This window comes from Antechinus flavipes, chromosome 2, assembly GCF_016432865.1.
Source record: "Antechinus flavipes isolate AdamAnt ecotype Samford, QLD, Australia chromosome 2, AdamAnt_v2, whole genome shotgun sequence".
NCBI lineage: Eukaryota > Metazoa > Chordata > Mammalia > Dasyuromorphia > Dasyuridae > Antechinus > Antechinus flavipes.
The window spans coordinates 580,585,804-580,857,280 of record NC_067399.1 but is presented as its reverse complement, the minus strand read 5'-3'; the positions used below and the strand labels follow the sequence as shown (position 1 = coordinate 580,857,280).

Sequence of the window (271,477 nt, the reverse complement as noted above, 5' to 3'; positions counted from 1 at the left end):
GTCTCTGTGTGTGATTGTGTTTGTGTGTGTGATTGTATCTGTGAGTGTGTGTGTGATTGTCTGTGAGTGTGTGATTGTGTATGTGTGTGTGATTGTGTCTGTGAGTGTGTGATTGTGTCTCTGTGTGTGTGATTGTGTCTGTGTGTGTGATTGTGTCTGTGAGTGTGTGTGTGTGATTGTCTGAGTGTGTGTGATTGTGTCTGTGTGTGTGTGATTGTGTCTGTGTGTGTGATTGTGTGTGTGTGTGATTGTGTCTGTGTGTGTGATTGTGTCTGTGTGTGTGGGTGTGTGTGCAGCTCAGGAGCTCCAGCTTCTCGGGGAGGAGGAGGGAGCCCGTTTCTGCCTTTGATTTCCTCTGAAACATCTTGATTGAAGACTTCTAATGGCAGCTCCTGCTGCAGAGCCTCCCTGGAACTCGTGGCCGCAGCTGACGCTGCCAGGATTTCTGCTGACTCTGGCCGCACAGCTGGGCGGGGCAGGAGAGACCAGCTCCCGCCTCCCTGCGAGCCGGCCGTGGGCTGGGGCTCAGCATCCCGGCTTCCCCAGGGGCTCTTGGGAGCTTGCCGGGGGCAGGGCCTGAGCCCAGCTATCCGGACTGCGCCCGGGGCCGGTAGCCTGAAGGCAGCAATGAAGCTGGAGAGAAAGGGAGAGAGGAAGGGCAGCCATCCAGGCCTGACTCTCCCTCCGGCCGGTCCCACCGAGATGCTTATGGGAAATATTCCTAACTTAGCTCGAGGGAAAGGGAGAGAAAGGGCATCCAGGCCTGACTCTCCCTCTGGCCTGGTCCCACTGAGACACTTAGGGAGCCTCCAAAAGTTCTGGTTCCTCCAAAGAAAGCCCCCTCCCGCACGCCAAAGCCTACCCCCTGACCCACTGCCCACACCTCCCGACCGATCCCGTAGGGATCAAAGCCCAGAGGTTTGGGGTAGGCCACACTTGCATGTAAATAGGCAGGAATTTAGAACAAAGGATCCGAGGTGGACAGTGAAGGCCTCTTTGTTCCTGCCCTTCCCCCACCCCAACACTTTCATTTGTTTGGATCAACCCCGAGGATTTGGGGAGTTTAGGAAAATCAACCCCAAGCCTGAGAGCCACAGAGCTCTGCTTTGACTTTCTTTGGCAGAGGCCCCTAAAAGGGGTTTGGAAGCATGAGGGGTTAGGGAAAAGACAGAAGCCCCTCAGAGAGACCCCGTGGCATGAGAGGAGTCAGCAGTCTCCATCATGTCCCTATCCCCAGGTTGTTACACTAGAGACTTATGAGAATTCCCCATTGTGTGAGATCTAGGACCTTCTGTTGGTTGATCTGAGTTTCCGACTCTCTGTGGGAAAACTCCTTCACTCTGTATTGTCTGATATATTCTCCTTTATCTATTTTTCCTGATTTCTATTTTGCTCCCAATTTGGATAAATGGTTTTTTACGTGTATTTGCTAAAGAGAGAGAGAAAGGGAATTTATTTACATTAGTAGCTATAGAATATCAGATTATTGAATATAATCGCAGCATTGGTCAGACTACATCTACTATATTGTGTCATTTCTAAAAACTATATTTTAAGAGGAATATTGACAAACTAAAACATTTACATCTAAAAGTTGAGAAATTAGAATGATGAAGCACCTGGAAATTAAGTGATATGCAACTGTTAAAAGAATTTTAAGAGATTTTGCCTAAGAAGACTGGAGGAACAAAGGACAATAGATATAAGATATAAAGATGAGAGAGAAACAGACAGGAGAAAGAGAAAGGGGGGGGAGGAAGAGAAAGAGAAAGGGGGGGGAAGGAGAGAGAGACCGATTTCCGTTCCCTCCCACTCAGTTCTTCCCCAGGCCATCACTCCCCCTCCTCACTTCCCTAACTCAAACCCTTGAGGAGCCAACTCAAATCTATACTATCCTCTCTATCCTGCAATCCTTTACTCCCCTCCTTGTCTCATAGGCACGTAACAGAGCTGGAGAAAACTATGAAAGTGTACAGATTGGGTCCGCGACAAATTTGTTATTTAATTTTAACGGGGCCCTCTCTGCAGCAAGCATCATTTTACTGTTCTCTAATCAATTTCTTGTCCCATTTTCCACAATTGCTTCTCTAAACCTTTATTTCTCTCTTTCAACCTCCCAAAGTACTCCCCACCTCCTCTTCTCCCCTTAAGAAATTCAATTCATATTTGATTAAAAACTGAGGATTTGGGGGAGGACTATCACTTCTCCTTTACTCTTTCACTCCAGCACCAGGAGTGGCCTTTCTCCCGGACAAAGCATACAACTTTGATCCCATCTTTTTTAGGTTTCTTGAGCTTATATCCTCCTTTCTTCAATTTCTCCTTTTCTACTGGCTCCTTCAGGAGTATCTGATTCTCTCCTGTAGTGAAAGTATGGTGCCATAAGTCTCCTCCCCTTTACCCTAGCAGTAGAAAGCCCTTTATGCTAAGTGCTTCCACTTTCTCCTCTCCTCTCAAATCTCTGAAATCTGGCTTTTGATCCCATTATTCACCTCAAACTGTCACCTCCAAGAAGTTATCCATGATCTCTTATTTGCCCACCTAATGGCCTTTTCTCTTTCACCTTCATTCCTCACCTCTGTCCTGCACTGGATGCATTGATCCCCTTCCTGAGTGCTTTTTTCCACTGTAGGTTTTCCTGCCACTATTCTCTTCAGTTCTCCTTCCTATTTGACTAACCCTGCTTAATCTTTGCTAGATCATATCAGGCCCACTGATCCTAGGTGAACCCCAATGCCCAGTCTTGGGCTCTCTTTTTTTCTCATACTATTTTGTGTGTGTGTGTGTGTGTGTGTGTGTGTGTGTGTGTGTGTGTAAGACAATTAAAGTTAAATGACTTGCTCAGGATCACTCAGCTAGGAAGTGTTAAGTGTCTGAGGCTGAATTTGAACTCAGGTTCTCTTGGCTCCGGGACCAGCGCTCTATCCAGCTAGATAGCTGCTCTCCATACTATTAATTTAGTAATCTCATCTACTTCCATAGTGTCAATTATCATCTCTATATGGATAGTTCCCAGATCTAGATAGCTAGTTCTAGTCCCACATCACCAACTGTCTTTTGAACATCTTGAATTAGAATATCCCATAAACACTTCGAACTCAACATTTCTTTTTTTAATTTTTTTTTAATTAAAGCTTTTAATTTTTCAAAACATATGCATGGACAATTCTTCAAAATTAGCTCTTGCAAAATCCTGTGTCAAACTCAACATTTCCAAAACAGATCTCATCATCTTCCTCCCCAAAACCAAGCCTCTTCAAAACCCCCTTATTGCTTTTGAGGGTATCATTATCCTTCCCCTCACTTAAGCTTTCAACCTTGATGCCATCATCAGATATATGAATATCTGATTAGTTTCCACGTCTAACAGTTTCTAGCTTCACAACACCTTTTATCTGCATCCCATTCTCTCTGCTACTAGAGCTACTACCCCTGGTTCAGGCACTGATCACCTTTTGACTAGACTATTAAAATAAACTTCTAACCTGTTTTCTCCACCCCGTGTCTCTCCTGATTCCAACTCGTTTTCCACTTAGTTGCCAAATGGATTTTCCTAAAGCTTAGGTCCGGTCATGTCACACATACACCCCCTACTCAATAAATTCCAGTGGCTCCCTCTTATTTCCAGGATCAGGTCCTCTGTTTGGCATTAAAGGCTATTCATAATCTGAGCCTTTTCTAGTCTTCCATCTCCTAAATGTCTGATGCCAGATTTGAACTCACCAAGCCAAGTTTTCCTGGCATCAGACCTAACCCTCTATCCATCTCACACCACCCAGCTGCCCTATAGATATTATTGTTGTTGTTGTTGTTGTTTTGGTTTTGGACAATTTATTTCTTTTTTCTTCAATAGTATTTCTTTTTCCAAATACATATAAAGATAGTTTTCAGCTTTCATCCTTGCAAGATTTTGTGTTCCAATGAAATGATTGAAGCCAATTTCAATGATCTTGTGATGAAGAGAGCCATCTACACCCAAAGACAGGACTGTGGGACCTGAATATGCATCACAATATTGAGGTCTAGCTTTGGGGTACCTAAATGAAATTAGGGTTAAGGTCTAATGGCAGGTTTGGGGTACAGATTCGGCGCAAGGGGGTCTAGTAGCGGCGCGAGTTCCCAATAAAAGCATTTATTGGCCCGGAGAGCTAGATTGATAAAAGAGGTTTATTATTGGATAAGCAAAGTTAAAGTATAGGCGAAGGGAGAGATAAGGAGGGCACTGGACAGAGGGTCCAGTGGACAGAGGGTCCTCACATGGTAGCCATGTTTGGAATCTCTGCAAAGAGGGGTTCCCAGCGTGGCCTTTTTATAATAGGAGACTTAGCTCGAGGGGCTTTCGGGTGTAGCCCCAAAGTTGGCTCATATCCGGGTGGGGCTGGGAACAGGTCAGATCTTCTATTGGAATTCAAAGGGACCAGGATTTGTGAGTTAAAGGGCAATTTACATTATTAACTAGGAGAGGGTGGGAATCTAGAAAGGAATCTTTCCCGCATCAACAACATAGTATTTTCACTATTTTTGTTGTTGTTCACTTACATTTTGTTTTCTTATTCATTTTCTTTCCTTTTTGATCTGATTTTTCTTGTGCAGCAAGATGATTGTATAAATATATTTACACATATTGGATTTAACATATATCTTAACATGTATAACATATATTGGATTGCTTGCTATCTAGGGGAAGAGGTGGGGGGAAGGAGGGAAAAATTTGGAGCATAAGGCCATGAAAGAGTCAATGTTGAAAAATTATCTGTTCATATGTTTTGAAAATAAAAAGCTTTAATTAAAAAAAAAAAAGATTTTGTGCTCCAATTTCTTCTTTCTCTCTTCCTTACTTTCCCCCTCCCTGAGACAACAAACAGTCTGATATAGGTTATACATGTGCAACTTTTAAACATATTTTCATATTTGCCCTATTGTCCAAAAAAAAAAAAAATAGACCAAAAGGGGAAAAACCATGAGAAAGTGAAAGTAAACAAGCATACACAAATAGTGAAAATACTATTCTTTCATCCACATTCAGTCTCCATAGTTCTCTCTCTGGATACAGATGACATTTTCCATCCCAAATATATTAGAATTGTCTTGGATCACCGAATTGCTGGGAAGAGCCAAGTCTATCATAGTTTAAGGATAAACTCAAATTCTATCTTTTGTAGGAGGCTTTTCCTGGTTATTGCAGCTGCCAGTTTCTCTAGAGTGACTTTCTTTATATTCTGAAAATCTCTTGTTTGAACCTAATCATTGTTATGTTCATCTCTTCCATTGGAAGATGAGCTCCTTGAGGGCAGATACTGATTTGTTGTTGTTGATTTTTAAACTTTCATTTGTTCCCTGGTATCTCCTGGCACACAATATATATATATACCTAACAAACACTGTATCTTCACTCCACCTCAAAATAGATCTCGGTATTCCCTTGTCTCTGCGTCTGTGACTTGTCTGGGTTCTTGTGATCCTTATATATGTGTGTATGTGTGTGTGTCCCCTCAAATGTGTTGTTTCCTAGATGATCCTCTTCCCATTAAGGGTGTGTGTATTTGTGGCCCAAGTTTATGGCAGTAATTTCCTATTACTACTTGCTTTGATTTGTGCCTCCTGATTGTTTAGTAAAAAAGTAAACACGTCACTGGGGGGCTTGTGATTTATAGTTTTGAGTGAATGCAAACCCATAGAGTATCTTTAACATAGGGTAACTTATTCTGGAGTCTGATAATGTGATGGGAAGGGGTGCTCCAGAAGCTACACATAGCAGAGTTTTAGACTTTAAATGCTATCTAGTTCAATCCATGAAGGGCATACTCATGTACAAACATGGAATATAAGAGGTTTAGAAATAAGGTTATAAAGTGAGGTATGCAGAATGATGAATCTTTTGGGATTTATTTTGTTTGACTGCTTATTAATTACAAGCATTTTTTCCTTTTTTTTTTTTTTTAAGAGGGAAGGAGATGGGAAGGAAGAAAAAAAGTTGCTTAATAATTGATTTAAAAAAACAATTTTTAAAGAAAGAAATACAATTAGATGGTGATGTGAATTAGGTCAGAGAGGACACTAGAATTTGGAGTCTGGAAGGAGGAGGTGGGGGAGAAGGAAAGAGATTTCTTCAGTTCCAAATAGGACTGGTAACAGATTGCAAATGGCTTAGTGCAGACCACCCAGATTGCTGGAGATAATGGAATTCGCCATCTTGATGGTGGATCAGGGATGTTTTCTGTAAACTAGACTAGTGGCGTAAAGGTGTGAGCACACTGTACTCAGCCTAAGCTTGTTCTGTGTTGAGTTTTTACCCCCATGTTTTCTGAGTTACACAAGCAGCAAATGGATTTCAATTGCTTACCTTAGTACAGGGGAAGGACTATCCATTAGATGATTACATGTAGAAATGAAGCTTTCTAGAGTATTCACTGAGCATTTCTGACTCTGCCTAGATTGAAACCTGCTATTCACTTAGATTTCTCTGTTTTTGTCACTGACATCTTTATTCTCCTAGATTCTCTCAGTCCCAGATTTGTCTCTTCTTCTCTCCCCATATGTCCCACGTGTCCAAGTCACTAAGTCCTTTTGATTCTATCTTTGCAGTCTCTCTCAAATCTGTACACTGCCCCCCCATTCTATCTGTATTTGCTGCTCCCACCCTAGTCCAAGCTCTCTTTAATGCTGATTTAGGCAGTTTCAATAGCTTCTAATTTTTTTTCCTACCTCCAGTTTCTACTTCACACACATACAAACACACACCCTTGCCATAAACACATATCTCTCTAATCCATCACATGCACCTCTTGTCAAAATGGGTTTTTTTCACCATTCAAAAATCTTCAGTGGCAATCCAGTCCCTGTGGAATAAAGTCCAAATTCTTTATCCTGGCCTTCAAAGTTCCTCACAATATGTCCCAAATCTGTCAGTGTTATAGTCAATTGCTTCTATATACAAACCCTACAGTTTAGCCAGACCAGTCCACTGATTGTTTCCTATATCCAACAGGATATAGGATTATATATTTCACCTTATTATATGTATATTCACCTTCATTATTATATAATTCATAATTATATAATTTGCCTTCATGCCTTTGCTTATCCTGTTCACCCTAGCTGGAATGTCCCCCTTTCTCTTTTATATATCTACCTAATTCATCAACCTTCTACCTCTTTTCTGCCTTAACTAAATATACAGAAGATCATACTCCTGATCCTATTATCATGCTTAAACTTTTACGATGGAAGTAGAATATTACTTCCATGATCCAGAATTCTTTGATTCCTTCTCTCTAACTACAACCTTCTATCTTTCCATCTCTTTCTCTGCATCACACTTAAATTTAATCTCCCTCCTCACTTTGATATCCATTTATCTCTCCCCTTCCTGTTTTTCTAATCCATTATCCAAACTCATTTTAGCTTCATTTTTTTTTCCCTTTCAGGATCTTGCCATTTGTAGTTATCTAGTTCAACTATATATTTTCCTCTGCTTTGGAATCCCATATTCTATTGCCACTTTGCCTTGCTAAACCCCAAACGTGGGTTACCTCCACCATCTGTGTTCTGAACTTTTAATCCCATTCCAGTGCAATAGGAAGTCACAACTGAAGTGTGAAACCTTTTATTCTCTCCTACAACAACCCCTTCCCCATCACAGTAATAGATTTAGACTCCCACTTAGAAAACAAAAGGCCAGTCCTCATAGGGAGCATCTTCTTTTCCTCTATTCTATAACCCCTAAACCCTCTGACAACAAACCTCATTCTTTCTTCCTTTGTTCTAGTTCCTGAAGGTGACCCTTAATGCGAAGGTCAAATCTTTCTCTTATGCCCTTGATTTCATCCCTTCTTTTCTCTTCCTGGAACTTACTCTTTCAATCATGCCCTCTCCTTCCAATGCTGCCTACAAAAATGTCAAGTCTCCACCCTCTTTAAAATAAAACCTTCCCTTGGTCTTATAGTCACTTCAAACTCTTATCCTATATCTTTTCTCCCTTCCACAATTGAACTCCCAGAAAAAGTCATCTAAATTCATGGCTTCAATTTCTTTCTTTCCACTCATTTCTCAGCTACTTGCAATCTGGCTTCCAATCTGATCACAACTGAAACTGCTCTCTCTGAGGTAACCAATAATCTCTTGCAAAATCCAATATCCTTTCCTTTGGTTCTCATCCTTCTCAACCCCTCTGCACCGTTTGACTATAATCTTCTCCCAAATACTCTCTCCTTCAGTTTTTATGACACTGCTTTCTCCTTGCTTTCCTCTTTATCTGTCTGATCAATTCTTAATCTCCTTGGCTGGATCTTTCTCCATGCCATGCCCCAGAGTTAAGGTACCCTATCCTTGGGCCCCTTTCTCCTCTTTTTTGACAGCTTTTCTTGATGATTTCAATTGCTCCCATGAATTCAACTGTCTATGCATCTAGATTTTTTTTACATCCATTTTATCTTTCCAGGTACATGTAAATATAGCTTTCTTTTATTTTACATAATATTTTATTTATTTAAATACATGCAAAGATAGCTTTCAATATTCACCTTTGCAAAATGTTGTGTTCCAAATTTTTTTTCCTCCTTCCTTCCCTCCTCTCTCCTAAGAGAGCAAGCAATCTGACATATGCAAAAATGTGCAAGTCTTCTAAACATATTTCGTTATTCATAATGCTGCACAAGAAAAATCAGACCAAAAGAAAAAAAAACATGAAAAAGAAAAACAAAACAAGCAAACAAAAAAACAACAATAACAAAAAGGGTGAAAATACTATGCTTTGATCTACATTCAGTCTCCATAGTTCTCTCTCTGGGTATGATTGGCATTTTCTATCACAAATCTATTGGAATTGCCTTAAATCACTTCACTGTTGAAAAGAACCAAGCCTATCACAGTAGATCTTCACGTAATCTTGTTGTTACTGTGTATAATGTTCTTTTGGTTCTGCTCATTTCATTAAGCAACAGTTCATGTAAGAAAGATTTCTTTTTTTAATTAAAGCTTTTTGTTTTCAAAATATATACATGGATGATTTTTCAGCCATTGATCCTTGCAAAATCTTGTGTGCCAAATTTCCCCCCTTCTCTCTACCTCATCTCCTAGATGACAAGTTATCCAATATATATGTTAAACATGTTAAAGATATATGTTAATTTATTGACTAGCTGCCGTCTAGGGAAGGGAATGGGGGGGGGGGGAAGGAGGGAAAAAGTTGGAACAGAAGGTTTTACAAGGGTCAGTGTTGAAAAATTACCCATGCATATGTTTTGTAAATAAAAAGGTATAATAAAAAAACTTTTAAAAATATGTTAAATCCAATATATATATATGCATATTTATACAATTATCTTGCTGCACAAGAAAAATCAGATCAAAAAGGAAAAAAAAATGAGAAATAAAATAAAATGCAAACAAACAACAGAAAGAGTAAAAATGCTATGTTGTGATCCACACTCAGTTTCCACAGTCCTCTCTCTGGGTGTAGATGGCTCTCAACATCATAAGATCATTGAAACTGGCCTCAGTCATTTCATTGTTGAAAAGAGCCACATCCATCAGAATTGATCATTGCATAATTTTATTGTTGCTGGGTACAATGATCACCTGATTCTGCTCATTTTGCTCAACATCAGTTCATGTAAGTCTTTCCAGGCCTCTCTGAAATCATCCTCCTGATAGTTCTTACAGAACAATAATATTCCATAATATTCATATACCATAACTTATTCAGCTGTTCTCCAACTAAAGGTATCAATCTGTTTCCAGTATCTGGCCACTACAAAGAGGGCTGCCACAAACATTTTTGCATATGTGGGTCCCTTTCCCTCAGAAAAATAGTTTTCAACACTCATTTCTGCAAGATATTACCTTCCAAATTTTTTTCCCTCCTTCCCATACCCTCTCCACAAGACAGCAAGAAATCTGATATAGGTTATACATGTACAGTATTTTTAAACATGTTTCCATATTTGTCATATTGTTCACTAAAAAATCAGACCAAAAGGGGAAAAAAAATCAGAAAAAAAAAAAAGCAAACATACAAGCAAAAAAAAAAAAAAAAAAAGTGAAAATACTATGCTTCAATCCACAGTCTCCATACTTCTCTTCCTGAATGTAGATGACATTTTCCATTCCAAGTGTATTAGAATTGTCTTGGATCACTGTACTGCTGGGAAGATCATCATAGTTGATCATCACATAATCTTGCTATTCTTGTGTATAATATTCTAAAACTTCATTTATCTCTCACTTCTTTTATCTCTCACTTGGTTCTGCTCACTTCATTTAGCATCAGTTCATGTAAGTAGTTTTAGGCTTTTCTGAAATCAACCAACTTGTCATTTCTTATACAACAATAATATTCCATTACATTCATATACCATAACTTATTGAGTCATTCCCCAACCAATGGGCAGCCACTCAATTTCCAAACAGCTGCCGCAAAGATTTTTGCACATGTGGGCCCTTTCCCCTCATTTATGATCTCTTTGGGATACAGACCCAGTAGTAACACTGCGGGATCAAACAGTATGCACAGTTCCAAATTGCTCTCCAGAATGGTTGGATCATTTCATAACTCCATTAATGATGCTATACATCTGGATTAAATCTGTCTTCTGATCTTCAATCCCACATCACAAACTATCTGTTAGACATCTCAAAATAGATGTCCCCTAAGCATATCCAACTCAAGAAGCTCAAAGCCAAACCCATTGCCTTCCTCTTTCAATCAATCATTTCTGCATATTCCTATACCATCCCTTTTTTCAGACTGGTTGACAATGTCACTTCGCTCTCTCTTACCTCAGAGGAAGAGAGTCATATAGCACTGACTCGGTTTAGAACACTGGGTCTAGAGTCAGAATGATCCCAATTCAAATACAACCTCAGACACCTACTAGCTGTATGAGTCACTTAACCTCTGTTCGGATGGTTTTCTCAAGTGTAAAATGAGGCTAATAATAGTATCTACTTCTGAGGCTCAAACGAGTTTATTTGACACTATACCTTCCCCTTCCCTCCCTCCATATCAAGTCAATTGCCAAACCTTGCCATTTTTATCATCCCCTTCTCTCTGCTCACATAACCACCAATACTAGTTCCTGCATTTATCACTTCTTGCCTGTGCTATTCCTAATGAAAGAATGTCACATAGAAATAAAGGAAGAAGAATCACTGAATATGCAGAGCTAAGAAACAGATAGAAGACTCTTCCTGAAAAAAGAGGGCACTCTATGTTTTGAAGGGGATGCCTTTGCTTATTCTTCAAAGAATAGCATCATGGATCCTTCCATGGATACTGTCAGGCAATTGTCCAGTTTAGGTCAAAAGGATAGACAATTTTCAGATGGATAAATTAAAGTCATTTTAGTCATATGAAAAAAATGCTTTAAATTACTATTGATTAGAGAAATGTATATTAAGACAATGCTGAAGTACCACTTCACAACTCTCAGATTGACTAAGATGACAGGAAAAGATAAAGATAAATGTTGGAGATGTGGAAAAACTGGGTTGGTGGAGATGTAATTCAGCTATTCTGGAGAGCAATTTGGAACTATGCCCAAAGGACTGTCAAACTGTACATATCCTTTGATCCAGCAGTGTTTCTACTATGCCTATATCACAAAGAAATCGTAAAAAAGGGAAAAGGATTCACATGTGCAACAATATTTGTGGCAGCCCTTTTTGTAGTGGCAAGAAACTAGAATTATTGTTCTATAAGAAATGATCAGCAGGAAAATTTGAGAAAGGCCTGGAGAGACTTATAAGTACATATAAGTACTGATAACATACAAGTATATATGAACATATTTGAACTGATAACATATAAGTAAAGTGAGTAGAACCAAGAGAACATTGTATACAGTATACAGTAACAACAAGATTATGTAATGATCAACAACGATGGGCGTGGCTCTTTTCAACAATGATGTGATTCAGGGCAATTCTAATAGACTTGTGATGGAGAGAACCATCTATATCCAAAGAAAGGACAATAAGGACTGAATGTGGAGCACAACATAGTATTTTCATGTTTTATTGTTGTTGTTTGCTTGCTTATTTTTTTCTTTCTTATTATTTATCCTTTTTATCTGATTGTTTTTGTGCTGTGATTGATGTGAAAATATATTTTAAAAATAACACATCAATAAATATAGTAAACAAGAAAATAATATAATTTTTAAAAAATATAATATAAAGAAGAAGAAGAAGAAGAAAAACAACAGCAACAGCAACAACAACTCATGGTGATTAGTGAACTACCAAATACTTTCTAATCTCCTATTTCTAGGGCAGCTACATGGCACAGTGGCCATAGCACTGGTCTTGGAATCTGGAAGATATCTTTTTGAGTTCAAATCTGGTCTCAGACATTTACTAGCTGTATGACGCTGGAAAAGTCTTTCAATTTTGTTTGCCTCAGTTCCTCATCTGTAAAATGATCTGGAGAAGGAAATGGCAAAAGCACTCTAGTATCTCTGCCAAGAAAATCCCAAATAGGGTCACGAAGATTCAGATTGGACTGAAATGACCAAACAACAATAAATCCTATTTCTAGGGATTCATGTGAACATGAATGATCCTTCAGGATGGAGCCTCAGATGTGTTGCTAAAGATTATGAAGCTCTAGTTAAGAAACTCAAGACCTTGGGAGTGGATGCACATGGTAAGTCCATCACTGATGTCCATCAAAGGCAAGGGATTCAAAAGAAAAAGGCGGATTTCAGAAGTCAACAAAAGCTGATTAAGATGGTATTGGAGAACAAGATTTGGATTTCTAGACTATGACCTAGAATACAAGAGTGACAGAACTCTGGTTAAGTAGAGAATGCTTCTAATATGAATGGTAAGAATTTTTCCTCTTGTAGTTTTTGAAAATCTAATACAAAGGAGTTAAAAACAAACAAAGAATAAAGGTAGGGGAAGAAAACTTTTTCTGTATGTCATCTTCCAAGCTAGGGTAGATGTCACTGAGAATAACTACAATGTAGTGGGAGAATGCAGCTGAAATACAAAACATTTACAAGAGACCAAAACTGAAAAAGCAATCAGTTAAAAAAAGATAAGATTAAAAAAAAAATTACTTCAAACATTTATATAAAAATACAAACTGTGGACAATAAACAAAATGAGCTTGAGATCCTCTTGGAAGAAAACAAACCTGACTTCATAGGTAATCATTGATGATGATAGCTTATATATATATATTTATATTGCTCTTATGTACCAGGCATTGTGCTAAGTGCTATAAGTAGCACTGAGACTGAACAGAATGAGAGCTGTCACTGGAACACAGCTCTAGGTTATACTTTATTCAAAAAAATCTGCAAAAAAGGTGGGGAATGGGAATAGAAATAAGCATTTACATAGTACCTGCTATGCTTCAGGCCCTGAGATAAGTGTTTTTCAAATATTATCTCATTTAATGTTTACAACAAATCTGTAAGGGAAGTGCTATTATTAACCCCAATTTAACAGTTGAAAAAACTTAGGTAGGGGCAGCTAGTTGGTGCAGTGGATAGAGCACCATCCTGAAGTCAGGGGGACCTGAGTTCAAATCCTGTTTCAGACACTTAACACTTCCTAGCTGTGTGACCCTGGGCAAGTCACTTAACCCCAATTGCCTCAGCAAAAAAAGAAAAAGAAAAACTTAGATAAATGGAGGTTAAGTGACTTGCATCCAGTCTAACACATCTAGTAGGCATTTGACACTAGATAGGAACTGAGGTCTTCTAGTCCTTAGGCGCAGACCCCTATCTACCACACCACCTAGCTGCCTTTAAGGAAAAACTGTGGTAGAATGCATTTGAGTGAAGGTCAACAGAGGCAGAAATGGATATATTATCATAGGAATCTATCACAGACCACCTTGACAGAAAAATGGAATAGAGAGGAGTTTGGCAAACAGATCATAACCAGAATGTAATTTCCCAGAGATGATTCTTGCTAATAAAAAATACCTGAATAATATCAGATTTCAAAAGTTGTCAGAAAAGAGAAGTAGGTTCCCATGGACTAAAGATTTATGAGGAAAATCAGCTCAGGAAAGATGGAAAGCTCCCCAAAACACAATTTTGATCACACAAAACTAAAGAGTTTTTATTAGGAGACAGACGTGGATACACAAGGAAATTTCCAAACAATTAGATATTTAAGAAAGAGAAAATACAAACACATAATGAAGGAGGAATATGAAAGCATGACCTAAGAATAGGATCAGGCTAACACAAAGGAGATGTATTTGTTTTAAAGAAAATTTAAGAAAGGAAAAGTTTTAAAGAAGTGATAGGACTTCTGTTCAATATATAAGTATACTGGCAAATAAAAGATGGACTTTCTTTATCAAGAAGAATGACCTCTGAACTGGAAAGGATAGAACAAAAAGGGCCAATAGGGAGTTGATACCCAAGATAAGTAAAGAGACAGTTATCCTAGAGAGTTGTAGTTATCAGACCTAGTAGAACTCCACCCTAGGATCCTCTTGAAAGAGCTGGCAGATGTGATTTTTGAGCCATTGTCAGTAATATTTGAAAGGTCATAGAGAATGGATGAGGTACTGCGAACTAGGCAAATACCCCAATATTCTACCAAAAGAAGAAAGAAAATGGAATCTGCAAACCCGCAGACTGATCTTGAATTCCTATCCTGGCAAAATTCTAAAAGATTAGTGAATATCTACAAGGAAGCAATAATCATAAAGAAATCACTTTTTCATCAAGAAGTCATGTCAAACTGAACCTTTTTTAAACAAGGTGCAGGTCCCTGGCAAGAGCTATTAAAACCCTGACTTAGTATCAAAGGAATGCAATCATTGTAATTTAGCAAGGAGTTTGAGACTTCCTTCCAACAAACATTTAGTAAAGGCTTTCTGTTCACAAGGCATTATGGTTAGTGTGAGAGAGAGATAAAAACAATAATGAAACTAGTACTCAAGGAACTTATATTCTCACCAGTTACTATTCTTGGGTAAAGGATGAAGAGATCTGGGATAAATAATAGCATAGTGATGAAGTCACTAGTAGATGAAATCAGAACTAGTGGACTAGACTGATGGTCTTTAATGGAGTGCCTATCTTCCCTGATGTTTAATTTTTTTTTTTTTTATTAAAGACTTGCATAAAGGCAGAGAGGTGAAATAAAGTTAATAAACTGGATGACAGAATCAAGATCCTTTTTTTTTTCAAGACAACTGGGGTTAAGTACAATTGTCTTTAAAGAAATAAAAGTGAGTATATAACAAAAACAGCCACAGGGCTCTCTATTGGTCCCATTAAAATGTTAGAGAAAGGAGAGAATGATTCTTAAGCTGTTTTAGTAGAACCCCGGTGAAGAGCTCAAGAGAGAATACGATTCATATGAGATAGATAGGCCTAGATAAGTTGCAACCTATGTTCATAGCTACTCCCAAATTGGTTAATTCATAGATTCAAATTGAATATTTGGGTATTTATCTCCAATTGCCTACTATAGTGTCTGACACATAGTTGATTGATTGAATCTAATAAGATTACATTTAATTGGATTACACTTTTTTTTAATCATCTTCATAAGTACAAGATGGATTAGATAAGCAATTTGAAAAAAGATCTGAAGACTGTGTTCTTGAAGGGCATTTTAAAAGAACGAACTAATGCAAGCTTATTTATTGTTCAATGATTTTCAACTCTTTATGCACCTATTTTGGTTTTTCTCAGCAAAGATAGATGCTGGAGGGGACCAGCTTATTTTACATATGATAAAACTGAATGATTTACCTACTTGGATTTGAACTGGATTCTTCCTTACTCTAGCTCTGGGGCTCTATTCCTTGCTCTACCTAGCTGTCCAAAATAAGCTTAAACTGCAACAAAAGTTTCATAGTGACTAGGGCTAGAGAAGAAATAATAGCATTGTATTCTCTCCTAGTGAGACCATTTTTGGAATATTGGATTCAGTTTTAGGCACTACATTTTATTTTATTTTATAATTTTTTTTATTTTTTAAAAATACATACAAGGATAGTTTTCCGACATTCACCTTTGCAAAACCTTGTGTTCCACATTTTTCTGCCTTCCTCTCCCCTCCTCTAGACAGTAAGCAATCCAATATAGATTAAACGTGTTCAGTTCTTTTAAACATATTTCCATATTCATCATGCTGCACAATAAAAATCAGATCAAAAATAAAAGAAAAAAAACAAGCAACAATTAAAAAAAGGTGAAAATATTTAGCTTTGATCCACATCCAGTCTCCATATTTCTCTTTCTGAATGTGGAAGGCTTTTTCCATAACAAGTCTATTGGAATTGCCTTGAATCACTTCAGGTTTGAAAAGACCAAGTCCATTACATAATCTTCTTGTCACTGTGTACAATGTTCTCTTGGTTCTACTCACTTCATTTAACATCAGTTCATGTAAGTCTTTCCAGACTTTTCTTTTTCTTTCTTTCTTTTTTTAATTTTAAATCTTTTTATTTTCAAAACACAGGCATAGATAGTTTTCAACATTCACCCTTGTAAAACTTTGTTACAATTTTTTTTCTACCTCTCCCTCACTCCTTCCCCTAGATGACAAGTAATTCAATATATGTTAAACGTGCAATTCTTCTACATATATTTCCACAATTATCATGCTGCAAAAGAAAAATCAAATCAAAAAGGAAAAAATGCAAGCAAACAACAAAAAGAGTGAAAACACTGTATTGTGTTCCACTCAGTTCCCCCAGGTCTCTCTAGATGCAGATGGCTCACTTCTTTATAAGACCATTGGAACTGGCCTGAATCACCTCACTGTTGTAAAGAACCACGTCTGTCACAACTGATCATCACATAATCTTGTTGTTGCTGTGTACAATGTTCTCTTGGTTCTACTTACTTCACTAGCAAGTGAATGCACTAGTTCATGGAAGTCTTTCCAGGCTTTTCCGAAATCATCCTGTTCTTCATTTCTTATAGAACAATGATATTCCATTTCTTATTCAGCTATCCATCCCAACCGATGGGTATCCACTCAGTTTCCAGTTCCTTGCCACTACAGAAAGGCTACTACAAATATTTTTGTACATGGGGGTCTTTTTCTCTTTTTAAAGATCTTTTTTTGGGAATTAAGCCCAGTAGAAACACTGACGGATCAAAGGGTATGTACAGTTTGATAGCCCTTTGGGCATAGTTCCAATGCCCTTGCTCCATAGTTACTCTTCAGAATAGTCAGATCAATTCACAACTCCACCAACAATGTATTAGTGTTCTAGTTTTCTGGGCACTGTTTTAAAAAGAGGCCATTTGCAGTACTCTTCCCAAGGTTACTTCCCTAACTCTCACTTTCACTGGGTGATTGGGTCCCCAAAGAGTGGTTTGTTAATGCTCCCCTTAAGGTTCTTGGGTATAAACATGAAGAATTGGGGTTTCTAGTAGCATAACTCCCAAACCCCTAATCTGTATGTTTCCCATGATTAGTCACAATCATGTCACAGTTGAATTCCACTGGCTTTTAGAAAAGGGATTTACTGATAATGTTCAGCAACAACACTAATTACAAAAGTATTTTCCCCACACTGGAAGTTTATTCTCTTCTTTTGCATCAAGGGTAGAAGAGGCTCAAAAAGTACAGTGGTCTTGAAGCACATATGTAGAAAACACACATGGCAAGGGAGTATCATTCTACCTTCTGGCCCTTCTTACCTTTATAGTAATTTATAGTTTCTCCTTAAGTCTATCTATCCTGTGGGGCACTAAGAATTGGTACCTAACTGGAGTGACTGTATTTTCTTTTTTTTTTTTTTAATTTTTATTTTATAATAACTTTTTATTGACAGAGCCCATGCCAGGATAATTTTTTTACAACATTATCCCTTGCACTAGCTTCTGTTCCGATTTTTCCCCTCCTTCCCTCCACCCCCTCCCCTAGATGGCAAGCAGTCCTATATATGTTAGATATGTTGCAGTATATCCTAGATACAATATATGTGTGCAGAACCGAACAGTTCTCTTGTTGCACAGGGAGAATTGGATTCAGAAGGTATAAATAACCAGGAAAGAAAAACAAAAATGCAAGCAGTTTATATTCATTTCCACTGGGAATTTCTTTGTTCTTTCTTTGGGTGTAGCTGCTTCTGTCCATCCTTGATCAATTGAAACTGAATTAGATCTCTTTGTCAAAGAGATCCACTTCCATCAGAATACATCCTCATACAGTATCGTTGTTGAAGTGTATAATGATCTCCTGGTTCTGCTCATTTCACTTAGCATCAGTTCATGGACTGCATTTTCTATATCCGTATACAGATACTTTCCTGCCTTGACCTCCACTGCTACTGCCTCAGGTAAGTACCATTACCTGGATCTTATATAGCTCTTTCAATCTTTAAATGCAATCTTTAAAGATCCACAATGTTGTAACTTGATCAGTTCTGTCTCTGGCTACTCAGTCACTTAAGATCAGGGAAAAGTAAACACAAAAGAAACACAGCAGCCATTTGCCCAAGGCAGCCAGGTGGGAGATAAGACCATTTTCCCCAGTTGGTACCTCAAAACAATTCTTGCTTTGGAAGAAAAAAATTAAAGAATCTTGATTTTTCTTGTGGAGCACATCAAATAAGGAATTATGTTTAGAAGAATTATACATGTTTAACCTGTATGGGACTGAGGGGAAGAGAGAGGGGAAAGAGTAAGAAAAATTGAGACACAAGGTTTCTGCAAAGGTGAATGTTGGAACCCATCTTTGCATGTATTTGGAAAAATAAAATACTATTAACAAATTAAAAAAAAAAAGATTAAAGGATCTGCAGTCATCCCTTTCATATGTGAACTCAACTCTGACTTAGAACTCCTTGTATAATCAGTGCTGGTTCTTCAGCCAGTTAGAAGATTATATATCATCCCAAGAAATCAGCTCTACAGCCATGCATGGTTAGAAACAGCCTCCCCTTCCCCCCAGCAAAGTTCCATGTGTTCTATTGAAACCAGTCAAGGAATAATCTGAACATGTTTGGTATAACCCACCAGGAAGGGCAAATCTGAGCATGTTCTAAGAACTGGGACTTTATTAGCTAGTCTCCCCCATTCCATATTGATAAGCCAGAGTGTCCAAATTGTGAATATCATTATCAATACCAATATCAAAATATGAATACATTCATGTTAGGATAGGTTGCTTAAACAGGAGATTTTTAGCCTGGAGAAGACTCAGAATATGGGGGCACAATAGTTGATTCAAGTGTCTTGTAAGCTTTCAGTGGAAGAACAATTAGACTCACAAGTTGTGTTTTCTTCCAAAGGACAGAAGTAGAAGCGATTGGGGAAAGTTGCAAAGAAACAAATTTTACAAGGAAGAACCTTTTAACTATTAGAGTTACCCAAAAGTGAAATAAGTTGTCTCAAAAAGTAAACTTGGGATTCCTCCTCTAATTCTTTTATTTCTAGTTCAATTTTATCCTTTTTGTCTAAATTCTCTCCTTCACAACCTTTCCTCCCCTCCTCCCCCCACTCTCTTGAGAAAACAAGAACAAAAGCTCTATTACAAATATATAGAGTGAAGCAAAATAGATTCCCACATTGGCTATGTCCAAATGTTTTTGTTTGTCCAAAGTTCCTAAGCTCCTAAGCCTTCCAGAGTTGTCTTTAGATTATTGTTGTTAGGTAAAAATTGTTCTCTTGGTTGTGTTCATTTAATTTGCACCAGTTTTTGTAGGTCTTTCGAGATGTCTCTGAAATCATCTCCTTTATCATTTCTTATTCCATCACAATCATTTATCTCAACTTGTTCTGCTGTTCTCCAATTGGTGGGCAACCTCTCCACTTTTGATTCTTTGCCACCATAAAAGCATTTGCTATAGACATTTTTGGTACATATTTTTCTTTGCTCTCTTTGGGGTATAGACTAGTAGCAGAATTGTGGAGCATAGTTCCAAATTACTTTACAGAATGTTGGACCGGTTCACCGTTCTACCAAAAATGCATTCATGTACCTGTTTTCCCACAGTTCCACCAACATTTTTCATTTTCCTCTTTAGGGATTCAATTTTGTCACAGTCTAATGGTGTGAGATAAAAGTTCAGAATTGTTTTAATTTGCATTTCTCTAACCATTGCTCTTAGAGCATTTTTCCTATGAGTATTAATAATTTGACTGGATTTTTTCTTCTATTTCTATCCTTTGATCCCACCTACCATTTTAAAATAATAATTTATGGGGCAGCTAGATGATACAATGGGTAGGACATTGGCCGTAGAGTCAGGAGTTCCCGAGTTCAAATTTGGCCTCAGACACTTAACACTTCCTATCTGTGTGACCCTGAGAAAGTCACTTAACCTTAATTGTCTTGAGGGGAAAAAATACTTCGTTATTTATGGAGCATTTTGTAGTTACAAAGAGCTTTTGCCTGTATCATTTAATTTGATCTTCATGTCAATTCTATGAGGTAGTTAGTGCAAAGGTTATGATCCCCATTTTTATAGAGCAGCTGTGGGGAAGGAGCCTAGAGCCCAGAGCAATACAGGGTGTTCCAAAAGTGTTAATGCCTTAAGCTTAAAAATGCTTTTAAAAAACAAGATTAAAACTGTACTAAAAGTTTTGGAACACTCTGTAGATTCCTTTACCTCCAGGAAAGTCAGATCTTGGGTGGGAGGGAGGCAAGAGGGTTGTCACTTGCAAAGATAGAACCACACTTTTTTCCTTTTCCCCAGCCCCACCCCCAAATCTGTGCAGTTGGTTGGGGGCCTCAGGGATCAAAGCCTCCTTCCCCCCAACTCCCTGCCTGGCCACTCCCTTTTCCCTGATGAAGTGGGGGGTGGGAAGGTGGCAGGGAGAAGGCTCAGAACAAAGTAATTTTCCCCAAATCACATGATTCCTGAATCTTATTGTTGGATTTTTAACTAACACGTCTTCTTATATATCCAACTCTTCATCTGTAAAATAGGGACAAGAATGTTTACATTTCCTTCAACTCAGGGTTTTTGAGCAGGACAATGCTTTGTAAACCTTTCGCTGGTAGAAACTATAGCACTCTAAAGTGTAGGAGCTATTATGGATGGGTTCATTCTCAGGAGAATTTCAATTATTAAAGATCTAGTAAAAGGAAAAACATAAATATCTGGGCTTCCCGCAGTTGAGAGGGATTAACCACATAGCAATTACAGAAAAACTGAAGGTGACACTGAGTTCTCCTTCAGAGGAAACATTAAAATCTTCTCAGCACAAGATGCAACTGGAGATACATTAGTTATGACATTTTCATCTGGGATCATAGAGCTGAAGGATCACAGGGACCTTCGGGGCTGGACAGGTGATTGCAGGGAGCTAATGGCCACATGCAGTGTGCCTTTGGTGCCTTAATGCCAGCAAGTCTTGAACCCAAAAGAAAGTCCTGAAGTACCAGGAAAAGAGAAGGAATCCACAAGGACAGTGAACATAGATAGTGGGCCTGGGAGGTACTAAAAGCAAGAGACATCCTCTACAAGTCCCATGGCTAAGTGACAACTAAGCTTTCCAGGGAGGAGCCCGAGTTTGACAGATTTAGGATCCAAAATGATCTGAACAGCTTAGAATACTGATTTGAAATGGAAAAGAAACCATTTAATAAGGATGTGACATCAGGTGATCCAGGTAAGGGTCAGTATCCGCTTTTGCCCCACTCAATTTAGGGAACTAGAAAGGGGGAGGAAGTTGAAGTAATAGCCTCTTGCCCAATCTACAGTGGGTGAATAGTGGTGACACAGTGGCGAATATCCACATGAAGACCAAGTCAGACATAGAAAATGACTATTTCACGGGGAGGTCATCAGAGGAAGGAAAAGGGTTGCAGATGCCCACCCAAAACAAGCACAACTTGGTACCTTGGGTTGAGAGAGGGGAGAGAAGCCTGAATGTAATATCATATCATGTTTTTTAGGGAAATTATGGTATAGAAACACTCTCAGCCACTGCCAATAATTTATCTTCCCTGTAACTTAGTTTTAGACAATTGGCCAAGGTTACTAGGATGGTAATCCAGGCCTTCTTATCTCCAAGGTCAGCCTTCTATCCAATATATAAGATTCCTTATTATACATACTGATGGCTTTAATGAGTTTAACTCTTTGAGGTGAATCTTTGGAACTTTTGAGGGTGCCTTCCTTTGATATGCTCTTACTGAAGGGAGTAAGGACATCAGAGGCAGCTCAGTGGTACAATGGATTTTTGAGTCAGGGAGATCCAGGTTCCAATCCTGCCTCAGACATTAGCTATGTGATCCTTGGCAAGTCACTGGAATTCTCTCAGCCTCCATTCCATCATCTTTAAAATAAAGATAATAATAGCACTGACCTCACAGAGTTGTTTGGGGGATCAGATGAGATAATAAATGTAAAGCCCTTTGTAAACCTATATAAATAGTAACTATTATTATTATATCTAAGTGACTGAGGCTGCTCCAAAGATAAACTGGCTGGCTCCCACTGTTGCTGGTCAGACTGTATGGGAGGAGTCTCTCCTTTGTGCTGGCCCATGAAAGGGGCAAGCAAGTGGTTCTGCTCTGTTTTTTTTTTTTAAAACTCTTTTTATCTTTTCTGCCCCCGACTCGAGAGTTCCTGAGAGAATACTGGAGCTAGAAACAGACAGGGGTGCTTCCTGAGGGAGAAGCACAGAGAAAAGGTCCCCATACATTCTCCCTCATGACTTTAGATTATAGCTTTTTTGGCCCCAAGTTCCTTCTGTAGCCTTGGAAAGGCGGGGGCCTATCTCAGCCTGAAAGCAGAAAGGGGGACCACATGACTCTTCAGGGAGGGCATATAAGAGAGAGGAGTGGGAACTTTGGGGACAGCTCAGTCCCCAGACCGAGCCTCATAGCTGAAGAATGGGGAGTGTCTCCGCAGTGCCAATCTACTAGCAATTACAAGTTTGAGAGCTCTGGAATCCAGCCTTCTAAAGAGAGAGGGGGAATTTTCCTCGGCAGTACTAGCCTTTTGGGAGAAAAGATAACGCCCATGGATCGTGAACCTAAACAGCAATCAGCTAAAATCACAGGATGGAGATAGCAAGAGACTTGGAATTTGCCTTCCATTACTACTATGAGTCATTTGGAGAATAAGGGGTCCCACGGAAAGGTGATTTCTGATTTAGCAGTCCCAAATACATTTCCTTTCTGGGTGGGGGCCTGCACCATCAGTGGGGTACTGAGAACATGATATCTACATGGGACTTTGGGAATAAAAGGGAGAGTCACTGAACTATTAGGAGACTGCTGATCAAGAAATCCTAATTTTGTGTCCTTTCCAATGGGAGTCCAAACCACATGGAAATATTATGAGTATAAATGATTTTAGGACCCTGGAGTGGTGGGAAGAAACGGGGCTCATAGGAGGAGGAATATTACATTGATTATTTGTGGGTTATGTGGTTTTGCATTTCTGTGGAGTGAAATAAATGGTTGTATCTGATAAATGTATTGTTACCCTGAGTACCTTGCATAGTATCATGGTGGAGAACTGGACAGGAATGAGCTTTCCCAATGGGAATAAGGGGTAGCTATAAGATAAACCAAAAAGAGAATGATCTTCATGGCCTTCATAAGTCTGAGGAGAATTAGGTTATGAATTATACTTGTATTGTTCCCTATTAAGGGAGCATTTTGCATTGTTTCCCTAACTAGTCTATGACCTAAAACACTAAACTTTTCTGGATTTCCTTAAATATAAAATAAGGCACCTTTCAATTCTAAATTGTATGGTCCTATGGACTCCCTAAAAGCAGTGACCGTGAGACAGAGAATAAAAGTTCTGTTCCAACACCTTGTAGTAACTGAATTTAAGCTGCCTCCCAAGGCAACCCGCATGAGGCCATGATTGAATTGCTCTAATTGTTAGAAAGTTCTTTATATTGAGTTGAAAACTACCCCTGCCCACTGGCCCTCATTCTGCATGCTGGAACTACGTAACATGAATTTAATCTCATTCCCCTATTGTATTGGGGGTCTAAGCATACTTGTTACAGTATAATAATCCTTTAGATAAAGGAAGACAGTCATTATGCTATTTCTTCTCCTTTCCACTCCATCTATCTTCTCCAGGCAAAACATCTCTAGATTCCTCTGACAACCATCAGAGATAGCAACAATTAGTCCCATCATCCTCTTGTTTGCACTCTCCTGGACATGTCTACCAATCAATGACTACACATTTCCATCTCAGGCTCCTTGCTAGACTAACTAGAGAAATACAAAATGGAAACAGTCCCTGTTTCCAAGAAGCTTCTACCTTACTGGGAGGGAGTCAACTTGTTCATAGATATATCAGTAAAAAACATAAAAAACAATATGAACAATGTTTTTGAGGTAGGGCTGAGCTTTCCCAAATAAAGGAACCAGGAAAGGTCAAAGGCACTTGAATTGAATCTCGAAGAGAGAATGGGTTCTAAGAAGTTGAACTGAAGAGAGAAAGCATTTCCTGCGTAGGGGACAAGCCTATCTATGCAAAGACTTGGAAGCCGGAATTGCAATGATGATTATGGGAAGCAGTAAGGAAGCAAGTTTGGATGGACTATAAAGCATGGGATGGGATTAATGTATAACCATTCTGAAAAGAGAGACTGGAGCAGGGTTATAAAAGGCTTTTTAATGCTAACAAAACAGTCTGTATTTTATTCTAAAGGTAATAGGGAGTCACTTGAATAAGGACATGGTAAGACCTATAGTTGAGGAATATCAATTTATGCAAGAGGATATGATAGTTGTCTTCATATATCTAAAAGGCTATCTTATGGAAGAATTAGACTTAGTATTGTAGATTTAGAGTTGGAGAAGACCTCAAAAGTCTCTCCCCATCCCAACATCTTTTATAGCTGAATAAAGGGAAGCTCAGGGAACTTTAAATAATTTTCCCATGATCAAATAGTAAACAGCAGACACAAGCTTTGAACCCAGGTCTCCTGACTCCCAGAACCCTCTTTCCAATGTACTTGCTTGGCTCTGCCCCAAACAACCAGGAGCAGGGGGCAGAAGTGATTATAAAGAGCTAACATAGCTTCATCAAGAACAGGTCATACTAGACTAACCTCATTTCCCTTTTTACAGGGTTTCCACACTGATAGTTCAGGGGAATGCTGTAGATACAGTTTGCCTAAATTTTAGTGAAGCATGTGATGAAGTTTCTCACGTGGTATTCCCGTGGAAAAAATGTAGAGTTGTGGACAAGATGATACAACAGTTCAGACCTTTTTGAATGGCCCAATCAAATCAAGGAGTCACCATTAGTGGACTGGTATCGGTCTGGAAGGAAGTTTTGGAAGGTATCTCCATTGGGGTGCCTCAGGAATCTATGCTTTGCCTTTTTGCTGTGCTTAACATTTTTGATTGATAGCTTAAGAAAGGGACATGGTAATCAAATTTGCTGATGGCAAAAAGCCAGGAGGGAGAATTCGACAAACTAGAGCACTGCCCTGAATCTAATAAGATAACATTTAATAGATATAAATGCAAAGTCTGATCCTAAGGTCCAAAAAGTCAGTTCACAAGTACTGGGTAGGAGGAACTATCACTACTCCACAGTTCATCTGGAAAAGAACTGGGTGGGTGTTTTAGAGGGTCTCAAGTTAAGTTGGCTTCAGCAGTGCAGCCCCCAAAGGTAATGCAATCTTAGGTTGCCTGGAGAAAGGCATAGTGTCTTGGACGAGGAATGCAACATAACAGTCTTATATCCCCTGAACTGTTCAAACATAAACAGTAGAATATTATGTTTAGTTCTAGATAGCATATTTTAGCAAAGTCGTTGAGTACCCTGCAGAGAGCATTTAGAGTGAGGCTCAAATTAAGTGACTTGCCCAGAGTCACACACTTAGTATATGTCGAGTCTGGATTTGAACTCCAAGCCTATGCACTGCAAAGTGAAGGTCGGGATGCAGGGATATGAGGGTAGGGGGTAGAGGTGGGGAAAGGGGAAGACTTAGAACGTGCTAGAAAAGCAAATCAGAGATTCTGACTCCAGCTCCTGTGCTTTCTCCTCCACACTCCGGGACAGAAATGACTGCATTTTTAACCCACTTTTCACCCCCTAAGGCATTCTTATTCTTCACTCACACTGTGGCCTGAAAGCCCCTGTAGGAGTGCAGTATTCAGTAAGCCCATTTTAAAATGATTTGAAATACGCCCTTTGGACTATCATGTAAGTGAAAGAAATAGTTTGGCAAACATACAAAAAGTGAGATATTTTGTGTCATCTGCACACTACCACTGAAAAGTAGACAGAGCTAGACCTGCTCTTGCTGTTCCATGGGGGGAAGCCAGAGATTTGCAATGACTGCACACTCGGCTCTCTATCTGACTGACACTGACTCTCCTTCCTCGGTCTCCTCTGAAGACCACAGTGGGTCTGGCTCGGGAGGCAGCGGCAGTCTGGAGGGACCCCAGCTGAGCCCCTGGGCTTGCTCTGCTCTGGAGGGAGATGATGGCGGAGAGGGGTCTGGACAGGAGGGGTGGCGTGGGTGTGTGCATGTGTGTGAGGGGCTGGGTGTGTCAGGGGATGTGACTGTGTGAGCCTGTGTCACTGAGCAGGGCTGGCTGGGTCTGTGTGTCAGGGTGAGTGCCTCACTGGGTGTGCCTATGAGTAAGTGAATGAGTGTGTCACAGGGTGTCTGCTTTCAGGCCCTGTCCCCTCCCCCTGCCTTCTCCCACTCATCCCTCTCTCTCCCAGTACAGGCCTGGGCTGACTGACTAGGCCGGCAATGGGTCGGGAGCGACTGAGCTTTGGTACTCGGCTCCCCTGCAGAGATAAGGGATGGGCTTTGGAGGGGAGCAAGGTGTGATTCTCTCTCTCCAGGTTAGGCTTCTCCCCCCCAAGCCTCAGTTTTCCTTCGGGTGGAGTCTGGCTCTGCTCTCTACAATCCCTCCCCACAGCTGCTCCCCAGCTGCCAACTCCACCCAAAGAAGCTGGCGACCTGGGGGAGACACGCCTGCAGTGAGCCCCCTTTACTCGTCCCCCGAAGTCGAAGCTGGGAGTGCACACACACACAGAGCTTGGAGACAGAAGATGGGGGAAGACATCAACTTCCCCTCCCCCCCAGCCACCTTGGGCCCCTCTGGGTAACAGGACTGTGTCCCCTTCATGAGCAAGCGGATGAGGAGGAAGAGGAGAGGAAAGGGAGCTCGTATGGCTGAGATGATCACTGATTGGAGCTGGAATTTGGAAGGTCTTGGTTCAGATACTGATACTGAGCAACCTTGGGTAAATCAAGTAAACTCAGTTTCCTCCTATGTAAAATTGGGCTTAATAGGAGAGAATCAGTAGAGCTCCTCCGAGCATCTGCATGTGATCCTGCAGGGGGTGTGCCAAGTTAGCATGCTGGTCCCTTACAATTTGCATGGGGTCTCTAGGTTTGTGGGTGGGAGGGAGCTAGTTTTCCCTTTCTTCTAGAGCTGGAGGACCTAGAATAGAGGCGGCTTAGTGGACCCCCCTCCCCTGCTTATAGTCCTCCACCCATGACAGCTGGTCTCAGAATGCACAGGATCCATTCTTTCCATGAAGAGAGCAGCTGGGGATAGAGGAGGAAGTAAGTGCAATCCCTCTGGATCTCAGCACCCTCATCCTTACAGCTGTCCCATACTTTCTAGGGAGTAGCACAAAGGCTGGGAAAGGAGCCCTCCCAGAGAAGCTCCTAGTGGCGTGGACTCAGATTAGCCCCCAAATGTGGGACAAAAGGCCCAGTCAGTATTTAAGAAGTTCCTACTAAGGGCCAGGCCCTGTGCACGTAGTTGGATGAATTTATTTGTTCACTATTCCCCATGGCCAGCTTTAGGGACCATTCCCTGGGGCCTCAAAGGACTCTCTGGAGTCCCACCAATACTCCCCAAGCGAGCTGTTTCTGATGTGGAAGGATGGGGCAGGCCACTAGTTCCCACACTTCCTTTCTGCTCCCCTCCCCACCCCCAAACCCTGAGTCATCCCTTCAGCCCCACAGGAAAGGGTGGAGCTTTTTGGCCAGGAGCCAGACTGCCTGGGTCCTGTCTTGGCCCAGCTGGTCTGGGTGTGTGTCCATCCCTCCCACCCCCCACCTCAGGGCCTCACAAATCTGGATCCAACCCTGAGTCAGGGCCCAAGGATGTCCTGAGAGGTTCCGAACTGCTTTAGCCAAAGACAAGCAGGGGGAAGGAGAGTATCAGTGGAGGGAGTAAGGGTTGGGTGACTCAGAGCAGGCCAGGAGGCGGCCCTGGACCAGAAGCCAGGGCGCAGCTACATGGACTAGGGAGCTCAGGGGCCGGCAATATACAGATTTTCAGCCTACTTTGCAGGTCCTGTTGGGTTGGTGGGGGGAGGAAGACTGACAAATGCTTAAATGGCAGGGAGAGGTCAAGCTGTTTCCAGACATATTTAGACTGCAGCACCAACACCTGCCAAACCTGAGAGTCTCTGGTCTCCATCCTGTAGCAACACACAGGTGGAAACAGCTTTTCCCTCTTCTTCCAAGCCCAAAGTAACTGAAACTAGGGACAAGAAGTGAGATTTCACAGAACTTTTGAATTGGCCCACAAGTGGTCGCTATCTTTACAACAGAAACCCACAACCTCCTGATGCCATCCATCCTTTGCCCAAACAACAAATCACACTTCCTTGTCTCTCAAACTGAAATGCTCAGAAACGAGAGTTCTTTTTTGGGGTGCTGAAAGAGTAGGGTGGGAAAGAATGCTCTTGTCTATTAAACTTCTGTGGTCCATGGGATTATCTGTCAGTCTAACCCCTTTATTTTAGTTGCCGGGGCAGAGAGAAGGGTTGAAGATTGGCCCACAGTCAAATGCTGAGTTACTTGCAGTCAGAAAACCTTCCCTGAACCAAGGTCTACACATTCCCATTCTTTCATTCCCATTCTTTTCACATGGTCAGTTTTGGTACTTTTTTGGTTAAACCCTCTTATGTAACAGACTTTTAAACCCCTTCCCCCTTGTATGACTGGTTAGCTCTAACACTGCTACAGCCGCAGCCTTCACATAGGTGTCCCCCCACTCCAAAGTGCCTCCCTGTCCCGCCCCAGCCCCCTGGGGAGCCCCAAGGAAAAGGAGGCGGCTGGCGGGGCTGGGGAGTTCGGAGGAGCAGTCGGAGAAGTCTGCCGTCACGTTTATTAGAAGGTTGGATTTGGGTGTGTGCTCTAAAACGGGTTACAGAATAAATACCTGTGCCTTTAGAACAGGAAGTCCACGTTTTATACAAAGTGCTCATTACAGGAAGTTGCAGCGTCAAAATCCAGGAAAGGAGCGAGAGCAGGATAGCCCTGCCCCCAACTCCATCCCTAAGATCTCAACTAGGCCTCTCTCATTATTATTGGTATTTGTCGTCACTGTCAGAGTCCAGGCCTGTGGTCAGAGTCCCTTCCTCTCCCCCCATCTAGGGCACGGGGGGCTCTTGTTATTTCATTATGTCCATAGATCCTGCTCTGTGCCCAGAAGATGCCAAAAGCTGTGTGAGAAGTGGCCTTTAAACTCAGGGAAAGGGAAAGGGAAAGGGAAAAAAAATCATTCTTGGCTTAAAAAAAAAAAATTCAACAAAAAACACACACAATCTACGGGATCATCTCTTACTGAATCCGTGATTGACCTTCCCCAAAGAAATCCAAGGTAGAATCAGCCCAGCAGGCACCAGCCCCTCCAGCCACAGCCGGGCTGGGGGTGCAGGGTGGGGGGGCACCACAGATCCTTCCAGCGGAGGGGGGGCCCAAGGAGGAGGGGTGAGGAGGAGAAGAGAGAAACAGAGACAGAGAGACACACCTCTCCTGGAATGAGGCACCTTCGAAGCTAGAGAGCCCCAGCCCAGACCCCCAAAGTCCGGTCATCTTCTTGGCTTCCAGCAAATTTGTATAAAACTCCCCCCGAGAAAATGAAAATAAAAATTGAAAGAAAATGGGAGGAGGGGGAGAGAAGCCATCAAAGGAAAGAGGAAGAATAGGGACTGCATAATAGAGGGGCTAACTGGAGGGGCCCGACAGCCCCTCCAGCCCCCCCACCTAGCCCCGGTGTTAACTTGTGACGTAGTGTTTGGTGGACGGCTGGCCGTACACCCTGTAGAAATCCTGGTGTCCCGGCTGTTGGGAGGCATCTATCCAGTCTCTGACAGCCAGGCCTGGGAGTGACTGTGGGACAGAGGGGGCAGGTGGGAGTGGGTGCGAGTACTCCTGCGAGGGCACTGTCCAGGGGAAATGGCCAGAACGGGGGTAGGGCTGGTGGCTTCCGTGGTTCGACACAGAGGAACAGTAACAGTTGTCCACGGAGCAGACGAGGATCTTGCGGCCCCCGTACTGGGGCAGCACAGGCTGCTGGGGGGCCGTGCCGTTGGGGTAGTGCGACGGTGTGAACACCGAGCTTGAATGGACAGGCTGCGCCCCTCCCGGCAGGGCCACGAGGTGCTGAGTGGAACTGCAAGGCCCCAGCTGGCTGGACTGGCCCTCCCCGGCTGAGGCCGGCTGGCCCACGAACTGGCTCCCCACGGGGCCTGCTGGGGACTCGAGGAAGCTAGCCTCGGGAAAGGCCGTCTGGTGCTTTCGCTTCTCCGCCCCAGAGCTGCTGTTCACACCACACGGGTACAGGGGGACCGTCTGCAGAAAGGGCACCGGGGTGCTAAAGGGGCCTGTGCAAGAGAAGGCAATGTCAGGTTAGCAGCCATTCGGGGATGGGTCGCAGAGAGAAAGATGCACAGTCATCTGGGAAGGGGCTAAAAACTCAACGGACAACAAGTCCCCCGGGACAAGGTTCCTCTTTCCTCCTTAGGAAGAAGTGCCCCGCCATTGCAGCTACTGGGCCACAGCTTCAGAGGGCTCGTGCTTACCTTCCAGGAGTTTCCTCAGCTGCTTTTCTTTCTTGGAGATCTCATTTAGGAAGAGCTTCGAGTTGAGGTGGCCGATCTTGGGAGGGGAGAGGCTGCCCCCTGTGCAACTCTGAGTCCTGGGAGGAGGAGAAGGACAAGGAAGAAAGGTGGGTAACTGCACCCAAGGTGCCTCGCCACACCTGGAACCTAGCTCTCCCCAGATTTCCAGCTCAGGGCCTTGAAGGATGCTCCCCGCCTCCATTCCCGGCCCCTGGAAGCAAGAACATGTGCTTACCTATCCATTAGAATCTTCACAGATTTGGTGTTCTAAAGAGAGAGGGAAAAAAGAAGTGAGCCAGGGTAAATCCCGGACCTCTCTGCCCTTGGGGGAGGGAGCCTCTTCACATAAACTCCAGGTTGAGCATGAGGAAAGAGCTAGGGAACGGGGGCCACCAATTCTGCCAAGTCCAGCCCAGCTTCAGTACTGACTGGGCCTTCCTATTTTGAACTTATTTCCCCAGAACCCACAGGGCGCTGGCCCTACAATCAGAAAGACCTGAGTTAAAATCCAGCCTCAGACACTCAGCAGCTGTGTGACCCAGAGCCAGTCACTTAACCCTGTTTGTCTCAGTTCCTCATCTGGAAATCAAACGAGGATCAGATGAGCTCACACTTGTGAGAAGGCTTAGTGCAGTGCCTGGCCATAGCAGGTGTATCAGTGACTGTCTAGTTCCTTTCCTTCAATCCAGGCCTCATGACTTTGCTCCCCGAGGCTCTAGATCATGGGGGACTGCAACCCCCGCCCCCGTCCCACCTTCATGAAGCTGATGTCCTCCGTCTTGTCGAAGACGAGCTGCACGGAGCTGAGCAGCTTCTTGGCCTCCTGCATGCGCTCCGTGAGATGCAGGGCCTGCGCTGCGTTCTCATTGCAGAACTTGGCCTGGGCCTTGTCCAGGATCTCCATGCTCTGCCGCAGGTCCTCATCCAGCAGCTGGTGCAGCTTCTCGTACTGCAGCCGCACCTCGTCCTTCAGCTGGCTCACCTTCTCCTGCGGCCCGACAAGAGGCCCGCGCTCAGCGCAGAGGCCACTCCCTCCCGCCCCCAGGTCCTGCCCGCTCTCCTCCCTCCCCTCCCCTCCCGGGAAAGTCCCCTTAATGCCAGTAACTCCTCCCTTCTCCCCAAGAGCACAGCTCGGGTGGGTTCTGTCCCCGGGGCCTGTCTGCAGACACCCCGCCCCCCAGGATGCTCTCGGAGTAACCATCACTCCCAACAAGGGAACATACCTCCACCAGCCGCTTATCAGACTCCAGTTTGTAGAGCTGGTCCTCAATGTCCTGCTCCCGCTCCTCTAGTCGGTCTTGTTGCTTCATGAGCATCTTCTGTAAGGCGGAATGGGCAAGGAGGGAGAACACAGTCACTTGGGGAGGAAGGAGGAGGGTCTGCTCTCCAGCAGAGATCTGGAAGCGACAGCTTCCTTTCACCAAGGACTTTGTGATCTCTTCTCCACCCTTCTTCCACACCCGGGCAGGAAGGGACCAGCTGACTCCAGAGCCTCTGCAGTCCCTTCTCCCAACTTCCCACCTTAACCTAGTCTTTCCTTTCTGGTGGCCCTGGATATGGTTCCTCACATCCAGATAATCTCCAAAAGGGGAGGTAGGATTGGGGTAGGGTGAGAAGAAGAGACAGACAGAGAGAAACAGAGGAAGAGAGAGAGAGAAGGGACACACACACACACACACACACACACACACACACACGGAGAGAGATTAAAATTGGAAGGAACACAATTTAGTCCAACTATGTCCTTTTATAATGAGGAAACAGACCCTAGAGAAAAGAGGCTTGTCCAAGATCCAGAGCAGAACAACAAGCAGGGGTGATCCAGCACTCTGCTACCAAACCTAGGGTGCTTTCCCTGACACCACCTGCCAGGCTTCTTTCATTCCCTGGGCAGAGCTGCCGACCCCCTCACCAAAGGCTTCAGCTCCAGCTTTAGTTCTAGCTTTGCTCCCCCCTCCACTCCCTTTGCTCTCTTCTCTCTTAAGCTGAGTAGTCTCAAACTTGTAGTTCTTTGCCCCATCCTATCCCTCTCAGCTCTGCCCCTGGCCATAAGATAGGCCAAGTTACCAGAGCAACCAAGCCAGCCTTCTGCTAAGGAAGAGGGCATGGGAATGAGAGCCCCAACCTTCCTCTTCAACTCAGGCAAGCCAAGAGAACTTGGTGCACACTCAGAACCCCTTGCCACACATCTGCCCCTCACTGCTTGCAGTGAGCTTGCAGCCAGAGCACTTGTCTTCAAGTTCTTATCATCCCATTTGCTTCTCAAGAATCTTCAGGGGTTCCTCATTATCTCCATGATAAAAATCCAAACTTTTCTGTCTAGAACAGACAAGATGCTATAAATCAAAACAACCTTCTTTCCATGAGACTCACCATTCTCCCCAAATTAACTCTGAGCATTTCAGCATCTGTCTTTGTTGTCAAACATGTACCCCTCCCCAAGCTATCCAAATCCAACCCCCACTGATCAGTGTTCCACATCCAGTCCTACCTTGTCCAAACTTTCTAGAATACAGTATGATAAAGAGAGCCTGGAGATGGGTTCTAGACCCAACTCCAGGTGATTTGTAGCAAGTCACTTCTCAGCCTGAAAAAAGAGGGCTGGACTAGCCATGTTCTTTCTCTTTTATCTCAGTCATCAACATTGTAGTCTGACCTTATTCTCAGAATGATGGGTAGTAGAGGTTGAGAACTAGACCTCTGATAGTGATTCCTCCTCCTGTATTCCTCCCCCCAAAATAGCTAACCACGAGGAACAGACAAACAGTAGAGGGTCAGCAAGTTCAAAGAATAAGATTGAGATGATTCTCACTAATTATTATTCCAGAAGAATATGCACGCAGCCATAGATGCATTCTGTATTCCTATTCACACACTAGTCCGATGGCATCAAATTTAAAATTACACAAAAGGGTCTACTGTCTTAGAAAACCACACATTAACATTATCCCCATTCTACTGCATTTTTACTTCTTCTGTTAAATATTTCCCAATTCCGTTTTCCTCTGGTAAGGTTTACACTTGGGAATGTTGCAGGTTCACAAGCTCTGGGGTTCAAGGTTGCTTGCTATTTTCTTCTGCCTCACATTTCCAGTTCTGGATTGGCCTGGTCCTAACTGGTACCTGGGGAGCTCTTTCTCCTTCCCAGACAGATTCTGGGGCCACAGGGCAGAGAAGGAATAGCCACCAACTCAAGATCTCAAGTCCTTTTTGGGACCTCCCCCACCAAGCTCTTTTTACAAACAAAAGTCTAGGGAAGTGAAGAGATCTGCCTAGCTGACTGTGATGGATGGTCCTCTTTATAGAGTCCTTGAGCCTCAGGATAGACAGCCCTTAGTGACCATCTAGATGCAAGATCAATGACTTTTTTTTAAAATTTAATTTAAATTAAAAAAAAATAATTATAACTTTTTATTGACAGAACCCATGCCAGGGTAATTTTTTACAACACTATCCCTTGCACTTACTTCTGTTCCGACTTTCCCTCTCCCCTTCTCCACCCTCTCCCCCAGATGGCAAGCAGTCCTATATATGTTAAATATGTCACAGTATATCCTAGATACAATATATGTTTGCAGAACCGAACAGTTCTCTTGTTGCACAGGAAGAATTGGATTCAGGGACTTTTTTTTAAATGTCATGAATTCCCTCACCTAGGGAGGTTTAATAACCCCTTCTTGGAATCAGGATTTGTTACTTATGTTTGTATTGGAAGGATAATGCTAAAATTCAATTAGAGAGCAGAAAATAAAGGTGTAATTTCCCCCCCCAAAATCCCAGATTCATGGGCTCCATGAATTCTACCCATAGACTTCTTTAACAACTCCAAGCTAAACCAAACCAGAAATGGGAAGCTGTGTTCTCAAAGTCTCACAGAACCTATAGAAGTGGCTGGATGCTAGGCAGGCCCCCAGAGCACATTCATATAATGGAAAGAGAACTCCACTGGAGGTGAAATCCTGGCTCCCTTACTTTCTCCCTGGGGGACTTTGAGCAAATAACCTGATCTCTCTGGGTCTCAGTTTCTTCAACTGTCCAGTGAAGGAGCTGGACTAGAGGACCACCAAAGGCCTGTTCCAGTTTTTAATTCTAATTTATGATTTTAAGGGTTCCTACCTCCAAGATCAATACTATTTCACTTCACTTACAACATACCAATAAGCTGTCCCCTATAATCAACCCCACCTTCCCCCCACCCCCATTAAAAAGGAACTGAATCTCAGGGTTCCTAAGTGCTGGTTTGGCCTCTTCCAGGTTAGTCCTGGTAAGAAACCAAAAGAAGTCTACTCTAGCAACAGGATGAAAACTAGGCTTGCTTTTCAACCCCCAGCTTCGAAGGGTCCTGACCTGGCCCAGAAGGAAGGAGCTGAACTCTCTTGGGGGTCAGCTGTCTGAGCTGATCCTCAAAGTGCCTTCTTTGAGAGCGCGGCCCTAGCCACTCCCTGCCCCCATACCATGCAAAGTGGACGCTGTTCCCGGTCTGTGGGTCAGGTCCCAAGAATACAACTTAAGGAAAGGGAGGGAAGTGGGGGATCAAGCTTTTCCCAAAGCCTTGTAAAAGCTGCCCAGAGAGAGGGAGAGAAACAGGATTATCAGGGCTCAGGCCTGGCTTGGCCTGTCCCACACACAGACCTCCGAAAAGACTTTCTATAGGCCCCCAGGGCTGCAGTGGGGGAGAGGGGGCCCCAAAGAGGAGGAGGCCCAGGACTTCCCCCTCCCGACCCCCCACGGGAACAATGGGCCTTTTCTTCTAGAGGGGACCTTTGGCCCACAAACTCCTACTCACCAGGGCCCCTAGTCGGCATCCTCCCCCAGCTTCAGGTCAGCTGTGGGGAGGGAGAAGCACAGGAAGGCCAGAGCTCTTACTGCTGTTACTACGAACCCACCCCCTCCCACCCCCCACCCCCATCCCCAAACAGCCAATTACTCTGACTAAAGCCCCTTAACCCTTGTACATGTATCTACACAGGTCCTGCCTTAGCACCTTCCCTCCTATGCAGCTACTACTTCTCAGTAGCTAGAAGGCTGGGGGCAGGAGAAATAAGACTAAATCCCCTAATTCTTGGCCCAAGTTTCTCCCTCTATTGAACTAGGCCTAACCCTCACAGTTGTTTTTCCATACAACCAAACCACTGACCTTGATGGCCACTAAAATCCTTTTTGATTGTTCAAGTTGGAGCTGCCTGCCTGTCCACACCTCCCCTGACCGACTGGGACTCTTTCCCCCACTAGGACCTTCCCAGTGTTTCAAGAATCCCTAGGAGAATAAGTGAACCCCAATGTTCTTGTCTCCTAGGAGCTTCTGGAGGTCACCCCTGCCTTGGTTTCCACCCCCCCCCATTTCTGAGTTCTTCTATGGGGCTCTGGTCGCAAGGCTGCTTCAGGGAATGAACTCAGGAGCTTCACAGAGATGGAGGTATGCTGTGACATAGCTGGTAGGAAGCTGGGGAGCTCTTTGTCCAATCTGCCCTCACCAGAGAAAACTGAAGACAGAACGAGGATGCTGGCCCAGTACAACAACAAATTAGAAACCAGAGGGCCCCTGGGAAGGCAATCAGGGTTTTCCTTCAAGCACGTCCCTCCTGGGTGAAGGAAAGCCTCCCTTCCACCCTAACTCCCAAGGAGAGCAGCTCTTTTTCCAGCCCGGATCCTCCCAACTTTGAGGTCGTGTCCAAAGGCTTGGCATCTCTCGGGCCTGGCAATCTCTGTTCTTTAAGCTGGGGTTCCCTCCCCCTTGTCCCACCCGGAATTTCTTGGGGTGGGACAGGCCACTTTGTTGATAGTATCACATGGTGGGTGTGATATACCACACTTATATCATGGTCACAAGCCAGTGGGTGTATATATAGAGGCCGCATGGAAACATCAAACGGGAGTCAGGAGACCAGATTTTAGCCCCAGCTCTTCAGCTAGCTTGCTGTATAACCCTGAACAAGTCACATTACTTCTCTTCAGCTCAGTTTCTTCATATATACAATGGAGCTGATCTCCAAATAATTCTGTGGTGATCAGATAAGAGATTGTCTATGAAGTAAAAAAACTTCATAAACACATACATGTAATACGTTATTAAATTATTCCCTTACCTAGCCTCCTGGCTCTAGAGATAGTTAGGAACGCCTTGCTTACATTTATTCAGCAAGTCCAGTGGGCCAGGCTCTATGCTAAATACTGGAAATACAAGGACAAAAGCAAAATGGTTCCAGCCTTCAATACTCAAAGGGACTCAGGTGGGGCCTGACAGGTACCTGGTCTACTGCCCCCCAGCTCATCTCACCTGGACCTCCAAACAGCTTTTTCTGTGGTATTTCTCCACTTGCCTGAAGCCTCTTATCATACCTAACACTCAGGATAAAGCAAGAGCAGCAGGAGAGCTCACTTTCAAGGAAGAGAATGTCTATGTTCCTAGCCCAAGGCTTTATACACCCATTTTCCAAAGTCTATCCAGGGCTAGGTGGCTAATTCCCAAAGGGCGGGCAGCGGGGGGGAGGGGTAAGGTCAGAAACAACCTCTGGCTTCACTTGCCATGGGAAGGGAGGGAGGAGCAGGCACTGCAGTGTGGGCCAGTCCTTGGAGTGTGGGACAGCTGAGGGTCCACATCATAGCTGGAAAACATAGGGCTCATGGAGAGGAAAGGATTTAGTAGTGTTAAGATAGAGCTTTCTCTTAAATCCAATAACTGGATAGGCAGCTCTCCTAGGGCAAGGCCAGGCACACAGGAGGGGGCTTAGCTGGCAGATTTTCAGAGATCAGCAGGCTGTTCCAAACTGTCTCTTTCATCCTTGGGCAGAACCTTCCTGCACCAGACTCTTCAGCCTGGGGCTTCCAGCTGCCTCTAAGATCCCTGCCCTTGACCCAGGGCCAAAAGACCCAAGCTCCTGGGGTCACTTTGCCAAGCACAGTTGGGCAAACTCAAACTCCTAGATCTTATTCCAAAAACACAGTTCTAATTATTTTATTCTCCTGCTCAAAAATTTCCAATAGTTCTCTATTGCTTATAAGTTGGGTTCAAACTTCTTATCCTGGCACTCAACACTCTTTCCCCATCACCTTTTCATTCTTAAATCGCACTATTTTCCTTCACAGACTAGTACAGTGACATCAAATTCAAATCGAAATGGGGGCCACTAACCTATATTCAGGTTCAAGGAATCTTGAAGGTTGGATGACTCAGATTTAAAAGGTAAAGTTACCTATGTTTTACTGGATTTTATTTATTTCATTAAATATTTCCCAATTTCATTTTAATTTGGTTTGGGGAGTATATTCTGCTCTAATATACAAGCTAACCAAAGTGAACTATTCTCATTGGTTCTTAAGAATGTCATCTCCGTGCCTTTGTTTCCTTATCTGAAATAATCTCCCCATCATTTTCCTCATATATTGCAAGCCTTTGACCCTTTGGAGGCCTAGCCCAGGGGGTCCTCAACCATAAAGGCAGCCCCATGGATTGATCGGACGTCCTGTCCTCTGAGTCTCTAGAACAATCACAACTTTTCTCCTTAAATCAACTACACACCTGTGCCATCAGTCCTTTTGTTCCAAGTCTTACTGTGTCTTATTCCTCTAGGTAGTCTCTCCCCCGACCTCCATAGAGACCAAAAGAAAAGGTCTAGACCACAGCAAGTCCACAATGGCTGCTGAAGGAAATGGTCCTTCCCTGGCACCAGCAGGGACCCTCAGGTCTTTCCAGGAAGCAAGACAAGCTGGACCTTTCTCTAACCTCAAATCCCACTCAGCTAAAATGGGCATGGCTCTGCAGGGCACTTCCTCCCACTGAAGCCTCTTCCTCCCCACCTTCTGGGGGTTCAGGGTAAATCTGCCACCCACACTCAAGTTCCCTTGAGACAGGGTGGGGGCGCGGCGGCAGAGAGCTTTTGAGTTGCTGCTGGAGTTTGTCTGCTGACAGTTGAGATGTCTGGTGAAGGTCTCTGCTATGGGACACTGGGGCTATATAAAAGTTAATAAATAATAATAATAAAAAGCCTCAAGTCAACCTTGAGGAGAAGCAAGGTCAGGAGGGAAATGGGGCCCCAGGGGCTGCCAAGCCAGCAACGAGTTTGCAAACAAGCCCCGGACTTCAGAACCGGAAGGGGTGGGAGGCAGCAGGGACCGAGGCCTGGCAAGGTAAACAAAATCACCAGTTCCTTCCAGAGCTCCCCTACCCCCCACCTCAGCTTCCTATCCTCCCCCCCCACCTCTTTCCAGTTCCCCAGGGAACAATCCCTTCCCTTTTGGGGAAGGGAGCTCTGGGAACCCTTAGGTTTCACAAACTCTGACAAAGCTTCCCCCCCCCCCCAGTCAGCCCCCAGGTAATGAGGGGCAAAGACACCCAGAGCCTGGACCTGCCTGAGAGCCGAGGAGCCGGTTTCCCAGCTGCAGAGCGGAATTAGCTTCTGCCATGCAGAGTGCAGGCTCTGGGGCAGGCAAACAAAGAGGCAGAGAGAAAGCCCCCCTTTGTCTGTGCCTGAATGCCAGCCCGGCCGGGAAGGCTTTCAAAGAGCCAGCCACGGAGCTGGCCGGGCTGGGCCCACAGCGGGGCCTCTAGGGCTGGCCTTAACCCCTTTTCCAGCTCCCCAATCTCCCCCACCCCGAATTTTAGTGACATCTAGTCTCCTTTAACATCCTCCATAATTTAGTCTTCAGAGAATCTTCTTCCCTTCCTTTTCTCCCTCACGGGAGAAGGTCTAGGCCCAGAGTCACAGAGAACACACCTCACACACATCACAGAGATACACAAAATATCAAAGTCAGACATATCGGATACATAGTCTCCAAGAGACAGTAACACACACACTCAGATACACTTTCATAGGAAGCATGTAAAATTGGGTAAGGAGCTGACAGCCTCACATGCTGGATCAGCATGATGCTACAGAGGGAAGCAGGAGGTTTGTGTCTTCTGGGCTCTTGCTTGTATTTGTTGTAGGGCTACCTGAAAAGGGGAAGGTGGGGCGGCAGACAAACCAGTTGGGAGAAAGGGGATGCCTGTCGTGATCCCCAGCTGTTGGAGGGAACCCTTGGGTGAAGGAGCCTGGGAAAAGCCTGCCTCTTCAGCCGCCCTCCTGTCCCCATTGTCTGGGGTAACCACGGGGCTGGAGGCTAACTACTTTGGCTTCCCTGCCCAGGGAAGAGTGGGAATGCTAGAGTGGAGGTAGGAGGTGTCCTCCCTCCATTAAATCAGGCTATGGAAGAACCTTTCCTCCCCCAACTTGATCATCAAGACCTCTGCACTGGCCCTTCCCCCTCCCACTTTCCCACCTGAATCCTCCTCACTCCCAAGTGCTGAGGAAAGCAATTCAGGCTGGAAAAACCTCCCCCTGCCCCCCAGGTCCTGTCCCCGCCCAGCTACCAGAAGGCTCAATGCCCATGACCACCCAGGGAGCCAGAGCCGAGCAGGAAGGGAAACCCAGGGCTTTCTCCCAAGCCCCCAGGGCACTTCATGGAGGGTGGGTGTTCTTTCTCCCCACCTAGGCAAAAACTCTATACCAAGGAAGAAGCTGAGGAGAGCACCTTACTTGCCCAAGCCTGGAAGAGCTTTGTTATGCCCCCAGCTTGCAGAGTAGGGGAAATGAGGGATAGGAAGCGGGCATGGGTTAAATATTCCAAAGTAGGTGAGGCCTCCCTCCATCTTCTGGAGACCTTCTAAACACAGGGATTCTCACCTAGATCTGAAGGCATCCCAGAAATATATATAGCAACAGAAATATGAAAAATTATAAGGACGCTCAGAAATGGCAGTAGACCCTGCTCTCCAGCTCTGCCCTTCCTCTAAGCAGATCCCTTCTTTTCAGCAAAGGCTTGAGCAGAGACTAGAACCCTCCAGAGATGCTTTTAAGCCAGCCCTTCCCCCTCCCTTCCTCTATCCCTTCTATAAATGTGACCCCCATCCTTTAAATCCGGCCTCAGGGAAAACAGCAACATTCCCGGATCCTGATGGAAATCCCCCCCCACTAACCCAAAATCCGGTAGGGGGAGGGGGAGATGGAATCAACTGGCCTGGGGCTCAGACCACACCGGATGCCCCACAGGCCATCTATTCCCCACACCCCTAGGAACATCTGGCTCTGGAGCCTTGAAAGAGCAGGGAGCCAGTGTATTCTCAGGATCCCCTCCCAGTCCAGCCCCAAACTCAAAGCTCAGATTTGTGCCTCTTTTGAGCCTCTTGGGACTCTGTGGCCCCAGGTCAGCTTTCAAAGGATACAGCAAATAACTGGCATCTGAGGAGGCTCGAAGTAATATCTCCCTCCCTTCCTGCTTACCCCCAGCTCACACATTCTGGCAAATACTAACTTCCTGTTACTCCATTTGACAATGGCCCTACTCCCAATCCCCTCGAACCTCAGGTCCAGGCTAGGTGGGAAAAGAAGGAAAAGAGGACCAGCTCATGCTTTTGGGAGAAGGACCAAGTTCCAGTAAATGAGGTCTTCTGTATAAAATGTGGTTGTGCCCTTCAATCAATCAATTAATTAACCTTTCTTTTTTCTCTCTCTCTCCTCCCTGCCTCCCACTCTCCAATAGTCCTCTGGGACCAAGCCTGTGCCTTCAGGGGGAACCTTAGGAATTAGTATTATTTCCCTACCACCCACTCCTACTTCACTGCTAAGACTACAGCCACGAATAGTTAGATTCTTTTAAGGAAGAATCCATTTGGTAAACTAGATTCCAGTTGGTGGGCAGAACCAAAGTGTGAGCCTTCCTGGTCTGGTCTAGCCAGACTCAGGACAACCTCCTGGGACTCCTGGACCAGTGTTGTTCTAGCCAATGTTTCTAGTAGGCAGCCTGTTCCGAGTCTCCATCTTTTCAGGTGTGTAGAGTGTGTGTGGTAGGGGACGGTGTAGTTAAAGGTTAGGATGGACCACCACAGATTTAATAAGTCAACCTGGCCAGGAATGTTGTTGGTATGCTTTTCTAACGCTAGGAATGTGAGGGCCAGAGAAACAGGAGACAGCAGGTCTAGCTAGAGGTAGGAGTGCGTGTGTATGGGGGGAGGAAGGGGAGAGTGTAAACAGGAATCCAGCTTAGAGTCCAAGTTATCACTGATGCTCACAAAAATCCACTGTCTATACCCTATGTCTTAGCTCTGGAATATGACACATACTACTTACAAAGTTTAGTTACCTCCTGACTGTCCTCCAGTTGTCGCCTCCCCCCCCCCCCCAGCCCCCTTCCTTCCAAGAGCCAGTGAGAAGAAGCAGGACAGCCTTTTAGGAGAACAGAGAGCCAGGCCAGCTGGGCCATCAGGAGAGGGGAGTCTGTGTGCACAGTACTAACACCATTCCAAGATCGGTCAGGAATCACATGCAGAGAGACAGTTATAACAAACGACCATTGCCCTCCCCCAAAGATACACAGACCTACAGACTCTGAAGCAAACAAGCCCAGATTCTCTTCTTCTGGGGCCAGTAATCACTCACCCCTATCACCTCCCCTTTAAGTTTTGGCAAAGTTGTCTTGTAAGGGTCTTTCCCCCTTTTCTTTCTCCCAGTCTTATCCTAAGGCATCTCCACTTCTCCCTCCCCCAACCAACATTCCCCAAGACAGGAGCTAGACATCTTGGCTTTCCTACAGGCTCTATACTTTTCATCACTAGCTCACTCTCCCTCCCTCCTATCCCCTTCCAATCTTTATTAATAGCAACTGCAGAAACCTCTCTGCCCAGGGCCAAGCTGGGGCAGTCAAAAAGGGAGGAAACAGGGCTCCTTTGGTAGGAGGAGAAGAAGGGTTGGGGAGCAACTGAAGGTCCTCTCCTTCCTCATTAGTTTTTAAAAGAAACTATCGGCCTATCTTACGAAAAGAAACCTGGAGTTGGATCTACATATTGGAAACTAATCACACATCAGTTTTTATTGATCACTGCCCCCTTCCCCCATCCCATTGGTTTCTTTATTGCTAAAGAGTGAGTCATTTGAACTGGATTCACACAGGAAACCACCCCCATTTTGCAGTCATCTGTAGGGCTTTCTCATCTACCCTCTTTGACCCTGGGTGCCCCTGCCCAACAGGGCTGGTGGGGGTAGGGGTCAGGAAGAATCAATCCCCTTCCCCCATAACTCAAGCCCCCTCTTTATTATTCACACCCTGGGTCTGGGATTGGGGGCTGGGCCTTCCCACAGAGATGGAATCTTTCCAATTCCCTCCCTCTGCCACGACTCACCCAGATTCCCCAGGCTGGGACTCCCCTTACCCCAGGGGAAGCTGTCCATCCGGGAAGAGAGGGCACCCCCCCCCCCTTGTATTAGGCTGGCCTCCCAGCCCTGGGCCACAGCCCAAGAAGGAAGGCATGTGTGGGGGTGACATTGACAGGCCATATACAATGGGAGGGGATGCGGCTGCAATCAAGGAGTAGGGCAGCCCAGGGGAGTGAGCTGTCTGAAACCAGATTTCAAGGCAGCTCAATCTTAAACCTATCAGATTCCCCCTCCCCCCACCCTTTAGTGCTTAGCATCTCCACCGGACTAGGAGGCTTGGGCTTGGAGAAAAGGTAATCAGGGCTCGGGGTGACAGAGACTTTAAAGGTTCGTTCATGCACACGGGTCTGCGCAGGCAGACACTGCCACCCACATAGAACCTCACTCTGTACCCTGATCTCTGGATTCTCAATCTTTCTTCAGGCACATAACTCAGTTCTATTCTTCTTCATCTCCCAGCAAAAAAAAAAAAAAAAAACCCAAACAATCTGGTTAAGGGGCTCGCAGCCTCCGAACATGGCTGCCTTTGTTTACTTCCTCGCTGCCCGGGCAGCAGCTTGTCCCCAGCTGGGGCAGCAATGGCTCCGGGACATTGGTCACACAAACTATAGCCCTACTGAAGCAGGCCAGGGACACCGACAAAGCAGTTTTCCTCCACGATCATTCAGGGAAAGGGTTTCTCTTAAAGCTCCTAACCCCCTCCCCCCAACCCCAGTCCTAAAGAAGGAACCACAGTAGACAACCTTGATAGCAAGGTCCCATTTTGTCTATTGCCTAAGGGAATCAGGGTCAACCAGGCCTCCTTCTTCGGGACAGACTGGAAGGTGAGAGGAGGATGCAGACCTGGCCCCCAATTCTGCCCACGCCCACGGACTTCTGCCCCGCTTCAGACCACCCCCACCCTAGTGGAGAATCCGGTCTCCCACTTCTCCCACCCGAGTTCAGGGGACTGGGCCGCGGGTAGAGTTACTTGCCCGAATCTCATTCCTCCGGATCTCCACGTCGCAGACAGCGTGTCCCTGGTGGGCACCGCTATAGTAGCAGCAGTACTGGCACACGGCCACCTGCTCGGCCTCGCAGTGGTACAGGCGGTAGGCGTTGTGCTGCGGGCAGCTCCAGGCCCGCACGTCGTCGGCCTCCACCAGGAGGTGCCCGCGGGCGGTGGAGGGCTGCTGCAGGTGCGTCTGCACGTGGGACTGGCAGCAGGGAGCCTCGCAGCGCAGGCAGACCTTCTGGGCCGGCAGCGGGGGGCCGCGGCGGCAGAACACGCAGTGCAGCGCGGCCGGCGGCTTGTCCACGTGCAGCGCGTTGAACTTCTCCACTATGTTGGTGAGTTTGAGGTTCTTCTCCAAGCCGGGCCGCTGGTTGTAGGCCTGGTTACACTCGGGGCATCGAACCAGGCCGCTGTCCTTGGCCCAGGCTTCGCCGATGCAGCCGCGGCAGAAGTTGTGTTTACAGGGCAGCTGCACGGGTTCCACGAAGACGTGCAGGCAGATGGGGCAGATGAGCTCCTCCTCGAAGCAGTTCTTCCAATTCTCCGCCATGGCGAGGGAGGCAGCGGTAGCGCCCTGGGTAGGGCCTTGGACGCTGGCCGGGCCCCGGCCTGAGTTCCTACCCGCGTCCAGGGACCAGTCCCGTTTAGAACCAAGACGGTAGCTACAGCGAGCCCCGCCGCGGTGCGTCTTGGGCGAGCTCAGCAGCACAGCCTCTCCGGGACTCCGCACTGGCAGAGGGCGCCCGGCTTCTCAAGGCAGGGGGTGCTCGCGACGCCGCCGTCGCCGCCTTCTCCTCGCTGAGTATGGGGAGCGTTAGCGGGCGGCGCTGGCCGGAGCCGGGGCACGAGCCAGGGATGGGCCTGCCCAAGTCCAAATTCCATCCACGAAGCCGCGGCCGCCGCCTGCGCCTCCCCCGCTCCGCTCGTCCGCTGACATTGGGGCGCGCCCCGCAGCTGCCTCCCCGCGAGCCGCACACTTCCCTTCCTCTCGCTGGCTGCCGGGATTCGGGGCTTCTCGCCGGCCGCCACCCCGCGCTCCCGGCTCCTCCTCCTCTTCCTCCTCCTCCTCCTCCTCCGCGCCGCCGAGTCCGAGGTTCGCGTCCCTTCAAAGAGGAGCCGGAAAAAGAGCCGCCGCGCCCGAGGGCTCAGCTAGGTCCGAACGGGGCGGGCGAGGCCCAGCCAAGCGCCCGGCGTCCCGGCTAGGGCGATCCCCGGCTCGCTGTCCTCCCGGCGGCGGCTGCAGGGCGCCGGGGCCGAGTCGGGGGCGCCGGGCGCGCGGGGGACAGTCATTCAGATGAAATTCCCGTCCCCGGCCCGAGATCCCAGCCCTCCTCCTTCCGCCTCCCTCCACCAACAGAAACGGAAGGGGGAGGGTGGGAGGGAGGAGGGACGGACTGGGGAAGGGAGGGCTGAGGGAGGGAAGAAGGAGGGGACGGAGGAGGGGGGAGGGCGCACCAGGGTAGGGAGGAGGGGACTGGAGAAGGGAGGGAGCGCTCGCTGGAGGGACGAACCCCCTCCTCCCCGAGCCCCCCAAACCGCTTCTCCTCGTGGGCTGGGGGTATCCGAGAGAGGAAGGAAGGGAAAGGTAGAGGAAAACCCTAGCAGAGTGTTGTGGCCCGAGCCGCCACCCCTCCCCCTTCGCGGCCACCCAGCCTCCGGACAAGGGCAAAATACAAAACAAAACAAAACCCAATCCCACCCCACGCGTCTCAGACGCTGGACAGCGGGCGAGAAAAACAAGGATTGATCCAACTAGAAAGGAATTTTTCTCCACTACTCGGGAATGGGAGGCTATGCATCTCTCCTCCCTAGCCTCTGCCCGCCCTCCTCGTCACTCTCTGTCCTTCCTTCTCTATTTCTCCGCCCCACCCCGGTCTCCTCTTCTTGGCCTCCGAGTGTCGGGGGTTCGGTTGGGGCTGAGCTCACAGTCCCCTGCTCTCTTTAGCGCAGTGGGGGCGGGTAAAGTAGGGATGCTAGGGGAGGGAGGGGACTGGAGAGGACATCGAGGACCCTTTGGTCTGGGTTCCCCGCCCCCGCGCCGCCCACCTTGGATCCTTTTTTTTTTTTTTTTTAAACCAAACAAAAATAATATGCATGGGTTTTCAAAAGAAGGCTCAAATGCCAGAACCCTGGGTGCTGGCCCAGCCTGCACTTATCAGACTCAACCCAGATCTGCTTGGTCGCGACTCCCAGGAACTGGACTCCAGCCGGGGTCCCCTCAGTCGCTGCCGCCTTTCCGCTTATCATCAGATCGGGAAAAAAAAAAAAAAAAAAAAGAGGCCCGCCCGCAGCCCCCGCAGCCATCTTGACGTGTTATTGTTATTTCAGGGTTGAAATGTTTAATAAAAATAAGTGCTCGTCTGCTTTTCCCTCGCGCCCCCAGCAACAGCCGAGACTGGGCTCCGCGGGACCATCTGGCCACGGCCCCCAGCTTCTCCTCCGCCTCAATTCAAGGCTCAAACCTCTTGCGGAGCATACGGAGCATCCAAGGCCTCGCGAGTCTCGCTATAACACTCTAGGGGGTCGTTTCTAGGATAGTGAGGAGGGGGCGTGTTTGCAGACCGAGTTCGGGTGCTTCTGAACCCTCCAGCCCACCATATCCAGCTCCCCCCACACCAGCCAGTGAACGGAGATCACTGGGCATTATAACGTCGAATTGACACCGAGAGGAGTCCGAGATCCCGACTGGAAGCAGAGGCCACAGGGCCCAGGGCCGGGAACAGGTCCTGAGTTTTACAGCGGAGGAAGGAGGAGGGGAGGGCTTTAAATCGCCGCCCTTTTACAAGGGCCCTAGCGCTATAAACGAATGGGGGGAGGGGCGAGGGCCTGGTCCGGAAGTGCCGCCGTCGCTGCCGGGGCACTCGGCCACGCCCCCTCCCGCCTCTGTCCCAGAGCCTGAAGCTCTCATTGGCCTCACGCCCGCTCCTCCTCCCCTCGGTGCAACGAGCTCGCCGCCCTTGTCACGTGACCCGCTTTCAGTTAGCTACATTAAGCATTCCCAATTCTAAGCGTCTAAAAGTGCTACGGTCTGTGCTGCCGCTTGATCTGGGCCTCTCGTTTGGTCCGTTCCTCCCTGGCTGCGGGGCCCGGAACCTTGATTCCCCAGTAGGGGAAGGTTACTCGATGAACCATTCTACCAGAGCACGACTGATAGAGAAGTCCGAAAGGGCCATTCTGAGGTCTCCGCCCACTTGAGCTTTCGTCTACCTTCTCGAACCCCGAGGAGCAAGTCACCCCCTCCCGGCCTCTCCTCAGCGGCCAGTCGGGGCCCTGAGCCTGATCTAGAGTGCCCCGCTAGAGCCTCCCCGGTGGAACGTCGCCCCTCCCTAGTGGGCGGTCGCTTGCCTCGCCTCCTTCTCCTACCCAAGTGGGGGGAGGGGTCTCTTGCCTTCTATCTTTCCTTCCTCCCTCCCCTCTCCCCACCCCGCCTTCCCCTATCCAGGGGCAAGTTTCTCTTTTGCTGCTGCCTCCCCTCCCCTTCTTCCCCTCCCTCGGAGAAATCTCTAAGTTCCCGGCCTCTTCTCCAGCCCGCTCCGATCTCCAGCTCTCTCCTCTCCTGAAAGCAATTTGACTTCTTTTTCACCCCTCTTCCTCTCATCCCACCTGGGAGTTTTTTCTCTCTCTTCCGTAAATGTGTGTATGTCTGGGGGGAGAGGGGACGCGTCTCTATCTTGATGCAGACACACTCCTATTTCTCTGGGATCATAGCCTAGGCTCCCTTCAGTCTGTACTATCTCGGATGGACCAGAAGCCTCTAGTGTGCTGGGTTGATGGGGAGATCAATCGTTAATAGTCAGTAAGCATTTATTGAGTCTACTATGTGCCAAGGACTTTGTGAAGTGTTGTGGATACAAAGAAAAAAGACAAGTCACTGCCCCCAAGGAGCTTACAATCTTAACGGTGGAGGAGAGGGGAGACCAGTTCGTACAAACAAATTGTAGACGGGATAAATAGGAAACGAACTAGAGGAGGAAGGCATTAGAATTAAGAGGCATTGGGAAAGGCTTTTCGTAGATGAGGACTTAAAGGAAGCCAGCAGGAGGAAGAGCAAGAAGAAGAAAAACTCAGGAGCAGAGGAATGGGATGTCTTGGTCATAGTACAAGTGGGCAGTAAGTCGGAAGGAGGGGGAAGTCTTAGGATGACATATGATTTTATATTTAATCATGGAGGTGATGGGAGACTGAAATTTGAATAAGGGAGTGATGTAACAGAAACTGCACTTTAGGAAAATGATTTTGGTGACTGAATGGAAGCTTAAGAGTGGGGAAGGATTTGAGATAGGCGGACTCACTAACAGGCTATCTCAATAGTCCAGATGTGAGGTGATAAGTGCCCATGCTTAAGAATAGTGCCAGCCTTGGAGGAGAGAAAAAAGGGAAGAAGTGATTTGTGAGACGTTGTAGAGATGAAACCAGAACAATTTGTATATGGGGGTAAGGGATAATGAGTCAGGATGACACCTATATTTGGAGCCAGAGACATGGACAGTCATCAACCATAATAGGAAAGGTAAGGAAGGATTTAAAGGAGAAAGGTAATGATTTCATTTTTGAACTCGGTGTCAGATGTCTATTGGAGAACTATTTTGAGATGTGTGAAAGGCAACTGGTTTAGAATGCCCTCAAATCTTCATGTCCAAATCATGCTCATCCTCCAATGCCCAATTCAAACCTCATCTTCCTTCCTTGATATTTATTTCCCTGGCTCTGAATTATACACCGAATATGTACCACTCATTTGGCCCTTATCATTTCACTGCCTTCTAACAGTTATCAGCTTTGAATCCTTAACATTATAGGATTTATAGTAAAAGAGCCCTGAGATCATCTAGTACAATCTTTCTATTTTACAGATAAAAAAACTGAGACCCAAGAAAATGAAGTAATTTACCTAGGTCTGTGCTTCAGATCTACATTTCCAACTGCCTCCGTACAGGATATATCCTGTCTCAGTGTTCAAATTCACCATCTCCAAAACTGAGCTTATCTCCTCCCCCCAACTTCTTACACCTAAACCACTTCTGATTTCACTGTTTCTGTGTGGCATCACCTTTCACCTAGTTTATAGCCTTAGGTTTATCTTTTGATTACTCCCACTTTTCTCATCTTTTGACTTCCATTCAGTAACCAGGACTTGATTCCATTTCTGCACCGTCTCTCCCAAATTCTCTCTCTTTGAAGATTCCTATTGCTCGTACCCATCTTCCTGACTCCATTGTTTTGCTTTCTCCCTTCAATCTCCTTCAAATTCCTGCCAGAATAAATTTTATATGTAGATCTGAGAGCTGAGAAGAAGAGTTTGAATGTGTTAACAGGTAATAAGGAACCACTGGTGTTTTGAGTTAAGGATTGACAGTTGCTTTTTTTTACTCTTTGTACTTCCATTGTTCTTCCAGTAGTGGATAGGTTCTTTGGTTATGGCAGTCCATTTACTGATCTTGCCATGTCATTCCTCTGTTTAGAAACCTTCAATGGCTTCCTGACTAGCAAAAAAAAAAAAGTTCACATCCTAGCATTCAAGGCTCCCTAACCTGTCTTTCCAAATTTATCTTATTTCCTCTCTTTATACATTACTGTTCAGTCCAACTTTCTCCCAAAAAATTACCCTCTGAACTCTCATTTTCCTCCTTTGCTCACTCTTCACTACCCTTCCTCCTCCTTTTTCATTGAAATTCCTATTCTTTTTATTTTGATAATAGCTTTTTATTTTTCAAAATACATGCAAAGATAGTATTCAACATTTGCCCTTGCAAAACCTTTTGTTCCAAATTTTTCTCCCTCTCTTCCCCTAACCCTCTCCTCTAGACAATAATCCAATGTAGGTTAAATATGTTCAATTCTTCTAAATATTTCTATATCATGCTACATAAAAAATCCAATCAAAAAGAAGAAAAAATGAGAAAAAAGTAAACAAAAAAAGGTGAAAATACTATGTTATAATTCACATTCAGTTCCCATAGTCTTCTCTCTGGATATAGATGACTCTATCATAAGTCTACTGGAATTGGCCTTAATCCCCTCATTGAAAAGAGCCCTGTCCATTATAGTTGATCATCACATAATCTTGTTACTGTGTATAATGTTCTCTTGGTTCTACTCACTTCACTTAGCATCAGTTCATGTAACAGTCTCTCCAGGCTTTTAAAGCTCCAAGTGCTATCTCCTTTAGGAAGCCTTCCCTGATTCTCTTCCTCATTAATAACCTTCTCCTGCAACCTTAGCACTCTGTAATTTGATAAGTCTAATGCACTTCCTAGTATACTTCCTAGTAGACATTACAGTTTGGTGGGGAGAATAACTACAAACTTCTTGAAGATGAAAGTTATCAGAATCTTTTAATTTTTCCCCATTGCCCAGCAATTGTTGAATACCACAAGCATGCAGTAAATGTGTTGTAAGAAGCAGAGCTAGGATTCATACTGAGATGATCTGACTCTCAATCTAGTACTTTCCTTCATTCTTCTTCTACAGGAAGCTTTCCACCAATCTCTCCCCATTCCTGTGCCCCAGGACTTCTCTCCAACTTCCCTGAAAACAAGACCATCTTTTCCTCTATCTTTAGAAAATCATAGCTGAGCACAAACAAGCCCAGGCACAGCAGCCACTAAGGAAAATGTTTGAAGCAGGTTTTTCTTCCCTAACCCCAATTCCATATCTTGAGGACCCTGCAGTTAAAAGAACAATGGTACCCAGATTTTGAGGCTGAATGGGATCTTGAAAGGTCAACTAATCCATTCTCCCATCTTTGGATAGGTCAGCACTAGTAATCAAATCCTGTTTTTGAGCCCAGCACTAAATTGCTTAAGCAAAGAATGTAGACTCTAGGGTAAAGATTAGGGGATTCTTATTGAAAGAGGCAACCCTTCCCCTCCCTTCTTGGTTACATGGCGTTCAGGATTTTCCTTATCCTACCAGTAAATAGTCTTTGGTTTGGGGTGGGGAAACAAGTCTCCAGGATCTGGTACCTTGAACCATTATTCCTCAAAGTTCTGTGTTTCAGGTGTAATCAAACAGATAAAAGGACTGAGTTTCTTTCCCTATTTTCTGGCCTCTTAAATCTGCTATGTAACAGAAATCCAAGGGGGAGTCCTCTGCCTAGTTAAAAATTACATACTAATACCTATTAAAAATATAGTTATAGTGTTATAAGTTGAGGTAGAATGAACCTTAGAGGTCATTTAGTCCAATTCCATTTATAGAGACAACAAACTTGACCCGAGGCTAAGTGCCTTGCCTACAGTCACAAAAATCATAAGGCCAGATTGGGAAATCAGTCCCAGGTTCCAAGTCCTAAAGTCCTAGGATTCCAAGTGGAACACTCTTCCCAATCCTGTTCTCACCTCCATCCCTAATTTAGGATTCTGCTTTGCCTTTTGAAGGAACAGGTACCTTTCTCATCAATGACTAATCAAGGACCCTGAACTCAGGCAGTCTACAAAAGAAGTCTCCTTGCCTCTTTTTCACCTCCTGTGGCTTCTTGGCAACTTCTCATAGGCCTAGATCAGGAAGGGGGCTGCTTTTCTTAGGGCAGAAGAGACGACTTTCCAATTTTCAGGGGCCATCTCTCTTGTGCTCTGTCTTTACCTGTCCTTGTAGTTTCCCGAGTTTGCCCCTCTTTTTCTCCAGGGACATTTGCCCCTGTAGTAAATCATTCAGTCTCGGCCCACCCGGCTGTTCCTCTTACAGTTCAGTCCCAGCTGCTGCAGCTGCCCCAGTCCCAGCTGGACCCAGCTGACTCATTTTCCGCTCACATTCTCCTTCTGGTCAGGCCAGTTTGGCAAATCTCTCCCCATTCCCCCGCCCTACAGCTCTGAGAGGCTCTAAAGCCCCCTTGGCACCTTAAGGAATGTATGAGGTTCAGGATCCTCAGAGGAAGACATCAAAGCCAGTGGGGGCCTCAAACCTGATGAGACTAGCCTTTCCCCCACCCTGGGGTGCCTTTCCCTGAAAGATTGAGGTTGGGAGGGGGGCTGTGCTCAGGGCCAGACACCCACCTGTCCTTCCTCCCTGCTTCTTGCCAGAGACGATCCAGCTTAGCTCTGAGTCAGAACAGAGCATACACCGCCCCCCCCCCCTCCCTCCCATCACCCTAGCCTAAACTGTCAGCCCCATACTTGTGCCAAGAATCTGATGTGGAAGGGCAACACCGCCCACAGAGACAGGCACCCTCTCCCTCTGAACCTACCCTGCTCTGTTGGGAGGCTGGAGATGATGCTGGGAAAGGACATGGTTTCAGGGGGTGATTCTGGAGCCCTGGGAGGCCCTAACAAGTATTAATTTTAGTTTCAATCCTGGGCCTAGTCCCTCCCCATTCCCTTCTTCCTGATGCCTTAGGGGCTGAGGGGCCCCAGCCAGGGACCTGCCCAGCAGCTCCTGGAGCTGGGCTGCCTGCTGAGTTCATCAGTAGGTCATGGGTAGAGGGGGAGGTACAGGTCTGATTGTGGAGAAGCAACTCCCCCTCCATCCTCCCATGACATGGTCAGATCCTCGAAAGGGTGACAATCAACAAAGAACTAGGGATTCTTTTGGAAGAAGTAGTTGGTTAAATCATCCAATCATCCATCATCACCTGTGCTCCAGTGACGGGGTCCTGGGGGGGTCTCTGCCCCCATTGTTCATCTCCCTCCCCAGGAGGATGGGTGAGGAACACTGAAATTTCTTCAGCCTTCCCCCACTCCCACCCCAGAATGAGGCACCACCAGAGCAAACAATCACCAACACAGGGTTCCTTAGGCTGAAAAGATCTCAGCTACAAAGGGGTTTAGGAATCACCTCCTTGTTTGTCCTTTCTCCTAAAGTGGCTTCTGCCTGAGGGGGTGGGGACACTAGGGTAGCCAATGAATGCCCATCAGAACCCAGGTAAGTAGCAAAGGAGGGAAAGAGCCCATGTGAGTCTAGTGGGGAATTAGTCATGATTAGGAGTCCCTTAAGCAGATCTACCCATTCTTTTTATGAGTCTTCTCCCCACCTCCCTTCTTTGGGCACTTAGGATGAGGAATATGACTTTCTGTGAAATGGCCCACTCTATTATTCCTCATGTTTTCCTCATCATTCCTTGCCCCTTGCTTTGGATGAGGCTTTCTTCTAGGATTAAGTTTGGGCAGAGAAGTTTCCCTCCCTATTACTCTCTAATCCTCCCCTCTCTGACCTTAGAGGAATTTATAAGCGCAGAGTTGGGATCTGGACAAATAATTATTTTGCATGACACAAAAATTATCAGCTGAGTAATCCTCCCCCTACTCCTTTCCATATTCCTACAAGGCCCTGAGGGGGTCTTTTCACTGCCTCTCAGGGTCATTCTCAGCTCTACTATTCCACAGCTCTGGGACACCGTGGAGCCACCTACCAGTCCCCTGGGATGTAAAAAACTCAGTTTTGGCTTGGCTTCTGTTCCACCCCTGCCCAGACAGAAAGCAGCACAGGACAAGGATAGTTCTGCAAACATGTTTAATGCACTTAGATTACACTGAGGGAGAGGGGGTGGGAAGGAAACCGTTTCAGTGAGTCACTGAAAAAATTCTTACAAAAGTCCTGGCCTGCCACAGTGCCCAGGAACCAAGTCACTCTGACAATAGAAATTACTACAAAAGATTAAAAAAAGCTCCGCTTAAAGCAGCTTTCAGATTTTTGTAACAAAATGAGAAGTTGAGTTACAGTATCCTGACTCAAGGCAGGACACTTAGCACTTCTCTTTGGGCAAAAGGTCCTCTAAGCCAGAGAGGAAAAGAGCCTTCTTAAAAAGCAGAAAAGGGGGACTCTTTCACAGTAGAATGTCAAGAGTTCAGCCCCACCAATCTTCAAAATCCAGGCCATACACAGTCTTAGGTCTGTCTCTCTTCAAAAAGTGCTCTCGCCTTTCAGATCCCTGAGACCTCTTTCCATCTCATTTCTTGGGCCATCTCTTTAGAAAGAGACAAGGCAAGACCAGAGTGTTCTTAAGATAGAATATGGCCATGTTTGAATTCCTAGAGACCCAGAGAGGTGGAGGTGAGCAATTCTTTAGCCTTTAAAGGGTAGTTGCTCAGAAGTGCTAAGTGATAATGACAAGCTTTGCCCAAAATTTTCAAAATCCTCCTGTCCTGTCAGACTTGATTTATCCAATCAGAGAGCCATCAGGATGAAAAGATATGGGAAGCTCCCTTTGTCAGAGGCTACCATAGAATTTGAGACAGGAGGAGACTGTGGGAGAAGAAAATAGTCCTAAGTGGGATCACCGACAAATCCCTTGGAGCTGGGAGAGTTCAAGGTAGGAAAAGGAAGAAAAGATACCAGTTCAGGGTACAAATTCTGGAGGGTTTCTGCCTGGAAGATGTCTACAAAGTCCAAGGGAAAGCTGGGTCAGCAAAGAACTTGGCGATAATCGCTGTTCCACTCTTCTTGAAAATCTTGAACAGAAAAACTATAGAGACCATCTAACTTGTAGTTCCTTTCCAACTTTCACCAACGGAATGACTAAAGCCAATACAAAGGCAGCATATACATACACAACCATGCATGGAAAGTACTTTGGAAAAAGGACATGAAGCCCTTCTGGGCCCAGAAGGAACAATTCTTAGGATAAGAAGGGTTAAGATGGGTCTGTGGCCACTGACCTGCCAGACTGTCGAGTGGGCTTTCTGGGCCATGTATATTCTTCCACCTTTCACCCTGAGCTAGGCTATCCTTTATATCGCTCTCTCCATTCACCCAGGATTACCAGGTCCCTGATAACTGATAATGAAAACTCAATCCCAAACCTCCTCATGCATCACCTGGTGCTTTGGGCACCAAGGAGGAGCTCTGCCTTAGACAAGTTAGATTAGATCTAAGATTAGAATTAAGGGCCGGAGAAGAGGACTGTGGGGTAGAGAGGCAATGAGCCCTGGTGGAAGGCCTGGAGTAGTTGGGGGTGGGGGGGTAGGAGGATGGGGGGGTCAAGCTGGTAGCACCTTTCTTCCCACTCCATGTGGCAGAGGAGTGGAAGAATTTAAAAGAGGTGGAGATGGTGGCAGCAGAGGGATTAGGGGATGAATTGGAAGCATTTCAAGGTTAAGGCTAAAATCATTCTTCCTGGAAAAATCCTGAGACCAAAGAACACTGCTGGAGTCAGAGATACTAAGAAGGCAGTCAACTAGCTGGGGTCCATGACATCTACAATCAGCTGTAAAGAGGAACATGGGATGAAGATGGAGCCCCCAGGCAACACCCACAATTTTCATGAAAGATGCTCATCTTAAAGCACTTTTAGATGATGCACTTGGAAAACGCAGGGAAAGATTGGGTTTGTCTTCACATCTAAGATTCATTAGTAGTCCACAAGAACATGTCTGGTTTACTATCAAAAAAGGGTTAGGTTCTAAGACTGATGTTGAGCTCTTGCCTCGAGAAGTGATCAGGGCAGTCCTTTGCTTCCCTGGGCCCCAGAGGGGTTGTCATCTCTTGTGCCAGCTTTCTGGGATCTGCGATCAATGTCTTGGCCGTGGTATACTTTTCATGTTATGGAGGTGTGTGTTGGATGGTGCCAGAAACGGTCCCTTAATTCCATGGCTAAAACAGCTTCAGGTTAGGGGTGGGCAGAACCTAAAGGCAGCCTGGGGAGACCGGAATGGGGTTGGTGTTCTTTCAGGTGGTGGGCTGTCCTGGTGGAGACGCAGGTCATGTAAAGTTGAGCGGTCAGGTACTTGGAGAGACAGAAAAGGATTTGTGATGGAAGAGATAAAGGGAAGGAGGGAATAGAGATAGGAGAAAGAAGCCAGAGATGCAGGAAGATAGAGGCCAGGAGAAGACAAAAATATGCTAGTGGGAAAATGGCCAGAAATGCAAAGGGAGAAGCCAGAGATTCAGGGGGAGAGGGACAGAAGTGCAAGGAAAAGAGATACTGAATAAAGCAGAGCATGTTAGTGGGAAAGAAGCCAGAAATATAGTTGAAGAGGCCAGACATGCAGGGACAAAGGAAAGAAGACAAAGTCTAGAGGGAGAGATGAGAGGAAAAGGAAAAAATAAAGGAAATAAATGAATTTAGGAAGAAAGAGGTGGAATGTGCTGTTTGTTGCAAAATGATAACAAGACAGATGTTGGAAGTTTATTTTTCAGCTTTTAATAAACTAGAAATTCCTAGAGCCTGGAGCTGTGGGGGCCTGAGGGAAGATGAGATCAGAAAGAATGGAGAAGAGAGAATGGGGACCTAAAAGGTCACACAAACCCTGAGCTGGCTGGAGGTGGGGGAGGTGCCTACAGGGGCCAAGACACTCCTTTTCCCCGGAGTGAGAAGCCCACTGAGAAGGCGAGGCTGATATCTTCTCCAAGTTTCCAAGAGTCTGGGCAGTGCTGGCTGCAGTCCTCACGCCTCACAGGCGCCGGTTTCAGGCCAAGGGGCTCCCCGAGGCTTCTAGAGCCCAACCCACCTGGCAAAGAACACAGCCTTTCCTAGTAAGGGTTGGGCCAGGACCTAATATCTTGTTAAGAGGGTCTCAGGTCTCCTGAGATGTAGCTTCAGCCCATCCTACCTAGATGCCTCCTGCTTCTGAACACCTTTCCAATGGAGCCAAAATGGCTTATGAGCTGCTGAAGAAAAGTCCCTCGGTCCAAAAGGCCCTACAAAAGCTATTCGTTGGCAGGCAAACCACTAAGCACCTTCTAGTGACTTGGCTGGGTGGGGGTGGGGGGATGTGGGAAGGAGAAAGGGTAGCTATCGCCCTTTTCCAAGAGAAGAAAATTCAACTTGAAAACCAGTTCCATTTAAAACAAAAACAGAACCAATATGCATGACAGCTTCTAGACACCTTTGTGGAGCAATTAAATACCATATGGTTTCTAAAAAATAAAATACAAAAAAACAAAACAAAAAACCCAAACATACTCGGAGGAATTGTTCTGTAGCCAGGAGGAATTTGACTAACAAAAGGTTTCCAGAGTCAGGAGGAGCCAGCACATTTAATCCATGGATCTAGGGCTCTTCCCCAGACCTGCAGGAAGTGGGCAAGCATAGAGGAGTGAGGTCAGAGCTTGTGGGAAAGTCAGGGGTCCTAGAGCCATATCCCCAAACCAGAGCCAGAGATGGAATGAAGGCATCATTAGCCACTCATTTAGTCTGAAGGGACCTGAGCTGAGCTGCAACAAGGTCTCATTCACTCCTAATGGGCCTGGAGTGGCCTGGCCCCCAGATAAGAGGTGAAGTGGAGGGGAACCGGGGCCAGGCCCTGTGTACACACCCCATTGTGGGCTGCAGTGGCTGTGCAGTAATCCTCTCTCTTTTCCTTTTATTTGCAGGAATCGTTTTTACTGCAATCATTACACTGTGGAGTCACTGGGGAGCTAGGCCGGGCTCTCATGGTCATCTGAAGGAAGGGGCCAAATTCAGGGCTAGTGCAGCGGGCTGTCAAACACTACGTCCGGCAAAATGGAGACTTTCAGTTTCTTTTCTGGCCAGCTGTATTCCTTGGGAAGTTTGAACTGTGAAAGACACAAAATACATACTTAGCAGAGCTTAAGAGGGAATCTTTCTGGGGGTCCAAGTGAGGACAAACTAGTAGAACCAACTCAGCCTTCATCTCATGCCACCCTACCCTAAGAAGAGCCACCTGGAAAAATGACTTCAACTTCAAATGCCAGAACCAAGGCAGGGGGAGGGGGGGCAAGGCGGGGGGGCTGTGGAGTGAAGGGACATTTCTCCTCTGCCCAGTGCAAACCCTGCAGGAAGAATGGTGACACCTGTGTTCTCATCAATTCTGGCTCCACTGTATTACTGCCTGTCTCTGAATGAGTTTTCTCATGTGCAAAATGGGGTATTTTGGGTATCCCAATGGGTAACCCAGCCTCCAACCTCAAGCACTAAGGAGAAGTCTCATTCTAATACATCAAAATTTTAGGATTTCCAAGACTATTCTATTCTTTTTCTGTGTTCTGACATCATTAACCAGAGCTGGTTACAAAGTATCCAAATATTAAGAGTCTTGGCCTTTCTGGCTCTACTAGTTTTTGTAAATGTAGAAAGAGGTTCTTGTTGCAGCTATCTGCATCTGCCTTTGTTGCAGATGATTGAAAAAAATTCTCCAAAGAAGAAAAGTCCTAGTTGGTCACCTGCCTTTCTTTCTCATGGAGGTCACGAAGACAGTGTTTAAAGTCCCAAGAGTTTAGCTGTGCTTCTGAAGGAAAAGGCCTCCCTGCCTCCACCCTTCCAAGTTATCAAGTGGAAATTGTTTTCTGGGCAATAACAATCTTTTGGAACTTAAGGATGGGTCATCTCCTCTAGATAGGGGTTTCCCCAAAATAGGGCATAATGGGGTTTTCAGGAAATTTCCAAGTAACACCACAGACTGGGCCCTATGTATGTCTTACTTTCCTCAAGGAACTTCAAGCTAAGTGACTGCTTGGAATATAGAAAACAGGCAAGGGCTAGTAGAGGGTCAGCTTGCCCATTTTGGGGTTGTAAGATATGAGTATGAAGCCTCTTATTCATTCCTGCCTCTTAATTAGATTAAGGAGGCCCATGTCACTGATGAGTGTGGGAGAGTATGGAAGGAAAGGTGAGAGAGGAGGCAGGGTATAGGGGAACACTGGGCAGGAAAGCAAAACCAAAAAGGGTGATTTTTGATGATCTACTTTCCTGAGCTCCTCCCAGAGTCCCCTTTCTTCTCTCCATACCATCACATTCTCCTTTTCCAAACACCCAGCACCTACCCTCAAAGATAAAGTTTGGCCTGGTGTCACTGTGTAAGTCCAGAAATGTTTCTGGCAGCTGTCTTTGGTCTCTCTGAATGGACAGCCCTGGAGCACAGACCCATGCTAAGTCCCTAGGATGCTGACCTAATGTATGGGTAAAGAAAGAATAGATTCACTTGAAGTGAGTGCACCTCTGGGGCAGAGGGAAGTCACTATTGTATTATCTGTAAAGCAATACCCTTGGGGATTTTCCAATGACCTAAAACAAGGATTAAAAGTCCTGAACTGGAGAACCATGGTACCTCCACTGCCTGGGTGAATCCCAACAACTTTTTACAGACAGAAGTATTGTAGTAAAGTGCCTGAGAGTGTGCTTGGACCCCAGACCTGGGAAAGGAAACTGGCAGATACCCTGCCTTGCCTGGCTCTGGAGCCCAGGCTGGGACCTGAGCCCCTCAAGGAAAGGTAACTGAAGGATTTTTGCTTCCCAAAGATCCCAGTTAGGAAGGGCTAAATTAGGAATTATTCTGCCTAGATGCTGGAGGAAGAGAGAGAGGCATGTTGTTCCTGCTCTCTGATGTGATGTTAACCTAGGCATCAAAGCAAACGAAGAAGCAGATCCCTCAGAGGTGTTTTTCAGTGGGAGGGGAGAGACTAGAGAGAGGGAGGGTGGGAAGGGACTTTCCAAGATGAGGTAAATCTCTCCAAATGAGAACACGAAAAAAGCAGAAGAAAAAAAAGATTATGGGCTCTTCTGTTTTAATAAGTGTACAAGCTCCAGCCCCCAACCTAGGCCTCTTCTCGAGGTTCTGGGGACAAGGATTGGTAGAGGCCAAAAATGTGGGGAGAGTTCAGGGAAGAAGGGAGGCAATAGTCAAAGTAACTAATAGGTGGTTATTCTGACAGAAAAAGTGAGAATCCCCTAGCAGCCCACTAGTGTGTTTCCAAATGGAATACTATCTGGCAACAAACACGTGCTTTCTGTTCACAATCAGCCAGTTAACAGCAGGGGCTGGAAGAGAGTGAGCAGTAGCATGAAAGGCTGGTCTGGCTTTTCAGTGGGGGCTGGTAACTCAGACAATTTGCAGGCATCCTTACCGTGCCCTGGGGCTGACTGATTGGGGGGTGGGGTGGCTGAGGGGTAGGAGTGGGGGATGGGAAAATCAGGGGGAAAATGAAGCCATTTAACTAAGAATTCTGCCCTATCTCTCCCTTTTCTCCCCTCCCCCCCACCCCCTTCCCCAATCCCAATGACTGGATAAAGCTTTCATAGACTGATACAAATAAGCTTACTTCCTCTGGAGAAGTCAAATCTTCTAAGTCTTCCAGCATTCTTTCTACAAATTCTTCAGTCAACAGAATCTAGAAACAGAGATACAGGAGAGTTTTATGTTTTTATACTCAGGACTTTAAGTATTGTCTGCAACAGACTTTTCTTTTACCCACAGAAAAGATTTGGGTCCAATTTTTGTTGGTTGGAGGCCTCTCATTTCTAGTTCCCCTTTCCCTTTGTAAGGCTGGCCTATGCTTCCCTCCTCCCCCCCTCCCCCTTCTTAAGAGTCAGTCATCTTTCCAAATGTGCTAATGGGGTGGAGAGGATTGGCATGTGGGAGAAGCAGTGAGACTGAAAGAAGAAAATCCAGGGGAATAATGGCAATGAAGAAGGGAGACCTAGCAGAACTAGGAATTGACATAAGTCTGGTTTTCCAGTCACTGGCCAATATTTGTTAGAGCTAGTTCTGGGATGTAGGTTGAAATATGGGGAAAGAAAAAGATTTTTGTTCTTTGATGCAGTGGTAGTGAAAAAAGATCCATAAGCTCCTTCCTCCTCTAGCAAGGAGGATCTCCCTACTCCCTTGACCCCAGTGCACCAGGATCCCGTTTCCTAGACAAAGGAAGAGAGTGATTTAGCAGAGGTAGAATGAGAGCTTGTTGGGAATCCTGGTCTCAGTTTTTTTTATCTGGGCTGGGTCAGGTACGATTTCAGCTATCTTCTATTCCTGTAATTCTGATTTATATATATGGTTCCTTCTAGTTGCAAATTTTGAATTCGTTGCCCAGCATTCTATACATGCCAAGGGCATTGACTTCAACTAGTTATATGGACCATCAATATCCAGGTTATCTGGTATTCCCTCATCTATCACATCTAATCAGTCACCAGGCTCTGTCTTTTCCCATTAAAACATCTCTCGTACAAGTACCACATCCCCAGTTCCCTTTTACCCTCTATTACCATTGCTACTGCCTTAGTGTCCAAGGCTGAATTACCTCTTTCCTGGACTACTGACTGCATCAGCCTCCTTGCTGTTTTTCTTGATTTCACTGTCTTTAGTTCATTCTCCAAAAGCTACTGGATAAATTTTTCTACAGTATTGCTCTGAATCTCTTTTTGTAGTGGGGAAAAAAAAGGAAATTGAGGGATACCTATCAACTGGGGAATGGCTAAACAAGTTGTGGTATAAAATTGGTTGTTTTTTTTTTTTTCCCCCTCTAAGGCAATTGGGATTAAGTGACTTGCCCAGGGTCACACAGCTATGAAGTGTGAAGTGTCTGAGATCAAATCTGAACTCAGGTCTTCCTGAATTCAAAGCTGATCCAATCCACTGCTCCATCTAGCTGCCCCATGTGATATATAGTTGTAATGGAATACTAATGTGCTTTAAAAAATAACAAGCAGGATTGATTTCAGAAAAACCTGAAAAGATTTATTATTCACTGATGAAAAGGGAAGGGAAGAGAACTAGAAGAAAACTACACATAACAGCAATTGTAAATGACTTAGCTATTCTCAGCAATATAATAATCCAAGATAATTCCAAAGGACTTATGATGAAAAAAAAATACTATCTACCCCCAGAGAAAGAAGTGATGGGAGTCTGAATGCAGATTGAAGCATACTATTTTTCTCCAGTTTTTTTTTTTTTTTGAGGGGAATATCTGTCTTCTTCACAATATGGGAATATTTTGCATGATTATATATGTATAACTTATATTAAACTGCTTACCATGTCAGGGAAGGGGGGAAAGAGAGAGTTTGGAATTCAAAATTTAAAAAAAGAATGTTAAAAATTATTTTTACATATAATTGGGAAAAATAAAATATTCAAAAATTAAGTGTCTAATCACATCAGTTAAGTTCTGATCACATCAAACCCTAAAATGATGCACTACTTTCTATACCATTATCAAGTCTACTTTTAACTCCTATCCCTTAATAAAGAGCACACTATTCTAATTAGGCAAAAGCTTCTTGTACATGGACATGCCATGCTTGTTTCCCATCACCATGCATGCATTTATGCTATTCCCTCAAACTTGCACTTAAGTTCTGCCTTAAATGCTGCCTTCTCCAGGAAGTCTTCTGATTACTTCAGCCTCATTAACCTCTCTTTCTTCTCTGACTTCCTACACTAATTATGACCCAGATCACAGATCTAGCAATGAAGCACATATATTACACACTATAGATAATGTTCACATGTATTAGTTCTTTTTAATTATGTTTAGTTATGTTCACTAAATGTGAAGCTCCTTAAGGGGAAGAGAAGCAACATGATAATGTTCTATACTGCTGGCTTAGTCCTGCTGGTTTCTTCATAGATTGGTTACATAGGAGCTTTTTGATAGGGCTGAAAGGGTTTTAGAGGGAGAAGAATTTTTAAAAATTATTTTTGAAATACAGACTTCCACATCTTCAGTATGAAAGTGTAAGAAAATGCAAAGAGTACTAGAGGGGATGACTGACAGTGTCCTTCATTATAGGAGAAACAGGGTAGGTGAGAAGATAATGAAACAAGCAGGTCACTTTTGCCAGTGATTAAGAGAATAGATTGAGCCAGAGTTGGATAGCAAATATGAATCTTTACAACAAAGGAACAGAGGGGGAAAAGAGAAAGTTGGAATGATAAGGTGGATGAGCCATTCCGACTTCAGGATGTGAGGACAATGTATCAAGATATGCTCATGATAACACAGCACAGGAGGTAAAGGGCACATCCTAAAAGGAAGTCCTGGCAGATGGGATGGAAGAACCTAAGATTCCAGAAGATTCTAAGATACCCAGATTTTACCTTTATAAAAATACAAATGGAGAGGAAGGAAAAAATGGGAAGGAAGGTGTGGAAAGGAGGAAGTCTATGGGTTCCAAAAGAAGAGGAATGTAGAAGAAATTGGCTGAGAAGGCACAAGATTATGGAAACTAAGTATTTTCATCATACTTTGGAGGGAAATGCTGATCACCTACAGGGACTGATATGTACCAGGAATGCCAAGGAGACAACTCTGACAAAAACTCCACGTAAGCCATCCTCTAGAGAGATTTCTTGGATAATCATTCCTTTTTTTCTCTAGGCCCTACCCCTACTTCATTTCAGCCTGAAACTGTTCTCCCAAGCGTTTAAATTTAGTAATATGTGGGGGTCCCAAACTAAACCTAACCTTTCCTACGCACACAAGGCTCTTGGTCAGTCTCACATGAGCTCTTGCTGTATTACAGCTTCCTCATGCTTTCTAAACATGCTATTTCTGTAAAAATCCCTCATTTTTTCAGTTCCACCCCAGCCCTCAACATCACCAGAACAAGTGGGTGGCACAAAGGTCACATTCACATTCTTATACTTCTAGTTCTGTCTTCTCAGACAAATGCTGGCGCATGCAATAATGTACCTAAGTCCCAATTAGGTGTAATTACTTCTGCTCAGTCAGACTAGAGTTACTCCCTATTCACATATGATTTCTGAAGAGAAGGACCTAGGTCAGAGTTTCCTGGTATATCACTGAACTGGAATATTAAGGACAGAGAAAGAGGGTAATATGACTTATCATATAGTCAGGGAAACCAGTAAGAAGTCAAATGAGAAAAACATTTCTAGTTTCCTTACTACCCTGCAGGTCATTCTTAGTTATGCTAAATAAAGGCTAGTAACTAAACTGCCATGTGAACTCATTGGTACAAAGCAGGTTTGGTATATGTATATTCATGTGCGGGGTTACTTGGTTGGAAGAAATAAAGCTATGATTTTGTTTTTAGAAAGGAAACCAATAATCTCAGGACAATTTTAGTTGTGATTTATATACTAAGGCTAGGGGAAATGAGGGGAAAACAACCTATTAAATTTTTCGAGTGTTTTTACCCTTTGCTCCCTCTTTTTGTTGTCACAGTGCTAATAACTCCAGGTACTTGCTGAAGACTACACATTACTTTAAAATTGCAATTAATTTTTTTTAAAAGTACATGAGACATTCATATTAAGGGTGACATTCCTAGCAAAGAAACATGACAGACTGTCATTGCTCTAGGCACCTTATTTAATTTCCTTTGGGAGTTAAACCTTAGAAGCTCAGATTGAACAAACAGGCCCTGTTCTTTGTATATTTCAGAACTCAGCCTGGAAAATGTTAACAGATCTTATCAACAGGACACTGAAGATAGATAGCAATGATGGAGTAGCTTAGGTGCTCTCCAAAGAGTAACAGACCAACTGTTGTGATGCAACTGTGGGAAAAGTTATGTGCAGTCCTGGAGCCAAATGAGACCATTATTAATGTGTTATATTTAGAACTGACAATGTCTTTACTGGAGATTGCTTTACTCTTTCATGAAGTTGGACTGTGTGCGAGAAAGGATGATGACTTCGCCTTGGACATCTTTTCATGTCTAGGAGAAGGTAGCAAGGCAATGTATCCAAAGTCAAATGGTCAGGATGCTCTTTATCTATTAGTCTAGGAAGTGCTCTAATTGTATTGAGCTATTCTTTTTTTTTTTTTTCCCCCATAGGGAAGACACATAAACGTATGATGATTGGGGAGCAGGAAGGAAACGTTTCTAAACTGGAATTTCCTATGTTCTCCTTCCCTCTTCTGTCCCCAGTGTTTCTGATATGTAGTTGGGCAGAAGGTTAAAAACCCAAACCATACAGTGGTTTCCTAGAAGGAAACAGCAGATGCTGAAGGCTGGATCTCCTGATCCAACAACTTGGTCTACAATTAAGGAATAATCCAATAGGGTATTCTGCCTTCATAGTGTTGATGACTTATCCATTCTGAATCTTGGGTGTTGAAGCTCATATGTTCAAAGGATAGATCAAAGAGCCAAAGTTATCCTGATAAAAATTCCTGGTCAGAAAAAGTAAGACTTATGGTCTTGCTCTAGAGCAAAGGTATTAAATACTGGCTGTAGGTGTGACATTAAACCAGGTGAAAATGTTAACTGGGAAATTTTAATAAAAACAAACACAAAAAAATAAAGGAAATGTTAATATGCAGTTTTTAAAGGTAAGATGAATATGTGCCATGCAGAGATCTTTATGTATGTAGAAAGTAGCTCCCCTTTCTATTTGAGTTTGATATTACTATTCTAGATTAGGGGCTTAAACTTTTCCCACTCTCGACTTTTTTTCATCCAAGAAATCAGGGTATGTAGGTACATAAAATAAGTATACAAAGCAAACATTTAATGATAATAAACTAAAATTTTCTCACCCCTACATTCAATTATGCAACCTCGTGTGGGGTTATGACCCACACTCTCAGAAACTGAGCTCTAGAAGGTAGTTTTAGGGCAGCTGAAGGGGGTGAATCAATTGTGGTTCCATCAACTTTTAAATAGTTCAGCTGTAGTAGAGGAAAGGTAGGAAAAGATTTTGTGGTTCTCAAACACATTCAGGCCATAGACAAGGCTTCAATTCCTGGCTCTGGCCTTGTTCTATTAGGCCAGAGGGTGACATCAGCACAAATCACATGATTGGTGGCAAACTGGTTGGCTGGGAGAATAAAAGGCACTCTGCACACTCCCCATCCCTGGGAAGTTCTAGAAATGAACCAGAAAAGAAGCCACATATCTTTCATCAGTGCCTACCCTGGGCAAGCCTCACTGTGCTGGGGATCCTGGCGAGGCTGCAGGAGGGAGCACAGCTGCTGCTGATTTGACACCAATTCAAACATTTGTGGTCAATAATATTTCTGAGTCTGCAAACAGTGCCTGACAATGCCCACTCCTTCCCTCCTGTTAGACAATCCATACTTTGTCCAGGGCCTTGTTTGCTCTAAATGTTGACATGTTCTTGTTTCCCAACAAGTTTGGCTCTTTCCCTTCTCTCCCCCTTATTTTAGGAAAGGAAATGTGCTTTTTTCACTCTTCCCAGAGTCTGCCAAGGGATTGCTTTGGTACATGCAGCCATAGATGTGGGGAATATTTTAATTTGCAACACTGCAAAAGCTCCCCCAAACTCAAACTGGAGCACTCCCTATTCTCTTTCACCAGGCTTAGCCCAGGATCTTGCAAGAAGGTAGCCTAGTGGGTCTCAAATTTCATTTCCTGTTCTCAGTAGGTGGTAGAAAGTTCACTGCAGTGGCCATCAAGCTTCAAGTAGTTTGGGCTGCCTTCGCTATAAAAAAAAAAAATAAGATAGCAACAACTGCCTAAAAAGGAGTCCAGTCTCCCCCACTCCTCTAGAAGTAGAAGCTAAAGCTCAAATGTCCTTGTTACCACAGATCTATAAGACAGTCTATAGCTAGAAGAAGAATTTCATGTACTTTTCTTCTCAATCAATAGTGGGGAATACTCAAAGGTTTCCAAAAGATCTGTATGTGTACTATAATCTAATTTTCCAAGAGCCAGACCACTGATTGCTGGCTTGTGACTTAGGATCAGGGACTTTTATAAGTTTACCTTTTGAACCTGTAAGAGGAATAGCTGGGAACCAATCCCAGACATCTGATTCTCCAATGTGGCCCAATACAGCAGAATACATTTCTGTAGACACAGCAGCATCCAATTTCTAACCTTTTTCATGTTTCAACTTTTGAATCAATGTCTGGAGGGAGATGTTTAAGGGGGGACACTCATGCAAGCTCCTGAGCATTTTATGACTGAAAAAGTTTCACAAAATCTTTAAATGCTAGGAAAAATATTATGTATGAGGCTATGAACCTGATTTGACCTTCTGAGTCAAGAGTTTCCCTACTTTACTGATTCCCTAATAGTTTCCTCTTTGGGCTAGGTTCTTATACAAAGACTAAGAGGGCAATAGACAGACTTGAGGAAGGTTTATCAATCACTGGGATAGGGGGTGGAGAGTGACACTCTTAAAAGTTTACAACTTACGTTCTATAATAGCTTTTTCTCCCCTTCCCCAAGGATCCTGAGCTGGCTGAAGAATTGACAATAGTAAAATTGTCCCCTACCCCACTCCTGCCCCTTTCCTGGTTCCAAAGTGGAACTGAAAAGTACAGCAAATGAAAAAAATGAGAATCAAGAAGGAAACCTGTCTCTTTTCAAGTTCAGCTTAAATGCTCTCTGTGGCTATGTAAAATTAGAAAAGTCTTTCACACTCCCTATCGTTGTAAACACTGCTTTACTTTATTGGAACAGGCAACAAGTGGACACCACCCTCTAGGTGTCTGGGAAAAGCAGCAGAGATAGTGTGGGGGAGCAAATAAAGAGCAGGGACTCAGTGTAGGCCAAGGAAGCAGCAGTCTATGGAATAGAGCACCAAACAAGGTGGAAGTGAAGAGACTGGTTTTGTGACACTTGTTTCCTATCATTTCTGGAGCCTCTGAGGAGCTCCTCAGAGGCACTAACAGTTCCTCACAGCCTCTTGCCTATTTATGTCTTCTCCAAATCTTTGCTCATTCTCCTATCTCCTTCTTCAAGGGCAATGATGGGAAGATTCTCTTATAGGAGACTTCATTGTGCCTTTTTCCCAGTAGATAACAGACCTGGGCCAGGAGCCAAAGCAAGGTGCCAAGACTAGGAGAAAAAACTTCCAAGTCTTAGAGGCTGATGCAAGAAGCTACTCTTTGGCTCCTCCCAATTCAGCCCTAAGCAGCAAAGGGAGATTCACAGCCAAATAAAAAGGTAGCTTTTACCTATTTACTTGATACATTGTAGGCTCTTACAGGTTCCTTAAAATGGCCTAGCCAATCTGAGAAATGTCCCCAGTTCTTCCCAGTATTGAGAAGATACCTAGTCTTTGGGGTGGGATGCATGTGGGGAAAGTAAGGGTCATTTTTGCTCAGAGCAAAAAGATTTCATAGTCCTAGGAGAGGTTAGTGTATGATTTTGCCCAGGGGGTGGAAGACCATTGATTGACTACACACTTATTTGTAATCGCAAGTCCAACACCCAGGACCTCAGCAGAGTATCTGATAGGATCAGCCTGCAACAGCCAAGGTTCATTTGCAGTGAGATCTACAAACCTGAAAGTGATTACAGCTCCAGATTGCCACAGTGTGAATTTGCAGTGACAGCAAACAATTAAGATGTGCACTTATAAATGGTCAGACAGGACAAATGATGATTGCTTGGGTCTTGGGAGGACTAGGTGACTGGCTAGGAAATGGGCTAGGGAAAGCTCTAAGGTTTTCCCAGGACTCCAGAGAAACGACTTATAAGCCAGAGAGTGCTTAAGAGAGAAAGAGCACATGCCAGTCTTCCTTGGGAGCTCCCATGTGAGCAGGCCCCTGTGGTGGACTAAACTAATGAATCCAATCTCACAAGCCTTTGATTAAACAGCTCTGAGCACAGCAACTTTAATGAAATACAGTGAGGCGGATGGGTTTGTTCCCACCACTTCCCTTGAGTTCCCAAGGCAACGGCCCACTATTGGGGAACATGTATAGCAGTGTCAGTGAGTCCTGTGTGCCCAAACCCTGCTGAGGGGACTGCCTATGAGGGAGTATATTGGGGACTGGGAGAGCAAAGTCTAGCACTAGTTCTCAGTGGCCAAACAAGGTCATCTCCCTTCCTCAACTGTGGCTTTCCCAAATATGTTGGGAGCCTGTCCTTAAGGACTGGCCATGTGTGAGTGGTCCATGGCTCCAGCCTAGCTTCACTACCACAGCTGGATCTCTAGGCTATCTTGGGGGTGTAGCTGCAACCCAAAGTCCAAACTTAGATTGCTGTCCTGCTCATATGGCTTTACAAAGTGATTGTGGGCCAGGGAAACTTAAGAAAATGGTAACAGAAGTACAAACCATGTTTCAATAGCTTCTCGATCAGAACCACCAGGGGAAGCCTGGGCAGTGCCTGGAAGACTTAAGTCTCATGACTCTTTATAGGACAGGGCAGCACCTGCCTCTTCCCCTTCTTAGCCACAGAAGTGCATTGGGGACTCTGGGCTTTAATGGCCTGGAAGCTTCCCTGCTGCTGAGAAAAGGAGTGTTGGCTGAATTCTGAATGCCAGTTTAGAGTCAAGGGCTCTTTCTGAAGTGTAACTGAATGAAACGTGTTCCCATGTTCAGAATACCCAAATCTATTCTCTCCTGAGAAAGTTTGTTTGAACCTTTAATACATATTAATGCTATCCTGAGGACATTTCTGCTGAGACCTGTCAGCACGCATCATCTGCTGGGAATTATGAATCATTAACTCTCAGAGGCTGGGGCTGTGCTGGTGTCACAGAGATTCTCTCCAGCATTGGGCCTCCTCCTCCCCCAGGACACATACTCTGCCTGGGGGGGGCTGGGAAAAGAAGCCCTCCTCTTCCCATTCTCCACTGAGCAGAGAAGCTCCACTACGCTAGTAAGAACACAAGTTGAGAGTGGGGAATATAGGGAAGAGGAGTGGGGTGGAAGCAGACGCTTCCACTTGTGTGTGGGATTCATTTTAAGTGTTACACTTCAGGACTTTTGCTACAGTAACTACTAACACCACATAGATAAAAATCTAATGTTACCAAGTGGGACTTTAAAAATGTATTTATAACTTTATGGTTCAAAGTAATTTTGTTATGAAACAATGTAATAATGACTGTAGAAAAAGTCAAGATAATTTATGGAGCATAATATCCCTAAAGGCCTAGATTCAATTTTTACCATGGCTTGGTCTGTACGTTGCAGTAGGATGTCTTCTCTTTTCTGCTTAATTAAGAAGTAGTGGTTTTTTAGTGGGCTGGGGCAGAGAGGAGAAGAAATTCTGTTGTCAGCTTGGGCAGAACCGTCCCTCCCTCCCCCAGGGGGGAAAAAAAAATATATATATATATATATATATATATATATCTATATATATCAAAGAAACATTAAGGACACAGCCCTGCCTCAATCTACCCCCAATCTTAGTTAATACTGTTTATCTCCAGAACTAGTATAGTTCCTTTTTCCTTACTGATTTACCATCAAACAAATGAGATATAATTCTCCCAGGGTCATTCCTATACTACATAACCACCACAGCTGCCATATGCTTCATAATTTACAAAGTTCAGATAGAATACATGATTTTCTTTTTCTACTTGGTAGAGAGGTATGACTCTCCTTGCCCACCTCCCTTGCCATTATCAACCATTCTCTAGAGGCTCTGGAAGTATGGGAGACCAAAATGACAAGCTAAAGATAGAAGAGAAGATTTAAAGGTGGGAGGGGAGAGGAAATCGAGGCATGTAATATGAAAGACCTAGCAGCCTTTTACTTCCTACCTAGCTCCTACCTGAAGCTGCTTAGAACTCACACCAAAAATAAATAAATAAATAAATAAATAAATGAATGAATAAATAAAGCAATGAGAGCTTCCAATACATCAAGCAGATTCCTTGATTGGCTAGACCCAAATCTAGCCATAATTGGTGCTGGAGAAAGATGGCTAATTCAGGTGTAACCCATGCAGAACTTGGCTGTGTCTGATCTATGTTTGTGGCTTCAGAAAAAATTTAGAGGGATTCCCGTATATGTAGGACACAAGTGATCTGTACATAAATTGAATAATGGTTCCCACATTCATTTATTTCCCTTAGCACTCTTAAAGTTCTGCTTCCCCAGATTCAAGGGGGAAGAGCTCATATCTGTGAGGCTTTTGTGGAAACAAAGTGAACAAAGCTGGAGGGAGTCAGACAGAGCAGTATAACTGTCCAGTCAAAAGCATAGGGGGTTCCTGTAATGAGGTATCTACAATACCTTTGTCTTCTAGAATAGTTTTTGTTTGGTGCTGGTGTAAGGACCATGCTCTGGTTGTCCACCAGGTAATGAAGGCTTTCTTGAAGTCACTTGCAGACAATATAGTGTGAGAAAGTGTGCCTTCCCAGTATCTGAGAAAAACAATTTGCCATCCTCTGAAACAGAGGCTACTAAGAACCAGAAAGGAAAAGGAAAGCTTTGGGTATTGGAAAGGAGGAGGGAAAAGAAGAAAAAGCCCTTCTCACTTGTAACCAGGGTCCATGGGCTGCATATGGATGCTCTTCAGTGGCAAATGCGCCTTCCACTCCCGTCGATACAAATGTGATGGCTGTATCCCCTGTAATACTCTTATACGTAAAGTGCCGTCCATGTAACAGTCTGCCCCTGTGAGGGACAAAAACAGAAAAAGTAAGGAGCAAGGCTCCTCAAGATGGTCAAATGGCATTGTCTGTGGGGACCTTTTAGCTATCGTGTTCTTGCCAAAACATCGTTGGAAAAGAAGTGGAGAGCCAAAATATTTCTTTTCCACTTTCAGAGGCAAGAACCAAAGTCAATCTTTTGCTGGAACTTTGAAAGATAAAACTCTTCTTTGATATTTCTTTCAGTACCATTTTTCTAGGTGGTTCTGAAACCTCAGAGTCACAGACTATCAGAGATGGGAGGGCCAGCAAATATTGTGGTTTAATTTATTTTAAAGGTAAAAACTAGGGGGCAGCAGGATAGTGCAGGTAGATAGCAATCTCCTTAGAGTTAGGACTTGAGTTCAATTCTGGCCTAGCTTGACCTTCCTAGCTGTGTAACCATGGGCAAGTCACTTAATTCCAATTGCCTCAAAAAAAAAATAAAAATAAAAAATAAAGATAAAAACTGAAGCACAAAGCATCAATAAGATTTTCTCAATGTCTCTCTATGAGTGGGTAAGGAGGAAAGAATTAGATCTATGAGCCCATGTTGGCAGTCTCATCTGTTAGGTCTTTGTTGTTCATTCATTTTAATTGTAACTGACTCTGTGTGATCCCATTTGGGGTTTTCTTCACAAAGATACTAGAGTGGTTTGCTATTTTTTTCTCCAGCTCATTTTACAGATAAGGAAACTGAGGCAAATAGGATTAAATGATTTTCTTGGGATTCTCAGAGCCAGTATCTGAGGCCATATTGGAACTGTTCCATCTGTTAGATCTTTCTCATTGTATCTGCACCTGCTTCCCATGTTGTCATTATACAATCTTTGCTACCATATCTGGCCTAGCATCTGAATAACCAACCCAAGGAGTTCAAATAAGGCACTAGAAAAAGAGGCTCTTAGTAAATATTTGTTGAATAAAAGCATGAATGAATTTATAGTGGTTAAATGTTAAGTTATTCCCAATCCATACCCTTGAAAAATAGAGTGAAAGTGAGAGTAAAATAGTAGAATACCATATTTGAAAAAGAGAATTCCTGCTCTTTTTTTCATCAGACTGCTTTGAATTAACTCATCCTCAAACCAAATGTTCTGAGCCAAGTCCAAAAACAAGCAGCCTTAAAGGAAGTAAGACTTTCCTGGGCTTGGGCCCTGAATTTGTACAGGGCTACCCCTCCACTGGTTCCCACCCAAGCTCCTGTTTATTGAGATACATAAGGCCTTTAACTTACAAAATATGATAGAAATTCCAAATTTAAAATGTTTCTGACGCAGACCTTTCCCACTGGCCAGTACCCAGCAACTAGAATGCCCTAGCAGGGAAGGGAGAAAAGAGGTAAAAAATGTATCCCTTTTCTTCTGGATCATAATTCCCTGAGTCAGGGGGTTATTCTTGTTAATCTTTATGACATTAAACTCAGGGCTGAACTCCTTTCAAAGGACTGTAGAGAAACCCAGCTGCATCTGATTCTGTCTTATACATTGTCCATGGGACTTTAAGTTGAGTTCCAACCATACAATTTGTATTTCTGGCACTGATATGAGTGACAGAAGGAACACAGCTGGATTTCTTGGTCCCAGATGGAGCCTCTAGGCTAGCACTGGGTTTGGAATTTAAACTGGTCATTTTGGATTAGAAGGTCAAAAAGAAGAATGGATACCAATCTTTCCAAATGCCTTGCCCCATGACAGATTAATGCTGAAAAGACTGTCATTCTCTCAAGGTGAGGATTTCACAAAACTGATCTCTGCAGAAATGCTAGGTTTCCTTGACCAGACTGACAATCGCCCCCACGAAGACTGGGGTGACCAACAATTTTCCTGGTCAAGGTGAAGCCACCATATGGAGGGATGAATCCTTCAGTATCTCTTAAGCTTTGAGAGTCTATGAGATGATTTGCACAGGTGATATACTGAAGATGTTAAGAGGTAAAAATGCAAAGGAAATGGACTAATGGTACTCCCTTCCCCTAGTATTCCCCAAAGCTGCAAGGGCAATCATAATTTACATGGGCTGAGATATAGAGGAGAAAATCATGAGGAGAAATCTATTCTCCTTTTGTAGTTACATTGGGTAACAATGTCCCAAACCAATTATTACAGCCTCCTGAAATTATAACTTCTTCCCATCTATACTAGCTAGAGATTTATGGAACAGTGGTGGTTTTTTTTTTTTTTTTTTTTTGGGGGGGGGGTGTTGGAAGAATTAAGTTCCCAATCTGGCACAGCACTGTGTGTGAGAATTCCTAAACCATGACCCAGTGCAACCAGTTCTAGGTTTTGAAGACCACACATTCTCTTCATATAGACATTAACTGAAGCTTCAAAAGAAGTCTTCCACTCCCAATCCCTGAGACTCGGGCTGTGCCCAGCCCTGTGGGCAAGAGGCAACCTCATTGAGAGAAATGTGTGTGCCAAAGGCTGATGGTTTCTTGAGTGTTTTGGATCATATTTCAGATTGCAGCAGTCTGTGGTGGTTTGGGAAAGGATGGAGAAAGGGGATGTCCTGTGAATGGAAGAGCACCACCTGGAGACCAAACTGGGACACTGCACACCTCACACTAGAGAGTGAACAGGTCTGGTTCGCTTTTTGCTCACCTCAGACAAAGTGGAATTAATGCTCCAGACTCCTGGTTGAATTTCAGATGTACACTCTCAAGCTGTCGTGTGCGAATTAGCTCATGGGGAATAATAGCTGCTGAGCTCTCACTTTCTAAACTGTCCTTGCGACTCCTATGAAACAAACACAAATTCAGCACAAATTAATACCAGCAATTTCAGTACTTTATGGAGAAAAGGACAGGCAAGGTTGCTTCATACTGGGTGTAATCATATATAACCTAATAGTAGGGTACACTGGGGCCTCCTTGGGGCAGAAAGAGGAAGAATCTGGTAGGCTGTTGTCACAATTTTGGACTTGGCTTCGGATTGTGACAAAGTGGCTAATATTCTGTAAATCCTAGCAAAAGCTTTCAAGAACTCCAGACCTCCATTCCACCAAGGTCAGGATGGGAGTGTATTATAAGACTAAATTCTAAGAACTTCCTTCCAGTTGACCCCTAAGTGGCAGGGACATGAGATCTGGCTCTGAATACAAACCCTCCCTGCCTATGCTCCCCCAACCCTCGATGGGTAGGGAGCTGCAGCAACATAAACATCCCTTAACTGGCCAGGAAATGATATAATCCTCACTGTGGGGGAGGAAATGGGGCTCTCCTCTGAGAGCAAGTAAGGATGAGAATCCTCTGGCTAGAGAGAACAACTTTTGGGCTCAACTGCAAAACAGCAAAATTGAGACTTCTCCATTAGCCTCCTATGTCAGATGTCCTCCAGAGACAGTCCAGCTTTCACCTGGCCTGAGGACTCTTCTTGATTCCTGCTGAAAGTTAGAGGTGAATGCTACTGCCCCAATTCCCAAATCTGTGCCCCCTACAGCTGGGTTATTGGATACATTTGCAAAGTAACATTTGCTTTTTTAAATTCAGCTGCTCTGACAACCTTTCAAAAGGACTTAATCAGAACTGTTGGTTACCCACTGACACCATTCAAAAGACCGGATTCTGGTTTTAGATTGTGAACCTCAAAACAATTCCCCAAGTGTCTATCAAATGCTGGGTGAAAAGCTCAATTTATTTATCATTCCAACTTTAAGAGCCACCCAGAATCTTGGGACTTGCCAGACAAGGAAAAACAGACCAAATATCCCCATGTAAGACTACAGAGGTTAAAATATTGAAGAGAAGGGATCACCAAAAATTTCTTAGCTTATTTTCAGGAATAATGGATGAAGTAAGCCAAATTGGTAAGGGAATAAGTCTGGGAAGAAGAAAAGGAAGTCAGAAAGTATAAGAATAGAAGATGACATCAAAAGTGGAAGGTGAAGTGATTTTTCTGCTACAAAAGTAATATGTTCAATCTCTCTGGTCACAAATAGAAACTATGATTTGGCTTGTATTTTACAGCCTTTTCCCTCCTCAGCTTCTTCTCTTCAAATATACTCTTTGACCAGATCTTTAAAATAGGTCAGTACCAGAGCACCAAGACACTCTCAGAATATCAAAGCTGAAAGGCCTCTCAGAGATGAGAGAAAAGGAAGCTTTGAAAAGGTCTCACCAAGAAGAGCCCAAGCCCAGAGTACTGTGCCACTGTCACTACCAACTCTAGATTTGATGGCGTCCCGATTCTGCCCAATCTGACTGGGAAGAGAGCTCCATGTGTAACTGGGGAAACAGCAAAACTGCCTTCAATTCAAGAAATATAAGAGTATATAACTTAGGAAAACTACAGATGTTTTGGGATGAAGGGCTTTAAGTGTGGCCTCCACTGAGATCAAGAGTATTTCAGGTTGGGCCCCATTAAGATCCTGTTTTTCTGTTTCTTATTATTTGATCTTAGGCTTGGAATCTGTGTCTCAGGACCTGCTGGAGTCCATCAATACAGAATACCTCACACCAAGAATCCACTATCTTCTAGCACAAATAAATACAAATGCAGATTAAGAATCACAGGTTGCAGGATACAAAATAAACCCATATAAGTCATCAGCATTCTTATATATCACTAACAAAACCCAACAGAGTTACAAAAAGAAATTCCATTTAAAGTAACTACTGATTGTATAAAATATTTAGGAATCTGTCTGCCAAGAGAAAATCAGAAACCTTATGAGCAAAACTACAAAACACTTTCCACACAAATTAAGTCTGATCTAACCAACTGGAAAAATATTAAATGCTCTTGGATTGGGTGAGCAAATATAATAAAGATGACAATACTACCTAAACTATTTATTTAGCGCTATACCAATCAGACTCCCAAAAAATTACTTTGATGACCTAGAAAAAATAACAAAGTTCATATGGAAAAACAAAAGGTCAAGAATTTTCAAGGGAATTAATGAAAAAAAAAATCAAATGAAGGTGGCCTAGCTGTAACAGATCTAAAAGTATATTATAAAGCAGCAGTTACTAAAACCATCTGGTATTGACTAAGAAACAGACTAGTTGATCAATGGAATAAAGTTAGGTTCAAAGGACAAAACAGCCAATAACTTTAATAATATAGTGTTTGACAAATCCAAAGACCCCAGTTTTTGGGATAAGAACGCATTATTTGACAAAAATTGCTGGGAAAATTGGAAATTAGTATGGCAGAAACTAGGCATTGACCCATACTTAACACCGTACACCAAGATAAGGTCAAAATGGGTTCATGACCTAGGCATAAAGAATGAGATTATAAATAAATTGGAAGAGCATAGGATAGTTTACCTCCCAGACCTGTGGAAGAGGGAGGAATTTATGACCAAAGAAGAACTAGAGATCACTACTGACCACAAAATAGAAAATTTTGATTATATCAAATTGAAAAGTTTTTGTACAAACAAAATAAATGCAGACAAGATTAGAAGGGAAACAATAAATTGGGAAAACATTTTTACAGTCAAAGGTTCTGATAAAGGCCTCATTTCCAAAATATATAGAGAATTGACTTAATTTATAAGAAATCAAGCCATTCTCCAACTGATAAATGGTCAAAGGATATTAACAGACAATTTTCAGATGATGAAATTGAAACTATTTCCACTCATATGAGTGTTCCAAATCACTATTGATCAGAGAAATGCAAATTAAGACAACTCTGAGATACCACTACATACCTGTCAGATTGGCTAGAGTGACAGGGAAAGATAATGCGGAATGTCAGAGGGGATGTGGGAAAACAGGGACACTGATACATTGTTGGTGGAATTGTGAACACATCCAGCCATTCTGGAGAGCAATTTGGAACTATGCTCAAAAAGTTATCAAACTGTGCATACCCTTTGATCCAGCAGTGCTACTACTGGGCTTATACCCCAAAGAGATACTAAAGAAGGGAAAGGGACCTGGATGTGCCAAAATGTTTGTGGCAGCCTTGTTTATAGTAGCTAGAAATGAAATGAATGCCCATCAATTGAAGAATGGTTGAGTAAATTGTGGTATATGAATGTTATGGAATATTATTGTTCTGTAAGGAATGACCAGCAGGATGAATACAGAGAGGACTGGCGAGACTTACATGAACTGATGCTAACTGAAATGAGCAGAACCAGGAGATCATTATATACCTCAACAACGATACTGTTTGAGGATGTATTCTGATGGAAATGCATCTCTTCGATAAAGAGAGCTAATTCAGTTTCAACTGATCAAGGATGGACAGAAGCAACTACACCCAAAGAAAGAACACTGGGAAATGAATATAAACTGCTTGCATTTTTGTTTTTCTTCCCAGGTTATTTATACCTTCTGAATACAATTCTCCTTGTGCAACAAGAAAACTGTTCAGTTCTGCACACATATATTATATCTAGAATATACTGTAACCTATTCAACATGTAAAGGACTGCTTGCCATCTAGAGGAGGGGGTGGAGAGAGCGAGGGGAAAAATCGGAACAGAAGTGAGTGCAAGGGATAATGCTGTAAAAAAAAAAAAAATACCCTGGCATGGGTTCCGTCAATAAAAAGTTATTAAAAAAAAAAAAAAGAATCACAGGGATGTGGGGAGTGAGAGAAGAATCAACATACAAGGCTGCATCTAGAAAATCTCAAAATGGAGAGGAGAAAATTGTTGAAAGTCAGCTAAAGTCACCTTGGTAACTGCTACAACATACTCCCCCAGAACAAGGACATCAAACTCAACTACAAACAGCTTTAAAGAAATGAAAAAGAACTTAATCATCTGAGGAATTAATGTGACAAGTGCCCACATTTACACCTCCCACCAACCTTCAATCATTTGAAAATGCACTTTTATCTTTCATATAAAAAAATTTTTTTTTAAAATTACAAAATGCTAGCTCTGCAGTCCTAGAGTCTGGGTATTTCCGGTGCACTGCATCAGTGGAAATGTAGCCAATCTGCATGCAAAAGCCCAGCCTTTTGATGATTTGTTTTTTCTGGACATCAATGCAGAAGCATGAATTATTTGTGTGGGTGGGACAATATATTACATCTGCAGCCAACATAGGTTTGCAATGTTTTACATGGTTGTTAGCTCTGAGTTATAAAAAACAAGTAGTAGGCTCCCCAGCATGGCCTAATTATTCAGGCAGGTTGTTTTCTCCCCTGGGCTGCTGGTGGTAAGGAAAGCAGAGGGCTGGGGAGGTGAGGAGGATATCTCTGGTGGATTATATCATTAAGACTTTTCTTCATATATCCCTTAAAAAACATGAAGGACAAGAAAGGCTCTTGTGGCCCCAAGGTCAATTATTGTTCAGGACCTTGCCCAGGGCTGCTAGGCCTGGGTGCTTTTTGGAAGCTTTGCTTCTCCTTGAGGAATGTTAATGGCTTCAGTCAAGGCTTGCTTCATTTTAACCTTCACATAGTTGTTAGGGAAAAGAATCCTATCTCCTCCTTCATAAACTTATTCTCACTGCTAAGTTAGTCATTACATTGGGCTTGCAGAGAGGGTGACCTTTGAAAAAAAGCTACACAACTCTTCATAAAATATAAGTCAAAAAAGTCACCATTGACAGGAAACGTAGCACACAATGGACTACTAGTGCTTCAGAATGCTGAAAAAGACCATTAATATCCTGTCCAAATATAATCTACAATCACTGTTTCTTGCTATACCTTGCTTTCTCCTAGACTTCTTTTTCATCCTTACTGTGAAGTCACCATTGTAAGAGAGGGACTGGTGATCATGGTGAAAATGAAAGAAGTATCTTCCTCATGGAAGAGCAGATAATTTGTTGCATTGAGCCCAAGATTCAATTAAATAAACTTTAAATAGCTTTTAAATGAAAGGCACTGTACTAGACAAAAGAGAAAAACAAAAACAAGAAATAGGATGAGTCTCCTGAAGTTTACATTTTGGTGAAAGACACTGCATGTTCACACATTAATAATTTAGATAATTATTTAGATGATAAACAACAATTTTAAGAGGGAGAGAAGAATCAGGAGAAACAGAGGATTCGGGAAAGCTTGTGTGTAAGATATGGCAGCTGAGTTAATTTTTTAAAAAAGATAAAGATTCTTTGAAGAGGTAGAGAAGATGGAGTACATTTTCAAATATGAGCAATAGCTCCTGCAAAGGATTGGAAGGAGGAGAGGAGTGAAGAGCTGGAGGAACAGCATTAGGGCAGAGAGTGAAAAAAAGGAGAATAGAAAAATAAGCCTGGAAATACAGGCTGATGTCAAATGATAGAGAGCTTTCAATGACAGGGTGAGGAGCATGTATTTTATCGTAGAAGCAAAATGAGGGTCACTGAAGAGTTTTGAACAAGGGAGCAAACGAATATCTAATGATTAGAAGATGCAATAGGGAGAAGGGAAACTGGAATTGGGGACAACAACAGAGTTTGCAATGTTTGAATGAGAAATGATAAAGATCTGAATGAAAGTAGTGGCCATGTGTGTAAAGAGAAGGAAAAAAATATAAGAAATGTGGACAGAGAATTGATAAAGTTTAGCAACCAACAGAATATAGAGGTTGTAGGAATCAGAAAAATGAAAGATAGTTCCAAGTTTGTGAAGCTAGGTCAACAGCAGCATCCTCAACAAGAATAAGTTTGAAAGAATGGTAAATTAAAGGAAGAATACAATATATCTTTTTTTTTTTTTTTTAACAAAATGGAATTTGAGATGTTGTGAGGACATCCAAATGGAGTTATCCATCAGGAGTCATCCACATATTGAATTATGTGGAACTGGAGTAAAGGACAGAAATTAAAGTTAAATATAGGGTTCAGCTACTCAACTAGTTTGAATCCATTTAAGTATACTATCATGTAGCCATATCATTTTATTTTATTTACAACAGCATTAAGAAAATCAAACACTTTTGTTAAAATCTAGGTAACTACAACATTTTTCTGACCTATCAGTCTAATAATAATCCTATCAAAAAAAATGAGGTTAGGATGATCATGATTTGTTTACTTTTAATGAAGTTATAATGGCTCTTATGATCACTTTCCTTTTCAGAATGACATATAATGATCATTCCTTTAATAACATATTCTAGAATTGTAGGAACTAAAACCCAAAACATTGGTCTATATATTGGTCTATCTACCAAGTCTACATACAATACACTCAATTCTCTTTCCTCTTTTGAAAACCAGACCATTTACTCTCAGATTGGTCATAACTTTGTTTTTCATGATTTTCAAAGATAACTGACAATGGTTTAGGAATCACATAACTGAATAGTTGTTTTCATATCAATTATCTCATGCTATTCTTATTCTTCAGATTCATTGTTTCTTATAGCATAGTGATACTTCTTAACATGTTTCAAAATTTATTTAACCATTCCTTCATTGAAGGACATCACATTTTTGCTACTGTAAAATATTTGTTACAGTAAAAATTTTGACTTTGTCTCCTATTCTATTCTCTTTCATCCATTATCTGCCAAAGAAGTATTTCTCTTCTTTGTCAAGACCTACTCCTTTTCCCATCTTCTCCAAAAGATTGCATTTTTTATTATAGTTTTTTATTTTAAAAAACATATGCATGGGTAATTTTTCTTTTTCTTTTTTTAATTAGCTCTTTTATCTCCGTATTTTTGCAGTTTATTATTTTTTCCCTTTTTTATTATTATAACTTTTTACTGACAGAACATATGCATGGATAATTTTTTGACATTGACCCTTGCAGTCACTTCTATTCCAACTTTTCCCTTCCCTCCTCCCCTTCACCCTCCTCTCCTCTAGATGGCAGGAAGTCTCTTACATGTTAAACATCTTAAAGTTTATCTTAAATACAATAGATGTGTACATATTTATACAGTTCTCTTGTTGCACAAGAAAAATCAGACTTAGAAAGGTAAAAATAATCAGGGAAGAAAAATCATTTCTCTACTCAATAGTGATTTGGAGCACCTTTTCATATGACTAGAAATAGTTTCCATTTCTTCATCTGAAAATTGTCTGTTCATATCCTTTGACCTTTTATCAACTGGAGAATGGCTTGATTTCTTATAAATTTGGGTCAATTAAGAGATTGCATTTTCAACCATCATCACATACCTCAAATCTTCAGCCTTTCATTATCAACTGGTTCCTTTCTATCTGCCTTCAAATAAACTCAGGTCTTCTTCATCTTTAAAAACCCTTAATTTCCTCAAGCTATCATCCTTTATCTCTCCTCTGAAAAAGTTTATGCTCACTTCTTCTCTTCTCCCTTATTTCTCAACATATTGCAATCTGACTTGTACATCCTTATCACTTCACTGAAACTGCTTTCTCCAAAGTTAATAATGATCTCTTTTAATATTATTTTATTCTGAACTTAAAAAACAAAAAAAGGAGAGCATTTTCACTTATTATAGCCAAACACAAAGATCTACGAAAACGAGAATTTTCATTTCATAATTACTTTAAAAATTACAATAAATTCTATGTATTATTTTCAGTATTGTCCTCCTTGTCCATTTCTTCCTCTTCAAATTCCTTCTATTTTGTTTCTTGCATTTTAAAAAACTTTCAAGGGCTTTTTTGGGGGAAGGGGAGTAGAGCAACCAGTATTGTTCAATGTCCCTCACCCTACGATTCTTACTTTTCAAGAGTAGTGAAGGAAAAAAATTTCTTGTTAACAAAGTCATCTGGATCAAATGGATCCATACAGTAGTGATAACGTCAAGGTACAGAGACATTTTTGGACATTACTTTTCTAATGGATAACAGGCTTCTTCATATGGTCTTTGGAAACATGAGTGGTCACTTCTTTCAAATCTACTTTTCTTTACAATGTAACTCTCTTTGGTATAAATTGTTCTATTGGTTTTGCTCACTTCACTCTATGAGTTCTACCAAGGATTCTCTGAAATCATCTCTTTCAGCACAATTAATATTCTACTATATTAATATATCACAATTTGTTCAGTTATTCCTCAATTACATGAGCTAATCCAAGGCATGCCCTTAAGATTCTAGTTCTTTTCTTTTTTCTTTTTAGTTGTAATCCTAGTATCTCCTGGAAGGATTAGGAAATTTTTTTTTCCTTTGCTGCTGCTGTTCTCTCCCTTATACTACTCTCCCTGTTAACCTTCTTCCCTTTCCAATTCCAATTGTTTTCTTTCTTGATTTTGATAAAGTTCTACACAAATTGTGTGTGGTATTTAACCTTCCTTTGTCTATTTCAGTTAAGAGTGAGGTTTGTCTAATGATGACTCCTCCCATCTTTGCATATTTTTTAAAATTTGCTCCAATAACAATATATAGAAAAACTTTACATACTTCTATTTTCTACACTAGTATATTTCTCTTACTCTCCCTTTTCTTTTCCTTCTTCAAAACCCTCAGAAGAGAACTAATCCAACCCCAGGTCTTCTGTTTTTTTAAAATTCCCTCAATATCCTTTTTGAAAATATTATGGTCCTGCAGGGATCCCTGCCCCTCATCACAAAGTAAATACTACATCATTCTATGGCTCCTTCCAATCGCTCAAATAAATTTATCTTTGAATGTTTTTCTTGAGCTTTGTATTTATATTTCAACGTTCCTAACAGTCTGGTCTTTTCATCAGAAATTCTTTAAAGTCCAGTTTTTCATTAAAGATCCATTGTTTACCCCTGTGATATACTTAGTGATTCAAGATAAATTATTCTTTGTTATAAAGCTTTTGAAAAGCATATTCCAAAATCTGCTTCTCCACTGTAATAAAAGTTGCCAGGATTTGTATGGTCTTGACCTCGTATCTTGGTCCTTGAACTACATCTTGGGTTTTGACTATTCCTGGAAGTTTTTCTTCTTGGATTTCTCTCAGTAGGTGATCAGTAAATTCTATTTCTACTTTCACTTAGCTTTCATTTATAATTTCTTGAAATATAGTGACTAGAGGATTGGTTTTTTTCCACAGCTTTCTGGGAGTCTTATTAAAGTATCTTCACCTTGACCTGTTTTCCTAGTCAGTTTTTTTTTTTTTTTAATATCAGCTGTCTTACACTTTTTCTTCAATTTTTAAAAAATCTTTTGATTTTGTTCTAATGGTTTTTTCTATTTAGTGAAATCTCTGATTTGTTTAGTCTATTTTAGTTTTTAGGAAGTTCATCATTTGGAGGAAGTTGATCATTTTCTAATTTTTCTCCATTTATTTCTTCAAGGGTCTTTTATCTTATCTAATTTATTTTATTATTGTCTAGGTAATCCTTGTAGAAATTCCACTTTCTCTTTGTCATAGAAAGTGTGTGTGTGTGTGTGTGTGTGTCTCTCTCTCTCTTTTTTTGCTGAGGCAATTGGGATTAAGTGACTTGCCCAGGGTCATACAGCTAGGAAGTGTGTTAAGTGTCTGAGGCCACATTGGAACTCAGGTCCTCCTAACTTCAGGGCTAGTGCTCTATCTACTGTGCCACCTAGCTGCCCTGTGTGTCTCTTTTGAGGATTTTATATTTGTAATTAATTCAATATTAGTCAACACTTTCTTTTATTTGGTCATCTCTCCCGCTTTAATTACTGAATGTGGGTTTTGTGCCAGGGCCAGGTTGTGTCCCTGGTGCACACCTGAGTGGAACGATCATCCCTACTTGGTTGCTACCTGGTCACTTGTGTACTTGTGTTAACTTTGACCTTCTAGGGTTAGGCCTCCAAATCTTTAAGGTTAGAGTGCTGGAACTGTGGGTGAGGCCAAGTCTGGGACATCCAAATCCAACTGCTGCCACATTGCTTTCTCTGTCTTTGCTCATTAGGGTTTTCTGACAATTCCAAAGTTCCCTTAGGTATTTCTGCCCAGCTCATGGCTTCCTGGAGAGAAGCTTCTTCTCTCCTGTCTTCTAGATAATGTCAGGTTCTCTCTGGTCCTTCCAAACTTGCCATTGGTTTTACTGACAGCCCCCATTCCAATTCCTCTCTTGGCTTCTTGATAACATTTTATGTAGTTCTGGTATAAAAGAAGTCAGTTACTGTACAGTTTCTCACTGGATTTTTTGATTGTTAGCAGGTCTAGCATGAACTTCAGGTTTGTTAAGGGAGGTGATCATTCTGCCTCCTGGTTAGGCAGTCCATCTTCACTAGAATCCAATCATCTCTTAACTGCCAAATTTGATGGTCTTATCCACTACTAATCCTTGTTGGTTTGTCTGCAACATTTGACACTGGTGATCATGCTCTTTTACTTTTACCAACATTAATCTCTACAAGTTCTCTCTTACTCTACTGATCATTTCTTCTCAGTCTCTTTTGCTGGCCCATCATCTATACCACATCCCCTTGCCTGATTTGACAGTTCCATTTTCATTTCACATCCACCCACCACTTCAGTTTATCTGTGCGTACTCTACAAAATCTGTCCTGGGCCCCTTCTATTCTCTCTCTGTGAACCCTCTTTTATTAGTCTATCAGATTCCTTGAACTTCACTATCATTCCTATGCAGATGACTTCCAGTTCTATGTAACCAGCACCAGTTATTCTTTTTTGCTTTAGTATCACATCACTGGTTGCCTATTGAACATTTCAAAGTGGAGACATTTAAAACTCAACATGTCTTAGTGTTCATTATCTTTTCTCCTGATTTTTTTTTTTTTTTAACAAACTTCCCTATTTTTTTCAAAGGCTCAGCATTAGATCATTCTTTTCACTATCCCTCAACCCATATAATTAGTTTCCAAATTTTGCTGTTTTTTACCTCTTTCAACAATCTCTCACATCTGAGTCCTTTTCTCTTCACTCATACAGCTATCAGCTTAGTTCAGGCCTTCAAGACCTCAAACCTGGGTAAGCATAACAGATTTCTCATTAAGTCTCTCTTCACTGAACTTTACCCTGTACAGGGCTATCAAAGTAATTCTCCATAGTATAGATCTGATTATGTGATTCTCTGATTCAAACAACTCCTTATTGTCTCTAGGATAAAATAGACACTTTCCTGTTTAGCTTTTAAATCCCTTCCTCACCTGGCCCCACTCTAACTTTCTGGACATGATTCCCCTTTTGACACTGCAATTCAAGCAAGTATACTGTCTCTCTCTTCTTCTTACATGAGACTCTACTTCCTGTGTCTTTGTATTGACGGGTCTCCATGCCAGGAATGCCCTTCCCTCCTTCCTAATTTGCACCTTATACAGTTTCTCTTTTTCTTTAAGATAAAGTTCAGGCATCATCTTCTATATGAAGACCTTCCCGATTCACCCAAATGCTAGTCCCTTCCTTCCCAAACTATATTCTATTTAACTACTTTGTATATACTTTTATTTATTTATTAACTTTACTTATGCTGTGTGTGTGTGTGTGTGTGTGTGTGTGTGTGTGTGTGTGTATATTTGCCCTCTTTCTCCATTAAAAGGTAAGGCTCACTGCAAGTAAGAATTATTTCATTTTTTATACTTGTACCCCTAGCATCTAGCATAATGCTTGGAACATAATAGGTATTTAATATTTGTTGATTAACTGGTTTACATAAGACCTTACTTTTTAATCACACTGACCTAGTGATATGGTGTTTTTGAAGATTTTTTTCCCTTATCTTTTTAACCTCCCTTAGGTTCATGGTCAGCAGTGGATAATGTCTGGGTCAAAAACTACAGGCACTTTAATCACTTTTTCATGATAATTCCAAAGTGCTTTTCTGAATGGTTTGGGCAATTCATAGTTCCATCAATAGTATATTAAGTGCACTTATCTTTCCACAATGTCTACCCCCTCCCCCCAAACAAACAAACAAAACACTGACTATTCCCATCTGTTGTCATCTTTGCCAATTTTTTAGGAAATATCTTCTTAATCAGCTGTCACTTCCAAATCTGCCTCTTTAAAAAAAAAAAAAAAGTAACTCTTGCAATCAATTGATAACACGGATGAAACCACCACCTGTGCCCTTAAAGTCTTTGGTTCCCTGCCCAAAATGTCATAAGCTTCAGCAATGCTTATAGGTTTCTTCACTTCTTTTACACTAAAATGCCTTTATATGCAACAGTATAGAATATTAAAGCTGGGAAATGTCCTTAGAAACCAACTATCTAATCAATCTAATTTGAAAGTTACAGAAACGATGAATAAAAAACTTGTCCAAGCTCACAGTCAGTGGCACAGTGGAGTCTTCGAGGGTAAGGCTCACATGAATCACCAGCAACAGGCAATGCAAGCACTCTGTCACACCTGGATACATATGCTAAGAAGGCAGCAGACCTCTCTTTTGGTCATCTAGCTTCAGTACTCTTCACTGAAGAGTAATTAAACACTACTATCTATTTTCTTTTTCATTAAAATTTTTTTTTAATCATAGCTTTTTATTTACAAGATAGAGCATTGATAATTGTGAAATCTTTTGTTCCAATTTTTCCCCTCCTTCCCTTCATCCCCTCCCCAAGATGGCAGGTTGACCAATATATGTTAAAGTATACGTCAAATACAATATATGTATACATGTCCATACAATAATTTTGTTGTACAAAAAAATTGGACTTTGAAATAGTATACAATTAGCCTGTGAAGGAAATAAAAAATGCAGGTGGACAAAAATAGAGGGATTGGAAATTCTATATAGTGGTTCATAATCATCTCCCAGAGTTCTTTCGCTGGGTGTAGCTGGTTCAATTCATTACTGCTCTACTGGAACTGATTTGGTTCATCTCATTATTGAAGAGGGCCACTTCCATCAGAATTGATCATCATATAGTATTGTTGTTGAAGTATATATAATGATCTCCTGGTCCTGCTCATTTCACTCAGCATCAGTTCATGTAAGTATCTTTAGGCCTTTCTGAAATCATCCTGCTGGACTACTTTCTATTTTCTTTAACTCTGACCAATGGTCTCTCCTGTGCTAGCACTTGTGGATCCACAACATTATTTAAGAAATGTTCTGATGAAATCAAAGACAAGCAGGATCTTCGTTCTCTTCCTCCTTTCCCTAGCTCTTTCCTTTGAAAAAAGCTGTTATCTGTTTAGTGACCCTTTTTCTTCCTTTTCTCCTCTGTGTCACTTTAGGTCAGTGTTCAGTATTTTTCTCTGTCTCTTCAGTTTAATATTATCTTTGTTTTCATATCATGGTCTTGCAGTTGTTTCTTTTTTTTTTATTATTATACCTTTTTATTTACAAGATATATGCATGGCTAATTTTTCAGCACTGACCCTTTGTAAGTTGTTTCTTTTAAGGAACACTTCATTCTCCCTAATAATTTGGGAAGCAGTTTTTTTTATCCATTTACCTTTTCGTCTAAGGGGGAGACCAATTTATATCTTGAGCTTTGATAAGTCACTTTGTTGCAGCAGAAATACAACCATAACATTTTTATGCAGAACACTACAAAATTTATCTTGTTCCTCTCCATACTTCCTGGAAATGAGATTCTGAGTCCTTTCTTGTTCTTGTTAGTAACTCCTCTAGAGAATAACCATAGTAAATGACTTGTAGTGGTCTTCAGTTCAGAGCACTTGGTCACATTGTTATCTTTTCACCAAAATTCTTTCTCACAATCTTATTTTCTGTCTTGCTAATTATATCTTCAACTTTCAATTTTAGTCATTCTTCTCCTGCTTCTCCTTTATTCCCAGAGTCTTTTCCCCTTCTCCTTTTTGCATCCTTCTACTTAAGCCTTCCTTCAATTAATCAATTAGCAAGCATTTACTAAGTTTATTTAATATAGTGCTACTATGTACCAGTTACTGTGCAAGATGCTGGAGATACAAAGATAAAAAAAATCCCTTATAATCGTAAAGGTGATTTTATCCCATTGTATCAAAACCTTTCTCTTTCAGAGTTTATCTTTTTTCTTGAGCTGTAGCTCTTTTTCCTTAATTCATTCCTGCTACTTTGCCACTAGCTCTTCTTCAGCTTCTAAAGTCCTGTGAAATTTTCCTTTTACAAATATAATCTCTGGACTTTTTCACAATTCCTTCTCCTCCATTTAATATTTCCTGTATGACTAACATCTGACCATTATCACTGATTAAAAAGATCATTCACAATGCAAGCAGCTGAAGGTAGGTCAAGCACCGCAATAGGAATTATACATACACACACAAACACACACACACACACACACACACACACACACACACACACACACACACAAGCATTAGTCTTTTGGGAATTATCAAAGAGCAATACATGCTGGCATTCAGATCATATTAACAGCAAAAGATCAAAGAGATGACACCAGTACCTCACAGACAAAAACAGTGCTGGGGTAGTGAGAGGGGAGAAAAGAAATTTATGGTTAAACAGAATGCTGCTAGAGCAAAAGAAGCATAAACAAAGTTCAGAGTCAAATTATCCTTAATTAAATATTGATGGCTTTATCCAACAGAGACCTAAATCTGATGGTTTTTCAGACATCTGTAGCTTACTCTTTTGACTCAGACCTGGAAATTAATATCCTTTCTTTCCTTGCTGAGTTCTACCTACAACTCTTCCTTTTGTCCTTCTGTGACTTTGGATCATCATCTCTTCTCCAACTCTCCAAATAAAGCCTTCCTTTTCTCCTCCTTAAAGGACAGCCTTGATGCTGAAGTGTTGGGTGATCCTAACAATGGATTATATTTTATAAAAATACTCTCATTATTCAATGCTAACAAGGGGAAAAAGAAGCTCAAAGTTGCTGAAAATATAAGTTTAGAGTTAGGGTGTTTGTAACTGCCCTTATTTAAATTCCTTTTGCATATGGAAGATTGAACTCTTGTGTGGAAATGGTGTTTAAAATGGAAACTTTAGCTTATGTGAGTCATGTTTGTTGTAAACTCCTTGCTTCTCTTATTTTCAAATGTACAATTACAAGGCAAAGTTGTTCAAAGGTACTTGGTAAATAGAACTGTTGTAACAAAAACACAAAACATAAGCAAGTGAGCATGGAAAACATCTTAGTCTTGAAAAGAGGGCACAGAGAATCCATTCCTGGCATCTTTCTCTCCTGTCTCAGTCCTATGTAATCTTCCTAGAACACCTCAAAGAAAGGCAGCTGCTGAGACATCCATCTCTAATGAAAACAATGATGCTTCTCTAGGGTGAAGTAAAGCTGCCACAGCCAGTCCCTAAACTCTGGCCTTAGAGCAGTCACATACAATCCTAAAGACCATGAATTTTGATCACAGTCTTTCATAGCAATGATATCAATCAACAAGAACTTATTAAGCACTTATACTATACTTTATAGTAAGTATTACACTGAGGATATAAAGGAAAAGCAAAAATAATTTTTATTTTCAAGAAGCTTACATTCTAATGAGTTAGGCAATCTATACATAAATTAGTATGTAACAAGATTAATATGGATTACACTTAATATAATCTTAGAGGGGAAGGCACTAGCAGCTTGGGAAGCCTAGAAAAAACTCTTGAAGGACAAGAAGTTTGATTGGCAATAAATGACTATAATTTTCCTGCAATACAAATACAACTCCTTCCACTCTGAAACACTTAAAAGTGGGGAGTAAACCAAACACTTTTCTCTCTCAGGTCTCAAGTTCCTTATAGGTTCATCTTAGTGGATAAGAAGAATGATATGCTCTTGGGCAAGGCCATCAATTTCTGAAAAGCTTGGGTTTAAAGAACAAAATACTTCGATTCACAACAACTTCAGAAAGATAGGAGGGAAGGAAAACACAAAAAGATAGATTATGGACAAGTGGGAAAGTTTTCTCCATAAATTTCAATTTCCTGAGTCATTTGAAACATGTACTTCGGAAATTTTTGAGCAATCTAAACAGAGGACAGAAAAATTCAGCTCAGAATGACAATTGTATCTTTCAGCATGATGATAATAGCTCTAGCACTTTTTGAGAATGACTGTAATTCCCATTTTATCAATGAATAAATTGAAGTTCATAGACAGTACCTTGTTTTTAAGGTCACAGAGCCAGTAAGTATGAAAGGCAGGATTTGAATTCTGATTTCTCCTAACTCTAAGGAAGAGGTTCTTTCATAGTGGAAAGAGCACTAAACTTGGAGCAAATAATTAATCTGAGTTCTAATTTCAGTTCTATATTCCCCTCCCAGAACAGGAACCAATTCTTAATTATGGTACAGTTAAAAACAAGGACAGTGTTTGTTACTTGAACTAAGGTAGATAAGGAGAATATTTTGTGCATGTTATATACATAGAAGGAGTGTTTTTAAAGGGCTCAAGAATGTTCTGAATTCCTCAAAGGAAGTTAATCAATAAATAAATAAATTGAAAGAGAAGAGGGGAGGACCCAGATTCTAGCTCTTGCTTTGCTAGTCTATGATTATTTCATTCCTCTGGACTTCCTTACTCATGTGTAAAAGGAGAGGGACTAGATTGCAACAAATTCAAAAGAAATGGCTCTGTTAGCCAAGCTATGGCACAGAAAATCACAAATTCACATTGTCTATGTTGTGTACAACATAGTGCAGGCTATGACTTCTATGTTTTGGGATAAATGATTACTAGGAGTTCTTTCCTTTCACATCTAAAAGTCTATGATTCTGCTTCCCAAGTCACATTAAATTCAAGTTCTTCACTAGCAGTTGGGAATCTTTTATTTTTAAAAAATAATAGATTTTTTTTTTTAACCAATAACTATAGTAACCTAGGGTTCGACAAACCCCAAAACCCCAGCTTTTGGGATAAGAACTCACTATTTGACAAAAACTGCTAGGAAAATTGAAATTAGTATGGCAGAAACTATGCAATGACCAACATCTAATACCCTGTACCAAGATAAGGTTGAAATGGTTCATGATCTAGACATAAACAGAGATATTATAAGCAGATGAGAAGAACAATGGATAGTTCACCTCTCAGATTTATGGAAAAGGAAGGAATTTGTGGCCAAAAAAGATCTGGAGTACAATACTGAATACAAAACAGATAACTCTGATTATATTAAGTTAAAAAGGTTTTGTACAAACAAAACCAATGCAGACAAGATTAGAAGGGAAGCAATAAACTGGGAAATTTTTTTTACATTCAAGGGTTTTGATAAAGGTCTCATTTCTAAAATATATAGAGAACTGACTCAAATTTATAAGAATTCAAGCCATTCTTCAATTGATAAATGATCAAAGGATATGAACATACAATTTTCAGAAGAAGAAAGTAAACCATTTCTAGTCATATGAAAAAGTGCAATAAATCACTATTGATCAGAGAAATGATAATTAAGACAACTCTGAGGTACCACTACATACCTCTGAGATTGGCTAACATGACAGGAAAAGATAATGATGAATGTTGGAGGGGATGTGGGAAAACTGGGACACTAATACACTGTTGGTGGAGTTGTGAACTTACTCAATCATTCTGGAGAGCAATTTAGAACTATGCCCAAAGGGCTATCAAACTGTGTATACCCTTTGATCTATCAGTGTTTCTACTGGGCTTGTACCCAAAAGAAATCATAAAGGAGGGAAAGGGACCCACATGTTCAAAAATGTTTGTGGCAGCCCTTTTTGTAGTGGCAAGAAACTGGAAATTGAATGGATGTCTATCAGTTGGAGAATGGCTGAATAAATTATAGTAGATGAATGTTATGGAATATTACTGTTTTATAGGAAATGATCAGCAGGATGATTTCAGAGACACCTGGAGAGACTTACATGAACTGATGCTAAGTGAAATGAGCAGAATCAGGAGATCATTATACATGGCAATAAGATTATGTGATGGTCTACTGTGAAGAATTTGGCTCTTTTCAACAGTGAGGTGATTCAGGCCAATTCTAATTGAATTGAACTGAGCCATCTGCATCCAGAAAGAGCACTATGGGGACTGAATATGGATCACAAGATAAAAAGCTTTAATTTAAAAAAAACCAATAGCCTTTTATTTTCAAAATACATGCAAAAAAATTTAACATGCACCATTGCAAAACCTTGTTTAAATTTTCCCCCTCCCTTTCCCCTCCTCATTTCCCTAGACAGCAAATAATCTATGTTAAACATGTCTAATTTCTCTTATACATATTTCCATGTTTATCATGTTGCACAAGAAAAATCAGATTAAAAAGAAAAAAAAATGAGAAAGAAAAAAAAAGCAAGCAAACAACAAAAAAGGTGAAAATACTATGTTGTGATCCACACTCAATCCCCACAGTCCTCTCTCTGGAGAGCAGATGGCTCTCTTCACCATAAATCCATTGGAATTGGCCCGAATCAACTCATATTGAAAAGAATTAATCATCACATCATCAACACATTATTGTTGCATGTTCATAATGTCTCTTAGTTCTACTCACTTCATGCATCAGTTCATTTAGATCTTTTCAGACCTTTCTGAAATCAACCTGCTGATCATTTCTTATAAAACAATAACATTCTATAACATTAATATACACATTAACTTATTCAACCATTTTCCAACTGATGGAAATCCACTCAGTTTCCCACTTCCTTGCCACTATAAAAAGGGCTGTTACAAACATTTTTGCACATGTGGGTCCTTTTTCCCTTTTTTATGACATCTTTGGGATACAGACCCAGGAGAAACAGTGCTGGATCATTTTGATAGTCCTTTGGACAAAGTTACAAATTGCTTTCCAGAATGGTTGGATCAAGCTGGCCTGAATCTTTTAAAAATTTTTTCTTATCCTCATCCAACTACATGTCCATATGTCTGTGTGCATGTACACACACACACACACACACACACACACACACACACTCACTCTCTTTCTCTCTCTCCAATCTCTCTCTCTCTCCAGTCAGCCCATCATGTGGGCTCACTTCAAAAGGAAGAATCATCAACAGATGGATTTAAATCTGGTTAATGAATCACCAATAGAGTCGGGACAAGATCTCCAAAGGCAGACAAGTTACTAGCTCTCATACCTATATAGTCTGATAGGAATTCAGATTTCTCACTTATCAGAAACAATGAATCTTCTGATTAACGTTTTCCCAGATTATCTTGAAGAAAACTAGAATGGAAAAGCTAACTATTAAAATCCATTAGGATCACCTATGACCAAAAATTTTTTAAAAATTTAATGATTTAAAATAGCAAGTATGCCTGGATCATTTATTCCCTGGGGCATATGAGAACATTTTAAGAGTCACAATTTTTAATGTGCTACTGTCCTCAGCTCAATGAGGAATTTGTTTTGCATGATTTCCTAGCTGCCTTACCCATAAGGCAGACTCACTAGAGGGAGATGCCAAAACATGGTTTTCTCAGCAGATCCTTTCAAGAAAAGCCAGATACATATTTCATAGTTGGAATGTAGGAGTTGTGAAACATTAGAATGGGCCATGGAAGGGGCTGCTAACTCTTTTTTCCTGAAGAGGGTGGGAGAAGAACAGCCATGAAACAAGCACAGGAGAGGTAGAGACGCAGGTTATTCAAAGGAAAGAAATTCATGGGAAGCAAGAAATAAGATATACACAAGAAAGGTCTCTGGGTCTCAAAGCAATAATACTAGAGATAACGGTTTTATTTTTTGACATAACTAAAAAGAGGTACAACTTTGAAAAAGCCATTTTAGTACAATAACTACAATCTCAACCCAACACTCCAAAAGTTAAAGCCTAAGATAACAAGGTAACCAAATAATACAGGTTTGAACTGTATCTCTAATTATATGATTACAAAAGAGTTCTACTGGTTTGTTATAAATTGGTATTCTTACATATACAGGGTATCCCCAAAACTGCAGTGTAGTCTTAAGCTTTAGTAGGTGAAGTCAAGTTTTAAGCTTTAGGAGCTCAAAATTGCACTGAGACTTTTGGGACATCCTGTATTATGCTTCTCAATCAAGGTCCCAACAAACTCAAAATCATGACTTTATGAATCCTTGTAGCAGCCCCATGAGTAAAGCAAATGATGTCATATCTTTTTTTACAAGCTGAGACTTAAGCATGAGTAAAGAGACAATTTATGTTTATTCACAACACTAAAAAAGATCTATTGATGATCCAATTTCCAATTTGATATTTGAACCACTAGATTTTGCTGCCTCCCAGACTCTAGCTTCTCCTTTAGTACCTTCAGTACACTTACAGGAAAGAAAAAGACTGGCACAGAACCCCAAAGGCATGTTACTACTACACAGCATTGAAAAGTCTGACCAAGTGAATCAAATACAAAGACCAAATAACTCACATACTGATTGCTACTACCATAGGGGAGATGCAACAAACTTATGCTAGCACATTTATGGACTATTTCTTTAAACGTAATCAACTTGGTTTATCAGAAACGAGGTCAAGTCCCAGAGTGGGCAGCATGGATATTAAGAACCTGCTTACTAATCTGAACTGAGTACACCTCCATTGTTCCTCAAGATAGTAGGAGTTTAACTCTGGGGATGGTAAGAAAAATATCTAAGAATATTCTTATGTAAAAGGAACCATTTTGCATCTACTTCTTACCATATTGGTTTCTACTGTATCTGTAAGAATGCAGCCTGTAGAACTGAACACTAGCTATAAGAAGGCAAGTGACCATGGATAAGCACTTCTGACCTACTCCTTACTCATTTCTCTTCTCTATAAATCTCGTTGCTGCCAGGAGTCTCTGGACAGCTAGTCTGCAAGCTGAGAGCCATAACCACTCCAGTGAGCCTGAGATTCAAAAGTCCAATAAATCCTAAAAGCTTTCAATCTTGAAAAGGGACAACTGAGCGCAGTGTATATTCAGTATCTGATTGGGGAACTGGTATCTCTCAAATGTTTCTATTAAAATACTTCATAGCTATAACTGGGCAAGATATCATAGGATAGGGAGATATGCTCACACAAATAGTGTGTGGGATTAAGTACTAGATGAGGAGTCAAGAGACCTGGTTCTATTTCTGGCAATGCTATGAACAAGCTAGCTGATCCTGGAGGGAAGTCACTTACCCATTCAGCTTCTTTTTCTCATCTATAAAATGAATAGGGCAGATAATTCCTAAGATCAGCTCTAAAATGCTATTATATTCTATGGTCTATACTCTCAAAAGTTCAAGTATTTCCAAAGAAGAAAAAGAAACTCTGTGCTGGTATATTCTTGCTAAATGTGAATTGCTGTAAACTTTAACTTGATCAACTATTATCTCCTTTTTTAAACATTTAAAATATTTGACTTCTAAATTCTTTCTATTAAAAGCTATTAAATTGTTATGTACCCTTTGACCTACTGATACCACAACCAGGTTTATATGTCAGAAATCAAAGAAAGAGAAAAAGGACCCATGCATACAAAAATACTTATAGCAGCTTTTTTAAAGTGGTGGCATAGAACTGGAAATTGAAGGGACGCCTGTCAGCTGGGAACTGATGTAACAAAGTTAAGTTATATGAATGCAACAGAATATCATTGTGCTGTAAGAAATGTTAGGGACAGTTTCAGAAAAACCTGCCAAGACTTATAAGAACAGATATGAAGAGAAGTGAACAGATCCAGAAGAATAATTTTTATGGAAAGAGCAATACTGTAAAGATTATCAATTCTGAAAGACACAGAAAAACTATCTTTGCATATATTTAGAAAAATATTAGAAAAGGAAAAAAAGACAAAGTAATAACTTGAACAACACAATGACCAATTATACTTCCTAAGGACTCATATTAAAGTATACATTTTTCAATTTCATTCTCCTTTCTGCCTACTTTTTTCTGGAACATGGCTAATGCAGAAATTTTTGTATGAGGAAGAGAGAGAAAAGAATTCAGAAATGAAAATAAAATTGAATTTAAAAAAAAAGAAATAAATTGATAAATCAGTCTGGATACTGGGCATCCCCATAAGAATTTTTTTTTTTTTTAAATCATCTTTAATTAGATAGCTATCAGGAATTTTCTACCACACTTTCTAACCAAGCTTCATTTTCTAGCAACATATATTTTCTCCTCAATATATGAATTGACTTCATATTGGATTGTATTTACAGCCTGGGACAAGGTTTCTTTTTTTGCTACATTAGCACCTAAGGCAAAGCCTCTGTAGTGCTGTGGCTGTTGGCGTTAGAATCAAAGAGTATGGAATAGGTATTCCCTTGACCACTGTGTCTTGAGAAAACTTACGGGCTCAAAGGGGAAGAAATCTGATGCACAGTACATTTGCCTGGGCAGGAGAAAAAAAAATCCAAGAATAAATCTTGAGCTCAGGGATGGCCTTGGAATAGAACTTCACCCTTGGAAAGCCATGTAAGGAATAAACTGCACCCAGGAAGTAGTAGCCTATAAATGAAGGTCAAGGGAGATCTTCGAAGGGTTTTCTCTTCTAGGGCAACAAGAAAATGGAGTTCAGGTTACAACAAAGACTTCTGTTGGTTGGCTGGTGGGAGGCTTATACAGCTGCAGATATGAGCTGAAGACCAAGCTGCAAGAAGAAAGGGCAACTACAGCAATAATTAAGATAAGGAAAGGAGCAGTGCTCATTACAATGGCCCCAATTCAAGGTTGGAAGGTCCCAAATCTCATTTCATCACAATCCTGCCTCACACAGAGTCCATGTAAATATTTGCAATGACTCTTTAAAGACTCTTACAAGTCGGCAAACTTGAATGTCAGTCATTCCCTCTCTCCCCTATTACTCTTTCTTTTCATTAAGTTGCAAAAATCATTGGTTCTTATAAGCCCAGTCTTTGTTCTTTTTCACATGGGCCTTAGAGAGATAGGGGGTAGGATAAGGTGGGAAGAGAAGACTCACTGCTACCTTAATGGAAATTAAAAATCTTGAAGAAAAAACCCTACTTCAAGAGCTGGGTTTAGTGGTGGCTCATTGGAGACATAAGGCTTAAACTCTTGAAGGGATCAGAGACTTACGGTGCTCGGTCATGATTCAGGCCATTCTGCCTCTGGGTATTGATTGGAGGGAGGACAGGTTTACTGTTGATCTCTAGCCCCCTCCTCAGGGTCTCTCTGATTTGCTCTGTATCTGCAAAGAAAGAACTTGTTCACTTGATGCTATGTGGAGCACCCCAAATCTGATAGAGCTGTTGAACTGGAAAATACCATCAAACCTGGGGAGAAAAATCATGCTGGTCCTGAGCTATTGTCTATGTACCCAGAAGTTTTCTATTGAAGAAAAGGATTTGGATCTGAACCTCAAGGTATGCACAAGACAGAGTCTTTCACTCTTTTTGGCTGGGAGGAATGGGTCATTTTCCTTTCTCTGCCTAAGATACATGCTTACCCCATTCCATCCTGCTCACTGTAACTTAGGTAAGCCCTTTATGAACCACTGAAATCTTTATGAACAACAATACCAAATGGTTAGAAATGCTAGCAGACACAGCAGCTTGGACTGACACATTCCCCACATTATCACTCATCAGCATGTATGTGGTGCCATTCACTTAGTTGCCAGGTTCTATCTAGACTTTCAGTTTAGGGACACACTGAATTGGGTCTCGCAGGGAAGACTTGCCCCCAGTCACTTCTCTTCTACTCTATACATAAGAGACCTTTACCACTCCTTAGGTCTTGTTGGGCAAGGGATGGAGTGAGAAGCTGAATTTCACAAAATTAGTCAAATTCTCTCCTGTGGTCCACTAACCTGCTTTACTAGAAGTTTAACTTCTTTGGTAGGCTTATTTTTAAAGAGACTTTGCTGGCCTTTGAGATAAAGCTTGTTGAGTTGGTCTGCTTCTCTCTAATGACATTTTGATCTAAGCAGGCTCCTCTGCACATTGTCCATCACGAAAGAAAGCCAGTCAGCTGAACCTTTGGACAAAACTTCTGGATCCTCAAAAAAGAAAAAAATCAGCCCTTGTTTCAAGTTCAACTGAATGATTCTGATAACTGCATACCCTCTCTGAATTTCCTATTAAATTGGTACATCTGTAGAATAAACAGGAAGGAAAGAAAAGGGTCAAATATTTGTAATGAAATTTTCTTAAAATGTTGCCCCATTAGGGGAAGGCTGGAAATAGAAAATATTCTACAAATGTCACCTTGTGTTTTGTTCAGAGACATGACTCAAGCTATAGGTCTATTAACCATTTAAAAAATGAAATGGCCAAGAAAATGGACAGAAAGTAAGAGAAAAAATCTCTAATCATTTGTACCTAACAAATTACCATTTCAGACTTTTCTGGAATTAGTTTACTGTACCCTTTGCTAAAATTCATCAAGTAATTTTGTACCCAACTAATTTGAGTGCACACTTAACATCATAATCTAGGCTAGCTTTGTTGATCAGGGTCACTCATGATTCTTCTTTGAGAGCTTGCAAGGACAAGGGTTCACTGTCAACAGTACTATACTACATCTGTAAGAAACCAAAAGCACTTAAATCTCTGTAGGAAAAATTTTATATCTACTTGGAAATTTATACACTGAACTCATTCTTCCATTACCTGTGGCTTTAGTGGCTCTGATGCAAGAGTTCTACTCTATATTGATTCTAATTCAACTCAATCTCCATCTTTGGTGGTCTCTACCCCGTTTCTATAATTGCTCTGTGACTCCAGCTCATTTCCATTAAGTTAGTTTTTCATGGGCACATGTAAAAAATTATCACTGTGAATGATTATACTTCAAAAAATACACTCAGGAAACAAATGCCACCCAGAAAGAGGTTAATGAAATACTCTTAATCACACTGCAATGGTAGAGAATGATTAACATTTAAACCATGGCTAGGCAAGAAACTATCAATACGTGTTTTTTCTATTAGAAAGTCATCCCAAGAGATAATGTAAACCAGAGCTCAGACAAAAGATACTGGAAAATGAGGCAAGGATTAGGTTAGAATGGAATGGGCATGAGAAAGGGATAAGGAGGATAAAAGTTTGGGGCAAGCAGAGGTCTCACCTTTGCCAGAAAGTCTCCGAGGCTGCATCCCAATACAAATACTCCTGCTGTCTTCGTCATCCTCAGGGGGCCGGCTCAGATCATCCCAGGCACACTTGGCACTCACTCCACTCAGATTGGAGCCATCTGTCTCAATCCCTTTATCAACTCTCTCCTGCTTGAAAAGACCCAAAAAGCCAAAGCACACTACTCAGATGTTTTCTTCAGCAAGCTGCCACCACTATTCTTGACTTCTTTGAACAGAATCCCCTCAACCACACTCTCTTAACAGCTACCAGAATCAGAACACCTTTGCCAACTAAGATCCTTCAAGGGCAACTGTGAGTCAGGGATATTAACAGAATGGCCAACTGTAAGCCACACATTTTATGCACATGGACAAATCAGCACTCAGATTTAGCATTATTCACTAAGCTTTGGGCTTTAGTCGTTTGCCAAACCACTCCCAATGTTTTCTGGAAAAGTCCCATAGCAAAATGCTTGGTTGGTGTGTAGGGGCCTAGATACATGAACTCCTCCCCTGAGGCTGAGCAGACGTCTGTCTTTGATTAGGAGTAATATACTTCTTTCCCTGTTGTCTAAGGAATTCATCTTTCAGGAGTTTAAACAGGAAAGTAACACTGCATGGAACAAGTTTAAAAGGAAAAGGGATGGCATTAACTTTTTTCTAAATCACTTGAATTTTTTTTTCTTCTTTTAAGAACTAGAGGGTACAGTTATATAGCAGAATGGCACAGCACCCAGGATATGACCAATGGACTAGTCTCTGACTGATAAACCAAGCTCTTCAACAAAACCTGAGTAAGATTTACTTCTCTTTTTGGTCTCAGATGGATGACACAAGGGCAGTCACTACCTACAGTTTCTATTTTCAACCTAAAGACTCAAAACAGACCCTAATATCCAAAACCTAAATTTGGATACCCAAACTCAACATTAAGAAAGTTTAAGAATACTTCCTAGATTCCTTCTGTTAAAATATTTTTATGTACTTTTGTTTTCATATACTAATCATATATTCTTTTCTGTGTGCTCCCGTTGTACAATAAATGTCAACTGAATAATAAATAGCTAAGGTCAAAGTAGCTTTCTTGTGAACAGGCACCTCAGTTGACACCAACCTTTCCCTATCTATGGAATTCTTGAATTCTATTTTCTGAAGGTGCCAAATATCATCACAGGACTTAGTGTGATACCAGTTTGATCTGGTGAAGAAGTCTGACTGGGAAAGAACACTATGTGTTGTCATTACTTAGTAAACTGACAAGTAAACTGGTTAATTTCACTGTAGACATAGGAATATGGAATCCAAAACAGTTACCTCTTTCCCATCATTGGCTATTTCTTTACTTTCAGTGTGACAGTTATTTTCAGCTTAGTTTGGGGCTGGTGGACAGGGAAAAGTTAGCAATGAGAAAATAGCCATTTATTTACAGTATGTATCAGTGGAATAGCTCCTTGTACTAGGAATGCCAATGTCTTCATTTTCTCAATGCCAAATATGAAATTCTGTCTTCCCCAGAACCCATGAAAAAATAAGACATTATTCTAAGGAGTAGAGCTCAGATAGATTAATAAATGGAAGAAGTCAGCTAAGGGAATTAAACTGACAATGACCATTGGAACAGATTTTTCCTCACTTCCTACTATCCCTGCTCAAGATACAGTCAAAGAATGTTAAGGCAAGAAAGGATCATCTAATCTAATCTTCTCATTTTAGCAAAAAGGAAACTAGAAGATGCTAACATACCCTGAAATAAGCTCAGTTTTTGGCTCCTGCTCTAGCAAGTGGATGTATGTGCAGAGAAATTTACCTTTGCACAAAGAGCTTTTTTTGTGGAAAACAGATCTTTCCTATTTGTCTTCCCCACTTTCCTTCTCAAAAATGTTTTAAGAGATCTGCTATCTAATCTCAGGATTACCTGTGAAGGGAGGACAGACGTAGTTGATTGGTCACACCCCACTTATTCAAAGAATCAGAGCCCTCCCTCAGCACCCAAGACTTAGAAAAGTGTCAAATCACGTACACAGTACCAAATGCAAAGCTCTATTATGGCTGCAGCAGAACAAGGAACTAGATGAGCTCCTATTTATCTCATTTATGACCCAGGACACACAGGAAACCCCAAATAAAGCATAGAGAGACAGACTGTTGGAAGAGGAAAGGCAATGGATTTGGAATAAGATGAAGTGGGCTAAAATCCCACCTGTGCTGTTTAGTGTTTATGTGATCATGGTCAAATTCACTTAACTGGTCTAAGCCTCAGTTTCCCTATCTGTAAAATCAGTGAAGTGGGGTGGGCCAGACTGTATGATTTCTCAGGTTCTTTCCATTTCTAAAATCTATAATCCCCCAAAAGGGTACATTATTTGCAATAAACTTGGGGACTTCTATGATCTGACCTTCCCCAAGCTTTCCTAAATCTTCCATAATGTGTTCTGGGGAAAAGAGCACATTTCCTTCCTGGGTGAAGGCTTCCCCTTCTCTAGGGAAGCACAGACCCTAAGCTACCTTCCTATAGAGTCCAGTAATATCTTGGAATTCTGAATGTTCCAGAGAAGGCAATGAGAGCCTGAAGATAGTAAACCTAAGAGACATATGAAGCCAGATTTTTGTGTATTTGTTATGAAAATCTGCATTTTAATTAAGCCAAATTCATACCTTTTCAACATAAAGATGACCCCAAAACTAGATTCCAGTAAACAACACAATATGTCAGTGAACGGAAAATGGGTGTGTATATGTGTCTTTATATATTACTGAAAAAACAACCAACCAAATAAGGAAGATAGCTATCTAGAAGCCTAAGGCAAAATGCATTTAAGAACTTTTTAGTCTCCAATGTCAGCTCTATTCCAAGCACCACTGGTTTGAGGGAAAGGAAAGGCATAGTAAGCTAGGAAGGATAAAAGATAGATGAGTGGAAGAAGTTTTCTAAACTCAAGACATACTTGCAGATGTGGATCGATCTCAAATATGGTCTCGCCTCTTCGCATATCAGTTATTAACCAGGGACCACCAGCTCTATGAGAGAAAAACAAGACATATAGTAATAACTCAACGTATTCTCGAAAGAGTCCATGAAACTGAGTAGGAGTGAAGTGGAGTAAAAACACTAAGGTGGACATGACTGGGAGGGAAGACTACCCTAGATTAGCCTATAGGTTTACTTAGCCCCTTGGACTTAGTGACTTTTTCAGATGAAATGATGGATCTTTTCTTTGCAGATGTGGGAGGCTATGGGTGTAGAACACTACATGTAGCAAAAGACTTTTTTTTTTAAATTTATTTTTATTTTTTTGAGGATTCAAAAATAGATCTTTTAAAAAATTAATTAACTTATTTTAATATTTTATTTTATTTTATAATAACTTCATATTGACAGAATCCATGCCAGGGCAATTTTTTTACAACATTATCCCTTGCACTTGCTTCTGTTCCAATTTTTCCCCTCCCTCCCTCCACCCCCCTCCCCTAGATGGCAAACAGTCCTATATATGTTAAATATGTTGCAGTATATCCTAGATACAATATATATTTGCAGAACTGAACAGTTCTCTTGTTGCACAGGGAGAATTGGATTCTGAAGGTAAAAATAACCCGGGAAGAAAAACAAAAATGCAATAGTTCACATTCATTTCCCAGTGTTCTTTCTTTGAATGTAGTTGCTTCTGTCCATCATTTATCAATTGAAACTGAGTTAGGTCTCTTTGTCAAAGAAATCCACTTCCATCAGAATACATTTTTTTTTTAAAAATAATAGCACACTACATATAATAAGACTTTTGGTTAATCTTGCTGAACTGAAAATGCAGATGGATATAAAAAGTTACCTATAGAAAACATTTTTAAAAAAGATTAATTGATTAGGGATATACCACCCAACAAATCACTGGAGGAATCCTCAATGAGAAAATTCATACTCATACATGACTAAGCTCCATCTATCTTTTGCAGGAGGCTTTTCCTGGCTCCCCCTACTCTTTAACTGCTGGTACCCGCTTCTTTTAGGTTACCAAGCATTTACTTCATACTTATCTGATCTACACATATACACAAATATATACTCATAAATGCACATATTGTTCTCACCTTATTTCCAATTAAAAGGTAAGCTCCTTGAGGCCAGAAACCAATTGTCTTGGTATTCCCAGTGTTTAGCAAAGTGTCTGGCACCTAAAAAGTATCTAATGCTAGGTGATGATCAATTGATAATGAGAATAAACTCCAAAGAGGGAGAGAGGGAATAGCTTCTTAGAAGAAGTTAGATGAGCCTTTACCTCTAGGAAGTCAGGGACCCTTCTTACTTGGCTTTTGCTTTACCCCATTCCAGTGTTTTAGGGAATCTATCCACTGATGGCAGGAAAAGAAAGGTGGATAGTAACAGTATCATAATACTTACACAGGGACTGTTCGAAGTAGTTCAAGGATACCCTGCCCATTCCATTGTTGAGCTGCATGTAGCTCTTCTGTGCAAACACCAACAATCTAAGATCCCAGAAACAAGATATGGTTGTGCATTAACAACAATCCTTCCTGTTTCAGGAGAGTAGTCAGCCACCTAGAGACTTATGGGACAAAAACAAGTAGGACAATCTAAGCTGACTACACCTGATATGTTAAAAGTTGGGGATATCCTTGGAACACCACATAGGAGACTGCTTCCTACTATCTCATCCTGGTTATGATAGAATAGACATCTTGCTGACCTCAAGACCTTACTCCAAGGATGCAGAGAAGCAAAGGAGAAGCCTTAGACACTAAGAAAGTCAGATGCTCCAAATAAGATTCCCCACTCACCACATACTCACTTTGAATCTTAAATTCTGGATAAGATCACTGTGTTAGATGATCACAATGATTATCTATCATCTGTTTATGTTATGGTCACATAGAATATAATCCAAGGAAAATGTAAAATATTTCCAATTCAGAACTAACATGTCGTGATTTCATCCTTCAGTTCTGAGCCAATTCTGAGAGGCTTATTTTCCTCAAGGAATAGGCCAAGTTTACATATGTATGTTATTTTTTTCTTTACTTAAATTTTTAAATAGACAAACTTATTAATCATTTAAGAAAAAATACAATAGTCCTAAAACAAAGAGATAAAATTTTACTCTAAACCCCTAGACTTTGACATGGGAGAAGCAAACAAGTTCAGGAGCATGTGTTTTCAGGTAGAAGGGATCTCAGGGGCTATCTGTTCCAATCTCTTCAAATAGCAGTTGAAAAAATTGAGGCAAAAGAAGAGTATGTGAATTGCCCAGAATTAGTTGTTGAGTTAGTAAGTATTGAAGGTAGGATTTGAATCCAGGTTCTCTTATTGTACTTTCCCTTTTATCATCCTGAATTAAGAGTTAGCAAAGAAAAAACAAGCAAAAACAAACAAACAAACAAACAACTTTTGTTATATGTCCTCTTCCAGGTATACCAGAAGTTTTGCTTGGTAGTGTATAATTCCTATTCTTTTGATTTCATTCAATATCACCTCATGTAGCAACTTCTATAGTTTCTTATATACTTCATACTCTGCTTTTAAGGGTATCACAAGACACCTTTTTCATTGATCTATTTCTAAAGTTCTTTTTTCAGTACCAGATAGTTTCTCTAATTACATTCTATTATTTTATTATCTGGTAGTGATGGTCTACAAATGAATCATTGCATTAACCATGATACATGGGACTGCTACATGTCCTATCTTGGGGATACTGAGAATTGCAGCACTTAACCCTGCTGACTTTCTGAGAGATATTTGGCAAAGTATATTGTTTTTATTCTTCCACTAGCCATGCTTCTAGAATTCTGATCCTTCTTTTTCATTTAAGTAGATCTTTTCCTCTCTTCCTGTCTTTTAGGAGATGGCTACTTGATTTAGCATTCCTGTTTTTACCTGGAGGAAGATAACCAACCCAAAGGGAGTCTGCACAGGTTGCATCTGGGGGTCCTCAGTCAGGAGCATGTGCTGGATTCTTGACTCACTATTATCCAAAGGGCTGTGCCAGGATACATGGTCACCACTGCAGAAGGTGTTTTCTAAAAGACACAAAATAATAACTCAAAATGATTTGGTACCTTAAATTTTACAGAGTACTTTCCTTACAACTAACCCTTGAGATAGGTGGTACAAGCATATTATTATTATTTTGCAGAAGAGGAAACAGACTCAGAAAGAAAAAGACCTCTTAAAAACACAAAGCTGCATGTTCCCTTGAGACATCAATATAGTATTTATACTCTGAACTGAATCTAACCAAGAGTCAAGTTACAATGAAACAGTCTGGACATATTTTTTTGCAGATGAGTAAATGGAGATTCTATTAATTTGTACAATATTTTAGAAGGATTCAGGTACCTTTTTCATTCACCTATGCTCCTTTTTCATTCACCTATGCTAAGTCACAGTTATGGATTCAAAAGGACAAAGTCACCTGTCTTATAGCGAAGGTCCAAGAAGGCCACTTCTCCCATAGTATTCTCACACATTTAATTTCTATAGGGGATGTTGGTAAAGAAAATAGAAAGCATAATCAGGCAAGGAGATTATCTGTTTGGTGAGCAGCAGTATTAGCCCTGGCATTTAATTCCACTTTGACAAAAAATAAAATACTCTAAGAAAACAAAACAAAACAAAATCAACCTCTCCATCTACAAATAAGTAGGACAATAGTCAAATCTCTTCTGCAACCTCTCCTCATAAAAATGGAAACTGATTTCTGACTACCGAGCACAGCAGGTTTCTTTCATTTGATCAGTCCAAATCAGTTACTAAATCTTGTTATTTCTACCTTCACAATAACTCTTAACATCTGACTGCTCTCACAGCTCTCCCACCTTAGTTCAGGACTTCATCATCTCTAGTTTAGATTATTACAATGGCCTCCTAATTGCTCCCCTCCTTAAGTCTCTCCCCACTCCAGTTCATTACATCCACTGCTGCCAAATCAATTTTCCTTTAGCATAAATTTGACTGTCACTATCCTAATTCAAACAACTCCAGTGGCTCCCTATTGTCTCTAAGAAAATAATATATACTCTTCCCTTTTTACTTTTAAAACCCTTTGTAACTTTGCCCCAAAACGCAGTTATTTTAACCTCACTATACTTTCCTACTTCCTGCATTGTGAAATGGAGCCAAACTAGCCTTCTCTGCTTCTTACACAAAGCATTATCTCCTATTTCTGGGTCTCTGGGCTGACCTGCATTGCCTAGAAAAGCATTTTCTCCTCACCTTTGTTTTCCTTTCTTTAAGAAGCAGCTCAAACACCACTTTTTCGTGAAGCTTTTCATGATTCCCTGCAACTGTTGGAGTGCTTTCTGTCAAAACATATTATAGTTAACTGTTCTATATTTATTCTCTATATCCTTATAGATTTAGGAATTTTTTAAAGGCCCTAGAAATCTGAAGAAAATAGCAATTCTAGTTAGTCAAAGCACTCATATCAGATGATACTCCCTGATACTTATAATATGGCAAAGCAGACAAGAACAATACATTTTTCATCTTCTAACAAATTATAAAAATCAACAGACACGAAGATTTCCATATGCAAATGCCAGAATATGGGGCTTCTATACAAAACAACAATGACTTTCATTACATACAGCTTTTAGAGCTTCATGCTACTTGCTGCCAACCTTCCAAGATGTCAGAAAAGAAAATAAATGTATCACCTGGATTTGTTTAGGGAAGGTAGGACAGTATAGGGTATTAGGAAATCAAACCTCCACTACCTAACTGCATTTACATTCTCTTATATCCCCATCCAAGGTACATAAGTGGCAGAGCAGTCCTTCTTCTGTTTTATTTTGTGTGCTTTCTGAGACTATATTTTGTATGCTTGTAAATATGTAGAACAATGTTAAGAACCAACAGATGGTTTGGTGAGGGCAACAGCAATAGCACAGGACAAGTTCAGTTTTCCTCATTAAATGAAAAAGGGCAGAGAAGAAACCTGACCTACAACATGTTCAAAGCATCACAGAAACAAAGTATTGCAAAGGATCTTAAAAGTTATTTAGTCCAACACTCTCACATAGACGAGGAAGCAGAGGCCTGAGGAGATGAAATGACTTACCCCAAATCATGTTAAATTAGACAGTAGCAGAGCTGGAGCTACAACCCAGGTCTCCTGACTCTAAAAATATTCTTTTTACTATAGCCTGCTGCAACTTCTGGATGGAAGGTACTTTGGATGAACATGGTGACTGGTCATCTACAAAGAGAACAGGAACGAGCTGATTTCTCTTTGAAGGCCAGGAACTAACAGCACTTGGTTTATCTCATTGAAGCATAACAAACTCTTCCCAGTAGATGGCCCTAGAGCACTTAATTTGGAAGATTACTCAATTCTTGTTGCATTGACTTATTTAAGAACTTCAGAAACACACTCAAAATACTGGTAGTTAAACTTACCCTGGAAACAGATGACTAGAAAATCTGGTGCCATAGCCTTTTATGAATCAGAATCAACAACAGTTTATTTTTTCAAATAAAATTAATAATTTGTTACAATGTTAACAATAAAACACAAATCTCAAAAATGCAATAAAAATATTTAAAATAATTATTATCACATACTCACTATAATCCTATGGGATTACAGATTTGAGACAGGAGTGACCTTAATGGTGATCCAGTTCAATCCTTTTGTTTATAATTTTAATATTTGTTTAAAAAATTCTGAATTTAATACCAAAATAGCCTGGGTATATATAAAACAGAATACAGAAAGAGGTGGCACAGTCTACATAGGGGACTTTGCACTTGGAATTAGAAGACATGAATTCAAACCCAGTTTTATTTCCTAATAAGTCACAATGTTCGCTGGTCCTAGTTTCCTAAACTATAAAAGAAGGGTAAATAATAGCAACTTATTACCAATATTTGTGAGCATAAAATGAGATCATATTTGTAAAGTCTCTGCCAATTTGAAAGTGAACTTAATTGCGATGTAAATAATAATTATTCTTCCTTTTCTTTTTCTCCTTTTTCTATTTTCCTTATGCTTGGATTTTTTTTTTTTGGAAGTCTAGGATAAATTCAACATATTTCTTTCAAAACTGTTCTGCTTGCCTATGCTTTCTGAACTACCTTCTATAATTCTCTGTTGACTTTTAAAAATGTTTCAACTTTAATCCTTTTTTCTTTTCTTTTCTTTTCTTTTTTTTTTTGTCATTACAATCAATATGGAAATTTCCTCCTCTCCAATCCTTGCCTAATTAAAAATAGAAAAGGAGGAAAAAACCACACAAAACTTGTAACAAATAAATATGGCCAAACAAAATAATCCACATAATGACCATGTCCAAATAAAGGTATGTCTCTTTCCTCTACTTAAATCCATTATCTCTCTGGAGTCAGAAAACATGCTTTTTTATAGGTTGCCTTGATCATAGGTCTGCTGGTCATTACTATGATCAGAGTTAAGTCTTTCAAAGTTTTTTCTTTACACTGTTTCTGTTCTTATATAAATTGTCCAATTGGTTTTGCTTACTGTACTCTTTATTAGGTCATACTATCCAGGGTTCCTTGAAGTGAATTTTTAATGGAACAATAATATTCTATTATATTAAAATACTATATTTTGTCCAGTTATTCCCCAATTGATAAGTTTTGGTGTTCTCTGAGTTTTGGTTTTCTTCCCTTTTAATTAGGCCTTAGCAATCATAATTAAGCATTGTCACTGTATACATTACTCTCTTGATTCTTCTTACTTCACTTTGCATTTAGTATCCCACAACACTTTGAAAATCTCTCTTTTGGTAATTCTTAGGGCAAAATATTTCATTTATTCATATACCACAATTAGTTTAATTTTCCTTATCCCTTAGCTGATATACCTTTAGTTTCTAGTCCCTTTCCTTTTAATTTGCCCTTTGGGATTAGAAAGTTTGTTTTGCTTTCATCTATTCTCTTCCCAGTATTATCCTCTTTCTTCCCTGTCCTTCCTCTTTTTTGTTTTCTTTTTCATTCTCTCTTTTTTAAATTATAGCTTTTCATTTACAAGATATATGCATGGGTAATTTTTCAGCATTGACAATTGCAAAACCTTTTGTTCCAACTTTTCCCCTCCTTACCCCCCCATCCCTTCTCCCAGATGTCAGGTTGACTAATACATGTTAAATATGTTAGAGTATAAGTTAAATACAACATATGTATACATGTCCATGCAGTTATTTTGCTGTACAAAAAGAATCGGACTTTGAAATAGTGTACAATTATCCTGTGAAGGAAATAAAAAATGCAGGCGTCTTCCTTGTTTTCTTGATGAATTTAATCTATTTCTACAGTAAACTGTGTGTGTTTTCAATCCTCTTCTAATTCATATATGATTGTTAACTCACATCGCCCCCCCCCCCCTTTCTCCAAATTTGGATATTATTCTATTTATGTGCCTAAATTATAAGAAATAACTCGTGTATTTTTTAAAAGACTTTTATATTTATTAAATATTACATTTATATTCTTTTTATACTTCCTTTTCTTTTCCTTCTTCAAAACCTCAGAACAAAATCAATCCAACCCCAGATCCTTTTTTTCCCCCCTTATTTATTTCCCTCTATGCCCCTTAGTAACAAGTGGAACACTTATTACTACTTCTTCCTCCATTAGAATATTAGCATTACATTATCATATGCTGTTCAGTTGTTCAGTCATTTCTCAACTATCCCAACTCTTCTTATTACATGGGTCATACAGTCCATGGGGTTTTTTAGGCAGGAATATTGTAGTGGTTGCCATTTCCTTTTCCAGTAGATTAAGGCAAACAAAGGTTAGCTAGTAAGTGATTGAAGTCACATCTGAACTCAGTTCTTCCTAACTTCAGGTCTAGCATTCCATCCATTGAGGTATCTAGTTGCCTACATTATCATACAGCACCTTCCAATTGCTCACATAAATTCACCTTTTTTGATTCTCTCGAATTTTGTGTGTGTGGGTCAAAGTTCCTACCTAGCCTTGATCTTCTTCATCAGGAATGACTGAAAGTCTACTTTTCAATTAAAGGTAGGTTTTTCACTCTGTAGAATTGTACTCAATTTTGCAAATTAAGTTATTCTTGGTTGTAATGGCTAAAGATCTTTTGCCTTTTAGAATAGTTTATTTTAATATTTCCTCTATTTTCAGGAGAAGCTATCAAAATGTGTAATCCTGTGAGTCTTTGGTACTTGAACTGATGCTTTTTAGATACTTGTATTATTATTATTATTATTATTTTAACATAAGGGCTCTGGATTTTGTTTTGTCTTTTTGGAGTTTCTTTTAGGATGTGATTGGTAAATTTTATTTTCACTTAGGCTTCTAGTTCTAAGAGATGTGTACTTTTTTTTTCATTTATAAGTTATTAGCTTTAAAAAAAAGTTTTTAAAATTATGATTTTCAGAGAGTTTGAGGAATCTTTGATTATTTCTCCCTGACCTGTTTTCAAGTTAGGAAATTTTGATAATCTTTCATTTTCTTCTTTTAATCTTTTCATTTTGTACCATTTCATGGAAGTCACTGATTTCTTAGCCGATTTAATTTTCCTTATATGATCCCTTAGCTGATTCTTTCAAATGTTCAGGCTATCTGTTAAATAGAAGTAAAAATTTACCACTTCTTCCTCTTGTAAAATATGAATTCTCTTTCTGCATCATTGCTTTAGAACTTTTATTTCATTTTTTATATCTTGCTTCACTTCTCACTATTTATGTAATTCTTGTGGAAAATTTATTTTTTTCTTTGACTCTCCCATTTGAACTTGGGAATGAAGTTATTTTTTTCCTTACAGAATTCTGAGGTACCTCTGGATCTTTATAATTCTGTATATAGTCTGCATATTCTTCAGCTTACTCATCTCTCTAGCTATAGACCCAGAATTAAGGCTTTATATCAGAGTCAGGCCTTATTTTCTGCCACACTTTTGGGTAGTTGGTCCTGGTTGGTTTCCACCAATGACAATGGTGTTTTTATACCTAGGGTTGGCATTCCCTGGGTCTTTGAATTTCAGAGCACTGAATCTTCAGAATTTTTTATGTCATCTTAAGAGACAGTGTTAGAGACTTGTCTGTTATTGACTGACTGACAGAGTGCCTTCTGAAATCCCCAACATAGGTTTTAAGGCAGCTAGGTGGTATAGTGAATAGTTCACTAGGCCTGAAGCCAGGAAAATCTGAGTTCAAATCCAGTCTCAATCAGCTGTGTGATCCTAGCAAGTCAATAAATCCTGTTTGCCTTAGTTTCCTCACCTGTAAAATGAGCTGGAGAAGGAAATGGCAATAAAGACAACCAGTGAAAATGTCTGCAGCAATTTGTCTAGCAGACATGCCAACCAAAAAGCTACTATTAACAGTCCATGTATGACAATGACAGGGCCTGCACCATAGCAGTTGCAGGGTCAGAGGGGAGGAAGGACTCAGCAGACAATTGAATATGGGGAAGTGAGAGTAAGGAGCAAAGGATGAACACTAGGTTTGCAGCAAAAGCATCTAGATGGTGATGCCCATGACAGTAAAAGGAAGTCAGTAAGAGGGAAAGGTTTTGGGGGAAATTAATGAATTTTGGACTTACTGGATTAATATGTCTATGGGACATAGCCAAGGTATTCAGGCAGATGGGGAGCTGTGAATAAGCAGATAGAAGATGTTGGACACAATGAAGATCAGGTGATCTATGAATTATCTGCACAGAGACGATAACTGAATCCATAGGAACTGACAAGATCCCTAAGAGAAAGATTAGAGGGAAGAGTGTTCAGGGCAGGGTCTTGGGGAGACAGTGGAGGTGACCCGGATGAAAGTCCAGCACAGGACACTGAAGAAGAGCAGTCAGATAGGTAGCACCAGGGGAGAAGAGAGTACACCAAGAAGAGGAGAGTCACTGACATGGTCAAATGGGTCCGAAATAAAAAGCCCCCAAATCTGGCAAGACATCACTGCTAAATTTGGAGACAGCTGTTTAAGCTGAATGGAGAGTTGAGAAGCTAGACTTTTAAAAAAGAATTAGAAGAGAGGAAAGGAAGTGGAAGGCATAAATTATAGACTGCCTTCTCCAGAAGTCTAACCACAAAAGGCAGAAGAGATACCAGATGATAGCTAGTGGAGATGGATGGATTGAGGAAGGATTTGGGGGGAGTGGGAAAAATCCATGGGCATGTCCTACGACTGAAGGAGGAGATACTGGCAGAAAGAAAGCAAGTAGGTAATATGGGCTGGAAAGGAAGAAAGAAGAAATACAAGGCAAGGTTCTCAGCTGAGAAGAAGACAGACAGAACAATGGAAGATTTTAAAAGTGATGAAAAATTTGGAAAAGCTATTGTGCTAAGTGGGACAGTATAAAAGAATTGCTTTGTTTTAGTGAGGACTGCTTTGGGCTTTATTTTTCTTCTCTGTAAAATGAAGAGTTCAGACTAGAAGATCCCTGAGGTACCTTTTTCTTATTTTGCTCATAGGAGGAAAAGTGTGTGTGTGTGTGTGTGTGTATATCTTCAAATTACTTTTCAAAATTTTCAAAATACATGCAAAAATAGTTTTCAACATTCACCCTGGTAAAACTTTGTATTCTAACTTTTCTCCCTCCCTTCCTTCCACCTTCTCCCCTTAATGGAGAGTAATTCAATCTATATTAAACATGTGCAATTCTTTTAAACATATTTCCACTTTTATCATACTGCACAAGAAAAATCATATCAAAAAGTAAAAAAATTGAGAAAGAAAAAAAAGCAAACAACAACAAAAGGTGAAATATACTATGCTGTGATCCACACTCAGTCTCCACAGTCTTTTCTGGATGCAAATGGCTCTTTCCATCACAAGTCTATTGAAATTGACCTGAATCACCTCATTATTGAAAAGAGCCTCATCCATCAGAACTGATCATCACATAATCTTGTAGTTGTGTACAATGATCTCCTGGTTCTGCTCATTTCACTTAGTATCAGTGCATATAAGGCCTCTTATGAAAATCATTCTGCTGATCATTTCGTATAAAACAATAATATTTCATACATTCATATGCCATAACTTATTCAGCCATTCCCCAACTGACAGGCATTCACTCACACTTTGTATATTTTAACATGATATAATAATATTAGTTATTATTATTTTATTATATATTAAAATTTATTGTTAAGCTAAAGGTTAGAACAGATGTAGGAGAGACTTCCTCAGAAACTTTTCAAGTATACCCTCCTCAGAAAGCTCATAGTGATAACAAAATTCTTATGTCTAAGTTCCTCCTCAAACAGTCCCAGGTCAGAGATGATCTAGAGTCCTTGGTTGAGACTTGACGAAGAGATAATTTTGTTTAATTATGAAAGCTCTTTGGTAAGTTTTCAAGCCTATATCAAAAACTATAGTTACTCTTTATTCCTGACACCTGACACCCTGTCAGCCAAACATTATCTTGATTTTAAGCTGATCCTTTTCTAGAGTTTTACCAGCCTCCATAGTCCCTTCAAGAATAGGTTTTCAAATGCAAATAACTGTTGGAGGCCCAATTGTTAATACCTAGTAGTGTGGTGAATCTTGCTCCCAGCTGCTCATCTCTGAAGTACAATTGCCACAAAATTCATGAAAACTGTAAAGTAAACCCATTGGGAAATATTTTGTCACAGATATTCACAAATTAAACATTATTCTAACTGGTACATTATCCTTATTGAACACTCTAAGAAAAAAAAAAAATTACAATCACGGTGAGTTCCATCTTCATCTACAGCTCCAGGTCTTCAAACTCCTATTTCCCTGGTTATCATGAAAACCTCCTCCATAGAGAGACACTTTCTAGGCTGAGTTCATCATTACTCTTCTTCTTTTTTTTTTTTTTTTAAATTTTATTTTATTTAATAATAACTTTGTATTGACAGAATTCATGCCAGGATAATTTTTATACAACATTATCCCTTGCAATCGCTTATGTTTCGTTTTTTCACCTCCCTCCCTCCACCCCCCCCCCCCCCAAGATGGCAAGCAGTCCTATATACATCATTACTCTTCAATGGTCCCAGAAATAACCCCAAAATACAAGGACTAAGCTCTAAGAAAAGTCTCATTTTGCCTCTATACCTTCAAAAAAGATTGAAATTCTCCAAGTGAATATGATACATATTTAAATAGTGAATTGCCATCAAACTGTTTGAAATTCAGTTTAGTGTCTATCTCCTGACAATTTCCCAACAAACATCATTCAAGCAGTGTGAAGTCCAAATATAACAAGTTAACAAAACCAAGAAAAATGGGCTGTGGAATAGACAAGCCATTGTTTCTAAAACAATCACTAGTACCTTTGAAGAGACTAATATATCGGGACAGCTTAGGAGGTGCAGTAGAAGTCAGGAGGACCTGAGTTCAAATCTGTTCTCAAACACTTAACACTTCCTGGCTGTGTGACCCTGGGCAAGTCACTTAATCCCAATTGACTCAGCAAAAAAAAAAAAAAAAAAAAAAAAAAGAAAAAGAAAAAGAAAAAGAGAAAATAGACTAATATATCATTGTAGTCTTTGATTTTTCATGCCTCTTTAATAAGAATAGTTGTCTTTAGCTGCATTAAAATTTGGAATCCTAGTATTTCATTTTTTAAAAAGTAGTGAAAATGTTTTTATTTCCCTTATTTTCTAAATCAGCATCCCATTCAAGTTTTTGCAGTTACTACCCTTTACAAATATTCTCTTGCCTATTTGAGCCTCGGCTCAGTGCTTCATGACAGGAATGGGGGAAAAAAGGATCATGGTTGTTAACTGCTTTTCTGAACTTTTAAAATAAACATCCTTTAATACCTTTCTGATGTTTCTGTCGTGTTTAGAACAAATCACCACTATTTTCAATGATAAAATGTTCTTCATGTACAGACTGATATAGTGGGTAATCTAGCCAAATCATGGCAAACAATTTTCTAGATGTACACCCCTCTCCCCCCCCCCCCCGAAGTTATGCTATAAGATCCCAGAAGTTTGCTTGCAGAATCATAGTTTTGTCCAGATTTCAGAACTTAAAAAGAAGGCAATGAAAAGTTTTACTCCTGAACTCATAGGGAGTATTCATTACAACTGGGAGTTATCAATGTCTTTTGCAATGGGACATGCTCAAGAATCATAATTTCTTTACAAACTTCCTGGCCAATACTTTTCTCACTTTGCAGAGGCCTCCACTCTAAAGCCCTACTTTCCTGACTGAAGACTCAATAGCCATTTCAAGAGGAACCTTAGCTATGCTCAGTTCATACTGGACTAAACTTCCTCTGCAGACTTCTGCTCATTAATTAACTGCCTCTGTTCCTGCTTTTTCACCAGCCATTAGGGACAACGTATGGAAATCTGAAAGATAAATCACTTCAGATCTTTCTCATCCTAAGGAGCCCATATCTAATGCAGTCATGGAAAGCCAGCTAGGAGAAGGGGCTAGGTGTTGGTATCTGAGGTAAGTACTGACGTTAAGTTGGAGATAAGTCCATGACTGGCTATGGACAGGGAGGACATGATGACTCATCTTTCCATCTTCTGACTGGGTATTACCCATCTTACTCTCCAGTCAAGCCCTACACAACTTTAAGACTGCAAGTTGCAAGATAGGTGCCAATCTGTAGTGTTAGGGGGAATTTCCTCACTTAGAGTTGCCTATTATAATGAATTCACAGTTATAATCCAAAAAAAAAAAAAATGCAATTGATAAGTGCTTGTTGATTTAAAGATTAAGGTTCAGGAGTTACTGTCTACTGATCAGAGATGTTCTTTCTGACACCTGCTTCAGATCCTGCTTTACCATCTTCTGCCCCTTACCATCTAAAAAACTCAAATGGATCAGTGACCTCAATAATTTGGGAATGCCCTTTAATGATGTAGACTGCAATCTATACTTGCTTAACTCTTAAATTCAAAAGGAAGTTTACTTCATATACTATAGACCTTTCTTGTTTTTTCCTTATATTACAATTGTGCCAGTGGAGTATTTTGGCTCTCCATCTATCATTACTTGCTACTTACATGTGACTTTATCTTTTTGTTGTACAGTTCTTTGATGGCATCTTTTACTCTTGTTCTTTTCTGAAGTTCACTGGTTACATGTTGTGCTCATACTCACCATGCTCCTTTTCCATTTTCCTTTGTTCGATGCTCATTTTTAATTCATTGGAGGCAATAGTGTTTCAGGGTTCACTACTTTATAAGATAGTAAAATGTTTGTATTAAAAAGATAGGACACTATTCTAAGAAGCTTAGAGTCAGTAAAAGTGCTTTGCCCTTTTCTAAAAGTAATTCAGCCAGTTTTCTTCTTCCTTTTTCACTCTGGCCTCAGTTCATTGTTGACCTAGATTTATATGTCTCAAACAGGCATATTTTGTTGGATAAGCTCTATAGAGTGCTCATTCAGATACTTATCTAAATATAGACAGGAAACAGCCTTTCCTTTGTAGATGAACAGATCATACATATTCTTTTGAGTAATTACAGATTTACCCTAAAAGACTCTATAATGTTTTGGGGTTTGATGTAATCAATATGGGAAAGTATGATTTCTGGCAAATGAAATGAGAAATGCCAGGGGTAGCTAGGTGGCGCAGTGGATAGAGCACTACCTCTGTCAGAAAGATATGAGTTCAAATCTGTGATCTAAGACACTTAACACTTCCTAGCTGTGTGACCCTGGGCAAGTCACTTAATCCCAATTGTCTCAGCCAGAAAAGAAAAAAATAAATGAGAAATGCCAAAGACCTGTATATTATATAAAAGCTTCACACATTAGCATCATAAATATTGTCTTCAAAAAGAGAACTGCTAACTGCTAGATATGGATAGTACATTATATATATAAAGAATAAAACTGAATACAATTGGATAGGAAAAGACTTATGAACACAGGAGTTATCTCTGATTCAGGTGATTCAACAGAGAAAAAACCAAAATTTAAAATAATACCATTAGCTCCACTCTTCTCAATAGAAATAGACATTTCTTGGGAAATTAGTGTGCTTTAAGAAATGATCAATATGATGAACACAAAGAAATACAGAAGACTTTCATGAACTAAGGATAAAAGGTATTATAAGTAGAGCCAAGACAACAACAGTGTAAAGGTAAATAACCACAAGCAACAAAAATGAATGCTGTAAAATTATAGAACTAGAACAAGCCTGGCCCTAAGGAAGAGAAATTGCCCTTATTTTTCTGACAAAATGGCATAGTCTACTGATGTCACACATTATATATAATATAATATTTTTCTTTCAACTAGCTGGTTTCGCTGAATTTCTTTCATCCCTTTGTTATAAAGAATAATTTCTATGAGAGAGAAGAGGAATACACAGGAAACATTAGGCAATCTAAATTAAAAAAAAAAAACCTACTTTTAAACATGTTAAGTGTTCAACAAATACTATTTTTTGACAAATGTAAAACAGAAAAGACCTCTCATACCTAGAATTAATTTATGAAAAAAATGCTTAAAAGAAACTGGAGGAGGATTATTTCTTAGCTACTTGAAACTAGGATCTGGTGCATTACATGCAAAACAGAAAAGTACCAGAAACTTCCCAATTAAAAACAGGCATAAAACAAAGCAACCTACTTTCAAAATTCTCATTTAACATGAATCAGCAGTAATTATAATAAAACAAGAAAGAAAACTTAATGAGTATTAAAATATTCAAAAATTATTTATATGTGACACGATTATTTAAAAAAATTATTAGTTACAACAACAACAAAAAAAAATCAGAATTGAATTCAGCAAGGTGGAAGATGGATGAAAAATAATCAGTTTTATATGTTGGCAATAAAACACAAGAAAATATGCTAAGAAAAAAGATACCCTATTTATAATTAAATAACATTTGAGAATTATCCTATCAACATACAGATAATTCTCATCAACAAGAATTATCCTATCACCATACAGTGATTTTAATAAAGATAACTAAAATTTCATGGACAAAAAATAAAGTTAGATCTAAATAGCTAAAGTAATATTTAATATTCAAGAAAAGAGTTGAATCAATACAAGTTAACAAAAATGTTGCCCCAAATGAATTCGTAATTTAATTTAAACTAATCAAAATGTCAAATTTTGTTTTATAAAATTACATAAAATTAAAATAAGTTTTCTATGTAAAAATTAATGGCAAGAATTTTATTTTATGATTTTTTATTATAGCTTTTTATTTACAAGATATATGCATGGGTAATTTTTCAGCATTGACAATTGCAAAACCCATTGTTCCAATTTTTCCCTTCCTTCCCCCCCCCTCCCCCGGTTGGCAGGTTGACCAATACATGTTAAACATGTTAAAGCATAAGTTAAATACAATATATGTATACATGTCCATATAGTTATTTTGCTGTACAAAAAGAATCAGACAAATGGACAAGAATTTTAAAGGGATACTTTTTTTTTTTTGGGGGGGGGGAGGGGAGGTGATGTGCCCATTCATGATTATAGAAAATACACTGCTGGTAGATAAACATACACTTCTGGTAGAGTCTGTAATTTCCTTGGAGAACAATCTGCTACTAGAAGAGTTAAAAAAATTCCAAACATTTTTTCATTAAAAAACTCCATCACAACCCCCAGGAATATTAGTAAAATGGAATCTGTTAAAAAGTATTCATAACAGCATTATTCTAAATTGCAAAAACAGCAAATAGTCCAAATTTTCAGCAACTAGGGAATGGTGACTAAAGTGGTATATCAACATACCAGAATGCTTTATGTAATTAAGAATGACAAATACAAGAAATATAAGCACATGTGGAAAGATATGAATTCATAACTAAAGAAGACAGAATCAAAAGATCAGTTTGTAGGCATATTATTTATACAAATAGGAAAGGAAAATATAAATACAAGATAGGGATGAATAAACAAACACCATGGAAGGAGAGAACCAGAGATATAAGGAACAACTTTTCAACTGAAGTAACTTTTTATATAGTTATTAATGTTTAAAAGTTTAATTATTACTGTTATTACTTAAATAAATACTCTCAATAAGGTTCAGGTTACTTCCAGCTCCTAATCTATAATTTAAGATCTCATATTAAGAGGTGTATGTGTGTGGGGGGGCAGATTTTAATTATGGCTGGTTTCCCCTCTTAATCTCTGCATTTGGGGGTGGGGGCATTTTGGCACAATAAGAAAGGAATACTGGGATTTGATTTCATGATTTTTTCCCCCTTCTACAATTGTCTTTCAAGAAGGTCACATATTTATGCTAAGGAGAATTGCAAGAACTCTTAAAATAAGTGGTTTGGAGGCATATCTAGGATCTTAGAAATAAAAGGATTCTCTCACTTGGGAGAATATGGAGTTGTGAATTAAAGCAATGTCTCAGGATAGCTTCCTAATTTTACTTTTGTGTACAATGTATATGGGATATTCACTAAACCCATAAACCTCTTCTAAAGAAGAGACCCCTATTATAAGTATTAAGTCTAATGGTGGATGGTGAACTCTATTCATTGAATCAGAGTCTTAGTCATTTCCCTCTCTTTCTGTCATTCTCCAGACTGCATCCTTGAGACCTGCTGCCTTCTTCCAATCCAGTTTATCTTCACCTAACATGACCAACCAACTCTAAATCTTTAAGGGTCAGTTCTGAAATGCAAGATTTTATGTTTAAATGCTTTGGAAACAAGCTACAATTCAGTGGAAACAAGTGAAATTGAAACCACAAAAGGAGAGCAAGTTTCCAGTCAAACAAATATGTCAACATACAAAGAACAGAAGAAGAGACTTCTACATGCCATTTAACACAGCTGGAATGAACAGAGGGGAAAGGCTATATAGTGAAGTAATGTATAAGCTGTTGGTCCCATCATTCTGTGAAGTTACATTCTTTTAGAATGCTCCAGTATAGTTTTAGAGAACTGTTCACACTAAGAATCTAAGAGCAAGATACATGCATATAATCATAGAAACAAAAAGAAATGTCCTTTTTCTTTGTAATTCCATTTTAATTTCTGTCTTCTGGATGGAAAAAGGAAGTCATAGGAGACAAAGAATCTAGAAGCTTTAAAATGGTACAAAACTGTAAATTCCAGCTCCTCTCCCTTTCTTCCTCCATTCTCCATACACATACACTAGAAACAAGATGCTTTGAAAGGAATTAAATCCCAGGGGCACTCCTGCACAAAGGCCCCACTGCAGAGTTTTAAATTGGACTCCTCTAGAGCCCGTGGCCTAAACACAAAGCTTTCCCTTCTTCTTCTCTCAACCTTCCCCCCACCCCATATTCCAAGTGTGGAAAAAAAAAGATTATGATTACTGGAAAGCAGCTGAGCTTTTTGTGGCTCTGATTACAAAGTCCTTCCCAGAAGAATAGTGGCCACTCTCAGATCTTCAACCTGATCAAGGATCTATTGAAGGGGTTTGGGGAAAAAGAGAAGACCATCACATTCTTAAAACTAGGTTTAATGATTTCAGTTCTCAATTCTCAATTCTTCAAGTTCTGATAGCATACAAGATAGTCTGAGATGGCTTTTAATGTAACTTCCTTCAACAAATTCTGTTTTTGCTATTAATTTAGCTATATTTGGTTCTAAGCTATTGTGAAAGGACAATAATGAATGTGTGTATGTAATTTATTAAAAATTTCTTTTTAAAAAATTATATTAATATACATTACCTTTATGAATCATGTGGAGAGAGAGAAATCAGAACAAAAGGGAAAAGCCATGGGAGAGAAAAAACAAAAAAATAAAAAAGAAGTGAACATAGCATGTGTTGATATATATCTCCATAGTTCTTTTTCTGGATAACAGACGGCATTTTCTGTCCAAAGTCTATTAGGACTGCTTTGGATCACAAATCCAAAAAATCCAAGTCTTTTATAGTTTGATCATCACACATTCTTGCTGTTATTGTGTACAATGTATTCTTGGTTCTGGTTTTTATGCTCAGAATCAGTTCATGTAAATCTTTCCAAGTCTTTCTAAAATCAGTTTGTTCATCATTGTAAACAATTTTGCAAAAACTGCAAATAGTCCAAATTTTCAGCAACTGGGGAATGGTGACAAAACTGGTATATCAACATAGCAGAACGCAAGAACAAGCATACTCTTTATAAAACCTTGAGAAAAATAATGTAAGGAAACTTCTAGATTTTACTTAAATCAAAGAACCTATGAAGCTTAGTAAATGGATCAAAGAGGATTAAAAACTGTTTCCTTTCAGAAATGTCAGGCTCCCCCACTTTTCTATTTCTACAATTCAATTAAGTGAGCATTTATGAAGTACCTACTATGTGCCAGTTCTATTCTCATCAAGTTTATATTTTACAGGGACATATGTCCCATTGAGTAAATATAAAGTGTACAAAAAATAACTGGAGAAGGAAAAATCACATATTAATAACTTGAATAAACTCTGGAGCAGGGAAAACCACATAATAACAACTTGAGAATACTAAGTTGTCAAAGGAAAAAATTCTTTTTATAAAGAAAGAAAGAAAGAAAGAAAGAAGCTCAGCTACCCAGCATGGATCACTGAGAAGGAAGCAAGGTTAATGGAAGCAACATATCAATGGGCTGATAGGTTATCTGCTTGCTTCTTACTTTTAAGGATTCATGCCCAAAATGAACTGAATATGAGGCCATAGTGAGGAATAGAAGGAGGGTAACAGCTGCCATCTTAAGAATTTTTCTTTAGATATACACAGTATTAAGAGAATGAGAGAATGACACCAGATATTACAGCTGTCTAGCAACATGTCTTTCCCTCTCCTCTGTCTATGCAAAGGTTATGATTATTAACTCAAAAATTGAATTCAACAAATGTTAAGCATCTGCTATGTGGAAAAACATTATTCTATATATGAAGTTTCTTTACCAAGAAGTCTTAAATACAGGTTTCAGATTTAGAAAACCATCTCAGCAAGAACAAACCACCTAAGAAATACTCCAGTGCAACAGACCAGACAATAAGATTGAGTGAATCTGTTGCAGATCTGTGGATCATAAGCAAAGTGACTTAGAGAAAGGCCACGCTGTGCACCATAAAGCCAAAGGAAAGTCCTAGAGCCTAAGAGGAAAGTCTAGTTGTTAAATTTCAAGTCACCTAATGTGAATTTATGGACAATGCTGGGTAGGCCCTTCCTTAGTTCAGTCAAACCCTTTGGGACCTACTTTTTATGTGATCTAAGCTTCATCAGGTGCTTTTTTTTCCTTTCCAAATGCCGTTATCAGTTTTGACACTTGTCACTATCTTTTATATAAGGGCCTGTGGCCAGGAAAATTCTGGGCAGGAGAGCAAAGCTTATTGCAATGGAACTCTATAGCTACTGCTTTAGTCACAATTACACTTTGTGTAAACAGCTTCTGCTCAAACTGTGCTTTTTTACTTCCAAGTCTTTACTTATGGTACTTCTTAGTCTCTATTTTTAAAATCTTAGCTATCCTTTCACAATTTCTATCCCAGAAAGCAGCTAAGTGGTGCAGTGATGAGTACATTAGGAAGACCTAGATTCAATCTAGCTACTCTACCACAGCTGGGCAAATTACTAATCCCCTGTTTGCTTCAATTTTCTCAACTATAAATAAGGATGACAATAAGAGCACTTACCTCGTAGGGCTCAGAGGCCTCAGTGAGATAACCCTCAGTACAGTGCCTGAACACAGAGGAGGTTGTCATATAAAATGATTTTTTTCCCCTTTTCTTCCCCTTCTCCCAGGAGAGATGGGAAATTCTTAATTAATTCTGAGGACACTTTGAAGAAATTTGAATAGTGGAGGAAAAAGGAGTTATTTAAAGAGACTACTGTAGATGCACAGGGAACTTATGATTTAAAAACAATCTGCCACCTCATTTGGTTCCTTTGTAAGAATGAGTGAGGAAGTGAGAGTGGTATCCAAAGGTACTGAACACTGAATATAACAATGGGCTTTTCCAGTATGTTGTTTAGTTTTACTGAACTTGGGAGGGATATAACAAGAATAACATGTTGAGAAATGAAGATGATAAAAGATTTAAGACTGCAGATGCTAGAAGCAAGGGGCAGATGCTGGAGAATGAATATAAAAGTGTTGCCATGGTTTTGTAAGAAGGGTGTTGGGAACGCTATGAACACCAAGAGTTGGTGAGGACATCTCAGGATAACAAAAGGGAGATATTAGGGAAAAGGGAGAGTGGTCCAAGAAGGATAAGGGTTGCTATTCAATAGGAGAGATGAGACAATGACATTAATGGTAAAGAGAAGCTGGAATTCCACTCAGCTTTTTTGGCTTCTACTTTTCTGGCCAAGGAAAATGACCTTTGTATTGGAAAGATGGGAATAAAAATAATCTGTCACTGACACCCAAGATAAATATGGAGTTTGTGAACAAGTAGTGAGCTGCCCTTTAACTGATAATAGATATCATTTAGCTTAAAAGTTTGCAATGTACTTCACATACATTGTCTTATATCTCACCAAGGCCCTGCAGTTATCATCATCATCTCCATTTTACATATGGGGAATCAGGCTCAAAGTCATTAAGTGATAAAAAAGAAGGATTTGAACTCAGATCCTTGCTTGATTCCAAGTTAAAAGTCTACCCACTCTTGTGCTGCTTCCTTGGGTTTCATGAGTTCAAGTTATCTAATTCAGATGAATTACATCCTAGGAGGTAACTGGAAGATGTTATTGCTTGGCCACCATCAATGATTTCTGTAAGAAGGCAAGAGTGATTTCAATAAGAAGGAAGAGAATGGGAAAGATATGGAAACTGAATTTTCCCAAAAAGAAAGAGAATAGAGTTTGAAAAGTATAGATTCAAATTGTAATAAGACTTGTGAAAGAGCCATTTGCATCCAGAGAGAAGAGTATGAGGACTGAATGTGGATCACAACTAAGTATTTTCACTTTTTTTGTTGTTGTTTGCTTGCTTCCCCCCCCCCCCCTTTGATTTTTCTTGTGCAGTACGATAAATATGGAAATATGTTTAGAAGTATGTTTAACCTATCTTGGATTTCTTGCTGTCTAGGAGAAGGATGCCACCATGGAAGGGAGGGAAAAAGTTTGGAACACAAGATTTTGCAAGAGTGAATATTGAAAACTATCTTTTCATGTATTTTGAAAATAAAAAGCTATTATTAAGAAAAAAAAAAGCATGGGACAATGAGCTTGATTTAAATTCCAGAAAATGTAATTAAAGGAATAGCAAGTGAATCTGGAAAAGGAAGTATTGCACACTTTATCAAAAGCAGATCATTCCAGATTAAGCTTATTTCCCTTTTAACTAAACTAACTTTTTGTAGAGATCATAGTCGAGATTACTAGGATTTTAGCCAGAACATATGACAGTCTCTCACATCATTATTGTAGAAAAGATAGCAAATAGATTAGACAAAGATATAATTAGTTAGGTTTTTTATTTTACATACATAAAATTGGCAAAGATGACACAAGGTGAGATTGGTGTATCTTGGAGAGTGTCCCAGAAACCACTATACTATTGATTAAAATAGTGAAATGATCCAATTCTTCTGGAAAGTACTTTGAAATTATGCTAAAGAATGTGCCAAAAATGACTGTATCTTTTGACCCAGAGAGCTCACTGCTCCATATATACTTTGAGATCAAAGATAGAAAGAAAAATCTCATATATGCCAAAATGTTCAATGTAGCATTTTAAAAAATAGTAGTAAAGAACTGGAAATTAAGTAGGTGCTCATTAATTGGAGAATGACTAACCAAACCATGATGGAGAATTAAATGGATTATTACCAGGCTGTAAGAAATGAAGCATTGAAAAAATTCAGAGATGCATGAGAAAATTTTTATGAAGTAGCACAGTAGAAGCAGAAAATCAGTATTTACAATTATCAACAATGCAAAGAAAAGAAAAAGGGAAACTGAATATTTTAACCCCTCCTTTGTATGAACTATGGAACCGACATTAGAAGGTATATTTGTTAGTTTTGATGAACTGATTTTCTTTTCTTTCCTCTTTATTTTGTATCCTTTGTTAAAAAAAATGGCTCAGAGAACATCGATGAAAGATATATTTGGAAATGAATGTGATTTTAAAAACAAAAAAACAATAAACTTTTTAAAATAATTAAGTGGATTAATAACTGGTTGTATAACCAAAATCTAAAGACCAGTCATTAATACTGAATATCACTTTGAAAGTTGTTCTCCAAAGGAGTGCCTCAATCATCTGTGCTGGGAATATAAATAAGCATTTTCTTATAAATAAGAAAAAAAAAGACAGTCCCTGTCCTCAAGGAGCTTACAATCTAATAAGGGAAGACAACACATAAAAGGAAGTTGAAAATGGAGAGTTGGAAAATCCAAATCAAGCCTCTGTAAAGGAAAGCTCTGGGAGTAACTTAGTGCTCTTCTCTCCCAGTCTCCAATCAGAAGGTAAAAGATTGAGGAAGTTGGGAAGGTGTTGAGTATCCAAGGATATGTTATCAGAAATTTGACCATCTTATTTTGTGAGGAGCTCTAGCTTCCGGGAGTTGAAACCAAGCACAGCTGCAAATGGATGACTTGAATAAAGGCAGAATGAGGGCATTATATGTAGAGGGAAAGCTAACATTTTTGATGACAGTCAGGAGCCAAAAAGATCTTGATAGGCTAGAATACTGGGATTAATCTAATAAAATGATAATCAATAGTCTTACATTTGAGTAAAAGCAAATTCACAAGACATAGGAAGTATGACTAGGAAATAGGTTGCCTGAAAAAGATCTGGGTTTTTTATGATCTATAAGCTTAAAACAAATGAACAGTATCAAATGGAGGCCAAGACAGCCAATATCTTGGGATGAATTTCAAAGTGGGATAGGAATCTATGAAGATTATAACTTTGGTATACTGTGCTTTGGTCAAACATATCTTGAGTACTGTCTTCAGTTCAGGGCAACACATTTTAGGAAGGAGATTGATTAGATAGTATTCTTAGGAAGACAATCAAAAAAAGACCTGACATCAGGAACTCAACCTTTTTTGTGACACATTCTCCCCCTGTCTTTTAGCAGTCTGACATCCATGGACACCCTTTTTTTTTTTTTTAGATTATTTATATACAAAATAATGTTTATTTAACATTTTTATTTTCCCCAGTTACATATGAAACAAATTTTTACATTTGTTTTTAAAACTCAAGTTCCAGATTCTCTCCCTTCCTTCTTACCCTCCCCACACTGAAAATGCCTATGTGAAGTTATGCAAAACATTTTCATAAGTCATGTTGCAAAAGAAAACATAGATCCCTCCCCAAAAACCCTATAATTATGTTAAACATATTTCCATATTAGTCATCTTGTTAAAGAAAAATCAAAACAAAAGGGAAAAACCACAAGAAAAAAAAGTGAAAATATGCTTTGATCTGCAGTTAGTTTCCACAGTTCTTACTCTGGATGTAAATAGCATTTTCCACCACAAGTCTATGGGAACTGTCTTGGATCATTACATTGCTGAGAAGAGCAAAGTCTATCATAGTTGATCATCATACTATGCTCCTGTCACTGTGCACAATGTTCTCCTGGTACTGTTACTTCACTGATCGTGAGTTCATGTCTTTCCAGGTTTTTTTGAAATCTGTGTGCTCTTCATTTCTTATATAACAAGAGTATTCCATTATACTCATATACCATAGCCATTCCCCAACTGATGAGCATCCCCAATTTCCAAATCATGGACTCCTTTTCATAATAATGTTTTAAAGTTAAAGACAAAGTATTATTTAAAAAAACAATTTTACTGAAATTCAATTGTCAATTTTTTTTTGAAAATAAATCTACAGAACTTAAATTAAGAACTTGTGCCTTATATATAACAGTAGCTAATAATTGTTAGCATTACATAGAACTTTAAGATTTGCAAACCATCTTTCATGTAATATCATTTGATAAGGAATTGATTAATGGAAGAGGATTCTGTTCTATAAAACAGAAGACTTATGCAAGATAATGATGTTTTCAAGTATCTGAAGAGGAATTATCAAGTATCACGGAAAAGGAATTAGATTTATTGTGCTGGATCCCCAAAAACTGCACTAGGAATAAATCTCTATAAACTACAAAGATGTTGATGTAGACTTTATACAAGGTAAGTTTTCATAATTAAAGCTGACCAAAGTAGAAAGGACATGTTGGAGAGATGGAGCAGAAACAGGATAACTGCATGTTAGGTATTATCTTCAGTAAAAACTGTGAAATTTTATGATTCTATAAAGCTTTATTTTTTCTATGAAGCTTTCTCTGATCCCCACACTTCCCATTCCCATCAGAAGTAAAATATAGTAAAATATACCTTCTTTAAACTTTGTTCAGGTCTTTGTTAAAGCACTAATCATATTTTGCACTATATTAGATTCATTTGGATCCATGTATTATTCCTCATTAGATTATAAAAACTTTAAGAGACTATGACCTTCTCATGTTTCAGTTCTTCAGATTCATAGTAAAGTACCTGGAATGCAGTAGGTTTTTGATATTCACTTAAAATAAATTCACTTATTGGATCAATTTAATCCTATATTTCTTTGTAAACTTGACTCCTGAGAACCCTAGAGGAATTTATCACAATACTTCCAAATCTTAGAAGGACAGGGCAGATAGATTTCCAGAGTAAAGATTGCTGAGTAAATAAGATGCTCAGAGAAAAGGATGGTAAGAAGACAGCTTGGCATTAATTCCATTAACCTAATTCCTTTATGCTAAAAGGATGTGTCTGTATTGGTCAGATTTATACAAAGTATTTAGAATTTCAAATGATAAAGGAAGAATTCTAAAGCTGGCTCTTCTGAGAAAGATGTTAAGTCATGCTAGCTCACAGTCAAATTATACTCCACACCAAATTAAGGAAGAAGGCAAATAATTGCCAAGTGAAATAAAATATGAAAGAGTTCCCTATATCAAACTCTGTCTACATTTACCAAAATGACCAGATTCAAGCTTCACCAACACTTCTACTTTGTAACTCTATTTGACCAAAAAACAAAACAAAACAAAACAATGTGGCAATTCATTAGGGTTAAGTCTTAAAGAGTAGGCCATTTCTAAAATGTCATTCATTAGAGTCATTTTGTAGCAATCTAGAAACTAGATACATTTAAAATAAACCTCAATAGTCCTACTAACCACATTTAGACAATTTCATGAGGACAGGGAAACACTGCTATGGGAGCCCCTATGAACTTTTTAACCAACTACCTTCAGTCAAGTAGAGTCTACTCAGTCCTATCACTTCATCATAATCCACTTTGAAACATGTGAAAGAATAATTCACATTTATATGGCTCAATTCCCTAGGTGAAGCCTAGCTGTGTTTCCCTGATAATAAGACCTATCCCGAAAATAAGCCCTCCCCTTACTGTGTAAGATTCCTCTAAAATAAACCCTCCCCCGAAAATAAACCCTATTGAGATTGCTACTGTAGTGAAGGTGATCCCCTGCGCTACACGCTACATTACGGTACCCTCTGTATGCACCGTCTCCCCTTCCTCCCCCAAGGTGAAACGCACGCCGCGCTTCAAGCTGCATCCAATCAGAACTGCTGCAGTGAGCGCATCATCCTGTTCTTCCCCAGTGATTTGCTTGCTGGCACCATTGAGAGCAGTTCTGGGGAGGAGAGCTGAGGCAGGACAACATAAAAACCCGGTATGTAAGCAGGAGTGAGGGGGCATGATGGAAGATAAAAGGGGCATGATGGAGGATAAAAGAAGAACTCAGCCAGCACTCACCGCACTAAAGAAATGAAGAACTTCCTTGCAGAGAGAAGAATAGATCAAGTAATGATTCCTGCAGGAATGCCTATCTCCAGACCCTTGATATTGCAATAAACAAGCCATTCAAGGACCATTTGAGCATGGAAGTCAATGACTACACTGAAAATAGAATGGAAAGAAATCAGCGTGGAAACTTTGTGAAGCCCTGTTTGCAAGAAGTCGTGACTTGGGTGAAGAAGTCAAGGGATAAAAATTACTGACAGCTGTGTCGCCAAGGCACTACGAGCAGGTTACCTGGACAAGACATGTTCATTTAAAGAGAGCTATATTGCTGGACATGACAGATTGGGTCCACTTCTTCTGAAGGAAATAGAGGCACAAGACATCCAGAATGGAATTCAGGGTATGGACACTTATGTTGTTGAAGAAGATGACATGATCATTATTGAATAAAGGTACTTTTTTTTTGTTCACATTTACCTGTTTATTAAAATTGCTGTCAATGTTCATTAAAATAAGCCTCCCCTGAAAATAAGCCTTCTGGTGTTTTTCTGTCCAAAAAAATAATAAGACAGTGTCTTATTATCGGGGAAACACGGTAGAATGTCAAACTCCAAAACATGATTTTGTTTCAAAAAGAGACTTTTTGAAAATTTGTGGTTCTAAATCGAAAAATAAAGTGGTTATGTCATTCCAGTTCTTTCAAGATGAAACTCTAGTATGAAAAAAGGGATCAAAATTGTCTGTTTTTCTCCTACCAGAACATTTGGGCAAATGACCTTTTAAAGATCCTGGAGTCCTAAGTCATCACTGTGGTAAAGATGTATTCTTGTGAAATTTTCTATTATGTGGCATTCACATATTTTTCGCCAAATACTGAGTTGCTCATTTTCATCAATACCATTTTACACTCAATTTAACTTCAAACATTTGTTAAGCTCCTACTACATGCAAGGCACTGTGCAGGACTCTAATGAAAGCCCTCGAACCAACTTACAGTTACTAAAAATATCAAATGAATATAATAACCATAACATCCAGTATGTTCTGGGAAAAAAAAAAATCAAAACTTCACTTTGATACTTTCCTTTAGAAGGTCTCACTCAAGAATGAGAACACAAATACAATGATAGGAATGGCAGCTTTCATGCATTCTTGAAGGGTGGGTTAAAGATTTCAAAACTAAAAGATTTGTGTGTGTTTAAGGCAGAATGGGATTTTCTAAAGATAAGAACTGACAGGAGCAGAGGCAAGAAAGTACAGCTCAATTTAGGTGAATAATACAGTTTGTGTCAGAGTGAAGGAAGTTGATTAATGGAACGGAGGAAAATTAGTGCCAGATTGCAGAGGGCCTTGAATGCCACTCAAAGTCACTTAGATTTTATTTGGTAGTCAACAAAAAAGCCTTTCAAGATTTTAAGAAATACAATGTGATGTTTACCCTAATTTTAAAAAAAATGAACTTGTGGCAAAGAAGAACCCCACCATAAAAACTTACTATGGAAACAGTGAAGACTGGGGTACATTTTCAGAGGGGACACTAAAGTGTCCAAAGCATGACATGAAATGGCCCCTGCTCAGAGAGAATTTATAGGAGAACGCAAAAAAGAATGTAAAAATCAAGTGAGACACATTGAGGAAAAACTTAAAAAAAAAATAACTAAACAAAAAATAAACAAGAAAAACAAGATTATGAAAAAAAATTAACCAACTAGAAAAGGAAATACAGAATCTCAAAGATGAAAATAATTCTTTGAAAATTAGAATTGGGCAAATAACATAACAAAGAATTAACAAAACAGATTCTGAAGATTACAAAAATAGAAGAGAATGGGAAACAACATAAGAAAAATTACAGATGCAAAGAACAGATCAAGAAAGGAAAATATAAGAATAATTAGACTTCCTGAAAGTTGTGACCAAAAAAAGAACCTTGACACAATGATGCAAGAAATAATCCAAGAAAAATATCCTGGAGTGATAGAACATGAGGGGAAAGGAGAAATGGGGAAAAATCCACCAATCACCACCTTTGTGGAAAACATATAGGAATTTTATTGGCAAATTTTGAAATCCCACAATAAAAGAGAAAATTTTGCAATAAACAAGAAAAAACAATTCAAATATCTGGAGTTACAATTAGAATTGTACAGGATTTATCAGCAGCCATAATAAAAGACCGTAGGTCCTGGGATCTACCAATAATCAAAAGAATGAAACCTGTGGCCAAAAAATATCATAAACAGCAAAATTATAATATTGAATGAGAAAAACATGGACATTCAACAACTTGCAGATCTTCAGAACTTTCTGTCAACCAAACTCAAAACTTAATAGAAAATTTAACATATGAGCCAATATAAAAAAATCAATTTTAAGGAACTCAATATGAATAAATTGCCTTTTTTTTTACATGGGAAATATATATCATATGTTTAAGATTGACAACAATATGGTAGTGCAAAAGAAATATTAGGGCTGTATTAAGGTAAAAATAGTAATCATGTTATTATACAAATGAGATGCAGAGGAAGAATAGACATAGAAGCATTAGAGGGGTAAGGGTATACATATACCCATGTGTACACATAAATATATCCTTTCTTACAGCCTGCTTGGGGGTGGTGAGGAGGATAAAGAAGGGGGAGAATAAAGTAAAAAAGGTATTCAGCAGAGAACAAAAGAATAATTTATAAGGAAGTAAAGAAAAGATGGACATTCACGAATATAATTTCTTCTACTAAAATACATATATTTAAAAAAAAAAAAAGCTTTTGATTTACAAAACATATACATGGGTAATTTTTCAACATTGCCCTTTGCAAAACCTTGTTCCAAACTTTCCCTTTCTTCTCCCCACCCCCCTTCGCCTAAATGGCAAGTAATCCAATATATTAAATTACATATACTTTTTTTTTTGAGCTGGTAATTTGTTATTATATATTTTTGAATCCTCCCTGATGTTCTGCTGGATACATGACAATGTTCTCTTTTGTTTTGTTTTATTTTATTTAGTATTCCTTTTCTATTTTTCTTTTTTCCTTATTTTGCTTTTTGTAAATAAATTAAATTAAAAAAAGATAAACAAGAGAAAAAAAAGATACAATAGAATGTTAAGATTTGTGCATTAGTGCACATAGTGGTGTGGCATGGTACACAAGATGTATTGGAGCAGGGAGAGACTAGAGATAGGAAAACTGACTAGTAGTCTAGGCAAAATAAGGCCTGAACTAGTAATTTACTAGCAAATAAATGATATAAAGATAAAAGGAAATAATTAAAAACTACTTTGGGTTTATAAATATGGATAACTTGGGAGAATGGTGCCCTTAAAGATAAACATTAGCTATTTTTAGAAAAATATTTCATATTTAGATATCATCTTCAGTTTAAAAACCAATTCTGGACTGAAGTAGAGAGATGAGGCAGTGTGACCAAAAAGCTATTTCAATAGTACAGGTGTGAGGTGATAAGATTTTGCAGCTGAGCTGGGATAGTGTCAGAGAAGAGGAAAGAGATGCATGTAAGAGATGTTACAAAAAGTAGAGATGATAGGACTTAGCAACCAATCGGATATGGGAGGAGTCAAGGATGACGCTTGGTTTCTAGCCTGGGTGATTGAGAGCATGGTGGTAACCTTGATAGTAAGAGGAAAAGGATAATGAATGGATGTAGTTTCAGATTTGTTTCGTTTTAATATATCTATGAGGCAGCCATTTTAAGATGTCTAATAAGCAATTGGAGATATCCAAGTCTAGAAATCAGGAAAGAGGTTAGGGCAGGATAAATTTATCTGTACAAAGAAAATAATTGGAGCTGATTGAGATCATCATGAAAAAGGCCCAAAGGAAGAAGAGAAGAGAGCTTAGGTCAGAATCCTGGATGAGCAGTGTAGGGGAAAAAAATAAGTATGACTTGAAGATCCAGCAAAAGAGATAGAGAAGAAGCAATAAAAAAAGGTAGTAAGAAAACCAGAAGAGAAGAGTTTCAAGAAGAGAGTCACTGACAGTGCCAAAAACTGACAGAGGGATCATCAAAAAGGATGAGAATTGAGAAAAGGCCATTTAATTAAGGTTAAAAAGGTTAAGAACACCTGGTCTGGGTAATCCTAAAGTCCCTTTCAACTATGGGATTTTCTGAGAGCTATGGATAGATAGAAAGATTTAAAATTTTTTTCACATAGAAGTGACATTTTAAACTGTGGAAATGTATGAGATTGACAAGGAAAAAAGATATATAAAGAAAAGAGAATCAAGGACAGAATCTTAGAGATACACTTATTAAGAGGAGTAGGAGTCAGTAAGAGACAAAAAAAGTGCCATTAGGAAAGCAAGAAAAGCCCCAAGAGAGGATAATACCACAGAAGCCAAGAGAAGAGAGATTATCCAAAAGCAGAGGTGATGCACAGTGTCAAATGCTATAGAACAATTAGAGAAGATGAGGACTAAAAAAGTCCACTGAATTTGGCAATTAGAAGAAGGTGACCTTGTGGAGGAAGAGGAAGAAATTAGATTGTAAAAGATTAAAGAACAAGTATGTGGTAGTTAGAAATTAGAAATAAAAAACAGTTCTTTTAAGAAGTTTGTCCGTGAAATGGAGAATTGAGATGGGTCAGTAACTGCTGAAGTGGATACAGTAAGAATACAGTTGTTTTCTCTAGGTATTAGTCTAGGATCTAAGGATCTAAAACTTTGATCTCTTACAAAACAGTCCAATATTTACTTTTCATTTTATCTTAAACAGATATGGCTATAATGTTTGTGTGTACTCATTAGAATAACACATTTTTTAGTACTTTGGGATTTATAAAGCATTTTCATCTTAAAAGAAAGCTACGCAGAACAAGGCAGAACAATCTTAGAGTAGCCAGAGACAAGAAGGTACAAGAACAAAAAGTAGTATTGGCAGGTTAAATTATAACTGAAATGGGCCAGGTAAACTATTACCATCATAATCCATGATTAGAAGACTGTGTCTTTATACTGATTATAGTAATACTAGATTGACTTAAGAAATGCTGTTTTTCTGATCTCCTTAAATCAGCAAAACCATCTTTTCCACTTCTTGTAAATGTCAAAAGAGCATGCCAGTATCATTCCTGTCCACATATTGAACAGGTGAAAGACTAGAGACCTCCAGAATAAACTTCATTATCTTTTATTAGAGATAAAATAGAGAAAGGATAACCTTTACCTTTCACATCCAAATTCCACCTTGTTAAAAACAACAAACCAACAACCCATTTTCCAGGTTTGCTGATACTTTTCCTTAATAATGCCTGAGTTAAATAAATTTAAAAAAAAATCTGTAGAAAAGAAGCGTAGCCATATTAGATTTCAAATTGTAATACAAGATAGTCACCATCAAAACAAACTGGAACTGGTTAACAAATAGAATGGTGAATCAGTGGAAGAGATTAGGTACATAATACACAGTAGTAAATAGCCATAATAATTTAGTATTTGATACATACAAAGAGCTAAACTTTGGGATAAGAATTCATTATCTAACAAAAACTGCTGGGAAAATGAAAAGCAGAAAACCAAATATAGAGCAATATCTCACACTATATACTAAGGTGAAAATGTATTTTGTCATAAAGGGTGATACCATAGGCAAATTAGGAAAGCATGGAATAGTTTACCTGTTAAATATGTACATAAAGGAAGAATTTATGACCAACTGAGATAGAGGGCATTATGGGAAAGTAAAATGGATAATTTTTATTATGTTAAATTAAACAGATTTATACAAACAAAATCAATGTGGCCAAGATCAGAAGGAAAGCAGAAAACTGGGGGGAAATGTTCTTTTTCCCCAGCAAGTTTCTTTGATAAAGGCCTTATTTCCCAAATAGAGAATTGAATCAAATTTATAAAAATATGAGTTCCCTAAAATTAAGTCAAAGAATATGAGCAAACAGTTTTATAAGAAATCAAAACTAACAAAGCCATATGAAAAATACAAATTAACATAATTCTCAGGCCTCACACCTCAAACCCACATTTATCAGATTGGCTAATATGACAGAAAAAGAAAATGATAAATGTTGGCAGTGATGTAGGAAACATTATAATGCATTGTGAATAGAGTTGTGAACTGACCCAACCATTTTGGAGAGCAATATGGAACTAGGCCCAAAAGGCTGTACACCTGGTGCATATCCTTTGATCCAGCAATACTACTACTAGGTTTGTAATCCAAAGAGATAGGTTTTTTTTTTTAAAGAAAAAGGTAAGAATTCAAGGTTTTGCCAGAATAAATGTTGAAAACTATTTTTGAAAAATAAAAAGCTATCATTTTTTAAAAAGGAATATTTAAAAATATTTATAGCAGCTCTTTTTGTGGTGGCAAAAAACTGGAAATTGTGGGGATGCCCATCAACTGGGAAATGGTTAAACAAGTTATAGTACATGATTGTGATGGAATAACATGCTAAAAGAAATGATGAACACAATTGCTTTCATAAAAAACCTGGAAAGACTTACATGAACTGATACAAAGGAAAGGGAGAATCAGAGAATGTTGTACATAGTTAACAGCAATACTGTATCATGAAGAACTGTGAATGACTTACCTATTCTCAGCAACACAATGATTTAAGACAAATCCAAAGGACTTATGATGAAAAATACTATTTACCTCCAGATGAAGTCTGAGTGTAGATCACAGAATACTTTAAAAATTTTTGAGGGGGAAGTTTTCTTTCAAACCATCTAATATAATAATATTTTACATATGACTACACATGTATAACAAATCAAATTGCTTGCTTTCTCAATGAAAGAGGAGAGGAAGAAGGTAGGGAGAGAATTTGAAACTCAAAATTAAAACAAAAACATGTTAAAAATGATTGTTAAATGTAATTGGGAAAGAAAAAAAAATTAACAGAGTTTGAGGCCCAGTTTCCATTATGCCATTCTTGGAAGCACTATCTGTTAATATCTATCACATTATTAGGAAGGGTGAAAGATAATCCCTGGTTTCACAAGGGGTTTAAAAAAAGACAGTTGTGATTGAGCAGTAAATGTTAAATGATGAAAATATAATATATATAACATATCTTATATTTAATAATATATATAATTATACCTATTTTTCCTTGATCTCAAAAATTCCTAGAGAAGAAGCTACCATTGCTCTTATTATATATGTTCTGCAATAGAATGTATTTTAGAGTTCACTTGAAAGAGACAGAATTAGTATTTATTCTTCCCACAAGAAGCCAGAGCAGAGCTACAAAGAATTAGAAAACTAACAGGAAACCAGAACTTCACTTCTATTCAATTAACTGAATTTTAATAAAGGTCTGTCCAGGGAGACATGTCTTTGGTGTACTAGAAGACTAGTGAAATATCGTTATCACTAATATCTAGCAACTTAATATTCATTCACCAACTACTCTGCACATGAACATCAGTTGTTATTAGTCAGGCTAACAGTACTTAAATGTTCAAAAAATACTCTCTAGGAGCTTCTAATTAAAAGGCTTTAATCGGTTGGTAAACAAATCAGAACATTACTACTTCTTTTCTGAAGCAGATCTAGCTAAGTTTTCTTTTATTACCTACCCATGTATAATCTTTGATTCTACTTCCTAGGAAGTATCTCTCTACACCAAGAAACAATAAAGGAGAGGACTAGAAATTACTGAAAAATAGGAATCCAAAGGTGTTAGAACCCTTACAAAGTGTTAAGTCACTTATCTAATTTAGCATGGTACTTATCAAGTTCTCTAGCTCACTAACGTATTTAACTATTCATTGGAGTTCATACTTTTAGGAGATTCACAAATCAGGATTCAGTATGAGATTCACAAGTTCAGGGGAGGAGATTCACAAGTCAGGAACCCACAATCCCACTCTCTCAGAGGAGGAGTCAACCTTTGAGTTCACACCTCTAAAAGAGCATATAAAAGGACAAGCACTAGAGACTTGGGAAGATGGAGAAAGGAGGAGACTGAGAGCCAGAATTCAGTCGGGAGATTCAGAGCCAGGATTCAGAGAAAGCTGGAGGCTGAAACTGGCAGAGGCAAAGGACTAGCAACAAGAGCTCTCAGAACCAAGGAAAGCTTACTGGGCTATTTTGGAAGAGACAATAAAGGACTGAACTTTTAATAGCTGGCTGCATTTGAGATGATTATTACTCAGAACTGAAAGTACTGAGCTACCTCCAGAAGCCCCCGAGAAACTTGCTCCCAGAAAATGATTATATATTCTAGAGAACACTCTACAAAGAATTTGAAGTGTGATAGCATAACTCTTTTTTTTTTTAATATAATAACTTTTTATTGACAGAATTCATGCCAGGGTAATTTTTTTATAACATTATCCCTTGCACTCACTTCTGTTCCGATTTTTCCCCTCCCTTTCTCCACCCCCTCCCCTAGATGGCAAGCAGTCCTATATATGTTAGATATGTTGCAGTATATATCCTAGATACAATATATGTATGCCGAACCGAACAGTTCTCTTGTTGCACAGGGAGAATTGGATTCAGAAGGTAAAAATAACCTGGGAAGAAAAACAAAAATGCAAATAGTTCACATTCATTTCCCAGTGTTCTTTCTTTGGATGTAGCTGCTTCTGTCCTTCATTTATCAACTGAAACTGAGTTAGGTCTCTTTGTCAAAGAAATCCACTTCCATCAGAATACATCCTCATACAATATCGTTGTTGCCGTGTATAATGATCTCCTGGTTCTGCTCATTTCACTTAGCATCAGTTCATGTAGGTCTCTCCAAGTCTCTCTGTATTCATCCTGCTGATCATTTCTTACAGAACAATAATATTCCTTAACATTCATATACTACAATTTACCCAGCCATTCTCCAATTGATGGGCATCCATTCAATTTCCAGTTTTTAGCCACTACAAACAGGGCTGTCACAAACATTTTGGCACATACAAGTCCCTTTCCCTTCTTCAGTATTTCTTTGGGATATAAGCCCAGAAGTAACACTGCTGGATCAAAGAGTATGCACAGTTAGATAACTTTTTGGGCATAATTCCAGATTACTCTCCAGAATGGTTGGATTTGTTCACAACTCCACCAACAAGATAGCATCACTTCTTAAGAGAAAAATATCCTAAGTAGAATTGTTTGCAAAACTCAAAAGTACCGAGGTTTGGTTCCTAAAAATATCTGTGAGTAGGTAAGAATAAGTTCTACCTTGACTGTTTTAAAGTAAAATTTTTTATATATTTTATTTTTTGTATTATCTATATTTCTCAACATAACCCTCGTTTCCCCTTCCAGAAAGCTATCCCTTATAAACAATGAAAAAAATTCCCCAAGTACATACAATATTCGATTATTTCTACAATCCTCTGCCTCTGAAAGTTAGGGAGATATTTTGTTTTCAACTTTTATCTAGAGATGCACTTTTTGTGTATACTGGTTTTCTGTTATACTCACTTCACTCTGTGTCAATTCATATAATTTTCCTATACTTTGATGAATTTTTTAACTTCATAATTTGTACTGATCCAAAAATCAAAGGACATATATTTTCTTGGGGTATATGGCTAATAGTAAAACCTCTTGTCTAAGAGTATATTTTATTTCCTTTAACACTATGTTTTCATACACGCAACTCATCTCTGCAAATAAGGGGAAGAACTTATTTCCACTTATATAACTAAGGTAAAATCCCAGAAACTAGTGACCTACCCAAAGCCAAGGAGCAACTCACCAGGAAAACTACAAGTAAAACCCAGGTATTGTTAATTCTCTGTGCAGAGTGGGTTACAACAGACGACAATGTACTAGACTTACAAATGAAAAGAAACCTGGGTTCAAATCTTAGCTAAAAATAATTACACAATCTGGCCATGTAATTTAAGCTCCTTATCCTCTGTTTCTATATCTGCAAAATGGGGATTTATAACTATTCATCTCACAGATCTGTAATAAGGAAAGTGCTTTTTAAAACTATGAGTTATTATCATTTTCTAGTCTGAGTCTTCAGGAAACTGTGCCCAGAGATTTCATCTCATTGAGGTTCTGGGAATTTACTAGATTCTCAAAGATTTGAGCCATTGCTTCTTTGTGGTTCACTAACCAGGAAAAGAAAGTGTCTGAAAGTATATATTTCTCTCGTGAGCAAACCTATTTATAATGGTCACTCTTTCAGGTTTGCCATTATCTTAATTCTGGAAAATTGATTTGTCATTTGGTGGATCAACAATATACTTCATTATTATTCTAAAATCTATAGAAAAACCAGGGAGTGGTCTGGATAATAGCTAGTTGAGTTGAGAAAATATTTTACAGATCCAGAAAAAGATAAATTAGTTTGAGGTATTGAAAAGTCAAGGAAATAAAAATTATGAAGAGTAAGAAAAATGACATTAATATAACAAGCCAACTCCATTTGGTTTCATTTAGTCAACTGGGATAACTGTAAGGAAAACCTGACAAAAGACTTCACTGGTGCTGAAATAGCAGCTTTGTTCAGAAAAAAATTTACTTGAGGGCAAAGATACTATTAAGATTACATACATGTAGAGGGATATTCATGGAAAAGATGGCTTGGGAACCTATTAATAATGAAAGATGATCTGGGAACCATGAAATATCTTACTCTGCGTACTATGCTGAAACACTCATATACTCTCCACTCTCTTTTCTATCTTAATTTTATCTATCATTAAAATAGGAATTAATAATTTAATATAGGACTAATTTACCTTTCCCCCCCTCTATTTCCTTAGTTCCAAGAGAAGCAGAATATATAATGTTGCAGGCCTATCCTTAGGGTAGGGTTGTGGGGGGGGGGGGGGAAGAGTTGGGGAGAGTTCTCAGGGGAAAAACCAGTTGCAGAGCTAGGAATTTCAGTCATTTCTTTCTCTGGTGCTGAATTTACTGGAAAATATGAAGCCACTCTATAAGGACGGTGTATAATAAATTTAAGTTCTCTAGTTTGAGAAATTCATCAGTGAGACAGATTGAGAATTAGTTGTGGAAGGGTTGCTGAATCTGCTAGAGTAGCAATAATGCTTTGTGTTAAAATAGCCAATGATGGTACCCACGGAGGGAGTCCAACAAACAGTCAATAAAGAAAGCATTTATATATCAGGTACTATGTTAAACACTGAAGATACAAAGAGTAAAAAACAACACGGAGGGAGTCCAACAAACAGTCAATAAAGAAAGCATTTATATATCAGGTACTATGTTAAACACTGAAGATACAAAGAGTAAAAAACAGTCTCAACTCTCAAGCAGCCCACAATCCTGATACTGAACCAGCTCTACATTTCTGGTATAAATCTCACTTGATTGTAGGGCATTATCCTGATGATTAATTGCTTTAATCTCTTTTCTAATATTCATTTAAGGTTCCTCTCATCAATATTCATTAGGAAATTGGTTAATAATTTTCTTTCTTTCTTTTGGTCCATCTTGTTTTAGCTAACAGCACTATATCTATGACATTAAAGGAATTTGGTAGAACTTCTACCTTTATTTTTCCAAATAGTTTATATAGTATTGGAATTAATTTTTTTTTTTTTGAAGAGGTAATTGGGCTTAAATGACTTGCCCATGGTCACACTAGCTGCATGTAAGGGTTTAGGTGTCTGAGGCTAGATTTGAACTAAGGTACTCCTGACTCCAAGGCTGGTGCTCTATCCACTTTAATTATTCTTTAAATGTTAGCATTTGCTTGTAAATCCATTTGGAAGCAGTTTACAACCTAATGGGGAAGACAACATGCAAATAAGGAATAAACCAGCTACATATAGGATAAATCGAAGATAATCAACACAAAGAAGGGTATTAGCATAAAAAAGGATCAGAGAAGACTTCCCATTAAAGCCTACAGAAAGGATTTAATCTGGGATTTGATGGAAGTTAGGAAAGAGAGCAGACAGAGATGGGGGGAAGGGGAGAGGAGGAGGACATTTCAGGCATGTAATGAGAACCAGAAAATGTTCAATTAAGAGACAGAATTTCTTGTTTGAGGAGTGGCAAGGCCAGTGTCTTATCATTAGATCAAAACGTATATATGGAGGAGAGTATTAAGAGAGAGAGAGAGAGAGAGAGAGAGAGAAAGAGAGAGAGAGAGAGAGTGTGTGTGAAAAAGAGAGAGACTGTGTGTGTGTGTAAGGTATAAGATGACTGGGAAGATGGGATAGAAGATGAATGACATTTTGAAGAACTCTGAAGGACAAACAGGATTTTATAATTGATCCTGGAAATGACATAGAACCACCAGAATTTCTATGAAGGGTATGGGTAAGGAGTTAATATGGTCAGATTTGTGCTTTATTTGAAATGAAAATAAATCCAAACTCCTTAGGGGGGAAAAAGTGTTTTTTCATATGAATGTTATACAAGGGCAACATTTATTTCCTAAATCATCTCCTTCTATTTTAAATGAACTCTACTTTAAATGAACTTTCATTAGATTACTAAAAATGTTAAGTATGCCTGTGTCAATCAGTGCTAGGTTCATATTTTTCCTGCTTTAGCTACAGAAAAACAAAAACAGTTCCTAATGGACCTACATAGATTTATGAGATTTTAACATTAGGAAATGCAGGGAAACTCAAGGAAAAATTTCCTTAGTCATATATTATAAAAATTCATTCTGGATTAATATTTGAAAATCTTTCTCTGATTTGAAGAGGAAAGCTGTCACTACTATTAACTTGAGAAACAGGAAATGACAGATGAGTTTTACTCTTAGTTTAAATTGTATACTGTGTAGTATACTGGCTGATTTTTCCCAAGTCCCAAACATATGCAAGTTTAATATGCATAACTAGTCTATCTCAAACCAAGAATTTTCCAGTATGTGTCCCTGCCACACCTAGAAGGAGCCTCTTCCCTACTCATAGTGCTTTACATTTTTCTTCCCACTTACCACATCCTTACTTCAATTTTTTTAAGGGCACTTGAGTTTATTGGTATGAATTACTCTTAAACTGACACAAATTATAATCCTTCCACAACATGGCAGATCATCTTTGAGAGTTGTTTTAATGACTCCTGGTGACAAGCTTCTCCAAATTGGAACTCATTCTTCCTGTACTGAAAAATTTTCAACCTTTGTGAACATATGAAAACTTGTGGTATGGCCTTCAACAATACAAAATTATATGTGCAAATCTTTAAGTACCATATAAATTTTGTTATATCCATGCCATGAGATATGGGAAGAGCACACCTCAATAGAAGCATTATATTCTAATCTGCATTATCTTATTTATATCTTATGTTTCTATGTGTTATCCTCTTATTATACTATACTTGCTTAGAAAGTAGCAACAAAGTCTTATTTATTTCTAATACAGTGCCATGTATTAGACACAGTATAAACTTAATTGATATAAACATTCTCTATGGGCAAACTTATTTAAAAGTGTCACACGGTCTGATTAACTACAGACTCTAAAAGTTAAGGGGAGTATACCAAGAAATGCTTTTTTGCCCAACTCCCTTTTGTCCTAAATTCAACTAAACATACATCCGAGGGTTGACAATTAACTGCACAAGTGAAGATACTAGAATTCTCAGTTTTTGTTTTTAGGTTGGGAGTCCAAACTTCTAAAAACTTAAAGTGAAATCAAAAGTACACTTTTAGTGAAATTTGCGGTTAAGGCTCAACAATGACAAGACAAAGAACACATTAATTCTAGGAGTATTCTCTTTTGATTTTCTCCAATTTATCCTTTCTGTACCTTGTTTTTCATGATGTTTCTCAAATTAGAACATGAGTTCCTTGAGAACAAAGAGAGAGAATCAGCTTTTCATTGTATACTTAGGACTTAGTACAATGTTTGGAACACAGTAGGCACTTAAAAAATACTGATTTTACTGAAACTTGCCAATCAAGACCTCCTAGGGTTAGGAAATGAACTCTTCCTAATGAAATTAATGTATGACTTCTCTACTCTAGGCCAAAATTTTCTAATTTCTTCAATTGCTCCTTATGTGACTTCATTTTCCAGTCCCTTCTTCATCTTTTGTCAATGTCTCACTTAATATGTGGTACCCAAAACAGTACACAATATTCTAGATGTTTGCACATTATGTCTCCCTTGTTCCTTTTCCAAGGACAGAAATTAAGTATGACTTGTTTTCTTTAGTATGACTTGTTACTAGTGACCCTAAGTGAGCTCCTAGTGTTCATCATTTCCCTCACAAACCATCTTTTTCACAATTACCAAATTTTGCAGAGGATCAAGGTCTCAAGCCTATACTTTTCAGTAGTTGCCTTTTCAAAGTCAAGATATATACCAATCTCTAATTTATAGGTATTTATTCCGGATCAGCATGATTTCTCAAAGATTTTCAATAGTGGTTCAGTGATGGCTTCCAATAAGTTTTATGCCTTTGGATAAAATTTATCTGGAACAGGAGTATGAAATCATTAAAGTAAATGTCTGCTTTCCTATTATCTCTTTACCAACATTCTGAGCAACAATTTGCTCTTTGTTTGCTCTATTTCTTCCAAAATGAAGACTGATCATTCACATCTTGACAGAGAAGGTAGAAGCAAAACAGAACTTGAGAAATTATTCTCTCATCTCTTAATATAACAATTAAACATAATATATATAGAATATAACATTAAAGCCCATTTTGTTATCCTTTACCTTTCTTTTTTTGAAGCCTTCCAGACATTATTTTGACAGGTTCGTGGCAATCTTTCAAATTTGTTCTTTCCAGCCTTTGTGTACATTTTTAAAGCTCAATTTTCTATGTAGCTTTATCAGTTCCTCTTAATGCCTCTCCAATTTATTTGTCATCAGAACCATTCGCAATTAAATTGCCAAAGTTTCATTTCTGAAATTCCCCTTTTCTGGCTCTTTACTCTCAGGCCATGGGACAATGACCATCATTTAAAAAATTCACCACCCTAAAACTGAAGACACGTCTCTGACTTCCCATTTTTCCTCCTTAGCTACCAACACCAATTCTAGGATGTCATGGACATCTTTTCTCTTGCTTTCCTTGGTAATCACCAAATTCCTTCTTGCTGAACAAAATTAGTCAAGAGTAATCTTTTTCCTTACTGATGCCTGTAACGTCTGAAAAATGAAACTGTTGATCAAGCAAGGTAAAAATTTGTCAAAAAGTCTGCTTTTAATAGAATGAGAGCTCTCATAGATGTTTATTTACTGGACATCTCTTAACTGATTACTCTTTACCTAATTGAGTAAACTATTTTATCTTTTCTTTGTCCTAAATCTTAGAATATTTCAAGAAAACATCTTCCATATCCTTTAAATCTACAGGGGGCCGAGGGGACAACATGGGTAACTAGCTCACCCAATCAGAACTTACAAAATAAACTAAAGATTGATTACTCATATGAGTATATTAAATTTTTATTTATTAAATTATTAAAATATTTATAACATTGGTTCCTTTAACTAGAAAGCTTCCCTAGTTCACCTAAAACAGTATCTGACTTGTACTTAACTTTTCAAGAACAGATATATTACATAAAACAAGATACACATATCTGTATTGTTTCTACTGAAATACTAAGTTTCTTGACTCTATTTCTGTGATTATGATTATCATTTCTGAAATTTAGATAAGGCAATTCACCCTAATAGGTAAGAATCAAAGAGGTTAAAAAATGGATACTGAATGTGGACTGAAACATACTATTTTCATGTTTTTAGTTTATTTCTTTTTTCTTTATCATGGTTTTCCCCTTTTGTTCTGTTATTTACTTTACAACATAATTAATATGGAAACATATTTAAAATGATTTCACATGCATAACATATATCAGACTGTTTATTGTCTTGAAGAGGGGAAAGGTAAGGAAGGGAGGAAAAATTTAAAGCTCAAAATCTTACAAAAGTGAAATGTTAAAAACTATCTTTACCTGTAATTGGAAACATAAAAAAAAGGCTAAGTAGAACTAACCCTTCTCTTTCCCCCTAGCCTACCGCTAGATATGTAAACAATGCAAAGAAAATAATTTAACGGGCTAATGAGTAAAAAGAAAGTAGAAATCTATAGAAGCTGAGAAAATACAGATAAGCTCCTTTGGCACAAATGCTACAGGGTCATCATTTAGTGATAGAAATAGGATCTCCCAAAGCCATATGGATATGCTAACAGACTAGAAAAAACCCAATTAAATTATCAAAGAAGTAAATTTGTAATTGCTTTTAAAAAATTACTTCCTTCACAATTATCATCCTCATTTTAGAGAAAAGTGGCTTGAAAGTGTGGAAACATAACAACCAAATTCATGTCATAAGATGCTGGGAGTAGATAGCAGGGTAGTCAGCTGATGAAAGCAGCACAATGGAGAACAGGAAAATAAAATTGGACAAATCAGCAGAATTCACATGAGGTCAGTCAGTCATGACAAGAGTTGGATAGTGGGATTTCTGGCAGGGAATTAGCCCATGGACTACCTAATAAAGACAATAAAGTCAGGACTGATTCAGAAGAGATAGATTTAGTAAAATAAGGTCCTAACACATATGGGACTGATGGTAAATGACATAACTTTTGCAAACTACTAAGATTATTATTTTACTATTTTAATGCCTATCCTTTTCCTCACATTTCCCTATAGTTAGTTAATATACCATTTTTATACATCAGAGTTCATGATTATGCACAATTATTTTTCATTTTGTTTACATGAAATAATAAAATCTGCTAAAAACAAAACAACCTTTTGTGACTTCTCTATCTCTGGGATATAATACAAGCTTTTTAATTTGTCAATTACAGCCCTCTATCATCTGATCAAACTTACTTTTCCAGACTTATTCCATATTACTTGCCTCTTCATATACTCTATGATTCAGCCAAACTATATTATTAGTTATTCCTAGAACTCAGCAGATTATCTTCCATCTCCCATCCATGAGTCCAGTTAATTCCCTCAGTCCTGTACGTATAATACATTCGCCCCTCCTCCAATAGTTCTGCCTTTCAGAATCTTTATATTTCATTCAAAACTCAGTTCAAATACTTTAAAAGGGGCTTAACCACTATTTCTTTCCCCACCAAGATATTAATGCTTTCTTCTTTCTCAAATTACTTTGTATTTACTTGTATACATGTTGTATACCCTAAGAAAAATGCAATCTCTTTGAAGGGAAAAATTAATTTGTTTCTGTCTTGATATTCCCCAGTGCCTCTCTCCAAAGGATTTGGAATACTGTAAGATCTTAATAAATATTTATTAACCACTAATGATTTACTCAAAAAATTTGTACAAAATCCTAAAGAGACTATAAAATTATGTTAAAAATTACTTAACAAAAAAAATGCAAGAATACTGCAACGTTAGCAAAGCAATTAACATTAAATAAGCATTTTAAGAACAGAAATATCTAAGACAATGCTAAGGTACCACTTCATATCTCTCAGATTGGCTAAGATGAAGGAAAAGATAATGCTGAATGTTGGAGAGTGTAGTGTTCTCTTCTCTAAAATATATATTGTTCTCTGTGAGCAGGTTTCTTGAGGGGCTTCTGGAGGCAGCCTTCCTATCAGTTCTGTGTAATAATCACCTCAACTGCAGCCAGCTATTAAAGTCCAAATCCTTTATTTTCCTCTTTCCTTCACTTGGTGCTTAGCTAACTTTCTGGAGGCCTTCTGGATCTTGGTTTCAGTGTTCTCCACAGGACAGCCTGCCACCATTTCTCTGTCTTCCTTCGTTCTGCCCAACTGAATCCTGGCTTCTCAATCTCCCAGAGTGCTTCCAGTGGGCTTGTCCTTTTATATGTTCTTTTAGAGGTGTGAACTCAAAGGTTGACTCCTCCTCTGAGAATGGGATTGTGGGCTTCTGATTTGTGAATTTTTTCCACTTCTGACTTGTGAATCTCCTGGACTTCTCTCTAACTTGTGAATAATGTAGAACTCCAATAAGTACTAAATACATTAGTGAGCTAGTTAACATTAGTTAAGTACCATGCTAAATTAGATAACTGACTTAGCACCTTGTAAGAATCCTAACAGGAGAGGATGTTGGAAACATGAGACACTATGGTATTGTTGATGGAACTCATAAAATGATCTAATTATTCTGACAGAATTTGGAACTATGCCCAAAGAGCTATAAATCTATACATACACCCTTTGATCCAGTAATATCTCTACCGGATCTGTATCTCAAAGAGATCAAAAAAAGAAGGAAAAGAACCAACATGTAGAAAAATCTTTGCAGCAGCTTTTTATGCAGTGGCAAGGAACTGGAAATTGAGTGGATGCCCATCAGTTGGGGAATGGCTGAACAAGTTATATGAATGTAATGGAATATTAATTCTTCTATAAGAAAGGAAAAACAGCTTGGTTTCAGAAAAGCCTGGAAAGACTTATATGAACTGATGCTGAGTGAAGTGAGGAGAATTAGGAAAACATTATACACAATAACAGCAAGATTATGTTATGATCAAATGTGATGGACTTGGTTTTTCTCAGCAATGTGGTGATTCAAGACAAAACTAATAGACTTGGGATGGAAAATGTTATCCACAACCAGAAAGAGAACTATAGAGACTGAACGTGGGTTGAAGCACAGTATCTTCACCTTTTTTTTTGTTTGCTTGCTTTTTCTTATGTTTTTTTCCCCTTTTCCTGAGATTTTTATTGCACAGTATGACAAATATGGAAATATGTTTAATTGTAAACCTATATCAGATGGCTTGCTATCTTGGGGGGGCGGTGTAACCGAGGGAGGGAGAAAAATCTGGAACACAAACTCTTAAAAAATGAATGTTGAAAATTATAGTTACATGTATTTGTAAAAAATAAAGTACTTTTGAGGAAAATAAATATTATGTACAGCAAAACAAACAAGCAAAAATAACCCAAACAACATAGTTATATCATTAAGTGCCAAAAAAAACCAATCCTTTAACAAAGGACAACATTCATTTATGCTAAAAACTTTACAAAGCAGAGGCACAAATGGCCAATTTAAATATGATATAAAGTATATATCTAAAACCAAAGTAAGCATTGGATCTGTATCCCAAAGAGATCATAAAATAAGGAAAAAAGGACCCACATGTGCAAAAATCTTTGTAGCAGCTTTTTTTTTTTTTTTAGTGGCAAAGAACTGGAATTTGAGAGGATGTCCATCAATTGAAGAATGACTGAATAAGTTATGGTATATGAATGTAATGGAATATTATTTCTATAAGAAATGATAAGCAGACTGATTCCAGAAGAATCTGCACTTACACACTTCTATTTTCTCATGGTTTTTCCCCTGATTTTTGTTCTGATTTTTCTTGCACAACATAATAAATATGGAAATAAGTTTTAAAGTACTGTACATGGATAATCTATATCAAATTGCTTGCAGTCTTGGGGAGGCAAAGGAGGGTAAGAGAGAAAATCTGAACACAAAATCTTATAAAAATAAATGCTGAGAACTAAGAAGCTATTCCAATAAATATAGGAGTAAAGCAAGCATACTCTATTTCCCCAGTATTATTTGCTATACTTCTAGGAATGCTTGCAATGTCAGTTATCAATAAGTGTTGGAATCCTTACAAAGTGTTAACTTATTTGAGTTGATAGAGACAATAATTATCTAATTTAGCATGGTTCAGTACAATTGATCTGATCTTACAAGGAGATGTTATGGACCAGAAGAAACAAGGTACTAAGTGGAACTGATAGAAACAATGCTTGTGTTCACACCTTTAGAGAGCTCATATAAGCAAGAAGCTCTTAGGGCCAGAGAGCACTCTGGGACAGACACAGGAGGACTCTGGGAGGAAGCCCACAAGCCCACTCTCAGAGGTGGAGTCAGATTCCTTCACTTCATCTCACACTGATATAAATATGTTTTTATTTTTGTGGTTTTAAAGAAACCACATTTTTAAAAGAAGAGAACACCACAAATAAAGTTAAGGAAAAAAATTAAGGATACATTAGGAGACAAAATTATCCTTAATTGCTGATGACATGATTGTTTATTTAGAAAAATAATAAAGAAACTAAGTGATACAATTAATAGCTTCAATAAATATCAGGATACAAAACAAATCCAAAAAAAAAAAAATAGAAACAACAAATCCAGGGGAAATAGAAAGGAAATGTCCAATTACAGTATCTATAAAATGAGTAATATCAAGACACAATGAAGATATAATTAGAGAAGAACAAAGAATGTATTTAATTAGAAGAATATTCATTACTCATAGTTGGTCTGTGTCCTAAATTAATTTACAGATTTACTGCCACACTAATCAAACTATCAAACAGGTACTACACAGAGTTAAACAAAATAGTCACAAAATTCCATTGAAGGAAAAAAAAGGTCCAGAATCTCAAGGAAAAAAAAAATTTTTTTTTTAAAATGAATTGAACTTGCAGACTTTAAATTATGGTAGTTGAAATGTTTTCAATCATATCCAACTCCTCCTAATACCATTTAGTATTTTATTGGCAAAGATAGTGAATTGGTTTATCATTTCCTTCTCCAGGTGAAGAAACTGAGGCAAAAGCCTGGACAAGTCAGGGTCACACAGCTTAGTGTCTGAGGCCATATCTGAATTCAGGAAGATGAGTTTTCCTCTAGGCCCAGAACTCCATCTACTGCACCGTCTAGATGCCCCTAAATTATAGCTCAGTGCAATAAACATCAAAACTATTTAGTATTAGTTTAGAATCATGTTCAAAAAGGCACCACACCCTGTGACTCCACTATAATTACTAGACTTACCCACCAAAGAGAGAAATGGCCCCTATGTACAAACATATTTATATCAGTTCTTTTTGTAATGGTTAAGGAAGTGAAAGCCAAAAAGAGGGGGAGTGGGGAAGGTGGTGGAGTCCATCAATTCAGGAATTGTTGAGCAAACTATGGTTTATGAATATAATGGAATATTTCTGAGGGACAAGAAATAATAAAAGAAAAGTTTTCAAAGAAACCTGAAATCTGAAGTGATACAGAATGAAGTAAGAAAAACAATTTCTATCAACAACATTTTTAAGAAAAATAATTTTGAAAGACTTAAGAACTCTGATCAAGTAACCAACAAATATTAAAGAGGACTAAAAACCATCTCATCACCTTTTGACAGAGAAGTGATAGACTCTTTCAGGAAGTCAAATATTTTTGGATAGAGCCAATGTAATAAACATTTGTTTTGCTTGATCTTGTATAATTGTTACAAAGGTATTGCTTTTTCTTATTTTTTTCAATAGTGGAAGAAAAGAGACAATAAATGCATGTGGATTGAAAAAAAAAAAGTTAAAAAGAAAAATAAAGTGCCCATACCATTTGACCAATGAACTCTTCTGTGAAGCATGCACCCCAAAGATTGTAAAAAGGAAGAATCCTATCTTTAGTAAAATATTCATGAAGTCCATTTTGATAGATGAAAGAGAATCAGAGATGCTTAGTGATTTGCCTAAAATAACATGTTAGTGAAAACTAGGATTCCCCAAATCTTCTGACTCCTAGTTCAATGTTTTCCCCCTTACACCACACATCAGAAATTTCTATTTTTCAACAAATGGTTTGGTGAAAGATATAAGCTGCTTAACCATGAAGATTTGACAGTGAGGCAGACGAGGTCAAGGGAAGAATACTCTCAGGACAGTTGAGGAGTCTAATGAAGACCAAAAGGAACAAAGCTAAAGGGATCACAGAGTATCCAGCAAATTTAGGACATCAGTTTCCCCTTTTACTTTGGATCACTTCACTAGTTAATCAAAAGCTGGGCTCCGAACATTTTAAGAACTCTATGTCTATAATTCTGTGTTCTACCACTTACCAGAAGTCTTCCAGATGTTACTTTACATAATGAATTTCATTTTCCTATGTATCTCATGGAATCCATTCCATTGCTTTGTAACTATACATTAAACACGACTAACTCTCAGAATGGAAATGGGCAACTGAATTATCATACAGGGGTTACTGTTGAAGTTTGTATAGTATAGTTTGAATTGAAGCATCACTTTGCCTCAGTGGCTAGGTGGCCTAGTGGAAAAAGCATAATAATCCAGCTGAAAACAACAAAATTTCAGAAAAGAAACCCAGTAATATTGTTATCATGTTAAATATAAGCTATGAAAGTATATATAATAGAAGTTCATTGTTTTATGCACAATGCTTTTTTTTGTTCTTCATAGAATAAAATATTTAATTTTGTTTATTAAAGTTAACTTGATAATTAAAGAGAAAATTTGTTTAAGTGGTTACTAGGAGAAAGCTGAATTCTAAGTAACTGAGAAAACAACAATGATCTTAAAGGACAGATAATGAAGCATATATCCAACAGGAAAGGCAGATGTCTACAAGGGCAGAACATTAAATGAACTGTCAAATTGGACACAGTACCAGAAGTTTTTACTTGACTATTTTTCTTGTTATAAGGAAGGGTTTGATATAGGGAGGGAAGGAGTATCTTTTCCAAAAAATGATAATAATGGTAAGACTTGAACCTCTGAAGGAAGTGCTAAGCACCTTCAGAAAAAGATGACTGGTGAAAATAAGCATAGCTTTACACATATGTATATTGGTAAATGTGTGTGTGTGTGTATATGCATATATATATGTTATGTTTATAGATATCAATGTATATGTATAAACATGCTTAATTATAGCCTTCTTTAAGGTGGGAAAAGAAAAAGGGAGGGGGAAAAATAACATTGAAAAGTGTTTAGCAGACAACAAAAGAAAACCAACAAGGAAGGAAAGAAAAGCTGAGCAACTTTGAAAACAATATGTAATATTTATATAGGTTTCTTTAAAATGGAAGTTTATTGTTTTTAATGAATCCATGTTCTGCTGTGTACAAGGCATTTTTTTTCTTTTCTCCTTTTATATTTAAGATTAAAATTTTTAAAAACATGACACTGATTAATAAAAAGCACACACAGATACACACATACACACACACACACACTCTCTCTCTCACACTCACACTCACATATATAAACACCAAAGAAAAGGGCTCCTGGTACAAAGTCTTTCTTTCCTAATCAGTAAACCTACAAGTTATGAATATGTAAATCAACAGCATAAAATAAAATGTTGAAGACTGTCTAAGGCCCAATCTATTTTTGCTTTACCACTTTCAAGAAATATGGAAATAAACTTTAGAAAAGATATCACTCTCCAGCTCAAAATCTTTCACGGTTTCCTACTGCTTACCAAACAACTCCTTCTTTCCTAGTCAAATTCTTCAAGCCTAGCCTAAGATGGAAACTAAGGCTAAAATCCTTGGCCAACCCCAACAAACAGGAATGGTTAAAAGAAAACTGCTTAACTTTTTATCAGTTTGGCTTTCAGCCTCTCACAAATAAAGCCTGGTTGGTAGGTAATAAACATGGATCCTGGGCAACTTGGAACAATGAAGTTGATTACTCTATAAATTCTGTTCTTCTAGGGTCAAAGTGAAGTCCTGTCCTAAGAATGTCAAGAAATAGGGCGGTATAATACTCTAAACTAAACTAATGAACAGAAATATGAAACTCAAAATTGACATCAAAATATGTGTGTATGTTTCCAAGATCAACTAGGCTCTTAGCCTAAAGAAAAACAAGATGTCAGCTTCCTATAGTCCCATACCTGACTGGAACACATATCTGGCCAAGCCCTGCATTAATTCTGCTGGCCATGTGGGTGGAGCTGACTCTCCTGTTTCTCTTTTTAGTCGAAATGTCAACTCGAAGCCAAAGCCACTGGGTCCATCTGTTCCTGTAAACCTAGAAGAAGAAGAAAAGCAAATTGTTTTTAAATTTGCCAGAATCAAGAATAGCCCTCATTAGAAATCTAATTAGTTATGCCAATATCTTAAGATTAAAATATTATTTACCTTTAATATATACCCATTCCATTCCTAGAAATAGTCCCAATTCATATTCTCATGTCTCTCTTTTTTTAAACATACTCCCCAGGCTACTTGGTTACTTAATTCGTATTTTATTAACTAATTTTCTATGTGTTCACAAGTCTGTTACTTCCTCTGATGAATTAAATTTTTCTAACCAGTGATTGTCTTTTCTTTTTACAGATAGACCTAGTACAGAACTCTACATATAATAAGCTTTCAAACAATAATGCTAAGTATTAATAATTGGCTTTGACCTTCAATACCTTGTATAATTCCTAAGGAGATCTAATGTACTAGTTATATCCATTTATAATGGAACATAAAACCATATTCCTGGTAAGCTCATGATCAGTATGATTTAAGAATAAGAGAATTTGTTTTAATGTTTCCCCTCTCCTAGACAATATGATAAAGCAAGTTAACAACAAGTTAACATTTTTATGCTTTCATGAGTTCCCAGAAGGAAAAAGTAAAACAGAAGAAAAATCTACTCGCAAACATCCTGAAGAGTCTGAAGTTTAAGGAACTCCTGCAATTGGACATTAGTTGACAACAGGAATGATGATGTATAATGCAGAAAAGAAACTGGTCTGAGCAGCTTTGTGCATCAGACTGTGCTTGGGGCAAAGGCAGCTTCCAAAGACAAATATTTGAGGGGTGTGTGTGTGTGTGTGTGTGTGTGTGTGTGTGTGTGTGTGTTTGTATTCAGTCTGCCAGCTATGAGATGGGTTAAAGTGTGTTCGTGATATAATTTAACAATTATATCTTGTATAAACATGATGCATGGTGATTATATACATGTAAACTCTTTTACATACAAATATAAACCACAAACTAAACTTACAGCCAACAATCTCTTGTTGGCTATGCTTCTGAAATCTGGGATAATAGGGGAGAATTCTGACAAAGAAATATGTCCACCAACTCCAGAAAATCCTTCATTTTCAGTTTGTTCTATCATCAATACCTTAAAAGAATGAAAGACTGAAGACAGGAAAAGTTTTTTGGACTCTTGACAGAGCTTCAGCTCTGTGTGTGACTTAAGTCCTCTCCATCTTTACATGCTGGAAAGGAGATTTCATGAACTGATAGATTAACTCTTCCAGCTCACTAACAGGCAGATACACCTAGGTGTAAATAGCCATATAACTCAGTTGCTCTGAAAAGGCATTTCTCTCTATCACATTAGAAAGAACTTTTCTTTACTGTTTTTTATCCAAAATATCTAATAATTTGGAAGGATAAGGAGAGAGTTAGGGATGTATGACTATATTGGGGGTGGGGCACAGTTAAGGGGAGAGGACAGTGCACTATATGCCTGCAGGCTGGAATGATTTCTTTGAATTCTACATCTAGGCCAGACCAGCCCTCATTTGATTGAATAGAAATAGAAGATCTGGGCAGATGGAATCCACCTGCATTTGATTACCACCCACAGGGCAGGGCCTAAAGAAATGGTTCCAGTGCAGTCATAAAACTTCACCTGGAATATAATCAAAAAGCTTTCTTTTCAAAACAGGCTAGCAAAAATGAAGTCATTTGATTTATATATTTTCCTGAATGGAGGCTAGTCTGGTCTAGACCTCCAAGAGTAACCTTCATTTATTCCTTCTCAACAGTTCTACTGCTTAAGCTTCATCTGGATAATACCAGGGGATAAAGCAAGACTTCCTGCTGTCTGGCCATTCTTCATCTCTCCAAGAAAAGACTAAAAAAGAAAAAGGTATTTAGGCCTCAAGTAGGTGGTCATGTTTTAAAGAAAAAGGAAAAATAAGCAAATGAAACCGGCAAGATAATGGAAGTAGTAGTATTCAACGAATGCTATGAAATTTCCCCATCTCAAGTTTTAAAAAATAAAGTGGAAATGAGTCTCATTTATATAGGATGGAATAAAGATGGTTCAGTCTGGAGGCAGATAACCTGTTAAATCCTTTCTGGCCCCCAAATTTCCTGTTTTTAATCACTGAGATAAATAGTAGAAAGATTGGTTTTCATTCCAGACCAAAAGCACAAGTAAAGTTGTAACAAGTGCTACATGGCCTAAGTCCTAGATAAAAGGCTCTCAAAGCTCTATGATACAATTGTCCAAGACTAAGCAGCCCTTTTGTTTTCCTCCTAAAGCAACTAACTATAATGCAGCAGCTGAGGACAGCTAATTCTAGGCAGAGAATATGAACTGCACATAACAAGAACTTTCCAGAGATGTTACAGGCACAAAACAAAGAATATTAGACCTAAAAATTCTCTCATGCCACAAATTGGAAAAAATTAAGTCCCAGAGAGATTCTGACCAAAGTCACAAAGACTTCATAACATTGGAGTGGGATTTGACCTCAGGTCATTAGATTCTAAAGCCAGTTGTAACCAGATGCACAACAAGCTGCACAAATTTGTGACAGTGAAGGAGTGTGAATACCTGTGCAAGGAGATAAAAATACTAGTTACATATACAAATACTATAGAAGCAGACCACCAATACCAGTGATATGGGCATCTCTCTATCAGAAACCTCCTTCTCCAGGCCTAGTTGTGGTTCAAAAGTCACCAACTTCAGTATGTTCTACTTTAGCACCCAAGGAGATGGAGCAGAAGGATCACTTACCTAGAATTATTTCTGAAAGTTTCCAATGTCACCAACATCTAGTAACTACGAATCAGAGAGAAATGAAAGACAACCTCATCCCATAAACCCTGAAGATAGGCTGAATTGTGTCCACACATCTCTCTCCCTATCCTTCCATCTCCCAGCCTCACTACTGGCTGCATTTGTTTCCTTAAGTCTTTGGTTTTGTTTTGTTTTGTTTTTTGTTTTGGTTTGGTTTTTTTGGCAAAGCAATTGGGGTTAAGTGACTTATAGAACTAATAAGTGTTAAGGTTAGATTTGAACTCAGGTCCTTCTGACTTCAGGGTCGGTGCCATCTAGTTTCCCCAGCTAATGCCATATTAAAAAGCACAAACTTCATAAGTAGACCCCGCCCTTTCTATATGAAGAAGCCTTCAGAAAAAAAGTAAAATTCTTACGATAGATAATAAGATATTATAGATAATATCCATGAAGGCCAAGGAGAATCTCCTAGGCATGCAGCTGAAGAAAATCACTATGAAGCAAGGTCTTCTCTATAGTTTGAAATTAATGAACCTATCAAGCTTGAGAGTACTAAACAAAACTCTTCTGAAGGGTTCATGGTAAAGATTCTTCTGTGAAATACACTAAAGAGAGAATACTGAAGGTAAAATGATTAAAAGAAAATCCATTTTTGTCTTTCTTTAATGGATCTACAATCCAAAGATAGGAACAGGTCTTTTTTTGGTTAAAAGGACTATATGATAGGTCATATAAGAGATCTTTTACTCTAATACTGATATAAAAAGAGCATCAGCCTACACAATGACTAAGAAATCCAAAGAGAAGCATCCTTCACCCAGCTTTGGACAGCATAAAAACACAGCCAAAAGCTATGGACACGAGGAGTCCTGCAAGAGAAGTCAGCTTAAGTAAACACATGGCAGTGTGATCATATCTTTAAACTACCCAGTCTCTTAATCCAGGAAACCTCAGGGAACAGAAGAACATCCAGCACTCCAACAGGAGAAAACAGGATGCAAGGTGAGAATGGAAGCAGCAGATTCCTGAATGGAAAAATGCAAAGGGAAACAGAAGACTATCCATCACTGATTAAGTTAACAACACCCTTATCAAGGAAGACCCAGGAAAGACAAAAGACCACCCACCATCCATTCAGTGCCTTATATAAGTAAGCACCATAGAAGACAAAAGCTACTTAAATTCCTGATCAGGGAGAATTCAGAGGGGATAGACCACCTAGTTTTCTGATGAAGGAAACTTCAATGGGAACTAAAGACCACCCAGTACCCTGATCAGTGCCAGCCAATAGCCAAACTCTGTTTTGCCAGGGACATAGAAACCTTCCCAGCCCTCTGAATTTAGATATACCATGGGAGATAGAAATCAGAAGCAAAAACTCAGGAAAGTAAGGTTCACAAACAAATAAGATCTGATTACTGTATCTAAAAGGATTGGAGATCCTGGTTCTGTTACTATGTCCCAAATTAAGACCTAAAGCTAGAAAGAAGAGCAAACAAAAAACAACACTGCATACTATTTTTAAAAATATTAAATAATATTAAAATATTATGGAGACAAATATGGAAATATGTTTTAAATGATTATACATGAATAACCTATAACAGATTGTTTGCTGTCTTGGGGAAGGGGAAGATAAGGAAAGGAGGGAGAAAAAATCTGGAATTCAAAATCTTACAAAATGAATGCTGCAAACAACTTTATGGAATTTGAAAAATAAAATATTAGAGAAAAAATATTATGGATCAAAAACCACCCAAGAAGAAAACCAGAGGAGAGTAACTATAAAATAATTGCAAGCTGAGGCTTAGAATAAAATGGCTAGATCACAAAATTACAAAAGTACTTGAAATAAAGGGGGGGGAAAAGCATAAAATCAAGAGATTTTAAAGATAGAAGAAAATTATAGGTATCTTCTATCATAAACAACTAAACTCAAAAAATGATAAAGGAAAAATAATGTAAGAATCATCAGACTACCTGAAAATGATGACTCTAAAAAGGCTTTATGACATTATTTGAGAAATCATAAGTGAAAACTGGATATATCAATTAAAACCAGAAATAAAAATGAAAGTAGAAAGTTCACTAATCACCTCTAAAAGAACTGTAAAAGGAGAAGTCTCAGAAATGATTTAGCCAAAATCCAAAGCTTTCATATCAAAGAAAAAAAATATTACAAGTAGCACAGAGAAAGAGTTCAAGTACAAAGGCACCTCAGAAAAGATTATACTTTGGCAACTACAATGATAAAGGTAGAGAGCTGTAGGAATACATTATTCCACAAATATGGGGGGAAGAGGGGAGAGAGGGAATGCTTACTACCAAGAATAACTTGCCCTGCAGAGATGAAGTTAGGGAAAAGTACACGATGACAGAACAGAGAGAAATACATTTTTTTAAATTACTTTTTTTCCCAATCAGCAAAAATTTCTTTCCTCCCTTTCCCCTGAATGAGAATAAAAGGAAAATAAAATCCCTGTCACAAACACCTATTAAGTTGAACAAATTCCACATGAGTTATATCCAAAAAAGGATACTGCATTCTACATTAAGTTTTTCATTTTCTTAGATGTAAGGTAAAAAATATTTAACGAATCTCTGGAAGTGGAACTGGTCATTAAACTTCAAAGCTGTTATACAATATTGTTGTCATATAAATTATTCTCCTGGTTTTACTCATTTAGATCTGCATCAGTTCACAGAAGTCTTCTCAGGTTTTTGTTGACACTATCTTCCATCAATTGTTACAACACAATAACATTTCAACACACTTATTCACCATAACATTCACCATAACAGCTATTCCCAAATGGAAACCACACTCCTTTCTTCCTTCTTCTTTTTCATAAAAAAAAAGGGAGTAGCTTTAAATATATTTTGTATATACTTAAGAGTTTGTTTTGCATATGACTAATCCCAACGTTCATTTACTCTCCACTCTGATTTCCCCCCCACTTCTTCCCTCCTATTTCCCTGTTGAGGCAATATATTTTTGTACCTAACTCTCCTCTGACAAGTTCAATTTAGAGTGAGAAGGGTCAGCTTTTTTCCACCATCCACTATGACCCTTGGTTATAATGATTTCAACTTCTGCATCCCAATTATGGGAGATCATTTTCCTCAACCATTTTCTTCTCCTACATTCCCCACATAATTTTTCTTTTATTCTCTTTCTATTCTTTTTTAAAGATAATCAAAAAAATTGGTTAATTTGTAAGAATTTGTGAATAAAAACCATTCAAGGAACTGGAAACAGTGAATGCCCATCAGTTGGGAATTGCTGAATAAGTTATAGTATAAGAATGTTATGGAATATTATTGTTCTATAAGAAACTATCAGCAGGATGATTTCAGAGAGGCCTGGAGACACTTACAGGAACTGATGCTAAGTGAAATGAGCAGAACTAGGAGATCATTGTGCACAGCATCAACAAGATTATATTATGATCAATTCTGGTGGATGTGGCTCATTTTCAACAATGAGATGATTCAGACCAGTTCCAATGATCTTCTGATGGAGAGAGTCATCTATACCTACAGAGAGGACTGTGGGAAATGAGTGTGGATCACAACATAACATTTTCACTCTTTTTGTTATTGTTTGCTTGCATTTTATTTTCTTTCTCATTTTTTTGCTGTTTGTTTTGATTTATCTTGTGCAGCAAGAAATTGGAAAACAAGGTTTTCCAAGGGTTGGTTAATGTTGAAAAATTATCCATTGCATATGTTTTGAAAATAGTTTTAATTAAAAAAAAGATAATCAACTGTGATGGACTTGTCTCTTTTGAACAATGATATGATTCAAAGCAATTCCAATAGACTTGTAATGGAAAGAATCATCCACATCCAGAGAGAGAGAAGTATGGAGACTGCAAGTGGATCAAAGCATAACATTTTCACCTTTCTTGTTAGTATGGGTAGGATTTTTTTTTTTAACTTTTGATCTGATTTTTCTTGTGCAGCATGATGAATATGGAAATATGTTTAGAAAAATTATACATGTTTAACCTATTATTAGATTGTTTGCTGTCTTAGGGAAGCAGGGGTGGTGGAGGAGAAAATTTGTATTACAAGGTTTTGCAAAGGTCAATCTTGAAAATTACTTTTGCATGCATTTGGAAAAAATAAAATACTATAATAAAATAAGATATACAAAATAGAAGAGAATCACTCATAGGACTTTTGTCTAATTTGATTTCTATGACCCTGCTGATGACAGAATTTACAGGGGACATATGTTTCAATTACCCATGAAGAATGTAAAGTCTATCCTTGAGTAGTACCTTTTATGATTATTCAATTTTTTTTTAATGTTTTTGTTTCTTCTCACTCTTGTGCTTCTATTTCAAAGGGTTTTTTGGGAGGGCTTTTTTTGGGAAGGGGGGCAGATCTGTATTTTTTATGGAATGCTCTGAAGTCTTTTATTTTATTAAAAGTCTATTAGGATTATATTCAGTTTTGCTGGCTAAGTTATTCTTGTATTTAATATTATTTGTAAATGATTTGAACTTTTTTTAAACTTCTGTTTTTATCTCTTCCTGCAATTCTAATCAGATTTGTGTCTAAGCTATATTTTTCTTTGAGTTTTTTGTTAGATGTTTTGGGGTTATCACTCTCTTCTGGATTTGTGTCTTGGACATCCTTATTACCATAAAAGCTTTAAATTATGAGATTATTTTTTATTTATTAATTTTTTTTATTTTCCTGACTTCAAACTTTATTTTAGAGACAAGCTCTATTCACATTTGGTGAGAATGTCTAAGCTGATGAATGCTGTTTCTATTCTCAGAATATTAAGTTTTGTGCAGAATTTCAGTGACAGCTTAGGCTGAGGATCTGCAAGCTTTCAATGTTCCCAAAGTTATTTGATATAAAGCAAAGTTTAATCAATGCCCTGGATAGAGCGCTGCCAGTTTCTGATTTGCGTTTGTATTTGAATCTTACTTGGAGTTCCAATAGATTGCTGCTGAATTCAGCCACTATCAGCCAGCTAGAAAGCTCTACAAGTTGGCTTTTCTTCAGTCTGAGATTCCTATCCTGGTGATTCTGCTGCTAGCTTTTGAACTTGTTCTTTGCTGGAGTTCTCTACCATTCCTCATTCTGGAATGCCACCCCTCAGTCTTCCTTGGATCCATGGATGATCGGGAACTGGGTAGTAAATGACTGTGTTGCCAGACAGCACCTATTCCTGAACTCAGTACAAGTTTATGTTTTTCTACTGGATTTAGGACCTCTTCTTTCCTGGTACATAGTCTTTCTTTGTACTAGAATGTGTTCCACATGATACTTTTCTTAATAGATCTTATTCCCAAACCTCTTTGTCTCCTTTTGTTTTCCATGGGGATGGAAAAATGACCTTCTGTGATTTATTATTAAATTTTCTGATCAGAACTCAGTCTGGTGCATTTTCTAAATTTGTTTGAAAGATAGGAGTGTTGGGGAGAAGGGGAAGACAGGGTGTAAACACTATTCTTTCCTACTACTCTATTCATCTTAGCTTTGCTCCAGAAATATACAATTAATAATCTTAATTAAGAATGTAAATAGGATAAAGTAACCTATAAAATAGAAAAAGTTAGCAAAAAAATTAAAAAGCAGAACTCAAGCAATATAATGTATACAAGAAACTCAAAACAAAGATTCAAAAAAATTAAGCTTATCAAGATGTCTGAAACTTATCAGGTGCTTAATAAATTCTAGTGATTAAATTGATGAAAGGGCTGAAGCAAAATTTTATCCTTTAAAAATAAATTTCACTATTGTTTTTTACATTGCCTAAATTTTTTTTCTATATTCTCCAGACCCTTCCAGAAAGTCACCACAGATAATAATATTTTTTAAAAGAAAAAAAAATCGACAAAACAAATCCATGTACACACACACACACACTCCTGAAAATATATGCAATAATCCAGACAAAGGAATAGGGTTAAAGAATCAAACAGTGAAACTCATGCATAAGGATATCACAGATAATGAAATAATATACTTAATTTATGCTCACTAAATGGCATAGCACCCAAGTACTAAAAGGAAAAGTTAATCAAATTTCAGGGAGAAATAGACAGCACAACCTAAGAATGAAAGATAAACAAAAAAAGTATATGCATTTTTCAACTGTGAACAGCACACAGCACCTTTAAATAGTATTGCCTATGTACTATAGCATAAAACTATCAGGCATAAAAATACAAATGTAGAAAAATAAAATATTAAACTCTTTAGCATTAATAAAATTATAATCAATAAGATGCTTTTGAAGAAAAAATTACATTTAATTGGAGACTAAATAATTTAATGCTTAAGAACCAATGGGTCAGAAAAATAAACCACAGAAACAACAGACAAATCAAAGAAAATGACAATGAAACAACAAAAAATTTTCTAATAGAGCAATTCTAAAGGTAAAATATATATATATATACATATACACACTCCAGTGTGTGTACTAAGCAAACAATATATATATATATAAATCTTATATTTTTTATGTTATATATATGTGTGTATATACACACACCCTTTCATCAACAAAAGAGAAGAGGAAATCTACCAGTAAACTAGACAAACAATAACTTTTTAAAAAACAATTCAACTGTTGGACCAAAAAAATCACAAATTTCATGGGAAATGGTGGCAATTAAATAAAAAAGGAAGGTGTTCTTTTTTTAAGAGAGAAACAAATAAAAATATTAGTGTGGAGTGTGATAAATCCAAAGACCCAAACTATTGGCACAAAGCTTTTCTATTTGACAAAAACTACTAGAAAAACAACAGGTACACAATCTGGCAGAAATTAGATATAGTTCAACATTTCACACACTATTCTACAATAAAATCCAAATGAATATGACCTAAAATTAAAATCTTATCATAAATCTTGCTCCTTTCCCAGAGGAGCAAAAGAAAAGAAGCTATATAACTACTGACAGAGAAGTTTGTGAATGATCAGGAAATAGAGGCTAGCACAGCAAATAAAATGGGCAACTTTGATTACTAAAATTTTTAAACCTTTTCCATGAAAATCAATACAGCTGACATTATTTTAATTTTTTTTTAATTCCAACTTAAATACTAAATAAAAATAATAGTCCATATATGTAAAGTAGAGCAGAAAAAATATTCATAAAATGTAGTTAAATCAGAAAGAAAACTTGGGAAAAAATTTTTGCAGCAAATTTTGCTAATAAAGATCTGATACACAAGATGTATTTTGAAGTATATATTTTCCATATACAGTATGTATATATGGTACTGACTCAAATATATAACAAAAGTCATTCCCCAATAAACAAATAAGGGATATAAAAACAAAGTTCTGAGAGAAACCTACATATTCAAGTCATATGATAAAATGCTTCAAATCACTAAGAGTCAAAGAAATACAAATTAAAACAATGCACAGGTTCCACCTTACATCCAAACAGATAAATATAACAACAACAAAAAAAATGACAAGTGGCAGAGGGGCTGTAAGAATACAAGCATATTGGTATGCCATTGACAGAAATATAAAATGACCCAATTATTCTGTTCAGCAATTTGGAATTATATTTATAAAATCACTAAATTATATATTAATGTAAATATATTCTTTGACAAAGTAATATTACTATCAAGTCCATTCACCAAAAGGATTAAAAAGAAAAGGATTTATGTAAATTATGTATACTTTTTGATATAGTAAAAATCTAGAAACTAAGGGCATATTCATCAACTGGAGAATAACTAAGCAAATTATGATTTATGAATGTAATAGAATATTATTGCACCTTAAAAAATGACAAAAGGGATGAAATTCAAAAACATCTGGAAAGAAATTTTAAAAATGCCAAATAAATTGAGCATTTCTAATAACAGAAAAAGAGGATCATAAATAATATTGTGAGTTTTATGTGCTTTTTTCTTTTCAATACAGAATGAATTTAATTTGTTATTTTCAAAATTGTCTATGTTACTTGTCTATATTTTATTCTGGCTCTCCTTCTCTTCTCTTTTGTGTATGTTTTTAATGTTTTAAAAAGGTCCTCTGTTTTCTCCTCTTTATTTTTCACAATGTGTAACTCCACTTCTCTCCAGTAAATTAGAAAAAAATCTCCACAGAAAAACTTGTAATAAATATGTATAGTTGAGCAAATTCCAAAAATGGATATCTCATTTTGCAATAAACTATGACCTCTCTGATGGAGAAGAGGTAGCAAGCTTCAACATTAGTCCTCTAGATTTGTGATCACAGATCACAGTTCTTAAGTCTTTCAAAGTTGTTTTCCTTTACAAGATTAGTGTTGGAAAGCTCCTCTTCTCAAGATATTCCATTGAGTGATGGATGTATGTAGCTCTTTTCAACAATGAGTTGATTCAGGACAATTCCATTAGACTTGTGATGGAGAGAGCCATCTGCATCAAAAGAGAGACTTACGGGGGGACTGAATGTGGAGTGGAGCACAACATAGCTTATTTTCACCTTTTTGTTGTTATTTGTTGCTTTTTTTTTTTTTCATTTCTTTTCCCTTCCCCGATTTTTCTTGTGCATGATAAATTTGAAAATATTTTTAAAAACAAATAATTTTCTCTTGTAAACTTAAATATATATATATTCCAATGAGAGGAAATAGCTTTCTCTCACAGCTCCTCCAGGTAAGAATTTTTAAAAATGGCATCAGACCAGAATTGATCAAGGTAATCAAGATAAAAGTACAGAAATTACATTCTGCCAACCAAAGTCCATGCATGGGAAGAAATAGGGAAAGTGGGGATTAAGAATTTATTAAATACCTATTCTATGTCAGGCACTGTTATGTTATTTACAAATATTATCTTATTTGATCTTCATAGATGCTGTTATATATCCCTATCTTACAGTTAAGGAAACTGAACAGAGAGAATTAAGCAACTTGCCCAGAGTCAACACAGTTATTAAATGTCTAAGGCTTTCCTTCCTTTCTCCTAACATTCAGGACACCTAAGTGGAGCATTCTGGCTTTCCATCTGTCATCCTTCACTACTACCAAATAATCGATCTTCTTCTCACCTGGCATACTTTATCCTTATCTTCTGGCATTATCATCCTTGATAATTTTTTTATTCCAAAGGCAACACTTGGTTACATTATAAATTTCTATCAACAGGCAAGAAAAATACAAGCATTTATTTAGTGCTTTTTGTATGTTGGGAACTGTGTACATGCTTGAGTGTAAAGAAAGAAGAGGGAAATATAGGACAAAGCTTGGGATACACTCAACGTTAGGGAACACTAAAATCTTGTGAAGGAAGGACATTTATAAGTAGTATCATTTCATAAAGCAGAAAGAAGCAATGGAGAAAAACACCAGTTATAAAAAGTTTGATAAGATATATACTAAGCAAAGCCATGTGAGGGCATTCAAGGATTAAACTAGAAAGAGAGCTGATAAAAGGACCCCTGGAAAACACCTACTCATATTATTTCAACAAATTCTTTTCTCTCTAGATCCATGGAAGCACTTCCCTGAAGTGCTTTTGAAAGAGGCGGCACTAAAGAGAACAAAAATGAGAAAAGGTGGCAAACTAGATCAAATTCATACATAGTAAGATCCATACTAGGTATGCTAAAGGGAATTCATAAATTTCCTTGTTATTCTTGACCTTTCATTCTTCCAGATGAATTTTGTTATTATTTTTTCTAGCCCTATAAAATATGCTTTCAATGAAGCATTAAGAATATAAAAACCAAAATGAAGCAACCTCTTTCCTTTCAAAGGTTTTAAATTCTAACCAAGGGAGATTATATACGTGTGTGTGTGTGTGTGTGTGTGTGTGTGTGTGTGTGTGTGTGTAGTTCTTTGATCATAAATTCTTCTCTCTAGATATAATATGTAAATTATCCCTTGCTCCCCTAAATTTGCTTATAGTAACATCATTTATGTCTAAATCATGAACTCATTTTGATGTTATCGTGGTACAGAGTAAGTGTGAGATGTTGGTCTATACATAGTTTCTTTTATTTTTTTTTATTATACCTTTTTATTTACAAGATATATGCATAAGTAATTTTTCAGCATTGACAGTTGCAAAACCTTCTATTCCAATTTTTCCCCTTCTTCCCCCAGCCTCTCCTCCCAGGGGGCAGGTAGACCAATACATGTTAAATATGTTAAAGTATATGTTAAATACAATATATGTATACATGTCCAAATAGTTATTTTATGCATAGTTTCTACCATAATGTTTTTCCAGTTTTCCCAGAAATTTTTGTCAAATACTGATTTCTTATCTCAGAAGCTGGAAGCCTTTGGGTTCATCAAACAGTAGATTACTATACATTGGCTATTGTGTCTTCTGTATCTACCACTCTACTTTTTAAAAAAAAGCAATAGTATTTTATTTTTCCAAATACGTGTAAAAACAGTTTTCAACATTCATTTTTTTAAGATTCTGTGTTCCAGATTTTTCTCTCCCTCTCACCTCCCACCTTCCCAAGACAGTAAGCAATCTGATATAGATTAAAAATGTGTAATTCTTTTAAACACACTTGTCATGTTGTGAAAGAAAAATCAGACCAAACAAAAGGTGAAAACACTATGCTTTAATTTACAATCAGCTTCCCTAGTTCTCCCTCTAGATGCAGATGGCTCTTTCCATAACAAATCTATTGGAATTGCCTTAAATTATCTCATTGAAGAGAGGCAAATCCATCGGAGCTGATCACCACATAGTCTTGTTGGGTCTGTTTAACTTCACTCAGCATCAGTTCATGTGACTCTCTCTAGGCTTTTCTGAAATCAGCCTGCTCATCATTCCTCAAAGAATAATAATATTCTGTGTTCTATAAGAAACAGTCAGGATGACTTCGAAAAGGTCTAGAGAAATTTATATGATTATATGATTGATGATCAACTTTGGTGGATGTGGCTCTTTTCAAAATGAAGCGATTCGGGTCAACACCAATAGACATATGATGGAGAGAGCCATCTGCATGCAGGAGGAGACTGTGGGGACTGAATATAGATCACACCGTAATATTTTCCCCTTTTTTGCTGTTGTTTGCTTGCTTTTTTTCCCCTTTCTCATTTTTTTCTTTTGATCTGATTTTTCTTGTGCAGCATGACAAATATGGAAATATGTATAAAATTAATCATATTCCATTATATTCACATACCATAACTTATTTAGCTATTCCCCAACAGATGGGCATCCATTCAATTTCCAATTCCTTGCCACTATAAATAAAGAGCTGCTACAAACATTGTTGCACATGTGCCACTCTGTTTTTTAGCCAGTTTTAGGTCTGGTATAGCTATGCCACCTTCCTTAGCATTTTTTTTCAAGAATTCTCTTGTTATTCTTGACCTTTTGTTCTTCCAGATGAATTTTGTTATTATTTTTTTCTAGCCCTACAAAATGTTTTTTGGTAGCTTGATTGATTGGTTAATTGTTATCCTTCATTCTTGAAGAGGACACCAAAATGATGTCACTATTGTTAAGAGTTACAATGTGTCAACTATGGCAGGTAGATTGCTATGGCACTGATTAAGTCGATTAATTTAGATACAGTGTTATTTTTCTAATTGTTTGAAACTGACTTTATTTGTATGAAAGTTGCTATATTTTCTAGAAACACTGGACCCAGGCAGGAAGCCCCAAATATGTCAAAGATGAAGCTTCCTGAGCTGACAGAATTTGTTATTATACCTCAAGCTGAACTCCTTGTCTATCCTTGGAGGTAAGACAGGTGCCTGCCAATCTGTGTCAGGCTGGGATAATGCTTATGCAGCTGGGGTCTTTTGCAGATAAAGCAGATCTTTTAATCTTTATAAATCTAACAATTTCCAAGTGAAACTTTTGTTTCTTGAAAGGCTTTTGTCATCACCTTACTCCTTGTGAGAACTGGTCTTGTTTTTTCCCCCCTACCTCTGTTGCACCATTTCCCCCTTCCTCCTCCTATTCTGTTATTATAAAAATGTAAACTTCTGTAATGGCCCCTTTGAGTTCCACGTGAACATTCCTTTCTCTTATAATAACTTAGTTTCACTAAAGTCTCATGACCCTGGGATTGCCTATTGACAAAGGGAAGGAGTAAACTTTAATAAAGCTGGAAAGAGATTGGAACTAAATTGTGAAAGACTTCACAAGCCAAACAAATGAATTTATATATGATTCCTAAAAACCATAGGGAAAGCTCCTGGCATTTACTAAATAGGGAAATGATACTTTTCAGCTCTGTGACCAGTGACTTGGATTACAGAAGCTAGGAAAGCCATTTAAGAGCTATTGCAAAAGACTAGGTGAGAGATGATGAGGATTTGAATGAAGGTGATGTGCTATGAGCAGAGATATGAAGACACACTGGAAAAATGTTGCAGAAATAGAAAGGACAAGTCTGTTTTTTTTTTTTTTAACTTTTTGGAATTATTTTAATAGCTTTTTATTTTTCTAAATAAATGCAAAGTCTGATGGATGTGACTCTTTTCAACAATGAGATGATTCAGACCAGTTCCAATGGTCTTGTGATGAAGAAAGCCATCTGCACCCAGAGAGAGGACTGTGGGAACTGAATGTGGACCACAACATAGTATTTTCACTCTTTTTGTTGTTTGTTTGCACTTTGTTTCCTTTCTCATTTTTTTCCTTTTTGATCTGATTTTTCTTGTGCAACATGATAATTGTGGAAATATATATAGAAGAATTGCACATGTTTAACATAAGTAGATTACTTGCTGAACAGACGAGGGGATGGGGGGAAGGAGGGAAAAAATTGGAAAACAAGATTTTACAAGGGTGAATGTTGAAAATTATCCATGAATATGTTTTGAAAATAAAAGGTTTTAATCATAAAAAATTAAAAATTAATAAAAAATAATTTTTGCATCAATATTAAAAAAAACAAAAAACTTGTGCTACAAAATTTTCTCCTTCCCTCTCCTCCCCTTTCCTAGACAGCAAGCAATCCAATATAGATTAAACATGTGCAATTCTTCTAAATATACTTCCATATTTGTCAAGCTGCTTTAGAAAAATCAGACCAGAGGGCTGGAACCAAGATGGCAGAGAGTTCTCTGGTCTTTGAGCACTTCCAGGCTCCCCTCAGATCCTACAAACACTTGTAAAGAACTTCAGGAAAGGTCTATCTCAATATCAGGAGAGGGGGAAAGAGGGACAGCTCAGGATAGGTGCTGGGCAGGACTCCAGGGTGCAGCATTGCAGGGGGGAATTTACTGGGAGACTCTTAGCTAAAATACAGCAGTATTGGCTATTTTGTCCTGGTTAAGAAGCCAGTGGATTAACAGACTAACTGTGAGACTTCCAATGCAACTACAGAAGGCAAATAGTGAGCCCCTGGACCCCAGCATAATTTGGCTATGCCCATCCAGCACGGGAAAGAAGTCAGCAGCACAGGCCCCGATGCAGAGTAAAGATGCTGTGGCCTGTAAAAGAAACTTGGGACAATCTCCCCTTTATCCTAAGAGCAGGCTTCAACCTTTACAAATTAACAAAAAAGCAAAAAGAGCTCTGATCATAGATAGCTTTTATGGATATAGGAAAGAACACACCTTAAACCCTGAGTTCACTTAAAGGCAAAACATCTCCAGATGAAGTCCCAAAGGGTGATATGAGCTGGCCTCCATCTCATAAGGCTCTCTTGGAAGAATTCAAAAGGGATCTTAAAAGAGAATTAGAAGAAAAATGGGGGAAAGGAAATGATAACCTTGCAGGAGAGTTGGAAAAGGAAACAAATTATCTGAAGAAAACTCCTTAAAAAAGAGATTTAGTTAAATGGAAAAAGTATGTAATTCCTTACAAAATAGAGTTGATGAAATGAAAAAAGAAAATAATGCCTTGAAAAATAGAATTCATGAAATAGAAAAAAAAAATCCAATGAACAAAACTACTCATTTTTTAAGTTCAGTTGTCCAAATGCAAAAGGAGATAAAAAGCTAACTGAAGAAAATAATTGACTAAAAATTAGAATTGAATAAATGGAAGTGAATGACTCAATGAGACATTAAGAATCAGTCAAATAAAAGCAAAAAAAGAAAGAAAGAAAGAAAGAAATAGAAAAAAATGTAAAAATACCTCATCAGAAAAACAACTGACCTGGAAAATAGGTCCAGGAGAGACAATCAAAGAATTATTGGACTACTTGAAAACCGTGATGAAAAAAGAGCCTACACATTATCTCTCAAGAAATAATCAAGGAAAACTGCCCTGATGTCTTACAACCAAAAAAACAGCCATTGAAAGGATTCACCAATAACCTTGTGAAAGAGGCCCTAAAACAAAAACTTCAAGAATATCATAGCAAAATTTCAGAATTATCAGATCAAGGAGAAAATACTGCAAGCAGCCAGAAAGAAACAATTCAGGAACCTCAAATCAGGATTATCTAGGACCTACTAGCTTCCAATTTTAAGGATAGAAGGGTCTGGAATATATATCCGAAAGGTAAAGGGACTCCAGCCAAGAATCAACTATCCAGAAAAATTAAGCACTATTTCTCAGGGAAAAAGATGGACATTCAATGAAATAAGTGAATTTCATTTATTTTTGATGAAAAGACCAAAGCTGAACAGAAAATTTGATCTTCAAATACAGAAGTATAAAAAGATTAAAAAAGAAAAGGAAAAAACCTGTTTTTTTTTTTTTTTTTTAAGGTTAAAAAGTTTACATCTCTATATGGGGAAGATGATATGTTTAACTCTTGCGCTTCGTTAGGGGTATACTTAGAAGATGTAGGTATAATTTAACTTTACTGTGATGATTAAAAAAAACTAGAAGTGGAAAAGAGATTGTACTGGAAGAGGAAAGGGGAGGTAAAATGGGATAAATTATCTCAAATGAAGATGCAAAAAAAGACCTATTAAAATTAAGGGAAAGAAAGAAGGGGGATGAGCACTGTGTGAACCTTAATTTCATCAGATTCGGCTCAAAGAGAGAATATCAAACATATTTAGATTAATAGAGAAACTTATCTCACCCTATAGGGAATTAGGAGAGGAAAGGGGAAAGGAAAAGGGGCAGCTAATAGAAGAACAGAAGTAGAAAGGGAAAGAGATAAGAAAAGGGGAGGGCTGCTTGGGGATTTGGTGGTCAGAAGCATAATACTGGAGAGGAGGGGAAAGGGGTAAAGAAAAGACAAAAGTATAACTTGGAGAGTTAGTAATTTTAACTGTGAATATGAATGGGATGAATTTTCCCATAAAACAAAAGTGGATAGCAGAGTGGATTAAAAGCCAAAATCCTACAATATGCTATTTGCAAGAAACACATCTAAAGCAGAGTGATATGTACAGAATAAAGGTAAAAGGTGGGAGAAGAATCTATTATGTTCAGCTGAAGTAAAAAACAAGCAGGGGTAGCAATCCTGATCTCAGATCAAGCAAAAGCAAAAATAGATCTAATTGAGAGACATAAGGAAGGAAATTACATCTTGCTAAAGGATACCATAGATAATGATATCAATACTAAACTTATATGCACCAAGTGATATAGCATCCAAATTCCTAGAGGAGATATTGAGAGAGCTAAAAGAAGAAATAGATAGCAAAACTATACTATAGTAAGAAATCTTAGCCTTGTTCTATCAGAACTAAATAAATAGAACCACAAAATAAATAAGAAAAAAAAATGAAGGAGCCAAATAGAATTTTAGAAAAGTTAGTTATGATAAACTTTTGGAGAAAATTGAATGGGGACAGGCTTTTTTCTTGGAACCTACACAAAAACTATCCATGCATTAGGGCATAAACACTTCAAAATCAAATGCAGACAAGGCAGAAATAGTAAATGCATCTTTTTCAGATCATGCTGCAATAAAAATTATATGTAATAAAGGATCAGGGAAAAATAGATAAAAAATTAACTGGAAACTAAATAATCTGATCCTAAAGAATGAATGGATGAAACAACAAATCATAGAAACAATCGATAATTTCATCCAAAAGAATGACAATAATGAGACAACTTACCAAAATTTATACAATGTAGTCAAAGCAGTTCTTAGGGAAATTTTTATATTTCTAGATACTTACTTGCATAAAGTAAAGAGAAGATTCAATGAATTGGGCATGCAACTAAAAAAGTCAGAAAAAGAACAAATCAAAAACGTCCAATCAAATATCAAATTTGAAATTCTGAGAAAAGGGGAGATTAACAAAATTAAAAGAAAACTATTGAACTAAATTTAAAAGAAAATTATTCATCCAATAAACAAAACCAAAAAGATGGTTTTATTAAAAACAACAACAACAACAACAACAACAAAACAGATAAACCTTTAGTTAATTTGATTAGTAAAAGGAAAAAAGAAAATCAAATTGCTAGTATCAAAAATGAAGTGTAAACTTTTAACCAACGAAGAAGAAATTAGAATAATTAGGAGCTATTTTTACCAACTATGCCAATAAATTTGATAATCTAGGTGAAATGGATGAATACTTTTAAAGAATATTGATGCAAAAATCTTAAATAAAATATTAGCAAAGAGATTACAGCAAGTTATTACTAGGATAATACACAATGACCAAGTAGGATTTATACCAAGAATGCAGGCCTGGTTCAATATTAGAAAAACTATTAGCATAATTGACTATATCAATATCGAAACTAACAGAAATCATATGATTATCTCAATAAATGCAGAAAAAGCATTTGGACAAAATCCAACACCCATTCTTATTCAAAACCCTAGAGAGCATTGGAATAAATGGAATTTTCCTCAAAATTACAAGCAGCTTCTATCTAAAACCATCAGCAAGCATTATTTGTAATAGGGAAAAGCTGGACACATTACCAGTAAGATCAGGGATGAAACTGGGATGTCTTATTTCCGCTACTATTCAATATTTTACTTTTAAATTATTTAAGAGAAGGAAAAAAATTAAAGGAATCAGAATAGGTAATGAAGTAACCAAATTATCATTCTTTGCATATGATATGATAATATACTTAGAGAATCCACTCAAAAACTTCTGGAAACAATTCACAACTTTAACAAAGTTGTAGGATGCAAAATATATTCACTTAAGTCATCAACATTTCTATATGTTAACAACAAAGTCCATCAATAAGAGATACAAAGTAAAATTCCATTTAAAATAATTGGATAATATAAAATATTTGGGAGTCAACTTAACAGGACAAAGTCAGAAACTATATGAATACAATTATAAAACACTTTCCACACAAATAAATTCAGATCTAATCATCTGGAAGAATATCAAGATGTGTAGGCTAAGCGCATATAATAAAAAAGATAATTCTACCTAAATTAATTTACTTATTCAATGCCATACCAATCAAACTCTAAAGCAGGAGTCCTTAAACTACAGCCCATGGGCTAGATGTGGCAGCTGAGGACGTTTATCCCCCTCACCCAGGGTTATGAAGTTTCTTTATGTAAAGGCCCACAAAACGGCCCTCCAATAGTCTGAGGAACAGTGAACTGGCCCCCTATTTAAAAATTTTGAGGACCCCTGCCTAAAAAAATTGTTTTATAGAGTTAGAAAAATAATAACAAAGTTCATCTAGAAGAACAAAAGGTCAGGAATTTCAAGGGAATTAATGAAAAATGCAAATGAAGGTGGCCTAGCTGTACCAGATCTAAAACTATATTATAAAGCAGTCATCAAAACCATTTGGTATTGACTAGGAAATAAGAGTAGTTGATCAGTGGAATAGACTAGATTCCAAGACATAATAATCAATGATTATAAGTAATCTAGTATTTGATAAACCCAAAGACTTCAGTTTCTGTGATAAGAACTCACTATTTGACAAAAATTGCTGACAAAATTGGAAATTAGTATAGCAGAAACTAAGCACTGATCCATACCTAACACTCTATACCCAAGATAAAGTTGAAATGGATTCATAATTTAGACATAAAGAAAGATACTATAAGCAAATTAGAAAAAATAAAGATCTACCTTCACAGATCTGAGGAGAAGGAAGGAATTTGTGGTCAAAGAGCTAGAGTACATTATGGAATGCAAAATGGATAATTTTGATTATATTAAATTTAAAAGTTTTTGTACAAACACAACCAATTCAGACAAGATTAGAAGGAAAGCAATAAACTGGGGGAAAAAATTACACCGAAGGGTTTCTGATAAAAGCCTCATCTCTAAAATATATAGAGAACTGACTCAACTTTATAAGAATACAAGCCATTCTCCAACTAATAAATGGTCAAAGAACAGACAATATTCAGAAGAAATTAATATCATTTCTGGTCATATGAAAAAATGCTCTAAATCACTATTGATCAAAGAAATGCAAATTAAGATAACTCTGAGGTACCAGTACACAACTCTCAGATTGGCTAAGATGACAAGAAAAGATAATGATAAATGTTGGAGAAATTGGGATATTAATACATTACTGGTGGAGTTATGAAGTGATTCAACCATTCTGGAAAGAAATATGGAACTATTATGCCCAAAGGGCTATCAAATCTATCAAACTGTACATACCCTTTGATCAGTGTCTCTACCAGACCTGAATCCCAAAGAGATCATAAAAAAGGGAAAAGGACCCACATGTAAATATGTTTGTGGCAGCTTCTTTGTAGTGGCAAAGAATTAGAAACTGAGTGGATGCCCATCAGTTGAAGAATGGCTGAGTAAATTATGGTATATGAATATAATGGAATATTATTGTTCTGTAATCAACTATCAAGAGGATGATTTCAGAGAGGCTTGGAAAGACTTAGGTGAACTAATGCTAAATGAATTGAGCAGAACCAAGAGAACATTAGACATAGCTATCAATAATAAGATTATGTGATAGCCAGCTTTGATGGACATGGCTCTTGTCAACAATAAGGTGATTCAGGCCAGATACAATGATCTTGTGATGAATAAAGTCATCTGTACCCAGAGAGAGCACTGTGGATCACAACACAGTATTTTCATTTTTTTTTTGTTGTGTGCTTGATTTTTGTTTTCTTTCTCATTTTTTCCCTTTTTATCTGATTTTTTTATACAGCATGATAATTGTGAAAATATGGATAGAAGAATTGCACACGTTTAACCTATATTGAATTACTTGCCATCTAAGGGAGGAGATAGGGAGAAAGGAAGGAGAAAAAAATTTGCAAGGGTGAATGTTGAAAACTATGCATATATTTTGAAAATAGAAAGCTTTTTAAAATTTTTTTTAAAAGAAAGAAAAATCAGATCAAGAAAGAAAGATCAAGAAAGAAAAAGCAAGCAAGCAAACCAACAACAAAAAGATGAAAATATTATGCTTTGATTCACATTCAGTCTCCACAATCCTCTCTCTGGATATGCATGGCTCTTTCTATTATAAGTCTATTGGAGCTGGCCTGAATTAGGTTCATTGTTGAAAAGAGCATGTCCAGCATAGCTAGTTATCACATAATCTTATTGTTGCTGTGTCCAATGTTCTCTTGGCTCTGCTCACTTCACTCAGCATTAGTTCATATAAGTCTTTCCAGGCTTTTCTTGAAATCAGCCTGCTCACAGAAAGGACAAGATTTGATTGACAACTAATTGGATATATATGGTAAAGGCAAATGAAGAGTTGAAGATAACATGATTACAAACTTGGGTGATAGGAAGGATGGTGGTATATCCTTGATAGAAATAGATAAATTCAAAAGAGGAATTGATTTTGGAGGAAAGACAATTAGATCAATTTGTGATACACTGAGTCTAAGATGCTTATAGGGATATTGTATAGTTTGAAACATTGAACTGGAGATGGAGGACTAGAAAAGCCAGGAGAAAGGATAGAGTTAGATAAAATGAGCTGGATGGAAGTCATCTACAAGATGATAATTAAACTCATGGGAGGTGATGGGGTCATCAAGAGAGAATGAAATAAAAAGTAAACAACACAGGAAAGAATGCTAGGATACACCTACAGTTAGGGGACATCACATAAATAATGACATAGTCAAAAAGAATGAAGGGAAGTCAGATAAATAGAACTACCAAGAGAGTGGTTTCAAGAAAATTCAAAACAAAGTGTACCCAGGAGAGGATAGCTAAGAGTAGGAAATGCTAAAGGCCAAGTAGAACAAGAATTCAAAAAATAACATTAGATTTGGCAAATAAAAGATCAATGGGCTAGTCAAGATGGCAGAGTACCAGGAAGCAGTATAGCAAGGCATTACCTTCTCCTTGCCAAAAAAAACCAAAAACAAACAAAAAAATACCCTTCTCCAAAAAGGTCTAGAAAAAGCATGAGATCTAATCCTAAAGGGAAAATCCAACCTAAGGTGACAGCAAATTATTTTTCCAGCTCAAGTTAGTCTAGAGACACAGGTTTGCAGATGGGAAGACAAGGCCTTAGCAGAGCGCACCAGTGCCCATAGAGAGGTAAACTGGGGCAAGAAAGGGTCCCACAGTTATGGGGGGTACCACAACAGGGACAATTAGAACTGGCTGCTTCACTGACCATGATGCATAGTTCCATGTCTCAAATACAGGGCACCCAACCTAACTCCACCCCAATAAACTCAAAACCTAGGCAATAAGAGAGAGTAGCAAGTTCAGGAGCAACAATTCTGTGGTTCCAATGCCACAAAACAGGGAAGAGTATAAGAACCCAACTGAGACCTGCAAAAGAATAACAACAGCAGAAATTCCAGGGCAAATGGGAGTCTACAGCTCTATAGAATGAGCAGAGATTCCCAGCTGGCTGGTAGTGGCTGAGTCCACAAGTATATACATATAAGATATGTGTGTTATATATATGTATGTACACACACACACACAAACACATATATATACCCACATTTACATATATATGCATATATATCTATATATCTATACAAATGAGGAATTAGGAGGAGTAGAACACATTTAAACCTCACTCATCTGAACATGCCAAACTAACAGTTGGATCCAAAAATACATTGTCTTCAATAGGAAATAGGAGAGAAACAACAGAAAGGAGAAAATTAGAGGGAGGTTAAATTAAGATAAGGATTGGTTTTATGCAAAACAAATCCTAAAGATGTATGAAAATATTTATAGTTCTTTTTAAGGTAGCAAAACAAAGGCATCTGAGGGATTGCCTTGATCTGAGGGATAAACTGAGGAATAGCTGATCATGTTATAGCATATAATTGATGGAATACTATTGTGTTATACAAAAAGGGTTGTTAAAGAGAATCCTGGGAAAGTCCTGTAGGAAGTGAACAGAGTGAAGTAAACAGTAAAGTGAAAAGAACCAATTGAACAATTTACACAAAGATTAGTATCATAAAGACGATTCTCTCAGAGGACTAAAGGTGAAACATGCTCTCCATGTAATGATAAAGACAGGATGGCATAGAATAGAGAATTAAGTATATATTGGATATGAAGAAATTTGTTTTATTATACATGTTTTTCTTTCCTTCTCAATGGGAAAGTAGGAATGTCTTATAGAGAAACAAGATTTTTATTGATTGAAGAAAGTATATATAAATTTTTTCAAGTTTTTAACAAAAATGAGATGCTTAATAGCTTTGAAGATAACAGTTTTAGTGAAGTTCAGAGATCAGAAGTAAAGAATGCAGGATCCTCTCAAGAATGAAAGGAAATAAAGGTGATGGGTATAGAATACTTTTACTTGAAATTTGGCTACTAGCGAGAAAAAAAAAGAAAAGAGAAATAGTGCTTGTTGATAACGAAGTCTTGTTGAATTATTATTATTATTTTTTGTGGAGTCATATGCAGTCAAATACATTGCCTCACTAAAATGGATTTATTTTTCAAGACTCCTCATCAAGCCTAAGTCCCCTTTCTCACATTATTCAAGTTTGTCAGGCAGTCACTCTTGGGATTTGTTCAACTAAACGAATAAGTGAACTGCCTTTTTGACCTTCAGGACAGCTTTAGCCAGGTGGTCCTGTTCTTTTAAAAAGAGTAAAGTTTCTTTAATTTTGATATTTCATAAAGCTGAAATCAAGGGTCTTTTCTCCATAAAGCAGGAAGCCCAAAGGCTTTTTAACCTCAAAGCAGGTCAACTTGCTAGTCAAACCATTCCCTGAAGCCACAATGATTCACAATAGCAACTTCAGGTTCAAAAACTAAAAACTAAATACGATATGTATAAGAAACTGAACTAGATCTTTAAGATTAAATCACACTAATCAATGGAAGTCAAAGAACATGAATGAGTTTTAAAGAAAAAAATTTAAATTATTAATTGATGAAAAAATTCTCAAATTCATTAAAGGTTAGAGAAATGTAACCAAAAATAACCTTTAGTATCTTCAGCAATATCTTATATCCTGCAGAATGTCAAAAGTAGTGAAAAATAATTTTAAAATCAAATTTAGTGTTATCAGGAGTGCAGGAAAAGAGACATTTTAATACACCGTTGGCAAAACTATAGATTGCTGTAACATTCTGGAACACAACACAATAAGAATCACAAAACTCATCATGATCCACTGATTCCATTGCTAGGATTTTCCTTAAATATATGATAAAAAGAAAAAAAAAGTATCTTTCATATGACAGTAATCAAAGCTCTACTTTATTTATAATGGCAAAATAACATGGAAATTACTTAACAGAGAAAAGATGACTCAATTAACAACATATTAGTTTAATACAGTAATCTTATGGTACTATATAAATGATAAATAGAAGGAAATATGGAAAACCCTGTACAACAAATCAATGTAAAGAACAAAAGGACCACAACTGTGTATGTCAACTATTAAAAGAGAAGCCAAAGATAGAATTTCAGGTGGCACTGAAAGGTATCATAGAATAAATAATATTTTATCATCTATATAAGAATAATACTCAGTATTTATATAGTTCTTACTATGTGTCAGGTACTATTCTAAGCATTTTACAATTATCTCATTTGGTCCTCATAACAAACACTGGAAGGTATATCATCTTCATTTTACACCTGAAGAAACTGAGGCAAAAAGCGATTGAGTGATTTGACCTAGGGTTTACACTGCTAGTAAGTACCAGATTTTAATTCAGGTCTTTCTGACTTTTAAGCCCAATAACTCAACCACTAATCAACCAGCAGCCTTTGAATGGTATGTTTATTGCCTACTAATTTGTTTAATTCTATTTTGCTTTGCATACACTATGAAAGGCAGTATTGGCCTCATAATGAACAAAGAAAGACGTGTTCTAAATCTTGATTCCCAAACACTTATTAGAGCAGATGTGACCATAAGCAATTACCCTTTATTGGTAATATAGTAATAATAATACCTGTAGTATCTAGAACTTACAGGGATGAGATAACAATGAGATATAGTTAGGCTTTTCTTAGCTCTTTGCCAGAGCTCACAATCTCAGCTTTGAATAAGTCCAAAAAAAAAAAAAAAAAAAAAAGCCCAAGGCAAAATTGCCTATCTAGGACAACGGCATTAAAAAACTCTGATTTAGGAAACAAGGGATGACCAGCACCCTCCCCAAACCCCCTTGCATTACCTTGTGCAGTTTCTCATCCCCAGCAACATACCCCAGTTTGGGGATGTTTATACATGATCACACCATTCTGGCTCAACTAGCTACCATCCCTGAACCAACCACCCTTCAGGACTCAAAAGGAGAGCCAATCAATAAAGAAAAAAGAAATCTGAAATAAAATGAAAGTCAGTTAATATTTTTAGCATCTCAGTTGCCTGAGGGCAAGGATTATGCCTTTCATGTGTACCGTACATCTAGCACATTGTAGAATCTGAGTAAAGGCTAAATGGTGGTAATATTTCCATTGCCATCAAGAGAGATAGTTAAATAGACTCATTTAAAGACAAACAAGATAAGGAGGCATTAAAGAGCAATGATCCTTCTCTCCTAAATTACCAACAATCTCAGAATATAACCTCAGAACAATTTTTCCTGTGGGAAATTCGGCTACTGCTTCACTTTCTAGGGGCAAGAAAACCATTCTCTTTTCTTTTAGCTTCTCTGACCCTCCCACAAGTGCTGATATTCCTTACTGATGGAGGTCTTAAAATCCCTTCCAAATCTTTTCTTTGGTTTCAATTTCGATAATGTGCTATATTCTCTTGAGATTAGATTTAATAAATATAACTAAAATGTAGGGGCAGCTAGATGGCACAGTAGATAGAACACCGACCCTGGAGTCAGGAGGACCCGAGTTCATATCCATCATCAGACACTTCAATACTTCCTAGATGTGTGATCATGGACGAGCCACTTAATCCCAATTGCCTTGTGCAAAAAAAAAAAAAAAAAAAAAAAGTATCCAAATCTCTTTTTATAAGTCTCTAAGTGAAGAAACCTCATAATCATATTTCATTTAAACAAAACTTAAAAAAAAAAAACCTAAAGGCATGAACACCTATCTACTATTGTAATATAATGTTTTCCCTTTCTAGCTACTCAAAAACATTAACAGTAAAATGGTGGCCAACAATATTGGACAGGGAATATTTGTTCCCTACTAGGGAAGGAAAGTGTCAGAAAGACAAGAAACTACTTCTTTTTTTTTAAATAGCATTTTGCTTTTCCAAATACATGCAAAGATAGTTTTCAAAACTCACCTTTGAAAAAACCAAGAAGAAACTTCTTATAGTTACCCATGATGAGGACAGAGTTTGGGAAGTTTTATTTAGGCTAAAGTCCTTCAGTAATGAGCACAAGGCATAGTATTAGCCTAGATTCCCACTGATTTGGTGACTCTAAGCCAATGTCCATTTCTTTTCTCATAATGTTTGAAATCCCAAAGTCACCATCTATCTTTCAGGATATTCTTGTGGACTTGCAGAAATATTTCTCTGCCACAAAGCCTGGCTAAAGGAAAGAAAGAAAAACTGCAACCTAATATGCTGGAAGAGTGAGGCATTCCTAAAAGAAGGGGACATAGTTTTGTCATCATTTGGTTTTCACTACACTTTTCCATGATCAAATGTTTGTCTGGGTTCTAGAGAAGAACTTCTTGGTTAAGAGAGAAGATAGTCTTGGGTAGATAGACTCACAGTCCTAGAGATTACCTGATATTGCTGCTAACAACTGGTTTCCTGTATAAGCTCCAGTTAACATTCACTTTATATTATATTTTTATGTTGATCAATTGCTTCTTCAGCAAATTCAATCTCTCTATTAAAAAAGCTCCCATTCCCAGAGCCTATGACCCATTTATTTTGGGCTCTTTTTTAATATAAAAATGTCATCTAAGTAAAACATCTGGACTATCCTGAGACAATTGGACTAATAATATTGGATCTATAGCAAATTTGTTCAAGGAGCTTAACAATTCCTTAACAGATTTCATCTCAACTTTCCAGAACCACTCAAAGAATAGAGAAGAATATAAACTATGATTTAAGACTATCAAATTCTGCAACTCAGATGGCCAGCTATACACGATGATGACTGAGAATAAAAGCAGGGATTTTAATAACTAAGATGTTATAATAACAATTGTGTGTGCAACCCAAACATGGATTACTATAGTCCATTTGGGGGGGAAAACAGATCTTTTCATATAGCCCAAATAATAATGAATAACTGTAGATGGTTAATGAACCATATTTTCTTCAAAGCACTTTCACAGCCAATATTTTATCTGATCCTCAGGACAGCTCTATTACATACATAGTCATATTATTGTTATCCTATTTTATAGACAAAGAAACTGAGTCAGCAAGAAATGGAATGACTTATCTGAAGTCGTACAGCATATTAAAGACCGAGCCAGAACTAGAACCCAGAATTTCTGACTATTTGTTTCTCCTTTCCTAACTCAACAGTAATAACAGCTGGCATTTAGAAAGCAATTGAGGTTTTTAAAGCTTTTTACATATATAATGTCATTTGATTCCTACCAACAATCCTGCAAGGTGGGTACTACCATTATTACCTACCTCAATATTTTGAAATTAGGAAACAAACTCCTAAACTCAAGTGACTTGCTTAGCATTATAAAGCTAAATTCAAGGATAGACTCCAAACCCAGATCTCTGCTTATTCCAAGCCTAAAATTCTTTCTTCCTATACTCCCATAACTGCCAAAACTGTTATTCATACTTCTCAAGTCCTAGAAGTTCTAGAAAATTCAGGAAAAACACTTCAGAAAATTCAGCATGAAATTAAGACAACTCTGAGATACCACTACACACCCGTCAGACTGGCTAGAATGACAGGGAAAGATAATGCGGAATGTTGGAGGGGATGTGGGAAAACAGGGACACTAATACACTGTTGGTGGAATTGTGAATACATACAACCATTCTGGAGAGCAATTTGGAACTAGACTCAAAAAGTTATCAAACTGCATACCCATACTCTTTGATCCAGCACTGTTACTACTGGGCTTATATCCCAAAGAGATCCTAAAGAAGGGAAAAGGATCTGTATGTGCACGAATGTTTGTGGCAGCCCTCTTTGTAGTGGCCAGAAACTGGAAACTGAGTAGATGCCCAACAATTGGAGAATGGCTGAATAAATTTTGGTATATGGATATTATGGAATATTATTGTTCGGTTAGAAATGACCAACAGGATGATTTCAGAAAGGCCTGGAGAGACTTATACAAATTGATGCTGAGTGAAACAAGCAGGGCCAGGAGATCATTATATACTTCAAAAACAATACTATATGATGATCAATTCTAATGGACCTGGCCATCTTCAGCAATGAGATAAACCAAATCAGTTCCAATGGAACAGTAATGAACTGAACCAGCTACGCCCATCGAAAGAACTCTGGGAGATGACTAAGAACCATTACATTGAATTCCCAATTCCCTATATTTTCGCCTGCCTGCATTTTGGATTTCCTTCACAGGTTAATTGTACAATATTTCAGAGTCCAATTTTTTTTGTACAGCAAAATAATGGTTTGATTATGTATACTTATTGTGTATCTAATTTATACTTTTAAAAATATTTAACATCTACTGGTCATCCTGCCATCTAGGGGAGGAGGTGGGGAAAGGGGAAAAATTGTAACAAAAGGTTTGGCAACTGTTAATGTAAACTCACCCATACATATAACTTGTAAATAAAAAGCTATTAAAAAAAAAAAAAAAGAAAGAAAATTCAGCATGTAAAGAAAAGCTTCAGGAGCTGTTACCCCTCCCCCAAAAATGTTTTTTGCAGATCTCTAATCTCTCATAAATAGGTTTAGAAACATTCAATTCCTGAACATCACTAATGGTTCCTACATTTACCAACTGCACTATTTACAGAAAACATAACTAATATTGGTAAAGAACTTGAGCACAAAGCAGCTCTGGAAGCAGAGGAAGGCCCAAGACAAAAAAGTCCTCATGCTAACTGTGTGATGATCACCATTAATACTCTGAGTATTTAGACTAGTCCCAGAGAAGGAGATTATACAACTATCTTCTCCCAGGAGAATCCAGAACAATATATTAATGCCTACAGCTTATGAGTTGGCTAAGTCTTTGCATTTGGAGGGCATAATTATGCCCTAAATTTTGGTTGACATGTCAGCACTAAAGATAGCCATCAGTATCATATTAAATCCAAAAATGTTATTGTATTGTTTAGACATTTTGTCATGTCTGATGCTTTGTGATCCTTTTGGGGTTTCTTGCCAAGGAAACTGGAGTGGCTTGCCTTTTCTTTTTCCAAAATTTTTTAAAGATTAGGAAACTGAAGCAAACAGAATTAAGTGATTTGCACAGGGTCACACAGCTAGTAAGTATCTGAGACTATATTTGAATTTAGAAAGCTAAGTCTTCCAAGTCTGGCACTTTATCCACTGAATCATCTAGCTGATCCAAAAATACTAGGGGCCATTAGTAACTGACGTAAAGGGCTTTAACTTGACTTCAAGGCTAGCTTACTTGGAAAGTGAGTATTTGAACTGAAGAAGGTGTAGATATTAGAGTACAGAGTTACTACTGCTAAGTCCAGTACCAAATCTGTACTCAACAAAAGTGCCTGTCTTTTGGAAAAAAGAAAGTTCTTAGAGAACTCTCTGCCAGCAACGAGTGAAACCAACTGCATGGCCTCTAAAACAAGACATCATAAAGGAGGAAGATAAAGTTTTAAAAGTCTCAAAAATGGGAGAGAAAAAAAAAAAGGTGCCCAGAAATCTGAGGACTACCAATATCCTGCCAAAACTGGGAACTAGGAAAGCCTGAGGCATTTTCTTTTTCTTTATAACATCAAGATCTGTGAAGTAAAACAATAACAACAAAAAATCCTTTACCAAGATTTTAGGGGGGGGGGCAAATGTACCAAAACAAAATTTTCTCTCCAACAGGACAGTAGAGTCCTCCTCAAACAAAGTAGAGTCCACACTGAAGCTTCAAATAACTTCAAGGAATATGTCTATTTATTGTTTAATTCCAAAGTCCACTCAGTTATACCATCAGTATTATTTTGGTGTTCCCTGGTTATTAAAATCTTTATTCTATTCATATAACCATATGAATTCATATAATATAATTCATATTATATTCATATAACTGACCTAGGGAATTTTAATTCCAGCATCAAAGGCAAAATTGGTATCCAATAGCAAACAAACTTTCCTCAAAGTGGAATAGGTTAGAAAAGGATAGATCCAATAAATCCATATTTACTACCTATCCTCAGTCTGGTTTCTCTGTTCTCTAATTAAGTTTTGCCACCCCAACCTAGTTTCAAAACCTGCTTAAATTTAGCTGCCTCAAAACCTGATTGACCTCAGCAATGAATTAAAACAAGGATTTCTACAACTTTTTTTTGAAGATGAGTCTCATTTTAGTTACTTTAAAGTTTTGAGATCACTGGTTATGGAGTGCACATAGGGAAGATAATGCCCTAAATATATGTGAGTAGAGGAGTTACTGTATCCAAAAGAAGAGTGCAAGAAGTCAATAAGGCTAGAAACTATTTCCATACCCTTATTTCCCATGGATAATTTTGATTATATTAAATTAAAAAGTTTTTGTACAAACAAAATCAATGCAGACAAGATTAGAAGGGAAGAAGTAAACTGGGGAAAAAATTGTACATCCAAAGGTTCTGATGAAGGCCTCATTTTTAAAATATAGAGAGAACTGACTCAAATTTATAAGAATACAAGCCATTCTATAACTGATAAATGGTCAAAGGATATAAACAAACAATTTTCAGATGAATAAATTAAAACCATTTCTAGTCTTATGAAAAAATGCTCTAAGTCACTATTGATCAAAGAAATGCAAATTAAGACAACTCTGAGGTACCATTACACTACTCTCAGATTGGCTAAGATGACAAGAAAAGATAATGATGCATGTTGGAGGGGATGTGGGAAAACTGGGACATTGCTGGTGGAGTTGTAAAGTGATCCAACCATTCTAGAGAGCAACATGGAACTAGGACCAAAGGGCTATCAAAATGTGCATACCCTTTGATCCAGTGTATCTACTAGAGCTGAATCCCAAAGAGGTCATAAAAAAGGGAAAAGGACCCACATGTACAAAAATATTTGAAGCAGCCTTTCTTGTGGTGGCAAGGAACTAGAAATTGAGTAGATGCCCATCAGTTGGAGAATGGCTGAATAAGTTATGATATATGAATGCAATGAAATGGAATGTATCATTTTATAAAAATGATTAACAAGATGATTTTAGAAATGCCTAAAGGGACTTATATGAACTGATGCTAAGTGAAATGAGCAGAACCAGACGATCATTATACATGACAACAAGAAGATTATGTGATGATCAATTCTGATGGATGTGACAGAATCAATGAGGTGATTCTGACCAGTTCCAATGGACTGGTGATGGAGAGAGCCATCTGCATCCAGAGAGGGGACACTGTAGGGGGACTGAGTGTGGATCACAATATAGTATTTTCATTTTCTTTGTTGTTATTTGCTTACTTTTTCTTTTTCTTTCTCATTTTTTCCCTTTTTGAATTGATTTTTCTTATACAGCATGATAAATGTGGAAATATGTAAAGAAGAATTGTGTATGTTTAACATATATTGGATTACTTGCCATCTAAGAGAGGGGGAGGGAGAGGGAAGAAAAAATTTTGGAAACAAGATTTTGCAAGGATGAATGTTGAAAATTATGAATATATTTTGGGAAAAAAGCTTTAAAATAGTATATGTATATATATAAAAACAGTAGTTTTCCTTAAGGACAGAATTGTTCACATCACTAAATCCTACTCAATAAATTCTAGGGACATCCTACACTTCTGGAATAAATAATATAAACTCATTCTTTTAGTTTTTAAAGCTCTTCACAAACTGGATCCATCTAGTTTTCCTCTGCTATTTATAAACCAGGCAAAATGGCTCATTGGCAATTCCTCACACACTTCATGTCTCATCTCCATACCTTTGCAAGTAGTCAGTCCCCATGCTTGAAATGTATTCCCTGTTAATGGCTGTCTCACAAAATCTCTCTCTTTCCTTAAGACGTATCCATCTTACTTTTCTGATTTCCTCAAATGCTACCTCTTATATTTTGCACTTAATTCTATCTATTCTTCTATTTATTTTCTATATACATTTATATTACTTGCCTTCCTATAAAATGTAAACTACTTGAAATAAGGATTATATCATTCATTGAATTTGTATCCCCAGAACCTAAAACAGAGCCTAGTACAAAACAAAATATTTGTAGATTGATATATCTGACTAAGATCAATCTAAAGGTCAGTTCATGTGGTCTTCTCATCAAGGCTAAAGTAGAAAGAAAAATATATTTTTCTAATTTAAATCAGGAAGAGAGCTAGAGTAGCAGTCAGTTGGATGAACACCTAAAAATCATTGGAAGGGAAGAAGAAATCTTAAGTATGAAATTCAAGATCAGATGCCAGAATCAGGACACCCACCCAACAGGGGTGAATATTAGCAATCACAATCATGCAAGATAAGGAGGGCAAGTGTAATATTTGAGGAGTTAACTGAACTAGAACTCAAAGCTACATCTAAAAGAAAATCAAGTGGAAAGGTAAGCTAGAGGTGAGTAATGAGACAAATGAATCAAAATGATGATTGCGTGAGAAGCATAGTTTTTCTGCCTTTTTGAGTAGAGAGAATATACAAATCCCCAAGCTTATGGTAATAGCCAGGCTCAAAAAAAAGGTGCCTCTGAGCTTATACGGTTATGGGTCCCACATAAGCCAGACAAGATTATCAGAATTTTACTTCAAGGATTTCAAGATTTTTTAAAAACTTGATTATAGTAAGTGTTCCTTAGAGTCAGCTAAAGAGGTATTGCCCAAGTTTTTTTCACTGCCTCTATTTAAGGGAAGTTCTAATTATAAATTTTAATACATCTACTGTCCATATAAATCAAGGTATTACTTATGTCACAATTATTTGAGGAGATGCTCCCTATTTGACAAGAATTGATGAAACAAAAAAAAAAACTAAAAATAGTTTTAGAGAAATTAAGTTTATAATAATAATATATACATAATAATACATAATAATTATGCATAATATATAGAGCAAGTTGAAAATGTATATATGTAAACTGAATTTTAAAGGACACTTTTTTTTAGTTAGAACATTATCAGATAGGAGGTGAATTCTTTTTTTTTTTTATTTTGACAATAGATTTTTATTTTCAAAATACATATACAGATAGCTTTCAATATTCATCCTGGCAAAACCTTATTCCAAATTTTTCTCTCTCCCTTCACTCCTCATCTAGACAGAAAATTATCCAATATAGATTAAACATGAGCAGTTCTTCTAAACATATTTCCACATTTATCATGCTGCACAAGAAAAATCGAATCAAAAAAGAAAAAAAATGAGGAAAAAAAAAGCAAGCAAATAACAACAACAACAAAAGTTGGGGAGGGAGGAAATCTTTGCATTTGGACTGACAGCCAAGTTATACAGGGAACTAACACACACACACACACACACACACACCCCAATCCCCACGGAGTATGAACAAACAGTTGTCAAAAGAATTTCAAGCTTAACTATAACAAAAATCACTAATAGAGAATACATATCAATACTGTGAAGTTTTAACTTATACCTAGCAAATTTACAAAGAAAACAAAGGTTGGAAATAGTGAATTCCAAAAAGAATGTAAAAAGACAAGTACACCCATATGTATTTGTGGAGCTAGGTTCCGACCATTCTCGAAAGCAAATATGGATTACGCCAAATGTCTAAAACAACCATATCTTTTGACCCAACAATCCCACCAGTGCCACCAGGCACATTCCCAAAGTAGTTAAAGATAGAAAGCAAAGTGTCATATGCACCAAAATAATTTGCTGTATGAAAAAAAAAAAAAACTGCAAAGAAAGTAGATGGCGAAATGACTAAACAAATTATGGTAACTTGAATATATATAGTAGACTATTACTGCATTGTAAGAAATCATAAAAGTGAGGAATTCAGAAAAGTATAAGACATATTAACTGATAAAAAGTGAACTAAGGAGAACCAGAAAAACAATATAAACAATGACTACAACAACATAATTGGAGAAACTTAAAAATGAAACTGAATGTTGTTTAATTCTAAAATCCCAAGCTCAGTTTCAAAGAAGAGATATGGCAATGTACCTCTCTCCCATCTTTGTAGAAGTGGGATACTGTTGATATAGAACACTATATATAATGGCAAATTTTTTTTTAAATATTTTATTTAATAATAACTTTATATTGACAGAATCCATGCCAGGGTAATTTTTTTACAACATTATCTCTTGCACTCGTTTCTGTTCCGATTTTTCCCCTCCCTCCCTCCACCCCCTCCCCTAGATGGCAAGCAGTCCTATATATGTTAGATATGTTGCAGTATATCCTAGATACAATGTATGTTTGCAGAACTGAACAGTTCTCTTGTTGCACAGGGAGAATTGGATTTAGAAGGTAAAAATAACCTGGGAAGAAAAACAAAAATGCAGATAGTTCACATTCGTTTCCCAGTGTTCTTTCTTTGGGTGTAGCTGCTTCTGTCCTTCATTTATCAATTGAAACTCAGTTAGGTCTCTTTGTCAAAGAAATCCACTTCCATCAGAATACATCCTCATACAATATCATCGTCGAAGTGTATAATGATCTCCTGGTTCTGCTCATTTCACTCAGCATCAGTTCATGTAAGTCTCGCCAGTCCTCTCTGTATTCATCCTGCTGGTCATTTCTTACAGAACAATAATATTCCATAACATTCATATACCACAATTTACCCAGCCATTCTCCAATTGATGGGCATCCATTCATTTTCCAGTTTCTAGCCACTACAAACAGGGCTGCCACAAACATTTTGGCACATACAGGTCCCTTTCCCTTCTTTAGTATTTCTTTAGGATATAAGAAACACTGCTGGATCAAAGGGTATGCACAATTTGATAACTTTTTGGGCATAATTCCAAATTGCTCTCCAGAATGGTTGGATTCATTCACAACTCCACCAACAATGCATCAGTGTCCCAGTCTTCCCGCATCCCCTCCAACATTCATCAGTATAATGGCAAATTTGGCTTAATTTTTCTTTTGTTTTCTTTGTTATAAGGGATGGTTTGCTAGATAGGGATCTATTAGGAAATTTTTTTAATGTAGGAACATAGAAAACACCCCTGCTATGCAACTGCCAAGGACAAAATTTATGGAAATTACATTGGCAGAAATACTAATTCAGCATACTAAAGATAGAATAAAAATAAAATAAAAAATAGAATCTAAAAAAAAAAATCTAAAAATAGAATAGTGGGAACTCTCAATTCTTTCCTTTAGTTTAAATAATGAAGATAACCTTCTGCGCCAGAGAAGGAATCCTCCCTTCCATGTGTCTAAATGAGGTCTATAGTCAGTGGCAGGTTCAGCTTCAGGAAAGGGTCTGAAGGACAGATCTTCCATGCCCTCCAACCCAAGGGAATCCCTTTTCTGTCTAGGTGGTCTAGATTTCTTGCATTTAGCAGGGGAAGTCTATTATTTTGTATAAACAACTGCCCTGAAATTAAATACTCTCTGGAAGAAAAAGCCCAGTGACCACTGCTTCAGGGAGGCCTACTTCCCAGCATGGCAGCAGAAATTTTCCTTTGCTCTGTAAAACTTTAGGCAGTTTCCCTAACTGGGCAAGTATATGTTCCCCAGGTAAGTGTGCCAGAGGAAAAGTACGATTTGTCTCAAGGATAAAGGTATGTTAAGAAGTTGTGAGCAAGACAAGCTTTTAGAGAAAACATTCAACATTTCTCACCTTCAGGTAGTCAAAGCCACAATAAACAACAAAAAAGAAAGTTAATATATCGCCAATGTTTAAATCCACTAGTGGATCAGACTCAGGTTGACAGCAAAACTAAAGGAGAAAAGAGATTTTTCACCCATTCAGATAAATAAGGTCTTTTCAGAATAAATCTAAAGTCAGTCTCTGGGCAAAGACAGGAAGCTCTGGATGAAGTTTTCAACCACAAAGAAACTGCTGTCTTTTTGTCTACATTATGGACCACATGAAGGCTAGTATGTAGAACAGACTTTCTCCTTACCTTTCTCAGTGAGAGGTTATATTAGGTTCCCCCTTCAGGGTCTCACTCCTAGCTTTCAAGCAACAAGCATTTATTAAATACCAACTATGACCCAGGAACTCTACAAATAGCTATATAATAACAAGATATTTATCAGATAAGCTAATCAAAAAAGGGAAGATACTAGCATTAAGAAGCATCAGATCAACTGTAATGGACTCTTCAACAATCAGGTAATTCAGGGCAATTTCAACAGACTTCTGGTGGAAAATGCCATAAACATCCAGAGAGAGAACTACAGAGATTGAAAGTAGATCAAAGCATAGTATTTTCACTTTTTTTGTTGTTTGCTTAGTTTTTTTCCTCATTTTTTTTCTCTTTTGCTCTGATTGTTCTTGAACAGCATGACAAATATGGAAATGTTTTTAAAAATTGCATATGGGAGAAGAGGTTCCAAACATGACATATTATGCCATGATGGACTATGCCATGCTATGCCAAGGAGCCTCTGTCTACTGGAATATTCTTTCCAGTGCCATCTTTTCTTTATCCTCATCTATTTCCTAACCAGACTTTATGCCTCTCTGTCAGGATTTCTAACCTTACTTCCAATCCCCATAATAAACTTCTTTTATCAATCTAAAAAAAAAAAATTGCATGTGGTTAACCCATATCAAATTGCTTGCTATCTCAGGGAGGCAGAAGGAAAGAAAAGAGGAAGACAAATTTGGAACACACCGTTTTGCAAAGGTGAGTGTTGAAAACTATCTTTGCATGTATTTGGAAAAAAATAAAATACTACTGCTGCTAGGGGAAAAAATAAAATTAATAATTGACAAAAAAAACTAAAGAGGGATCAATCAGGGAAAGGTCTCTTGTAGGTGAATTTTAGTTTAGAGCATGAATGCCAGTGAGGGTAAGAGACTGAGATGAAGAAAAAAAGAATTGATGACATGTAGACAGCCAGTTAAAAATGTGGTATCCTGAGATAGTGTCCTTTTTAATGAATGGCAAGAAGGCTATGTAAATTGGACAACAGAGTATCAGGGTGAAAAGCAGGGGGAAGTTAAGGTATGAGAAGACTGGACAAGGAGGAAGCAGTCAGATTATAAAGGGCTTTGACTAATAAAGGATTTGATATCTGATACTCGAGTTAATGAGGAGCCACTGAAATTTTATGAATGAAAGAAAGATCATGATCAGACCTGCATTTTATTTTAGTACAATAAATTTGAGAGCTACATAGAGGATTGGTTGTAATGTAGGGAGATACTTGAGATTGGGAGACCAACCAGAAGTCAAAATTCCAAATCTGAAGTGATGAAACTTTGAACCAGGGGTATGGCAATATCAGAGGAAACAAGAAAGTATAAATGAAAGATACAAAGCACCAGATAATATAGGAGAAATATAGGAGATGAGAAAGAATAAAGAGTCAAGAATGACATAATATAACTGGTTTCCTTTGTAAAACTTTTGTTTTATTTTACGCATTTAAAAATAATATTCTGAGGTGATTCAGGACAGTTCCAATGGTCTTGTGATGGAGAGAGCCATCTGTTCCCAGAGAGAGAACTGTGGGGACTGAGTGTGGATCACAACAAAGTATTTTCACCTTTTTTATTATCCTTTGCTTGCTTTTTGTTTTCTTTCTCATATTTTCCTTTTTGATCTGATTTTTACTGTAGAAATATGTATAGAAGAATTGTACATGTTTAACATTACTTGCTGTCTAGGGTAGGGAGAAAATAAACTTTTACACAAGGTTTTGCAAGGATGAATGTTGTAAACTATCTTTGCATATATTTTGAAAATTAAAAGCTATTAATGGTAGTTGTAGGAAGAGTTTGAAGGAAGTTTTTCTGATAGGGCTTCATTTTCCAAAGGAACTGAGTCAAATTTATAAAAAATAAAACCATGCCCAATTGATGAATGATCAAAAGATCTGTACTCAAATTCATGTATGTCCTAACAACATCACTACTTGGCATGAATGCCAAAACAGATTTTTTAAAAAAAGAGAGAGACTTCCAGCCAAGATGGCAGAGAGGACACACACATCTATCTAAGTTCTTCCTTGCCCTCAGACTACTTTTTTCATGATCCAGCCTTGGAATTAGTGCTTGACTGAAAAAACCCACAAATATATTACCAACAGAAGATATCCTTGAAATTCGCCAGAAAAGGTCTATTTTTGCTCTTAGGCGAGGATGGTTTGACCAGGCGCAGACTGCAGGCAGGCAGCAAGAAGGCAGCTCACAACGAGCAGACTGGAGGGGGGCAGGGTGTAGTCGCAGCCCTGGGAAAACTTGCGGGGAGAATGCTTCACAGTGTAAGCTTCTTTGCCCTGGCAGCAAGCCAGTAGATCAGCAGAGAAGCTACAAACACAGGGGATAAAGACTTCAATCCAGAAACACTGGGGTCTCTCAGGACCTGACCACACCCACCCAGCACCCAGAGTAACTCAGCACACTCTCAGAGTCTCAGAGAGTAGCTGTTGTGCAGGCAGCACAGCCATTGCTGTTCCACTGCTGCCTCACTGCTACTTCCTTTAGTCTGTGCAGGAAATTTGTAATACCACACAGCCCAAAAAGCAGACCACATTTGCTTTTGTTTGTTTGTTTGTTTTCTTTGATTCTTTTTTGTCAAAATAAGTAAAAGCATGCTCCTATTGATAGCTTCAATAAGGATAGAGAGCAGACTTCAAACCCCGAGGAGACCAAAAACAGATTGTGTCCAGATGACTCTCCAAAGGGGGTATGATTTGATCCCCATCACATAAGGCTCTCATAGAAGAAATTAAAAAACTCTTACAAGAGAGCTAGAAGAAAAATGGGGAAAGGAAAGGGAAGCTTGGCAAGAGGATTTGGATAAGCCATTCCACTCATTTAAAGATAGACTGAATAAAGAAATTAAATTCCTGAAAAACAGAATTAGTGAATTGGAAAAAAAACTATTGAATTAATAAATAAATCTAAGAGTTGGTTTTATGAAAAAAAAACCAACAAAATAGATAAACCCTTAGTAAATTTGATTAAAAAAAGGAAAGAGGAAAATCAAAATTGTTAGTCTTAAAAATGAAAAGGGAGAACTACCACGAATGAAGAGGAATTAGAGCAATAATTAGAAGTTAATTTGCCTAACTTTTATGCCAATAAATTCAATAACTTAAATGAAATGGAAGAATGCCTTCAAAAATATAGCTTGCCCAGATTAACAGAGGAAGAAGTAAATTGAGTAAACAGTCCCATTTTAGAAAAAGAAATAGAATAAGCTATTAATCAACTCCTTAAGAAAAAATACCCAAGACCAGATAGAATTACATGTGAATTCTACGAAACATTTAAAGAACAAATAACTCCAATTCTATTATAAGCTATTTGAAAAAATAAGGATTCCAAATTCCTTTTATGATATAGACATGGTCCTAATACCTAAACCAGGTAGGCTGAAAACAGAGAAAGAAAATCATAGACCAATCTCCGTAATGAATATTGATGCAAAAATCTTAAATAAAATATTAGCAAAAAGATTACAGAAAATCATCCCCAGAATAATATGCCATGACCAAGTAGGATTTATACCAGGAATGCAGGGCTGGTTCAATATTAGGAAAACTATTAGCATAATTGACAATATCAATAATCAAATTAACAAAAACCATATGATCATCTCAATAGATGCAGAAAAAGCATTTAATAAAATCCAACATCCATTCCTTTTTTTTTCCCCAAGTAAAAAAAACCTGTTATATAACTTTATTGTCTTTTTTTTTTTTTTAATTTGTGGATTTCTTTCTTTTTTTTTTTTTAAATTTTATTTTATTTAATAATAACTTTGTATTGACAGAATCCATGCCAGGGTAATTTTTTTACAACATTATCCCTTGCACTCGCTTATGTTTCGTTTTTTCCCCTCCCTTCCTCCACCACCCCCCCCAAGATGGCAAGCAGTCCTATATATGTTAAATAGGTTGCACCAACATCCATTCCTAATAGAAATACTTGAGAGTATAGGAGTAAATGGACTTTTCCTCAAACTAATCAGGAGCATCTATTTAAAACCATCAGTAAGCATCATATGTAAACTGGAACCATTCCCAAAAAGATCAGGCACGAAACAAGGTTACCTACTATCACCATTACTATTCAATATTGTATTAGAAACACTAGCTTTGGCAATAAGAGTTGAGAAAGAGATTAAAGGAATTAGAGTAGGTAATAAGGAAACCAAATTATTACTCTTTGCAGATGATATGATGGTATACTTAGAGTACCCAGAGATTCTTCTAAAAAGCTATCAGAAATAACCCATCATTTTAACAAAGTTGCAGGATACAAAATAAATCCACATAAGTCCTCAGCATTTTTACACATCACCAACAAAATCCAACAACAAGAGATACAAAGAGAAATTCCATTTAAAATGACTGTTGATAGCATAAAATATTTGGGAATTTATCTGTCAAAGGAAAGTCAGGAATTATATGAGCAAAACTACAAAACACTTTCCACACAAATAGAGTCAGATTTAAACAATTGGAAAAATATTAAGTGCTCTTGGATAGGCCAAGTGAATATAATAAAGATGACAATACTATCTAAACTAATCTATTTATTTAGTGCTATACCAATCAGACTTCCAAGAAACTATTTTAATGACCTAGAAAAAATAACAACAAAATTCACATGGAAGAACAAAAGGTCAAGAATTTCAAGAGAACTAATGAAAAAAAAAATCAAATGAAGGTGGCCTAGCTGTACCTGATCTAAAACTATATTATAAAGCAGCGGTCACCCCAAACCATTTGGTATTGGCTAAGAAATAGACTAGTTGATCAGTGGAATAGGTTAGGTTCACAGGACAAAACAGTCAATAACTATAGCAATCTAGTGTTTGACAAACCCAAAGATCCCAACTTTTGGGATAAGAATTCATTATTTGACAAAAACTGCTGGGAAAACTGGAAATTAGTATGGCAGAAACTAGGCGAGGATCCACACTTAACACCGTATACCAAGATAAGATCAAAATGGGTTCATGATTTAGACATAAAGAACAAGATTATAAATAAATTAGAGGAACATAGGATAGTTTACCTCTCAGACTTGTGGAGGAGGAAGGAATTTGTGACCAAAGAGGAACTAGAGATCATTATTGATCACAAAATAGAAAATTTTGATTATATCAAATTAAAAAGCTTTTGTACAAACAAAACTAATGCAGACAAGACTAGAAAGGAAGCAATAAAGTGGGAAAACATTTTTACAATTAAAGGTTCTAATAAAGGCCTCATTTCCAAAATATAAAGAGAATAGACTCTAATTTATAAGAAATCAAGCCATTCTCCAATTGATAAATGGTAAAAGGATATGAACAATTTTCAGATGATGAAATTGAAACTATTTCTACTCATGTGAAAGGGTGTTCCAAATCACTATTGATCAGGGAAATGCAAATTAAGACAACTCTGAGATACCACTACGCATCTCTCACATTGGCTAAGATGACAGGAAAAGACAATGATGAATGTTGGAGGGGAGGCGGGAAAACTGGGACACTGATGCATTGTTGGTGGAGTTGTGAACAGATCCAACCATTCTGGAGAGCAATCTGGAATTATGACCAAAAAGTTATCAAACTGTGTATACCCTTTGATCCAGCAGTGCTCCTACTGGGCTTATATCCCAAAGAGATCTTAAAGAAGGAAAAGGGACATGTATATGCCAGAATGTTTGTGGCAGCCCTTTTTGTAGTGGCTAGAAAATGGAAATTGAATGGATGCCCATCAACTGGAGAATGGTTGGGTAAATTGTGATATATGAATGTTACGGAATATTATTGTTCTGTAAGAAATTACCAACAGGATGATTTCAGAGAAGCCTGGAGAGACTTACACGAACTGATCCTAAGTGAAATGAGCAGAACCAGGAGATCATTATACAATTCAATAATACCGTATGAGGATGTATTCTGATGGAAGTGGATATCTTTGGCAAAGAGAAGATCCAATTCAGTTCCAATTGATCAATGATGGACAGAATCAGCTATACCCAGAGAAGGAACACTGGGAAATGAATGTGGACTACTTGCATTTTTGTTTTTCTTCCCAGGTTATTTTTACCTTCTAAATCCAATTTTTCTTGTGCAACAAGAGAACTGTACATATCTGTACACATATATTGTATCTAGGGTATATTTTAACATGTTTAACATGTATGAGACTGCCTGCCATGTAGAGGAGGGGGTGGAGGGAGGGAAGGGAAAAATTGGAACAGAAGTGAGTGCAAGGGACAATGTTGAAAAATTACCCATGCATATGTTCTATCAATAAAAAGGTATAATTTTAAAAATAAAAGGAAAAATGATCTATATGTACAAAAAATATACACAGCAATTCTCTTCTCAGGGCACAAGAATTAGAAATTGGGGAATGGCTCAATATATTGTTGTAATGGGCTGAGGCTCGAGTTGATGCACTGAGGTCCCAAGCACGTGAGGCTAAATAGTAATTGGACCATAATCTATTAATATATAAGCTTGGAGAAAGAATGGCCTCCGCCCACTTTTTGTGCAAGTCCTGATGTGTTGTATAGAAAATAACGATTTTGGTGGGTGGAGGCAGGGGAGTGGAAAGGGAAGAGGAAAGAGAGACTGCTGGCTGGTGTCTTGACACAGCTGCTCACATTGCGATGGCGACCGCCTTTCACCTCTGATCCCCCTCTGCTAGCTGGCTTCCTATCGCAGCTACCCATATTACTATTGCAATCCTTCTTGCCCATATTGCTATTGCAATCCTTCTTCACCTCTTCAATAAAGATTGAAGATTTTTCCCTTAACCTGAATTCCTGACTCTGGCTGATTTTAAATACGCGGTCATCACATATTGTGGTGTATGTTTATGATGGAATATTATTGTTCTGTGGGAAATGATAAGCAGATGCACTCTGAAGGAAAAAAAAAAAACCTGGAAAGTCCTTCATGAACTCAAGCAAAATAAAATGTAATGTATATAAAGTAATAGCAATGTTCTGAGATAACCAGCAGTGAATGACTTTGCTGTTCTCAGTAGTACAATCATCCATGACTACCCAAAAATCCTATCAAAAATTACTATCCATATCCAAAGAAGGAACTGATTGTATCTGAATACAGACCGAAGCATTTTCTCTTCCTATTCTTCCTTCCCCTTTAACTTAATGTTTCTTGAAGGTTTTCCTTTTCATTATGGTGAAAGATCTATTTGTTTTTTTCACAACTTAACTTTTGTGGAAATATTCTGCATCTTCATTTTGGGTGAGGATAAGAGAGAGAACCTAGAACTCTAAAATTTTAGAAAAAAATGTAATTTTTTTTTTGTTTTGAATGTAACTGGGGAAAACATTAAATAAATAAAAATAAAACAAGAAAAAAGTAAAAAAAAAATTTAAATTATTAATTTTTTTAATTAAAAAAAATATATATATATTCTAAGAAGGGTCCATAGGCTTCACCAGACTGTCAAAGAGGGCCATGACATAATAAAAAGATTAAGAACTCCTAATCTAAAGTCTCTGATGAACTGGAACCCCAAGAAGCTTCTACCTATGATGACATCATAAAGTTTTTCCCTGACCCATTTATTCCTCTGAAGCCCATCAACTCAATCACAACTACTCCATCATAGAGGGAAAAACCCAGAGTACTACAGGTCCCAGCAAGCACTTAGCAGATTCCACTCAGATCTCTCTTGAGCATGGCAGGTTCCCACATATTCACAACTCAAGGGGAAGGATGGTTAACAATGTTTCTCCTAGTTGAAGTTAGTTAAAGATGGCCTTAGGGCTCCTGGCAAATCATCAGTGTCTTCCTATTGGCTTTTCCCAGCTGGAACCTGCCCCATCTACTATTTTAGAATTAGCCTCATAAAACTACCTGATCAAACAAGTGCTCTCTTGCAGCATTTCCTCCAGTGAATGGTAGCTGTGAAATCACTTCTAGGTCTATCTCAGAGAAGTTGCTTTGGGGAATATGTGAGGAAAAGAGAGGAAAAACGAAAGACTCTACACATCCTCTGGGCTGCTATTCATCTGCCTACAGTTGATATATGGAGCAAGAAAACATTCCTTGTTCCTAAGGGGAGACACACAGTAACAGTTTTATAAATGTTTTGCTAGTTGACATAAAAGGGTTCAAACAAAAAAATACTGGAATTAGAGATTGGAGACACCTGGAGTATCTTGGGTTTAATTTTCTTTACTGTCAAATGACAGTTTTCTGTATTACATGATTTCTGAAATTCTTTCCTGCCCTAAAATTCCATGATTTGAATGCCATGTCTCTACCAACCTGCTGACAAATTAGATTTCACTAGAGAATATCTGTGCACCTTCTCCCTTTTCTTGAAGGATCTTGTCAGAATCAGAGAAGTAATATTTTCAATTTGAAATTTCCTAGTTTTCAAGTCTGAATTCCAGAATATACCATCTCTGAGTCATAGCTTTGTGTGTGTGCAAAGTTACCTCCGGAATCAAGTCTTAAGTGGGAACTATACAAATGAGCCACCCTATACAAAAAGCTTAAAAATCAGGGAAGAAAATACTTCTTCCTCTAAAAAGCCCTCAGGACCAAAGGGAAGTCTTGTAGGATACCATTTATAAATCTATCATTTATTTCTATAATAAAGAATTTAGTAAATATATGAAGACAGCCTTTACAGGTTCTATTAATATCATGATATAATGCTTGAAAGCTTCAGAGGCTTTGCAAGTCGCAGCACAGATTCAGATGGGGTCAGTCTTCTTTTGGTCACTCAAGATTGCTTCTTCTAAAATGAGTTCTCTCACGTTAATCAGGGAACTCTGGGGCCCTAATTGAAGATGTGATAGGCAAGCCAAAATGTCAAAATTTCTAAGTCACACAGGAAATGGTGTTCTTTTAACTGGAAATAAATCTGTCAGCAGGAAGGCCCAAGGCTAGCTGTGCTGAACAACCTTTGCAGGTTCTTATTAAAAAATATAAATTAAAGTCCAACATATTCATTTCATTTTCTACATCTGTTAGCAATTTTGATTCTATTATTAATATTATAACACAGGGTCCAAATTCAGAGAAGATTAGTTCCCATTCTGATTGCACCACAATGGAATAAGAGCCTAGGGATTATCTTTACAGACTATCGCTCTCAAACATATGGTCACATAAGATCTCAACTGGAGGAAACCCAGGAGAGGAAAGCTTAAACAACCCAATTAAAAATTCAGAACTAGTTATAGAAGATTCAGACTAAATTGGAGGAGCTATAGTGAAACTTCTAACTCCTAATTTGTCTCTTGTCTCAAAATCTTTTTCCCAACTCCATTTCATCCTCCACAAAACAGCCAAATTAATTTTATTTAAGTGCATATCTGACAACAGCTTTCTCCTGCTCAATAACCTCCACTGATTCAATGCTTTCAAGATGAAAAATAAACAATTCTGATTTGGTGTTTAAAGCTGTTCACAATTGATCCAACCTCTCTCCTTTCTATATTTCCTGTGCGCTAGGTCTCAGCCTAAAAATTTCTGTTCTCTAGATCTTTGCATAGGCTTTCCATAATGCCTGAAGTGTGTTCCCTCTCTTCCCTTAGGCTTCACAGAATCATTGTCTTCCTATTAAAAGGTAATTCAAGAACTACTACATAATCCCTTGCTTGATGCCAGCAATTGACTATACTCTTATCTTGTATTTATTTTATATTTATTTTGCATACATTTTTCTACTAATTCTCTCTGTGTACATATATATGTATATATATGTATATGTATATTGTACATATATGTACATATATAAATAGAAGCATATGTTGTCTCTCTTGATAGAATGTAAGCTCCTTAAAAGCAGGCAACTTTTTCATTTTTTGACCTTGTATTCCCACTATCATCCACATTTTCTCAATAAAAAGTTTCAGTTACTCTCTCACTTCTGATGCCTATAAATACGCTCATATCTTTCCTCATCTATTAAAAAAAAAAAAAACACCACCACCTCACTTGATCAAACTGAACCCAACTAGCTTTTGTTCCATACCTCTCTTCCCTTTCATGGCTAAACAAAATTCGTGAAAAGACCATCTGCTTAAGATGCTTCTATTTCCTTTCCTCTCTCTTTTGTAAACATTCTATATGTCATTAAACTTAAAATGTTCTTTCTAAAGTTACCAATGATATCTTAATTGCCAAATCTAATAGTCTTTATTCAATACTCATTCTTCTTGATCTCTCTGTAGCTTTTTATACAGACTCTTTTTCTCTAAACAATGCTCTCTGGCTTTTTACAATACTGCTCTGTCGAGGCAGTTAGGTGGCGCAGTGGATAGAGCACTAGCTCATAAGTCGGAAGGACTCTAGTTCCAATCTGCCTTCAGACATTTAAAACTTACTTGCTGTGTGAGTCTGGGTAACTCACTTAACCCCAATTGCCTCAACAACAATAAATAATAATAATAATGCTCTCTCTTAGTTTTTTTTTTTCTCAGTGTCCTTCCCTGAATGTTTATATAGGGTCTTGCCTAATATAACCCCCAAGCATTGTCCTAGGATCTCTTCTCTTCTTCCTCTATACTATTTTCACTTAGAAAACTAATCAGTCCCCATAGATTCAAATATCATTTCTATGCAGATGATTCTCAGATCTATTTATATATCCCTAACCTCCAGTCTAAAATCATCAACTGTCTTTTGCACATCTCGACCTGGATATCCCAAACTCTCCTCTATTCTGAATTTCCCTAAAATGAAAAATATCACCATGCTCAGTCACCCAGGCTCACAACATCAGTATCATTCTCAACCTCTTACTTGAACTCTCTCCACATATCCAATTTGTTTTCAAATCTTGTCATTTCCACTTTTCAAACATCATTCTTTTCATCCATTCACACAACCATCAACTTGATACAGGTCATTATTATTTAATGCCTGAATTACTGTTATTACAGTAATACTGACAGCCTGCTGATTATCTTCCTGCCTTATATCTCTTTTTTTTCATATCTAACTTCTACTCAGTTACCAAAGTGATTTTTACTAAATAGTAGAATTTGACCACATTATCCTCTACTCCAAAACTTCTTCCAAGTGCCCTTTTTACCCAAGAAATTTTTACATAATCCTGGATATATAGGAATATAACAAATAACAAATCAAATATTTACTAATAAGTCATAATTTCATGACCCCCACATAGAGTTAAGAGATCCTACATGAGCTTGCATCCCACAATTGAAAAAGCGTTGCTTTGTTCAATAAACTTCAATGATCTAGTGCTTCCTAAATCAAGTACAAAAATGTTTGATATTTAAAGGCCTTCACAAACTTGGCCCCTTTCTACCTTTTCACAGTCTTCTTAACACTTGACCAACTCCCTCTTTCATTTACTCTAGTAACACTGCTAGCCTTCTAGTGACACTGGCCTCCTAGCTGCTGTTCCTTGCACATAATACTCTGTTCTCTAGCCTCTATGGTTCTCAATCATAGTTGGAATATTCTCCCTCTTCATTTCTTGTACTCCTTAGCTTGTTTCAAGATTCAGATCAAACTCCACCTTCTGTAAGAGACCTTTTCTGATCCTATTCCATACCAGGATTCTGATCTCACAATTCTCCTCCCCACTGCTTAATGCCTCCCCTCTGAGATTATCTTCCATTTACACACCATATTTCTTGTCTGTACAGTTTTTTTTGCACATTCCCTCAAGCAATTTCAGTTGCTTCTTTGTATCACCAGAGCTTAGCATAGAACCTGAACATAGTAAGTATTTAATAAATGCCTGCTGACTGACTTGCTTGTTGATTGACTAACACTCATAAAACTCTGGGACATAAGCCCAACAAGAATTCCTAGAAGAACTGAAGAAAGAGATTTTTTTTTAAAAGAGCAAAAAATAATCTATGAGTCAAATAAGAGTGATAGAAGGAAAACTAGGAAAATAAATCAGAATACAAGAATATTATGAAGAGAGACTAGTTTGGTAAAAGAGGCACAAGAAATACTGAAGAAAATAACTTCTTTAAAAAAATCAGAATTGGCCAAATGATAAAAGAGGTACAAAACCTCATTGAAGAAAATAATTCCTTAAAAATTACACTTGGACAAATAGAAGTTAATGACTCTAAAAGAATAAAGTCAAAAGAATGAAAAAAAAAAGTAAATGTGAAATATCTCACTGGAAAAACAAATGACCTGGAAAATAGATCAAGGAGAGATAATTTAAGAATTACTGGACTATCTAAAAGCCATGATAAACTTTTTAAAAATAAGAGCCCAGATGTCACATTTCAGAAAATTAAGGAAAACTGACCAAATATTTTAGAACAAGAAGGCGAAATAGAAACTGAAAGAATCCATACTGATCATCTGAAAGAGATCCCAAAATGAAAACAACCAGTAATATTAAAGCCAAATTCCAGAGTTCCTAGATTAAGGGGAAAAAATACTTATGAGATCCCTGGCATCAAAACACAAACATAAAAGGTCCATAGAAAAAATGCAAGTAGCCCAATTCCAGGTGAGATTCATAAATACTACAAGACAAGACAACATCAGTGATGATTCAGCCAAGGCAAGCCTCAGAAAACAGAACATAAGTTTAAGCCAAAGATTAAGAAATAAGTTAATGGGTAGGTGGGCACATACTCACTCGTGGACTCTGTTGTCGCCATATAAATCGCTCAGTCCAAAGCTAACATAGTGCCAATGTTCCGGGACATTTGCACCTGGACTTCCCAAGTTCCTGTACATGCTAACATAGTCCAAGGGATCCGGTCCACCCAACCTGCAAAGACAGAGAAAAAAGTCAGTGAAAACTGGACAACTAAACAAAGCAAAGGACACACTTTGCAGATAGAAAAGCCAAACTTCTCATCAATCTTCCCTTCATCCATTTCCTTTGCTTTTCCTTGTATGCTACTAAAGAGAGGAAGATACACAATCAAGCCAATGGGTTCTACTACAAATTTTTGTCATCTGATTTCAACTAGGCCCTCACTGCAGTAACATAATCCTTTTATTCTTCCATAATTGACTATTTTATTCACGATAATAGCTATTCCAAACTTTCTTTTCACTTTTCTCATCTTCCAGATTAATTTCTTCCCCTATCCTCAGTTATCTCACAATTTACCAAGAAAATTGAGGCCAGATAAGGTTCCTTTTTGAGCAGCCAGCTAAGTGGATCTGAAGTCAGGAACACTCCCTAAATTCCAATCTGATCTGAGACACCTATTAGCTGTGTGACCCTGGGCAAGTCACTTAACAGGGTTTGCCTCATCTGTTTAAAAAAAAAAAAAAAAAAAAAAAGCTGTGAAAGAAAATAGCTAACCATTTTATTTTCTTTACCAAGAAAATCTCAACAGGGTCAGAAACAGGTAGACATGACTGAAAAATGACTAAATGAGTTCCCTCTTCTCATCTTATCTCACAATTTCTTTATATCATCCCCTACTAATTTCTTCATTTATCATAATCTCTTCTCCCCACCAAAGTCAATGTTTTCACATATTCTCTTGATCCCATCCCTTCTCCAGAACATTTCCCCCAGTATCATTCCCTCTTAAGGTACTAATTTTCTTTATCTAGAATTCTTTTCCTGCTGCTTACAAATATAACCAATCTCCTCCATTCTTAAAAAGTTATCAAGAGATCTTACTATACCCACTAAACTATCATCCTATATTTCTCTGTACCTTTCTCAAATTTTTTTAAAAAGCAGTCTACACTAGTTACCTCCACTTCCTCTTACTCTTTTCTAAACCTTCTGTAATTTAGTCTATCTAATGTCCTATTAGTTCTCTTTCTTAGCAAAACTCCTTAAGACTGATCTCTTTCCTCTCTCTTTTCTTCACTCTTTGAAGTCTACCTTCTGACTTCACCCCTTAATAAAAACTAATCTCTCTAAAATTATCAATCATCTCAACTATAAAGTATGGGTCTTTTCTTAATTCTTATCCTTCTTGACCTCTCCACAGCATCTGAGATTACTGAACATCCTCTTCCCAAATACACCTTCCTCTCAAGTTTTTGTGGCGATGTTCCCTTCTCTAGCGGACCATTCCTTCTTGGAATCCTTTGCTGGATCATTATCCATGTCACATCTTCAATTGTAACTCTACTCCAAGGCTCTGCTCAGGGCACTCTTTTTCACTTACATTCCCTTACCTCTTAATCTCATCAATACCCATAGTTTAATTATTATCAGATGATTCTTTAATAGCTACTACCTGGATTTCCACCTGTCTACTGGGCATTTCAAAATGTTTTGTACTAATCTCACATTCAACATTTTCAAAACACAACTCATTATCTCTACTGAAAAAACTTAGCTATTCCTCTGAACTACCCTATTTCTGTTCAAGGCACCGCTTCTCCTTCCAGTTAACTAGTCTAATCATTCTCAACTTCTCATTCACAAAAAAATATCCAGTATGTTATTAAATCTTGTCATTTCTATCTCTGACTTCTCTCCTACAAATCATCTTCTGTCCACTCACACAGGCACTATTACTATAGTTACCTAGAATACTACCTTCAACTCCCTCTCCAATCCAATCCATCAAAGTGATATAATTCTGATGTCCCTACAACATCTCAACTCCTAGTGTCTTCTATTATCCTCAGGATTTAAGAAATTAAAAATACCTCCCAATCTGGTAATATTCTACCTTTCTAGTCATATTATTATATATTATTCATCTCTACCCATTCTAAGGCCAAGCATACTGCCCTTTTTGTTGCTCCTCATATGTGACATTCCATCTCCCATCTCAGTGCCTTTCCACTGGCTATTTTACTATCTTTCCAACTTCTACCCTTTGGAATTTTGGTTTCCTTAGTTTAAAAGCTTGTCTTCTGCAAGAAACCATACTGGGTCTCCAAAGCAGCTACTGCTATGTAACTTATTTCTACTTGGCATAGACACTTATATATTGGCATGTTGCCCCTTCCCCCAATTAGAATATGAGCAGCTTGATTTTGGTTTTGTGTTCATAACATCTAGCAGATAATATAATGCTTGTTGATTCAGTGACTGATGTCATTTTCATCTTTCTGGTCTGGCCTGAGAGAAGAAAGCAAGAAATAATGAACAGAACACTACTATAATCTTTAACTACCAAAATCTTTATCTCGTATCAACTGAGAGAGTGCCCTTTAGAAATGCAACTTGGATGCCTTGCTTCCTGATGTCTCAAATTACAGATGATAAGCAATGCTGGCATGAATTACTTATTTTTCATTATGCCTGTAAACATGGCAAGAAGTTTCAATGAAATGCATGCATACTTTAGATGGAATCCAATCAATCACTGCTGAAAGACTAATAGGAACTCTGGGAGGCAATATTCCAAACTCTTTTTGTTCCTGAACTAAGGGTGTGAACTACACTCTTTCTCCTCTTTAGGAGGGTAATTCCTGAAAGACCATATTGTGCCCTATGTTAATTATGCTTTATTCTAAACAAGCTGAAAGCCTGCAGTCTGCACAGACACTAGCCTGCACCCTACAGACCAAAGCTGGTCTTTTATCATTGCAAAGGACAAAAGCCAAACTTGAGATAATTCAATGAGGCACAGCAAACTACAGCAAAGACTATGCTGGGCTCAACATGGCAAGTGCCTACACCTGGAAGACACTGTCCACGTGACTGCCTGCTCAAAGGTAGAACTGGAACATTAAACGAATTTAGGCCTCAGTGAAGCCTATTAAATTCACCACACAATTCCCCCAATCTGGTGCACAGAGAAAAGCAATTATTTAAGAACTATGGTCATCATCTCATTTTAAGGATTTAATTCAATCAAGGACTTAGTAATTAAGTGCTTTACAAAGCACAAACTTAACTGAAACTACCTTCTAAAGTCATCATTTGATTCTCAAATACTTTTTGCTAGTCCTTCTTTGAGGCACATGATTATTCAGTGCATGAATAAGTTGAAGGAAAGATCATTTCATTTAAAAAAATCTTGTTCATAAAAAACGCATATTGCAAATGATCAGAGCAGACCTATACTGGAGTGCCATTTAAAACTGGTTGATCGGGTTATGTACATCCTAAGAGTGTACCATACAGTCTCTGTAGAAATCTTTACTTCTAAGTATGTGAGGAACATGCAAGGAAAGTTTCTGTGGCATACAGCAAATCTAATAGAAACAGCTTCTGTTCTCATTGGGATGGACAGGAAAACAGAAAAGTAGCAACAAACCTCCATTTTCCACCCTCCCTTTTGTCTTCTGAAATTTATTTCACTAATTCTAAAACCAATGAAATTAAGAAAAAATAGGAATAGAGCTCTTGGAAAAAATCCCCACAGAGTCAAGAAAGAAACAATTAACAGCTGATATTTATAAATAATTTTAAAATTACCAAAGTATTATATACACACACACACACACACACACATACATATACATTTATATATATACACATATATGCACATTTATATATATACACATATACATTTATATATATACACACTTACATGTGTGTGTATACAGACACACAAATTTTTAGAAAATATTTTATTTTATCCTCACAATAACCCTATTAATTGGTGTTTAAAAAACAAGTATGTGTCCAGTTACTGACCTTTTCTACCTACTCTAGCTTCCAGCTTGAATGAATTTCCAAACCTGAAGACCTATCAAGTTTTTTCATCCCTCCAATTCTCAGCAGCTCAACTGCTTCTGTAATTCTGTTTTTTCTTCACTCCTTACAAGAGATGCCAAAGGTGCCATGTCAAGGGATAGAGATTGAACTTTTCCTTAAAATTCAAACTACATGACCAAAAGTCAAACCAAAGCTAACCTTGGCCCCAAGAATATTATGTTCTATTCTGCTATGCAGAAATTTGATTGGAAGCAGATGAGCATGTAGAAAATAATATTTTGCACTTAAATATATTATCCCAAGGATCCAAATTATCTCCCATGTGCTATGGAGAGAGAAGCTTGAAACACTCAACTGCTTGCTCAAAGTCAGTTGCCAGGCATTCAGTTGGTCCCAGGATCATACCCAGACTTCTATTGTGGATTTGTGTTTCACTACCTTCTCTGCTCACCAGACATCCTGGCCTTCAGCCAGGGAAATCACTAGCGGGCATTTCTAGCAGAAGAGCCACTCATACACTGTGGAAAAAATAACCAGAAAGCAACTCCATGCCACAACCAAACACTGCCAGGATCACAAGAGAATTTGCAAGTCAATCACAAAATAAAATAGCAGCTGAAATGGAATCCAATCCTAAGGTCTGTGAATTGTATGCAGATCTCAATTATTAAAAAAAAAGAAAAAGCCTCAAAGTTCTAAAGAATCTTTTCCTATGGGAGTTCTTCTTATAGTCTGCATTTAAACATCAGTTCTATGTCAGAAAACAGGGTACAACCAATTTTTTAATCACTCTATTTCAGCCACACACTAAAGAAAAATCATAAATAAGCTGGTTAATAATCCAATCCATGTTATGGAATATTATTGTTTGGTAAGAAATGACCAACAGGAGGATTTCAGAAATCCTGGAGAGACTTACACAAACTGATGCTGAGTGAAACAAGTAGGGCCAGGAGATCATTATATACTTCAACAACAATACTATATGATGATCAAATCTGATGGACGTGGCCATCTTCAGCAATGAGATGAACCAAATCAGTTCCAATGGAGCAGTAATGAACCAAACACCAGCTACACCCAGCGAAAGAACTCTGGGCGATGACTAAGAACCATTACGTTGAATTCCCAATCCCCATTATTTTTGCACACCTGCATTTTTGAGTTCCTTCACAAGCTAATGAACAATATAACAATATTTCAGAATCTGATTCTTTTTGTACAGCAAAATAACGGTTTGGTCATGTATACTTATTGTTTATCTAATTTATATTTTAATATATTTAACATCTACTGGTCATCCTGTCATCTGGGGGAGGGGATTGAGGGAAGGAGGGGAAAAATTGGAACAAGAGTTTTGGCAATTGTCAATGCTGTAAAGTTACCCATACATATAACCTGTAAATAAAAGGCTATTAAAATTAAAAAATAAAATAAAATAAAACTGCCTAATTTCAATAATAATAATAATAATAATCCAATCCAATATTATTTATTAAGCAACTCCCCTACTATAATGTGCTGGGCATCAGAGATACAAAGATACAAAACAATTTCTGTCCTCAAGAAGCTTACATACATAGGAATATGATGTATAAACAGAAAAAGTATATGAAAAAATCTGAAGACAGAGAATTTTAAGAACTCTTGGGGAGGCAGAAAAGGTTTTCCAAAGAATAGGGCACATGAGCTTCAACCTTAAAGGAACTTAGGAATTTCAATAGGCCAAGGTGAAGACAGACAGGCTATCAGAGACAGAGAAAAGAAAGTGCAAGAGTTTGAGAAATGACAATCGGGTTAGTTTGGTAGGAATGCAGAATAGGAATAATATAAAATAAACGTGGAAAGGTTCCCTAAAGCCAGATTGTAAAAAAAGTTTTAAATGCCAAACTGAGTAGCTTATTTTATCCTAGAATCAATAGGAAGCCATTAACATTTCTTGAATATATAAGTGACAGGTTATACAGAGGTGTGCTTTAGGAAGATTATTGTAGCAGTTGTGTAAAATGTGGATTGGAACAGTAAAGACTGGAACTAGGAAATCCAATTAGAAAGCTGTTGAAATAGCCAAATTCAAGATGAAAGGAGCCTGAACCAAGATGGCAGTCATTGAATGGGAAAATGATGTATAAGGGAAATACTGGATTCAAAAAGATTTGGCAGCTAATCAGACATGAGGGTAAAGAGGAAGAAGATGTGATGTTGAAGTTTTGGACTAGGATGACTAAAAGGACAGGGCTGCCCTCAACAGAAATGGAGAAAATAATGGCAATGCACAGATGGCAGCACAACAAAACTAAAAATGTGTCTCATTTAATATTATGTGTCCGCAAAACTGAACAAAGTATTCTCTACAAAGTACTTAAGCAATCCCAATTCCAAATACTTGTTTAAAAAAAAAAAAAAGTAATATCCTCAAAACCAGTTCTAGTCCTTTCTATAGACTTCCTTCTGTACATTCTATCTACATCTGGATCAACTGAGTAAGAGAAATATTTGCCCTTCCTACGAATCAACCAAATTCTCTTCCCCTACAAAAAATCTCATTGGGTAAAGTCCTCAAGTACTAAGTTTCACATTTCCCTAGAAGCACTTCAATCAAGTCAAACATAACACACATTAATATATTAAAGCAAAGCTTAAAGTCTTAAATTACCAAAGAGTTGATATGGACATCAGGGACCTTTTTAAAAGAAAATCAACACAGGACAAGTATTTTTTAAGTGCCTACTATATGCCAAGCACTGTGCTAAGTGCTGAGGATACAAGAGCAGGCAAAAAGCTGTCAATGCTTCTGTGCCACTCAGCATACTGGAAGAGAAAACATACAAATATGCACAAGTTACAGACAGCATAAATTGGAGATGGTCTCAGAAGGAAAGCCATTAATTAAAGAGGATTCCTGGAGGCAGAAGATGAGATTTTAGCTGAAACTTGAGGAAACCCAGAATACAAAATCAGGAAAGAGAGTTTTCAAGAAACGGAAAAGTGACAATGTCCAGTGTCAGAAAGTGAAGTGTCTTGTTGGAGGAACTTCAAAAAGATCTTTTGTCAGACGAATAAGGTATAAAGGTTGGAGTCAACTGGCCTATGTTAAAATCTTACCTTATATTTCCTAGTTGGGTGACCTTAGGCAAATCACCTAATCTCTCTCACCCTCAATCTGTTTACCTGTAAAATGGAGTATGTGCACTAACTACTCTCAAAGAATTGTTGCAAAGAGTATAAGCCAGAAATAGCTATAGAAATATGAATTACTGTTAATATTATTCAAAGATTTTTTTTTCAACAAAAGAAAAACCTGTAAAACCTAAAGAAATGAAAACAGCACAAGATATAGGAACCACTTCTCAAGATTCCTTCCACTGAACTCTGAACACATATGTCAGTGTCTCAGCAACCAGGAGAAAAAAGTCCTTTTCAAAAGAACAAGTGGCCAGGTCTCATTATCTGTTGCTTAGACAACTTTAGAGTCTATCCGGCTGCATACCACTGGTTCCAACATGAAGGTCCCACTAAACATTGACTGGACCTGCACAGTGGCACTTAAAGAGAAATGCTAGGACATTTGGTGAGGAAAAGCACTCAATTCCCAAAGGGAAAATCATGGGCTAAATGATTCAGAAATGGAACTCCCCTTACTCAACCTTCCCCTTTTTCCAGTCAACTGATTCCAGAGCCACAAAAAGAGCAGCTATCTCAAGGGGTCAGTTTCCAGGGATCTTTCCCTTCTTCCTGTCCCAAGGCTCCAAGACATGAACTGATTGCCTTAAAGGGACAGTTACAAGCTATAAAACGATTCTTATGAAACAAATCTTTATACCAATGTAGAAATACATCTTCTAACTGAAACAATAGTCTCCTTGCCAGAATTCAATGGAAGTTATCACTTTTCATTACACAAGAATCAAAAAATAAGAGTAAGGAGAGATTTCAGGGGCAATTTAACCTCTACCTGACTAAAATCTCCCTCTATGATCATTATACACTTCAACAACAATATTGTATGAGGTTGTATTCTGATGGAAGTGGATATCATCGACAAAGAGAAGATCTAATTCAGTTTCAATTGATTAATGATGGACAGAATCAGCTACACTCAGAGAAAGAACACTGGGAAATGAATGTGGACTACTTGCATTTTTGTTTTTCTTCCCTGGTTATTTTTACCTTCTGAATCCAATTTTTCTTGTGCAACAAGAGAACTGTACGGATCTGCACACATATATTGTATCTAGGATATACTTTAACATGTTTAACATGTATAAGACTGCCTGCCATCTAAGGGAGGGAGTAGAGGGAGGAAAGGGAGTGGAAAAGCTGGAACAGAAATGAGTGCAATGGACAATGTTGTAAAAAATTACCCATGCATATGTTCTGTCAATAAAAAGTTATAATTAAAATATATATATATAAGTATATATATATATATATAAACCCCTCCCTCTATGATATTCTCTTCTCTCTTTTTGTAGAGCCTTAATTTTTTTCCTTTATTAATAAAGCAAATATACTTCTTCCCACCCCCTAATATTTGTCCCTAAAGAGCCATATAACATTCTTCCTTCAAACATTCTTCACCATTCATTCTCTTATGGTCAAACAGCCTCAGTGCTTTAGGGCAATCAAAAACCATTTTTAAAAATATCCAAGAATTTGGAGTTAGAAGAGATTTTGGAGTTCATTTAGCACACTTTGCAAAAGAACAAATTTTGTCCCAGAAAGCTTAAAATGAGTATCAGTGGAAAGAGAACTAGTTAAGTGTCAAATAGTAAATCCAGCCCTCTCAATACAGGATTCTTTTTAAATCTTCCCCACGGAACCCAAACTTTTTTCCTAACCTTTAAAGTCCTTTTAAATTCATGTAAATTCTTCATTCCCTATATTTGAACCTAGTCTCAACCCGCTTTCTTCCACTAGGTCTACGGAAATGGAGGCTTGTGGTTAGTTCATTACCCATAAGCGAAAAAGAAAAAACACTCAAAGAAATTACTTTCGGAGAAAACTCCCAAAATTTAAAAACAAAAGAGGAAAGGAGTTTACCGGACAAAAACTTCAAACGCAAAACCTGTCCACGGTCAACAGGTCTCAGATCATCTGGCTTGTGTCTGAAAAAAGGCTCTCCCCTTTTCCGACCTCCACTCCTACCCAGCCATAGTCCTTCTCTTTTTCCCCCTCCTCTTATTCCCTTCCCCTCCCCCATGCCTAAGAGGGACTCCTTCCAACAACTCCCAAACAGGCAAACTTCCCCCCGGCCGAGGCAGCCCCCCAATCCAGGCCGCCCACTTCTTGCTCCCAGTCCCACACCTCCAGCCTAGGTCTAGGTCTAGGAGACCTTTCCATTCCCACATTAATGTCTTGTAGTCCACCAATCATCCTCCCCCCCATCCTCTCAGGCTCCCGGCTCCCTCCTAAACCGAAGCCCCTTCTCGCTTTCCTCCCCAGTGCCCACGGGTTCTCTACGCCCCGCCCCCGGCTCCACAGACCCCTTTTTTCTTCCACAGCCCTGCAGCCCCAGGCACCCCCTCTCCTCAGAGTCCCATTAACCCTTTGGTCCTCGAGCCCAGTTAACCCTTTTGTCCCCGTTACTCCCCAAAGGCTTCTCACTTAACCCTTTCCCTCCCTCCCCCCGCTTCGCCTCAGTGGCCCCTCCCCCCGCCCGTGGGTTAACCCTTCCACACCGGGCCGCGCTGCCCCCGCCCCCCTCAGCTAACCCTCTGCTCCGCCCCCCAGGCTCACCAGTACTTCACGATGGCGGTGACCTGCAGTGGGTTGGGCTGCTCGGGGTAGAGGCGGCGGCACTCGCCGTAGATGGCGTGTAGCCCCGGGGGAAAGAGTGAGGCGAAGGCCGGGGGCGCGGCGGGGCCGGGGGCCGGAGCCGAGGCTGGGGCCGGGGGCGCGGCGGGGCCGGGGGCACCGCTAGGCCTCAGCTCAGCCATCGGGGCGGCGGGGGCCGGGGCCGGGGCGGGGGGCGGAGGCTGGCACTGACGGACACACTGGCGGGACGGTAGGCAGAGTTCGTGGGTGCGACGCCCTGAGGCGACCGGGGCTGCAGCGAGGTCCGGACTCCACGCCTGCGCACAGCACCCCCGTCCACCCAGGCCGCCGCCGCTGCCGAGTCTGCCAGTGGGGCGCCGCAGGGCCGCCGGGCGCTCTTTGGGGCGGGGCTCCAGCGCCCTCTCTCCTGGTGATTATTGGTTGTCATCTATATCAGTCACAGGCGGGAAGGCGTGGCCTGACAATAGGCCCCGCCTCCACTCTCCCCAGAGCAGGGAAGGGTGGAGGGAGAAGCTGTTGGGCTAGCCCTGGCCATCTAGATGCGTTACCTGGGTGAGCGCGGGGCTCCGGGCATCCCTCGGAGACAAGCGAGAGGACCGCGGTTCTGTACCTTTGACGGCTACCGCTGCTCCCCTACTTGGTGCCAAGGAAGTTCCATCCCAGCTGACTGATTCATTCATTCGTCTTCGTGGTATTGACTTAAAAAACTAGTTTAGGCTTCGTTTCCCTACCTGCTGCACACCAGTGTCTTTGAACAACTCCAGGACATGTCTCCTATAAGACCGTGGAGAATCCCGAAAGGTTACCTCTGTCAGCTGTGACTTCTGTGTGTTCTGTCCCGTGTGTTGGATGTAAGGCTGTTAACCCGCAAAAGCAAGGGGTCACTTTTGACCAAAGGCAGCGTGGTGGACCAGATTGAGAGCCAGCCTCTCCCTATCACTAGAGAGATAGACTCTGACAAGCTGCCTAACCTGGGAAGTCCATTAACCTTTGGAAACTCCGAGGGAGCTCTCAAAATCTCCGTCAGTTACGGATGGGTTGTATCACGGAAAGGAGTCTACATAACTGGCACTCCTCCACGCATATAAAATCAGAGAGATCTGAAAAAAAAATAATGCCTAGTTTTCGTGAAAAGAGCTGGATATACTTGGAGATGAAAAGTCACTGCTAAATAATTTTCTATAAGTACTGTGCACAAAGAACTTAATAACTTTTTATTATTAAAACATTCCCTCTTGTTATTTCCCCTCATTATCTCTATGTCTGATGGGAGTCTTAATTTCTAAGACAATAGCTTTACAGATTTTTAAAAAAATTACAACTGTCACTATTATTTACTCAAATCTTAAATGTAAAATGAGGCAAGCAGCCATAGGAACCAGCATAAAAGGAGTGTGTTCTGAAGGCAAGTATGATTAACTGAAAGATACCAGTGCTTGGCATCTGATATCCTAATAGTAACTCACATTTAAGGGAAGGTAGGTAGCAAGCATTTATTAAATATTGTGCTAAGTGCTTTACAAATAGCTCATTTGGTAAAATAAACACAAAACATTTTCCCTATAGCAAGCTTGTGAAATAAATAGTCCACGTATCATTCTCATTTTATAGACATGGAAATTAGGAAAGGTTCAAAGAAGGTAAGTGATTTTTCTGTGACTTCATGGCTAGTAACTTGCAAAATCAAGAACTGCATTTCTACCACTTAAACTATTCTTGTTTCTGTTTCCACATAAGAATATAATTCTTAGGGTTAATTTTAAATATATAATTCTAAAGGGTTAAGTGAGAAGCCTGTGGGGAATAACGGGGATAAAAGGGTAGCTGGGCTTGAGGACTAAAGGGTTATATTTTATTCTTTATATTTTTCAGAAGGAAAGAGATGATGCATGAAACTTTCTTGAAGGAAAGTTCTTAAGAATTTGCTTGGACAGGTATTAAAGTACCTATATTCAAAAAGTTTATATCTGGAGATATAAAAACAAACAAACAAACAAAAAATCCAAAGCCCAGTCATCTTTCACAAGAAGCATACCTTTATTGGAAAGGCTAGAGTATGTACACCAGTAATTATAAATTCTGGTACACTGAGAAGGAAGAGCATATCAGCAACTGAAGAAAATCAGAAAAGACTTAGGATTGGATACAAATGAAAAGAAAGTGCATACCATTTAAGGTCCACGGAGGCAAAAGACAAAAGTATCATGTTTAGAAATAGTGAAAGTGAAGTGTGCAATAAAAATTAGAACAAAGAAGGCCTTAAATTCAAGCTTGAGTTTGCATTTTATCTTTAGTCATGCAGAGCCAGGTAAGGTTTTAGAGCAGAGGAGGGGCATGATCAGGACTGAAAACAGGACCAAAAATTCTCATCTCAGATATCTAGTTTAATCTATTCATTGTGCATATGAATCTAGGAGAAGTAATATAACTTGTTCAAGAAAATGAGGCAGAAATGCTGTTAGTATTGGCTATTCAATAACAGCTGTGTGATCCTGGGACAGTAATTTAACCTCTCCATCTCAGCTTCATTTGTAAAATGGAGTTTGACTAATAATCTAGTTCTCTTATAGTTCTAAAAGGTCTGTCATAAATTACAAACAACTTATACAGATAGACTAAACTATGTCTATCCTGATGCAACACGGTACTATGAATGTTATGGGACTGATTCTCAAGATAGTTTAAAAAAAAAAAAAACATAGGATGCCAGAGCGGGGAGGGGGAAGAAATCGGCATTTTTCTACTGAAAGCAATTATTCAAAAATCAATTGTAAACTCATATGCCTACAAAAATCTGTGAGAATAACACATCTCTAGGTACCCTTAATGAAAGTAGGAAAAGAGCAGATTTTCATAAATTACGTTTTTAAAACATCACATCTATAGTCACAATTGACTAGAATGAACAAAGAATATAAGCTCCCACGGTATCTGTTATTAAATTTTTTAAAGCATTTGATTTGATAGATACAAATGCAAACTTAACGGATCTTTAAAAAAGCCCAGCTCCATTAAAAAAAAAATAAAATAAAACAAGCTGTAGGATACAGCTAGAGATCTCTGACGATGAGTCTTAAACAGCAAGGTTTTAAAGATGCTTGTGTTTGCAGATGACATTTTGCAAACTACATGAATTCTACAAACTCTATCCTATACTCCACAAATACACAAAAGTTGCAAACAAAAAAGAAGATATACATTTCGAAGCCATGTAAGAATGGGAAAGAGATGGATTCTACGAGTAGCAAAAATGAAAGATAAGAGGTATAAAGCAAGAAGTAAAAATAAAATTATTCCACCATGGAGAAAAGTTCCCGATATGTATTTGAGAGGACACGGACAAGTATTAAAGACTACAAGTCCCAGCACGTTATTTCGAACCCGCCTCGAATCTAATGGACTACAGCTCCCATCATGCAACAAACAATTCATGTCCTTCTTCACTTCTTCAAGTAAACTACAAAGCCCAAAGTGCTAAGGGAAGAAAAGGCTGGTACCCATCATGCAAAGCTTCGCTCAATTCTGAAAGATTGAGCACAGCTTTCCCAGTAGGGGGTGCCGTATAGCATATTGGAAAGTGTAGTCTTCCGGAGGGCGAGGAGCGGACTCTCCCGACCTCCTTGTCCCGGCGACAGCATTGCGCATGCGTAGCGGCGGTAGCAGCAGCGGACCCGGCTGGCAGTTTCTTCCTCCGGAGAAGAGACCCTCTCTGCCATGGAGTCCTACGATATTATCGCCAACCAGCCTGTTGTGATCGACAATGTGAGTCTTGTTTCTCTCTTCTTCCAGCAGAGCCCGGCTATTTTAGTCCACGGTTTCCCCGCCCTAGCCGCCGACTCTTTGTCACTGACTCGGCCTGTCAGGAGGAATTGGCCGTCCCATTCTCCTTGAGGGAGGCAGTCCCTAGCCGGTCCATAGGCCAGCATCCTTAGAGTAGAGATAGAAGGAGAGACAGGCCCCATTCCTAGCCCCCGGGTCATCGGGCCCTTAGCTTAAGGGGCCTTAACCGCTCAGTCGGCGCCCCGGGCTCAGCCCCTTCTCTATTTCTGAAGATCCTATTGGCTCACGAAGCTGTCCATCACGACAAGTTGGTTCCGCCCCTCGGGCTCGCCGGATGGGGTATCATTCTAAGAGGATTGGCTGGCTCCTTAGTCAATCTGGTGAAATGCCTTAGGGTTTCCTCTTTCTGTGGGCGGGACGGGGCAGAAAAGAAGTCTCAAGGATTGGCTCCTGAGATTCCTGTTGGTGAGGCCGGTGGAATAGGGTTCCGCCCATGGGTGGGGAAGGGCCTTATTTTGTTTAGTCCTGGGCGGGGTGGATACGTGGGAATGCCAGATCCCTCCCCTAGGTGGGGTCGGAAGGGGCTGCTTTGGAACCTCTGGGGCTACAAAGGACTTCTTGGGTTTTGTTATTATTAATGGCCACTAATTATAATCTTGATGTCCATTAAGCCGGGAGTCTTGACACTGGGAGGTTCCCCTCCTTCTGCAGAAAATCCAAAAGGATCTCTAGTTTGGGGAAAAAATCAAACTGTAGGCTCCCAAAAGTACTTACGTAGTGTAGTGGCTAATACCTCTCCGTAAAGGTAAAAAGTCTATGGTGATTACACGTGCTAGCTTCCGGGGAAGCCCGGTAGTTGATTGCTCGCGGAACTGAGGTGCCCGCTTTGAACCTTGTCGCGTTGATGATGCCCTTGGAGAAATGTCTGCCTAATTCAAGGTGGATCTAATTTAAAGGGAGTCATCTCGGTGAGAGAGAACCCAAGTAGAGTGGTGATTAAGTAGCCAAATAATATTTAAAAGGAATAAGATTGCATTCAGACTTTAGGGTCCTCTCTTTTTGAATTTGGCTTCATGTGCCTACTGGCCGCCTCCAGAAACAACTAGTATATCTTCAACTTCTTTTTGCCTCTTTTGTATAATTAGCAACTAGCAAATTGGAAATAATTTTTTAATTTCCTTCCGCAATTCTAGGGAATAGAAACGGCAAGTCTTTTCATTTGAACTTCTTCCCCCTGCTTTTTGGATTTATGTGTAATCTCAATTTCCATCATTCTCCTTGTTCGTTCTCTATTATAAAGGATAGCTAATTTCCCCGGCGGGGTTCACCCTTCTTCTTTTCCCTAATAACATTAAGTTGTACTTTAGAATAATATTGTTAATTTTAAAACTAGAATACTCAGCATTTGTCTTTTCACTGGGAAAATACTTCTATCCCTGCGCAATACATCGATTTAAAAAAGAAATCTGAGAAACTTGTCGGTTGTCTTTAGGACACTGCAGAGAATGCCACATTATATTTAGTTTTCGAGATCTCATTGAATTCTTAGTGTTTGAAATTCTGAGCTAATTTTTGATGACTCTTTAACAACAATTTTTAGCTCCCAGGATGAAGAATACAATGAGTCCATATTAGATAACTGAATCAGATATCTGTTTTGATGAGATGTTTTTTTTCATTGATGGAAATAGGTCTCACATTTTAGCATTTTACAAAGATATTGAAATCTTTTTCCTGGAATCTAAGAATGAAGTACTAATGAGAAGGAGGGATTAAGGAAGGGCAAAAAAAAAGCACATTTTTTTTTTAATCAACAACTCTTCTGGCTTAGATACCACTTAGCTATCTATCATGTATTACTCCTGTTTAATATCACAAAAAGCTACCTAGAATTAGTGAGAAAAAAAATTATTCTTGAAAATGTCGATGAGCATGTATAGGACTGCTTGCCATCTGGGGGAGGGGGTAGAGGAAGGGAGGGGAAAAATCGGAACAGAAGTGAGTGCAAGAGATAATGTAAAAAAAAAAAATTACCTTGGCATGGGTTCTGTCAATAAAAAGTTATTAAAAAAAAAAAAGAAAGAAAGAAAATGTCGATGAGCTAAGATATCATCAGTAATTACAGGCAGAAATACGTTTCTATTAAATATAATCACTAATAATAAAATGAAGTACAATGATATGGTAGAAAACATACTGGACTTGGATCAAAAGACCTGGATTTTAGTCTCAGTTCTGTCTCCAACTTTATGTTTGACCCCTGGGCAAGACATTGTGGGACTGTGGATAGAACATTAGCTCTGTAGAAAGAGGGATCTGGATTGAAATCTCACCTCTGAAATTTACTAGTATGAGACTGTGGACAAGACTGTATAACCTCCTTGGCTCTCAATTTTCTCATATCTAGGAGGAGAGAGCTGGACTGCAAGGTGGCCTTTGAGATTCCTTCTAGCTCTAGCTCTCTCCTCTTTCTGAACCTCAGTTTCTAAAATGCAAAATGTTTGGGCTGTTCTTAATTATTTCTAAGGACTCTTTAAGCTCTAAAATCCCATGATTACTAATAGTATAATAGAGTAGAATAATAGAATATTACAAGTATACATGTGGACTACATTTTGAAAATTGTGTATCTACTACAGGAAATCATTGGCAAATAAATTTGCTTAAAATTTTTAAAGAAAATTTTTTTCCAGTTTTCTTCTGGCAAAAAGAGAACTTACTGCTCATACATGATCATCCTCTCCTGTCCCAAGTCCTTGATAACGTAAGAACTTAAAGGTTACTGTTTCCTTTCTAAAAGATCAAAGTTCTGTAGTCTTGAAGTTCTTTTGTTTGAAGTTTGTCCAATACTCATGGTATTGAAACAAATACAGCTTTTGGAGTCTGAGGAGCTGGGTTCAAATCTTAGCTCATCCTCTCACCTCTTGTGTGACTATACAAATCATCTAACTTCTCTGAACTTTTACCATCTTTATCAGTAAAATGAAGAACCAGATGACCTCTGGTCAATCAGCTCTAAATCTGTGACCCTGTGCTATAGATGAGATTTAGCTGAAGCTCTTCAGATTTTTATCTTTTTAAAAAATACTTATTTCACTCTTAAAAAATTTTTCCAATTTGGTGATTCTAGAAAATCTTAGAAACCCTCAAGTGGACTAGAAAATGAAACCAATCCAAATCATGCTATCATCTAGAATTTGATATTCAAAGTCTTGGTTTGTACCTAAATGAGGATTGTTTTAAGAAGTGATATGCTAGTTAGTTGAATATGTATTAAGCACCACAAATCTCACACTACCTAAAATGCTTGTGGGAGTCCAGAAAACAACTAGAAATGGATATGAAAAGAAAAAAGCTAAAGGCAGTTGTAAACACCTTAAAATAATGCTGTCCCCAGTGATTAAGTGTAGAACAGTATCTTTTGAATTCGTCTGCTGACATTGATTCTTGGCTTTGCTTGTTGAGAGGCACCTGTTTCCACTTACAAGGAGGAAGAATGCTCAGGAATGGACAGCTATGGCATTAAATAGTGCCTGTGGTAAAATGTCTTTGAGTCCCAGACCTTTTGCAATCTGGGTACTGTATGCTTCTGGTGCCTGCAGAGGAACTAGTGGCTTGTCCTCCCACATTAGAAACTGCATTTCAGCACTGAAATCACTGTGTTCCATGTAACCATCATTGGCAGAAGATTCTAATTCTTCTCAGAGATCAAATATTTAATGAGGAAATCAAATATTTAATGAACACTTGTTTTCAATGAGCCTGCTGCTATGTGTTTGTTTATTTGACTTTTGCCATGGTGAATAATAAAGAAAGTGGCAGCTCATTTGCCAGGTTCCTAAGTTCCTAATTATAAATTATTGTTAAGGAAATTGGCATAACCTTTTTGTGTGTTCTAGTGGTTTGGCCGGGCATGCTGCTACTACTTATTCCTTCCCCACTTAGCAGGTCCATTTCATTCTCTGACAACCCTTGCTTGCTCTGAAACTAAGTGTGATACTACTTTATACATCATTAACAGCACTGCCTGAGCTTTTCTGGATCTAAACTGGATATTGGACTTCTTAGGAATCTCAGCATGCCTGTTCCCAGGCCAGCCACTACTTAGATTTGTAATTCCAAAGTGGATTTGAAAAGGACAAGTGGACTTGAGTATAGCGAAATACATGTCTCCACAAGCCCAGGAGGACGTTTTTTAAAAGTCCCTTTTTCTAATAAGTGGAAAATCTCTTTTTGAAAACAGCAAGCTTTTCTCTCTCTTTCTCCTCTGTCTCTGTCTCTTTCTCTCCTCTCTGCTTTCTTTTAAAATAAATTTTATCTTTTTTTTGTATCACCATATTACAGACCAAAAAAAGGAAAAAGAGAGGAATAAATCTTCAAAACTGGTAAATACATTTTAGAAGTTTGAAAAGATATACAATGTGTAACACTTGTAGATGAGCAAGCTTATTGTGTTCTTACTGTGAAAAAAAGAAGAGAAGAAATGAATATATCTTAGTCTGGCTTAAAATCTAATCCCTAAGGGGCCTCTCTTTGTATAATTTTATTCAAATCAATTTAGCAAACATCTATTAAGTGTTTTAATCTCTGTGCCATTAGACTGAAGTACAAATAAGGAGACCATACCTCCTAAAAACCAATGTTGGAAATCTCAGTTTTCCTTTCCAGGTTTCTATGCCATAGAAACATCTGGGAGCGCTAACAGGGTCTATTTACATAACCGAACCCAAAGAAGAACAATGAGCAATCCAAGAGATTTGAGTTAGCCAGTTTACCAGAATTCTCCTTATAGTGAACTGTTCTTATCACTTCAATATGGTGTCTTCTCCATAGGTTCCAGAACCAAAATTCTTGAAACCAAAACTCCACTTGTGGCCATTTTCTGGCCAAGGGTTTTCCTGACTTTTATTCCTGTCTTTCTTGGATTTGTCAGGGCAGTTTTCCTGTTCACATTGATTAATGAGCAATTTCAAATTCTGTTCCATACCTGTTTTAAATTAAGCCATTTGTATCGAATCCTTCCACTTTCTTTTTCTTGGCAGTGATTCATTATTACCATTTGTTCAAAGAACTGGCTTGTTCGTCTTTTCACCTCTCTATCCTTGTTCTTTAACCACTTTCTGCTAATCTCCTTACCATATCACACCATATACTAGATTATAGCTCCTGTGGTCAATCTCATTTCCTCTCTGAGACTTGTAGTTGCACATAGGCATTATATACAAAGGGAGTGACCTGGGGCAGTTTGTGGCATGTTATACCCTATGTATTCTGAAAATGGCAGGAACCTAGGCTTAAAAAAAAAAAAAAATCAGCTGTTCTAGTTACAGTGAAGTTTAAAATCCTGTTGAATGGATAGAGGGTATATACCTAAAGCAGTGTACCTCAGATATCTGTTACGCATAATGTTGCTATCTCTTCCTAAAGCTGATGATTAACCTCCCTGGGCCATTGAGTGGTGCTGTAGATACTGAATTAAGACTCCAACTGTCAAGTATGGGTACCATAACCAGACCATGGAACCTCAAAGGCCAAGCTAATCCTCATGATCTGAGCTGGCCTCTCCTCTGATCCTTATGCAAGAATCCTCCCCTCTTTCTCTGTGAAGATTGGCAAAACGTTGTACCATACACTGCATTACATGTGACTTTTCTGTTCAGCTTCGTTAGATAGCATCTATAGAGATCAAATTCAGCATCAGCAGGACACTTTGGAGGGCTGGCCTGCTGCTGTTTCAGTGAGATTAGAAGAAAGACAGGACTCAAAGCACTTAAAAACATTACATAGTTATATGTTGGGAGGATGCATTTTCTCCAAATGACGTGGGAAAGATACTTCATCCTTGAATTTATGGCTTTAGAATTCATATTCACTTTCCTTTGACTCTCCATTGTTTTTCCTAAACTTGCCTCACTTTTCTCCCTAGGGCTCTGGTGTGATTAAAGCTGGTTTTGCAGGAGATCAAATTCCCAAGTACTGTTTTCCAAACTAGTAAGTCACACAATGGCTTAATCAGAGGTTAGGGTGGGTGTCTTTGTCATTGTGGGGTCAGACTCCTGCCTTTCAAAGAAATCCTACTTTGGGCACCTAAGAAGAGCTAAGAGGACAACTCAAATACTTGGGACAGTAAGGAGTAAGTGTCAACTTTAGAGATAGTCAAAATGGCTGAACTACATATTTGATTTGACTTGAGAGGCCTCTCTCTTTCTCTCTCCAGCTGATGCCTGAGAGTCTAACAGTACTAAGTTATTCATTTGGTTTAAACATTGCTTTGAAGTCTTCTTTTAAAATGCTCATATTCCTTTGAATGGCAATTTGTTTATTCAGCAACCATTAAGATATACTGTGCTATTCATGAGAGAGAACCAATTTCATATTTGTGAGTGAGAATGAGTTTCTCATAGCTTTCTTCTTTGACCAGAGAGTTCACAAGCACAGGAACACTGGCGTGGAAGCAAAAGGCCCAGAAGGCCAACTTAATGAATCTCATAATTCTACTTTAGCTCTCTGCTCTTTTGTGAGGACCATGGAGGATAACCTGTTTAGGTGTGATACTCTTATTGGAAAATTTGTGTTGTGGGGAGAGAGAAGAATTTGTTAAACTTAGTTCAGTTTTTAGAGGAGGAGAAGAAAGAGATATACTGACAGAACATTTTTTTTGTGTCTTTTGGTAAAATTGTCTTTTTCCTAATTTTTTTTTGCAGCGTAGGCAGACCCAAACATGTCCGTGTCATGGCTGGAGCCCTGGAAGGAGACATTTTCATTGGCCCCAAAGCAGAGGTAATGAACTACAGATAAGTTATATTAAGATATCAAAAGAGCTTTCCCTTCAAGATCTTAAAACCCACCTTATCCCTTCCCCAAGTGTTGCCCGTCTTAGCAAAAGAACACAGCTACAAAAAGAAGCCGCTTCCTTTCATGATCTTCCACATAGTCCCCATCCCAATCATCATATCATCCCACTTCTCACAGCAACAACCTCTGGTTCAGGAGCTCTTCCTGATCTTGTTGTGGCAAACAGTAACATAGACCTGAAATTGAGACTCTTTGGAATTTTTTCAGTCACATGAAAAGAAATGCAATGAATCAAAAATTTATTGCTTCTCACTTGGTTGTGTAATAGATATAGTGATCAATATTCATATAACTAGTTCATTAGTGCTAAAGCTTTCAGTTATTTTCTACTAAGAGGAATAGCAATATTCTTGCTAGTGATGTCAGCCTTGGCCTTCCAGATATGCACCCATAAGAATAAGAAACTTTATATGAACTTTATTATTTTTGTTCCAGATAATAAGCAGAATACCCTACATCTATTGCTTCAAGTCCTGATGACTTAGTATTTATTCCAATTCAGCAGTTGAAGCAATGAAGGGAGATTGAGTATTGAATCATTCCAGAGTAAGACTTCTTCAACTTGTTTGGGTCATAGAATCTATCTGACCCTTTCTCAGAATATTATATTAAAATGCACAAAATAAAACATACAGGATTATAAAGACCAGTTACAGTGAAATACAGTTATCAAACAACAGAAAAAACAATTTCATGAATCCCATTTTAAGAAGCTCTGCTTTTTAGAGATATGGAAGAAGTCTCTTAGATTATAGGTTGAGTTTGGAGGAACTGAAGTCCCTCTCACCCCTCAAAAAAAGGATTAAATACCAAATTGTTTACTTGTATTACATACAGTTAGAAGTGGGTACATTGAATTGAATGAGGTAGTTAAAAAAAAAAAAAAATTGTCTTGTAGTTTTCAATGTCCCCTTCTGGATTTTTTTCCTCTGTGCAATTTTTTTATATTTCAATGGCTTCTGCTACTTCCTACTAACTCTCCCAATATATCCTTTTATAACAAGTAATGTGAGCCAGCATATTGACCATAACTGAAAATATATCCAAGTTGGTTTTGGTTTTTTTTTTTTTTTTTCAAAAACTACATTTTCTTGCTTAGTCCCTTCCCTTTTTAACCTGAATACAAGCACAACACTGAGACAGCAGAATTCTGGACCATGGGGCTGAAAGTTTACTGGTTATATAGAAGTTTTGCTTTCTGCTTTTAGGAGCATCGTGGACTGCTCTCTATCCGCTACCCCATGGAACATGGCATTGTGAAGGACTGGAATGACATGGAGCGCATCTGGCAGTATGTCTATTCCAAAGACCAGCTTCAGACTTTCTCAGAAGAGGTGAGAGTTGTTTTGTTCACAGGAAGCCCTCAAAGACCTGAAAAGTACAAGGAAATACCCCTAGTCCTGCATTTTGGATGGGAGATCTCACAGCTCTGTCAGCTATGATAGAGGCCAGTCTGCTGCCCATTCAGGGCTCCTATTTTCTTTACCTACCTACCTGTTAATGAGAATTAGAACCTTGGAGATCATACTCATATGAGGTTGGGGCTGTTTTACTAGCATCCTGTGCTCCTGACTGAGGCTCCCTTGAACCCACGAAAAAACCGGGAACGTGCTGCTGAAGTTTTTTTTGAGACATTCAATGTGCCAGCCCTCTTCATCTCCATGCAAGCCGTGCTTAGCCTGTGAGTAGTTGACTGTCCCCAGGGGTAAATAATCAGGCCACTAACCTAAGCTGGTCCCCAACTCCATCCAGTCAGGATGTTTCAGAACAGTCTGGTGCCCCAATCTAGGAGAGGTAGAGAGGAAAAAGGGAAAGGGAGGTATTGAAGCTGACTAGTAATCATAGAGGAATTGATCTATGTGGAAACCAAATGAGAGTTCCTTGTTGTCTTTGTCCACTCAGATTTCTGTCAACTCAGATTGATATTGAATTTAGTACCCAGTGGGCAGAACCACATGGGTAATAAACTAGGAAATGGTTTTACCCATGCTGTGCACATCTGTGAATGCTTGCTAAGCCTGCTGGGAATCCTGAAGGAGGAAGAGGGGGAGGGGAAGAACAGCATATGCTATAAAATCTCCTTTAAACCCTTGTTCTTCTCTGACTGCACATCCTAATACGTGGTGTGCCCATTTCTGTCAAGAGAATATGGGTACTGTCTAGGGAGAATGGAGTCACTGGAACAAGTCAGGAAAAAGCTGTGTTCTCTACTGAAAGAGTCAGCTTTTTCAGGGGCTTTTCCAGGATGCTTTGTGAAAGAAATAAGTAAAGCTTTGGTTTCAAAGGAGGATGATTAACTTATTGTATATATTTCTCAAATCTTGCTTCATTTTTTAGCTCTACTTAGTGATGCTATGAGGGTGGTCCAACTCCAAGGAAGCTGTTGTAGAAATAATAATCATGATTATAATTATGGATACATAACAAAGCGCTTTTCTCGCAATTCTGTGAGAAAAGTATTTATTCATTTAATGCACATTTTTAAATCACCTACCACATGCCAGGTATTGTGCTAGGAATTGGGAAAAGAAAGATGAGACAAAGTAGTCCCTCCTCTCAGAGGACTTCATTTCTTCAGGGGAAGGCAATATGTGAGTTTCCCTTCCAGTCCCTAGTTTTCATTATTTTACTTGAATTAACTGAGAGGCAAGGAGTAGAAGTGCCTTCCTTGTCCATGAATGGTGGGCTTTGACTTTAGCTGGAACTGGGCAGCTTACTTAGAAGGAGTGGACTTCTTCCTGGAGGAAAAGTCAGACTATTGATTCCTGACCCTTGTGCTTCAGATATGCAACAGGAAGAACCACAGGAGTGGTGCTGGACTCTGGAGATGGTGTCACCCACGCAGTACCCATCTATGAGGGCTTTGCTATGCCCCACTCCATCATGCGCATTGACATTGCTGGCCGAGATGTCTCCCGTTTCCTCCGTCTCTACTTGCGCAAGGAGGGCTATGATTTTCACTCCTCATCTGAGTTTGAAATTGTTAAGACCATCAAAGAGGTGAGCTCTCTCCAGGACAGGAACACCAGCAAGAACTGGGTTTGGAATCCAGAGCAACTGGTCAGGAAGGGGGAAGCAGGGCTCCTAAAGAGCATTGATGCAACTTCCCAGGAATAGGAGGGAAAAGGAAGTGATAATAATGTACACAACTAATACTTATTTAATGATCTTAAGGTTGCAGACTGCATTACATGTGTATTTTTTCATTGACATTTCACAACTGCTCTGTGAGGCAAGTGCCATTATTATCTTCGTCTTACAGATAAGAAAACTGAGGCTAAAAGAAGTCCAGGGTTACACAGCTAGTAAACGTCTGAGGAAGGATATGAACTTCAGTATTCCTGATAACCAAGTCCAATACTCTTATCTCTGTGTTCCCTAGTTGCTTCCAAGGAAAGTCAGTGTCTTTGGAGAAAGGAGAGGTAGGGAGTCTCCCAGCAATTCGTTCTCCAGAGGAGAGGAGGCCTATATCAAGTAGTGGAAAGAGCTCTGCATTTCCAGTCAGAAGGCCTGGGCTCAAGTCTCACCCCTGCTAGCAAATGTCATTGATTCTTTGTATTTCCCTTTGGCAACAAGGCTTCCACTAAAGTTCTGCTGATTTCTAGTGCCTTAGCCAGGTGTGGAGGCAGGCCTGAGCTCTAAAAGGCAGTGCCAGCAGAACGCAGTCTCTGGCGGGCCCTAACAAGCAGGAAAGGCTTCTGGCACAAATCAGGTGATGAACTCTACGTCTGCTGTTTGAAGACCAAGCTAGCTAAATTCAAAGAGACTCATCACTCTGGTGCTTATTCACAGGGTAATGAATGTTTTGGCCAAAGCAACTCATGAGGACCCTCAACTAAGTGCTAGAGGGGTCATGACCCATTTTTGTGGAGGAGGAAGCACCTCTGCCAGCATTATGACACATCCTTGAAGTATTGAAAAAAGACTTGGAAGGCCACTGTGACTATATCTGTGCTCTCCTTGGAAAGCTCCTTCTGCGCAGCCAGAATGCAATAGGTGTGCCAGGAGGCTAGCTTCCTGAATTGCTGCCCTCTGGTGGTCAGTGCCCAGAAGGACACCTTCACCACCTCCTTTATTTTCCTCTTCTAAAGAAAAGGAAGAATTCTTACAGAAAGCTGAGCTGGGAATGAGGGAGCACCCCAAGGCCACATTCCTCACATGGAAAGAGAAAGCTTATTGTAGTTATGGCTGTGGAAGAACTGTGAGTTACCCACCTTCTTAGCCACATGTTCCAAGTGGTCAGGAGTTGGACTAGCAGTGAAAACTGGTGAAAGGAAAAGGAAAGACCTTAGAGCCATTTCTTCTCACAAAAACTTTGCTCTGAAGGTAGATCTTATAGATAGTAGGCATCTGCTATATAATACTCTAACTCTGATATAACATCTTCTGTTTTTAACCCTCTTGTGCTTTACCTTACAGAGAGCCTGCTATCTGTCCATAAATCCACAGAAAGATGAAACTTTGGAGACAGAGAAGGCTCAGTACTATCTGCCTGATGGGAGCACCATTGAGGTATTTGAACAGGTTACAAATCCACTAGAGAACCTCTGGGAATAGAACCCTCGCTGAAATAGGGCTAGCTCCGTGGAGGCTGGGGTCTGAAAAACAAACTGCTTCTTTGCCAAATCCTTAGAAAATCAAAGCTGCTTTAATGCTGCCTCAAATGTTAATCTGTAGTTTGGGCTACAAAAAATTTGGAAGCCAGATACAAGAAACAGTCATTGGTGCTGGGAGCCAAGTATGATTACAGACCAGATTATGCAGCTTTATATTCTGATTTGCTTCTTGATGTTAAAAGCATCTTCAACTTTGTTCCTTATAGGGAAAAATGAGCTATCAGCAAAAATACTCCAGTTGTTCTCAGTGGGCCAGTGGGCTAGAGAGATGATTGACTGATGGAGTAGTTGGAGGAGTCTGGGCTGAGGCAGGCCTTAGGCTTCTCTCAGCAGCAGAAAGGGGTTATGGGCCAATAGATCTTGCCCAAGAGAGCAGTTTCTTTTTGCTAGCAGGACTTGCCTTACTTGAACTTGCATTCAAGGCCCATTTAATATATTTATAAAGGTTATTTCCTAAACATGGACTTTCTAAATTCCCTGAGCCAATATCCCTGGAGTTCTACTTTCTTTCCTAAACTTCTGGGAAAACAGGAGGCTAATGGCCCCTGTAGAAGCCTCCCCTCCCCCCTTCCTCCAAAGTGGCTTTTTGCTCTGCAGATTGGCCCCTCTCGATTCCGTGCCCCTGAGCTTCTATTCAGGCCAGACCTGATTGGCGAGGAGAGTGAGGGCATCCACGAAGTGCTGGTGTTTGCCATCCAAAAGTCAGACATGGACTTGAGGCGCACGCTTTTCTCCAACATCGTGCTTTCAGGAGGTTCCACCCTATTCAAAGGTTTGTCATCACCCCCTGAATGACTGGCCCTTGTGGTCACAGGGAACTGGAGAAATCACTTGGGACTTTCCTTTCCTGGCTTCTGCAGGTTTTGGTGACAGACTACTGAGTGAAGTGAAGAAACTGGCTCCAAAAGACGTGAAAATCAGGGTAGGAAAAATCTGGGACTGGGGTATGAAAAGCCTGTGTGGGAATGAGCCTCAGACTCACCCTGCTGCTTCCAGTGACCTAGACCATGAGGCCGAGGAAGATTCTGGCCTAAGTCCTTGAGATCCAGGCCTCAGATGACTCCTGCCTCCTCTGTAGGCCTGCCAAGAAAGGAAGTCTAACTCAAGTTCTATGGCCTTCAGCCTGTGACTCTGAAGTCTTCCTGAGGGCCCTGCTGTCAGAACAGCAGGGCAAAAGTGGCAGGTGTTTAGGTCTGCTGCTCTGCCCAGGAACTTCCCAGTGTGTGATGAGATTGTAGTGGTAAAAGCCTTGGATAGCCAGGGCTCTGTTGAGCAATGAGGTCCATTAGTCGGGCCTGGCTTTTTCCAGGGTGGGTTCCTTAGGAGAATAGGGCCTTGTCAGCAGACAGCGTCCAGAGATGGCCATGCTGCTAGTCATAGAGGTTGCCTGCCCCATGCTTCTAACTGGCTGCTTTGGGGGAGATAAAGGGAAGGATTTGAGCCTCACCCTTCTTTTCAACTTCTTTGCAGATATCTGCTCCTCAGGAGAGATTATATTCAACATGGATCGGGTGAGTATTTATGGAGGTGGGTGCATAAAGGCCTAATTGAGCTCAAGAACAATTTAACCTGGTTTTAACTTAGATATAAGCTACTCACACTGCCCCCTTGTGTTCCTTCTGTCACAGGGGTTCCATTCTGGCCTCTCTGGACACCTTTAAGAAGATGTGGGTATCTAAAAAGGAATATGAAGAAGACGGTGCCCGTTCCATCCACAGGAAAACCTTTTAGTGTTTGGACGTCTCTTTCACCTCTCTCCGAAGTTAACTCCACTTTAAAACTCGCTTTCTTGAGTTGGAGTGTGTGAGGAGCTGCCTGTATGTGGGTATGTGTGGATGTGGGTGTGGGTATGTATGCGTGTGGATGTGCGTGTGCCAGTGTGGGCCGGGGAGCCCGGTGCCCAACAAAGATGGTGACTTCCCCCACAATGGAGCTTAGGACCCAGGGGTTGACCACTAACTTGCTCCTGAGAGGGGAGAACACCTGGCTGGAGTGCCCCATTTCTTTGTCTATTGGTCCTTTTTCTTTCTTTTTGGGACTATGTTTACTGCTGTAGGGAGAGGAGAGGGCAAACTAAATCACCTAAAAGAAAGGCCCTGCTACCATCTCCCTGACCACCTCCCAGGTGGCTGGAGCTCAGGCCTACCACCTTCCCTTTGCTCTTCATGGTTACTTGCTGGCCACTTGATCATAGGGACCTGTGCAGGAACTGTTTGGTTTTCTTGCTGTTTTTGTTTGTGGAATAAGGAGAAGCACACTCGGGGCTGTTACAGAAATCCCTGGGTTAGGGGAACAGGTGAGAGGACAGGAATCTTTGGGTTTACCTAAGGGTCAGGACCACAGGAAGGAACTGGTGGAGTGTAGGGGTCACTGGCTGGAGGAAGGTGCTGAGGCGCAGGCCAATTAAGCACATCCCTCACAATGTCCTTGCTGCTGTTCTTCCTCTGCTCTGTAAAACCTTGGAGAAAACAGAGGGGAGAGTTTTAAGGAGCCTAGGTGGGGCTAACCTGCCTTTTGGATCAAGTTGCACTCTTGGCAGGTAGGATAGATGAGGGGGAAGCTGCAGCTTCAGGCACATTTTATGTGCCTCCTCCATCTTTGCTTCAATGCAGTTTAAGTAAAATCCTATTTGCCATATGATTTTATTTATTATTAAAGTGTTTGATAAACCTCCTAGTCATTAAGAGGACTGAGGAGGAGGCAAGGGGAGATTCCGAGTTGCTTACTATCTGCCCTTTGCTAGTCTCCCTCCAGACACTAATGTTTACAGCACCTAAGCTTAGCGTAGTAGCCCAGCCCCTGGAGAGATAGGGGACCCACCGGGTCTCACTAAGTACTCTTAACAGTATCCCATTGAGATAGCAGACATGGGCACTGGGACCAGTTGGAACTGAAGGTTTTGAGCAAAGGCATTCCTGCCAACACTAATCCTTTCCTCCTGTAAAGCTTATAGCTCTGTCACCAGGCAGACTTCCAAGTGGGCTTTTCTGGTGCATTGAGTGCCAGTGCCTTCACTGGGGTTTTGTAGTTTTGTCGAAAAGTAAGCTAGGGAAGGAAGTGAAGGTGCCTTATCCCTGAAACCCCTCTGGGGGTGGTTCTTAGGCAGAGGTGCAAAGGAGTCTGGTCTCTGGCTTTCTTGGTGGCAGTGTAGACTGGCTGGCAGACCACCCTTGGGAATCCAATGGCCTGGCCAGCCTTAAGTTTTGCATCGTGTCCTTAGCTTCATCATGGGCCCCAGGCCTAACAGAGAAAGAAGGAAAGCCAGAGCTGGAAGTTGGAGTGGAGGGAGTCTGACAGAGGGCCCCTAACCTGCTGCTGACTACCTAGGCGAACTGGAAGAAATCACTGGAAGAGGGATCTAATTCTTAGGGTTGACACTGCTGAACTCAGCCTAGGCCTTCAAGCAAGGGCTCCGGGCGCTGAGGAAGGAAAGGCAGTGCCCCACTCCTTGTCCAATGAGATGGTTTTACATCCTGCTCTGGGTCAATTTCTGTTGAAGCATCTGGCTTGAGCCATTCCTCCCTAAACAGTGGCCTGTAATCTAGGAGCCCCTGGGTGCCTATTTGCCTTCATTGATACTTAGGGCATTGTGAATAATCATGTGGCCCTCCCCTGATGTGTAGCAGGCTCCTGCCTATCCCATTTCGAAATTCCAAAGATGCCAGTGTCCTCCCCACCCCCACTCCACCGTGACCAAAGGCCCCAGCCAGAGTGGGGGGCCAGGTGTGTGTGAAAGCAATGTGGCAACCAAACTGCAGTGTGCTTCCTTCCACCTTCCTTCTCAGCCCCAGCCTTTGCCCTGCACAGCCTGTCTCCAAACCACGTTGCCTGGTGGTGCCCAGTGTACTTAAATAAAGTTGTTCCATAGATACTTGATGCCTGGTGTTCTCTACAGTCAACAACACACAAGATGAGGGAACTATTGCTCCTTGGACTAGAGGTCAGCTGGCCAGCTCCCTTCCAGTCACAAGTGAGTGGTGCTACCTCGGACCTAGATTAGTGCTGCCATCTGTCTTGGGCTCATCTTGAGACCTCCTCATTCGTTTGTCTGCTACTAAGAGGCCGGGACAGGAGGAAAGATCAAGATTTCTAATCTCTGTCAAACCTAGGACTCTGCACTGCCCTACTTTGGGCTCAGGCTTCTCACACTCCTAGCTCCTGAGTCCTCCCTCTGCTCTGGCTGGTGTTCAGTCTTCTACATGTGCTGTGACACCCTCAGCTTTGAGCCACCTGGACCGATTCTTCATGCAGAAGCCAATCGCAATAAACCCCTGCCCTGACAAAAAGTCTAAGGAGCAAAAGTGATTTACTGGCTTTAATGAGTCCCTGGGAAATGAATCCATTTCTGGGGCAAGTGAAGTACAAAGAATTTGAAATGACAAAAAGAGTTTGGGGAAGTGAGGCACCCACAGAGTGCCACCACCTTGACCTTCCAGCATAGGCCAACCTCTGGGAGTCATGTAGGTCCAATGACCACCCTTATTTATGGAGAACAGGTCCTCTCCATAAGCCTCTGCCCAGGTAGTCAGGGCCATCCCAAGCTTCTGAAAAGGCAGCCCTCTCTGCTGCCCTCTTTGTGCAGAGGGAAATGAAGAGCTTCATTAATACCTGTGTTAGGCACAAATCAGAGAGCACTGACTTGGGGGTGAGCGGTGTGCCCCTCCCCAACTCGGCCCTACCCGATTCCTGGTTCTTTTCAGCTGCTTAAAGCAGCCCAGAACCACATCCTGAGAACCCACTTCATAGCCTTTGCCCTGAGTCAATTGTTGAGAGAGTGATGAGAGGAAGCCTGGCAAACTATGACCTCTGCATCTGGGTCCAAAGGAAAACCCTGGAGATCCATTCCCCAGCCATGTTACTTCCTGTTGTACCTGAGAAACAAAGCCAGAGAAGAGCCTGGGTGAGGAGACTCCCAGCTCCTGGCTAGGTTAAGAAAGTAGCTGGGCAAACAGCACCCTAGTCTGCCTTCCCTGGAGGTCCCTCACACAGTCTTAATGTCCAAAGCCCAGGGCTTAGACAGACTCTGGCGTTGGGCTTTGACCATGTGCAGGCGTCTCCCATGCAAGGTGAACTGGGACCAAGTAATCAGCTGCAGCAGCGCACACATGATGGGCACCAGCACTAGCAAGTAGAAGCATCCCTGGCGTAAAGTGGATGCCCGCGGTGGGGCAGGGGGGTCCAACCAAGGCCTTGCACTGCCCACCGGAGTCAGCAAGGGCTGCTGGAAAAGGTCATGGCCTAGAATAAGGAAAAGGAAAAGGCAAGTCAAACTGTCCTCCCCTGAAGATCCTGCTCAGTCTCTAAGGAGGGACAAGGCAGATGGCACCCAGCCAACGCTATTCCCTCCCCATAGAGGCTCATCCCCACCTAGTCCAGGGGCCGAGGAACAGCTGGCTGGGACTAGAGCCACTAGCCTCTGAGGGCGCTCCACCCACCTCCCTCCTCGAGGGGAGGGCACTCACCAGTATAGAAGCAAAGCAGCCAAGTGCCCAGCAGGGGGGCAAAGGTCTGGCCAGGCTTGGTCACCAGGGCCACCATCCCGAAGAGAAGGGCTGAAGCGGCCTGCTTCCGACGGTTCAGCACCAGGTCTTCATCCACCAGGTCTGTGACCACCAGGGTCAGCAGCTTGCAGGTGCCCTCCGTGAACACACGGTTGCTGCAGATGGGTAGAAACCATGGCATTAGGGGAATCGGAATAATCTGCTGGTCTTGGGCTGGAGTTGGCAGGAGGTGGAGGAAGTGAGGATGGAGAGGATCGGGGGTAGGACTGGCACAGGAGGGAAAGGGAACCAGAGAACAGCCAGTCACAGAGAGGTTGGGAAGGCGGGGACCAGAGGGGTCCCTGGGTACCTGGCAATGAAGATGCACAGCAGGTGGAGGTGGTCCGGCCCGGCCAGCAGCATGAGGAGGCTGAGGCCCAGCTTGAGAAGGAAGAGCCCTCGAACCACTGCGTAGACGCCCCACCTTTGGCACAGCGCCAGGAAGTAGAGGTTGTTGAGATGAGGAGCAATGTAGGACACCCCTAGGGGAAAACTTGCACAAGTTAGGAGGAGCCAGGCCCCAGCCCTGGCTCCAGGAGGGCGCTCGGAGGCTTCTGGAGGAGGGACAGGGTGGGCCTGGGCAGCAGCGCTGGGGTTCCCGTGCTCCTGCCCCAGCCTCGGGCGACGATGCCTTCAGACACCCGAGACCAGCCTCGAGGCCCACAAACCCCAGGAACCACTCTGGGCAAGACCACAGAAGCCTGCAACTCTGCCCCTCCCCCCCAACGCCAACACCAGGGAAGACCCGGCCTCCAGCAAGGCCCCACCCCGGCCGTGCCAGCCCTGCTCCAGCCTGTCCTCCAGAGCCCTCCCCACGGAGAAGGCAAGTTAGGGAGGACCAGGGAGGTGCAGGCTCTGCCGCCAGAAGGGGCCTCCTCTCGCTTGGGGAGCTGGCGCGGTTCACAGGGTGGCTGGAACGCCCCCGCCCCCACCACAGAGGTCCAGACCCCCACTCACCCAGCAGGAAGGAGCCCGTGGAGAGGGAGATCTGGTCTGACAGCAAGTGCTCCAGGAAGAGAGGGAAGAAGTTGCTGTTGAAGTGGCAGTGGAAGACCTGGGATCCAACAGCAGCCATGAGGAAGGGAGCTGCAAAGGGAGACTGCTGGGCAGTCTCCCTCAGCAGAGGCAGGCCCCTGAGGAGCCCCGAGCTGGTCACCGTGGGCAGTGGGCAGATTTTGGGAGCAAAGACCACTGTTTTGTAAAATGGGCCAATTAAAGGGCAAAACAGTTTTGGTCGACTACTATCATCTCTAAGAAAAAGGTTTAAATTTGTGTGGAGCATCCTCTTCCCACAACAGATGGGAAATTCTGGAAATCACAGAAAACTATCCTATTTTCTACTGACTAATCATGCTGAATAGTCACAAAAGTGAAAAAGAGTCACACGGTTGCAGCTAGTTTTTATTAAAGGACATGCATTTTAGTGGAACAATGTAAAATAATACCAGTATTTTCAAATGTGACTTCCCAGCTTGCACTGTCACGAGCTAAGACACTGGTGGGATTGTGGATAAAATTCAATTCCAACTCCAGCAGGGACGCTGTGAGCTCGCTTGCGGGTGGGGAAGCTGGGTGAGTTGGGCTTCCCTTTTTCCCCAGGTGGCCTGACCTAGAACCCCTTTTTCATAAATGGAGTCTCTGGCACAGATTCCTGGGCAGTTGAAATATTGTCAAACCACTAAGTAGTATGTCTATTCCAGACTATTTGGACCTCTTCTTTTAATAGAAAGGGAAACTGAGGTCTCATTAAGTACAGAGTAAGCTAGAGGGGCTGCTGGCTCTCAGACCATGCTCTTTATTTTCTACAACATGGGGAAAGCCACGTTATAAAACTCAGAGCTGGAAAAGGTTTTAAAGATCATGAAGACCAACTACCTCAAAGGCCACATGAACTGATATGGCCACAAAATGAAGGCCACAAAACACTGAAGCCCAAAGCTGATACGGGTGATACAGAGATTATGGGTAAGCAGAGGTATTTGAAACCAAGTCTTCTACCCACAAATGCAATCTCCGCCCATCCCAGGGCTTCTCATCTACCCATCTGGATCTTACGCTGCAGGGCTCTCCCCACAGGGAGCCCACCCTTTCTTAGGCTCCACAACCCCAGCTGTGGACACGGTTCTCGCACTGGGAAGGGGACATGGAGAGGAGGACAAGAACAACGCCCATACCTGCACCAAGTTCATGCCTACGAACCAGAGGAAGTTTCGGTGGCGTGCCAGCTGCTGGAGGTACTCGCCCAGAGTGACCCTCTTTTCCTCCTCATTGGTGGATGGTTTTTCCCCATCTGGGCTTTAGAGACAGAGACAGACGGCCCAGGCTGCTGCAGCTCTCCTCCCACACCTGATCCCCAGAGCTCCCCGGCTTCCTCTCCTTTTCTGCCTTCCCTTCCTGGCCCTGCCCTGTCATCTCCTAATTCTTCCCTTCTAGTCTTCTGGGCCCTTCCGGCCCGGTCAGGGAGAGAGAATTAGAAGTCAGGCCACTGTGCGGAGTGGGCAAAGGGCCTGAACGAGCAGCTCTTCAAAGAATGGCAGGCTCTTACCCATGAAAGATTCCTCCAAATCTCTAAGTAAGAGAAACGCACATCAAAACAACTGAGGTTTTATCTCATATCCAGCAAATTGGCAAAGATGACAAAAATTGGAAATAATCAGTGTGCAAGGGGCTGCAGAAAAGCAGGCATAGGAATTCACTGTTAGAGCTGCTGTGAATTGGAAAGCATTAGGGAATTTCGCTTTTAAAAAAGCGACTAAAAATTCTCATACCCTTTGATCCAAAGATGCCACTGCTAAAGATAAACCCACTCCCACTCCTAACCCCCAAATGAGAAATCAAAGACAGAATGAAGGGCCCTATGTTTAAAAAATATTTGCAAGATTTTTGCAATAATAGCAAAACCTTTTTGAGAGCCAAGAATTGGGCATGCAGTGGATCAACAAGTGGGCAGCCAAGTGATGCAAGGGATAGAGTTCCTGAGCTCAAATCTGGGTCAAACACTTACTAGCGGTATGATCCTGGGCAAGTCACTTTGCCTCATCAGTAAAACCTGGAGCTGGAGAAGGAAATGGCAAACCACGCCACTATCTTTGCCAAGAAAACCCCCGATGGGGCCATAAAGAATCATACATGACTAAAATGACTGAACAACAAAAACCATAGAGTAAGGAATGGCTAAACAAACTACATTAATATCAGGGAATGTTACCGTGGAATGACACATGTGAGTTTAGAAAAACAGAGGAAGACATATAGAAGAGCCAGAGAAATATAATCTACAATTGAGATAAAGATAAAACAAAAATGAATGCTGTGTATCATAAGGACTTTGTTTGGCCCAGAGAAGATCTGAACAAAGGCATCTCTTTCCCCTTCATTACTGAAGTGGGGAACTCTGAGTCTGTCAAAGAGTTACCATGCCGATGGACTTTCCCCGTCTTTATTTATAGAAGCTAGCCCAATGAATATGAGAGGTGGGGAGGGATAGGTTTGGAAATGAATGTGTCTTTAACACTAAAACATATCAAGAAACAGAAATGATAAGGCAATTGGAGAAAAGAAAAAAAAATGCAGGTCATAGAGCCAGGAACCTCAGAGACAAGCTACTGCCCATTTCTGCCTCCTTCTCAGCCCCATCTCTCAGCATCCTTCTCTCACCTCAAGCTCAGCTCAGATGCTGCTTCTTCTGGGAAGCCTTCTGTCAGTTAACTCTTTTATCTCAATTTACCTTACATAACACTTCCCTGAGTCCATAAGATCCCTCCCCAGTTGCATATAAACTCCACAAAGTCACTTGTTTCTGTATTCCCAGAACAAATGTGTGGAGAATCAAAGGGGAGCTAGGAATACAATGGACCACTTACCCTTCTGAGGCTGAATGCAGGGCCCCCAGTGTCTTCCCTTCTGTCTCAAATCGCTGCCTTAGGAGCCATGTGGCTCCAGTAAAGCCAAGCCCAGAGAAGACAGCCAGAACCACGCAGAAGGCACGAAAGGAAGAAAAATCTTCCTTGTTCCACACAGTGTAGGAGGCAAAGACTGAGAGGGAGCCCGCTGCGCTAAAGAGAGAGCAGTAGAAATTGAGGTGTGTTCGGCCATGAGCAGACAGAGCCAGGTCAGCCAGCAAAGCATGGTGATTGAGGTCCACCAGGGTCAGGAAGCCATCATAGAGACACAAACAGAGCAAGAACTGCATCCCCGTAGGTGCCCACCGCACCCAGAATGCCAGGAAGGCGAGAGCCAGCAATGGGCCATGCCGGCTGAGAGCCCGGAGCCTGCTCAGAACCACATCCTGGGTTGGGATTGAAGCTCCTGCCCTGCAAAAGGACCAGAGGAAGGAATCAGGAGACTCATCCCCACACAGTGTGCCCACATCTCCTCCCCTTTGCCTCATGTAAATCTGGGAACAATTTACTGAACTTCCATTTACAGAAGGAACACGGAGGCTCGGGGACCCTGGGAAGGTCTCAGCCCCATAAGCCATCCCCTAAACCAGAGGCCCAGATCCTTCTCAAATCCTTCCAGGCTTTCCCACTTAGAGAATCCACTCTCTACTCCTGCTCCTGCAGGAAGTGATTAGGGAAGGAAACGGGGAAGAATCATCTAGTCTGGAGACTAGAGGAACTAACCAGTTAGATAGGGCCCTTCCTGCCTTTGTTCTCCCTCCCCCAGATTCATATTGGTAACAGGAGGAAAAGACAGCATTCAGGATTAGGAGCCCACCTCTAGTACCTCTGACTCCAAGTAATACAGAAGGGACCCTCACCCCTAGGCAAGAGGGTGATCTCAAAAGGTAATAAAAACTGAGGCAACACAGAATAGTGGAGAAAACCCTGTACAGGAAGCCATAGAAATTCAGCCACTAAATTGTGTGATCTTGGTAAGTCCCTTTATTTCCTGTTTCCAGGCCTCAGTTTCCCCATCTGTAAAATGAAGGATTTGGACTATTTCATCAATAAAACCACTTCAAGTTCTGACAGCCATCCATCCCTAAGCCACACACCTGGGTGAGGAGCTGAGGAAGACACGGTCACTGAGCCAGCCAAAGAGTGGGTCATTGAGGCTGTTCCAAAGGAGAAACACTGTCTGTAAACAGGGAAAAGAAAGAACCATTATACTGATAGCAATGTCCTAACACAGATTGATTGCTCAGGGCCAGCAGGAAATTAAGGGCTGTGAATATATACAGTCTAAGTCTGAGCACTCAGCATGGCCTGGCTAGTCACTGCAGGCTTGGGGGAGGGAGAGGCAAGTCAAAGGGAGGAGTACCCAGGGCACTCTAGGGTCTATCTGGAGGCAAGTTTTCTCCAGCTCCCAGTATTAAAGTCCCAGTTACAAGCTCCTAGGATTCTGTAAGGGGGTGTCTGCTATAATCTTCCTGATTTGGGAACAGCTATAGTGCTTGAGAGATTAGTCATAGGAAGCCACGTGACCCAGTGGAAAAGGAACCAGTTCTGAAGTCAGAGGACCTCAATTCCAGTCCTACATCACAGACCCAGCTTGCTATGGAATTCATGGGACACTTACCTCTCCGACCCAGAAGGCCAGTTTGTCAATCTTGTACACGGAGACAAATGTGTCCACGTAGTACAGCAGAAACACATTGTGTAGAATGGAGACAAAGAGTGACAATGAACCATAGACTACAGCGGTGGGCAGGCTGAAGAGCCAGGCCAGAGGCCGACCTGCCATGGCCCACAGCCCCAGGCCTCAGTGGATGAGGGATGCCAGTGCACCTGCTTCCTTACTCCCTTTCCAGGGCCACACCATCCTTGCTCCTAAGAAAAAGCAGAATTAGTCAGTACAAACCACCATAAGCCTGCTTTACATCCAAGATTAGTAATCCAACTAATGCCATTGTAGCCTTAGCATTCTTACATTCCTGTTGGATTATAAATTTTTCTGTTGGATTATAAATTCTTTGACAATAAGCAGAGACATTTTTTAAAATTCAGTCTTCCAGTCTCCCTGCTTCAGAACCATTACCTTAATTTCTCTTCACCCATAAATTCTATCAGATACCAAATCATATCATTTTTACCTCCATATCTCTCCCATCTATTATTTTTACTTTACTTAACATGGCTGCTATCTTAGTTCAAAACTTTCATTACCTTTTGCCAAGATTCTAACAGTCTCCTAACTAATCTCACAGCCTCATCTCAACTCATTCCAATTCATCCTCCAAAGAAGCTGCCAAAGTGATTCCTTTAAACATAAATCTAATTGCTGTCATTCTACTATTCAAATTCTAGTAGCTCCTCAAAAAATATAATAGAGGCCTACTATTTTCTCCAAGATAAAACACAAACTATTTGAAATATAAAATACAAAACTATAACTTTTAGGGGTAGGTAGGTGGCACAGGGAAAAGAATACCAAGCCTGGAGTCAGTTAAGTCTCATCTTCATGAGCCCAAATTAGGCCTCAGACACTCACTGTGTGACCCTGCCTTGCTTGCCTCAGCTTCCTCATCTCTAAAAAGAGTTGGAGAAGGAAATGCAAAACCAAAGAGTTGGACACGACTGAACAAAAACAAATGTAACTTCTAAAGACCTTCACGACTTGGCCTTGCCTTTTCAAAGTCATTGTTTATTACTTCCCTTCCCAAATTTTACAGTTTAGCCAAAAAGAATTTCACTGTTCACATGGCACTCCATCTCCCATGCACTTCCTGCTCAGCTCTAGCTCACTTCTTTCAGGACATTGCTCAAGGATCATCCCAGAAAGTCTGGCCTAATTCCAATAGACTTGTGATAAAGAGAACCATCTGTGTACAGAGAGGATGGGGACTGAATGTGGAGCACAGTATGGTATTTTCATCTTTATTGTTGTTTCCTTTTTTTTTTTTTTTTGGGTCTCTCACTTTTTTCCTTTTTGATCTAATTTTTCCTGAGCAGTATGATAAATGTAGAAATGCGTTTAGAAGAATTGCACATATTTAACCAATATTGGATTACTTGCTATTTGGGGAGGGGGATGTTGGGGAGGGAGGGAGAAAAATTTGGAATACAAGATTTTGTAAGAGTGAATATTGAAAATTATCTTTGCATTATTTTGAAAAATAAAAAGCTATTATTATAAAAATATTATTCCAACTTCTATACTTATAAATGGTTTGTAACTCAAAAAAAAAAAAAAAGGAAGAAAGAAAGTCTGACCTAATTACCTTGTATTCATTCTGTTTATGTTTCTATGTGTTCCCATGGCCTTGACCTCTTGTTTGGTTAAAAACCCTTCCTCCCAACCATAGATTTTATTCTCCTCTGATTTTTTTATCCAATCAAGTGTCAGAAGAGGATGGGACCAGAGCTGAAAGAACCTTCCTTGTCATCTATCCTGACTGCTAAGGAAACTGAAGGATCAAGGGAATTAGGGGCAAAGCCAGCTAAGGAAACTGAAAATCTAAGGAGTTAGGGGCAAAGTCAGGATTCAAATCCAGAGCTCCAAATCCAAAATTCTTTCCAATAGCCACAGCCTCCTTTCAAAGAAAAATTAAATGTAGGAAGGAATTGAGGAAAACAATAGCTACAAGTAAAGAAGGCACAAAGCTCAAGTGGTTTTGTTTATAAAAGGCCCAACCCAATTCTACCTCAATCTCAATCTCTCACCTTTCAGGTACCTCCCAACCTAAGAGGGAGACAGGAAAAACTGGGTGGAATCATTCACTTTAGCATTCCTACCAATTCCACCAACAAAGAATCTTCTTAATGATCTGGCAGACACCCAAGCTCCACCTTCAAATAAGAATGATTATAAGGAAGCAGGAAATATTTGAAGAGACAGCATCCTGGCACCCTTTCCTGAGTAGACTAGAGTATGGGGGATGAAGAAAATGTCTTGGGATTTGCTTTGTTTAATGGAACAGCTTAATACAACAGGAAAAGCTCTTATGTCCCCTTTCCTGGACACTTCTCCAAGACCCAACATTCCATCTCTGATTTTTCCATAAGTTGTCTCCCCATGTTTGTGCCTCTGCCTCCTAAAATCCTGCTTCTCTTCAAGGCCTCAATTCCAGTGCCTCCTCCTCCAGGAAACCTATACTAAGGGCCCCATATCTAATTCATCTCACCCTACCTCTCCAAATTATTTTGTATGTGCTTTGTGAATGTTTTATATTTATTTCTGAGGCAGCTAGGTGGAACAGTGGATAGAGCCTGGAGTCAGCAAGTCCTGAATTCACATTCAATCTCAGGCAGTTACTAGTAATGTGACCCTGGAGTGATGTCACTTAACCTGTGGTTGCCTCAATTTCTCCAATTAAGGAAAAAACACTTACTGCAGAGAGTTATTGTGGTATATAGTATATATGTTCTCTATAATATAGTCTATATAACTGTTTATTCTCTTCTCTCTTTTATGAGTAAATTGTTTCTCCCTAATAGAATATAAGATCTTTGTGGGCAGGACCAGTTTCTCAGAATTCAGAGCCCCCTGAGTGCCTGGAGCATAAAAGATACTTAATAAACATCTGTTGAACTGAATTGTGCTTCTCAAAGAAGTAAAAATTTCACACAAGCATAGCAAGACTCCACACCAACCTGGGGTTTGGTAGTTGCTTTAGGTTTCCCCAGCCAGCTCCAAGAACTTCAGGCTGTCTTCATCCCATGACCCTTCTCCTATCCCTGAGGATGAATACAAGGAGATGTTTTCATGATTCTGGGGGTAGAAACTTGTACTAGGGGAATACATACATAGGAGAGACTGACAGACAAAAACAGAGGCTGAGAGACAGACAGAAACAGAGAAGGGAAAAAAAGACAATGAGAGGAGGCAGAGACAGAGACAGAGAGAAGGAAAAAGAGAGACAGTGAGAGGAGAGTCAGAGACAGAAGGAAAGAGAGATGCAGAGACAGAAGGAAAAGAGATAAGAGAAAGAGAGAGACAGAAGGAAAAAGAAACAGGATGAGAGGAGAGGGTCAAAGACAGAAGGAAAAGAGAGAGACAGAGTGAAAGGAGAGTCAGACAGAAGGAAAGAAAGATACAGAGACAGAGACAGAAGGAAAAGAGATAATAGAATGAGAGAGGAGAGACAGAAGGAAAAAGAGAGACAGAGGGTAAGAGGAGAGAGACGGGGACAGACAGCACGATCGAATCCGTTCAGGCAGGAGAGAGACCTTCCCTTCCCACTCCCCAAGACAGCAATTGAGGTGGCGTCAGGTGGGTTTCCAGGACTCTCCTCCTCCCTCCCCCCCCCCCCAAATCAATATTCCTCTGCTTCCTCCAACCTCAGGAACACTAGCCCATTGAGGTTCTCACTTGTCTGGGGAACAATTCCCATTCACTTCAGCCCTCTTTACTTGAGGCTGCTCTTCTCCCTAATTCGTTCCTAAAATTGATCATAACTTCAAAGGAGGCAGTGGTGGGCTGCGAGAGGAGCAGCAGAAGTGTTATCCTCCTCACTTTACGAATGAAGAAGTGGAAGACAAGAGAGGTTAAGGGTCGCCCCTCTGGTCCCGCACGGCCCCCCAAACAAACTCCGTCCAGAAGGGGCTGCATCCCCCAGCCCAAGAGCCGCGTCCTGCGTCCAGGCCGATTCCCCTCGAAGCCCGAGCACCGCTGACTGCCAGCTCCTCCGCCATCAGGGGAGCCCCCCTCCCAGCCTCCCGCCTCCACTTCCGAGCGTTCGCTCCCCGTGTTCTCGTGAGGTGGCCCCCGGAGCATGCCCTTCCAGAGCGGCCGGAGCCCGGAACTCAGAGCCAAGGCACCCCGGCCCGACCCCGCCGCGGTCCCATCAATTCTTGAGCTCACCTCTGCGATCGATGCCAATCTACTGCGAGAGCTCCGAGACAACCAGGAGCTGCAGGGACACAGCGCCTGCGCGCAGCACATCCTTTCCCCGCCCCCTCTCCGAAAATCCCGCCCATCCTTGGCTCATCATTGGCTCAGCGCCACCTCGGTCCCGTCCCCCTCGAATCGCACATTGGGGCAGGTGACTGGTCAAGTTGTCGCTAGCGCCGCCATCTTTAATATGGACTCTTGCCCTAGGTGACGTGGTACGTGAAGGAGATGTGCGGCAGTTTCTTGGGTCTATATGTCTTTTTTGACTTGCTCTGCAGTACCTGAGGCTTGGACAACACGTCTCCCTGAGGATGCAACTGCTGCAGGAAAGGCAGGGGACCCCACTAGATCCTATCCCAAACTCTTAAGACTAAGGCATCCCTTCTTCTAGTATACATGAGTAAATTACTAGAGCTCCCAGCCCTTGTAGGAGGGTCTTGGGCGAGACAACCACAATAATCAATTGCCGACCGAGCCGTAAATCGATCCACCCATCAGGGAAACAATTTGGGATTAGGCTTTCAAAACAAAATAAATTACTCAAATGTGCATGCCTTTTGATCCAGACATCTCACTGCTAGACATATATACCCCAAGGAAGTCAAAGACATAAAGAAAGGACCTATATACAATAAAATATTTGTGGTGGCAAAAAACTGAATAAGGTAGATTCATCAATGGCTAAGTGAACTGTGGTACATGAATGAAGTGAAATAATTACTGTGTTGTTAGAAATTACAAGGGCAACAAAGTGGCGCTCTGGATAGAATGTCTGGCTTGGTGACTCCCGGGAGACTCCTCTTCTTGAGTTCAAAGATGGCATCAAACAATTACTAGTTGTATGAGCATCGTAATCCCATTTGCTTCAGTTTCTTCTTCTATAAAATGAGCTGAAAAATGGAAACCACTTCAATGTCATTATCAAGAAAATCCCAAATGGGATCACAATGGTTCTGTCATGAAATGATAACAACAAAAAGAAATGGCAATGTGATGACTGCAAAGAACCACAAGAAACTGATGCCAAGTGAAATACGCAAAGCAAAGAAGGCAATGTACACTCTAACAACATCTGTATAACGACATCAATCAAGCACCACAAAGTTTAAAATGGATATTATAAAATCACAATGAACATTTTTAGTCCCAAAGAACAGATATGATAAGATACTTCCCACGCATACATTCCTTTGAGGAAAGGGTGGGTTCCTTGATCTGGAAAATTTAATATGTTGTCAGATTATTTTAGAATATTAATTTGTTTTGTGATTTTTTTATTCTTCCTCTTCCTTTAAGAAATTTGTTATATAGGATGACTCTTTAGCAGAGGTAAGGAAGAGAGATTCAGAGGAAGTAAAGGCAATGTGAAACAAAAGCTATCAATTTATTTTTTAAAAGGATTAAGGAAAGGCTTAAATGATATTTTGCAGAGTGAAGTAGGCAGAACAAGGGAAACAGTATAAACAATGCAAATGGAAAGAAATACCAAACCTGAAAACCTGAAAACTTGAAACCTGAAAAACCAACTCTGAATGCTGTGTAATTATAATGACCATGATGACCCTGGAGAAGAGATGGAAAAATAATGCACCTAATTCCCTTCTTTATGGATGTTGGAAACCATGTATGTGGAACATTGCACATACTGCCTAGGTTTACTTGGGGTGTATGCATTAGCTAAATTACTCCTTCTCTCTCTCTCTCTCTCTCTTCTCTCTCTCTCTCTCTCTCTCTCTCTCTCTCTCTCTCTCTCTCTTTCTCTCTCTCTCTCTCTCTCTCTCTCTCTCTCTCTCTCTCTCTCTCTCTCTCTCTCTCTCTCTCGATTTCTTGTTGTAAGAGCATGCTGGGGAGGAGAGGGAAAAGGATATATTCAGAAATGAAGGCAATGTAAAAGGAAAAGATATCAATAAATTAAAAAAATACTAAGCATTCGTTTATAAAACAAATTCAAACTAATGAAATGCAACTCACAACAGATAACATTATTACACCAGTAGATTAGTGTCAAAAGTAGGGCTAGAATCCAGGGCTCTTGATTCCTAATATAATGTTTTGTACACCACATTGGAGATTGTATGAGGGTAATTGTTTATCTACATTGTATCTAAATCCATGATGTAGCAAGGAGACACAAAGGAAATCTTCCAACATGAAACAGTATTTAATTAAATACTCTAGAGAATGAGTGGTGCAAATTGGAGTTCTGTTCTCACTTGCTCAAAGATCATAGAGCCAGAGTGACAGGAAAGATAACTTCTAGAACAAAATGGAGCTCAAGCTGAACCTTAAGGTATGGATAAAATTTAGATTGAAAGTCAGTTTCTTCCTACCTGCATTTTCTCCTCCATTCTATCTAGTTCTTCCATGTATGTATGTTTTGTTTCTCCATCCAGACTGTGACTTCCTTAAAGAATCAACATAATCTTCTTCTCCTCCTCCTGCCTCTTCTGCTTCTTCTCTCCTCCTCCTTCTTTCCCTCCTGCCTCTTTTTCTGCTTCTTCTCCTGTCTCCTTCTCTCCTTTTTAGTTGGTGTAGACCTTCATCATCTCACACTTGCATTATTGTGATAGGCCTTTTGATTGGTCTCTGTCTCAAGTCTTGCACCACTCCACTCCATCATCTGTCAAATTAATTTTCCTAAAGAGCAGTTCTGATATGTTACCCTGCTATTCCATAAACTCTTGTGGCTCCCCTCTAGTATCAAATATAAATAAGGTTTTCAAAGCCTTTAAGTCCTGCTCCTGACCAATCTCCTTATACCTGACTCACTTCTGAGAAAAAAAGGGAGTAATTTAGCTAATGCACACACCCCAACTAAGCCTGGGAAGTATGTGCAATGTTCATAGACTATCACATTGTTACCATTTATTACATTGTTTATTCCTTTTTCTGAATCCTAGAACCAAGTTGGAAGACCAGATGAGGGTAAATGGTGGAATCTGGCTCTCTCTATCTTGTAAATCCATTTAAGTCAACACAGATTTTGCTGAAGACAATAAAGAATTGCTTTAGAGCCTTAGGAGTGGGGCAGGCAGAGGGTATAAGATGACATATTTCTAAAGTGCTTTGCAAGCCTTAAGGCACTGTATAAATGTTCATTCTTCTTCTTGTTGCTATTGTTAGCATCATCCAACCAGAATGATGTAGTGTTAGTGACTCATTTTCAAATCTAAGGCTCTTGCTTGTGCGTCTATGAGCAAATCACCAAACCAAGCTTAGTTTTTGGTGGCTATAAAAAGGCATGGGTGGGGTAGTGAGAGGAAAGGTTGAATTAAACAATTTCTACAATCTCTTCCGTTTCTAAATTCTATGAAAGCAATAGACAAAAAACAAAACCAAAAATCTTTAACCATACAAACAGAAGCACATACTAAAAACCAAATACTGACACAAGCTCAGACACACAAGAGACACACATAGAAACATAAGACAGGCATTTAGACGCTCAGCTATACTCTGCAGTTATCCCTTTCACATAACAACTTTCCCCATCTTGTTTCCCCTATATTGTGAATCAGCATTAAAAAATTAAAGGTAAATTTGGGAAAAGTTTTTAAGAAGCCATAGACAATAGCAGATGACATAGATCCTATGACCAAAATATGACCAAAACCCAAATTTTACAATAAGTTACTATAAACATTCCAAAGGAAAAAAAAATCCAGATTTCTTCTCTAATATGAAGGGAGGGCTAGAAATTTTTATGAAGATTTTCCAGACCTTTGGGAGTTCTATGCCTATACCCCACCCACCATCATGATGTGGAAAGTATAGAGGGTAGCTAAGTGGCACAGTGGGTAGAGTACCAAGCCTAGAATCAGGAAGTCACTTAATCCTGTTTGTCTCAGTTTCCTCATCTGTAAAATGAGCTGGAGAAGGAAATGGCAAACCATTCCAGTATCTTTAGACATTGCTGAACAATACATACTATAGCAATAACAATCCCTTTCACATCTCTGAGATATTTTAGGTTTACAAAAACTTTTCAGAGCCATGATTTCATTTAATCCACAATATTGTGGGGGAACATCTTTTTTATTTTTTATAGATGAGAAAACTGAGGCCCAAAGAGGTAAAGGGATTTGTTCACTATCCTATGGGAGGTTTGTGGTAAAACCTGAATTATGACATCTTTCCAGGAATCTTACTACAATGCATTAGAGTATGACATTCTTGGCCTGAGGCCTTCTTCTTTTAGTAATCTTCACCTCAACTCCCTACCTAAGAATAAGGGGAATGACTGGTTAATTATCTTTTTCTTCAGGGAGTATGAGGAGCAAAGGTTGCTGGCAACTGGAAGAGGTTGTACTCTTATAAATGCAGTCCAGTCAGATCAGATGGTTAAAATCATTTACAACAACTCTTTAAGGTAGGTGTTACAAACACTGTTTACCACATTTAACAGATGAAAAAACTGAGGACAGCATTTCATACCTAATAAGGATTAGAATTTGAATTGTAACAACTGCTATGTTATTTTGAGCAAATATTTTCCTCTCTTCTGACCTTAGTTTCCTCATCATTAAAATGAGATCTTTGGACTTTCCAAGGTCCATTTGAGATCAAAATTCATGACCATCACTCAAGTCTTCTGAGTCTGGGTGCTATCCAAGTGCCACTTAGCTGCCCAATGTGGGCAGGAGAGGGAAAAGTCAAAGTGGGTGTCTGCTGGTGGGGAGGGGTCGACCCTGGTGTTCATCATTGCTGCAGACAATCTTGTGAGAAATAAATAGAGGAAGTACAAATGTATGTGTATATGTGTGGGGAAGTGAGAGTAGATTGTACAAATAGTGATGGAAAGCACCTCTGTCTTCATTATATAAGCTACTGTGGTGTTCCAGAAAGAGTTTGAAGAAGAAGGTGCTGTGTGGGGATGTATGAATGTGTACATGTATGGAGAGAGACACCAAAGGAGTGTGTGTGTGTGTGTGTGTGTGTGTGTGTGTATGAAAGAGATAGAGACAGAGACACAGGGATAGAGAGAGACAGAGACAGAAAGAGAGAGAGACACACACATAGACACAGAGACAGAGAGCTACACAGAGAATGAGAGTCTTAGCAACATTATATGGAAGATAGGCGAGGGAAAGAATTAGAGATAGGAGACCAATTAGAAGACTGATATCGTAGTCCAAACAGGAAATGAGAGCCCATCTTAACTAGGATTGTGATAACACAAGTAAAAAGAAGATAAAGGCAGGAGATGTTGGGGAGGCAAGAGCAACAGAGCTTGGCAGGACAGAATGGGACTAGAGGAAGGGAGTTTTGTGAGAAAAATAAAACAGTCCAAGGTTTTATATAATAAGGGCCTAGTGAGAGATATAGATAGCAGAAACTGTAGGAACAGAGAAGATAGCGATAAGTATAAGCCTATGGAAAGTTTCCTGGCAGAGGTAGGGCCTTGAAGGGTGAATAGAACTAGTATGGAGGTAGGAATATAAAAACATCTCAAAAAGGTTCATAGAAACTGACTGTTAAATTTTCAGTGTGAGGATTTTTACCCTGGAAATGGGTAATAGCTATAAATCAAGACTTCATGTATTTCTTGATTGATTGTCTAAACTTTAAAAAGTAATGGAGGATATTGTATCTAGGATATACTGCAACATATCCAACATATAAAGGACGGCTTGCCATCTAGGGGAGGGGGTGGAGGGAGGGAGGGGAAAAAAAAATCGGAACAGAAATGAGTGTCAATATAATGTAATTATTAAATAAAAAATTAAAAAAAAAAAAAAAAAGTAATGGAGGGGCAGGTAAATGGCATAGTGGATAGAGCACTGGCCCTGAAGTCAGGAGGAGCTAAATTCAAATGCAGTCTCAGACACAACATTTACTAGCTGTGTGACTCAGGGCAAATTAATCCAACTGCCTCACCAAAAACAACCCCCTCTCCCAAAAAATGATGGAGAAAAATTTTGGTAATGCAAACTAAACTTAAGAAGTGTGTCCTGCACACTTTTTTCTTTTAGCATTTTTTTTTTTTTTACCAGCAGTACTCTGAGTTAGAAGTCTGATAGGTAGGAAAAAGAAGAAATCATCTGAAGTTGGTGATATTCCAACTGCTGAAGAACAAAGGCCTAGCCTTGAATATGGCAAAAGAATGATAAATTATAATATCAATTCTATATCCTTGGATAGGTTGCATGGGGTCAATGAATTTGCTTTTAAAAATATTTTGATAATTCTATTTCAGTATAATTAGTTTCTTTTGTGATCTTATATGAATTATTTTATGATTTTAAAAACACTCTGAGGAAAGAGCCATCAGTTTCAAAAACTTATAGTCCCCCCCCAAAAAACCCCAAGCCTTAAATGGGTGAAAAAAAGGCTGACCCCTGATGGTTATAAGGAGAGAAGTGCTGGATGAAAGGACAAGGGAAGGAATTCCTGGGGAATGTAGGGAAATTAGGACATCAACCCAGAGGTGGGTCCCAGCCAGTTGTAGGTGTGTGTATATATACTTGTCTGTGTTTATAGACATACACCTAGGCTTAGAACTGTTTCTCTTTGCCTAGTAACAGGCAAAGTGGGAGGGACTAAGCTTAGTATGACCTGGCAAAGGGAATAAGGGAAAGAGCCCCAGACAAGGAGGAGGGAAGGGATAACAGTTCCAAGGCCAGTATCAAGGACTTTTCCCCTCACACACGCTGAAATCACAGCTAGACTCATAAAAACTGGTGAGTATAAGGGGGTGTGAAATAAGGGGTGGGACAATAGGAAAAGGGCAAATGTTCTTTTTCCTCCCTCAAGAAAAAGAAGGAAGAGGCTCTCAAGCTCCTCTTCTGTGTAAAAAGGGATCATTTCTCTGAGTGTGCTTGTGGGGCTGAATTAGTGGATTGGGGAATAGGGTGGTCTCATTGAAGATAACGAGGTGTGAGCCTGGGGTGGTTGGATAGAGGTGGGAAGGGCTGCCCTATTGGCCCCTTGGAGAGAGGGCAGCATAAATCTGAGCTCTCTTGTGATTCTGGTATCCAGGATATTGATAACTCTGAGGGGGGAGGGAGGGCGGGGAGAAACAAGGCCTCCTTTGAGCTTTATTCCTGACCCTTTCTCCTCCTGCCCCCAGCTCCAGAGGAGATACAGACACAGGTCTGAGGCAATGCAGTGAAGCACCGGCAGTGTGAGGGGCTTGGACCATGTATCCGTTCGGCTACTTGCCATCTCAGGGCGCCCAGCCACAAGTCTTTGCCTATACCTACATGCCTGGCCCAGTGGTGTGGCCCCCCATGCCGCTGCACAACTTTAATAGTCAGCCTCTGCCACCATCGGCAGGTGATCAGGCGAGGAGCCAGGACTTGGCTGCTTGGTTCTGCCCTCTGGGCTACCCCTGCCAGTACCCAGTCTGGCCCTTGGAGCACCCGGTGTTCTACCACCTCTCCTATGGGAGTGGTGCATCTTACCCCCAGGCAAGACCAGGATTGGCCGGGCAATCCCAGGAAGTGTGGTCTGAGGGCAGCTTCTTTTCTGGGGAACTCCGATGGGGGAGAATAAATCGTTGTTGGAGTCCAATCAAGGAGCTGCCAGACTTTGTCCGGGATGATCTGCTCCGAGTGTATGGGACTTACCCTTACACAGAAGTGCATATCACCTACCAAGATGGAGAGTTCCTAGTACGGGGCAAGCCCCGTGTGGGGCAACAGGAGTACCGAGTGGAGAGGAGGGTGGTGAGGGGCACCCCTGTCCCCCCCAACAGTGGAATCGAGGCAGAGGTCAGCAGAGGCGAGGAAGAGGCGGAAGGCAACAGAAGAAACCAGAGCTGAGGGAGATCAGCCATCGGGGCCCATCTATTCTGGGATTTTGAAAATGAATAAATATCAGAAGAAATATCTGAGGATTGCTTAAAGCACCTCTCAGGAGGGAGACTATTTGTACCTTCCTACATTTACTGAGATCCTATCCCCTTTCCCACTTCCCTGACGGTTGGATATACCCCACTACTATGGGGAACTCTCTAGAGTCCTGGGGACCAAGAGAAGGAAGGGAGAATTACGAAGAGGTTTAGACTTCTCTTAACCTTTTAAAGGAATCCAGGACCCACCCATGCCCAAGCTCTCCTGTTTTTTCTTTCCCTCATCCTATGTCTCAGATGTTTTTATTGGCTATGGCAGTCCTGAATTTAGATGACTCGGGGCCTCTGCTGAGAAGCAGAGGATCTTTCTTATGAGCTGATGTTACAATAAATGACCCACTCCTTTCCCACCTCTGTAGGCCTTAGGCTGGACTAACTTCAAGTGTTTCCCATTATATTTTATAAGTGTGTTCTGTATGGCTCATGTATCTAAAAGTGAAATAAAGGGATTGAAGTCAAAGTTTCTCTCCCTGTCTAATGGGGGTGAAGGAAAGAGGGACCAAGAGGGTTGTGGTCTAAGGGGCCAAACTCTCCTCTCTTCCATGGGCTAGGGGAAATTTTCTTGTAGTCCTCATTTCCACTTTTCTGTAGGGTCTACAGTAGCCACATCCTCAAGACTCTCTTGGAGCCTGAGATGACTGATTCATATGCTTCTGAGCAGGGTCCTAGGAACCTGTTAAAAAAAAAAGGCCCCTCTCCCCAAAAAAGACCCATTCCAGCTTTATGCAGCTCAGGACATGAATTTTGCTTAGACACCCTTTGATTCTAGCTAAAGTCCGAGCTAGATCCAAAGCACACACTTTTTGTTATTCCTTATGGAAGAAGGGGATGGAATTCTGGTTCTACTTCTGACCCTTCTCTTTCATATCCTGACTACTCTGCTTCTCTCCTTTTTTTCTTCTAGATTCTACCTAGCTGTCCTCTCCCTGCCCCAGCAAAGAAAAGGATCAGATTTCTTGGTGAAGGCATTTGGGGTGCAAACTACATATATTCCTATAATCTGTGCTTTATACTTTTCAAAGTTTTTTTTCTAAGATATGATTCTTGCAACAGCCCTGGGAGAGAGTGTTAAGATAGATAATTGTCTGTTTTGCAAAGTCCCCACTAGGTACAGGTGATCCAGGTGTCTGGACTAGAGTTTTCTTGTACCATTTATTATTAACAAATCTAGATAATTCTACAGAGTACTTTCTAAACCACGATAACCCCTTATGTCATCAGTAAATGCTTTATAATTCACAAAGTCATTATTTAGATGATAACTGAAATTTCTCGTCCTATTGTCCTTGTCACAGAAAAGTTAGAATAACTGTTTGGTTCAACCTAACTCCCAAATGCTGAATGTCTAATTATCCAGTATTTATTTGTATAGCCAGTGGCCCTGGCATCTTGGCTCAAATGGACTGGTTTGGGATGAACTAAAGAGTGATTTCTATACAGCTTAGTGTCCTGATAAGGAGTTTACTCTAAGAAAATCTTCAAATATAGATAATGGGTGTCCATATAAATACTCGCAGCAACTTATGTATTGATTGGAAAATAATCTTTATTGTTCATAAAAGGGGGATGAAGTACAGCTATTCGGTGTATTAGATAGAGCACTGGTCGGGAGTCAGGAGGAGCTGAGTTCAAATCCAGCCTCAAATACTTGACAGTTACTAACTGTGGGATGTCAGGCAAGTCACTTAACTCCATTGCTTTGTAAAAAACAAAAACAAAACAAAACTTTTATTTTAACCCACAGAAAATGAAGAAGATGAAAAGGAGTCATAGGAATGTGCTTGTAAAACCTTTCACAATTGGACATTTTCCTACCTGTCTAGTTTTCTTGTACTTTATCCCCCCTTGCAGATATTCTGATCTAGAGTTGTGCCTCAACAAGATATTCCATGTCCAAACATTGGGTTATTTCCCAAGCCATCTCTTATACCTGCGATGCTCTTTCTCTTCTTCTCTACCTCCTGGCTTCATTCAAGAACCATTTTCTACAAAGTTTTACTTATCATCCTTAACCCTCCCCTCTGAGATTATCTCCAATTCATCTTGCATGTACTTGTCTATACATACTTTACATACCTCCCCATTGGACAGGAAGTTCTTTAGGATCAGGGGCTGTTTTTTGCTTTTTTTTTTTTTTTTAATGTCCAGTGCCTAGTACATATTAGGTGACTAATGAATGCTTGTTAACGTGACTTGTAACTAGATACCCAAAGCATAAAGCACTTTTTGCAACTGATTAGCTTCTTTGCAAAGAATCTTGAATTCCAAACAAGAATAACCTAGAAAAACTGAGTTCAATACCAAAAGAGAAAAATAAATATTTACTGAAATAGAGGACTTTCAAGCATTCCAGATGAAAAAACCAGAGCTAAATAAAAAAATCTCACATTAAAACACAGAACTCAAGAAAAGTCTAAGAATTGAGAAATTATAAGGAACTAAAATAAATCTAAACCATTTACAGTCTTACATGGAAAGAGGATACCTCAGAACTTTATTATCACTAGGTATATTAGAGAGAGTTTAATTGGACAGAGTGCCTGGACATAATTCTGTTCTGTTGGGATAATCTTAAAAAGAATGGAAGGTGAAAAAGATGAATACTCTGGAAAAGGGAGAAAGAGAAAAAGAATGGGAGAAATTATCTCACATAAGTAGGATACTCAAAGAAAAGTTTGTATAATAGAAGAGATGATGTAGGAGAGTGAAGACTTGAACCTCACTTTATCTGAACTCATTCAAGTATGGAAGAATACACATACACTTACAGATGGATACAGAAATTTATCTTACTTAACAAAAGTGAGAGGGAAAGTAAGTGAAAAAGGAATAAAGGATAAGAGAGAAGGCAGAGTAAGAAAGGCAGTTCTCAGAAGCAAAACAGAACCTTGAGGGAACAGGGGCCTGAGGTGACTGAGGTTTGTCATATAAACAAAAAGGGGGAATTGTAAGAGGGTGACAAGATGGCGCTGGGAGGAAGGGGGTCCCACCCTAAGGAGCAATGTGGCAGTTCCCAGGAAAGGCGTGCCAGACCTTAGAGAGGAGTACCTTGAATATCCTTATTAGGAAAGGAATGCACACAATATATCTATATGTAGCTTCTGGTAGAGAATCATGTATCTACTATAGGCTAGGATGTGATTACGTATAAAGTAATAACTAGAAACAAGCACCAGGATGATAAAAGCACCTGCAGTCTTTGTAACACATGGAGTTTCACACCGCTTTGGCTCTCGCCCCTCATTGCTCACAGTCTTCACCATTTCAGGTGGACAGGCAGTGCTGGTCACATGAGGGCTGTTCCACTCGGAGTTAGGGCCGTGACCCCTAACATTAATGTAATCAAAATTTTCTATTTTGTGATCAGTAATGGTTTCTAGTTCTTCTTTGGTCACAAATTCCTTCCTCCTCCACAAATCTGAGAGGTTGAATGGGCAGCTTTCAAAGGAAGAAATCAAAACAATCTGTAGCCATGTGAAAAACAATGTTCTGCATCACTAGGAGTAAAGAAATGCCCATTAAAATAACTCTGAGGTATTACCCCATACCCATCAGATTGGCTAAAGTGACAAAAATGGAATATGACAAATGCTAGAAGGATGTGGGAAAACAGGAACACTAATGCACTATTAGCAGAGCTATGAACTCCATTCTAGAAAAAAATCTGGAACTATCTCCAAAAAGTTATTAAACTGAGCATACCATTTGAACTAATACCATCACTAGCTCCATTCCCAAAAGAAATCAAAAAAGGGGAAAGTATCCATATGTATAAAAATATTTATAATTGATGTCCATCAATTGGGGAATGGCTGAACAAATTATGGTATATGAATGTGATGAAATACTATTGTGTCATAAGAAATGAGGAAGGGAGGGGCAGTTAGATTAGTGGATAGAGCATCAGCCCTGACGTCAGGAGGACCTTAGTTCAAATCTGGCCTCAGACACTTAACACTTCCTAGTTGTGAGACCCTGGGCAAGTCACTAACCCCAATTGCCTCAGCAAAAAAAAAAAAAAAAAAAGAAAAGAAAAGAAAAAAAATGATGAAAGGGATGATTTCAGAAAAATTTGGGAAGACCTCATATGAACTGATGCAAAATAAAGTATGCAGAATCAGGAGAATAATCTACACAGTTACAAAAATATTACAAAACTAACCAATTTTTCAAAGACTAAATCTGATCAATACAATGACCCATGACATTTCCAAGGATCCATAATGAAACATGTTAACCAACTCCAAATAAACAACTTATTGACTCAGAGTGCAGATGGAATTTTTTTCCCCTTTTTCTTGCTTCTTTTTTTTAATATGGCTAATATAGAAATTTGTTTTGCATGCTTTTACATATTTATAATGGGTTTTGGTTTTTCTTGCCTTCACCATGGGTGAGAGACAGAGGAAGGAGATAATTTGGAACTGAAAAAAAGAAAGAATAAAAAAATCTCCAAGCTTTAAAAAGAAAGAAAAGAAAATATTAAAAACATTCTAATTGAGGTTGCTATCCAAATAGTCCTTTGATAGTCTAATGAAATTCCTCTGAGTCCTATATAGTTCATCCCAAGATTTTAATACAATTCCAGGAATTAGACTCCCCATGGAAGACAATCACTTTTGGGGCTACTGAACAAGTAATCCTTTGCCATAAGGCCTGTATTGTTTGAATAATTCACTGTAAGAATAGGAGCTCTGATCTTTTGGAGTCTACCTTAAAACGATGTGGCTTTAGTACTTGTACTGTTTCTGTAACCACAAAGGGATTTTTCTCTAAGAAATATGGTATCCAGTTAACCAAATCCCCCAACTCAACCTTGATGTTACTTTCAAAGTAATTTCCACTCTTTGCCTAGAAGGCTGAATTCTAGGAACTTGTAGTCTAAGCAACTCCTCTTTTCAAATGAGAAGACTGGATTCTAGGACTTTTAAACTTGGAATCACTTATAAGGCAACCTGAAAGCTGGTACTTCCCAGAAAATTATACTTCTTTGTTTAAACAAGTTTCTGGTGTAACATTTGCCTAGAAAATTGAACACTCCATTCCCCAATACCCCTCTATGCAGGAGGCTCATGTTCAGGAATGTAAACTCCCTTCTCAAACCACGTGGGCAATCATGTATGCTTCGGTTGTTTTTCTGTAGGTATCTGATCATTTTCTCAGCAATTGCTATCTCCTGTGCTAGGAAAATATACCATCAGGTTTCCAGTCCCAGAACTATACTCAGAATTCTATAGGTGAGCTTCTGGAGCCCCCATTAGCTTCCTAATCCAAGGCCATCCCTCCTCAGAGGAGACTCTAAGCATACCCAGAATTCCTTCTTTGCCCCCAAACACAAGTTCTTTCTGCTGCTTTCTGGCCTGTTGTCTGAACATGGAAAAGGTTTGGCTTGGGGTGAGGTGGGGTGGCTAAGATTAAGCAAGCCAGTCAGCTCAGTTTTAATAGTTATCTACTTTGAGTTTTGGCCTATCATCCAGTCACTGAAAACCAGTCAGGAGTCTCCCTCATCCTTCAGCCAATGAATATGGCCACATTCCCTATAAGGCATTGACTCACTTGTCACTGCCACTATTCAGTCCTTCCGTCATTTCCAACTCTTTTTTACCCCATGGACACCAGGCCCTTCTATCTTCCACTATCTCTCAAAATCCGTCCAAAATCATGTTCATTGCCACCATGATACTATCTATATATCTCATCCTCTATCATCCCTTTTTCCTTTTTCCTTCAATCCTTCCCAACATCAAGATTTTTTTTCCCAGTGAATCCTGTCTGCTCTCATTATGTGGCCAAAGTAGTTAAGATTCAGCTTCAAAATTTGACCTGCCAGTGAATAGTCTGAATTAATTTCTTTAAGTATTGATTGATTTGACCTCCTTGCTGTCTAGAGGACCCTCAAAAGTCTTCTTCAGCACCATAATCCTCACAAAAGCTCATTAATCATTTCATTTGAAAACTCCAATGAAGTGGGATACACTACTTTCAATGGCATCCGATTCCTCATTTAGATAGCTCTAATTGTTTGTGATAAATTATGCTGCTGTCATTTCTTCCTGGTGTTCCCATTTCTTCCTTTTGGAACCAAAGCAAAATTAGCTCTTCTGTCTGAAATCCCATCAAATACTTTATGCCATCTTTCATATTCTTGCGTACTCCAAATCTCTAGATGAAAAATTCTCATTAGACTATCAACCCCTTGAGGGTAGGGATTGTGTTTTTCTTCTTTTTGTTTCTCTAGCACTTAGCACAGCTCCTTTCACACAGTAGATGCTTAATATTTATTAATACTCATAGGATCTTTAATCAATTATATGGCATGCATAAGGCCCTTTGTTATCTTTGTTATCCTCCTCTGGATACTCTCAAGCTCATCCATATCATTAAAATGTGGCATCTAAAAGTAAATATATTACTATGGAAGTAGTCTGACTAGGGCAGATTATTGTGGATCTATCACCTCTTTCATTCTAGGTCTTTTAATGTAGTCTAAGATTGTATTAGATTTGGGGGTTGCCATCTTGGGGGGGTGGAGGGAGGGAGGGGAAAAATTGAAATATAAGCGAGTTCAAGGGATAATGTTGTAAAAAATTACCCTGGCATGGATTCTGTCAATACAAAGCTATTATTAAATAAAATAAAATTAAAATTAAAAAAAAAAGATTTGGGGGTTACCATATCACAGTACTGTCTCATATTGAGCTTGCACTCTGGAGGTTTGCCAAATATTTGGAGTTAGAGGGATTAATGAGGATGTATTTTCTATTAATTTCTTTTATTGTTTTTATTAATTTTTTATATCATCAAATTTTCCCCAGTATCCCTCATCTCTCAGAGAGCCATCCCACATAACATATATAAGTACATATGATATATATTTTTTCCAATTATATGCAAATTTTCATTTTTGATTTAATATTTTCCCTAGTTACATTTAAAACAGATTTTTTATGTTTTTAAAATTTTTGAGTTCTAATTTCTTTCCCTTATCCCCATTCACAATTAAGAAACTACATGTGAAGTTATGCAAAACATTTCCATCAAATCAAATTGTGAGAGAAAACATGAATTTCCCACCCAAATAAAAATAAAAAACCCTTAAGAAAATTAAATTTAAAATGAGAGAGAGAGAATGAGAATGCTTCAATCTATATTCAGACACAATCAGTTCCTTCTCTGAGTATGAATGGGATTTTTCATCATAAGTCCTTCAGAGTAGTTGTGGATCCTTGTACTGCTGGAAATAACAAAATCATTTACAGCTGATCATCATAGAACATTACTATTACTTTGTATACAGTACATTTCACTTTGCTTGAGTTCATGGAGGACTTTCCAAGGTTTTTTTTTTTCCCCCCTGGAACATCCTGCTCATCATTTCCCACAGAACAATAATATTCTATCACAAATACATGCCACCATTTATTGAGCCATTCCCCAATTGATGGGCATCCCCTCAATTTCCATTTTTTTTCCCTGAGAAGCAAGTTGCTATAATTTTTTTTTACATATAGGTCATTTTCCTTTTTAAAAAAAAATCTCTTTTAGTAGTCATGCCTAGTAGCAGTGCTATTAGATCAAAGGATAATAGTGACTTTATAGCTCTTTGGGCACAGATCATATCTTTTGATCATTTATCAATTGGAGCATGATTCTTATTTTTTATAAATTTGACTCAGTTCTATGTTTGAAAAATGAGACCTTATTAGAGAAACTTGTCTCAAAATTTTTTTTACCATTATGATTGCTAACTCTTCTTTAACCTTGTCTCTCCTCAAAAGTGTTTTGCAACAGAACTACTCTCTCCCCCAATATGCCCCTTCTTCCCCCTTCCTGTATCCCATTCCCCTTCCTGTTATCCTGCTGGGAAAGAGAGATTTCTATATCCATATTGAGTGTGTATGTTATTTCCTTTTTGAGCCAATTCTGATGAGAGTAAGGTCATTCATTCACCCTCTCTTTCCCCTTTTCCTCTCTACTGTAAAAGCTTTTTCTCCTCTCTTTTTTTTATAGTAGATGATTAAAACCACTGCATTTCTCCCTCTCCCTTTCTCCCAGTACATTCCTCTCTCACCCCTTTTTTTAAATATTATCCCTTCTATTCAACTCACACCTATGCCCTCTGTTTATAGATAGAGAGAGATGTAGATATAGGTAGATATTCTTTCAAACTGCCATCATAATGAGAAAGTTCTAATAAATTACAAGTATCATCCTCCCATGTTGAAATATAAACAGATAAATCTAATTAGGTCCCTTATGACATCACTTTCCTGATTACCTCCTTATGCTTCTCCTGTATCCTGTATTTGAAAATCAAATTTTCCATTCAGGTCTGGTCTTTTCATCAGGGATGCTTGAAAATCCTCTGTTTCACGAATGACTGCCTTTTCCTCTGGAGGATTATACTCAATTTTGCTGGGTAGGTGATTCTTGGTTGTCATCCCAGCTCCAGTGCTCTGCAGTTTATCATACTCCAAGCCCTCCAGTCCTTTAACATAGAAGCTGCTAAATCTTGTGTTATCCTGTGACTCCACATACTTGAATTTGTTTTGAGATGCTTACAATATTTTCTTCTTGACCTGGGACTTCTGCAATTTGGCTAAAATATCCCTGCACCGGGAGCTCCCACCCCGATGCCACAGACCTTCTCTGCTGACTTTCCAGGCTCTCCCTGGTGTCTCTCAGTTGAGAGATCCAGCAGTCATTAACACTGCCACCAGTTCAGATCCAGAGGTCCCGCCTTGATGACTGGGGTCAGGCTGTGGCTAGGACTGGGCTGGCTTGTCTGTACCAGGACTGCATGCCAGACTGCCACTCTAGTGTTACAAATCTTTTCTGCTGACCTTCTAAGTTGCCTTTGACTGGAAAATATTCCACTCCATCTTTTTGGGTGATCTGACACTCTAAAATTTGTTTAGAGTCATTATTTAAAGGAATTTGGAACAGTTTGGGGGAGAGACTGGGTGAGTTCCTGCCTTTGCTCTGTCATCTTAGTACCACCTCCCTAAAATTTCTTTAATATTGATTTTTAAAAAATTTGAGTTCCAAATTCTCTCACTCCCTTCCTCCTTTCCTCCTTATTATGAAGACAAACAATTTAATATAGGTTATACATGTATAGTCATGCACATTCCATTAAAATAAAGTAAAAAAGTATGTTTTGATTTTCATTTAGACTCCATCAATTCTTTCTCTGGAGATGGATAGTATTTTTAATTATGGGCCCTTCAGAACTATCTCAGATCACTGAATTGCTAAAAATAGCTATTTTTCAGTTGATCAGCCTTACAATATTGGTGTTACTGTGCACCTTGCTCTTCTGTTTCAGCTGACTTCCCTTTGTATCAGTTTATGTAAATCTTTTCAGGTTTTTCTGAAAGCATCTTGCTAATCTCAAAAGTATTCCATCACAACCATATACCACAACTTGTCCAGTTGATAGGCATCCCCTCAATTTCCTATTCTTAGCTACCACAAAAAGAGCTGCTATATTTTATGCCTATAGGTCTTTTTTCGTAAAACAAATTTTTAAAAATCTCTTCAGAATGTAGACCTAGTAGTGTTTCTAAGTCAAAGGATATGCGATATTTTAGCTTTGTGGGTTAGTTCCAAATTGCTCTTTAGAATAGTTGGATTGGTTTACAACTCTAACAACAATTGAATTAATGTCCCAATTTTCCCATATCCCCTCCAACATTTGTAATTTTCTTTTTCTGTCATATTGGCAATCTGATACATATATATATATATATATATATATATATATATATATATATATATATATATATATATATATATATATATATAGGTCTGAGGAATGGTGGCCTTGGGTTATTAATTTTTTAATGTTTTTATAACAAAAAAAGAAAATGGAAAGAAAATCAGTATAACTGATTACAACTAAAAAAAAAATCTAAGAATATCTGTAATATACTTATGGATCTCCCACTTCTGCAAAGGGATGAGAATATGTCTTCTTCTCACATCTCTTCCTTTAAATCATGACTAATGAACAGCTCCAAGAATTATCAGTTGATTTCACCAGGTCCAAAGATGATTGATCCAACTCCTTTTCTTACTTATTCCTGCTATAATGGGAAGGAAAAGAGAGAATAGGATTGAGCAAGGTTAGAAATGGGGAAAAGGGGCAATCAGGTACCTCTGGAGGTGAGTCCAGGCCAAATGCCTTCCATCCCTTTATCAGGACAGAGAAGCTGGAACTCAGAAGCACCTTCCAGTATTAGTTAGCTTTCTAACCTAAGCATGGGAAGGACATATCTTTGCTCTTCAGATAGAGTTACTCTTCTTTCTTTTAGCCATAGACAAACATTATGGAGGGCAGTGAATCTGCCCCATCTCCTTCTCCCTTATGGAAATCTTTTGAGATGTAGCTTGTGTTCATTTTCACATATACATTGGAGGAAGAAAAAGGAAAGAAAACCAGAGAAAAGGAATGCAACTTTGGACTCTAAGATTCAGTGGGAGATATGGATGTGAGTGGGAAGATTATTAGGAACTGGGGAAGGGAGGTAGCTACCAGGAATGGCCACAGCCAAGCTAGACTTAACTTGCCTAAGTTTGCCTGAGGCTAAGCAGACTTATCTGGATGGTTCAAATAAGGATCATATCATCAAAAATATCGGGATGATGGGAGAGATATGGAGATGTAGCATTTAGAAAAACAGAAGCTTTAAAGAATGAGCTAGCATTCTGATCTTATGAAAGATGAAATATAATTCATATATATTTCCTTTGATTTCTGTTTTGTGATTAAATTGGATAAATGGGTTTCTTTTATAATTACCTGTGATGACCGTGTATTTAAAATCAGCCGGAGGCAGGAATTCAGGTTAAAGGAAAAATCTTCAATCTTTATTCTCAGTAGAGGTGAGGGGGGATTGTGATAGCAATATGGGCAGCTGCGACAGGAAGCCAGTTTGCAGAGGGAGATCTGAGCTGAAGGGCCGTCGCAATGGCAATGCAAGCAGCTGTGACCAGATGCCAACCAGCAGTCTCTCTTTCTGCTTCCCTCTCCACTCCCTTGCCTCCACCCACCAAAATCGTCATTTCCTATACAACACATCAGGACTTGCAAAAAGAGTGGGCGGGGGCTTTCTTTCTCCAAGCTTATATATTAATAGAGTATGGTCCAATTACTATTTAGCCTCACGTACTTGGGACCTCAGTGCATCAACTCGAGCCTCAGCCCATTACATCTCCCGCTTTCTTTTGCTTTTGGAGCAGCATCTTAATGTCTCTGTTTCTCCTCTCTACTATTGCCTGACCTTGAGGATTAAAGGGTATGCCAGTGGTGTGTAAAATCTTATACTGTGCACAAAAGTGTGCAAAATATTTGGAGGTGTATGCAGGACCATTGTCTGTGTTTATTGCTTGTGGCACACCCCTAATGGCAGGCAAATGCTTGCGTGAGGAATTCAGTGACCACTCGGGCTGTCTCTTTTGCTGCTGGTGTGGCAAAAGTGAATCCTGAAAAGGTGTCTACCACAACGTGGATAAAAGACAGACGACCAAAAGATTTATAATGGGTCACATCCATTTGCCAGATTTCATTGGGTCTCAAACCATGAGCATATATATTAATAGAGTATGGTCCAATTACCATTTAGCCTCACGTGCTTGGGACCTCAGTGCATCAACTCAAACCTTAGCCCATTACAATTACCTTATGTATATTTGTTTTGAAGTTGATAGTTAGTGGAAAAAGGATCAAGTCTTGCATATAGAGCTTTTCCAATTAATGGAATCAGAAATGAAATTGAATCTGAAAATCACATCCCCTAGACTAACAATATTTTAGGGAGCAAGTAGGTACAATTCTAACCTAGTTCCCCAGCTCTTGGAGAAAAGCTGAGTAGCCAAATTCCTGGCCCCAACTTCCTGCTCTCCTTCTTGACAGGAATTTAATTCCCCTTTGGAAAAGTGGAGAAGAGGGCAGGAAGTAGAGCCTAGAGATTTCTATTCTACCTCCCTTTGAGTCATACAATGACATTCCCATGCTATATGTGGGGGATTGCCTCTCACTACCCAGAAAGGTAGCTTCCAGAATTTTTTCCCTTTCAATTTGTTAGTGAGTCCTTTCTTCATTTTTTAGACTTTGTTTTGATCATTATCAATAATCAATTTTGATCATTGACTTAGTATTTTTAAGGGTTATTGTTCAGTCCAATTCTTGGTGACACCATTTGGGTTTTCCTGGCAAAGATACTGAAGTGGTTTGCCATTTCTTTCTCTGGCTCATTGTATAAATGAGAAACTGAGGCAAACAGGGTTAAATGACTTACCCAGGATCACACAACTAGTAAATACCTGAAGCCACATTTGGCTTCCTGACGCTAGGCCTAGCACTCTATCTACTGCACCTTCTAACTACCCACTTTTAAGGGAAGGCAGTGGCTCCCTTTGGGAAATGCCAATTACTGAAACTCTTAGATGCCGCCTGGGTAGAGACAATGAACTAGAGAATGAGATATCTCTAAAGTATACCTAGATCCTCTGTGTCAGAGGAGAACTTCAGGCAGAAAGATTATATAATCCTTATTTCTACTTTGATCATCCTTACTATTTAATTCTCCAATAAAGTCTTATTTTATCCTGATCTTTTTCATTTGGTTTAAGAGAAGGAAAGTGCTGAGGGAAAGTTGGGCACCATAAGTCCCTAGGAGGAATTTGTGGCACTTCTAATACTGAAAGAAATCTTTTTTTCTCTTATAGTAATAACCAATTATTAAATTCAGATTAAGGTTTTCCTTTCCTATTTCCTCATTCAGAAACCAAGTCCTATAAGTTATTTAGCCAGTCTCTGAAGGTCATTGCTGATGGATGATATTGTCTTACCCCACCATCATTGTTCATTGTCTGGGTAAAGATGGATGCCTTTGTCCAGATAGCTGGAGACAGAGGATTTCTCAGGATGAGACACTAACAGCTTTCAGTCAACATCCTCATCTACCTCCTCATTGATTGTTAACCAATTACACTTGATTTCCACCCTCAGGTATACCTCCTTTTTGAAAAGCTTTTTAAAGCATTCAATATTCCTTCAGATTTGTCTTAGTCTTTTGAGAAAGTACTACTGACCTAGTTTTGTTAATTATTTACTAGCCACAATTAGTAAATTGATTATTAATTACCCAGAAACTATGTCTCTCACACTTTTCATTCATTACAATACTGAAGCTGCCACCCCAGGGAATCTGGAGTTTGAGCTTATTTGAGAATAAGGAAACCTCCAAAGATATAGGTTTGGGTGATCAGTGGTGATATCATTCCTGACTCCACAACTAGTAAGAGTCTGAAGCTAAATTTGAACATAGGTCTTGCTGACTCTAAATCCAGAACTGCATTTTCAATCTGATCTAACTTTCCAGGTCTACTTTATAGGATCAATAGGATTATACACTTAAATCAAGGGGCTTTAACCTTTTCAGCTTTATTGACCCCTTTGGACACTGTTAAAGCCCATAGACCTCTTCTCAGAATAATGTTTTTAAATGCATAAAAAAGAATACATATATATATATATTATAGAATTACAAAGGAACCCAATTATATTGAAAAAAATGCATTTTTTTCCCATTGATTTCACAGATCCTCCAAATCTATGCATGGACTCTTTAGGGGAAATATTCATAAAATCATCTAATCTAATTCCCTTATTTTACAGAAGGGTTATGAGAGCTGTCCCCCACATGTAGCATGGAGGTATTGTTGTGTGGCTTGAAAGGAGGCAAAATGGACATTTCTATCCCTTTCTCTAAAGACTTTTCTGCAAGGAAAACTTTTTATTTACTGCAGGGAAGAGAAGCAGAAGGTCAGGGCCAGAAACTTAGTTGCTCTGCTCTCCTCTCCTCAGTGAAAATGAGTATTGAACTAGAATTATATTGATTTATTCCCTTAGAAATTATTAGTCTAGGAGATAGAGTTGTCAAATTCAAGCTAATTTCTGATCATTGTTTCATTAATGGGGGAAGCAGGACTCCAAGGTTTAGACTGAAGGTTTGATTCCTTTCCTACCAAAAACCAGTTCCACCATGAACACACACAGGAGGTAGCTAAGAAACCCGTCTATCCAAGTTGAATAGTAAAACTGGAAATAAGGAAAGCCAGAATATGTACCAGATAGTAAGAGTAAAGCACCAGCTGGGTGGCTTAATGGACAGAGCTCCATTCTGGAGTCAGACACTTACTAGTTGTATGACCCTGGTCTAATCACTTCCCCTATTTTCCTCAATTTCCTCATCTGTGGAATGAGCTGAAGAAAGAAATGGCACAACCATTCCAGTACTTTTGCCCCTAGTTCTTGGATGCTTAAGTAAGCTGCAATTTCTTCCAAGTTTCTTTTTTCTAAGTCCCAGCTCTGGGACTAAAAGAAGGAAAATTAGGCAGCTCCTTAGGGTACCACACACAGAGGAGAAAAGGATTGCAATGTAAGGGATGGATTTAAAGGTCATCTTTAAAAAGATCTTTTAATTTGGAACTCAAGGTTTTGTAAGGATGAACGTTGAAAACTATGCATATGTTTTGAAAATAAAAAGCTTTAAAATTTTTTATGTCAGAAATTCTATTCTTTAATGGCAAGTAGGAATTTATTTTATGTCAAATTACATGCATTGCAAGGAAAACTCAGCTTCCCATTTACTATATGCTAGGCATTCATGCTAACTGCTGAGAATACAAATACAAGTAGAGAGAAATCAAAAGACTTACATTTTAATAATGGAAGAAAATACATAAAAGGAAGCTGAAAATCTAGGGATTGTGGGGGACTAAGGTATCCAAAGAAAGTGTGGTAGAGGAGGTCGGGAGGATACTCTTAAGAAGAATGAGGCTGAGCTGGTTTAGGCACCAACTTTACCTGTGGGCTCTGGGAAGGGCCATACAATCAGAGGAAAGGGCTGAAGGAATCAGGAGAATTTCTTTTTATAATATTAATTTTTAATTTCTTAAGAATACTTTCAATGTGTGAATTACAGGACTCGAGTGAATTGAATGAAGATCTGGGCCATGGATTGCAGAGGAATATGACACACGTCCCAAGAACTCGAGATCCTAGGCCAGATGTGAAGGATTTCATTCATTCCACAAATATTGATTCAATCCTCTGTACAGAACACTATGCCAGGTGCTGGAGGACAAATCATGTTTAGCAAAGACATGATCTCTGGCTCTGTCAGGTTTATAACTTAAGAGTAGAGATAATATGTGTGCACAGATATGGAGAGGCAGAGTACTAGTAGAGATGGAAGCACAGATTAGGCAAAGACACCAGAGAAAGACAAAGACAAAAACAGACAGATACACAAAGAGAGATATAGAGAAGAGAGACACAGATAGATACAGAGACAGAGACAGAAAAAGAGACAGAGGCAGAGAGAGGCAGAGGCAGAGACAGAGAAAAACAGAAACAGAGAGATAAAGAGAAGAGAGAGCGAGAGCAAGAGCGAGAGCGAGAGCAAGAGAGCACAAGCTCTCATTTCCACTTAAATGGGAATCACTAAAAGCTCCAAAGGATGAAGATTCCAGAATGACCTGAGATGATCAGGCAAGGCTTCTTTAGAAGAAAAGGAAGAATAAGCATTTATTAAGCTCTTACTCTGTATGGAGTATACTTATTAACTTATTTGATTCTCACAACAACCAGTGAGGTAAGTGCTATTTACAATATTTTACAACTGAAAAAACTGAAACAGACTGAGGTTGAATGATCTGCTCAGGGTCATGTGGCTCCAAAAGTCAAATTTGTCTCAGGTTTTCCAGCTCCAGGTCCAGCATTCTATTGACCGTTATGGCCTACCTGCCTCCGTTGGAAGAGGAAGAAATTGACAGGACCTTGAAGGATGGGATAGAATATAAACAATGGGGGAGAGAACACTGTGAAGGGGAAACAGGTGCAAAGGTGCAAAGACTGATCTGTGTCCAAGTTAGTCGTTGAAATAGCTAAGGCTCCAGGAATTGTAGAGCTGACCCAGAGCCTTGGAAATGGCTGCTGAGACAGATTTACGGGAGTATTGCACAATTCGATTCCTAATACAGTGTCTTTGCCTCTTTAGGCATCTGGACTCCACCAGATTGAGGCCACCGGGCTCCAGAACTGACTTCCTAGGGCATCTGCATGAGCTCACAGCCTATGGAATTCAGTTCTCAGAGCCAGATGCCAGGGCGTGGGCACAAGCGAGGGCATCACGTTTGGGCATTAGACACTGGTTAAAAAAATATGAGGTCAGATAAAAGCAGGAACAGACGATACTAATCTTAGGCGGAAGATGCTTCTAGACTCTCTGAAAAATTATTGTATCCAAGACACACTTTTAAGTTTAATGTGAATTACTAACATTTTCTTAAGTTTAGACAATCAATAAAATACTAAAATTAAGCTCTGGTTTGGTATCCCTTGTGGATTCTATGGTATGAATGCTCAAACTGAAAAATTCTGAGCCCATAGAAATTGGTTCCATCCTAAAAGTAGATCTGGGGTCCAAAAGGGTAAAGTTGTGGGTCAGAGTTCAGCTCCAGCTTTCCCAGAGACTTAGCTAAACCTTACATCCCTTTCTAACCTCTTACCCCTAAATAAAGTCCCTTTGGAGGAAGTCTAGAATATAGCATTCCGTGAGTTGGTAAGGATGGCCTCATAAGGTCATTGCCTCCATTCCTCTGCCTCCAGGAAGTTCTGAGTAATTTCTTTTCTTTCTTTCTTTCTTCTCTCTCTCTCTCTCTCTTTTTTTTTTTTTTTTTTTTTTTTTTTTTTGAGAAGAAGGTCTTTATTTGTAAACCAGGAGATTTTATAAACTCCACCATATCTCTATTACAGCTCCTTTCTCTGTTTAGTAGCCACCAGCATTTCTGCAGATTGAATACCTTCCCTTTTAGTTGTTTTCCTTCTTTACTTTGGAAAAGCAGAGTTTCTTACTTGTTCACTAGCCTCTGGCCTGGATTAAGTATTTGTCCTCTCCAGAGAAGGTATGAGGAGCATGATCTATGGTAGAAGAACATGAGGAGGATCTCATACTCTGCACCCATTCCCACTTTCCATGCTCTTCTCTATCTGCCTCCCACCATTTAAGGATTCACTCCCCCTCCTCCTAGAAGGGTCTTTACCTTAACTGTGGTGTTCCAGCCAAGGGCTTGTCTTTGACCAGGAGTTCTTAATTATCTTTTTTCCTATATCATGGACCCCTTCCCAGAATGATGTTTTTAAATGCATAAAATAAAATACATCAGATTGAAAAGGAAAACAATTATATTGAAATACAATTATTAAAATATCCCTAAAAACAACCAAGTTCATGGCCCCCAGGTGAAGATTTCTCTCTCTAGGATAGTGAACAGCTGGTAGCATTGAGAGAAGAACTGTGAGAAGGAAAAGAAATTACTTCCCTCCTCTCCCCAGAAAGATACAGATATTGGAATCTATCTCTGAAGCATTACGGAAGGATAGTGAAATCCTAGGGCCAATGGAGATCCCATAATGATGGTGGGCAGGTCTTGCCCTGACAGGGGTCCTAGACCACCAGGAATTGGACCTTGTTCTTATCCCTGTCTGTTTGTAGCTCCAGCAAGGAGAGGAAGTGAGGGAGAGAATGGGAGGGGAAAGAAAGAGAGTGTGAGAGAAGAGCCAGGGACGCATAAGAAGCAATGGTGACTTGGAAACAGACTTTGGTTCAATTCCCAGTTAACCGTGTGACTTACTAGCTTTGTCAAACACTCACTGTCTTCGGGACTCAGTTTCCTTAGCTATGAAAATAATAGAGTGGACTAGATTGCTAAGATCCCTTCCAACTCTAATATTCTATGATTCTATTAAAAAGGATTTCCCAGAAAGATACTTTCACTTTCAAGGGCTGTTCCAGGGGACAGGGCAGGGGAAGGTCCTCAGTTAGGGGAAGAAGCTGATCCTGCCCAGCTGGTAGTGCTGCAGCCCCTTCCCTAGAAAGTAGTGGGGGCAGGGCCCTCTTCTCCCACCCTTTATACCTCCCAAAAGCTGAATTCAGCAGGACATGAGGGGATGGACAAAGCCTCTGTCCCTTCTGGTGACACTCACCGAGACTCCCAAACTTGTCTTTGATTGATTCTCAGTCTCCTCTCAGCCAGGCACTGAGCCCTGGCTCACACAGGGCTTCTTAAATAGGATCCCTCACCCCACCCCTTGCCCTCTGCCTGCCCCAGCCTGCTCTTCTGAGAAGGGAGGAAAGTGTGGGAGGCGAGGGCTTTTTGCTTGTAGAATCCTCCCTGACCCAGACCCCGACAAGAATACAAATTCCCATTGGGAATTCCCACCCTTCTCTTGCTTAGTTACCCCCTTAGCTGGGGCCCCAGACAGATGTGGTGCTCTTAGGGGTTCGGGGATGGTGTGTGTGTGTGTGTGTGTGAAAGAGAGAGAGAGAGAGAGAAACAGAGACAGAGATGTAGAGAGAGACAGAGACAGAGAGATTCAGAGAAACAGAGACAGAGACACACGGAGAGAGACAGAGACAGAGAGAGACAGAAAGACAGAGACAGAGACACAGAGAGAGACAGAGAGAGAGACAGAGACAGAGACACAGAGAGACAGAGACAGAGACACAGAGAGAGACACAGAGAGAGAAACACGGAGAGAGACAGAGACAGAGAGAGACAGAGAGACACAGAGAGAGAGAGACAGACACAGAGAGAGACACAAAGAGAGAGAGAGAGAGACAGACAGAGGAAGACGCTACAAGTCGAGATTTCACCGGAATGACATGAAGACTGGAGCTGGCTGGAGGCTGAAGAAAGCAGAGGCAGAGGCTGAAGGACCAGACCTTTGGATTTAAAGACATTTGGAGAGAGCTCTTGGAACCAAGCAGAGAGATAGGCCTCTAAGAGAGAGACAGAGAGACAGAGAGACACACGGAGAGAGAGACAGAGAGAGAGAGAGAGACAGAGACAGAGACAGAGATAGAGAGAGACAGAGAGAGACAGAGACAGACAGACAGACAGACACACACACACACACACTGACAGAGACAGAGAGAAACTTTTCCAACTTTCCTCATAATTAAGGAAGTCCCACATCTTTTCTCTTGTAATTTAAATCTCAGCTTGAGCTAGAGAGCAATCCCCTATCCCTTTCCCTAAAAAGGAAGCATCATCATTCCATTTGATGGAAAGTACACTAGTCTAGAGAAACAAGGGGTCTAGATTTGAGTTTCAGATCTGCTCCTGGCTTTGTAATGCTGGACAAATCATTGTTCCCTCCTTTCTAATCCTATTACATTAACTGTAAACGGAGATAATCAAAATAACACACGTCCTTACAATGGGCAATGAAAGTGGGGGTGATCCTACCTACATTAGAGTGTGACCCTAGGAATCAAATTAAAATAAAAAAGGTGAGAAAGTAATTACAAGTTGCATGGGTAGGAAAGAGAACATTCTTAATGAGAATGGAAGGCACAGGTGGCTCTTTGGGGTAGAGGGAAAATAAGGACAGGAGGCTGGAGTCACTCAGAATCAACCTAGCTGCCCAGATGGAGAGTGGAAAGATAGCCAGCTAAATGACTGATATCCTTGAGTTCTCACGGGGGGATCTAGATGCTAATATTGCTTGGATTTTTGGAGGGAAAAACTGAGGTTGCATGTGGTGGTTTAAGGCAGGGCTTCTTTAACTTTTTCTAGTCCTAACTTTTCATCCAAGAAATGTTTACATGACTCCAGGTATATAGGTATATGAAATAGGAATAGAAATCATTTACTGATGATAAAGCATAATTTTGTTATCCTCACTTTGAGTTATAAGGTTTTGAATCACAGTTTTAAGAAGCTGGAATCTAAGGAAGTAGTGCTTTTGTTAGCCAAATAAGAAGACTAGTGAATGGACGTCCAAGAAAGTTGCCTCCTTGAAACCCCCAACATTTGGGTGGAGGTGGGGCTAAAAAGGGTTCCTTTTTATATATCTGTGAAATCTTTTTCCTAGCTCCCCATCTGAAAAGAATAGGACAATACCCTGTTCCATCTCCCCAACCGACCAGAAACTTAGGAGTAGAGGATGAATCAGAGGGCAGAAGAAGTTATCTCTGCATTCAGACTCAATATTGGGGGGCACTCATCATTCTCCCCAACTTTCCTAGCAATCTAGAAGCTGTGGCGTTAAAAAATGTTTATTCTTAACCCTTATTCTTCTAGCTCTGCAGCATGGGGTGGGGATAGAAAGAAGAGAGGAGAGGAAGATAAAGAGGGTTGGTGGGGGTGGGAACCCATGGGGCCATCTGGAGAGGAAATGGGAAAGTTCTCGGAATGTGAGAAGCTTCGTCATTAGGGATTGTGCAATGAAGAGGCCACTTAAGGTACTGTGGGGGTGTGACTGGAGGGGTTGGAGCAGACCTTTGGAGGCCAGGCTGGGGGGCAGGGGATGGGGAAGATCGGTGGGGCAGATGAAGGCTAGGGGCCAAGTCCCTATCCCCTCCTTGGGGCCCCTATATTGGCTGAGGTTCAAAACTGGCAGCCCCTTGTTAACCCTTCCGTTGCTCTTCCTTGTTTTAAACGATGCTGGAGCTTCCAGCTCACATAATTCAGGCACACTAACAGTAAGTCTAGGTGGAGGGAAGGGGAGGGGCACTAAATGGAACAAATAGGAGGGAAAGTGGGACTTAGTTTGAGGAATACCATTCCTGATGGCGGCTTGTGGACTCAGTTTACTCAACGTTAGGAAATTGGTCCTCTGTCTTCCTACCTGCCTCCTCTTGCAAGAACATACTTGACTGACTAAGGTGACTTTTCCTTCTCCCGGGGCACTCCAGTGCTCTCTCATCTGTCAGTCAATAAATATTTATTGAGGGGCTACTATGTGCCAGGCACTGTGCTCAGCACTGGTTTAAAAAGAAAGAAGACAAAAGACAATTCTTGTTTTCAAGTTCACATTCTAGTGGACACTTTTTGGCTGTTCAGCCTAGATTCTTAAAGAGGAAATAAAGCCAGGGGACTAGAGTGAGGGGCCATAGCGACTGGAGCTGGAAACTCCAAACACCCTATCCCTGAGTCATTGTAGCAAGCTTCCTGACCTTGACACTCACCAGTGTCTCAGACTCCAAACCTTCTCTGGCAAACATCTTTTTTCTCCAGTCCTTGTTCCTTAACTGGGGGGGTGGGGGTGGGGGTGGGGGAGGTTAGCCTCCTCAGAGCTTTAGGAGCCGCTCAAACAGGTTTGTACTCATACAGCTCCAGCCTTGGCAAAAATGCTAATGTTGAGAAGCCTACAATTTGAGCCCAGCCCTTAGTGCCCCAAGGACTTAGAAACCAGGCACTCAGAGCCCAGCCCTTAGAGGTGGGGAAAGGACTGATGCTTTTTCAGTAGGGAGGAAGGGAAGAGGAAACAAGCATTTCTTCTGCCCTTTTCTATATTTGGCTTTGAGAGAATAGCCCAAAGAAAGCAAGCCTGGAAAGACAGAAAGGGAGGATGAGAATCTGACTCTGGGCCCCTTGTTGGCAGAGAACAGAACCAAAATCTAAAAAGTTCTGGGTCTAGTTTTTTGGGGGAGGATGATCGTGTGAAACCTGCAACATTTTTAAATTAACAGCTTCAGAATAGTTCCAAATGTAATAACTTTTCCAAAAACAAACCCTAAAAAGTACCGTGTAAAGCACCTTCTCGTTAAATACAAATTTTCTTTTTATGGTGCATTGCATCCGTGTTTTGCATCAATCTTGATGCAAAAATCATTTTAAAATTTTTAGAAAGAATTTTTTAAAAGTTGTTTTGGCAGAGGTTTTTTTGTTGTTGTTCTT

General features: G+C 39.3%; 5 protein-coding genes and 1 long non-coding RNA gene across 7 annotated transcripts; 2 read left to right on the top strand and 4 right to left on the bottom strand.

Moving 5' to 3' along the window:
- Positions 1-29,016: 29,016 nt before the first annotated feature.
- On the bottom strand, positions 29,017-46,610 carry TRIM8 (tripartite motif containing 8). Its single transcript, XM_051981316.1, has 6 exons — positions 43,938-46,610; positions 31,996-32,091; positions 31,527-31,760; positions 31,008-31,039; positions 30,734-30,849; positions 29,017-30,535 (listed from the first exon to the last, which is right to left on the bottom strand). The coding sequence occupies exons 1-6, from the start codon at positions 44,505-44,507 to the stop codon at positions 29,928-29,930; spliced, it is 1,656 nt and encodes a 551-aa protein (XP_051837276.1). The 5' UTR covers positions 44,508-46,610; the 3' UTR covers positions 29,017-29,927.
- A 6,780-nt stretch (positions 46,611-53,390) lies between these two features.
- SUFU (SUFU negative regulator of hedgehog signaling) lies at positions 53,391-211,667 on the bottom strand. 2 transcript variants are annotated; one of them, XM_051981314.1, is made up of 12 exons: positions 211,260-211,667; positions 201,558-201,692; positions 151,685-151,821; positions 104,418-104,560; positions 102,924-103,009; positions 101,473-101,545; positions 98,521-98,677; positions 96,529-96,640; positions 73,491-73,625; positions 70,735-70,873; positions 59,891-59,959; positions 53,391-57,388 (listed from the first exon to the last, which is right to left on the bottom strand). In XM_051981314.1, the coding sequence occupies exons 1-12, from the start codon at positions 211,457-211,459 to the stop codon at positions 57,299-57,301; spliced, it is 1,476 nt and encodes a 491-aa protein (XP_051837274.1). In that variant the 5' UTR covers positions 211,460-211,667; the 3' UTR covers positions 53,391-57,298. The 2 variants fall into 2 exon arrangements, with proteins under 2 accessions (XP_051837274.1, XP_051837275.1); XM_051981315.1 differs by having other exon boundaries at positions 98,521-98,674.
- Positions 211,668-214,831: 3,164 nt separating this feature from the next.
- ACTR1A (actin related protein 1A) lies at positions 214,832-230,420 on the top strand. Its single transcript, XM_051981313.1, has 11 exons — positions 214,832-215,060; positions 221,005-221,069; positions 221,783-221,858; positions 223,142-223,267; positions 223,490-223,614; positions 224,717-224,933; positions 226,353-226,445; positions 227,147-227,321; positions 227,410-227,471; positions 228,020-228,060; positions 228,178-230,420. Exons 1-11 carry the CDS (start codon positions 215,013-215,015, stop codon positions 228,278-228,280), a joined length of 1,131 nt encoding a protein of 376 aa, XP_051837273.1. The 5' UTR covers positions 214,832-215,012; the 3' UTR covers positions 228,281-230,420.
- Positions 230,421-230,850: 430 nt separating this feature from the next.
- MFSD13A (major facilitator superfamily domain containing 13A) lies at positions 230,851-241,938 on the bottom strand. Its single transcript, XM_051981312.1, has 10 exons — positions 241,837-241,938; positions 240,627-240,710; positions 237,613-237,863; positions 237,089-237,171; positions 235,953-236,402; positions 234,264-234,384; positions 233,047-233,143; positions 232,400-232,571; positions 232,012-232,205; positions 230,851-231,787 (listed from the first exon to the last, which is right to left on the bottom strand). The coding sequence occupies exons 3-10, from the start codon at positions 237,775-237,777 to the stop codon at positions 231,531-231,533; spliced, it is 1,539 nt and encodes a 512-aa protein (XP_051837272.1). The 5' UTR covers positions 237,778-237,863; positions 240,627-240,710; positions 241,837-241,938; the 3' UTR covers positions 230,851-231,530.
- Positions 241,939-248,435: 6,497 nt separating this feature from the next.
- C2H10orf95 (chromosome 2 C10orf95 homolog) lies at positions 248,436-250,178 on the top strand. Its single transcript, XM_051973964.1, has 2 exons — positions 248,436-248,546; positions 248,936-250,178. The coding sequence occupies exon 2, from the start codon at positions 249,006-249,008 to the stop codon at positions 249,627-249,629; it is 624 nt and encodes a 207-aa protein (XP_051829924.1). The 5' UTR covers positions 248,436-248,546; positions 248,936-249,005; the 3' UTR covers positions 249,630-250,178.
- Positions 250,179-251,239: 1,061 nt separating this feature from the next.
- Positions 251,240-259,428, bottom strand: LOC127551523 (uncharacterized). The gene is made up of 2 exons (XR_007951115.1): positions 252,909-259,428; positions 251,240-251,415 (listed from the first exon to the last, which is right to left on the bottom strand). It is a non-coding gene; the product is annotated as an uncharacterized LOC127551523 (long non-coding RNA).
- Between the last annotated feature and the right edge of the window lie 12,049 nt (positions 259,429-271,477).

Coding starts and splice junctions, on each gene's coding strand:
- TRIM8 (XM_051981316.1), bottom strand. CDS start 44,507: ATGGCGGAGAATTGGAAGAACTGCTTCGAGGAGGAGCTCATCTGCCCC. Junction 32,092..43,937: donor TCCGGAGGAATGAGATTCGG/GCAAGTAACTCT, acceptor TCCGCCTTACAG/AAGATGCTCATGAAGCAACA. Junction 30,850..31,007: donor GTGAAGATTCTAATGGATAG/GTAAGCACATGT, acceptor TCCTCCTCCCAG/GACTCAGAGTTGCACAGGGG.
- SUFU (XM_051981314.1), bottom strand. CDS start 211,459: ATGGCTGAGCTGAGGCCTAGCGGTGCCCCCGGCCCCGCCGCGCCCCCG. Junction 103,010..104,417: donor GGTTGGTTATCTTCCTCCAG/GTAAAAACAGGA, acceptor CTGGGATCTTAG/ATTGTTGGTGTTTGCACAGA. Junction 73,626..96,528: donor CTGAATCATGACCGAGCACC/GTAAGTCTCTGA, acceptor TTTGTTTCATAG/GAGTCGCAAGGACAGTTTAG.
- ACTR1A (XM_051981313.1), top strand. CDS start 215,013: ATGGAGTCCTACGATATTATCGCCAACCAGCCTGTTGTGATCGACAAT. Junction 221,070..221,782: donor AAGTACTGTTTTCCAAACTA/GTAAGTCACACA, acceptor TTTTTTTTGCAG/CGTAGGCAGACCCAAACATG. Junction 226,446..227,146: donor CTGATGGGAGCACCATTGAG/GTATTTGAACAG, acceptor TTTGCTCTGCAG/ATTGGCCCCTCTCGATTCCG.
- MFSD13A (XM_051981312.1), bottom strand. CDS start 237,777: ATGGCAGGTCGGCCTCTGGCCTGGCTCTTCAGCCTGCCCACCGCTGTA. Junction 233,144..234,263: donor TAGGCATGAACTTGGTGCAG/GTATGGGCGTTG, acceptor GTTGGATCCCAG/GTCTTCCACTGCCACTTCAA. Junction 232,572..233,046: donor CACGGGCTCCTTCCTGCTGG/GTGAGTGGGGGT, acceptor GTTTTCCCCTAG/GGGTGTCCTACATTGCTCCT.
- C2H10orf95 (XM_051973964.1), top strand. CDS start 249,006: ATGTATCCGTTCGGCTACTTGCCATCTCAGGGCGCCCAGCCACAAGTC.